This window comes from Pseudopipra pipra, chromosome 3 (assembly GCF_036250125.1).
Source record: "Pseudopipra pipra isolate bDixPip1 chromosome 3, bDixPip1.hap1, whole genome shotgun sequence".
In the NCBI taxonomy this organism is placed as follows: Eukaryota; Metazoa; Chordata; class Aves; order Passeriformes; family Pipridae; genus Pseudopipra; species Pseudopipra pipra.
The window spans coordinates 67815600-68061126 of NC_087551.1; the positions used below are offsets into that span (position 1 = coordinate 67815600).

Genomic DNA, 245527 nt, shown 5'->3' on the forward strand with positions numbered 1-245527 from the left:
AGGGCACTACTACATCTACATGCCTAGAGAACGAAAAAGGCAGTGTAAACACAGGCAAGGAAGTCAGCATTTAATGGAAAAACATTCTTCTCCTTTTGGTTGATTCTGGAGGCATGGAGAAACAGCACCCATGCCTAGAAATTGCTTCACTAAGCACTTCATGCAGGAGCTTTATGGTAATTGTGCGACTTGGTACTCAGATACGTTTCCAGGAGATCTTAAAATACAGTAAATACTGACAGATTGTGACAATCTTGCATTTTCTCTGTTTTGTGTCAGACATGATTCCCTGTGTTGTAAGATGGGTAAGCATTAATGACGATATTTCCTTCACAATTCAGTTTTGATGGGCTGTACATATTAAGGGAGGTTTAGGTGGGACATATGTTGCATATTTTTAAGGGACAGAGCAAGGTAGTACTGCCTAATTTCCATCACTTTACTTCATCAGGAAGTAAGAGTGAATTCATTACCATCTCTTCCATCTCCTATGCTGAAAAATGTATGTTTCAGACAACCTAAGGAGTTTGTATTCTATGTCCCTAATTTCCTAGAATTTCCTGACAGTGAAGCCTAAAGCAACTTGGATCATATTATGAGCATGTTTAAAGATAACCTATGGCCCTAAGTGCCTCCCAGTGGGGATTCTCTGAAGTAGGAAATTTTTTGGCCAAAAATGCAACAACTTAACATTGTTCAAGTCAAGTAGTGTGGGAAAATGAGGTCAAATAATAAATACTCAGTTATTGACATTTCTGTGATTTCTCTGTGTAAGCATTGGGTAGTGTAGTCTAGCTGATAATTAAAGTTTGTACATATTGTACAGCTTTCCAATATCAGTATGATTTTCTCTCAGATGAAGCTTGAATCAGAAGGCTAAAGGTCATGTCCACCTTACATTTGAACGTATCTATAAATGTTTGCCCTTGTACAGGTTACAAGCCTTGCAAAAGTGTGCTAGGTGGGGGATTTTTTTGTTTGTGTTTTTCTCTTCATTGACTACAACTCATATATTGCATAGAAAAGCTATCTAAATTAAATCTGACACCCAGTCTTACTTTAGTTTATTGCTACTATCTGATTCAAAGAATTTTCTAATCCAAGTGTTGCTTTAGTATCAGACTTTCATAATGAATATGCTAGAAATTTAAATTTTTGTGAACTCTTGGATGTGTATATGAAATACTTTGTACTTTGTACTCCTCATCAGCACCCTAGCTGATTTCTCTTGAACTCCTAAATAAAGTGACACTAAAAAGCAGAGCAGCAAAACCATGCTTGTTATCCTCAGCAGCAAGAGGTTTTATTTCTTGCATGTAATAATGCATAAAAGTCCTTATCAGGGAAAAAACCAGCAGTCAAGTGCCAACAGTCGAACCATAGGAAATAAAAGCCTCTTACATTATAAGCAGAGTGAATGGAAGAGAAAAAAAGACAAAAAATAAGACAGTGAAAAAATTCCACAAAGGAGAGAAGTCAAGGCAACAGGCACATCTGATATGATCAGCAGCAGTCATAGTACACTCATTATCTAACCAGGTATGTTTCACTGGAACCCCAAGCCATTAGATGAGCAAATATTTTGCCTTTAGAAAAAGTCTGAATGATCTGATAATGGGCACATGGCAGGATATAATTATTTCATGCTTTAATCCTGGCTTGTTTCACTGCATAGCTCAGGACGAATCACTTTTCACCCCTCAACATCTTCTAAGTGTGAATAATTATAGCTATCCTACTTCACAAAGGTGGTATTAGGAACAGTTTAATTGATGCCTGTGCAGTGCTTTAAGAAACTTGGGTGGGTAGATCAATGCTAAATTAGAGTAGACAATTATATTCAGCCTGAGGGAGAGAAATCAATATCCATATGGCAAGGCAGGAGGAATACTTTCACGAGCCTCTTTTAAATCTCCCTTACTCCACTCTCACATCTCTGTATTTTGCATACTTCCTTGGAATTAGTTCTGGACAGTGTTGGAAATGATGAGAGTGCAGTCAGAACCCATGAATCTATATCTGTGAGGAACAGCAGACAAAATGCTCTGTGTGAGACTGGAAGAGAAAGCAAACAGGAAAAGTTGTTACAGTTGAAGCTCTTCCATACTGTGCAAAGTATTTAGAGTTCTCAGCTTTTACAGAAATACCTGGATTTTTAATCAAGTTTTACATTTTAGAGGAATATTGTATTTCTAGAGGAAACATGAAAATGCTGGCACTTTGTTTTTCCATTTCATGGCATAATTTTTTCTTTTATTTCCTTTGGAACAATGACTGAAACTTTTACATAGTTACTCTCTCCATAAAATTATTTCTTAAATGAAGTGAAATATCACCTAACTAGGTCATTCACTGATTTTGTCTTAGGAGCTGAAAAAAAAGTCTCTAAAGATAATTTTTATGCCTAAATACATAATTTCGACTAATAAATATTTTCAAAATATTAGATTTACTCAAGCCAGTACTGAAAGAGAAAACACTGAAATATGGTTCTATAGATTTTTTTCTCATGTACAATATGGGGGAAAATACTTACAAAATTTATGGAAAAACACAGTTTTTACAAAAAGAAAATAGTACATATATATATATATATAATTAAATTTGTTGCACTCACAGGACTCAGAGCACAATTTTGCTGTGATCTCTGCAATACTCCAAAGGGTTTGGAGAGCTGTTTTTCTCTAGGAGATGAGGACTGTTCTGGTGAGGCAGTGAGAAACAGCAAGTGTAGTGATCCATAATAATGCAATTCCTTTGGGTAAAAGGCAGGAGTTGGCAGCTGAAATTATGTTAGGCTAGCTCTGAAGCTTGAGACCACCTTCATTTCTCAGATCCAGGGCCAGAATTAAACAGCAACTCAGATTTGGGCCTGGGTAGCACATCATATCAATACCAAGAAATGTATTCCTGGAGAATGCATATACCAAAGTGTACACGTGTGTTGCACTTCCTGTTCCTGGGAAACACTGAGGAGATTTGCAAGTGAAGACTGGATTATATTTGAACATGGGCCCTTTTTTTCTGATGTTTGTTGCTAATGAAATATGTTTTGCAAACTTGGTTCAAAAGTATATTGAATTTCCACAAAGTTAAAAGGGTTGAATCCTTTCATAAGAAAGTACTTCTACCTGAAATTTTTCTCTTTGCTGTTACTGATCATGCTGTTGCTGGTTCAGGGGACCTGCAATTAAAAGTTAAGTGGAAGTTTTTGTTTATTTTGCAATAGAATTCTTAAATATTTATGAAGTTAACTCGCCTTGAGGAAATATAGATGAATTAATAATTTATGTGGTTGTTTTGCAGAAAATTAAAGGTTGGGAACAAGTGTTTAAAAATTAAGTCATCTACAATCTAAGATAGCAGATGTTATTTTGTTAAATCTTGCAAACAACAAAGTACAATGAGGTATTATCTTCTCCTTGGTCTAACTGAAACCTTAATGATTCATTACAATTGAGCAGATTCTAAAGCCTGAGGCTAGCTAATGTCAGAATAATGAAGAGAAACTTCAATTATGTAGCCCAGCTTTTTTTTTTATTTGTTTTTTTTGTTTTATTTTGTTGCCTGCAGTGAGAAAGACTCTGTATGTCTGTATTGCATGGCGGTTAGTATGATACTACACTACCACAAAAGTCACTGCATACTTCATTACTAATCCTACAATAGAATCCCCTGCAATTGAAATGTGTGCACATCTACCTGTGTAAATAATAATAATAGTCATCATCATCATCACCATCGTTATAGTGAAATTTTAGACGGAAAAGAGATACTGCAATTGTATAGCTTAATATCTTCAAGATTCTTATTCCTTTTTTCCCAAATCGCTTCTTTTTTCTTCTTTCTTCTTTATAAATGACAGCTGTCTCTAACTCTCAGTTTATACATTATATTTAGTCAATTTCTGGTCAGCATAAGTCATACAGGTTCTATAATGGGTTTCCCTCTTGTCTTTGATAAGGTGCCTTGTCATTACAATTCCAAAATTCTGCTTCTCTATATTTAAATGCCATCCATGATGAAATCTACATTGAGAAGTTGTAAACAAATTGTCTTGCTGGTACTAAGGCCAGGTATGCAATCTTTTGGAGCCATATTTTTACAACAAAGTTATCTATTTAACTACCTCATCTATGTCCTAAACATGGTCCTATCATTAGTCCTTCTTCTGGTTCTGTTTCCAGTGCAAGGCTTCTACTAAAATCAATGCAAAACCCTCAAACCCTCCCTCCCCCCCAAAAAAAACAAACCCCCAAACCACAAACAAACAAACAACTCCCCCCCCAAAAAAAAAAAAACCAAACAAAAAACATCTATCAGAATTTGAACAAAGATCCATTCTATGAATACGAATTCTAAGAGGTCTGTATCTGCAGAAGTGTAAACCAAGATCTGAAGAAACCATACATTAATTTCCCTTCTCATTTTTTTTTCTCCTTTGAGTGTGACTTCAAATGCTTATATAAAACCTTGTCATTTTGGCAATGTAAAGACATAAGCATATCAGTCTCTAACCACAATTGCAAATATAGAAGAGATTTCTTTCCTCTTCAAAGATCTGTACAGCAGAGCAGATAAGAGAATTTTGTGCTTGGATTCCATCTAATAAGAACCCAAAGGATTTCGATGCTATTAAAAATGTAAGTTGAGACAACTTCAATTTAAATAGAAAGTATATGTAGGAAAAATATAGTCGTAAAGGGGTGCTCTTTCAAGATATCTGAAGATTTAGCAATGTGATTCCCGAGATGCAACTAAAGACAGAACAGCTAAAAATTTTTACATTGCCTGATAATATAATTCAGCTCAGCAATTTGGCATTTTTTGCTCAGGGGAAGCCAAGTATTGGCAATTCATCTACACTGATGCTAAATTATGGTTGGTATAGATATATAAGACTGTAATTGCACAGTAATAATAAATGAGAAACTTTCACAAAAACTACATACATAACAGTTCATAGACTCAGTCTGTTCCATTTTCTTTCTAAATGTACATTTTCAATCAGCATTGCAAAAATCATTCTCTTTTTTTCTTGTTTTTATTTTTCCTGTTTTAAGTAAGAGTTGCTGTTTATGAGATTGACTATTCCTAGTGATTTCAGAGGAAGTTAGGCTTGCCTAGGATGCATATCTTAATAAAATGGCAGCACTCTGAATATACTGGAGTACTTGAAAGAAGAATCACTTTTCTAAATATTGAATGTGAGGGAAATAATGAACAGTTTGATTTGATAGCATTAGAAGCTTGCATCTTTTGACTTTCTCTAGATGTACATTTCCATATATGTAATCTTTCCGGTTTTTAATGTTCTTTCTTCTGAGCAAATGAATCTCATATTCCCACTGCTACGGTTGTTTTCATCATTTGTCTTGTCAGTGCTAATCAACACAGTCAAAACATAAATCTAGTGCCACATTCTTAAGGGTCCATTACAATATGCCAACCATTTTGTTCTCCTTTTCCAGACACAAAATGTAACTTATGGATGTGATCAAGTTCTAAGAGTTTCCCACATGATACAGAACATTGCTGTGACAAGCAGCAGTACTGCAAAGACAAAATATTAGAAATGTTCAGATTTTAAAAGAGCTGGTTTGATTTGCTGTGTGATATGGTGGAAACCCAGAGTTATAGCACACAAAAGACATCGGGGGTCTGAAATTTGTTCTTCTTTGCTAGTGGTCGAGAGGCGAAAAGAAAAAAAACCTTTTGTTATCTGTCATGGAATAGAGGAGAATATTTAATATGCCTTAGAATATCTGGTAACTCAGTGGTTAGAGAGCATGCCTCACACCTTGAAGTTCAAGAGTCAGATATTTACTCAGTTATTTACTCAGAATAATCTTAAATTAAAATCTCTACCTTCCTCCGTCCTGATAAAATTTCTCTGAAGACTTTTAATGAAATATTTCAGTTGCAATGAAACATCATCTCATAACAAGGTAAAAATAAATTTGGACCAACATTGTTAACTGATATACTGTTAAGGACTATGAAACTTTATGTCATTGCACCTCTAAGACACAGTAGTTTTAAAAGTGTTCAAATGTCTTGAGCTCTGCTGACTTCAGTAAAACAAAACCCCTTATAATTCAACTGAAGTTCTGGCCCAAAGAGTCTAAGAAAACTGTCAAGCATTAAATGAAAATAACTTATAATTGTGTTTCTCAAATACCTCTTTTTATCTAGTAACAAAAAGTAAGATAGAGAAATATTTTGAGCAGCTGATAATGTATCTGACACTTCTTCCAATTTCCAAATGAACTGGAATTCACAAACATCTGGTTTGCATAATATCTACAAGCGTTGCAGATTAGATGCAAGCTATCACTTTCGACAGGACTAGCCAATCTGAAAGTGTGTTCTCCTTTACATTTTAGCAGTCATGTCTCATTACACAGCTAATGTTCTATTACTCTGTCTAATGTAACATGACATGACTGGTAAAATTCGAGGAAGCAGACAATTTTTCATATTAAAAACCCACACTTCGTCTCTCTGAACTGGTTGTCAATTCCATTTTGACTATACCACACTGTAATCTTGCCTAAATCACTTACAGGGGAGAGCTAGAGAACATAGCAGCTATCTTACCATGATAGGAATGAAAAGCCAAACTTGAACAGCTTGGCATGTCACTTTAAAAAAAAAATAAATCATGACATATGATGTTTGTTTCTTTGAATTTGCTTTGAAAGCCTGCTATGGTTGAATACAAGGCTTTTCTCTTCTGTTTATATATTCAACTACCCACATATATAAAATATAATTAGGTTGTACTTTTTTAATTAAGAAAAACATCACTTAGATAGAAATTAAGGAAAATATATTGCAAAGTTTGATTTTTTTTTGGAAACTGAGTACTTAGGATTGAAAGCAGATGGAAATATCTTAGATCAGCACATGCGTCATGTATATAGTCCTTAGAAAAATGCAACATCCATTAACTTTGGTGATCTGTTTCAGTAACGATTTTGGACCATGATGAACAAATACTGCTTTGCCACATCTCTCTGGAGTACAAGAAGGGCTGTGTCCTAACCTGAATGGCAGCTACACCATAATCCTCAGGTGGATAGATTTGATTCTACCTGTTGTCTTCATCAGGGCTAAGACTGAAATAAGCTGTTATTTCAGTTTTAAGATTTGGGACCAATATATAGACTGAAATCCATGGGGTATCCAGTTTCCTGCATTCCATGTGAGGTTGGCATCTAGAGAAAACAAAAAACTTTATGTTGGAACGTACTTAAGTTTGATATGAGAGAGGTTTTGAATGAGACCATGAGACATGTGATGATCTTTCTTTAAGGAACATGGAAAAATAACCAGATTCATGTAGAATGTTTCTAATGCCACCAATCATTATTTAACACTTCAGGACGATTTCACAATCTCAAAAGTAACCAGGTCTGACTAAGTCATTGACAATAATAGGAGGGGGAATACAAGACCAGGAATACAAATTAGGCTAGTAAGAAGAAGCAACGGCCTTACAAAAACGGGTTCTCCCAAGTTTATGGCAATCGTGTTTTGCTACATCTTAGGAATTCTAGTCCCTCTGGTCAGTGGCACCAGCATCTCTACTTTCACATTGCCGGAAACAAAAACTATTAATAATATCATTTAACCAAGCCCTATTATTTAAAAATAAAGAGGCCTCACTAAACAAGTTTCTGATCTGCTCTGATGTCAAGTGCTTCTTTCTTTCTCTACTTTTTCTATCAGTCAGACTGTCTTTGGAGACAAATTCCTTGTCTTGGCAGTAGCTGGGTTAGGTATTAATTTGACAGAGGTACTTTATATGATAGAACTCAATTGTGTTTTGGTGCGTCAAAGCTGCACAGTCATGAAGGACTGTAACAGCTGTTTCTTTTTCTACTGAGATTTCATAAAGCTTTTGAAAATTAGAAGAGGAAAAGTAACAAAAATAATTCTTTTTACTCAATTATTTTGGACATATATTTAGTATTTTTGATAGTCATAATAGTCTTTTCTTAGTTAAACTATAGAAAAACTACATACAGCATACATATACATGTACTAGGAAATAATTATTGATACTTTTTGTTAAAAGTTTGCTATAAAAATAAATTTTGGTGTGTGGACCTTTTGTAAAGAAAGGCTCTTATTCAGTTTACAAAGAGGAAATGTTCATGCTGTGATACTGAATATTCTAAATACATTGTATTGCAATAACCAGAAGATTACAAATTTTCCTTAACCATGAAGTTAAGTATGTCATGATTCAGCAAAATTATTACTTCTTTATATTTTATTGAGGTAACAAAAATAGTAAGGGATTTAATCTGCAGAATAAATCTCCTATATGTAAATTGGTGGTTTTTTTCAGTTGCAGCACCATGATGAAAGACTGACATTAAAGAACACTCCTATATTTTACCCCAGCATAAATAAAATAGATTTTATTGCAAATTTTTCCCTTATGGATACACACTTATGCTACATTCATACTTAAAAAATAAATAAAAAAAAATAAGGCAAAATGTGACAGAACTTAATTTTTCACAGTCATACTGCTAATGGAAAAAAAAGGAAAATAAAGAGAAAGAGCTATACATTAAATATATGCTGTGACATATAAGGTTTTTACATAACCACTAAGACATATATAAATTTTTTTGCATGTCTGAAAATTTTAGACTGGAACTCTTCAAAAACGTATTGGCAGTCCAGCTATTTTTTTTCTGACCATCCTAATTTTTATCTTTCTGAGCTTTCTCTAGATATTTTTTTATTCTTTAGATCTGCTTTTTTAAAAGTAAAATATCAAAATGAAATGTCTGTGTGGCAGAATCCAACACATAAAATATTTCAGGTTCTTTTTATTTCATTCTCATATCATCAATATGACATGGGTTCTCGTGGATAAAAAGCTGGGCATTGGCCAGCAGCGTGTTCTCACAGCTCAGAAGGCCAGCTGCATCCTGTGTTGCATCAACAAGCAACACAGCAGATCGAGAGAGGTGATTCTCCTTCTCTACTCTGCCTTCATGAGACCCCATCTGAAGTACTGCATCCAGCTCTGGAGTCCCCAGCACAAAAAGGACATGGGCCTGTTAGACCAGGTCCAGAGGAGGGCCACAAAGATGATTAGAGGGCTGGAGCACCTCTCCTATGATGACTGGGTTGCTCAGCCTAGAGAAAAAATGGTTATAGAGACATTTCACTGTGGCCTTCCAGTACCTTAAGACAGCTTATGAAAAGGAGGGAGATGGACATTTTACATGGTGACAGGACAAGGGGCAACGGTTTTAAACTGAAAGAGGGCAGGTTTAGACTAGGTGCTAGGAAAAAATTATTTCCTGCGAGGATAGTGAGGCACTGGAACATATTGCCCAGAGAAATTGTGGATGTCCTATACCTTGAAGTGTTCACTGCCAGGTTGGATGGGGCTTTGAGCAACCTTTTCTAGTGGAAAGTGTCCGATGATCTTTAATGTCCATTCCAACCCAAACCATTCTCTGATTCTATTATATGCACTCAGAATACAGTATTTACTGTCCAATGCACCTGTCTTGCAGAGCAGCCACTAAAACTATAGATAGGTCCATTCTTGAACAATGCGGCAGGATAGTCCACCCTAAATAGATGTAAAATCCAGTAATGGATACTATGTAAGCCATCATGTAGGCCATCATGCAAGCTATCATGGAAGTTCAACTGCTGGCACCAGGGTGCTGTCTTGGTGTTAAATTATGCTAAGACCATCCTGGTTCACCAGACTTTGAATATATATCCTTCTTTTGAAACAAGATGTGACAGATAAGCTAGTCTGTGAGCTTGTAAATCTGTGAGTACCAGTCCATCACTTCATAACTATAAAAACCCAGTCCAGCTTCCATATGGCAGATTCTTCCACATACTTGCTTGAAGTGCAGAGCTTCTCCCATGAAGCAGGGATGTCTCTTCATGGTCACTCCCCAGGGGTTAAGAGAAAGAGAGAGATCTGTCCACTGTGTCTTATGGTGAGTTATATCAATCTCTACTTAATAATTATTTCTTTTGCCAGCTTTGATACAATTGCTTTAATATAATTGTTTTGTTACAGTGCACTATATTAATTTGTTATATGATATTCTACTAGTAGATATTTTTAGTTTTTACACTGTGTAGTAAATAATTCTGATTAAGATCTTTCATCTGTTCACCTGTTTGTTAATTTGTCATAATAAATAATTCATTTATATAAATATATCTGTTTTGCCATCATTAAAACCTGTGGGACAAAGTGGTTTAATCATACCTCTATAATTCCTTTAAGTTCAAACCATTAACACAGTCCGAGGTTAAGACAGGATTCAGCCGCACCTAAATCCTTCCCTAAGAAGGAAGGGGTTTAGAAAGTTTAGAAAGCAAGAGAGTCCTTTCTGCACCTCCAGACTCACCAGAAAGGCTTTGCTTTTTAAAACTTTGTCTAAACCTTACACTCTCCTGTGACAAACAACTAATTCTTTACAAATTACCATAAGGTGACTTCACGCAAACAGAGGCAGTAAATATTATGTTGCTCTTAAAACAAAGTGTGTTTGATGAATAGCTTTCAGGTGTTTTTGCTTACCAGCATGATCTCATAGGGAGTTTTTAAAAAAAGGGGAAGGACATAAAAAATCATTTAGCTTAACTGCTACCCAAAGCAGAATTAGCTCCACCTAAAAAATTCCCAACAAATATTTCTCTACATAACTCACCAAATTTTCATTAAAAAGATTCCCTAATCTTCACAAGAAATCTGTGTCCACATGTAACCACCAGAACTACACTTTTCTCTAATAGGCTGTAAGCCTGACGAAGGGATAGTTCCTTGCAGTAGAGAAAAAGAAAAGGAAAACTGTCTTTTGTAAATGTGTGCTTGGGACAATGAAAAACAATAGCCCAAGTGCTATCTGCTGCGGATTTCATCAGGAGCAACAATGTTTTTTCTTCTGAAAGGCAGCTATTTACCATTCAGAGAGGGGGAATTTTTATATTCTGCATTCCCTCAAAATATTATCATTAAATTTGTCCATATTTTCAGTAGTCTTATTCTTTTCTATATCTCAGATTTACTAGTTCCTAGCTATACATACATATGTCTGTATATATGTGTCTATACATACATACACACACACACATTCCAATCCAACACGTATTTTAACTCTACGAAAGAACATACACTTGCTATCATGTCAGTGTGCCAGCTGAATTGGTATCCTTTTTTCTTTGTTGCCAGGACTATTACACTAAAATTGTATCCACTTCTGATCTCATATTATAAAGATTCTGGAATCTCTGACAACTCAAGGCATTATGATACACTCCTCTTACACTGTTAAAGCAGACGTAGAGAGCAGAGTTCTCTGTAGAGCATAAGTAAAGATTTATAGACATGTTGAAAGAACACTTTCCCTGCTGCCTTCTTAAAATAATTATGACTTTCCATGAACCTCTTTATAAATCAAGGGTAAAATGACAAAAGCATACGGAAGCAAGCCACAAAAATACCATTTACAATAAGCCCTAGTGGACTTATTTCAGCAGCATATCACACCTTTGGTGAAAACTGTATATAATTATTTCAAGAAGACATACATGCCGTAATATGAAAAATAAGTATTTATTGTGTCTGTCACTATGTTTCAAAAGCTTGCTTCCTGCCTTGATTACTGTATTACTATAATACTTTCATATCATGGCACTAAATATTAAAGGAATGAACAGATACTTTCATATGATGGTATTAAATATTACAGGAATGAACAGATACAAAGTGAGAGACATGAAAAGGGCACTATATGACACACAATAAACATTATAGATTAACCATTTTTAACAGTCAGGAAGAAATATTATTATTTAGAATAAAAGTAAGCACCCCTGAAATTTTTCAGAGAACATTGCAACTCAATTCAGGCTGCAAAAGAAAATTCTCTGACTTTGATCTAGCAGCAGCTATGTGGGCTTATTAATATGTGGGGTTAGGTAGCTGCTATGTATTCAAGGGTATCAGTGACTTTCCACAATGCCATTTCTGCCTAAGCCTAATATACCTCACTGTAGCAGTACACACCACTGAATATATTACACTTCATTCTTTGTGTTAATTATACAGGATAAAAACATTCAAAATTAGTTGTTAACTTGTCAAGACATGGTGGAGACAAAACCACCCTCCTCTTATATGCATTGTAAATGCAGAATTTCTCTCTCAGGTGCTCTCTGAGGGCCTCTCTCAGCTGAACAGTGCCTTGTTAGGCTGTAAAACCATCCTCACATCTGGCTGTTCAAGTGCTTCAGCTCACCCACTCAAGCTCCTCACCCTACTGGCAGGGTTTCCCCTCAGCCTCACAAGCACTGGACAACACACACAACCTTCTCATAACACCATGGATTACTCCATTCAATGAAGAGCATCCTACTCATGCGGTGTCATCAGCAATTCTTTTAAATGTGCAAACTTCATTCACAGTCATTCATACCTGACTATTTCCCTTGGCACTCACACCTTCCTGACTGTGTGGCTCCACATGGATAGGTGAGCTGGGTTACCCCATTCTCCTTGGGTTTCCAGCTCCCATTTTTCTGACCTTCAGACATTGGTTTGACCTCAAATGCTGTCTGTGGTTTCATGACATGAATCTGATCCCTGCTTTTTAAAGAGAGATTGCGAAAGCATTCAGATAGACTCGTGCTGTTACGTAGTAGTACATTCACTTAATATACTTAGATCCAGTGAAAATCATTAAATGTAGGCACTAAAAGATGATGTGGACACACAAAAGAAGTGAATAAGAACTAGTGATCTGAAGGATTGGTATTATTAAATTGCATTAAGCCAAAATATATCAATTTGTGTGATGACTTCAAATAAAATTATAGCATAAATCCAAAAGATTTATGAACTACAAAGGGTCAGCACTCAAAACAGGGTTCTTATAGCACACACACATGCCAAAGCACTTTATATATAAGTCCCTGAACAGTAAAATAGAAAAAGGTTATTTTCTGCAAAGAAAGTGAAATAAATGCTAGAAGAAAACAGGGGCTTTAGACCTATTAAGTTAGCCTATTTTTGTTAAGCCAAACCTTCCACTCTAATAAACTTCTGTGCCAGTGGATCTTGATGGATGGCAAAGCTTTCTAACAGCTTGATTCTTTGAGAAAATACAATTTTATTCTCTAAAATAAAACATTTCAGGTGTTTGTGTACTTGCAAGACAAGTTCTTTAAATTATGTGTAATTTTGTGCATTCAAGGAGTGAAAAAAAAATTTTTAAATGACACTTGGTTTGCAAGTGCTGTCATGTTAGCTTTGGTTTCGTTTAACCTAACTAGTTTATGAAGTAGTAGTGCCCTATAAACATTACAGTTATGAGATTTTTTTAATCTAAAAATGTCAAAGCAGAGCAAAGGATCATGATGGAAAAGAAGAATGCTTTCAGATACAAATCAGGCTGTTAGCAAGACCTGTGAACACATCTGTTTAGATTAAGGCAGCAATGAAAGTTGTGCTCTTATGTTTGTGATGTTCTCACTGCAATACAGCTACTTGTCCCCTTGCCAGGGAAGCAAAACATAAGAAATAGCTAAAAATAAGCTGAAAGAGTAAAAACTCCTGAATCTGGGACCAAAATTCTCCAGTAAAAGCAATAGATTAGTAATGCTCCATGCATCTTACCAAAATTTCTCATTACAAAAAAAATGGCCTAAGATGGTCTGTCTCTTCAGTGGCTCTTCAGTGGCTCTTCAGTGAGCTCACTAAACCACAAGTAGGTATGTTTCTGAAGTCTCAGTACCCTTTACAGATACCTCTGCTTAGGTAAAGAAGAAAACTAGCTAACCCACCAAGCAAACAATTATGCTTTCTTATTCTTTGACATATAAAGAAAAGCAAGCAAAAAAAAATTAAACATATGGAAATGCTATCATGCAAAAGTACACAAACTACAGATGAGCACATATAATTTATTTGTTGGGGGTTTTTTCAATACTGCATTTATTTTAAAGTTCATAGAGATTTAGTTTTGTTGCATTATGCATAGGAATTTGCGCTTCCTACTGGACGTAAACACAGTAAAAAATGTATCATGCTTAATGAAATCAAATAAGAAAATTCTATATTTAACAGTACTAACTATGCTTTACCTATTGAAATCTTCCCTATATTTTGACTCTATTAGTCTTGCTGATGAAAGATAGATATCAAATAAAGATATCAAATTTCTGTAACTACATAAAGCATGAAAAATATGAAGTTTTTACTATAATTTATCAACACAAAGGTGTTTGTAAAGGTTTTTTTACTGAAGGAACAGTGCTAATGACTACCACTTTTCTTTACAACAAGTGAGATGGTAAATTATGAAGTTTCATAGTGAGCTTCTAGATAAGGAATTGAAATAAACAAGGTTAAAATTATATCCATGTTATTTTCATCAAATTCAGTGAAGATTTGAATTGATATATTTTACTATGTGCTTATTAATATGTGTGAATGTTTTATCTGCATATTGAGAATGATGAACAGTCTATGTACATAATCAACAATAAACAGTCTATATACATAATTAACAAAGTATCATTATATACTATTATTTTGCAGAGACCACATTATTTTTAATATTAGATATGGATATTTCAGCATACCAATCTCTAATTTGTAATGACAGCAATAAATTCAATCCTACAGGATAGAAGAAAAGCTGAAGACAAAGACTTTATGTAACTTTTCCACATTTTAGAAGAAAAAATATTCTCTTATTCAATAAGTTCAAACACCACAGAGGCTTGCTTTTAAAGTGTAGGTCCTTTAACACTTTATTCAGTAATGCACATTACATTTTCTGTTGCCCTCCATATTACATTCTCAACATATGACGCATGTTTTTTGTGTAATTAAATGTGTTATTCTTGATTCTTATGCAGAAAATATTCACATTTTAATGGAAAGTGTTGTGTGGATGAAAAAAGAGACCTATTTTTCATCCTTCTTTATGCCAATTCACCATAATAAATTAACAGGGAAGAAATATTCTCCATATTTTCACTGTACATTCTACAGCTCTTCTCCTTCAGAATGTTAAGAGACCAATCTCTATATGGAAATAGTACAGCAGTACTTAAAAGCACTTTGCAATCTGGTGTCTGAATTACCTTCTTGTAAACTCTGTTTGGCATAGGATTAATATCTAATTTTGCTCTGACAAAAATAAGCAAAACTTATGCCTGCTAAAAGGCTTATTTAAACTAAATATGAGAACATTTGTTTCTCTGTGGGAAATATATATATAAAGCTACAAAAGAGAGCTTGGCCTGTGGGAAAAAAAACACTTCAAGATTTGGTAGTGCTGACAGTCCACACAGCTGTGTACAAAAGAAATTATACAAAGTATAATGTTTTAATAATTCATTTCAAACTCTATGCAATATATATTAACAGTCACAAAAGAAATACAGATATATGAATTACGTGGACACAACACACGATGAAAATGGGTAGGAATCAACATACACATTTTATTATATGAAAACATGTTCTGAGATTCATAATTAATGGGTAAAAAGATTTTATGGTAAAGAGTTCAAGAAGTGTTTGGACAATACTCTTGGGCACATGGTGTGATTCTTGGGGATGGCCCTGTGCACAGCCAGGAGTTGGACTAAATGATTCTTGTAGGTCCCTTCCAACTTAACATATTCTGTGATTCTGTGATTGTATAATCACTGCCTACCACAGTAATCCTGCTTACAGGACTTCAGAGAATATTTAGGATATTACTATATATTATAGATTAATTCTTGGACCTAATTCTCTTTTATTTTTTTATTACTATTATTTTATGTGTCACCATTGCTTTAGAGCTCTTCAAAACAAAAAAAAAGTCAATTGGTCTTTTTGTTAAATACCTGGGGAACTTAATTTCCCTGACTACTCTCTGTCTTTTATGATGCGAGACACGTTTTGTTTTGGTCACTTTTTCAGAAAGTGCCTTATTTATTACTATTAATTGATCTTTGCTGTGAGAGAATCACCCTGAGATTTTAGTGAAAGAACCTGGGTTCACCTAACTCCGAAAAGTTCAGCTCAAAAGGTAAGTTTCTGAGAAAGATACAATCATCCGCAGACAGAAAACTAGGAAGGATCACCTTGATTTCACAGAATCTCCATATACTATTTAATATTTACCTATTCCAGCATCAAAATAATGTTTTGTTTTGTCTGAATATTTAAGCAGCCACAAATAGGTTTGGTGGTTTATTGTTTGTTGTTTTTTATTTTTCAAACAGCTGAAAAACATTCTCATGGCAATAAAAACAATGTGACAACCATTTATTCTCTCCTGGAGAACTATTATGAGATTTTTTTCTTTGTCTATGTATTTCTTTGACAATGTAACTTTTTCCCCAGATAATGTAGTGGATTTTTCTATTAAGTCAATGGCTAGATATATTCGACATAGTAGCACTTGATATACTACTAATATATCATGAAAAAGGATTACAATTAATGCAGAAATTGTAAAATTGGCAAAGATGTGTTTATGGATAGAAGCACACAAATGTTTCAGGCAGTAGTATTAAGGTAGTTCCTAGTCAAGTTCCTCATAATATGATCTTGCAACTCATCTGGTTTATTGCTTTCAATCAGGCACAGGTTCAGATCCAAAACGATAAAGTTTGCTGATACTATGCATATGGAAGGTAGGAAAGAGGAGATAAGAAATTAATACCAAAAGATGTAGTTGAACAGAAATAGGAATAGATTGAAATACAAGGTCATGCACGTGGAGCTAATAATAAAAATTTGTCTGGTATGCTGGAGGCTTACTAGATGGAATTGTTTTGTAGAAATGGGACATGATAGTCAGTCTCTGAATGAAAGAATTAGCAGTATGATGCAGCATAAAAATCGCAAACAGACACTGAAAATGTATTGCAAAAGGTGAATCTGTCAGAGAAAGGCAAGCACTGGTATCATTGCACTAGGCCTTGCCCAAACCTCAGCTGCAGTACAGCGTTGAGATTTCTGGTCAGGAAAGGTAACCTTGAAAGAGAACAGGTAGAGAGAAGGTTATAGAAGAAAACAGAAGAAAAGGATCAATTTTAAGGATGTCCCTGAAACTGTTTTTCTGGTAGGAAAATATATTAAAAAATTAAGCAGAGAGGGTGGTGATTGAACTCCATAAATATGTCAGTAGATAAAGTAAGAACAGCTCATATCATAATACTGAAGCAGAGAACATTCTAGATGGACATAAACGTACTGAAGTGGAAATTAAAAAGGCTTCTAACCACTACACCAAGCAAATTTGACAGTGTTTTTCCAGTTATATTAAATAGGAAGGAAACTTTTTAAAGAGATCTTGGCTGATCTAATCTCACTATGAATGAGATTATTTGGCATATGCCTGAGCCAGGGTGGAAATGAGATACATGATGTGTCACTTTCATTCTCACCAGCAAGATTCCAGGGGCATCAGTGCTTCTAAGTAATTCTAGAATCACTTAATGATTCTGTAACACCTAAATGTATAGAGACTGAACCCATATATTTAGTAGCATATGCCTCTTAAGGAAAAATTGAACAAAAGAAAAGATCAGATTACCAAAAATGAACCTGAAAGATTAAAATTAATTTGTACACCAGCTTCTAAATATGGCATCTGGAAGCACTTTGTACACTTTATAGGATGTCACCTGCAATATAGGTGCCACTTATCTCTCTCTAGTTCTGCCAGCTGCATGTATCATGAAATGTAAATTTACTAAGCATTTGATTATGAGTGTTTGGATTTGTTAAAAAAAAAAATCTGTTAAATATGTAAGTAAATGTAAACAGTCACGCTCACTGGCAGCCCTTGAAATACATTATTCAACACATGCTTGTACATATTTACTGTTATTTTTCCAAAAACTTAGAGTCTGAGCTAAAGAAATTCAGCCTCTTCCATTGTCCAGAGCTGCTTGTGGATCAACAGTTCAAGGAGAAAAATAAATCAGCAAGGAAAGAGTGCCAAGATATGCATGATGAATTTTATGAATTCTGTAGAGAAGAGCAAAGGCCCCATCTCTGCAGCATCTCTCAAGTGTGAACAAGATCTGTGGATTCAAGTAGGCACCTGGCTCAGTCAAAGTTCAGAGTAGCAGTCTGCAGTGTAGCTTCAACAGAACTGGTAACTTAGAAAACCGCTGGTGGTTACAGACACAGTGAAAAAAATAGGGTTCTTAGCTTTATTCTTCACAAGCCTGACTTCAACTAACCTGGTTTTGGATTACAGATTAATCAGCTTCTTGTTTATCTTGGTCTAGCAAAACAATTCCTGGCTAAAACGATCTTAACCAACAAGATATCAATTCAGAGGAAATAGTCACTTGGTGATTTTTACAAAACCTCACACAAATAGAAGTCCCCCCCGTGGTTTTTAGAAAAGAAAAGGAGCCCCCATATTGTATGGCAATCAGTCCTTGTTAAGCTGAAGACATTTGGCTTACAGATTCCTTTGAAAATTAATATGAAAATAACAGTAACATTTTCTGTCCCCTTGAAATTCCCAGAAGAAAAAATTTAGCAAAAGAAGTTTATTGTTGTGAACAGTAAAGGAAGAAATGGTCATATTTCACTTTTTCTTCCATGCTAGTTCCAAATCAGAAAACAGGAAAGGTTATCCTGACATTGCTGTTGTTAGAAAATGTGGAGGGAGAAGCAAAGGCTTTCAGCCCCCACAATTCCAAGCAATTTCCCTCTCCTCCAGCTCTGCTTGGATCCTTTCTCCTCCTATAAGTGCAATATCTTAAATGCTCAAAGAAATGAGATAACAGCACCAAAAGTGAAGTGGGCTGTCAATTTCAAAGCTGGAAATTTTGCACGTGCTTCTCACTGTAGACAAACTATTCCAGTTTGGCTCAAAAATAAACGTTCAGCAAACTTTTAGGTAGCAGATTATTCTGGGATTTAGAGTTTCGCTGTGCTTGAAGAACTAACTCTCAGTTATGACCTAGTCTAAACCATGGGTGGGTTCCAGTGTAGCTTGCACATATATTGTCAAAATCTCTTTTGTTTCTGCAGGACCTCTGATCATCACCTCTGGAAACAAAGCAGGACGAGTTTTATAATGATGCTATCATCATTGTTCTTGCTGCCTTATTATTATTATTATTATTATTTTTAGAGCATATACAGTGAAAGAGGTTTCAGTATGCATTTCAATTAAGTTTCATTCTTAAACTATTGGAAAGGTGACTTGAAGAGCAGGATATTATCCCCTTGCATTGCTGGGAAATTCTACTAGTAAGCTAGAAAATCCACCAAAAGTTAACTGGTCACATACTTCCCACAAGTTACAAGTATTTTTGTTTTGGATGCCCTACTTAAAAACCTGGGTCTCATTTGTAGAAGTGCTCACCTCTTGGCTGAAGTGAGCACACAATAGCCCTTCAAAAAGTAAAATGTAAATTGCTAGATAATTTACATTTACACTAAGACATGGTGGATACTTGTGCTTTGATTGGTTATGTCTTAGTTCTCACCTCTGCAATGGGAATGATGGAAGCACTGTGAAAGTAAATTAATAATTATTTGCAAGGCATGCAGCTGCCATATTGACTGGTGTCAGAAAAAGGTCCTCTAAAAACTCAATTAATATTTTTTCTCAGTAGAGTTTGAATAAATTGGTAAAAAGTGTCTAATCTGGCCAAAGGTTAATGAAAATAAAACAAAACATTGTAAACCTGCTTAGTCATTAGCCAGGACTCATCTTCTGCAGTGATAATATCCTATGTTGATGGAAGAAAAAATAGTACATGGTTTTGTAATTTTAAAGTGTGTTATAATGTATATTCACAAATAGGGAAGAAGTTGAGTAGAGTTAGTAAAATCAACTGGAGTTCTAATGTTCCCTAATATATGACAGCAACACCTTAATGTAATAAGAATTAAAGGGCCCCCTTCTTCCCTTTCATTTTCCTTCTTCTTTCTTTTTCTTTTCCTTTTCATTTTCCATGTCTTTACTATTCTTCAAAGAATGAACACAAGTATTTCAAAAAGTGGCCTGAAACCACAAGATTCATCATTGAAATTGGAAGTTAGACCTGCAGTGTATGTTTCTGCCAGTAGAGCTACTGTGAGGTTTGACAATGGTAGCAGATGGTCACCCCTTGTATAGAGCAACACCACAGGAGAGTGAGGAGCACACTTTGACAACTGATATTTATTGATAACAGCGAAATGCTGAGGTTTGGGATAGTTGGCTCATTTCCAAGATCTGCCTGGCAGTATGCTCTAGTATTACAGATTTTTGTATTTCTTTTCTGACTTTTTTATTACAGACTTTCCTGCTTTTATATCTTGTTCCAGTTCTCTCGCTCTCTCCGCCACTTCTGGGACCTCATTCTCATCTTCACTGGCTTGTTTCCACCTGACTTTTCTCTTAGCCAGCTATAGTCTTCCGTATTTTGATTTCTTCTTTTTGCTTATCAGCATATCCAAAATGATAAACTTCTCACATAGTTTTCCCATCTGACTGCCACACAGAGAGATCCATTGTCCTGTCTGATGCTCCTTTTCTGCACCTAGCAGTTAGTCATCTGAATTCAATCTCTTCCTTACCAGTTCCTCTCAGGTCTCAGATCTTTCTTCTACACTCTTCACCACTGAAATCCCTCTCACTTCATCCTTGCCAGCTCCCCAGTCCCAAGAAATCCAGAGAAGACTTCTTGCATTCCAGCACTCAACTGAACTACTTCTCAGTGCACCTTTGGCTCTAAACAAAATGGAGAGCAGAGGAAAAACAGACCCTCTTGCTTAAGAGCAACAGCATTGGGAGAGACAAATCCAGGCCACTTCTGAATCTAACTGGATGGAGAGCAGCTAAACATATGCATTTAATTGCATAACTCTAACAAACTGCTATTTAGCATGTGTGAACTGAACTTCCAAATGCTCATGAACTGGAAAAATGTAAATGAATTTTCATGGCGATACCAAGTCATGCTTAACGTAACCAATACTTATCAACCTGCCAACTTATAAGTCTCTTCCTCATTACCCAAAGGTGCTAGAGTTCTTAAAAAAATAAACCTTACAAGGAATATATTAGGAAGAAATGAAACAAAATAATGTCCCTCAATCTCATTCTCAAGTATAGCAGAGCCTTTTAGGTTGGGTATGCTAAAGACATGCAGCCTGAGACAGCATACTGAATTTCATGTTGAATCACTGAAATTCAGCAAACTTATAAGTTAAAAGCAGGATAAGACAATGGCAGTGTCAGGAAGAAATGTGGAATAGGCAGTAAGATAGCTGAGTTATTCCTCAGATATGCAAACCTCACTTATTTTGTCAATACTTATCTTAATGAAAAACAAGAGTCAGTAGGCTTTGTTTGTTAGTTTGGAACTGAACAGAGTAGCAAAACCATCATAAAACTCTGAAAAAGATGACTAGTGTTGGTGCCCAATGACCAAATAACTCTGCATATATCCATTGATCTTCCATTAAAATTAATGTTATGTCTTTACATACAATCTTTTTTTTTCCTAAAGGGAATCATGCTTGGACATTTGAAGGCAGAACATGATTCTAAGCCTAGTACCTTTGAAATTTTTTTCCCCAAAATGAAAGTCTCTCTTTAACATGCTAGTCACACTCCCCTATGATTTTAAATAAGCTGCCTCTCAGCCTATTATTGTTTAGTATGTTTTCCCATATATTCAGAAAGAGTTGTAAAACTCTCGGGTGCTGAAGATAAGCCTGCAAAGCAGAGCTTCAACAAAACAAACAAGGAGATTTTATAAATTCTGAAATATATCAAGGTTAGCTTACCTTTGTTGCTTTGTATATCTAAGATTTGAATTGATTTTTCTAGTATGAAAACAATGGGGGGAAGGGACTTCTGATGTAATGCTTTGCAGAAACCAGAAAAGTCAATAATATGCAGACAGCTCAAACATATAGTATTTACTGAGTCAGTGAAGCATGTTTTTAGTGGGTTATGAAGGCAAGTTCCAATCTAACAGAACTGATAGAATTTCTTAACAGAATTGGTTAGATTTCTTAAAAATTATGTCTATTATTGTAATGCATGAGTATACATAATCCTGTAAGATCCTTAAACGCATCGACTTTTTACAAAGTTCTTGAAAAGCACAGGGGTTTTTTTCAAAAAATAAGTCAACATGACATAAGTTAATAAAAAGTTGGCAGATGAGACACTTTGCATGGAACAGAATGCAAGTTTGAAAAATTGGGATATAATTAGATAAAACATACATTTATGACAGACTAGATGTTTAACAAATAAAGGAACATTCTAATTTCCAGAATTATTAGTGAAACATGAATTTTACATTAAAAAATGCTACCATCTTGGTTCTGTACTGTTATATAATGAAGAGTAGTCATCCTATACCAATCGGTGGCATTTTGACTCTCTTGGAAAACCCTTTTGAGTGCCAAAAACTCGCTTGGTTTAAAGGTGTTACTGAGATTGGAAACCAATGTAGCCATATACCAAATATAATAAAGGCTGGCATTTCAATCTTGTAATTCTTCTTTGTTTCTTATTTCTCATCAAAGACTGTTTGTAATAAATGGTACATATTTCTTCAAGTTACAATACTGAAAATGAATACAATATAGTTGTTGGATAATTCCCTTTGTAGTAGAAAAAGATAAAAAGGAAACAAACAGAACTTCATTAAAGAACAGAGGCTCAACTTTGTATTTCCTTAAAATTATGGCTATCTAATATCTGTTACCTTTGTACCACATGGAAGTTGAGAATTTTGGATAGTCAGGAATTTTACAGTTTTGCATCAAATAATATCAATGTGATTATCCTACACAACATATGCAAAGATGGAACAATCTGTATAACACCTTATACCTCTCTCCTACTACAGTAGACAGCTCTTAAGGAAGGAGAAAATTCTTTGGATTTAGTGAAGAAAACAGAGAGAAAAAGCAACCAGCTGAAATATAACTGCTTTCAATATTTAACATATTATCTACCATAGCAATAAGCTTTTTAGAGCTATTAATAACTACTCTTGCTACAACAGGTGAAAATATATCCTAAATTTAACACTATACAGTGTAGATTTACATGTCTTTTCCATCCCTAATGTCTGCTCTTGAAGTTGGGCAGTCTCACACACAAAACGTTCTGCTAATGTAGCAGTCACTTCTTAATTTTATTACCGATCTTAGTGAAAATGGAATCAAGACTACATTTTCCCAGATTAAAACAATTAAATAGCCAATAAAGAGTCTTGGACCTTTCTCTCTTTGGGCTAGGACAGCACAATGCCAGCTGACCATGTCTGAGGAGTTGTCAGGGTGACAAAAAATACATTCCTAAAACCTTCCTCAAGAAGATGAGTCGAATGAACTTAGACCTTCTAGCATTTTTCAGTCTTATGTTTGTTGTTCTTGAAAGGACTTTCCCTAAACCACAGAGGATTTAGAAACAATGTGTGGAGGTCTTGAGAAGAGGTTGGCATTATCTTACCATCTAATTAACAGTAGTAATGAGCAGTAGGCTGTGTTTTACAGCACAGCCTGACCATAACAAAAGGAATGAAGGTCTTCTTTCCTGCTGCCTCCTCCACATGAGATGGCACTTGTTAACAGGCCCAGCTTCCCCTGTAACATACCAGCTTCCTGTATTCACTGTTGTCACCTGGATAGCCCTACTCCCCATCACCTTTCCCATTCCTTTTCTGCAGATCCTCATGGCATCAGTTATCCTTTTTTGCACATGCTATTTATCTTCCGCTTCCAGAGAGACAGCAGTGACAGATTCAACTTCTCTGAATGCAGACTTTACAAAACAAGTATTTTGGTAATTAGGGCCACAGCCTAACGTCCTACACCAAAAAAAAACCAAACCCAAACCAGAAAACATTGTACTTCCTTTTTTCCATGGATATATTTCTATTACCTAAGTTGTTCACGTAAAGAATGAGGTGCAAGGTATAACTTTCATATTCTTTCTGTATCAGTGATTCTATGACTATCAATGATTCTACGACTATCAGTGATTCTACAACTTCTCCAAGTGGTAACTTGGCAGGTGGTTGAGAGCTGTATTTTTAGCTTAGCTTCTTTTCTATTCTGAATTTTTAAATTACTTTGAAATATTGATATAATGGGTGTATATATATATACATATAATATGTACACATGCACAAACATTTATGTATGAATATATAACTTCAGACAGAATTTTTTTTATTAAAGGGCATACATGTGTATATACATCTATAACATATAGGGCTCTATATAAAAAAAGGGCTCTATATATCCTATTTTCATACTTTTATTTTGATTATGTTGAGTTTTGCTTGGTTTCTCTCTGTAAAAAGAACTGCAACTAAAACTGAGTGGTACACAGTCTAAATAGTATATAATTCATTTGTGAAGGTAAAATTATCCAAAATACTTGCTATAAGAATTTTTAATATGCTACTGTCCACCTTTTGACATATTATCTGGAGCAAAGCACAAGGTTTTTACCCGTAAAATGAACACAAAGTAGCTAAAAACTTACAGTATTTCTTCCTTATTTTTATTGTTGAAGATACCATATTTTTAATTGCAACATAGGATAGGGGAGTTTACTGTGAAAGAAAATGGCTTGTCTGTAAAATGTAAGAATTTAATCGTGTGCTATTGTTGCCTGCCAACAATGAGCTAAAAAGGTTAATGGATCATAGATCTGGCAAACAGCCACACTGTCCCCGATTAGATGTTTAACTGCGTAATCTGGGTTAAGGTTTGGTGCTATTTTTTTTAATCAGGGCATGAATTTTTGGTAAATAAAAGTTAGATTTTATCCAGACTTCTTTTTCCTTTTTTTTTTTTTCTTTTCCTCGCCGAAAACAGAACCACTAATCATTGATCTCGACTCGCACAGCGGGAGGAGCAAGAGAAAACAGGCGGCGGCCTCCCCTCTCCCTGGGCTGGGGCGCTGCCGCCGTTCGTGGCCGCCGGGCACTACCTGACATTCCTCCAGGAAGGCATGGGCGCCTGCTCCTTCCTCTGCCCGGGCTGCCAAACTCGAGGGCCCAAAACCCGAGAGGGGCACTCTCAGGGGTGCTCTACACACACCCCTTTCCCAAGGAAACTCGGCTTGCAACTCCGAAATCACCACCTGGAGCCACTTCTCCATCAAAGGAGTGGGTTGTGTGGGGTGTGAGCCGTTGGGGGGTTGGGTTTTGGGTGTTAGTTCTTTTTTAAAGAAAGAGAGGTTGAAAGAGCGAACTGCCGCCAGGAAGGGAAAGCACAGACAAAGTATATAGCTCCTCCTCTCCCATCTTACACGTTCCTTGGGCACACTGTCGGAGAAGCCAGGCAGCAGCGGCAGCGTTATAATGCAAATCACAAATCGAGCAACTTTCAATGCTGTTGTGGCTATTTTTTATCTTTCCCCAGGATGGGCTTTTTTGGTGTGTAAGTTGCTCTCACCTCCCCCCTCCCGCCCCGCTTTCCCTTTGACTCTTAAAATCATGCCCTCCCTCCCTTCTCCGCTTGCTTCCCCCACCTCTCCCAAAACACCCGGCAGTAATAATGCACCATCTTCGGTCCTCTCCAGCGGGTCACTTAGCTAGGGCAGGAGGTGAGCAGCCGAGCAGGGGGAACGGCGTTTGCAGGAGTGCGGTGCGGCCCCGCACCGCTGCCCGGCTCAGGCGGGCCCTCCCGGCTGCTGCCTCATTCCTCCGCCGTTGCTCCTGGGCCCTGCCGGCAGCTCTTGGGGACAGCCGGCGCCCCATCTCCGCCCCTCGCTTTTCCCCCTACAGCCGCGTCCCGGCGGCGGCAGCCTCCCAGCGCCGCCCGAGTGCCTGGAGGAGCCCGGCCGCTGCCCGCGGAGGAGGCAGCGCCGGCGGAGGGGCCTCGGCCGCAGGGCGAGCCGGCACCACCTGGCTGCGTTGCCCGCCTTAGCGGACTGGGAGAGAGGGAGAGAAGGAGGGGAAAAGGGAGGGAAGGAGGGAGGGAGGGAAAGAGGGAGGCTCCTCCATACGCGGGGAGAGGCTCCGGCTCCTCAGCTGGGCGCTACCGGCAGCGGCAGCTGCTGTCGTGCTGCACCGCGGGCGGTGACGGCTCCCGGCGCGGCGGGAGCGCGCCGCTGCCGCGGGACCTCAGCTCTGGGGCGCGGGGCTCAAACCTCGGCTGGAAAGTAGAGACAGAGTTTTGTGGTTTTTTTTTTTTTTTTTCCCTTTCCTTTCCTAGTGATTGGGCTTTTTTTAATTATCGTTATTTTTAATCCCTCCCCCCGCTCTCCCCCTTCCCCCGGCGGTGCGTGTGCCAGCGAGGAGGATGCGCGCCTCCCCCAGCCCGTTCCCCGGCAGCTCCCGCCACTGCGGCGGGGCGCTGGGGGCCGCGGGGCCGGGGGCGCGCCGGGCCGCACCTGGTCGCACCGCGATGCGCGGGCTGCGCTCCCTGATCTCCCGCGCCGCTCCCCGCCGCCCCTCGGTGCCCGAGTCTCCGCTCGCTGGTGTCCAGCGTCGCGCACACACGCACACGCCGTCACGCACGGAGACACTCACTCAGTGACTCTGCCGAGCTGCCCAGGCTGCCGAGCAGCACAGCGCAGCGCCGCGCAGCCCGCCTGGAGCCTCCTCCCTCCTTCCATCCCTCCCTCTCTCTCTACTCCTCCTCCTCTCTCGCTCCCGCCTGCCGCTCTGAAGGATGCCCGGTAAGTAGCGGCAAGGACCGGCACCTCTGCCGGTGCGTGATCTGAGGGGTTAGGGACTGCTTTATACTGCTGCCGCCCGCCGGGGGGGGCGCGGGGCGAGCGGAGGGGAGGTGACAGCGATTCGAGGCAGGAGGCGGCGTGGCTCGCCGGGTGCTCCTCAGAAGGACTTTTAGCTGCGCGGCCGGGGCTTGAATGTGGGCGCCGAGGGACGGGGTCTGTGCACCGCAGCGGGCACCGGCCGGGGCGGGGGCCCTTCCCCTGCGCTGCGGTTTGCTGCCTGCAGCACCGCGGTGAGTACGGGGCTCCGCGTCTCGACGGGGTCCCCCGGGGACGGGTAAGGTGCGGAGGGTGCCCTGCCGTGTCTGGGGCTCCCTCCTTGGCGGCTCCGCTCCGCGCCGTGCTAGGACCGGGGCACGGAGGGAACGGTGCCTCCGGTACGCCCCAGGGACTGTCCTCTGCTGCTCCCCACCTCGGTTTTGGTCACGTCCCTAGGGGCTGTCAGCGCGGTCCGGCGTTTCGGGAGGCGCGGTGTCACCGACTGGACAGAGAGGGAGCTCCGCCGGGCACCTCACCTGCGGAGAGGAGCACCCAGGTGCTGCGCGCCGGGGCGTGGGGAGGAGAGCGGAGCCCTGGCCGGTACGAGAGGGTGCCCGCGGCTCCCCTGCCCTCTCCTCGTCCTGGATGCTCCCTCCTCCTGCTCTGCAGTGGGCTCCGGTGGCAAAACGCTCGTCCCTTAGGGAAGCGTAATGTTTGCAAAATGTTTGCTGTCAATTAGCGGGTGGCTCTGCTCAGCTCGGGTTTGCGCACGGATAACTCCGCTCAGGCAGGAGCTCAGCTCCGGCTACCAAATGCCAGGGATATCGGGCAAGAGGCTTTTTGTTCTCCTAGATTGCCTGATGCGATTTGTGGGAAACACGCATAAAAGCTCACAGTTGATGGAGATTTTTAAGTGGACCTCGGTAAATCATTGAAATTTTTTTTTCTTACTTTTACTATCTGTACTTTGACAACGGTCTCAGTGTGTTTTGCATCCTGGGTATGATAACTGCCCCATTGAGATCAATGACAAAACTCACAATTAACTTCAGAGGAAAACGGTTGTAGTCAATACAGAATGAAAGGGAATGGGCAGAAGGCATAGGGATGGTGAAGTGAGAGAGATGTATAAAAGATCGTGGAGAGAGATGTATAGAAGAAACTTAATTTTTAAAGGCAGGGTTTTTAACTGAAGAGCTTTAGCAGCACTTTGCCAGAAATATCTTCTAGATTTTCATTGCCACTTTGCACTGGTAAAATACTGGAATGATTTCTTAATGTGTGTGATACCAAGATGGGCTGAAGCCCATTGCTTTAACCACAGACATTATAAAGTATTACTTAGTACCTTATGCTTTTCCAATGCTGTATATCTTTGTTCTCACTAAAAAGTTGAAAGCAGAAGGAGACCACTGAGACAATTAGATGGGCGACCATTGACTTCAGTGGCCTGTGATCAGGCCCAGAAAGGCTCAGTAGAGAAGTAACAAGAGAAATGTAGTACAGTTTGTAAGGAAAGGTGTTGTATAAGCATTTAACTCATGAACACCCTCCCTCTAGAGAGAAGAAAAATCTAAATGTACATTAATTTTTTATCCCATTTTAAGAACTCTTTCACAGCACAGATACAAATAAGAAAGAATGCTTCTGATTAATAATTAAAATGCCCATATTCATATGGACTACAAAGAAGATTTTGTGCAAAAAAGAAAAATCCATTAGCAAGTGGAAGTTCTAGTTCACAGAATGTCCTCTGTTCAGTGTAGTATTTAGATTGGGAGTAGTCAGATATATAATGAAGCACCAAATAAAAGTATTGATGTTCAAATGGCAAAAGCTAGTCTTATTTCGGTAACCTGACTAACCACTGTAAATTGCTTGGAATACCTTAAAAAAGAAAATGTGATTCTTAATTTTTTTCAAATCTAAGTGTTGAAAGAACCCCCAAAATGTTGAATGTGATAAAAAAACTTGTCAAGTATCCGAAATATGCTATATGAAGAATGTGATTATTACATTATAGGTGAGTTGGGGTGACATTGACTGGAACTCACCAAAGCTGTGCTACCATTCTCCTCCTCAGATGAACAGGAGAGAGAAAATGTATCAAAAAGCTCGTGGGTTGAGACAAGGACAGGGGGATTGCTCAGTGGTTATTTCACATGCAAAGCAGACTCAGCTTGGTAAAATTTGTTTAATTTATTACCAGAGTAGAATAACAAGAAATAAAAGATAAATCTTAAACAGCCACCTTTCCCCTACACACACCTGCTCAACCTCCCTCCACTCCCTTTCTTCCCAGGCTTAACTTCACACCCTAATTCTCTACCTCCTCTCCTCCATTGGAGTAGGGGAGATAGGGAATGAAGGTTGTGGTCAGTTAATCATATACTGTCTCTGGCACTCCTTCCTTCTCAGGAGTAGGACTCCTCACTCTCTTCCTCTGCTTCAGTGTGGTGTTCGTCCCATAGGAGATAGTCCTTCATGAACTTCTCCAGTGAGTCCTTCCCACGGCCTGCAGTTCTTCATGGGTTGCTTCAGTGTGGGTCCCATACGCAAGGTGCACTTCTTCAGGTACACACTGTTCCAGCGTGGGTCCCCCACAGTGGGATGCTACTCCTCCTCTCTCCACAGGGTCACAGGTCCTGCCAAGAGCTTGCTCCAGCATGGGCTTCCCATGGGGTCACAGCCTCCTTTGAGCATCTACCTGCTCTGGCATGGGGTCCTCCATGGACTACAGGTGGATCTGTGCTCCGTCATGGACCTCCACGGGCTGCAGGAGCACAGCTGCCTCACCATGGGCTGCAGGGCAATCTCTGCTCTGGCACCTGGAACACCTCCTCCCCCTCCTTCTTCACTGACCTTGGTGTCTGCAGAGCTATTGCTCTCACATATTCTCACTCTTCTCTCTGACTGCAGTTTCTATTGCTCAGGGTTTTTTTTTCCTCCCTTCTTAAATCTGTTATCCCAGAGGTGCTACCACCATTGTTGATAGTTTACCTGCCTTGGCCAGCCGCAGATCTTGGAGCCGGCTGGCATTGGCCCTGTTGGACACAGAGGAAGCTTCTGGCAGCTTCTCATAGACAGCACCCCTGTATCCCCTGCCACTACCAAAACCCAATACAAGAAGAAATATAACCTTTTTCAGTAATGGTCCAGTAATAATATTTCCCTTTTAAGTACAAGTTTGTGTTAATAGGCAAGGATAAAAAAAGTTTGAGGTGCTGCACCTCTTATTCAGCTTTATTAGTAGGTATCTGGTAGAATTCTCATTGAAGTGAACTGAATGTGTCACTAATACTTAACTGTGAACAGATTAAGATGTTCATGTTACAGTGGGGAAAAAACCCCTACAAAATGGACAAATGCTTCACTGATTATCTCTTCTCTCCTTGCACATACAAAGGCAAGACAAACATTTCATTCTTTAACTGTCATATTATAGGTTTCTTTCCAATTTTCCTATGAATTTAAATGTTTCTTTTATCATGTGCCTTATATGGAAGTGAAGGGTACATATTTTATGAGACATTGCATGGAGAAAAATTTTGTTCACTCTACTTTGTTGCTTCCTTTATTTTACACTCTATCTACTGTTTGCTAACACATTGTAATGCCACAACCTATTTTTGTTGATAATACTTCCATTTGAACTCAAATGTGAAAGATATGGTAATCATTTCCATATTAAGGGTTTTGAGCATTTTTTTTTTTTGGTGGGGGAGAGGGGAGTGATGGTTCTTTTTTTAGTGTCCAAAGCAGTGCTTAATGCTCTTTGTTTTCTTGGATGAAGAGAGTCGGTAGTTCTAAAATTGAGGATACATATTTGAATAAATCTTTGGGTTTGTCGGAGAGCCATTGTTTGAAATTCTTTGAAATTATTTTTTTTCATTTTGCTGTTTCAATACTTACTCTTCATCTGTGTATGTAGAGACTCAGATATGTTCTTGTGGACAGCATCTTCCAAATAGAAATTTAGAGGTTTAAGGCTTACCTGTAACTGAAGAGTATATAAGATTTAAGTATTTAAAGGTGGGTTGAATGAAGCCAGGTAGTGAAGTACTGGGAAATTCCAGGATGTGATTCTGAATAACCATTACTCACTTGTAGCATCTTTATAAACCTCATCCTGTTTTGAGGAATAAGTGCTGTTCATCTTTATTCAGATTATTATTTCGAGACTATTTTTGCTGTCCCTGGTCTGACTCTGAAACATGTTTATGCCCTTGTATTGCTATGGTTGTTAAGTGAATGATAGCCAGTATTTACAAGTCTCTTGGTATTTGAATCTAGGAAGCAATATTAGTTGGATTCTCAAAAGTCACCTGAATTTTGACATTACTACACTTTTAAAAACATTTTCAAAATAAATGTTATTGTTTTTTAGTCCTAGAACATATTCATCAGATAATTTATTTAAAACTATATTCTTCTATTCAACAATTTAAGAACAAAAGCCTCCACTGTCGCTCAAATCAATCAAAATATTGGGTTTAGGTTATACATTGTACATATGGAACATGGCATGTAAAGCAGATGGTATGTAAAATTATGCATAGCATGTCTGGAGAGCCATACAATATCTAAATACAGTGCAACAGAACAAGGAAAGAGTGTCACATGCAACTTAAAATATCAATCACTGGACTATGGCTAGTCTCAACTGTGCTTTGTTTTTGTGTGTGTATATGCGTCTGTGTGTGTGTGTGTTCAATTTTCTCTTACTGCAGTCAGGACATTTCCTTGATAATATGATCTTCCTTAGAAAAGCACGCAGACTGAAATGATATGCTACTAGCTAAATGAAATCAAGATGAATATACAAGAAAAACTAGTTTAGTTCAGATTGGGTTCAGAACACAAATGCACATAAATTAAACAAAAAGTAATGAGAATAGAACTTTCAATCTTTTAAGGAAAATATTTTAAGGGAAATGGCCAGACACCATTTATTACCAAGACTGGCTTTTTCTCTGTTATTTGTGCTCTTGGTTTGCCCAACCCAGCAATAGCACTTAACAGTACTTCTGTCCTGTTGCATAAATACTGTGTTAGCTCCACAATCTCTCTCTCTCTCTTAAGTATTACAAGTCTGTAAGCACAAAGTTTCTTCCTGAACAAACAAGCATTACTGTGCATTGTTAACACAATCAGACAAAATGGTAATTGCAGAAACATTCACATCAGCAAAACCCTTTAATAAATATTAGTCCTTAAGCATCTGTTGACCTCAAAGGGACCTAATCACATTTTGTTGAACAAAGATGCTTTCGTGATCAATGACCATGAAAAGTAATAATTTTCCCAAGTTTATTCAAGTGTTTAAATTCATGGTTATAAAATGTTTTCCGCATTAGACAACTTCAAATATAACTTCCAGGGGAAAAGATTTAAATATTTCTGCTTTTTTTTTTTTTAACGTTTTGTATACTTTAGAAGTACTGCAAGCTATTAACTGTTTTAAAAAGAGTTGCACAGCTGTGCTCTTTCATATTTCTAATCCAAAAGAACAAAGATAACATGTAAATGTTGAAGTGTATAGTGAAGGACTACTACAAAATGAACTTTATATATAATCCCAGGAACTAACACTGCACAAGGTAGACTTTAATAGCCAATTTTGTAAAATTCAGACATTTTTCAAGAAGTCAAACTGAAGGTATTCCCACATTTTTAAACTATTGCATATCCCCAAACATGTTTAAAGCTTTTTAAGGTACCTGAGTTGATACAGCATGTTTCACACTAATAAATAAAAAAATAAATAAATAGATAATTCTTGTAGTTTTTGCACACCAACGCTCACAGTCCTTATGGATTGTATTTTTTGCAGCAGTGTTGCTTAAAATACAGCTCTCTGTCTGGGGGATTAAAGTAACACATTTGTCCTAATACATTACAGAACAGTGTTTATCAATTCATTTGGTTTTGGACATTAAAGAAATTTTATCCATTTAAATCACTGTAGTACAATCTTGCATTATAATGGCTTGAACAATCTTGACTGCATACAGTTGCTGGAGTCTCCAAAGAACTGTCATAAGTAAAATTATTAGTCTGTATTATATCAAACACATATTCAGAGTCTATCAAGGGATGACAGGATTTTACATAACAGCACAAATTATTAAAAAAATCTGTGAATAAAAAAAAATTATTTGTAAAAGGACTTAATAAACCAATTTATAATACACATATATGCACCCTTTTTCTTTGGAATTACGCAAATTAAATATTAATATTCATGATTAATCCTATGTAGAATTAAGTGGAAAGTGAAACAACAAATAAGAGATTTGTCCTCTACAACAGGTACTTAAGCTTACTCAGCAGCATGTAAACTTTCTGCACTAGCTGATGGACTTTCAACCTACATCAAAACCTTCCTCTGCAACCTGACATTGCTGCTATGATGACAGCATTAGAAAACTGGCATCTCATGGGAGACAAGTCAGTTTACATCAGTGGAAATGGATTTACACTGCATCCTGAATTCTGTGCAGACAGGTTTGTTTCTATTTTTCCTCTTACTATTAAAGAAGGCATGACTTTTGCCAGGTATACAGGCACAGCTGAGTTTGGTAAAACCCAGAATAAACCTAGCAACAAAGTTGGAAATGGTAGAGATATATGAAAAATATGATGTGTTGTGTTGGTTTTTTTTCAAGGAGCAAAAAAATGCACTCTTATGAAAGATCCTTAAGACAAAAGCAAAATATAAAATAAGTGCAACTGAGGTTAAAAATAAAATTATGAAATTTGAGTTACCTAACATGTTCTGGCCACAGGAGAAGTAACTAAAGCTGACATACCGATGTAACAGGAGGCTCAAAAGAAGACTAAAGCCAGAAAATAACCATTTCCTCTGTTGGAAATCCAGATGGCCCTAACAGATTTTGTGTGCGTTTGTATACACATTTATCTGTGTGTATACATGTGCATACATATATATTTTTTCTTTTAATATCAAAAATCTGTGTAATGCTCTACTTTGTTACTGCCTGATTTCCTCATCCCAGCAGGGATTTGGTGGTTGTTCTTCCTGTATGACCATCAAGTTACAGAGGAAGATATGACAGCACAATAAATAGCTGAGAATGGTTAAACTGTTTCCTGAAGGTAAAACAGCAGGGTCTAATGGTTCTCCTGCAGAATGTTTTAAACCCAAGGTTATAAATAATAGCCAGTGCTGTCAAAGTTAAAAAAAAAAAAAAGTAGCCAAATCCTGAAAAGGAAGAAAACAAAATGAACCTGCATGTAAGTGTCTGAAGCCAGTGCTACATTATGTCCTGAAAAACATGAATCTGAAAGATACTTTGCCAGCTATGGGTAGTGTCATCTGCAATCACAGTTAAGATCTTGCTGTTAAGACTTGAAAAAGCAACTATAGTCTTACTTTGGAGAAACAGGAAAGATTATCAGTGAATGTAATGTGAAGCTTTTAGGGAAATGGAAAATGACAGTAGAGCAGTGGAGTATTTATTGGAGCATTTTTTAAATACATTAAATAGATATAGCATTTTTTCATAACAACTTTTGATGCTGAAAAGACAGCTGACTGGAGTGAGTGGAGCTAACTTTGGCATGATGTCAGAAGTAAGATTTGGGGGAAAATATGTTGGACAATTTGCTGTATGTCCTCACCTTTGTAAATGGCATATAAGTATAAATAATGTCAGAGGTGGCAGCAAATCCTTTCTCTTTATAATTTCACATTCCTGCCTCTTGTAAAAGGATTAATCTCAAATGTAAAGTAAACCAGATTTGCAGTGGGAAAAAAGTCTGTCAGTGGAGAATCTATCAGTATAGTCAAACAATATGTCTTTATTTGTCTTTTGGTGGAAAATTACATCCCCGAGTGGTGATGCAGAATCTGTATAAAATAATCTATTCTAATCTTTTTGGCAAATAATTCTGCAAAAGAAAATATGACTGATAAGCTTTTTACCAACCATAGAGTTTTCACTCAGAGGAAAAGAAGATTTGAGGAGAATTAGTGAAAAATTTGTCCTAGGATTAGAAGTTCTCAGTTTGCATATGAAAAAAACCTGGTTACAACCGACTGCTAGCTATTCTTTCAGTATACTGTATTCAATCATCTGACCTAAGAATGAAGTTCACTTCTTTCGGGTATAACCAAAAACATGGGCTTCAAAAAGCTGAACTGTGCAACTGCAGATAATGGAAACTCAGACCTTCATTCTGGTGTGCCTAAAAACATGTCATTTCAGTTCCTTCAGGACTGTTCCCTGGCTACTAGTGAGGTAGATCTAGGTAAATATAAATCAAACAACTCTTTCTTCCCTTATATATTGGACCTACAGTATTGTAACTGCCTTTGTGTCCCTCCTGGTGGCTAGCAAAGGGACTATTTATGGTGCAGATACCTCAGAGTTTTTGTATACCTCCACCTTACACAACTTAATAGCAAGAAACAACAAAGTATGAATTTCCTGGCAGAAGCTTTACTTATAAGAATTATCCTTGAACAGAAATTATTTTCTTTAACAAAAATGGATTGAAAAGGTTGATCTGGCATTCCGATTTGTCATTTTTCTTCTTCTCTAACAAAGCAAACTAGAAATTTTTTGTTTGTTTGTTTCAGAAACAAATAGCATATAAGTTTTTTACTGATGTGTGTATTTTATTTTTTTATGCTATTTTTTTGTTTTTGTGGAAGCAAGAAAGAATTTCCATGAGGAAAAGAGGAGAAATAAGAAAAGGTGATAAAAATAGTTTCAAATTTTCAAACCATTTTCTCTTTTACAAAAAGCAAATATACCTGATTAATGTCTCTTTATTATTCATCACCTTGAAAATATTCTGTATTAAATTAAAAAAAATCAATTTTTCTTAGGTCACTTCAGAATGGATCAAAACTTTTTACTCTAAAAATCTTTTCTTTGAAGATATTTCAGTCAGCTCTCAGGAAAAAACTTGTAGCTGGTTGAAATTTCTTTGAAATTCAGATTTTTCAGACATATAAGTTTATTGAAAACAGAGCTGTCCGTAGAAAAGACATATTTTCATATATTTTTGTGCACTGTGATCGTATATTAATTAAAAGATATATTTTCCATTTTTTCTTAATTTATAAGATGATTTTTTTGTAAAAATAAAAAATAAGAAATCGAAAGAAATCCCCAGAATATTGACGCAAGATTCTTGATTTATCCCAAATTAAAATTTTTTTCTTCCTAAAACTTTGAAGATTTTAAACTTCCTTTTGCAACTTCCAAAAAAGAATTTCAAAAGCTCCAGACGTTTTTCCCAATGGGGAGAATACTTCTTGACCCATTTCAGAGCAGACACAACATTGGGCAGATCATGGTTTTAGTCTAATGGATAAAGTGGAAGTATTGGAAGTATTCCAGGTGCTTTCTTCCAAAGGTACTTGCTTCATGGAAGGTTGATTATTTATTCCTAAATACATTGAGGAAGACATTAGGTGAGAAGAGAAAGAAAGAGGAAAGGAATTGTCTCTTTGCTATAGCAAAAGAAAGTAGTGACTGAGAAATCAGGTGTGTCTTTTTAACAACATTAAGAGGGAAATGCCTTCTGACTGAACAATGTATAGGCTCAGGAGGTAGAATTAAAATATAGGTAAAGACTTAGTGTGCAGCTCGAAAACAATCTAATTTTCTTAGTCCAGTTTTTCAGCACCTTAAGTTGAATGTGTGTTGTTTATATGACTTGACATGGATCAGTAAGTAGTGCTTATGGATGAGACAGCTTGCCTCTAGACTCGGCTGTGTGATCAGCACCAGTGCACTGGGTCAATATGTAAAGCACAGCATGGAGAAACAGTGTAAATCCCCAGCATGGTGGTAGACAGAAGGTGGCCACTCACGTCTGTTTATCCCCCAGGGACACAAGAGAACAGATTTGTCAGGGTTTGTCTCTTTTATTCCAGTAATAATGAGAGATTAATTGGGAATGTTGACTGCTGGGAGAGTATTTGGGAATGTTTGTTGGTTACATGTTTGAGAGTTTTTTTCTATTACAGCTGCATTTCTGCTCCTTGCCTATAATTTTCATAAGTAAATTGAACAATACAAGGCCTCCCTCTAGCCTGAAGGTCAGATAAGCGTGGCCACTTCCATATGGTTAAGTTCCCTTAGCCTCCCAAGCACAGGCTGCATCCAGTCTGTCCCTTGGGAGCAGTCCCCAGGCTGGGCTAGTGCCCTAGCTGTGCCAAGGAAACCCTTGGGAGACAGCTAGTCAAGTAGCCAAGATCATGAAAGTGTCAGAGACTGCCCTGAGATTTTATGCTTTAGAAAAAAAAATAGTTCCAGGGCATGAATCCATGCCCTACCACTAATTCATTTCCATAGATGTAGTCCTAGTACTATTTAGGTCAGTGTGGTTCCAAACACATAGACATTGTTTATTTACTTTTCTTGTTAGGAATGAACTTAACTCATTTAAGTGGTGCTACTACAGCCCAGCATGACATTTTTGCAAATAGTGAACAAGGGGCTTAATATTTGTTTGTAACAATCATTAACTGTGGTATATGCAATAATATTCTGAAAGCAGTGGAAGATTTGAATGTGGTAAAATGTTTCAGGAAATGGTGTTCTGCATTATTTATAGTTACATTTCTCATAATGCTGGGTTTCATTTTATACAGAAATTGCTGTTATAGGAAAGCTATTATCCATTTACAGTGCATTTGTTATCAGAAATTTATAAAGTATTGAAAAATCTGTTTTTTCAGAGGTACAAAAAAGTGAGGGTACAAGCACTTCTTTTCAAAGTGTAGTGGGTTGACCCGGGCCAGATACCAGGTACCCACTAAAGCTGCTCTCTTACTCTCCCTCTACAACTGGACAGAGGAGAGAGAAAAAAAAGCAGCTAAGAATTCATGAGTAGAGATAAGAGCTGGGAGAGGTCAGTTACTGATTACCTTCATGGGCAAAACAAGACTCAAAGTGGGGATAGTACTTACATTTATTATTAACAAGATGAGAGCCAAAGAGTGAGAAATAAAATAGTCTTAAAAAACACCTTTCCCCCACCCCTCCTTCCTTCCATGTTCTCCCTCCTCCCCCTCAGCGGTACAGGGAGACAGGGAATGGGGGTTATGGTCGGTTGTTGTTTCTGCCACTTCTCAGGGAGAGGAGTCCTTCCCCTGCTCCCATAGGGTTCCTCCCATGGGAGACAGTCCTTGATGGACCTCTCCAGTATGAGTCCGTCCCTTGGGCGGCAGTTCTTCACAAACAGCTGTCCCATGGGTCACTCCTCCATGGGGTGCAGTCCTTCATGAATGAGCTGTACTGACGTGGCTCTGCAAGTCCTAACCGGGAAAAACCTACTCCAGCATGGGCTTCCCTCTCCACAGGCCGCAGGTCTCTGGCAGGACCCTGCTCCATCTTGAGCCTCCCATGGGGTCACAGCTTCTTTCATTCATCCACCTGCTCCAGCATGGGCTCCTCCATGGGCTGCAGGTGGGTCTCTGCACCCCAATGGTCCTCCATGGGCTGCAGGGGCACAGCTGCTCCACCATGGTCTGCACCACGGGCTGCAGGGGCCTCAGCTCCAGTGCCTGGAGCACCTTCTCCTTCTGCACTGACCTTGGTGCCTAGGTTGTTATTCCCATGTTCTCGCTCCGCTCTTCCCTGGTTGGAATTTCTTCTGCGCAACAATCTTTTGTTCTTAAATATGTTGTCACAGAGGCGTTACTATCACTCTTGATTGGCTTGGCCTTGGCCAGCGGCAGGAAGTCCATCCTGGAGCCAGCTGGCATTGGCTCCCTGGGACAGGGGAAGCTTCTAGCAGCTTCTAACAGAAGCCACCCCTGTAGCTGCCCCAATACCAAAACCCAGCCCCAGAAACCCACTACATTACTAATTTTTGCCGAGAATGCAAATGAAGACAAAAATATTTATTTGCTAGAATATTGAGTATTCTGTGTGTTAGGAAAAAAAAAAGACAAAACTTTTAGAGTGTGGTCTCAGAAATCAAACTCCTTTCTGCTTTAAAATACAGACTTTTTAGCTAACTGAAAATTACGTTTACACAGGATAGTTGGATAGAGTTCTAATAAGTAATTGTATGATTGTGGACTAATTGCATAAGAAAAACAATATTTAATTTAGTTGTGGGGGGAAAAGACATTTAATTTACAGCGATTCTTATCTTAAGATATGAATTTTTTTATTTCTCGGTATTTAGCATCACTGCATCTTTTGCAACATCTACTCATCTTAGTATGATGTAGTTAGTAGAAAAGTCATCTTTTCTACTCTTTCTTCATCTTTTATTGGTGAGCTTTTTCAAGGTTTTATATTCTCACTGTTGCAGGATAGCACAATTTCAAAAATAGCGACTATTAATCTGGTTGTGGGTAAATTGAAATGTTGCCTAGAAGAGATTCTACGTCTCATCATAATCCTTCAATACCAGTTTTGTGGTTCATGGGTTGCATATGTAAATTGCAGTGCTCTTGGGGGAAAGATAACTATCAGAGAGCTAATAATTTCTCACCAATGGTAAAATAATTGCCTCCAAATGCTGTGACCCCAAGTGTGTGGTAAGACTGAATCTAAGGGGGAAAGTCATGAGGTGCCAGTGCCTTCTCTTAACATTGCTTTCAATTTGGGCTCCAGCAAGCTGCATTTATTTATTACTTTTGGAGGCTTCAAATTGGGAGAAATATCAAATCTAAATTTTTTAGCCATTTCTTTCTCTAAGTGATGCCTTTAGAATATCTCTCAAGGGAGTTTCAAGGAGTCTGATTTAACTATAGCATAAGCACATATATAATGAACTTGATGAACCCAACCTAAAAAAAAAAGGATCTGAATCTGATAAATTTGCAATAGTCAAATATCAGTTTTATTATTCAGTAGGAGCTATTTGGCTTGATCAACAAAGTGAAGATTTTTTTAGAAAATTGAAACTTAATGAAGCATACCAGGATTTTTAGCTTAGCTTTGGTTTGGAAGTTGAGGTGATATATGTCACTTACTTTGCTTTAGTGAAATCACTGAGTTCCCTAAAATTCTTCATGCTTGGAAAATTATGTCCAGCATGTAACTCCACAAATATATTTAGAAACAATAGGGTAGTAACAGATATTGAAAAATCCCTGGTAAAAATTTGAGAAACATACTGTATGATTATTCGTGATATATATCTGCATATTGATTTTTACTTTATTCTTAAATATATATTGTACAAACTCTTACCTAAATATAAATGCATTTTTTCAGTTGGTATAGCATGTAATGATTAAGGAGACCTGAGTGTGTTCTAAAAAGTTGAACTTATTTATCAGCGATACTTAAAAAGGAATAGTTAAGTAAGTAGATCTAAAGCTGGCCTGGAGCTTCTTTGGTGTGTGTCTGAAGCATGTCTGCTATCTACAACTGTAATTCATGATCTAAAGAGCATCCTGCTCCTTGTATCCTGCTGTAACGCCTCTAGTGCCTCTGCCTTTATCTTCAGTTTTGTCTGCAGGGATGGTAGCTCTCAGTTGGTGAATACGAGTCATGCAGTCCAGAAGACAACAAATTCATATCACACAGTAGCTAACGGATAGCGAACTAGTAGCCAGTCTCAAATCTGGCTCAGACAAAGAATGTGCCACAAGTCAGATTTCTTGAGGTGTCTTTCTTTTGAAGATGAGGCTTTTTCACCCAGCCTGTTTCTTCTTCACCCAGCTCCACAATTATGATCCAGCTCTGCAAATCACTTTGCAGGCTGCCTCAGTATCAAAACATCGTAATTTGTGGCAATAAATTGCCTACTAAATATTTCAGTCTATTTTATAAAGGTACTTTGAACAGATGTTAGGCTGAGACATTCAGGGAGAAAGATCATGACACATTTGGTGACAATGTGGTATTGGTGCCAATAGCTTCCTATAAACTGTGAAAAAACAGATGTTACTCTGGACAAATTTGTACCTTCCTCTTGACTATTTTCAGCAGGGGGCAGGCCTGACTCTGACCCCACTCCCCAGGCTAACCTTGAAGCTGCTCTTACTGTGATGGAGACCTCTCTATTAGCCTGGTCCTGCAACTGTTTGACACATGCTTCAAAATTGTCCTAGCCTGACTGTTTCAGCTGCCACCTCCAATGTGATACTGTCTGCTTAAAACTCAAAGTATAACTCTGTCATACATATATTTAGTGCAGTATGGTTCTTAAAAAGCATTTTAATCTGCTGGCATTTTAGTTTGTAGGCCTCTGGGGTCAGGTTGAAAAATTACACTAATGCTAAACTTACTCTGATATTCTGGGCAGCCCTCTGAATTTTAAATAACTATCCTCAGAAGGCTAGCCCTTTCAAAAATTATCTTAAAGACTGCATACAGAATATTAAGCTCAGTTCAGTTAACAGCACACTGATATGCAGGCTGAAATTTATAAAAATGAAGGGTAAGAATCTCTGAATTTATAGATACCAGCAGTTATTTTAGTTTTCATTATCTGAGTATCTGGTCCTACAGTGCTAACTCTATGAGTTCTGTGTTACTGTAATTGTTAATATTTGCATATGAATTAACTGTTCTGCATTGTTGGTTTTGTAGTTGACTGCCTATTCAAACATGTAGGATTATTTTGAAACCTATAAAGGAAATGATCCTTTTATAATCTGGAAGTAGGCAAGGTGAAAGACACAGGTCTGTTTTTCCAACCAATAACATTCCTTAATACATGCTCTTACATGCATATAAAGAAAAAATAAGATTATTGCCTCTTTGTCTTTAGAAAGATTTATGTAAGTATTTCTTATTTAGCTTATTACTCTTACTTCTCCCAATGATCGACTTGTATTGTTACTGATTCTCATCATGTAGTGATCTTCATGCCCCCCAGCCTGTGTTTCACAGCTTCTTCTTCTGCTGTGGCCTCTCCTACTGCAAAATTGAATCTGATGATACTTGCTTGTCCAGCTCAACTCATTGGGCTTCTCCTCTGGTCCTCTACCACCTACCTCCTCTGATCTGACCGTACCCTCAGACTCTTTCCAAACCGCAGATGCAGTGGGCATCCAGCCATGGAATGGGACCAGATTTTGGGCACAAAATAAACCCCACTGCTTCCAGGCAGAGACTGAAACCCGTTAGCCATCTGTTCTGACTGATCATTAGGGACAAAGGCTACCCAGAGGTAGTTTTTAACAAGGCCTCGAGCAAGTGTACCTTTCCGATTTATCTGAACCACCTCTTACTTTCACTTTTAGGGGCATGATAAGCATTCTATGTTCTCTGTATTGAAATCAGATTTGGAAAAGCTGAAAACAGTTCCTAATTCACAGCACATCTTACTCAGCTTGACTGGAGCTGTTCTCCTTTGGGAGGAGGTCTTTCTGAGCCAGAGGGAAAGGAAGTATGAGCTCAATATATTCCTTGTTCTACCAGCTGCCATCAAATATATTCATCTTCCCTTTGAGGAACTATGAGTCCAGATCCATTCAGACTGTGCACCCTGATGAGACAGAGTGTCATCTTCCATGATAGGTGATGAGGCTGTGGTTCCAATCTTTTTTTTTTTTTTTTGTCACATCTAATGAAGAATGCCAAAACAGATGTGTTTCACTATTGTACTTCCAGAAGCAGAATGAAGTAAAAAGCCTAGGATGGCAGCTACAGAGAAATCTTGCAGCATGCCCTGTATCTGGACTGTGAGAAAAAGAGATTCTTTGGCTACCTGGACAAGTCACAGTCTTTTCTGAATGTCGCAGCAGCCTCTAGGAAGAAGGTTTAGCAACTTCTCATCTACCCTGTGTTAGAAAAGGCTTATTAGCTCTGCCATGTGTCCAGTCCTTTGCTAGTTAGCAAAGAGTTTCTAGAATGCTTCTTTGGTGCCTTTTAAGATCGTGTATCTTATTTTTAGTTTAACAGCAAACTGCCTGAAAGTGATATCTGTAAGCTATTCTCTCTGGGGCTGAATGGCTGCTTTTGTGTTAGATATGTGATGCATAACACACCAGTTCTGCTCTTTGAGCAGAAGGAGGGCAGAGTTTGCTTCAGAGTGTTTATTTTATCCTTGCCCTAGTCTAAAAATCATTGCCTCCATATGAACTGGGTGATTTTCTGGTTGTTAGTTGAGGTAGACAATGGTTCTGATTCTCTGCAGAAGCCTTTTGGTACAAGTATGTTCCAAATAATACAAAGAAGAAAGTAATGATAATGCTTTATATTATTTACAAAACAAACCAGAAGGAAATAATCTACAAATAAACTATTATTTAGTAAATAAATTGTTAATGTCTATAAGCTTACAGTTGTATAGAAGATGTAAAGATATATCATGAAATCCCTATGTCTTTTGATGCTCAGATTCCTCTTTCAAAAGTTTTGGTTGGGGTCCTTATGAGGATAGTCCTGTTGTCAAATTATTCTGCTTGATTAGTAGCCCATTTCCTCATTTGGGGATATCTTTGCTGAAAAAGAAAAAAAAAAATCAAATTGTAATTTCATTGCCTTTTGCTTCCTCTTGGTAAATGCACATAGAGTTATTCCTCTTTTTGTGAACTGCAATTGTGATTGTTATCCAACAGATTCAGGTCTTGAGTAATAGAATACTGTATTACTTGCTTTCATAATGCTAGTGATCCATCTCAAGTTTTCATTTATATGAAGAATGACCTATGCTTTCTTATGCTTTCCTCTCTCCCAGAATTCAACTCCGAATTTCAATGTCAAAATATCTATGCAAAAATAATCTACTTGAGCATGTATCATTCTTAGCAGCATCACACTTTCACCTTTTCAAAATTAGATGACGAATTAATAAATTGGTGTTTGTTCCAATCATAGTGGAAAACTGTGGCTACTTAACAGCCTCATGCCCTCCCTGTAATTGAAATTTGCAAATATTAATGAGATTATACCACTGTTCTGTCAATAAATATTATCAACTGAGTTCATTTGTGTGGAGTTCTTGGGATTGCTGCAGAATGATTTTGTATTGTCACTCTAAAGATTTCATAATAAACCTAACAGATTATGACTACCTTTTTTAATTAACTCAAGTTCTCTCAAACTTTATATCATATGTCATGAGTTTAAAGCATGCAGCTCTCGCACATGCAAGCAGACAGGGAGAATGCACACTGATGCGACTGTTGCTTATGAAGAGTTACAACTATTTGGAGCCTTGCAGTTGCACCTCTAGCTGAATGAACTGAATGACAGATAATCTAGATCTATCCCAGGTGTAACTTGTTCCTGAATAAATATATATCTCTCCTGGACAGAAAACATCCAGCACTGTCTCTGTGAGACACTGACCAAAGTTCCTACCTCGTTCTTATGTGTCAGCTTTGCAATAAAAAGTGACCCTGTAATTAACAAACTCCTTAGTTGCTCATGCAAAGCTGCTGGAACAAGATAAATCCTTTTGCATAGGGCCTGGCATAGCCAAAGCAAAATGTTTGTATGTACACAGAGAACAGGAACAGTGTATGTGATAGCATCACTTGGTGACACCTGCCATACAAATATCATCATTGAGGCACTTCTAACTACCTTAGTTATGTTTAATAACTGTGAGGAGTCAACATGAGGTTTTGAAGGGTTTACAAATTTCTGAAAACGTCCCTGAACTGAAATTTCCATGATCAGCCTCTTGCTGTAGGTACCTGGAAAGTTCAAAGAAAATGGGCTTGCTTTTTAATTCTGAAGAAAAACTCCACAATCATGTTAATCATTAAAAAGCAATATATTTGAATATTTTTAATGCCTGTTAAAACTGAAACTTCCAGAGCTGAATAACTAAAAAAGTTAAATCCAAACCCATCACCCAAATATATTTTTCTTAAAATATATTTGGTCATGCCTGTGACATTTGACCAATCTCCAGCTTTTCAAAAAGTATACAGTGAAAAGATTGTTTTCTAAGTTTATAAATAAATGTAGCTCTCTCTATATTTTTGCAATTATTTGGAATATACTGAGCCTTCAAAGGAATGAAAGAGATCTCTTGTCCTCTGTATTTGGCATGAAGGGTGTCCTAATGCACATTTTCACCTTTTCATTGAAGAAGAATGTGTCCTGTGGATTACTTACAGAAAATGGAAGAGTCTATATCTGAGATAGGCAGTCAAATGACCTTGTGTAGGACACAGTCAGCATATTTGAAACTAAGAAATCCTTTTTTCTCTTACCTTCATGTTTTTCTTTAAAGCATCACTAGATAACCTTGGAAAAATCCTACTAAAAGTACAACTAGTGAAGAAAACTTAAGCTGGCATTGTGCAAAAAATATAAACTTAGTAAAAATAACTTATTGCAACTATTACCTCCAAATTTTCTGTGCTCTATGTTTTGAAAAAGGCCAGACTAAATTATCATATTTTTCCTCCTAACCTTAAAATCTGTGTCAGCACGTTTTACTTTTTATTGGAACCTGGCACTGGCATTTCTCTGGTAGTTTTCTGAAGGTTCTATCTTTTATTTTTAAATAAAAGTAGAGAATTGGGGTGGGGAGTTAGGATAGGGGAATATGCATGTGGTGGAGGGGATAAAGGTGGAAGGGGATAAAGGGGAGATGGAAGCATAAATCTCTAGCTGTGACCATGACAAACAAAACAAAGTTTAGATTTTGTCTTTTTTTTTTTTTTTTTTTTTTGAGAAAGTGATTGGCACTTGAATTTTACTACTTAACATAGTCTAATTTTAGGTGTGAATAGTAATATTGCAAACCTCTTTGTATCTATACTGAACCTGAATTCACCTTTATGATGTGCAAGGATTCTGGCTCCATTTCTTACTGCCTGAACCTTGTTACAAAACTAAGCCATCTTATTTATTTCCAGTCAATTGAGAAAAAAGTTTCTCTGCTATAAGAGACTTTCCGAAGAAATATGAACTGAAAATAATTTAAATAAGGAAAAATTCCAAAAATAATCAGTATCCCATCATTCAAATAATTTTCCTAGTGATAGAAATTCATAAAATTATGGCATGACTTGCGGTATCATCTCTGAATTTCTTTCATATCCAGGATATTTCTCTGGAATGCTCACTTAATTTTCCAAAACTAGATCTATGTTTAAAAAGTATATGACCTGAGAAATTATTATTTTTTTCAGAGAAATAAGTATGTTGTTAATAATAAAATATATAAAAAATATTGCAGAAGTTATTACAGTTGATTTCTCTGCCCTATTCCAGAACCTCTTTTTTTTTTATAAGCTTTATATTTTAGTTTAATTATTCCATTGATTATCAAATCCTTTTACAATGTTCACTCCGGTATATGAACAGCGGGAAGGAGGAAACTTTCTTAACTTATAAAAAATTTGCTCTTTTTTTTTTTAATTGATCATGTATTCAGAACATTATCACATCCATGATTTTCATAGGAACATGTCCATTGGCTCTGCCAGTGTGAACATCCTTAGATGAGATTAAATGCTTAGTCTCATATTTCAGTCTTTTCCTTCTTTTACACATATAAACCAATTTGTGTACAGACATGTACTATATTTCAACAGGCACAGAATTTTGGAACGATGTTGAATTATTTCTACTCCAATTTTTAATACTAATTTAAAAAATACAAGTATTTTTAAGTATTTTCAGTGTATAAATTGGAATAAAAATTTTTAGACTTTTCTATCATTAAAACTCACTCAGGACATTCACGTAGAAAGTACATTGGAGCAAATTAGGTTTTCATCTAGCTGAGTTATTGAATTTATTTTCTTTCCTTTTACATATCTGTGCATTTTTGTTTTTCAAAATGTGGTATTCACAACTACTTGTAAGGAGACATAGGATACCTAATTGGATGTAAAGTGTCCAAATACTCAGTAAAAAAGGACACTACTCCACTAGTAAGAGGGAGATTTCTGTACTAGAAATGGCCAACAGCTTCTGTCACTTTTTTAATATGATTGAAACCACAGGCTTCTCTCTGATAAGACAGACAGTATTTCATAAAACTCTTTCATCTATTAGCTTTCACACCTGCCAGTTGAACATGTGACCAGTAACTAGAACAAATTATTTTTACTGGAAATTATGTCCTAATTAAACCAAGTTATAATGATTTCTGAAATAAAGAACACAAGCTTTAAAACAGATTTTAAAGAAAAGCATGGGACACCCTCCCCCCACCCCCAAATTTGTCCACCCTAAGGATTCTTCAAGTATTTCCTGCATCTAAAATAAGAGAACTGTCTGTTTACCTTTTCTAACAAAGTTAGTCACTCACAGAATTGGCTTATTACAGTGCGGGTAAATAAGAGAATGCTGCAGGTCCCCTTCCCAGTGTGGTAAGAGGAGCATGGTCCCATCATCAGAACATTGCTCTCACTAAACATAAAACCTCTACCTTGCTTTTAGAAGACCTTGAAATCTAAAGATTTAGTCTATCATATGAACACTTAATCACGGCTTCTGCAGCATCAATGACAGTAACTCTATGTATAAGTAAAATCTAGGGCAAGATGTATAGGTTTCTTTATAAGGTTTTGGGATAATCTGATCCTGTATTAAGTTTTGAAGTCTGACTTCATTGAAAAGTGAAGTGTGTGGGGGGTGTATAACTACAATAATGTTTATATTCATAATTCAGAGGTGTGTCCTGAAGTACCTTCGTGCCTCTTGTCACACCTGTGAATGGTGTATGGAACAAAGCACGACTGAGCGGTAAACCATGTCTGTGCTCACTGTCCTTAAGGATTATAACAAAAAAAAGTGTCCATATGAAGACAGACGTTTTCCAACAACACACTGTATGAATAATTTCTTACTTGTTTCTTTCTTCTCAGACCTGCTAGTTCATATGTGCTTGCACAGCATCTAAACCCTCAGGTGCCCAAAGTGTGCTCCCATCCCCTCTGCCCAGCCTTGCAGAGCAGCAGGATGACTCCCACAGCTAGGGGAGGAGGATGTCCTTCATCTGCACAGAAACATTTGTGGTCATGTGGGGAAGACCTGGGGTGGACACCCTTCTCTGTGGCATAAACATGAACATGTGTAGTCAAGGAAAAGAGTTGAAAGGCTTTGAGGATGTCAGAAAAAGGGCAAGGTGTCATCTCAAAGGAAAAGGCGGTGATTCTCTTGGTTCAAAATAGCTTGTATGGCTAGGTGGACCTGTAGGTGCCAACTGACTAAGCATAATCTACCAAGCAGAGTTTGAGGCTGGATTGAAAGAGAGACAGAGGAAAAGAAATCAATCTACTAGTTATGGCTGCATTATATTTGCTACTTTCTCAAGAGAACTCGTGGCATAGGAGGGAGTTTTAATGTACAACCAGCCAGTAAACCTAGCTTGAGACTGTAATATCCCCAATACCAGTAACTAAACTGTGATGATGGACCTCTCTCTGACCATTGCACATGGTGTCTGTGATTTGAGATATGTTCCACCTCTGGTGAAAACATAGGAAGACAGCAGGCTCCCTGTGGTGGCGGCTCTCCTTTATGTGATCTGGTGTGTGATGTGAGCTGGGCTCCCAGCTTGACTGCAGTGTAGGCATCCCTTTGAGATTCTCAGGTAGGACAAATTTTCAACAGCTGCCTTAGTAGCTAATTAGCCCTATCCAGGCTTTGATATTTGGTTCAGTCACTACATGATGAAAAGTCTTATTTACATATTTTCCACCTGTTGCTTGTTTTTCTACCATCCTAGGATTTCTGAAAGTGTAATATAGTGCCAAGCTTTCCCAGAGTGATAATGTGTTTGAATCAGTACTATCTGAAGGACTCCAATTTTATACTATTAAGACTCAAACCAGATGACTCCTAATTTTTATTTTTTTAACAGTATTACATTTTCATCTTGCTTGTTCTTGAGTTTTCTTTACAGGGAGGAATTCAGAGAAGTCCAGTGCAATAGGAAAAGAAATAAAAGTACATTATCCTGATGGAGGTGACTTTTCTCTTTCTATTGACATTGAATACAAACATGAGATATTCCATATTTCTTTGTTCTTTGTTAAAAAAAGGGGGGGAATAAAAGGACTAGGAAACAATGTGTTTCTTATTCTTTTGATTTCATTTTTACTAAGTTATTAATCTGAGGTCTTAAACTCAGAGAAAGGTCATGATGGCCAATGATCCAGTTGTGTCCTTCCTTGATTTGCAGAACTTTGTACTTAAATTTCTTTTGCATATCTATAACTGTTCTGCATTTGTACACAAGTAACTAATTTTTATGCAAAATCTTGATAGAAGCAGGAAAAGAGAAAAAAATTGCTTTTGTGATGTGTTAAAGTACTCTAAAATAATCCAAAACCAAACCATCCCCACAATGAGGCATTTTCTTATAGTCAGCTACACAGTGTGTGACTCTCACGTGACAGTGGGCTATCACCACAGAAGCTTAACTCCCCATATAAATAAAAATGAATAAAATATGCTTTCTTTCCTTTTCTGGCTTTCTTCACCCACTGTAATAATTGCTGGACTATTTTGCTTCCTGTACTGACTGCAAACAGGGCTGATGATTATGTCACTGAGAAGGAATTAAATCCCCGCTTGTCCCTACAGATGAATGCTGGATCTTCAGCATTTTGCATGTTTCTGCACAGCACATGGTGTCATATGCCACTGCTCCTATGACTGACTGCAGCCTGCAAAGTGACTGTCAACATTTTGTTGTTGACATGCTCACTCTTTCTGGTATGGAAAGCTCCATTTAGCTCCACTTAAGCTAGGGGAGCTGATAATTTTTTGCAGCTCAGAAGCTAGTGATGAAAAATCTGCTCCTGGCAAATATTGAGGGCAGACCTAACTGCAGAGCAGCACATGTCAGATAGCCCTACACCATGGAATAACTTCTCTCTCCAACCAGGATAGGCACATTTTCACTAGACACCATAAAGTCATCTGCTCTGGGTCTGCAGCAGGCCAGAATAGCCTATTTTCATGAAGTTACTGGCATCTTCTTCTTTCTGGGTTGGAATGGCTGTGTTTGTTTGTCTGTCCTAGCAAATCCCAAATACATCTTTCTTCTTTAGCTGTGGAGTTGTTCTTACCTATAAGATGATGGTGTGATGGGATATGAATGGTTTTGCACCACAGCAGCCTGGAATCAGGTCTGTCCAGCACACATCCAGACACTCCTGCTTCTACTTCTGTCCAGACTGCAGTGTAGGTGCACCTGGGGGATGGGGGAGATTTCTGTCTCAGTGCCAGTGGATGTGCACTGGAAGGGAAAGACAAGGGAGCTAATTAGCTGGAGAATCCCCAGGATGTTCCAAGTTTATGTTTGAGTTTGTTAGCCATGAATGGTTAACTTCTTACTAACTTGTTTTTTAGTTTTATAATGTTCCTCAAGAAACCCATTAGTTGACCTTAAATGCCTAAATATATTTCTTAATAATTTAACTCATCTACACATCCTCTTAGAAATAGGTAGAAGGGATTTTTTAAACATTAAGTATTAATTTTGTAATTCATATATAACTTTCCATAATCATGTAAATGTAACTTCTAATTAACAGTGTAGAAATCAATTTATTCTGTTAATCCATGACATAAATTTGATATTTTAACCATAATGAACTATAATTAGATGAAATCTAATTAGATCAAAATACTGTCCTGAACATTTGGTATCAAAAGAAAAATATATGGCTGTGTACATATGCACCATTATGATAAATTTATTACGAAAGAACATGAGCTAGTTTATTCTAGGTTGGTTCAGTGGTATTGTTCAGAACATGGCAGAAGTAATTTAAAAGGAGTTTTCCATCATTTTTATCCACATTATACATAATGAAACTGTCAAATTGAGTCATTAGTATACTAATTTTTTCTCTCTTAATAATCCTTTTTGTATTGTGTAATCTTACACAATCTTACAATGATGGAGAATGTATGTAATTGTTGGTTGCACTAACAGCATGTCTATATAAAAGGAGACCAATTTTAATAATAACCACTGCTTTCAGTTGTGTAGTTCGAGAAACCTTTAATCATCCAAAACCAGAAGAAATGAAAATCAGGGATCATGATGTCAAACCAGTAACTTGCCTTTTAACCAAGCTGTATGCAAGTGAGCAGCCATATAACAAATGGCAAACACTTGAAAATAATATGAAGGTTTTGAAATCAATAGCTCAAATGTTAGGAAACATCACGACCAGGGCACTTCATTTTCAGCCTTCTTATAAGGATGCATTATGATTCATACTTCAGTATCATGAGTGTGCAGTACTTTTTTCTGAAGGAAACTTGACTCATTGAGTATGATGATTAGAATGGACTCTCTAACAAGCAGTGTTTCAAATTTTTTTTTCTTATTGTTTTTTACTGAGTGAACCCATGCCTCATTCCCTTCATGCTGTCAAGGCCTTATTTTGAAGATAGAAATCCTGCCTTTCTCACCGGCTTTTTCCAATGTGCATTGTTGTGATTTGCAAAAATCTATTGCAAAATTGTAATTACTAATTTTCATAAATCTTGATGAGGAAACGTGTTATTGTTAGTCCATTTTTACAGTTCAGAACTGAAGCTCAATTAAATATTGGGATGTGAACTTGATTTTGCTTTCAGCTTGAAATTCTACAATACAAGTATGAAGATCTCAAAGGGAAAAAGAAAGGAGGAGGTGGAGAAGATTACTGGTTTCTTTCATATTAAAAAAATTCTCCTGAACAAACATACTAGGTCTTCAAATGTTCATATCCAGAACATGACTCATTCAAGCAATTTTCTCACTTTTAAAACCAATACCATAGAACTAATTTTCTTTATAAAATACCCAACAAAACCAAAGAAACCAAAAAAAAAAAAAAAAGAAAGTGAGACCTCTACTTTGTGAAATATGGAATTCTGGTGTGTATGTGTGTGTTAATAAACTCAGAAAATATATGAGAGTAGATGGGACCATGGTTGGGCAATATGTTACACTGCTAAAGTGGGATCTGTTATAATTTCAAAATGCTTGGAATTTAAATGCCAGGCTTTTTTTTCCTCTATATTTGAGCAGTCTATTTTATCAATATACTGTATGAATATAATACATGTTTTCAATAATTATTTTTATTCTCTTGTTCCCACACATCTCAAATTAGAAACAGCTACTATATGGACCTTTTCTCCTGCCAGAAGTTCTTTGTTAGAAAGGAGTCTTTTGTTTTATTAATTACATTATCAAATTCCAATTATTACTCAATTAAGATGCAATTAAAGAATTAAGAAAAAATCCATTATCTTTGAAGCAATTATTTCTAATAGTACATCTATCTTGTTTGGTTTTGTTTGGTTTAGTTTGGTTTGGTTTGATTTGGTTTGGGTTTGGTTCCCACTCTGCCAAAGGAACAAATGAAAAAATGCCCTACTATGGCACTTTGTTTTGCATTCATATGGGTATTCTTCTTCAAGGTCCTCAGCCTCTAATGTCATAGGAAAAATATACTTTGCTACATTTTACAAGAGCAAGAATGCTAAACTCTGGTGTCTTAGTTATGTTCCAGGTTGATTAATTAGTATTCTGCATAGTTTCTCCAAAATTTCAAATTAAAAGACTTTTTTTTTTTTTTTTTTTTTTATTTATATTTGTAGCAAATAGAGAATCATATGTACATTGCCCTCTGGAAAAGACTGCATTTCTTATTGTAGTTGAATTTTATGTAGTTATGTATTTCTTATGTAGTTTAATTTTCTTCATCAGCTCTGAGGAAAAATAATTGTAGAAATGTTACTATGTTCCAAGAAACTAAGTTTGGCTATTCAGAACAGTGCTTACCTTTTTCAGGATATTGGATCTTTCACTGTAAATTCTAATTAATGAAAAAGACCAAGCTTTAAATGAGTGATAGGTAGTACATATGGCACAGTAACATGACAACGTTATGGCATAAAGATGGACCAAAATGGATTTGAAGATTCCTGTGACCTTACTGACCCTTCAGAGGACAGGAATAATCAGAGTCCTTGGCACAGATGTGCCCAAGGTTGTTAAGTGGTGCTCTCGACTTGGGGGGAAATGGGGTGATACACACACTTTCCTGTCTATTGAATGTCACAGCTGGCCTGTGAAGATCAGAGCATCTGGTGCTCCCTCTGAAACACTGCTGCTACAGTCTCCTTACCACAAGCTCTGTATTCTGCTTGATTCCCACACCTGCCACTTGGTTAATATAACAGAGAATGACCCCAGTGAAATACAGAAACTACATGATGCAATACATGACAGCAAATTTACAGTTTAAAAATCCATCCATATAATTATATGAATAGGGCTGGAACTAAAAATACATGATGCAGCTGTGTTTCATCTTGTGTTTTAGGAGACAACAAAGGATGAGTATGCCCTTAATGAACTGGTTCTCTCTCTCTCCCACTCTGTTTTATCTTGCAACTATAAATACTCAGTAATGCCACTCTAAGAGATGTTGAAGATCAATATCTATATTAAAATTGTTGAGTCTTTTCCAGTGGTATGAGTAGTGTAAAGGAGGAAGGACCCAAGGGTCTTTAGCCAAAGGAGTGATGGATTCACATGGATTTGGGTTTTGTGATGTGATTTTGAGAGAGAGTTCTTATATGTCTCAGAACTGTAAAATGCTAACCAGGCCACCCTGTGGACACACCATGTATTTCTGAATTACACAGTAATTCAAGATAACTAGGGTCAACTTGAAGACCGATGCTGAGGTGGTAGCTTCTTCTGAATTCTGAATGGGCTTTGGCTGGTAGTTTTCAGACAGTCTCTCTAGGAGATCCGGTTCCTCTACCTTGGTGTGTTGCTGTGCTTTAGACGGGGTTACTGTAGCCTTCCTTGTTATATTGGAGCCAGAAGGATAACTTACCCCTGAAAAACATAAAAAATGTTCCTGGCAACTTGGGCTGCTTTTGATACACTCATTTTATCAGAGTTGGTCTCCAAATGGCAAGGGCTAGTCTTACATCAGCATTGCATAATCCTGGGGAATCTCAGTGCCTTGTCTACTTTAGCACAACTACATGGCTTGGCCCTTTTCTGTCACCTCCACTTCAAAGAGCACTCTGAGGAGGCACTGATTTGAGGAGAGAATCTCACTGGGAGAGAGTTTGAAGACAGAGTCTTGTTGTAACAAAAAAGGTACATTAAGAAAGGCAGGAGGCCATTATATGTCAAGGCAGCACAGCTCACCACAAACTAATTGCTTCTCTCTTTGGAGAATGAAATCAAGCAGAAAATAAAACCACTCAGGTAAAATAGCACTTGTCTGGCCAAAAGCTAAGCAGGTGTAAAAACCTGGTGCTTGGAGGAAAAATAGAGGTCCTGATGCCACATCATACTGCAGCTGGCTCCAGTCCTAGCCTGCAGCAAGACAGGATTATCATGAGGATTAGTGAGGCAAGGAAAGACCACTGCTCCTACACATGATCTCCCCAAACTCTAATGACACTTGTCCAAAAGTTTTAATAGCATCATGATCCATGATGATACTGACTTTTTTAATACCAGGGCTTTGAGACACGCAGGTGCATTACAAGTAATCATTACCCATTGTTCATAACTGTTGATTGAAAGTCACCAAAGCAATGGTCAGACTCAGAAAAGCCAAAAAAAAAAAAAGTATTTATTACTGTTGTTCTTTGGAAGGGTCATTAAGTCAGTGCAAGTGTCACAAATCTATATCTTTCTCTACCCTCCCTCTGTCAGGATAGCAAGAGAGGGAGCGATATATTCTTCCAGTGTAGATATAAGTACCTTGTATCAAGTCCCCATACTGTTACTGAGTCTCTTGAAACTCTGACCTCTTGGCACGAGTTATTACTGCAAAGAGTCTGGTCTGGAAGAGTGACAGAGCCCTGCTGCAGAAGGTGGTGCACAGGGAAGCTCAGATACACAGCATTTTGGTGGCTGCACAGGGGCTTCTCTTTTGGGTTGCAGAGCCTGTGTTACTGACACCAGAAATAATCTACCAGAGCAGGACTTGGCCACTGGAATCTGACTCTGCTGGAGTCCCTGGTGGGTCTGAAGACAGCTGCACAATTTAAGGATGCCTGTCAAAAGGTATAAGGTTCAAAAGGATAGGTTCCAGTGCTCTGACACTCCTCACTTCTCTCCCTTCTGTTTGGAAGAGAGTATAATTATCTGGGTAATATGTTGCCATCCTGTATAAGAAATACATTGTCATGGTTAGATTTTTGGTGTTATATACCCAGTATCTGACCCTATTTAGGGTTTTGGGCATTTTTTTTCTTTCATTTTTAAATCTCCTCTCTTCCTATAGAGGTTATGGTAGGTGAATGGTAGTGCTACAGGTCAGGCTATCTTTTTCAGTCCAGAACAGGAAAGGACAGTTAGTAAATATTTTTATGTGGCATAACTATTAATTTAAAAAACTGTAACATGAATTTGTTTCAAATAGCCTTTTTAAAGTAACAGAAATGTTTTTAAATAAACACTGACATAGACTATCACTCTCTAAAACTTCTATGGGCTAACTTTGCTTCTGTGACATCCATTACCATTGCCCCAATTTCTAAAATCCACATAGGATGTTCATTAGGAAAAATCAGAGGTGTTCATTGACAGTAAGGGAAATGATCTTAAAGTGGAGAGACACGAGATTTTCATACCATAAATCCCTACATAAAACTACTTTGTTATCGTAGAGAAAGCACTACGGGTTAATGTCTTATAAAGATGTAGAAAAAAATTAATAAAATGTGTCTACAGTTTTGAAAATTTCATAAAGTAATTCACATTCTTTTTTATATGATGCTAACTCTGTAAGAATTTTTCAAGTTACTTTAATGATAACTGTGATCGTTGTATTACATTATGTATTCAGAAACAGTAGGAGAATTTTGTGTATTATTCTGAATAACTAAAAGCTGGAAGAGACATTTACGCAGTCCATAAATGCATTATGAAAGTACTTAATCTGAAGCAAACACAATTGTATAAGCTTTTATTATGTACTGTTTTAGATTTAGCTATGACAGAGTATCTTACAGAGCATTTTAACATGTTAGACAAATTGAATACATTGCCTTAGTTCATCCTAATTTTAAGTTTGGGGTTTTTTTTAAGGAAATGTATTGAATTCTTTTTAAGAAAACTTTTCCCAGTGAATGCAGGAACTGCCATGAGGCGATACATCAAGCTACAGCTTCTTTTAGCATATAGCTATTTTCTGAATGGCAATTTATTTTTTCCCTCTGAGTTTGCTTAATGATGTTATTCATAGAGTGATAATTTGTCACAGTGTGGGGCTGCCTTCTCCAGTGGAACTCAGCAGGGGCTGGGAGCTGCTGCCTCTCTCAGGTCACTTTGCTGTGAGGCAACAGCTTGTATGCCAGTAGGAACTCACTAACATCTACCCCCCTCCCCAAAGGAATATTACCCCTCAATTTCCTTTTTCTTTTTCTCCCCCCCCACCCCATACCAGGTAGCATCTTAAAAAAACTCAAAAGAAATAGGAAACAAACTTCTAAACATGGTTGTCTCCACTCAAATATGGATTTTTTGAGTAGAGAGAGTGCTTTCTGCTTTTTATAAATACATTAAGTAGTTTTTTGACACTTCAGTGTAAATCTATCAACAAATAACCAAAATACTAAGGACATTTTTGTGACCAAGGTGTGTAGAGGCCCAGAGGGGTGGGTTGTCACAAGGTGTCAGTCCAAAAGTCAAAAGTGATTATGTTCATTATTGAACTAAGGAAGTCTGAAGTTTGTCCACAAAATAAAACAAACAAATTTATTAATAAATGCAAAACTTTCAATATCTTTTGACGTGTCTCTTCAATTTCTGCCTCGTGTGCCTGGAGGCAATGACGACACATATGTGACTACTATTTAATGCTGACACAAATATTACTTGAAGTGCTATGTCCAAACATGTGTTCGCATCTGCATTTTCATGTAATTTCTCAGATTTCTCTGATCGTTAACCCTGGGAGCTTTATTTTTAGTGGCCATTATTAAAAAAAGATAGGAGCTATGTTTTCACTATGTTTTAGTAGTCATAGTTATCAGAAGATTATTAAAGGATTAGATAAATATTTTCCTCTGCCACTATAGAATAAATTGTATGTGGCTCAATGGTTCATTCTATAAAGTGGACATTGTAATATGATCATTGATTTTTTTCCTAACGACTTTGAAGAGCCCAGAAACAATACTTTATTAAGATGTCCTGATTTTGGCTGGGATAGTTAATTTTCTTCTTAGTAATTGGTATAGTGCTGTGTTTTGGATTCAGTATGAGAATAATGTTGATAACACACAGATGTTTTGGTTGTTGTTCGCTAGTGCTTATCCTAAGTCAAGGACTTTTCAGTTTCTCAAGCTCTATCAGCAAACAGGTACACAAGAAGCCCAGAGGAAGCATGGATGGGACAGGTGAGTTGAACTGGCCAAAGGGATGTTCCATACGATAGAATGTCATGCTCAGTGTATAAACTGGAGGAAGTTGGCCAGGAGCCGCTGATGACTGTTCAGGAATGGGCTGAGCATTAGTCAGTGAGTGGTGAGAAATTGCATTATGCATCCCTTCTTGTTCTTGAGGTTTTTTCCTCTCTCTGTCCGCTTTCCATTACTATTACTATTAATATTATTAATACATTTTAATTCATTTCAGTTATTAAACTGTTCTTACCTCAACACACAAGTTTTACCTTTTTTTTTTCTGATTCTCCTCCACATCTCACTTTTGGTGGGGGGGAAGTGAACAAGCGACTGTGTGGTACTTAGCTGACAGCTGGGGTTAAATCATGGAGGAGCTATAATAAGATGTGAAATGCAAAATTGAAGGGCCTAGTTGGGAGAAACAAAACTGTCTCTCAGAATTCTCTTCCGCCTTGCACAACCCTTTGTAGTTTAACATCTCTGTGTAATCCTCCTTCTTTTCTTTGTCTTCTTTAACTAGTACCACTGTTTATTTACTGAAGTCTTCAACTACAAAATATTGTACATAGAATTGCACAACTGTCTTAGCAATAGGTTATAACTTTTTTCTTGTTTAAATTACCCTTCAGCATCATTGTGGCTTTGGATTTCCTGAAGGCCAGAAACCTGCCAATTTTGTTGGAAATGACCTAGACATACATAGAGAGAGAGACAGGAGAACTCGGTTGTTGACAGTTTTTGAAAGCAAGGAATCAGGAGACATTCTGGAACTGTGGCTTTGCTTGCAGTAGTGTCACTCCATTAAGATGAATGGGAGATGTATAGATTCAGTGACTTTGCAAATGAGGTTATATAAACTCTGCAGGGATCCTTGCTTTTGTTCATGCTCTCATCCCCAGTACCAAAGAGAAGCCGTGTGTCAAAGAGATCGTAGTTTCCTATCTCCTAATGCTTTGTGTCTTCCATCCTTTCTTATCTTGAAATTTGGAGTTCACCCATTGTCTTGGGCTGGATTCTTCACACACTCCTCACAGTCCTGATTACACAGCACTGTGTAATCTGATTTAGACAGAAATTTATGCATCTTTCTGGGGAGAGGAAGAGTGACGTGAGAGTGAACTACAGCTTGTTCTGTTCAGCACTGAGTTTTCAATAGTTTTATCCCATGTAGTGCAATTTTTTTTGCAGAGTTCCAGGAAGCTGTGGTTTTTCCTTATGTTCCCATATGAAAAAGAAAGTGCCAAATTAACAAATTAACATTTTTTTCCTAACACTTACTTGTTGGGAAAGGCATTTTTTCTTTTCCTTTATTGGTTTATTTGAGGGCATTTCTGCAGGAATTATTAATTCAGGCTCATTTTAAGTTGGTGCTTAAAATTGATTGTTAATTTCCTATTATCACAATAATTACCCAAAAGAATGGAAATTTCACAATGAATCTTCAAGCTCATTATAGATCAAAGACAAATAGAAAAATGGCTGCATTTGTTACTTCTGGAAAATTAATTTTTTATAGAAATTATTTTAATGTGGTTGTATAAAATGAAATTCATCAGTGGTAATCCAATAAAAACCCCTTAATAATTAAAGAAAAAAAATTAAGAATTGAGATCTGGACTTCTCTTAATTCTGGTAGTACTGTAGACCAGTTTGGGTAATATGGAGTGAACTGCTCTCCCTTTTCTTCCCTAGCAGAATTATTTACTTAAGTTCCAGTCAATTACATCTATGTAATTTCATTGCTGGCTTAATCTAAAGACAGTGGGGTGGCCCAGTATTATCTTGGGGTTTAATTTTTCCTTTGGAATCTTTGTTACTGGTGATGATGTGTGAAAAGGAAAGAGCACAGCTTTGCTTTCAGAAGCCAGAGTGAGTATGTTTGGCTGATGCTTAGGAACAGTAGCATGAAAAGCCTTTGTAAACTGGTCACAGATGATATGCAAATTCCTAGAAAACAATAAAATAGAATTAATCCATTTTAGAATGTAAACTGAGTTTAACTTGTAGGTGTTGCAGAGTTTTCCTTGCAAAGTGATTCTAAAATATTTATTTGCATGCCTTAAGCTGAAAAAGTTTATGGTTACAAAGAGCTAGACCATATTAAATAAAGCAACAGGCTCCAAGTATTCTGTTGTCCCTGACTGAACTCAGTGGTAAAATCGTGTCTGAGATTTGGATCCACAGTGAATGATTTGGGACAGGCTTTTCTCTAACAAAAGATGAATTAATTGTCCTAAGAAAGTTAGCAATCCTTAAACTAAAGCTGAAGTTTTACTCTACTGACATTGGACTAGAGTATTTCTGTGCACTTAAATTCCTTAGCTACTGAGAGGACACTGCAGCTGATGGCAATGATAGGTGTGATATTATTAGACTCTCATCAATTCTCTTAAAAAAATACAAACAAAAAGTTGATCAACTGTCCTGAAAGCAAAATGCCTAACAGCTTGCTTTGTCAACAGTCTTGGAAGAAATATATTGTTTAACTGGACAGTGTCATTAAGATTCCTAAAGATAAATGTGCTAAACTTAAATTAACCTCTTGATATTCCTCTAAAGATTTAACAGTAGATGTGTCATATGGAAACTCTGAGCCAAGGCAGAAAAATATATGGCCTCCTCAAACTCTATTCGTTTGTAAAGCGCTTAGTCTATTGACTCCTTCATGTTTTGTCCATAACCAATGTAAGTCCTGTGTACTGACCAGAACTTCCTCTCTATTCCAGGGACTCTTGAAGTCCATTCATCACTTTTTGTTTGTTTTGTTTCCCTGTAGACATGTGTGCACTTTGCTTTTCATTGCTTCCCATCCCAGGTCTCCACTTTTCATCATTTGATGTGATTCCCTGTACATTCTGGCCCCCCTTTTCTTCCCAAACCTTCTTTCCCAAGGCTGATATTCCCCTTTCTTTTCTGTTATCCTCACATCAAGATTTGTCATATCTCTTCTCATGTACCTAGAGCTTTGGATCCCTCTGGCCAGCCATGCTGAGTCTACTGTTTTTCTCAGTTTCATGGAAGTTGCAATTTCTGACTGTGGTTAAAAGTTATCCTCTCCCCTATGGCTCTGTCAGCTTCTAGTCCGTCGTTCCTCTTTTTTTTTTTTTATTTTATTTTTACCTCTGAGAGATATATCATTTAGAATATCAGTCTACAAAAATCTACTGGGAAGATGGTTAGAGCCAAGGTGAGAGCAGTTTTGATGCAAGGTATTAATTTATGTTATCAGTTCTATTTTTTGTACTGCAGATAATTGGAAAGGTGCTTCTAGCTGCTTAGGTAAATAGATGGCAAATATTTAATGTGCGATTTTTTTTTTATGATTTCCATTTTTTTTCCTCTGAGAAATCAATACAATTCTGCCCATTGATTCTGGAATTTGGAAAATGGATCATGTTATATGCAAAAGTGTTATGTACAAAGAAATGTATCAAGCTCAACCAGAGGTCTTATAAATATGGTTGATCAGTAAGCAAAGGTAAATACTCCTGTTTGCCTTCCTGCATTCATAAGTAAGCGAGGCCTAGTTCTCACAGATGAATTTATGAAGCTTGCTCAGATTACCTTCTCACTTTCTATGAACAAGTCTCTCTTTCTGTTTATTGTTGTCTTTTGTCGTTTCATGGTTGTATATAGTAAGATTGAAGTTCATTTTACCTAACTCTCAACATCTACAGTATTTCAGTTAGGTGGTCTTTATAGCTGAAGAAAAGAAAGAGACACTTTTAGGGTGTGGATCATCTGACTACTTCCAGATATCTGCTTTAGAAGTGGATGAAACATGCCAAACAAGTACCTCCACTACAAAGAAAACCTAGAGGGACTAGAACAAATGTGAAACTCTAATTGTTATGCTTATATTTAGTCAGATGAGGAATTTCTGTTTAGTGATTAGAATTAATTGAGGAAATCCATTTCTGTATAGAGCTGATATACAAGTAATCTCTATTATCTAAACCTTAACTTGAGAATATATTTTTTTTTTCACTTTGCTTTGACTGGAAGGAACCTTCAAAAATACTTAATCCAACACCCCTGCCATGGGCAGGGATATCTTTCACTAGATTAGATTGCTCAAGTCCTCGTCCAGGCTGACCTTGAACACTTTCAGGGATGGGGCATCCACACTTTCTCTGAACAACCTGTTTCAGTGTCTCATCCCCCTCATTATAAAGAAATTTCTTCCTTACAACCCGTATAAATCTACACTCTTTCAATTTAAAATCATTGTGTCCTGTCAATATAGGCCTTGGTTAAAAATTTTTTCTCTTTCTTTCTTATAAGCCACGTTTAAATATTGAAAGGCCACAATAACATACCCCTGAAGCTTCTTCTATTCCAGGCTGAAGAACTTCAGCTCTCTCACCTTTATCTTGCTGGGAGAGGTGCCCCAGTCCTCTGATCATCTTTGTGGCCCTCCTCTGGACTTGCTCCAGCAGGTTCGCATCCTCCTATGTTGGGGCCTCCAGAACTGGATGCAGTACTCCAGGTGGGGTCTCAAGAGAGCAGATTAGAGGGGGAGAATCAGCTCCCTTGATCTACTGGTCATACTACTTCTTGTGTAGTCCAATAAGTAGTTGGCTTTCTTGTACAATGTTGAACTGTACATTACTCTGTGTCTTTTCCTACAAATGAACTCTGCTTTCAATGGTAGGACATTATTATCTAGGGAGTGGGAAAATGGTAGAAAAAGAATGACAGGATAAAGCAGAAGCACGGTAGTAGGAATCCTTAAAAATCCAAAGTATTGTTTATTCTGATATCTTGTAAATAAAATCTAATACAATGAATCCAAAATAATTTTCATTTTGTCCTACTAAAACGAGCAAAACTTCAAAAAAAAGGGTCTATGACAATTCTTTACTTAGACCATACTTGCCCTTAAAACAATTTGCTGACATAGCTGGGCTGGGGAGGAGTGAGATGTTTTCACCATATTGACTGACATAAGTATGATAGCAACTCCCTGCATGTAGAAATGCTTCTAAAACAGCAAAAAAAGGCCAGTTTGCAAGTACAGCTTATTCTGTGTCTGGAATTAAACTCCTTTGCTGTTACTCTGTCTCCATGGTCAGGATTTACCAATGTAAATGTAGTATAATGCTTTTTCAGCAAACCCTTGTAAACCCAGAGAATGCCTTCTGCCTTTCAGAAGAATCAACCCTTATATTCTCGCTTTTGATGACCTTATCATTCACCTCCAGTGAAAAACCTTTTTCTCAAGTGACCACACAAAAATATCCCTATGTCATATTTGGAACAAGTTCATTTGACCTTTTGTTGAGGACTTTTTCTGCTGTACAGCCAATTTATACTGGCCTCTTGAGTGGTCACTTATCAGATATGTGTATTCATTCCATAAGGATGTGCTGTCTAGCTGAATGTGTGCCAAAATGTTATGACTTCCCCTCTTCATTTCTGCCGAACAGTATGAAGCTACTTAATAATCCCTGGCATATTGTGTTTTGTCACTATGTATGACCTGAATGTATCCAGACATATGTTACACAGAGCCTTTATCTCTTCCTTTTCAGTGGGTGGGAGAAAGTCAATTACTTATCAAGGAACTGCTATGTTTAATTCTTGAGGGTATTTAGTTCCTGAATATAGTAGAATTTTCATATTCAAGACATTCTTTTTATGCTATCCATGCAATACCTAGTTCCGTAATCTTCTGTAAAGCTCACAGAAATTCTTCATAGCACTGAGAGAGGAAGGTGCATGCTGCTTTGTGCTCTGGAAAAGAGGTAGGTCAGCTTTCCTCACAGCAGCACATTTCTCACATCATTTTGAGTACATCACCTTTCACTGGAGTCAGAGCACAGTTTGGTTGTTGAACGTTATGAACTTGTCAACTTAGGGAAAGTAAACTAGTGTAAGCAAGGACAAGGTTTTAAATTGTCTAAGTCTACAGATCTAAATTCAATTTCTAAATTATCTCATTTTAATAACTTTAAATTGGGTTGAGTTTTTTGAGGGTTTTTGTTGTTGTTGTTCAATTTAAATAGTAAATATGAAACTACAAGGAAAAAAAACCAGAACTGTTCTTAATGAGAGTATTCATATGAGGAGTTATACCTATATTACTTGTATGTTGTAAGTAAAAACATCTGTATCTTGACAAGCACCTTCAGACAAGGAATATTTTATAGCTCCCCAAGCTGTCCTTGTTCTTCCGTGTATGTCAAAGCTCTGCTGCTCTGCTTGGGAGGGTCTGATTTGTACCCCATTTTAGCATAATGCCCAACTGGAGATGTTGTTATACCAGAGTTTCCTGTGCGTGAAGTTGTCTCCATGACTGCCTATTTATTCTGTCCCACAAATATCTCTGCCAGTAAAACAATTGCCGTGCTTCTAACTTATTTATTTGCTGCCTGTAAAGAACAGAAAGCCTGCTTCCAGCTGCTTGGACACTGTCTTCCACCAGATTACACTGTCTCCTCAATTACTTCAGCATGACCACTTTACTGTTCTCTACATCTATAAAAATGATGCAGGCTAAAGTCAAAGCAAGGGATGTAGTTTTGTGTGACAGAAACATAATGCTATTCCAGATGAACTGAGATTTCCCTAGGATTCATGGATTTTGGGTTGAAATTACCAAGCTTTTGATGGACCAGAGCACAGCGCAAACTCAGTGTGAGGAGAGTATAACCTAGTCAAAACCAAATAAGATCTCATTCAGTTGTGTCTAATAGATATTTTTATAAGATCTCATCTTCTACCAAGCCATTAATGGTGTTTACTCTTACTACTAAATATTGCAAAATTCCTTTTGGGGATGTCCAGTACATAATCAACATAACATCGCATATATTATCCTGGAGATTTCTCATAACTTGCCACTTCCGTTCTTTTACCTTATGTTATTTCAGAGTTAACTCTTTCAATAGGCAACAGCATATGAGAAGAAACAAATCTATTAGACTCTTATCATGTTAGGTTGCTGATACCTGTCAAGTGCTGTGTCATTTAGGTCAAACAGTGTAATCCATTCTATTACTGTTACAAACCATGGTCTAAAGAAAGAACAAGTTCCTGCACATATTGAAGGTTTCTTTAGGCAATGAAAGTGGCAGGAACTAGAAATATGCCTTGCCACTTATGCTAATTCAAATAGAAGGTTTAATTACCTCTAATTTTGTTATACTGTAGTACAGCAGTAGAAAGAAGTATCTGCTGCATTGCTGTTGGCTAGGAGAGTTGAGGAACTGACCAAAACAAGGTAACTTACTGTAAACAAGGTTCTATCTGGAACCTGGATTTATTTAATTAACCAGAGACCAAAATCTAATGAGAAAAATCACTAGAGGGGAGAGTTTTCTTATTTTTCTTGCTTCTTTCTGAGCAGGGATAGGATAAAAAATTAAATGAAGTAAAAGTTCAGATAGGAGCTTAGGACTTTTTTACATAATAATAGGAAGAATTTTTTGTCTCTCTTTCTTTTTCTGCTATCTCTGTGATGCTGGAACCTTGAGGCCGGAAGGAAAATGAGATTTTAGCTGGATTCTTCCTGGTGCGGGAGTGAACACTTCGCAGGGCTGACTGTTCCACACTTTGTCACTGCTTCGCTGAGTGGTGTGTGTGTGAGAAGTCCCTCACCAGTTTCCAGCACAGAGTGAATCAGGCTATTTAAACAGTTTAAACTGCTAGTGTGAACTAAGCTGATTTTATTGCCATTGAATTAGGAAGCAGTTGTATGAACTGTGCTGTTGGCTTTGCAGGAGGAGCAGACTTTTCAGTCTGAAAAATGAGCAAAAAGAAACAGGACCTTGGGGTGGCTCTACAGATCCCGTCAGGTATTTTTCCTCCAAGTATGCTTCAAGACTAAGTTATAGACTACTTCTGTATCCTTTGGCTAGAGCTTAGGAATAATGACAGATCCAAAATATATGTAAAAGAAGAGTCAGTACCACATGCAGCCAGTCAGTCACTTTGGGAGATATTAAACAAAGGCAAATTTAAGCCATGAGCAAGCTGATCCACAGACAGTGGAAGAAGGAGAGCAATCCTCCACAGCTTCTCTAAATTAGGTTTCTAATCTGAGTCACCAACAGAGGCAATCACTTTTCTAGGAATCCCAGTGAATGAGACACTCATTCATACTGCTCTTTTTTGAGGGAGAAGATAATTGAAGTAGTGGGGCTGAAATATCTTAGCAGCACAGATCACTGGTTAAACTGGATTTAGAACTATGTTGGTTCTGAGTTTTTTCTGTCTGCCATAATTGCTCTCTTTCTATTTGGTGGCAATCAAATGTTCCCAGTGACTTTAACATGCCCACTGTTAGATTACTTACAATTGACTCACTTCTTTACTGAAAAGATCCAGCTTTATCACTGAATGATTGTTCCTTGCAGCTATTGCACACACAGAAATAAAATAGTTGGTGAGACTGGTGGTTTTCTGTTCCACTCTTTCCACCCCTCTTCATAAAACAGTGAAGTTGTTGTAAGGAAGATGCACATTTGCTCCCTGTTCTGAATTCACTTCTCATCTGGACAGCAGTTCATGTTACTAAAAATAAGAGCAAAACAGCTCATAAAATACTGTAATGATATATTTTTCAGCCACTGTCTGAGTACAAATAATTGAATGAAATACAGAGTAGGGACATCAGTGTAAGCCCAAGAGTGAGTTGAAAAACCTACAAGTACTTTAGCTGTACATCCATTGTGTACATCCTAGCCATGTAAGTTAGGTAAAACAATGCTGTTTGGATAATGTTTTCTCCAGTATATACCTGCTACTCAACTCTACAAAAGACCTCCGTGCCTGAGGCAGCATGACTTCAAAATTCATCTTTGTATGGCTTTCATCTTTAAAATAGGATTTCATTGCCAATGTCCAAGAAGCTTCCCCCTTGGAGGATCAGAAACCATTCAGCTCTTCTGCAAGTTCAAGAACTTCAGACTTAGCTCAGTACTTTGGAGAGAAAAAAATGTTATCATTCCCTCAATGTGCTTTACCGAAAAATATATTCTCTGTGAAAAAAAGCTAAAAGAATTATATGGAGTTGTCCTTCTGGGATTGGTGTACTTGAGCAAGTTTTCTTCATGCCTTGAGAATGATTCGACCCAAAGTGATTAGATACAATCTGGCTTACTGTTCCATTTCAGAACTTCAGTCAGATGAGAAAAGTAGCCATACAATTAGTTAAGGACTAGACCGATTACACTGGTGAATTATCATTTAGATATTTACTGCAAGTAATACATCCATAATACGGTTGGTTTGATAGATAAAAATCACATAAAAGGCTATTTTTTTCCTTAAATATTTACTTTATAAATACATTAGTACCAGTGTTCAAATATGGAAGCTTGCTCCAGCTTTCTGTGCCTTAATTTTAGTTGCAAACAACATTTATTTATTCTAATATTTATCTAACATTTAATTAATTAAAGTTTAACATAAGGAACAAATACAAAAGTATCTGTGTGAAACAAGCCACTCTTCTTCACTTTCTATCAGGAATCATCAGACAACATTTTTTTGATTTTGGACTGCATATACTCTGCTAGTTATTCACTGCTTGTGATTTGCACTTTGTTTTGACTGAAACCATCAGTAAAATTAGCTTAATTGATTTTGATTGTAGTAAGTTTTTGTCTGTATGATAAGCCTATCAGACATCTTGGCATAACTTGCAACTTGTCCCAAGGTAACACTTGTAAAACAACAAAGGTGTTGATAGACCCATTTTATGCCTTTTGGCTGGCTTTTGTGAGGAAACTTGCCATGTTATGTCTACATTATATTATTCTCATATCCAGGTAATGCGTTTCCCACCACTGCAACAGGAGATCCAAGAACTCCTTAAAAATCTCCAAATACACTCACAAGTCCAACTTCGAACAGAATATTCAACTGCAAAGATGGAAGGTCAAGGAAATAAACTCCTTCCTTGTTTTGTCTTTTAAACAAACTGTAGAGAAAAAAATTTAAATAAACTAGAGTAGCTATTGCATAGACTGCAGTATTTTTCTCTTTTCTATGTTTGCTTTTTGAGTTGGTGGTTTTTTGGTTTTGTTTTTTGCGAGTTTTTTTGCTATTATTGTTGCTTCTTAGGTATTCTTTATTCTTATTGCCACTATTGACCACTGTATTTTAAAACTTCAGTGAAAAGTCCAGCAGAGCTGTTAAGAAATGAAGCCTTTTTTGGCAGACTCTCTAGTCTCAATTTTCTAATTTAAATTTGAGTCATAACAAAATTTTTAACAATTTCTCACATTAAAGGAATTCTGTAAACTTGAGAGCACACCAACATGAAAATAGTTCAGCTTGAAAAGGCTAGTTTGCCTTTTGGCAGCATGAGTCAGCACCACATGTATTGATTCCAAACAACACAGGCATTGGAGACATATGATGACCCAATTTTAAAATGCATATTGTTGATTAGAATAGTCATTTCATTTTGGTGGTAGAATGAACAATACTGGACCACGTCCAGCCTCTTAAAATATTTAATGGCTGCCCTTCTCCAACAGGTGGCCACTGTGTTTGTTTTATGGGATAGTTTGGGTCTATGCAGCTTACTACATCTTATTGCAACAGTTGTGCTGCAGTTGGAAGAGCCACTTTCACAAGCAGATGACATGATGGTGTAATTTATACAAATAATTATCAGCATGCAGCCAAACCACTGTAATGAAAGGATTAATTTCTAGTGACTTGAAGAAAGTGTTGGACTCAAAGAACGTAGGTTGCTCATTCACTGATGGACTAAATTTTTTGTATTATAATAAATTTGGTAATTGTTGATAGAGGAAGTCATACACACATACCTACTTCCATTTATCTTAATGCTACTGTAACATTAGATTGCAGCATGAATGAAAAGCTGATGTGTTTCAATGCCTTGGCAGCTTGCAGTGACCTTCAGGAGAAATGAATGCTCTATTGGCTAGGGAAACAATTGAGCTGAAACCAGTCAGGCGCAGTAAACTCAGAGATAGTCTTTCCAAATTAAAAGCTGTTAGTAGAAGCTCAAAACAAGGCAAAAAGAGAGAATATAACGTCTTGCTGCAAGGTGATTTTAGGCAGAGATTAAAACAGAAGAAGAAAAAAGGCAAAGTTCAGATCTAAAAGAATTGCCGTTAACTGGAAGAATTTAGAGATTAAAATAAACATTAACATCTCAAGGTAGCTGATGTATGAACACACTGTAGAAGCCATAATCTGCTGAAAATCACTGAGATAAATTTGGGCTACTGACCTTAGGTGCATTAGGGCATGAAATAAATCACTGGCTGCAAGTAGTAAATTTGCTACAATCAAAATGCTTTCCAAGTACTTCTAGCTGTAGAATTTTGCAGTCAAGAACACTAAGTATCTGGAATAACCTTTTAATATTTCAATTTTGCCTGAGTATTCTGGACTCAGTCCTGCATTGTTGCATACCCAAAATTTCTATTAACATCAGTAAGTATTTCAGAGGATAAGAAAGAAAAGTTCAGGCTTTAAATTAATCAGCAGTGTCCTCGTAAGTTAATGGTTATTTACAAACTGATAAAGAACTCAGACTAATCTCTAGTAAATTTCCAGAGATTTCAGCCACAGTGCTTATAAATGTATTATTTAGTGTTAAAACACACTTCACTGGAGCCCCTTTTTTTACTGGATATGTGTTGCTTCACAAGTAGGTACCCTGGAGAGGTGATCCCATAAGTGGGAACTAACTAGCTACAACTGAAAGTTTCAGTCCGTGCTTCAAACATGTTTCAGAAACATGTGTAGTCCTGCTTTTTGTGCCCCACTGACCCAGAAGAAGTTATATTTTTTGTCTGTTCTAGCAACACAGTTTTAAAGAAAAAGAGGATATCAATGACTTGTGTTTGTGGGAAATTATATCTTCTTCTACTCTTGTTCATTTTCCTGATTCTAATGCCACTTAAACATGTTTCTCTTTGCAGAAGAAATAATAATATAATATAATCCACACAGCAGACATTCATCTGAAAATGTCAAATTGCATTCCTCAAGGTGTCAAAAGCTTCACTCTTTCCCCTGATTATTGGGTTATGTAGAGCATTGACTGGACAAACATGGGCTTTTTACTGAGGACTTCAGGAACTACTGTTCCCTTGAAAGCTCAGAGATCTTATTTGGGTTCAGCATCTTTCATGATAAGACTTTGGAAGAGATAGGAACTAGTGCTGTCCTACTGCAGCATGAGATAATTTTGGGTTTATTTTGCTAGGCCTCATTACAGTCTCTTTGTGAGGGGAACTAGAAAACTGTATGGAAGGAAACATAAACTTGCTTTGTCAGCTGAAACTCAAAGCTTATTTGCTTCACCAGGTCAGCAGCAGTTCTTGACCACAGTAATGTTGCAGTAGCTCTTACCTTGGCTGGAGCAGTGCCTCTTCTCTTGCAACAGACTATTAAAGATTTTAAGGGGTGCATGATCAGCTTTTAATAAAATTAATTGATTTATGAGTTTTATTTGGGGCAGGGTCCTGTACGTTAAAGATCTCAACAAATAACAGCAATTAGATAATTATCAGATCATTTTTATAAGGTGGGTTTTTTCCCTTTAGTATCCAAGGGATTTAGCTAGTCATGGCTGACTTGCAATGTTATATGCTCAGTACATTTTCCCTTCCCCGAAATGACTATTCAAGGCATAAGCTTTTACACTGATCAGGGGAATACTTCTCCCCAAATAGTTCTCTTGTGAGATTTTCAGGGAATAGGACATAGGAAGTGATTTTCCACACAAATGTTTTAGCAAACACAGAGAGGTGAAAATCCTTCAATTTTGAGGTTGTACTAGTACCTAAATAGACAAAGAGGGGTCAGACACCATAGACTGGTTGCTCCTTAAAAATGCATATATACATAAAGCTCCCCAGTTTAACAACAAGGATAATATGAATAATCAGTCACATGTGCCCTGTGATCTGCCTTTAATTCCTGATAATCTCGCTTGAGGTTGAGATACCATCTTCTACTATGCCTGTTGCCATCCAGAGAGACCTCTTTAACTTTACGCTAAGATGCCATGCAATGAAAAGTTTTTTATTCCACGACATCAATTCAGAAAAAGAATTTACAAAATCTATTTGTTAAGCTCCTTTATCCGGCTTTTTCTTCAGTGTTTGATTTACAGTATGCCCACAGGAGGTTTGAATCCAAAATCGTAATGAACCTGCACTCTCATCATATTGCTGGAGTTTAGTGCTGTGTACAGCTCACTTGGCTCTCTGCATAATGCCCTGTTTGGCAAAGATATTCAGGTAGTATGTCCCACTTATACAGTTCTCAGAGTCTGGTGAAGTACAGAGTGGGAGGATTAGGTAGGATGTTATGATAACAGTTGACCTTGCATGCAGTCATCAAGGCTACAAATAAGTAATAAGAATTGTAAAGTACACACAAATGGAACACAAAAGAGGAGAGGGAAAGCTAAAATAGAAAGAGGCACTGAAAAAACAAAAGCTGAAGAATCATTCACATTTACTACAATCATCCAATATGTATATATTATTTATTTCAAGCTAATTTTTACAGGGATAAAGAAGAGTTTTTTCATCCTAGCCTCTAATTCTGTTACTGATTTTTTTTGTCTCCACTACTCCCCTTTTATTTTGCTTTTTCATTTTTAATCTTTCTACTCTTCAGCTTTTGGGGATATTTTTGAAACTCTGTATAACGTGATCCTTTCACATTTGTCTGTCCAACTTGGTACCTGTGCACTATCAAAACTTAATCAAGCTTTAAGATTACCAGGTATTGCTTTTAGGTGAGTATATCATTACAAGTAAAGCAAGGTGTTTACCCATGATTTTTCAGAAATATATGTATCCTTATCTGTCAATAAGTGAGAGAAACAAAAAAGTGATTGCCTGTTAGGGGAGCCACGTATTAGTTTTACTGGAGAAAATATTTATGCTTATAAGGTCATCATAAACGGTAGGCTTGGTAGTCAATATATTATTTATTATATAAGGAAACTACTACTAAGAGCTCAGGGTTTGCAATAGAAAAGTGAGGCACCACTCTCTGTATTGTTTAGTTTCTCTTAAGCAATTTAAAAACACAGAGTACAGACAATAAAAGCAGGCCACAAACTGTGACATAGGTAATACAAACCAAAAGTCCAGTAGATGTTCAAAAGAATATTTGTCCAAAAAAAAATGCGTCAAGCATCCGTAATTTTTTCTCACGTTGAAAATGTCAAAACTACTCACAGCAGCTGAAAAAACACCACCTGAATAATAACTGATTTCTTCTGTATGCCCAACTTGAATTATCCCTAAAATTCCAATTTTTGTGAAGTCCTAAACATACACCTTTTTGAATTGATTTCTTGATGTGTGCCAGTTTGGGTAAAGAAAAATTTAGGTGTATAAACTGCCAGGGTTTGAAAATCTTAATGTAGACATTTCTGCAATATTAAGTATGTTATGATCTTGAATAGTTTTATAAAGATCATCACTAGCATGAATACTGATGCTGCTTTTGTTCTTGCATATATACAGTAAGTAAATCATACTTATATACAGTATATACAGTACATACATATATACAGTAAGTAAATCATAAGAAGTGCATAGTCCATACTCCAAGGGGACACTGGATGCATACAGTATGCCTTTAAAATACTTGCTTTATTCATTTGTTTATTGATCCAAATGCCTTATTTTTATAATGGTGTTTATTAATTTAAAGTGCTTCCTTGCAAGTGTCCTTTTGGAATCACAGTAGAAGCTGCTGCATACTCCATTATTTAAACCTACTCTACTTTTTCTTTGGGTTCTCTGTTGTCTTCCATGAATTCATTCTCCATCTGTCATCTATTGCATTCTTTTTTTTTTTTTCTGGAGGAGAGTTATTCCTCTACTCTTACTGATCTGGAAATGAGGAATCAGTAGTGCAAATTCAAAAGGCTCTATTAGAATCAAGGCACTTCTCCTCCCTGTATTGACCGTACGTTGCTGTTTGCTTTTCAGTGTAAAGTATGGCTAAGCCCATTTAGCACTGAAAAGGGAAACATGAGATTTAAGTTTTAGCACAAGCCAAGGAATTGTGGTGAAAGAGTTGGAAGAAGTCAGTGTACAAAAACTGGAGAAACAAAAAACTTCACTTAGTCGTTTTGTCATTATTAAGTCAATAGTGTGATTCCAAGAAAAGAATAAGCACCTTCAACCAAGACCAATCCTTCACCTCAGTCAAAGAGAAGAGGAACGATATACTGTCTTTTTCTCTCCTGTCAGCCAGAACCTTTCCTGAAAGCTTCATGAGTCCTTCCTGGAGTCCCCTATACATACTGCTCACCTCAATGAACCCTTTTTCCATGCTGACATTCTTTCTAGTCTCTCTTTGCAGCTCAAGTGTGACTTTTGAAGCTCTAGCTTATGGCAGCGGACAGCTAATTTATTTATTTTTAATTTCCAGTTCTTTAAGCTCTGTCTCTGTTTTAGATGCAGTTGTTAAACCCCTACATTTTACAGAATCTAAAATGAGCAGTGGGCAACATCTGAAAGGGTTCTGAATATGAAAAAAAAATTTAACTCATCATTTAGCAGCACTAATTAAAATTTTTTATTTGTTCAAGTGCCCTCATTGTTTATTTTAATATTAATATTTTATTAGGCATTGAGAAAAGAAACTGCAGTTCTTGGTAAAATGCAAATTCACTTTTGTTGCTTTAAATAAAAATGCAAATTTCTTTTTCCCACTTATCGCTTGAAAAAGAGAACACAGCAATAAAAAAGAAAAAAATTATTTCTACCACCTGCATTTCCTTCTCTATCCTTGGCCATGCAGGACAATTATGTAGGTACAAACCAAAAAGATTAATTTAAATGACCTTGCTAAATAGGTGAAAATCTGTCTCTGGACACTGTTTTCATTTTATCTGTGTTTTATGGGTCAGCAGGGACCAGATTTATGAATGAAATTGCCCTTTCATTGATATCAAGCGATGGATATATGTACACAGACACAGAGGTCAAGACGTAAACCAAATCACTCCACTTTAACTTCATGAAAAAAAAATTCTCATGTTAACCCTCATTTAGGGCAGTGGGGGCACCTACTTCTTTAGGAAGCTGCTTCATAATTCTAAGAATTTGAAGCTCTTCAGGGTAAGGATGTCATCCTTTGTCAGAAATTAATGTATTCATATGCTTGAAGAGTAAAGGATAAGTCCACAGTGCAGCTACAGAGACAATTACACTGTAACATGTAGGCACAGATCTAGGATTAAACTTTATAGACTAGTACTAAATTGTAATGGTAATGTCAACATAAACCTTGGGACAGGGTAATTTACTCTACTTGTGAAGCATTTAGGCATACTCTGTTTTAATGTCGGTGCAGGTGTCTATCACAATATAACTATCAGCTCTGACATATTAGCAAGTGACTGGGTGACAATATGTTACCAGGCCTCAGTGACTCCATGATAACTGTGCATTGTGCATGCTCCATTTCCTCATGATAAATGGGAGGTGTTTGATACGGGTTACCCTTCTTAAGGAGAGTAAGCTTCTTGACTTGTACGAAGCACGCTGCAGAGTGAGATAATGTGTAAGAACATCAGAGCAGCTGATTCCCAGGACTACATTTGTGTGTTAAAGATTTATGCCAGATTGAAATCCAATATAAGTTAAATCAGTGCAATTCTGTCCTGCAGGTGGAACATCAGTATTAGGGCATTAGTACACACTAAAATCTATATTGGTACAATCCATGATTTCAACAGTCACCCAGTAGTAAGTGGTCACATATTAGTTCTATCCCACCTGGAAAGGGAAGAAGTCACACCTGTCTAAGGCTAAATTTACATTACAGATTTTACTGGCATAGCTATATTAGCCAAAAGCCTGACAGTGCACACTCTGGTAGACACAACTATAGGAGTGAAGATACCTAAAAGCATGTAAAGAAGCAGTTGAACTAAGAATTTTAAGATTTTGTCAGTAGTAGTCTATGTTCAAAGATCTTACATTTCTGGTCATTTTAGATATAACACCCTTAATCAAAACAGTAACAAAGGCAGAAGTGATAGTCAAAAAACCAGAAAAAAAAATTTGATAGTATATGTTATTCTACTCAAGGAGCTGGCTTAAGCTGCACCTCTAAAGAAAGCTACTTTATCAAAGTGAACTATTTCTGTACTACAAAGGAGTGACTGGTGTAATTCTATCAGTGTAGCTCTTATCATCAAACCTGTTAAGTGCAACCAGACTCTCAAGATAACTTATTTATCATAGGAAGAGGAAAGGTGTGCTGGAGGAAAGTATACTGGCTGAAATAGAGTTTTGCCGATTTAAGTTGCTTTCTCAAAAGAAGTATTATGCTTGTCTTATTCCAGCACAAAGAACTCTTGCATTGGCCCTGACCTAAGAAAACTTTTTACTGTGTAAGTGGTCTTATCAGGGTTTATAGCAATATATACCTTACCCTAAAAAAGTTAAAAATAATAACTGCAGTGGCTGTGTAAAATTGTATAAAAAAAAGTTCTGGGAAGACCAATATTTAGACTCCAAATATTTTTGCTTTGGAAGTTGTAGATGACTTTTTTTTTTTGTAAATTAGGATTTACTGTTCTGATCTGAGGGGAGGGGTTTTTTTTAGTTATGGGGGTTTTTGTTTTATTTATTTGTTTGTTTTTACTGGAATACATAAAGACCTTATTTTGATTACACTTCAGTTTCTGATCCCCTCTGCTATATCCTCCTTTGCCTGAGGTCATCCCCATGCTGTGTCCTGAGAACTCCAATTTTATACCCAGTTCTCTTCAAGACAAATTTTATATAGATATATTGACATATATAGGTATGACACAGAGAAAACTCTAGTATTAGTTGGTTTTTTGAGTTTGTTTTTTTTTTAATAGCATAATTTACGAGCTTAATGTAATTGCAATGATTGAAGAAAATGCTTAAAGCAAACCTGTTTCTTCAGACACGTTTATTTTGGGATTTTAGTAAGAACTTGCAATACTGTGTATTTCTTCCTAATTTCTATCCAGAATTTATCAGATATTGCTTTCATCAGCATGTCTTTCAGGAATCCTGTCCTTCGTTGGTTTTGCCTGCGCTGAAGTGTGTCAGACTAAGCTAACAATGTTATTAATCCAAGTAACTTTTACTCAGTTTTTCTGATCTCAGTTCTCACATTTATCAAGTTCAAAAGTAGGAGACATCCTCTGTCTTTATAATGGAACAAATACTCAGGACTCTGCAGTTATTCTACCGTGTTGAAAATCAACATCTGATATAATGGTTCCCTGATCTTGACATTGCTAATTCATATCTGAAATGTGTTTATAATCAACTGTGTAACATTGAAGAGCTACAGTATTTTCACTTAGGTCCTGTATCTCAGAAAACCTACACTCCAACAAAAGCATTGGCAATTTGATGCTTACCCTTGAATAACCTGTATAAAATTAGAGGTACAGCTGGGGTACTTTTCAGAAACGGGGAGGAATCAGTAGCAACCTTTTCCTACTTTCAGTTCAGATGGATGAAAATGCTGTATTGGCAGCCACATTTACTTGAATATTTGGTAATACAGATTAGCACCATTCACATAATGGTAACAGGATCACAATAAAAATAAATTTATTATTTTTTTTATAGATACCAGAACTATTTGTACTTTGATATTCTTAAGAACTGTTCATAGATAGTAAACATCTTTTACACAACTAGCTATTTGAGTTTTGTGTTGAGTTTTGTTTTTCTCCTGGAAGCAGCCATTCTCTATACTTTTAGAGAATGACTTTAAGTCTGTATTGCTAAAATAAAAAGGCAAATGCCCTCATATATTTGGAGTTAATTGTCATCTCTTCTTGAGGTTTTAGAGATAGGCTGCAACTGAAATAGCATGTTGGCTGTTACTGACTAGTAGTTAAGAAGAACCTAAAGAATACTTTTCTGTGGTCAGCCTTGTTCACATACCTGCTGCTACAGTCTTCATGAGACCACAAAGGAATATTTTCCCACCACAGGTCAGTAGGGACCATTAGAATTCTCTGCACTGTGTGGTATGAGTTTTGTAGTGAAATTAACTGAGCATGTTAATGGGCATTCCATCCTTGCTCAACTCTCCGTTATTGCTGTGGTTTCAAAGAACTGTGACAGCCTAGTCACAGTTGCCCACAACAGGTTAATCACCTGTAGATCAAAAAAAAAAAAATTTTCAGTCAAAATATTATGTTCTAAACTGGCCAAAGGATGACATTTAGTGAGGTGTGATATTGAGGAGGTCAGCCTCAACGATCGAATGTTCTCTCTGGCATTAAATTGCCTGAAATCAATGATACATGAGGAAGCAGTGATGGTAACGTGAGTTAAACATACTTTCCATAAGACATTGCAGAAGTCTTATACACTGTCCAGAATCCCTCAGTTCAAGGAGAGAAAATGCAGGCTACTTAAAACTTACATGAGAATTAAATGGTGTCATTTTCAATTCAAATTACATAGAATTAACTGCAGCATACTTTATGTGAGCACAGTTAAAGGTAAAGCATAACCCTTAATCTCCTAGGAATGTTTTCAACAGTCCAGAGAGCTTAACGGTATCAGTTTCCCTCAGCTATTTTGGCTCAACCAAATGCTTAACATGGTTTTGGCTGTACAAGTATATTTTATACTAATGGCAATGTGGAGACATAAATGCCCTTTAATTATAGGGCATTGTGGTATTAGTATGTAAAAAACCAAGATACCACTAATGGAAAGAATTCTGGCAGACTACATTAGCTGGGAAAAACCCTAATTTTATCTGAACATACTACCTATAAGACCAGCCTTTGGAGTCCTTTTAGATCAATGTCTCCCAGTTGAAACTGAAAACAAATGTGTGAAAATGTAGTAATAATACAACCTGTCCGAAACAAGGACAGCTTTTTGTAAATTACAAAATTGAAGATAGAGATCAGTTATCAGACAGCTAAATTTTTAGCAAAACCTGTATGCATATTACAGTCATTATTATGGTATGCTTAATTTAAAGGAAACTCTTTATAGAGATCTAATTATTTTGAGCTGCCAATTGTTTGAATAAATTACCCAATGTAAATTGTTTCCAATGCTGCAGGCAGTTTTTAATCCACCTCCCCATTCTACTCTAAAGTTCACATTGTTCAGTGAATTCAAGGAAAGCATTGGGAGGCAAACCAAATACATAAGAGACTAGAGAAGACAGTGTTTCTTCATGCGTACTACTACTCTGCTATATGAAGGAATTAACCTGTAGATGAGTTCAAGTATGTCCTCATACTTTGAATCCGAGTAAGCCTACCTTGTTCATTCCTACAACAAGAATCTGTCATGCTAGCAGTGCTACTGCTGCCATGCCATATGAGCTTGGCAGGGAAGCCTCAGCTGAACTGCTCAAAAGCCACACAATAGTCTCCCATCAATAAACTGCTTTGATTTGATGGCTACTCAATTTCTCGTGTATGCCAGTCAAAGATTCCTGTAGTTCTTCTACAGGAAGAGTCAATCTCTTAATTTTTAGTCAAGATTTTGATGGTACCACTTTGCATGGTGGCCATTGCACACAATACATCCCCATTCCTGTTATCATATCCTAAAATAACTTCAGTATTAAGGTCTAGGTTGCTAAGTGGCTTTTCTTTCTGATAGAAGATAATTGATTTTAGAGTAAAAATTATCAATAATGGAGTCCATGGGAACCACCAGATATTGGAAATGTGTTTTTTTGAATGGAGGAGATGAATTTAATCAGGAGCAGTTTAATAGAAGCAGTTTTTTTGAGATACCATTCTAACATGCGATTTGTCCTGTCATTAAATCTGAAGGAGAGAGTAGAAGCATATAAATCTCAGGTATTGCACTTACAGATAAATACCAACTCAGACATTTATATTAAGTTACATTGTACAGAAACATGGGCATAAAAATACACATACACAAAACAGCCGTACTCGAAGGAGTGGTATTCTAGGAAATGCCAGAACTTTGGTGTTTATGACATCTTCATTCAGTTCCCCAGGGAGTGTACCAGGACACAAGGATCACACAGTCACAGCCTGATTTCCATCCACTTTTCCAGGGCAGGGAAGAGTATCATATGAAGCTGCGTGGTGTAATTCTTTGTCCTCATGGTTCAGTATGGCTTTATCCTGAATTGTGTACTATCTATTTTTATTTTGAATATAATAGTGTGTTTTTCCCTATCCAGCTCATTAGCATTTTACCTGAGTCCCAAACATTATTATTTATTCTACACAACATCCTGCAAAATGTTAATTATTAGTTCCAATTTACAGATTGAAAATATAGGGAGATTAAAATTAAAATTTTCCACTGATTTAGGAATTCCTGTTTGAGATGTTGAAAAACTAGGTCTTTTGCAGCATTGTGAAGCAAATTAATCAAACTTCAACATTTTTTTCACTTACTGTCGTCAGAATGTCTGCAAATCTTATACCAGGATAATAAGGAACAAATGACCAGCCATTAGTCTGATTTAAACAATTCACAGAGATTCACATACAAGTTCTGTGACTTGATCATATCTCCAGAGTATCTTTACCATATTTTAATATGTTCTGTTCCAATTCTGGAATCATTTGCCTTATCACTAAATACCCTCCATCTTCCATAGGAGGTTAAACAAAAGCTCCTGCAGCTCTCAGTCTTCTCTGCATGTTCCAGAGTTTTTGTACAGCAGATCTGTCACCAAACCAGACAAGGCTCTCATTAAAATAGAAAAATGGAAATAAAATTTGAAGATAATATGTTACATCCTTCAAAAATTGATCTATATATACAGATAGAGAGACCTCTGTAGCATATAGAACTTACAGTGAAAGTGAGGTGCTATGATTAGCATAGATTAGCACCACAGGTGAAACAAGCAGAGATTGCCAGGTGATTTCACAGATCACCATGACAGCCATTTCAGGCTATTCTCTCATACTTCTGGATGTTATTCCCTAGACCATCTCCTAATGCAGCCTGTTAGTCTCTCCTATCTTGATTTATTCCCATCTTTTATTGTATTGTGAAATGTCTTTCTCAGATCCTCTCCAATAGTAGGTTTCCCTGACCACTTTTCTTTTAGTTACCTCTTCAACTTCCTAGTTTTTCATATCTCATTTTGCCCTTTGCCTCTTTTCCCTCAGCATCTTCAGCTTTAAGTCTGTCTTGGACACCCCATTCCAAATTTTTTTATCCTGTTCCATCTCTTAACTTCTTAGACTCCTGGCCCCACATCTGCTACATGGTTTTCCAGGTATTCTTGTTGAATATACCTCTGAGAACCTCTGATGCCCAGTAAATCCTAGTCATTTAATGGATCCATGTCTGAAACCCTCCTCACCCTGTCCCCATCTCTTACCCCTCTGGCTGAACTGTCCTGTTGACAGGCTTGTGTTTCATGCCCGCATCATTTGTGCAGGTTCCCTCCTCACCTCCAAACATTCAAACATTCTTCATGCTTCACAGCTGCTCCTCATCAGCACGTGCACAAGCATGCAGTGTACCTTCCTCTTGTCTGCTTGCCACCTGAGCTAGGTGGCTTTCTACAACCTAGCTGACTGGGATGCCAGCTCCCTGTGCTCACCATCAGTGCTTTGGATGAGCCACAAAACAGTCCAGAGCTGGTTCTGAGAACAAGATCATCAAGAAGAAAAAACAGCTACAAAAATCTAACCTACTAAATATATGAGTATTGATTATCTGGGGTTTTTTCCCCTGAAAACATATGTCTGTATGTGAGAAAAAGTAAAAAACATACCTTTGGCACAAAGATCTTATCTGTACAATATTTGGGGTTTTTCTCCCAAACCATTGGGGATGCTAAAATCTAAAAAATGAGTTGTCCCTGCAGGTCTTTTTTGGTGGTTTTTTTTCCTATTTGTTTGTTTAGAGGGATTTTTTTAGCATTGTATTTTCTCAAGTCTCTTTCTTTGAAAGGATTGGAATTTACCAAAATGAAGAAGTTTGAATCAGATGCTTAGGATAAACGCTTCAAGTTCATTATTCAAATTTGGGGAGGTTACAAACAACTCAAATTAAGATTTTTTTGATGGAAAGTATTAAACAACTTTACATTTTTTTATATTGAAGCAAAGTTCTGACTATGACCTAATTAATAGTTGTAGAGTTAATAAGTATGCAGAAGACATGAAAAGAATCAATCAGCTCTCTATGGAATCTTTTGAGTGGCTAGTAGCTTTGGCACAAATTTATAATATGCTGTTGCTTTTTAAAATGCTGTACAGAAAAGAAGACTGGGGAAATAAACCTGCCCCATTTACAGTACTGTTTATTTTCTTTCTCTCTTCACCTTCCTTCCTTCTTTCCTTCCTTCCATCCTCGCATCCTTCTTGTCTTCTTTTTTTTTCCCCCTTGGCATCTAATGTCTGAAGAGTAATACTCAGGCTTTTTGTCTTTATGAATCTGTTTCCTTTGGCTTTCATTCCTTCAGTCTCTAACTTAGTACAAATTGTTTCAGTAAAAATGAATATGATACTGCAAGTGAAAGTCTGTATTTTTAGATAAGATATAAGCAATATGAAAAACAGACCATGAGTAAGTTTACACAGTTCTAAAATCTGGAGAGTGTTTGTTTTTTCATGACCTAATTTACAAGTAATATTCAACTTATTTTTGTGTTGATGTCCTTAATATCAAAAAGGATATGAAATTACATCCATTATTTATGTGGAAGATGTCTAAACTTTCTAGTTGGGTGATTCGATATTCTTACATGACTGCTAAATATCTAGCACTCCTGAAACTGTGTCTTAAGTATTCAAAGCAGCCTGAAGTGACCAGACCTGTTTTACTTGCAAAATAATCATAGAATATTTCAAGTTGGAAGGGATCCTACAAGGATCATGGAGTACAACTCCCCACTCCTCACAGGACTACCTAAAATTAAACCATATGAGTAAGAGCATCATGCAGATGCTCCTTGAACTCTTGACATACTTGTGCCATGGCTTCCCTGGGGATCCTGTTCCAGCTCCAGGACACCTGAAAGGAACACCCAGTATCACCCAGTATCACATCTAACAATTGCAGTGCAGTCAGATCTGTAAAGCTGTCTTTTTGACAGCATATAGCAAATTGCCTGCCTAATTACAATGGGTTTCCACTATTTAGTACTACTGACATTTACATAAGTCAAGTTCACATAAATGTGGATATTCAAGTTCAAAATGTTTTAGATTCTTTTTCTTTAAGGTTCAGTATCTATTGCTTTATGGCTTTATTATCCCTTTGCTAAAAAGAATTTTCATGGAGATACAGGATCCACAAAAAGATGCAACATTCTGTCACATTTTTACTACTTCAAACAAAACTACATTAAAATATTATTTTCAATTTTGATGATATACTGGGAATACAGATGTAACCAATCATTGACAATATTTCAGAACAATCCACCAACTGGTAGAAAACAAAGCTATAGTACCGCACCTCCCAAGCTCAGATAAGCTGTGCACATCCTGGCAGGTTCTTGTCTAATTATTGTTAGAAAACTTCACCAAAGAAGACTTCACAACCTCCCTAAGCAGTCTAATCTGCTGTCTGTCTACACCATTCAGAAGTCTAAACTAATGCTTGAATTAAGCCTGTAGTTTCTTCTTGCTCCTATTCTGTCAGCAGCATATCATATTCATATGTAAGATGTCTCCCTCCCTCCCCACAAGTAGCCATGCATTCCTGCCTCCCTCTGAGCCCTGACATTTATTTATGCCAACTTGGCAGTTTTTTACCCTGACTATAAATCAGACTGGTGAAATGGAATGGTTTTACTTAAAGACTAGATTTTTTACCTTTTTTTTTTTTTTTTTTTTTTTTTGAGTGCTTCATTTTGCAAGTTCAGTTTAGAGGTCAGCCATATGAAGAGCTAAATCAGCATAACTGAGAGAAATCTCCAAGGGGAAACTAGCATGAATGGCTAAATGTAGAAAAGACGAATCATGTTTAGGCTGCTAAAAATGTCATGATTAATGTTAAACCACAGTCTGCAGGTCATAATCACAGGATCAGCCCCTTACTTGCTTCCCTGTTCGCAGTGGATTCCTGATCAGAAGTTGAATTTAAAACAGAGAAAGTAGTCAGAAGGTCATATTCTGATGGATGAAAGACAGCAGAAAAATGATGGAGCTGAACCACAATATCTATGTAACTGCACAGATATCATGAAAGGTGTGTTTCCCAAACTATCAGCATGCACTGCTTTTCCTCTCTTGTCCAGCTTCAGTTACTCTTTACCCCCTTTTCCACTTCTCTTGTTCCCTCCCTTGAATGACAGCTGGTCTTAAACTCCCTTATATTACAAGCAATATCAAGATGCTATTCATTCCTAACACTAAATAAAGCATGTGCCAGTGACGTTGTCTTATCTGTATGGCTTTTCACAAGCAAACCTCAAGATTAGGAAAGCTATGACTCCTGGGGTTGCAGTACAGTTCAGTCACACTTCATTCTCATTTGTGACTAGAACCATTGAATTGAAGCAAACTCAGCACAGTTAAGTACTCATACTGGAAAAAAGGACTTGATTATTTTAATCAATAGAATGAACTTCTTTTTCCTTAAATCTAGCAGAAACAAACTGATCGCAAAACAGACAAAACCAAAATGAAAACCAAAACCAAAATCAACCAACCAAACAAACAAAAAGCCAAGAAAAAAAAACCATAAGGAATGTACAACAGTGTTTGAAATGAAATATTGGGCAAACCTTGCCTTATTTATTTTCCTGAAGACAGAGAGAGATTTGAGTTTGAGTCCAAGTCTATCCCTGACATAAGGGTCATCATAACTGGACCCTCCACTTAGGGTTGTGGTAGGTGGGTGACCTCCCTCATCCTCTTAAAAATTCAGCTGTGAGAGAAATAACACAAGTCATCAGGAAAGGACGAGTACCAAGAAGAAAACCTCACTCAGGGTGTAAGTAGGGTATCCTATGGTAAGGGTAGACCTGGACTTTGATGCTGGAGCTTTTATGCAGTTTGTTGTACTAGAAATAAGAGTAATATTGAAGAACCCAACACCTGAAACCCTCCTTTCCTCCCAATTCTGTTTTTTAGTGTAAACATTGGCTTTCTTTTCTCCACTATTCATCTAAAGTTTTACTTCATATATTCTTAAACATCTGAAGCCATAACAACTGTCCAGGTGTTTAGACTATGTAATTTTAACCCAAACACAACAAACGCATATACCAGAGGGTACATGTAACTTCATATCGGACATAATCTTCCATGAATGATCAGTGAAGTGCTCTTTTCTTCTTACTATTTGGCTTTGTGTTGTTGGCAGTCTCAGCAGCGAAAGGTTATGATCATTATTTATGTGGCTGATATTTCACATTTGTTCTCAAGCTTGGGAAAAGTGGATTGTACATTTGAAAAGCAAGAGCTAGCTGTGGTCACTGATTTACTATTTCTCTCCCTTGAAGTTTTTGTTAAAATTAGATAGGTATTATGGTTTGCTTATTTTACAGCATTACTGCCTTCTTTAAGACTGATTATGCATACAATAAGATTAAAAAAATGTATAGCTTGTTAAAATATTAAGCTTGTAGACATTTTTGCTGAATTCACAAAAAGGAATCTGTACTTACATTGTATTTTTCTATGTCAATGTTGCATTGTGTAGTAAGAAAAGAAAATAATCAGTTTTGAATCCAGTTATATATTCTATAGTATTATTTCCAGTAGGATTTATACTGAAACTACTAAAAAAATTTCTTGTAGTGAAGAATTGTTCATTTAACATCCCCATATAAGCTTATAACTTTCAGAATCAAGGTCCACTTCTGCTTAGGATTGTCATATTTTTCTGATTAAATTCAAAGTTGGAATTTAACCCTTAAAGCAATAGATTGTTCCATTGACTTAATTACTTTTATGTGTCCTACAATATTAATCAGTGCAAGAACATTCTACTAAAAAAAGTTTTTATTTATAACAACTATCCATAAATGTTGAAGATTTGTCCTTCAGTACAAGTTTGCATCACCGTTGCTTCTTCAAACTACTCTTCATGGCACATTTGAAGAGAAATGTTACTTTCACTGTTGCAGAGTAGCATCAAGGATTCCTTCCTTCTAGTTGCTGCTATAGGGCTGTTGGAAAAAGTGCAGAAGTAAACTGTAGTAACTGTGACTGCTTGCTAATAAAAGTGGATTCATACTTAACCTGTGCAACCAAAGAATACTAATATATTGTCTCTAACATATGAATACTTATAATAGTTCATAATATGAAATAATCTGAACTTCCTTAAATATCGAACAGATATACAGTATATGTATTTTCTTAGTTAAGCAGTTTTCTGAAGTCTGACTGTGTATCAGTATATAAAAGACTGGCTAAATTTTTTTTTTTTTATTTTACTTTCTTACTTGATTGGATTCTTCTTAAGGCAGGACCAGCTTTATGCAAAGTTCAAGGTAAAATCTTTAGTTTGTAGAGGGAACTTAGAATTATACTTTATTCCATTAATAATTTTTTCATATCTGTATCTAGAAGAAATCTTTGAACCCTCCCTTCTGAGTCTAATCAACTGCTAATTACTCTGAGCCTACAAAAAGCACCAAAAAAACTGTTTGTCATTTTCAGGCACCAGCACAATATACAGCAGTTATTGTTTTTGGTACAGTGAACACTTTTAAAAGTTGATTCATGCAGTGTTTAGCATATCTTTTTAGACTGCTTTTTGAGTATCAATTAGATTGAATCAGAAAATGTGATAGCAATAGCTAACTACAAGAAAGGATTTATGTGTACGTATATATGTCTTATGTCAACATGTTGACATTAGGTATGTATGAAAGAGAGAAGAGAATGCAGGAGGCATGATTTGCAATTGCCTACTGGATTTTAGCAAGAAGTAAGACTAATCTGGAAAGCCGCACCACCACGGAAACTGACAAGAAGTTTGCTGCTTATAATTTTTAACAGAAGTTGATCCCTGCTACTTTAAACTGAAAGCCAAAATCAATTCTTAGTAGGAAAAAAAAAAAAAGAAACAAAGGACTAGGTAAATTTTGGACAGTGCAAAAGGATTGAAAACTGGAGAAAATACCTGTGGATTTCATGTGTATTCCATTTTAATTTAGTACTCCTATTAGAGTAGCACAGAGAAAAACTTAATGAGAATAGGTTCATAAGAGGATGATAATAGTTCAGTCTACTGAAAATCAAACATATATAAAAAATACTAATATAGATAATACAGGAATAAAGAAAAAGAGCTGGTCACATTACAAAATCTAAATATGATGTCATTTGTAGAAGAGACATAGCAATTAATTCAAATGACCTAAATATTACAGGAAAAGATTACAGTTTGTCCAAGGACAGGCAGTGGAATAAGGGAAATATTTTTTGTGTTATATCACATTTTGACTTCAGACTTAGATGACTAGAAGACTGTCATACAGACCAGATGGATAAAACCTTTTTGTGTTTTTTGAGTATGTGGCAGAATTACCCACTGACAATTGAGGATCTTGACTGTGGGTAGGGAGTACTGCAGGGATATGATGTCCAGCAGTTTCAAAGAATGTGAGAAGATTTCAGTACAAAACTTCATGAAAATGTTAGAGGGAGATATTTTTCTGAACTGATTCCAGCCAACAAAAAGATATTCACGGATACTATGAGGGCCGAAGGCAACATGAATGAGAATGACAGTGAATTGACAGAGGTCACAGCTTTTCAGAAAAGAGCTCAGAGAGCAGAATAACAAACCAAAAATAAGGAGGCAGCCAGCAAACACTGAGATTTAAGAAGTAAGCTGAAGTGGAAAGGAGTTAGGTAGAACAGGCAGAACAAGCAATTTTAAAAGTAGAGGTTCAAATTGTTCCATTCCTATGGAAATACAGAAAGGGACCAATATGGCTAAATCCAAGGATATTTATTGACTGTCAGACAAACAGAAAAAATAAGAAAAGGGAAAACCAGGTTGGATTACCATAAACAAAGAGTAGGAACAAAGCAAAAACCATAGAGATACTGTAAACATAGATGCCATTAAGGAGGACACAAAAGCCTCTCTCTCAAAAAAAAAAAAAAAGTTACTAAGTAAATTTGTAAAAAGATTAACAAGCAAAAACTGGAATTAAAAAAGAGAGAAAACTACTATTAGATTATTCTTGGAAGGCCAAAAAGTGTAATATTTTCACAAATATACTGACTAGATAACACCAGTGTGATAACAGAAAGATGAGTAGAAATCAGTAAAGTTTTCTGAAGACACTTTGTTTAGTTTTGTCCTTACAGAACAGTGAGGCCTATGAGCAAGGGATTCATATCGGATTTAAAAAAAATATTGCTAGATAAAATTAGTTTGATTATCATTTGCATAATTTTAGAGATTGTCCAATTTAAATAGAGGACATAGAATAAATGTTTGTTTGCTCTATCACACATACATGCATGTGTGTGAATACACAACTGAATTGTATTTCCCCAAAACATCTGAATTAGAATTTGAAACCTGTATCTTATTTGATCGAGTTGACCTCGTCAAACAAGCTAGACATACTTTGAATTGGATGAATTGGAATGGAATTTTGTCGTGCTTGTGTGTACTTACTAAGCAGTACTATATGGGACAGAGAAATCACAAACACTAAATTCTTTTTTCTTCAGAACAGCTGCAACATCACTTTTCTTGTCTAGTTTCAAAGATACCACTTGGGACTTGTCTAAAAGAATATAGTTCCAAACTCAGTGGCCTGTAATATGTTTCATAGGCAAATCACTCAATCTCTTTGTGAATCAGATTCACATCCCATTCTTGAGAAGTGAGATGCAAGTAATTGAAATCAAGGCTTTTCAGACTTTAGATCCATATTGGACCATGTAATTGACTTGTTGTTGATGCAGTCAAAGTCCAGCCACATCAAAATCTGACAAAGTTCACCCACTTCTTTTTTTCAGTCTGCTCTCTAAAGTCATTACTTTAATATCTTGGTATCTTTGATGACATAAAGTACAAGACAGAATAATAAGTTGAGACAAAGTATTGGTCACAGCAGAAAATTTTTTTCATCATCTCAAAGATAACTCTGGTTGGGATGATTCATTGCATTTTCTTTTTTTTCCCCCTTTAACTTTAGGAACATTGTTCCTAGGAAAAACAAGCAAGAAAACAAAAATGGAATACCTTTTTTTAATGTATTTATCATTGCTTATTGGCAATCTGTATTCTCCCTACCACTACTTGCTCATTAAACTCATAGCAAACATTAAAGTGAATCATGTTAAAGGAAACATTCACAGTGATATGTGAAAGATTGTTCTGTGTTGTGGTTATATCGGAAGGACTAACAGGGAAAAATGGGGCAGAAAAATCAGCTAAATCCCATGAGAAAATATCTGACTTTCCTGTTCATCCTGTTAGAATTTATTAAATTTGGTATATACAAATGAGATTTAAATGATATTATCTATAGTCTAAAGCAATAAGCATTTATTTTAGTTTGTAAAAGGGTAAACCATATTTTTCTGTCTCCTTAGTACTGTTTTATCTAATTTTTTGGCAAATATTGACTAAAGGAAGAATTCTGTCTACTTCCATTCTTCTACAACATTCTTCTCCTCTGACAAAAGTGCAGAAAAAAGAATATTAAACTTTTAATCTTTTCTTTAAAATCCAATGCATGGTCAAAATGCAGTCTAGGACTCAGAACATACATTTCAGTTTTTTAGCTGTATCTGGGAAATCACTCATTGATTTTTTTGGCAATCTAGTTTCTACAGGATAACTACAATTACAAAACAAATGTTCTTTTGCAACTGTCAGTATTCTGGATTTATAGTTTACTTACAGAAATGATTTGGGCATATTTTACTTCTATATTTAATACAAAGCAATAAAATAATTATGAAAAAAGAGTCACTAATTTTGAAGTGAATTTCACTTTTATTCCAGTAAAAGAGAGTAGAGCAAATGGTGCATTGCAGAGATTGTCATAAGTTCTTGATCACGTCTAAGATCATGAATAGCAGTTGGTGCTCTCTGTCAATAGTGATCTCTATTCAGAACACGGATATGATGGTTATCATAATATTTAAACTCCATTTTTGTGATAAGAAAACTACTGAAAAGTTCATTATGATCTTAACACACCAGGAGCCATAAAGTTGTGATACACTCAAATCATCCAGAAGGGAAATACAATATAGAAAATAAGAGGGTGAGCTTAACAAGCATTCTAAGAAAGGAGTAGAGCAGAAGCCTCGTGTTCTAAAGCAATTTAATGGGTAGCATAATTCTGGGAAATGTTTGATTCAGGCACTCAAACTTTAAATGAAAGTGTTTCTATGAATTTCATAGATGACTGGAAGTAGTCTTTTATTCAACAGTAGTGGAGAACAATACTCGGAACAGCCAGCACATGGATTAACCTCTAGAAGCAATTGAATGGTTCATGAAATTCCATGTGTTGTGAGATGTGTTGGATGTGTGAAAACCTCACAGCTTCAAACCAGAGAATGCTGGCTAAGGGGTCAGATATTACTGATGCTGGTCTAGGTGTCAGTATTTAACAGGAGAAAACAGTTCCTTATTTCATTTGAAATTACAGTAAGAGCAGCTTGGAAAATACTAAAAGGAGAAGTTTTGTATTTTAAACTGTTATTGGAGATAGATAGCCTATTATTAGAACATATGCTTACTACTAAAACATTTCAAACTATAAAATGGAATTAAACCAAATCAAACCAAATAAACAAAAAGCAAACAAGCAAACAACAGCAACAACAACAAAAAGAGGAAAAAAACCCCAACAAAATCCCGGACCTCGCACTAGAGAATCCTAATATCCACACATTTTAGTGAGGGATCAAAGATTCCCAGTATTATAAAGCCTAGAATACCACAGATAATGTGTTCAGTCTAGTATGCTTCTTGTCAACTTCTCTTTCCATAGCTTTCCCTTCTGCTGTTTTAGAGAACACCATGCATGTAGTGTTTATAAACAACAACACTAATTACTAATTTCAAGTTAAAGAACAGATCTCCACGGTATATTTAATCTTTGGCCAAAGCTTGGAACGTATCAAAAATGATCTTACAACCCATGCCCTACCCTAGAGATTATGTAATACACATCTGTGCAAACCTTTAACAAGGTTTCAGAGTCAGGAGACTATACAGACTGAATCAAATTTCTGTGTATTCTCCCTGGGGTCAGTGACAAATCAGCAACTGTTTGTTTCCATCGATATAGACCGTCTGCTGCTGATGCAAAGAAAAAAGACAAGTTTAAATTCTTGTGATTCAGCTCAGGCGAGACAGTGGGGTGGGTGGGTGACTGTGTTTACAGATTTTAGACCAGGTGTGGTGCTGTCAGATAAGCAGAATGGATAGTGCTGATGGTTAATTACTGTGTACTTGCATTTAGAGATGGATCACACAGTAAAATGAGGAACAAAAGATTTACAAGGTAAGTAATTCTTTTTTAAATTGTTATATAATACAGCAACATTGTCTTGAGAGAAGAAAGTTTTTAAAATAGGTTAGATTTGTGCTTTCTTATGAAAGCTATCTTTTAGCTACGGCAGCACCTAATTTTTATACGATTTTCTGCAATGTGGTTTTATTTCTCAAAATTATTGTCACCAGTCCAGGTAAAGACTAATGCAGTAAAAATTTCCACTGGTGATGATAATGACATTCATTGATATCTCCTGTTTCATCTTTGGGAAGTGAAACAGTGTGAGCTTTCAGAAATCAAGTTATACTCTTCCAGTTCTCAAGGGCCACCTCCAGTTTTAATAATTTATATCAAGAGTGGCCTGTTGGAGACAAAGTACTTTCCTTTCCATTCTCCCTGTCCTTTGAGCAGCTGCCTGCTGGGAGCTTCAGGAGGGGAGCTTGTTCCCTGAGACTTCTGTAGCAGTGACCTTTCTGAAACTAGTAATACCAAAATACTCCAGCAAAGGTAATAATACTATAGGTAGTCTTCTGCTGATGTTTATCATTGCTCAGATGGCTGGGACACATTGAAAAGATGATGCATACCATCCATTTCTTAAATATGCCATTTCATGTTACAGATATCTCAGTGCAAAGGTTTGGTTTTTTGTTATAAGGCCAATCTAAGGTCTCTCGAACTAGATGGCTTCAAAGATTTGAAATAAGAAACTCAATGAGCTTCAGATCAGGTTATGAATTTCACACTGCTGCTTTCCACTATCAGTTAACATTTGGTCTACCTGCCAGATCTGCACACCAGCCTTTTGTAAAGATTTGTGATACCATCAGAGGTATTTTTGACATGACTAGTTCACTTTCATTGTCATTTAGAATTTAATAATACTTAAAAGTTTATAAAGAAAGATCCCTTTTTAAGTAGTTAAGTATTTGAAAAATTTAGAAGGCAAGAGAGTAGGTCATCTGCACATCAAACAGATTGGCTTGTTAAAAAATTTTCTAGGTCTGCCATAAATTGTAGGTTTGATCATATTTCTGTGTTTTAAAAAATTACATAATTTCGTGGGGTAAAAAAACCCTAAATAGTTGAGTCCAAGACCTGAGCAGTTCTTAATACAAACCCTGCTGAGATATAACTCACTTTAAACTGACTGGAGCTTAAACTTCAGTCTCTGACACTTAAAAGATTGGACCTGGGTTATATCTGAGCATGGTCAGCAATGTGCTACTTGATGCAGTTGTGTGCTGTTGCAACGATGAAGTCTAGCTACAGACTAGACTGCATTGTCAAGTTATTTGCAGCCACTCAAGTAAAGTGACTGTGTCCCTAATGTTGGTGCTTGTGAGACTTCACCTGGAGAAGGGTGTCCAGTTTTGGTCCCCCAATACAGGAAAGATGTTGACATGGTAGAGGAATTCCAGAGGATGGACAACAAAATGACAAAGGGGATGGAGTACATGAGGTGTATGGAAAGGCTGATAGCAAGAAAGGTGGAGCCAGGCTCCTCTGAAAGGAGCAAATGAAAGGGTATGAATTGTAATGATTGATATCACAGTTAAATACTGGGAAAAAATTTATTTGATCCTTTCACAGTAAGGATGGTCAAGTACTGCACAGATTGCCCAGGGAAGCTGAGGGATAATTCTTCTTTGGTGATATTTAAAACTTGACACCATATTACCCTCAGTAACATGATCTAAATTCAGAGTAAGATCTTACTCTAAAGGTGGCCTTGCTTTGAGCAAGGAGTCAAACCAGGTGACCTTCATAGGTCTTTTTAAATCTGAGTTATTTTATGATTCTAGTATAAAACAGCATGCTTCCCAACTTTATAATAGTTCTCTACCATTACCCTCAAATCTTTCTTCTCTGTAGATTTACAAAAGAATATAATCTTTTTAGGAAACCTTTGTTTCCTACAACAGTAATTCAATATCAAAAGTTTTGAATTTTGTCTCACAAAAAGAAATCTCCAAATTACTTTCTTTGTAATTGAAGATTACAAAGAAATATTATTGGATTTACCTATAGATTTACTAAAATATATACAAATTTGAAATTCACAGTCGTCTTGTCAATGGAAATGTCTACAAGTTATATTTAATTTGTTTCCAGATAGTCTCTTTGATTCCAGACAAGTCAGCTATCTAGGCTGCCTTTTTGACCTAATTATATGCTCTAAAATCCAGAATGCATCTTTTTCTAAAGCACATTGGATGTGATACAGATTTATTATCCACTCCACATACAGAACAGCGCAAAATCAATGTGCACACAACTTATTCATCTTCTAAGAGCTGATAATAAAAAAAATAAAAGTCAAAGTACTGACCATACATTCATATTTACTCTCCAAAATGTGATATGTGCAGTGTGGAAGATAAATAGTAGGGGAATGAAAGTTGTTTGTGAATTTTTAAGGTAAATCATCTATTATAAATTATTTAAACATTCTCAAAGTCAATAAAGCTATGAAAATTTACAACAGCTAGAAACCTGTCTCTTACAAGTCCTAATTTTCCACATTTTAGTTGGATTTTGAAAAAAAGACTTTAATAATCTCCTTTAGATCTCAGCCAAAGCTCACCAAGGTCAATGAAAATGTTCCCAGCAAAGGCAATGGGCTTCTGATCACAACTATTATATTTAAGTTACTTGCATTACAATTTTTACCTCAGCTCTGTCAAAATGACTGTATTTATCTGGGGAAAAAAACTCAGGAACTCTGAGATATACAGAGAAATTTTTTTAATATATACTAACGCTAAGATTGCTTTAAATGCCTTTGCAAACTAGAGGATGAAATGTCATTAGTCAAGTTTGATGCTCTCTGATTGATAACTCATTTTCCACTTTTGGTTACATTATGCCAATCTCTCTTTTTCTATGCCCTCACCCCTGGTTTTAAGATTTACACGCACACACCTCCTTAAAGCTCAGTTTCTACAATGAAGTTCTAATGGACATATCAGAAAAGAAGTATGTTGGTAGTTGAAAGACAGTTCAAGCGTCTCACTGCAAACAGTGTCTCAACGAGGGAGAAAACACTCTGTTATATAAACCAGCATATTTTGTACACAGATAATGGAAGAAACACACCATGAAAAATCTGTATCTCCCTTGTCTTATTACAGTGGATAGATCTAAAAGCCTATCTTGTTCCTTCCTTTGTTGGATTAGAGTTAAGCTTGAACAGCTTCCCAGGTAGCCATAAGGGAAGGAAGAATTGGAGTAGAGAAGAGGGAGTGTTTTAGAATTTTGGTGTTTTTTTCAAGACCAATTACCCTTTTCATCATAATATCTTAAAATTTTAAGTAATAGAAGTGCCACATGAAATTTGGGTATGATGCCACATAGAAGCTGCTCGAGCAAATTCTTGTTTGTTACTATAATATGAACATTTGACGCTAATTTCACATTAAGTAGATGAGTCATGAAAGAATTGGAATTTGTGCTCAATTGGTGCTCTGCTGACGTGTAACTGTAAAGAGAATGATAGGCACATAAAACAGCATGAAGGGAAACCTGACACTTATTTTAAAAAATATTTTTGCTCTCCAGTTCTGTATCATTATTTATACTATTAGCAAATTTTACATAAATGGAGGCATTTCTTGAACTTCAGAAGACAGCTTTTGAATTCCCTTCTCTGTTAGAATGAATCTTACATGGAAGCAGTAGTAATGTCCTCTACAATGGCTTTAGATATTGGAATGATTTCAAAGTTCTTTTTTCTAAAAAGGCCTTTCTAGGCATAATGTATAAAAAGAATTTGAGGCTTTTTAATTTCAGTGGGACCACTCTCAAGGGCTAATGTTTGCAGCATTGGGTGGCAGTTTATTAGCCCCTGATGTAGGACTGTGAAAGAAATCTCATCTGCTACACTTCTTCCTTCTAGTAAAATTTTATAGCAGTAGATAATAGGTATCTTTTTTATTATTAGTAATATTTTTGGCTGTTTGTTTTGTCCATGTTTCTGTAGTATTGCATCACAGTCTTGAATAATGATACAGTTTGTAATGAACAGCTATTCTCATATATATTAATGGACTCTTTGCTCTAATGGACTCTTTGCTCTAACATTGATATGAATTTAAATTATCAAATTATTAAAATAACTAAATTAATGTTTTAAGTATTCATTCAGAATATCTGGGACAAAGAAGAAAGTAACAGCTTTTGCTTTTATTTGAAATTTTTCTTCGTTAAAATTTTTAAGGTAGCACACAATTTCATTGAATATGATTTTGTTTATGGAGAATCTTGTAGAGATTGCTAGTGGAAGAAGAGGTTTAGTTTCACTGACTTGATCTTTTTGTTGAGAGAGTTCAGATATTGTGAGTTGGTAAGGATTGAGCTATAGCTATAATGGTTTGGTTTTTTTCAGCAGATTAATACAGATTAAGATAGATTCCCTTTAAAGGGCTTTAAACTCAGTTTTCTCTGCTAGAAGGACAACAAAGATGGGAAGATGATGCTGAGTGACTGGTGTTTCAGTGGATAATATTCTAGGTCTAAAAATGAACAAATAAGATAAAACTCTGGTTTTCCAATTGTGACACAGTCTGCCTTTTGTGCAGGAGCACAGGAACAAAGTTACAGGTCTGATTTGTACACATTGATCCAGAGAAAGGTTTGAATCTGACTATTGAAACTAATGCCAGCTGTCTGCAGCACCCCCGGGACAAATATGCCAGATGGAGTTTGCCAGAACAGTATAACCATGTCCCTTCCCTGCCAATATGTTCCTTTACACCAGTGGGATTTGGGGAAAGCACTTGAACTAACTATGACACAGGGGAACTCCTTGGCTGGGCCTTTCCGCTTTCTTTGTCCAGAAGATGTAATGGAAAAACAAGAGGGGGAGAAAAAAAAAAGCCACTGACTACATCTCATCAGTTAATGTAGCTTTTCAGCATGTTTCCTCTATGTTGTTTGTTTTCTCCTTAAATAAGATTCCATTATGGGCTCCATGCCATACCCTGTGATTTGACTACTGTTTAAATCTTTTATGTGTGATTTTTCTCAGGACTCAGTTTTTTGAACTCCAAAATGTTTGCCCTTGGTTTGCACTTGATTTCCAATTCATCAGGCAGTGGATTGTATGAGTCCACTGCTAAATATGACCATTTTCACTTGCATGTACTTCACTCCTTCCCTTTTAAAGGTAGTGGAGGTCTTGTGCAGGCTGAAGATCTAGGGACATCCAGGTGTCTTTATCCTTAGCAGTGATGGGGTAGGACCGCACTGGTGGTCATTCCATCTGATTTAACAGGAGTCTGCTGTTAACAGAGCCAGGCCTAAATCAGTGGTTAAAAATGCTTCATACAAGTTCTTTTCTACTCTGCCCTTCTTGGACCTTGGCTTTCCACATTTCTAGAAGGATTTTTCTAAGTTTGCAGATATTTAGGAAGCACAGATGTTGTTTCTTCTCATCCCTGTCACAGGTACTTGCAAAGTGAAAATCTAACAGTGAGTTATTATGCCAAAAATTCTGCTGTCTGCATCTCAGGTGCACATCACAAAAAGACTAATTTTGTATGGATTTTCCGATTTGATATCAGAGGCAAAATAAGTGGTATTCAGGTATATAAGTGTTTTTTGTCTTCTTTTCTCTTCTTTCCTTCCTTATGTACATTGAGGAAGAAGAATAGCTGCAATTGTTTACAGCTATCAGAAAAGACATGTCACTCTGATTAATAATTTAAACTCAATAAATTTACTTCTGAATTGGAAAGTTATCTGGCTTGCAAGTTAGCTGTACAATGGATGATGTGATGCTCTGTATTGTAATGCTTCAAGAGCGAGTTGCCATTTTCACTTAGCATATCTGTGGTCCACAGTCAATACTATGCTTTTAAGTTTTCTTTAAGTTTACTGTGTGTTTTTCTCACTTACTTTTAATTATATACACTTACATATGTTGTGTGTTCTCCATGTTTTTTCCGTTTTCTGGAGCCCTCCATTATCCCAGAAGACCAAGAGCTGACTATAACAAATCTCTGCATCTGTACTGAAAGCTGTAATAGGCTTCTAACAGCTATGTTTTTGCAGGAGATTAGAACAGTAAACGGCAGTAAATTTTCAGTGAGTCTGTCCAACACAAAAACTATTGCCTGGTGAAGCTGCCTTCACCCCATGTTACTGTGAGAAGGGTTAGAAATCACAAAGAACAGAGGTCTCTACGAGGAGAACACATCATCATTGCTCCACTGATGGTGAAAACAAAGCCAGGAGCTACTGCTCAGAGCAGTACACTGGAAGAGCTTCAAAGCTTCCTTGGGATCCAGCTCAGTCACCAACTGACCTCCAAGTAGCAAGGAATGGCCATAGACAGCCAATATGTATGTTTACCTGTTCCTGTGCATTTTCATATTGGTATGAAAGGCTCTGCTGAAGTTCTACTGTCTCAAGATAAGCCCAGCTGTTGTTTCAAGGCAAGAGGCTGCATAGCACACTCATTCCCTGTTGCAGATTCCTTTTAGCAGATTAGTCAGTACTGTGAGCAGTATTCAGTTGCACAGCTAGTGTCTCTCACTCCATCACAATGAACTCTCCTTCCTTCTTGTAAAGAAAAATAAACAACCTCAGTGTCAAATACTACAGTCTATTTTTGGTGGCCAGATTTTGTTCACTGTTAGGTTTTGCCTTCCCTGCCCTCCTAGTTCCTGAATGGTAAGCTAGTTGTGAACAATCTGAACTGTCTAGCTCTCTGCAGGCTATTTCCTATTGCTTCACTTTTCATTTTGAAAAATATGCAAACTTCCATCTGTTTCTTGAATACAATCCTTCTGAGATCTATGTATGCATGAGCTTTTTTTGCTGAAGAGTCAGGTTTCTTAGGACTGTATCATTTTATGTGAATGCATCTTGTCATTAGTTTCTGCTTACACATACTCATCCTAGCTGAATATTGTGGTTTAGGTGCCACTAAGAATAATCACTAAACTTCTATAGTATTTGCAATGCAATTGGACACCAATGTTAAGTACGAGCAGTGGCAAAGCTGTTCAACAGTAAAATCTCAGGTTTCTGTTTTTAGCCAGGGTGTATGTGCTTGTGCTCTACAGCAGATGTTTCTGCCTTTGAGGCAATTTCAGTGCTGAGCTATTTTAAAGGCAGATTATTCTACATGAACAAGTAAATTCATAATTAATTCTGCTTTCAATTTTTGAAGACTATTTTTTTTGCCACTGAGAGAAAAAGTGTAACTGCCTAAAATGTAAGCTCTGAGAGTTTATATAATTCTTGCTCCGTCAGATGGTGTTTCAGTGACAAAGGATAATGCATTCTGACCAGAGATGACTTTGATTCATACCTAACACTGAGAGGTAGGATGTGAGTCAGATAACTACAGGCTGTCATTACATAACTGAAGAGATGCATGTCAACCAGACCCGATTAGAGCACATTGCCTAAAAATTTCCTCTCTCTCTGAGGCCGGGGATGTTAAAAACACTTTTTTCCCCCTGTCTGCCCATATAAACTGTATTTATTAATTAAACCTGGGGCAAGACTCACTAAGTTTGGAGACTCTGACTATACAACGTCTCCTCAGAACTGTCTGGTGACTTTGCTGCAGTTTCAGGGTACTTGCTTTAGAGTAGGAGAGGTCATTTTGCTGAGCAGAAATAAACAATGTTAGCAGCTCTCCTGCATGCTTGGTATGTTTTCTGGAGGAATATTTTTATGTCTTCTTGTGGTGAGGTAAATACACATTGCTGTGGTGACTCGTGATAGCACTTTCTTGTTCTGGCTTCCTGGAAGGAAGTTGGGGGAAACCAGATTTGCAAAAGTTGTTTTCAGTGGTGTGTCCTCACTGCAAAATGGGAGAGGTGTTGGTCCACATAAAGCTCTAGGTTTAAGGCAGTCCTATTTAGTCATCCAAATAGCAAAGACTTAAACACCAGCAGATTTGGATGAAATGTTCCAAATAGACAAAGACAGAAGGAAAATAGCACATGTCAAAGTGCAAACTGAGCTACTCTTCCCATAAAACCTACTGAGATTCATCAACCCCAGGAGAGCTGAGATATCTGTCTCTATAGCTCTCTGCAGGGTTGTATACCTGAAGTGGTACAGCTGCACCTGAATGGCACAGAAAGACACAGGGCTGGTTGCCCTCTGTATCCTGCCTTACCTACTCAACCACATCTCTCTTCCAGAGGCATAAATCTTTCTTAGTTAAAGTGTCTGAGTGGAGGAGCAGAACACTACAAAAATACACCTTTGATGAGAGACAATCTGTTCACATTCTTACAACTCTTGCCACTTTGTGTTTGCTTTTTTCTTTACCTCTTCAGTGGCTGAGGTTTTGTGAATGGTTTTTTGTGCAGTTTCAAAATGATGTGACTATATTTATTTTCCTTTCAAGGGTTGTTAGTGTCCAGACTAAAGTGTTTTGGAATAATTATTATATTGTAAAAGTTATCAGAAAACATTTAATTTGAAGAATGTGATCTTGTGGATACAAAGCATAGCTCTGAGTGGGGTGAAGTAAGTTTTGGGTCTTGGAATAGCTTCTTCTTTCATCACACTGATGGAAACCTCTAGTGCTGTATAGTGTTAGCAATCAGCCCTTAAGGAAGAAAGGAAAAATCACTAATGCTGACAGCAGGAGCAGTTGTTCTGTAAGGCCTTACAGAATTCAATTTCTTTTTCTCGCTCAAGTGTGTATTTATAATTTATATTCTTGAGAATTTGTGTTTTGGAGTTCATATACAGTTTCAGACAATAAAGCAACATTTTCTAATCATCTCTGTCTTGCTAAAAGCTTCTGTGGTTAATGTCATATTTTATTTTTTTGTAGTCTTCCAGAAGTTCTATATTCTATGAGGGAGGGGAAAGTGTGGGATTTTTAGACTTTTTGGTTCTAATCCTCTCTATGTAGGTCACATGTTCTTTTTTCAAATAAATATATCATCTTCCATAAATACTAGGGCAATGTTGGTCCTAATAGTCAAATAAAAATTGTAGCAACTAATTTAAGACCCAGCATTAGACTTTTGCTGATACTGTTTCCCTGTTGAGTGTACTTGTCCTTTAGAACAGAAATTAGCAATTGAGGGGAAGACGGGGGACAGTGGAATAAAGAAGCAGGAGTGGTTTTGGAAAAAAAACTATGTGTCACTTGGCTAAAACAGGAACTGGCAATCAACTATATTTTATTAAATGTACATGGAAGAGAATTAACTTGTAAATGCTGTGTTCACATAATCCCAAGTGAATTAATGGCTCAGTGTCAAAGACTTGGTTTTTCGTTTCAGAAACTGGTATTTCAGATGTAGACTAATTCCTGAAGGCACCCATTCATCCAAAGGAAACTTGTTGATCAAAATGAATGGGTTTTAGTCCTTAGCAGGAGAGAAAGACAAAAAGTCTGGAAATAGCAGGTTCCTTCTCTTTCCCTCCCCCCTTAAGGAAAAGCTTTTGCTTTCAATTGCCTTTATTAATTTTGTACTGAACTAAGTATACTGTCAAACTTCTTGTCCGGATTGCTCAAAACTGTGTTTGGCCAAGTTGACAGCAATTACAAAAGCCTTTACTTGAGCCCAAATCATCTTTTCATAGCTGCTCAAGAGTCTCAGAGAATATGAAACAAAACTGAATAGGTTGCATTTTATAACTATTAATAAGCCTTCTTTCTAGGTATATAAACTGTCAAAATGGTAAAACATTATAAAAAATCTCTTGCCTATTTAATATTTCTTAACCTTGCCAGATCTCATCAGTTTTTGACAATCATTTATGTTATGTCAGTTTTAATACTGTTGAACATGGCACAGATTTCCCTTGGCTTTAACCGACATTTACTATTTATGTGAAGTGAGTTCTCTTTAATATAAATGAAAACTACATTTTCCTTATGTACTTTGTAGCTTGTTTTTTATTTTTTCAGACACATGCTATATTGTAATATTGATTCATTTTATTTCTTGACTTATTCATTAATTACTTTTGAACAATTTGAACAAATTAATATGTTGTTGAGTTGTGTTTTAGATAAATAGAATCTAAATTAGCTTGCATAAAAGACAGACCAAGTTCCTAACTCCTGAAAATCCTTTGTTTTCAATTCTGAAGTCCTATTGCATCCTATTCACTCCAGTTCTCTTCCCTGCTTTACACCTGATTTCAGCTCAAGTTAACAAAACACATAAGCATGTTCTTAAGCTTTGCTGTTCAAAAATCACAATATAAAAATAAGTCAAAACAAAGCAACAACATTTGCATGTGTTTTTATTTGCCTTCTGGTTTTATATGTTCTGATCATATTTTCAAAATCTAGCACAACTATTGAGGCCAACAATATGCCTAACAATTATAACTTAACAATTAAGTAAAAATAACTCCTAGAAGCTAACTCCTAGAAGCTAGTTATTTAATAAAAGCACATCAAGAGACTCACAAAAAGTTATGAGTGCTCTAAGCATTGAGTTGTCTCGAACAAATTACTTAATGCTGAATTATGGATTACATCTAATAGCAAAATGAGTAAGCAAGTATTTTAACAGACTACTTCTGCCAGGCTAGCTTTTTTCCTAGGCTTCTCTTAGGCTGAATGTGAATCAGCTCTGCTCCAGAAACTACATAACTATGTCTGCGGGTTGCTAATTTGCTCTGCTATGTCTCACTTACTGTCTTCCTGGTTTGGGAGGCTGGTGGGTTAGGCCTCTCAAAAATGCTATAACTGCAGGCTTTTGTGTTTTGCATACTTAATCTGAAACTATTTGTATTTTACATTTCTTTCTTATTCTTTTGAAGGTGTTATGTTTTCCATTAAAATCTGCACTCCATGCTGAGGTTGGTATTTTTGCAGCAGTGACTGCTTTGAATTGGCTTCATTTTCGTTAGACAATGAGTAACAAGTCACTATTCCGAGGAGTCTCACTAACAGTTAATATTTTATAAATACATGGCCATTATGTATCACAGTATGCTACTTTAAAAACAGCTCTTTTCTTATAATTCTTATTGTACAAAATGGAGAATAAAAGGTAATTATGTGATGCTTCACAAATCTGTATTTAAAGGGATTAAAAATTGGGATGATGTTTCCCATTGTCAGTCTTCTTAGTGACGACAATCAATAATAAAAGTACACAAAGAAATGAAATTAAGTGTTCCACATTCTTTTGCATATCCTGTTTTTTCAATTGTCTAAGTAATAGCTTTGTTTTTCATTAATTTTTTTGCATTTATTTCTCTTTCGTGTTCCCGTTAATTACTTTTATAGTGATCAAAGCATCCTGTGAATCTTGATTTATAAGTGCTAAACTAGAGTTTACTTCTCACAGTTCCAATTTTTCTGTCATTATAGTCTATTATTGTTACCAAATACTTAAAAGTGCTTATGAAGCTGAGGCTTACTTTCAAACAGAATGGAAGCTGTGGGAAATATTGGAAAGGCTGAGCATAAACAATCAGGTTATTCTACCAGCATAAGCTGTAATCCTATTGTTAGTGTGTATTACTTCCAGTCTTCAGGACTCTGTACATAAGCTAAGTATTTAAAAGCCAGATGTTAGGAAAGGGCTTCTACCAACTCCCTCCATCTCAGCACTGCTTGAGGATGGGATTTGTTTGACCTAACTCTAGCTGTCAGAAAATTAGGTGTTTGAAAGATATCAGTCACCTGTTGTGGCACAAAGGAGACAGATTCACACGCACAGAGATTTATCAGTGGACTCCATAGCTGGTGGCATACACTGACAGTCAAGTAGCTTTTGGGGAAAGATAAAAACAGAAGAAGAGAGAGAGAAAAGGGAAAATGAAAAATCATCTCTGGTGGTCATCAGGGGAGAGAATTGACAAGGTCCACAGCTGAGCACCCTCAGGTCCTGCTCCCGTCAGCAGCAGGTGGTTTACCAGCACATGTGCACACAAACTTCAGTGTCTTCAAGACCTACTCAAACTGTCAGTTTTTTATGGGCATGATGCTGTTGGTGCTGGTGGAAGCACACTTTGGGAGCAGGTGCTGCAGCCAGTAAAGCTATCTGCATGCATGCTATTTGGTCTGCTGGGTAACCAAAGTGTAAGGAAAGGATGGAAGAAGGGTGACTCTCATGCTGGCGGTGGTAATTTCACACAAAAACAAACCATAACAACAACTTTCAGATGCAAGAATGTGAGAATAAAAATGGGAAAATACTTCATAAGGCTTTGAGAAAACATTTCTGTTGTGACTTCAGGGTGAGACTTGAGCTGTAAGTGAAAGACAGGCTGTAGAGCTAGAAGTAGAAAGCCTTTCGTGATAGAAAACACAAAGACACTGTGCACCACTACCTTGGGAACGGATGGACCACCCCAGGGTCCTGTCTCCACTGGCTGCAGAGGGATTCCCATTGAAGTTTGTTGTTTAACTTTTTGTTAATACAAGTTGAATCCTACTTCATATACACACATCTGACAGCATGATACTTTTAATGTGAAGTTATTTATCTGCCTTCAGGAATCCTCATAGACCGTGTTCTTGGTAATACTATATTTTCTTGGTTATACTTATATCTATCTTTAGCTTAGCAACTTTTAGTAGAATACTTTTATTTATGTCAAAATGACATATTCTGTAAGGAACTGACACTCTTCTAAAATGATCTGAGAAAATGGTCTTGTTCACACTCAGCAGTTGCTGCAGTTCAATTGTGCTAGGAAACCAAAAAAGGCCAGTATGTAATAACTGAAAATTATGCCTAAATATTTCAGCAGCTCATGTTGTTATGTCATCAGTTATATCTTGCTTATCCAGTCTTGTTCCCATAGGGTTTAATGAACTGCTTGGAGTGGTAGTACTTCAGACCCATTAGCAGCTGGAGATGTAAAAAAATTTCAGTAGAAGGAATCCCTTCCATCACAGAAATGGTTGCACAGGCCCAATATGTCATGTAGAGCAGGGCTAAGAAACCATTGTAGGATGATTTACTGACTACAGCACTGGTTTTTTATTCTCTTTTCTGCCTTCTACCACCTGCTGTATCCAGTTTTTAAGTTGGATTCTTCCTTTGACAGAGCATCATTCATGCATATCACTGTCCTGTTAAGGTTATTCTATTTCTTTTGTGTGACTCCCTCTCTGAAGATCGGGCCCTTCAGCCAAGTCTACAATGCTGAAGAACTGCCTGATGTTCTAGCTGTGATCTCTGGTTCAGGAGTGAAAGAACTAGCAGGAATAAAACTAGTCCCCAGATTCTTTAACATATAGTACCTCAAGTACAGTGAACTGGCTTACCTGATCCCAGCTCTTGTACTGCTCATCTCTGCTTCAGTCGAAGTGACTACTCCATCTTTTGATGGGTGAGTTAATCTGTAGTTTGTACCACTCATCACAAACCTAGAAACACACAAATGTCACCACACAGTTGCACCCAGGAATTAAGCTCTGACAGTCAGATTGACATAATCAGTAATCCAAATATCAGTCATGGAATTCAGTGGCAGCTTCTCTTCCCAAGGAGCGTAGATGCTATTTCCATCAACAGTGAGATGTGTTTGATGACCAGCAGTGAGCTTGGCTGGTTTACCTGGAATGTGTAAAGAGTACCTTCATTGGTCATGTAGTAGCGGTTTTTAAAACTTTTTTGTTAAATAGTTATCAGTTTTGCAGGTATAAGCATTTAACAGAATAATATTTTTTGACAGCTTAACTAAGTTAAGCACTGGTACTTAGATAATGACACTGGCAGGAATGCTTTTACTGCATTAGATGCCAATTAAATTACTGATTTCATAATTATAAATCAGCATGTTACAGTGGATAATTACTGTTGTCACACTCAAGCTGAAATACTGTATATAAGCATAAGCCTTTCCTCTGTTGATTTGCTTATTTGGGAACCAGAAAATATTGCATGTAATTTTTTTAATATTTGAACACATATCTTTTAGGGTTCCTGCTCCTGCCTGCAGCCATAGCAGCATGCTGTGCTATATAATGGCTCTATTTAATGAATGTGGACAGTGTTCAGAAGGGACATTATGATCTCCAGGAAGAGAATTGTTCACATAAAATTAAGATTAGTTTGGGGGGCAAAAGAAGAAAAACGAAGCACTTAAAAATAATTGCCATATATAGCATTTTACTAATAAGAAAACCTGTTAGAAGAAAAGTTGTTTGGAAACTCACAATAGCAAGGACTGATGCAGAAAGTTTGTTTGCTAGTGTGGAGTTCCTCTAAATTATAGAGATGGAGAGGTAGTCCTAGAATAAGGTCTTCAGTTCTATAATAACAAAATGTAATATTCCCTATCTTCTAGACTATTTGAACTTAGTTGTGGTCAAGCTGATTGATTTTTCATTGATAAGTCACATTAATAAATGTAGATAACCTGACTGTAAAACACAGGACTAATTATAGGTTAAACACTATTTTGCATCTTTGAGCAGAAAGTAGGGTCTGATAATTTTTTTCTCAAAAATAAAGAACCTAATGATAGTTGACCATGTATCAGCACAATAATTCTACTTGTAACCATAGATCCGTTATATTGATTTGGGCTGGGAGGTGGGAGGCCAAATCTCCAGGCCATTCCCATCTTCAGAAGTAAAAAATCACAGCTCCCTAGACCAGGAGAGCAGGTCAGACTCCTGGAGCATCTTCCAGCTCTCTCTTGTAATTGGGCCACACTGAAACCAGGAATACAGAAGTGATGGGGCTAGATGAAGTATAAATACAAAACAACCATTTCTGGCTTCAGAAGTGATGGGGCTAGATGAAGTATAAATACAAAACAACCATTTCTGGCTTAAAATTGGAAACACTTTCTGTTAAGCAGATATGGGATTTCAGCCTCTGCTCTCAGAACTCTTCGTGCTTCTGGTGTATTGAAAATAGACCACAGTTGCTTTCAGCATGGTAGTAAAAAAGGATGACCCTTCCATGGACCAACCCAAAGGTGCACATTCCAGTTTGTAAGGGGATCGTCCATGGGAGACAAATATAATCAAAAGTTGCTTTATGGTTGTTTTCACCATTCAGCTTCTAATGCCATCATGCTGCAGCACACCTATCAATGTTGCTTTACTTTCCAAGATCTTTGATTTCTTTAGTTTTCTTTCTTCACCAAATCACAAAATTCTGGCCGTAAAGCAGAACTGCTTTCCTGGCTGCTCTATAGGATCTTGTATTCTCCAAACATTGGTTTTGACTATGGAACCAAGAGATTTCCCAGTGTACATGGCAGTGGAGAGTGTCACCTGCTGGCCCAATCATTCATATTTACACTAAAGAAAATTGAAAAAAATAATTTATCATGTTATAGATCTAAAAAGATATTATTTTTTTTCATCTTATGACTTTCTGACAGAAGTATATGAATTTAAAGAAACAAAAATTGAAAAGGAATCTATTTTAATCTAATTTTTCAGGATTAGAGAAAATGTTATTGTTACAAAATCTCTGGGGTTTTTTTATCATATAGTAGAAAGATAATTGTGACTCTTTTATGAGAGTCATTATGCCATTAATACTTTTGTAGTCTGCAACTTCTAAAATTGAAAACTAAACCTATTTCTGATTATTGAGGCAAAAACAACACTCTCTTTATAAATATGTATATACACCCGAAGTTAATCAGTTCACTGTTCTGGAATTAGCTGACTTGTTTGCCTTGGTGTGTCTTCAATTAGCAGGAACCCAGGGATACTGTCAGTTGACAGCTGGAAAGAGATCCCAAGCTCTGCAGCATACGGTTTGCTGTGTTGTACAAAACCCTGAGCTCATGGTATTAATGCTTAAATATTACTTATTAGAATTTTCATCAGCAATCTGTCTGCTGCTTTCTAATGAGCAAAATATACTGCTTAGAACCCTGCAAAGAGCTGCTTTCCTCAACATCATATTTATTTTGCTGTTTGAAAAAACAGCTTTTTGGTTGGTATTCCTAAAAAGGGCTGGTGAAGAGAAAAACAAAACAAGAAAAATCACAACAAATAAACAAAATGGGGGAAGAAGACAGGAGAGTGAAGCCATTTTACTGTTCAGGGAGCTGCATAATTCAGAATGATTTTTTAAATAGAACATCTTTAGAAGATAATTAAAGAAGTTTGTTCATGGGATTGTAGCTTTAAAAGGAAAATACATAATCTAAGAACTAAATGTTTATTATTACTTAATGGGGTCCAACAGTTGATTCAAATATTTTTTTCAATAAATGATTGTGAATGGTTGACTTGTCTTCTAGCATAGAATATACATGCGCAGATACAGTCTACTGATGTAACAGGTACAATATAGAAACACGGTGTATTTCTTTTAAATTTCAGAATAAATTATCATTGTTTTCTGAGTCTGTTTATTCATGAAAGGCTAGATAAATAAAAAAGATCAACCGGTCGGATCAGAAAGTTAAGCCCCACAATAGTGAGCAACAGTTTAGTTTTTTATTACACATCTTTAATTTTTTCATCTACAGAAAAGAATATATTCTAGAGAATATATGCTATATATCCCTATATATATTTACAGAGAAATAATTCAATTCACATTATATTTTGCATATGATATGTAAGAGCAATGCTGACGCTGCATATTCCTGAGGTCCCTGCCACAACTGGGAAGAAGCAGCCAGTCAGAACCTATGGCACAGGATGTGGCTGGAGTCATAAGAGCTCTATGAGAATTACACAAAAACAGTTCAAGATTAGTATTGATCTATTTTTGCATTATTTACAGTTACCCTTGAGTCCATGTGCATGGTTTTGATGGAGCTTAGCTGCTTCATGATTCCAGCTAAATATCACATTAGAAGCCCCCCCAGGGAGAAAAGCTCTCAGTATAATATAATGGAAAATGCGTATCTGTGGAGTGCTAAAGATGACTATATAACCTCCTGTGTTGGCTGCTATAGAAATTAGTGCATGATTTTGCAAAGTAATAGATATTTGTTAATAAAGTATCAGTAATATATGTAGTAAAGGGACTAAAATGAAAATTGCCCCATTTTCTCCTTTGGAGAAGTTTCATCACTGAATGAAAACATTAGGAGAATGATAATAGAAATGAAGAAAACTCTTTTTCCCAAAGAAATTTGAAAACAAAAGTTTAATGGGAGTGAATGACCTTACATGTTTCACAGGTTTAAATAGGCTCTTGCTGGCAGCGTGCTGTTAAAGGACAGATAAAAATCCTGCTACTTATGTCAGGGATTACAATCAGTCTCAGAGCTTGTCCTATACTGTCTATGGGAGTAGCAGCAAAGTGCAGACTAGAAATCAGTGTTGTTTATCATGAAAGATAAACATTCCACAGTATGTTAGAGAATTTTGAAGTGTACGTATCCTTCATTTGAGTTTTGGTAATTTGAGCAGATCCACAAGTAGAACTGCTGAGTGAGTCTACACTATTCCTGATAAAGCTACACAAAGAGAGCTACTTAGTGTGAGGAAAAATGTATCTGTCCTGTGGCAGGAGGAAATGACCCTCTTCATGGGTACCAGCCAATGCTCCACAGAGAAAGTAGAGTTGTGTATGTAGCAGCACTTTAAGGTGTTAACATTGGTATCAGCCAGTCTTGGTGGGGCAGCTGGAGATGTGGCACGCTGACACTGCACTGTATCACTTTTCTCCAGGAATGGTCTGTTTTTCTGTACATGAGCTGAGAGGATAGCCACCAGCAGAACAGCCTGACTCTTTGCTATAGGATGTTCTCTCTTACCTGGGATAATTTTCTTTCTCAGTGTAACCAAAAGCAGCTCCAGTTTCCTGGAGATTCTGATACCTTGAGTTATAGATATAGGAAAATGACAAGTTCCTTACTGCATAAGAGCACAGGACTTGCTAGCATGGGATTCATTAATATTTTTTAACTCTTCATCAGGAATTATAGTGATAAGACAAGGAGTAATGGATTCAAACTGAAAGAGGGAAAATTTAAGTTAGGTATATGGAAGAAATTCTTTACTGCGAGGGTGGTGAGGCACTGGAACAGGTTGCTCAGAGAAGTTGTGGATGCTCCATTCCTGGTGGTGTTCAATACCAGGTTGGATGGGCCATTAAGCAACCTGGTCAAGTAGGATTTGTCCCTGCCCACGGCAGGGGGCTTGGAACGACATAATTTTAAAGGTCCCTTCCAACCCAAACCATTCTATGAGTCGATGACTTTTTAATAACAGATTGTTACTGAACAAATATTTATAGTATAAAAGAGTAAAATTGCTAGCTGTTGTGGTTTAGAAATGGTATTCTACAATTTACTGTTCCCACTAAAACCACACTGCTGCTTGTTCCCCCTTCCCCCTCCAGCTGGAGGCATAAAAGGCAGAGATTACAGGTTTAGATAAAAACAATTTTCTGGAAACAGTAATGAGAAAAAGAACAGCAACAATATTAATAACAAAAAGTGTAAGACAAAAGAATTATTTACATGGAAAAGCCCGTGACAATAAACAAATACCAGATGGCTTCCCCCAACCCCATTTTCTCCACCAGAAGAAACCCCTTTTCCTGGGAAGAGAAAATGAGTCCCTTTTCCCCCACCCCAGGCAATTACCTGAGGTTGTAAAGAATAACATCTGGGCCTTAACCATGCCCCTCCTGGGTACTGCAAAAAATTAACCCTGTCCTGGCCTAAACCAGGACACCCAGAAAGTGTACTTCTAGCCCTTCAGAGCTACCTTCTATACTGTATTTATTGTTTTCTAAATATGCAATAACACTTGCCAAGTATTGCATAACAAGGCATGAAGGATCTTAAAGATGTGTCAAAATCATCTTTCACTGAGATTTTTTTTTAATTAGTCTTTAGTGCTCTAAGCTTAAAGCTTGATAAGGCAGTTCAGTTCAGGGAGGTGCCTTGTTTAGGAAATTGGCTCCCTTGTTTTAGACGATTAACTCTCATTATAGATTTTGAGTTTATTACACATCATATTCCAAGATCCACGGAAATTCTTTGAAGAATTCATCTTAATATGTTTTCCGATTACATTGGAAACCTATAATGTTACCTTCTGTCTTTACAAGACATCACATTATGGATCCCTTTATATGATTTTTTGATAAAGTGGTCCAGAGCAGGGGAAAGAGCTAACTGCTAACTAATCTCATTAAGTCTGTATTTGCTGTTTAAATGCTTGCTTTGCAGAGCTAAATGAGATCATGCAAAAACTCCCAGCAGATCCATGAATAAGAAATACATTTTGTTTTATATAGCATTTACTTCTGCAAAACTTCTACACTTTTCATGAGAAAATAGATCCCAGTTTATTAGAAGAAGAAAAATTAATAACGGAAAAAATTTCATTGCTTAGTCCCTTATGCAAGTGTCATATTAGACAAACCAAACTTGCAAAGCTGAGTGTTTCTAGCATCTGGTCTTGGAACTGAGGTTTCCCTTGGGACAATGAGGAAGAAATCCTTTGGGTCCTGCATGCAATTATAGATGCACCTGCTGAATCAGTCGTGCTCCCCTGGTCCAACGACTGTATGTCCGTGCCACCATGCAGTTCTGTTTCATGCCACCCAGCCTCTTTGGAGCATCATCTCCTTTTTAAAATATGTATAAATCAGTTTTGTGTTTGGTGCAGCTTGAGTGCTGGAAAAGCAGAAGACTGCACACACAGCACACAATTTGTCTGATTTATCTATACAAGTTTCATTTCATGTCACCATGGTAAGGTTGATATGCATTATTTCTGGAGCCTACCTATTCCACACAAAAGTGTCCATTTTCATCCTGATGAGAAAAGTTGAAATAACTAGAACATTGTTTCCCTAGTATTTATCTGCCTTCTTGAGATATGAGAGGTAGATAAAACACAAATGATACTATGAAACTATCACAAAAAAAAAAAAAAGGAACAATTCAGTGGATGTTAATATTTCAATCAAATCAGTCCAGCAAGAGTATTGAAAGAAATGATGGGGCGGTTTTCGTCTTGGTATTTTCTGAAATATTCACTGGTGCCCTAAAGGAAAAGAGAACAATTATTGTTCCTTTGAAGACTTGTATAATAGGGCACAAAAATATAAAAATTAGTTTTCTGTGTTGTGTAAAATTATTCTGATAGGGGAAAAAAACAGTTAAGAAATTGAAATGATTTGGCGTTTAGTTGTTGGGGTTTTAAAATCTATGATTCACTAAAGAATGTCTTATAAAGTCTTGTATTACTTGTTACAGCAGATTTTTATGATGATTCATAGCTGTGACAATTCAGCCTATTGATATCAAAATCGCTTTGTGCAAATGCTTTGTGCTCCTTTGTTCCACTGACAATATGCAAAACCCTTCTTATATCACTTGAGATGTTCCACTATTTGAAATTTCTAACTTCAGTGAACTGTTTAATCAATACATTTTTTAAAACAACAATGCTTTAGGATTATTTTCTACTGTTCCACCTTAGGCACCACTAGCCTAAGGAATGACAGTGGTTTTGTGGGTTTAAAGTTTTTAACTTTATAACAGTGGTTTTAGTAGCTGTTGCAAAAAAACTGCTATTACATTTCTTTTGTGTTTACATTCTGGATATGTTACAAAATTACTATAATTATGTAGAATAGAAAGTTATGATTATATGGTTGGTTTTTTACATTTCAAAACTATAAAGATATTATAATAACATTACATGTTTGAGTTACTCTCATATAAAAGTGAAGGGCACAAGTTTCTTTCTGACCTTAAATCAGGCTGCTTGTGGTATATTTCTGGTCAACCTCTGTAGGTTGTAACCACTGCAGTAAGCTCTCCAGAATCTACATGATGAGCACAGTTAATGATTTAGGCATCTAAGAGAAATAAAAGAAAAATAGATTCAGAATATGTCATCATTGTATAAAAGGTATTCAATTTTAAAACAATTAGGATGTTTGAAACACTGACACGAGGCTGAATTTGTTTGTCTGGCCGGCAACCAACATCTCGTTCAAATCTCATGTCCAGCTAAATTCAAACAAGAATCTTTGTATTATTGATCAAGAAAGAAAAGCATGTGAGTAAAATGGGTATATGTTTTTAACTGTCGCCTGAACAGGCAAATTATTTTTCTTGCATAAATTACACTTATAGGTTACTTTCTTGGATAATAAGAGTTTTGTACCTGTGACACTGGTTAAGGAATTTTTTTAATGAAAGAAACAGAGATCTGACTGTGGTGTGAATTCCAGTTCTTTCAAGGTGCAAGAATAAAATAGTTTCTTTAAGTAGTCGTGGCTGTGATTCTCAGCTATGGTAGATTCCCAGCTTCTAAACCAAACAAAGTGAATACTTCTGACAAGTGGCAGGAAAGTACACCAGGTGCCTGGGGCTTTGCTCTCTTCAGTGGGGAGAATAAGTGTCCTACTTAAAATTGCTGCAACCTAAGGAGCCTCACTGTGCATAACTTTTGAGTTCTAGATGGGGACCAGTATCAAATAAGTCACCCAGAGTGCTTTTTTTCTTCGGAAGTTGAACCCAAAAGAAAATTTCAGAAATTTGTATCTTTATATAAGGGCTTGGTGGTTCTTTTTTAAATGGCAGTCTTGTTTGAAACCTTTTTTCTTCTCTCTTATCAGCTTAATGTTCCCTGTAAGCATAGAGTCCAAAATTTAACTGGGAAAATACAGAAAATCTTCTTTCCTAATGTCAAGATAATCTTTTAAACATAAATCCCAGAGGATAACAGTACGAATGCTAACTCTAAAACTGGGTCACTCGTCATTCTTCTTAAGAAAAGTTATACTTCCGTTCTTACAGTATATCAGGGAAAAAAAGTACTTTGATAGGACTAAAAAAGTACTGCTAAAACAGCAGGATATGTTTTAAATTATTTTTATTATTCCATTCTATCTTGTTTCTCTGAAATTTTCTTCTGGAAAATTTTTTGTGGGATAAGCCAAATAAACTCTTTTCTAATATTCTTTCTTCCTAAATGCTAATAAGTTTATTTCTATTTGGAGTTTCCCAATTACCACCATGGGTTTTCTAAGCAACAGAAAACTTTTCCAGAACACCTTCTTTGTTGCCCTTTCTTCATCTCTATGACAGTGATTATCTCAATCTATACTAAATTGAGACAAAATGGGAAATTTCTTATGCCCTCCTTGCACTTATAACCTGCTTGGCTCAGGGAGTAGATACTGAATTTACTTACATGCTAATTCAGCACTTCTGCTCCCCTAGAGAAAAACTAAATAAAGTTTGAAAGTGGGGGGAATAAAGCATTTCTTTGGTAAATGAATGCGGCATTTTTTTAGGTCAGACCCTCATTAGTGGAAATCAATATATCATCAGCGAACTCCATGGCAAATTACACCAGCTCAAAGTCTATATGCAGTGATGATATTTGCATTTGTTGACTCTTTGAACAAGAGCTGTAAAGCTTTCTTATAGAAAGACTTGTTGCACTGGGAGTTCTTAAGACTTTACTTTTGGAGTGTTTGGAATTTGCTAGTTTTCATATTTTTCATAGTGTTATAAGGTATCATATTTCTTGTTCTTCTGGGATTTCCTAAATACCAATGCTGAGCAGGAATCATTTTGAATGTAGTGTAAACTGCTGCATCTCTGTCCCTATTGCACATTTTTAAATCAATCTATTTCATCAGAAATATGTCTGTAGAAATTAAATGACCTCACCTGCTACACCTGGGTTCTTGAACCTGAAAGTTTGTCCATGCAAGTTTTCATTTGAGAGGTATAATTCATTTGCATAAACATATTTGCAAATAAGATTACTCTTCTACCTTTTAGCAAAGCTAGTTTGAAAAGTTTAAAAATTTGTTCTCCAAAAATACAGAATAAATTTCTCTTCTTTTTTTTTTTTTTTTTTTTTTTTTACTATGTCTAATTTTAAGCTTATCTGATGTCAAATCATTATTGCCCACAGGTGGGCAAACTGAGCTTCAGAAAAATGGGAGTGGAGGTTATATGCATGCTGTGATAGCAGTAAGCTCGAGGGCACAGCCTTCTATTCTGGAGAAATGAAGCTTAGGTCCTTTGAACCATCTGTCCTACAGGTCTTTAGAGAAGAGTATGAAAAAAAGGAGTAAGCATTTACTGAGCACAGATGTTCTTCAATATATTGATTTAAGAATGATTCTTTCTATATATTCTTGAAAGTAGTCTTTCTAAATGGAATAAACTTGGTAGATTAAACCTCTTTCTCAGACATGCCTCAGCCCTTCCCTGTACTGAAACCGTATCTGTTTAGGGCAGGGCATAGAGGCTATAGCTGAAAATATGTTGATGTGTCTAATTCAGCTCTGCCTGGTGCCTTTTTCATTGCCTTGGTCTTGACGCTTTAAGAAAACCAGAGGTAGAAGTGGAAGATTTATGAACATCAGTAGTGTTGCTTTAGCCTGAGTGTAAGGAAGCGTAAGAACCAGAGCTGACGTTAGCATTTTGGTAGACCCACACAACTATTTCCATTTTCTGGCATCCAACTGCCTCTGACATCCATTTCAATCTCTGCTGCTGCATGCAGAGAGAGCCTCAGGATCTGGAGAATGGTTACTTGGGTCACACACTGTGCCAGATCAACCCAATCTACCAGTAAACCATAACTGTAATGCCAAATTAATTTAAGGGGGAATTGTAAGACAAGAAGAGAGCTCCCTCTCCATAAACACCTGCTTTGAAAAGATGGTGTTTTTCTGACTAGTATTTTGTTTGTGTTTTTTCAGCATTGCCAGTGCTCTTGATTTTCTTGTAAACACAATTATATTTTGTGGGGGTTTTGTAAAGTCCAGAGACAAATGAGAATATAAGAGCACGCTAAAAAGCACGCTCTGATTGCATGGGAAATGCTTGGTCACCATAAAAGAAGAGAAAATAATGCCTCTTTATCAGAGGAGGGGGGAAATCCTCTTACTGTATTTTAATTCAAAAGAGGTTTTTCAGCTTCAGATGTTTTTTGTACTACAGCACTGTGAGAACTCCTAAGAAAATTTATATTCTGCATATCTTTAAAGCTCATGGATTGAGTAGTACACATCTGTAGATAAATAAATGTTGTTCAGGTTGAGATTGTTATATCAGGATGAGGGGCTAGCAAAGCCTCTGCTTAACTTTTTGTACCCCATTTGCAAGCTCTCTATGCATAGTACTCATATTAATATCAGTGGAAGTCTTTGATGAGAAAGACCTGGGAGGATTGCCTTTAAGGCTTCTTGGCTGCATCACGTAACTTGCAGTTTCATGGATTAATTAGGAGATATTATGGCTGCAAACTAGTGCTGAAAGAGCAGATTTATTGGCCAAGTTATGTTGCTAAACAAACTTTCTATGCATCCATAGAAACTGCCACTCTTCCACACAGCCTGCTGAAACATTATCACAAATGGCATTATTTCGATATGTTTAGAGTTTCTACTCATTTCAAGGTCTTGTGTTGTTCTTACCACTCATGCCTGAGCACCCTAAGGATGTACACTTGATTTCCAAACTAACATGCACAAGAAGTAATGTGGTTATTCACTAATGTTAATTGGTTTCTAAAAAGCCAATTAATTTTTCAGATAGTACAGATCTTGATATGTTAAACAGAAATAGAGAAGATATTCAATAAAGTGAAAAGAAAGTCTTTTAAAGCATTCATCTTCCTTTCTCAGTGAATCAGTTTCTGTCACTCAGTTGCCTATCCCTGACAATCTTCATCTATCACATGCTTCTTTTTCAGTTGTTTTCCCCAGTCTTCTTATCAGTTTCAGCTGATGAAACACCACACACCAAAGACAGCAATTCTTGGTGGTGTTTCTAGAGGATCTGCTGTTTTTTACCAAAGCTGGTGAACACATGTGGATGTTTACAACATGAAATAACATGAGAAGTGGGAACAGCTTAAACTGTTTTCATTTCAGTTGCCTTCTCAATTTTTAATGAAAGCTGACTCCCTATTTTTGAGGAAAGATTTGGTTTTTTTCAGAACTGTCTATGTCTGAAGCACTATTGAATAAGGAACATTGTGTATACATCAGAGATATTTAGCTGGATTGATACTGCTCTTGTTCTTCCTGGTAACCACAAAAAGCAGCAGTTCACCTTAGAACAGACTGCAATTATTTTTTCTTTTTTCTTTTTCTTTTTTCATGAGAAAGGATGGTATATTGAGCAATACTTTTTTTTTTTTGTAGTCCTAAGTAAAGTAAATATGACCACAGGGAGGAACTATCTTATCCCAATAGACATGATGCTGACCTCTTTTGTGCCAAAGTAAATCAAGAATAATTTTACCAATGTCAGTATAGCCACATCAGTAAAATTCTAGTGGGAATATGAAAGATGGCATGGTATCTCTGTAAAGAATAATGAATGATTGCAGTGGGAGCTGTTGTGCCTGTGTATCTCTGCAGGAAATCACTGGAACTTGGTATTTTAGATGGTTGAATAAAAGAAAGTTCTAGTTTTAATTAATCGGGGCTGAGTTAATTGATCTGACATGTGACAGGAGAACACTGTGAAACTTCAACCATGTCATCTGAGACTGGACTGAATATCTCTGCTTTGCAAAGGAAAAAGGTTTTTTCAAATCTGCAGTTAATACATGGTATTTGTTCTTAGACAACTGCAAAAGTGTAGGGAACAGAACAAAGGTCTCTATGTAACCTTTGTCGACCTCACCAAAGCTTTTGATACTGTGAGCAGAAAAGGTCTATGGCAGATTTTGGAACATTTAGGATGTCCCCCCAAGTTCCTTAAAATTATCATCTCACTCCATGAGGATCAGCATGGCCAAGTCAGATATGGCAACACACTTTCTGAGCCCTTTCTAATAACTAATGGTGTGCAACAAGGCTGCATTCTTGCACCAACCCTATTCACAGTCTTTTTCAGCATGATGCTCCAAAGGGCCACAGGGACCTCGAGGATCAGGATGGTATCTACATTTGATACTGTACTGACAGAAGCCTATTCAACCTAAGACGACTGAAGGCCCACACTAAGACCTTAAATCATCTTGTCCAGGAGCTGCTTTATGCTGATGACGCCGCCCTTGTTGCCCACACAGAAGCAGCTCTGCAGCGTTTAACATCCTGCTTTGCAGACGCTGCTGAGCTCTTTGGGCTGGAAGGCAGCTTAAAGAAAACAGAAGTTCTCTATCGGATGAAGTCTTCCATCATCCCCATATCACCATTGGCCAATCAGAGCTCAAATCAGTCCAGCAGTTTAATTACCTAGGTAGCCTCATCTCCTCAGATGGTAAGATTGACAGGGAGATAGACAACAGGTTAGCAAAGGCATATAGTGCTTTCAGAAAACTCCACAGGAGAGTGTGGCAAAATAAACACTTGAAGAAAAGTACAAAGATCAGTGTTTACAGAGCCATAGTGCTGTCTACTCTTTTATATGGATTCGAATCATGGGTCATCTACCGCCACCACCTGTGACTCCTCGAACGCTTCCATCAACGCTGTCTCCGCACAATCCTAAACATCCACTGGTCAGATTATGTGACCAATACATCTGTTCTAGAACAAGCAGCAGTCACAAGTATTGAGGCCATGTTGCTGAGAACACAGCTGTGTTGGGCAGGACATGTCTCAAGGATGAAGGACCACTGCCTCCCTAAGATCCTGCTCTATGATGAACTTGCAACTGGCTGCTGCATGAGAGGAGCCCCAAGGAGGAGATACAAGGACTCCCTGAAACAACATCTCAGCCTTGACCACATTGATCACCATAACTGGTCTACTCTGGCCTCCAGTCGGGAGGTCTGGAGACACACCATCTATAACGCTGCTGATGCTTTTGAGAACACATGCAGGATCACTCTTGAGGAGAAAAGACAACGCAGAAAGAATCGTATCTTGCAGAATATACCACCTAAGGAGTCTTTCTGCTGTGCCTTTTGCAACCAGTCACGTCTATCGCGTATTGGCCTTTTTAGCCATCAACCCGCTTGTAACAAATGTGGGTAGAGCCCTTCCCAAAACTTTGTTCGCAAAGCCTAGCCATGATGATGAGTTAATACGATAATTATTGGCAGCACTTGGACAGGGTGGGGACTGACATGAAAGGAAATTGGAAACAAAGATTGCTGCTCTGTCTCAAATGTGGCTGCAGAACAATTCTTTCTGTGTGGCTTTATGAAGGAAACCAAGAAACAGCAAGATAATTTTTTTAGCACAGGCAATTTTCTGTATTCTTCTTGGCTGACAGTGTCTTTGCTCAAAGTGCAGAACCAATTTCTGAAAAAGTGGCCATTTAGACTGTTTAAACAACTGGCTTGGTAGCAATAGGCTGTTTTTATAGCCTTTGCAGATAGATACACAATGCATCCATACCCACAGTGCTGCCTTATGCACCTGGCTGATGTCCCTCTCCATGCCTGTGGAAAACTCCTGCTTTCCCACCAGCTGCAGATGTTGTATGCAGCTGCTGCTGCAGCCAGGAGACAGAAGGGGTCTGAAGGCAAGGTACTGAGATCGAAGGATGCTGCCTTTGAGAGAGGGTGGTTGAATCAGATCTGAGGAGGTTCAGTGCAGAATTACATTTTTTTTACTGCCTGCCTGGAAACATCACAAAACCTTTTACATTGATAAAATGCAAAACTACTGAAAACACAGATGAAATAAATAAGCTGCCCAGGCAGAAAAATTAGAACTGGAAAATAATATTTCACCTAATTTGTATGCTCACCAGTTTAGGGAAAGAAGGTGATCAAGGAGACACATAAAACTGATATTGCAATTGGCCTGTACCTTGTTTCCAAATGAGAAAAGAACTTACTTACTGAGCAAAAGTACTGAAAAGATAAACCATCCTGATGTTTGCGTTCAGATTATATTTACTGCTCTCTACAGTCTACGCATCTTTGTAAGTCAACTCAGGTCTGTGAAGTTACATTTGTGTGGGACTGCATCTGGAAAGCTGACGGGGCTGAGACTCTTTAGGTCTTGTGCATACAATCTGGTTTGGGATTCAGAGAACTGCTGTGTAGATTTCACTCAGAAAGATAAGAAACTCTTTCCTCCAAGCAATACCTAGCATTTTGTGGGCACTAGGTCTACAAGCAGTGCTTATCTATCAGAGAAGCCATGACTTTTTCTCAGCAGAGTCGCCTGGGGGTAAGGGAACTCAGAGTGCCTCACATCCAAGCTCTTACTGGAAACAGGCCAGTCACACTGCAGGTAGCTCAACCTTGTCCTGTTGAGTTTTGATTACATCCAAGGATGGATACTCCACAACCTCTCCAGGAAATCTGGTCCAGCTGACCACCTTCACAGCAAATTCTTTTTATTTTTATTCTGCCATAATTTTCTGTGTTGCATATTGTGACCAATGCTTCTCACCGTCCCGCTGTGCACCTCTAAGGAGAGTCTGGTTTTATCTTCTCCACATCCTCCTCTTAGGTGACTGTAGACCACAGCAAGGTCTCTCATTAGCCTTCCTTTCTCAAGGCTGGCCAAGCCCAGTTCTCTCATCCTCTCCTTGTATCTCATATGCTGCAGTAATGGGTCTTCTGGTAGTTTTTCTTGCCTCTTTTTAAAAATCCAGATAACTGAAATATTTGGAAGCTGCAGTTAAGAGGGCAGGAGACAGGACCAAATATACAGTTACCCCCACACTGCCTAACACCAAAATAAAGAAGAGCTTGCCTGTGAACCGTGGCTCGTGGATTGGGAAAGACAAAATAGCTGTGACATGGAAGTGAAGAATCCCTTATGGTGGTTTTTCAGCTGTTCACTTACAGATTGTATCAGGTACTACATGATTAAATGTAATAAGTAGCCGTGAAGAGATAAAGCAGCTGGTATTATTATGTACTGAGATTTTGATGGGAAAAAATCCATAGCAGTTGTCATAATATACGCTGATTTTTTACTCTTCCTTTCTGTCCAAAAATAGTGTTGTGAACACATGTATTTAAATATATTTTAACATAAATAAATAAATTTTATATATATATATATTTATTTTTATATATATATATGAGAAATATCTTCTTAATAAATTTCTTCTTTTTAGATATAGGTACCTTAATGGCATTCGTGAAATCTTTGGACCAGGTTGTCAGTTTGTAATGTGCTGATGAACATATGTGAGTCCCACTGGCCCTCCTCGTCTTCTCGCTGTCACACAAAGCTGCCAAGGGTCACTATGCGTTACAGCCTTCCCTTCCCAGAGAGCATGGTGTATCCCCACTGCCAGGGCTGTGACATGAATGCTGTCATAACTCCATCCACTCCTTGTACACTTTTGCACTGTGTCTCATGTGCTAAAAGGCATCTCTCTGCACCGAGGCAGGGATGCTGGGCCACTGGCTGTTCCTCTCTCTGACTCATAGAAAACACATTTCCTGCTAAGAAAATTCACGTTGGCCTTGTGTCTTCAAAGGGGTCTCCCCCCAAGAGGAAGTTCATTATTTGTTTTCTACAAGAACTAGTGATTTCCTCATAAAGCTGACCCATTTCTGTAGATCATGCAACATGAGTTTCAGCTGCTGTAACTGGCTGTACAGTTGTGCTAATGTGCTGAATTTACATCAGTAAAGCAGCTATTATTTTCCCAGGTAGCAATTTGCACTGAATAGTTGTTACACAATTAGTACACAAGAACAGACGTAAAGTGTATATTGTATATACTTATATGGCGTATATAGGAAATATGGTGGATTAAAGGTATATATATACTCTTTTGTGGTACTTTGAACAGTACTCAGGTATAAATGATGTTTTATTTGTTGTACATACCCCTGTTGAAGGGTACTTTGAAAATACTTGTTCATGCTTATTTTATTCTTGCTTTTCTTATTAAATATTTATTGCAACAGAACCTTGTTATTTAAGACTACTGCCTCAAGAGATTTAGTGCACATTTCATACCTTTTTTAATGTAATTTTAGTTTGATCATTTTTTTGTTTTGTTATAAATTTCTCAGTGTAGACACACTGCACTGGGTTTACACCACAGTAAAAAATTAGCCTGTGGAATGCTGATCTCACTTTTTGCCTGGCAACTAAAGAGGAAAAAGAGAAGGTTTGTGCTTATTTTGAAATGTGGACACACTAGCACAGTGTGTTTACCAATCTCTATTACACCTTGATGCAAATAGTCTAAGCCACGTTTTATTACACTGAAATAGTTCAAAAGGAAAAATGTATCTTTTTTAAGATGCGAGTTGCTAGTATTCAGCTTTTGGTGGCAAATCATTGAACTGTTTGAAGTTCATTCTGTCCTGCAGCCAGAGTTAACTTGGAAATGAAAAGCTGATGATGAACATATGATATGTTCATGTGTTCATTATGACATGTTAAGGTTTCACATATCTCTCAAACATTTTGAATACCAGCTGAGTAGGTAATATGTGACATGTCAAAATTTGCAACAATGGAGGGTTGTTTCCCTGAGGGTAATTGCATTTTATATATATCTGGCAGGTGGAAGAAGCAATCCATAGAAATTCCTCCCAGATTTCATCAACAGTTTCTGGACTACGTGCAGTCAGCTCTGCAGGACTGTGCTGCAGGGCTTCCCGATGCTGCTACCCCAAGGCAATCTGTCAGAAAGATTTACCCCAGAGATACAAATACTAGAAGCTCTGGCATCTTAGAAGTTGGGGCAGTCTGATTGTCAAGTTTGGAGAGATGCCATAGGCTGAGAAATTTTAGGTTATTCTGAAAATTATTTTTATGGAGCAGAGAATTTGGATCAACCCATGAGCTAAAGATCATGGCATAATTTAGAAAGAGGGTAAACCTAATTCAAATCAAGAAATCTTGGGGCTGGCAGGGAAGCTGGCAGGGAAATGACATACTAGGGTGAGAGGGAGTTCAGAGAAATACCAGAAAGGTGAATGTGTACAGGATGGGCCAGGTATTTGCAGAGAGAAGCCAGGGGAAGCCTGGTAATGAAAATCTGTGTGAGTGAGACTTGTTTTACTTTTTTTTTCCTTTGTCCCCAGTCACATAATTGCTTTCTGTATCTCTTTTCTTGGCATTACAGCAAATTCATTATTTTTGTAGGGACCAATTCTAACTGTGACTTGAACCTTCCAGAGTAGCCTTGACACTTTGAGAGTTAATACCTTCTGTCTCATTCTGCAGAAGTGTTAAGTATGATTCAGCTGTCATGGTTTAATTGAACTCATTTTATTTTTCATTGAAAAGGACAAAGTGTGTGCACATGATCAGACTTTGTGTATTATTTGAGGAAGAGTAACTTTCATCTGTGAATAAAGAGTAGATCAATTCTTAAAATGTCCAAGTCTTCAGTTGTTTGCTATTTTCTGAGCTAAAAAAAGATAAATTAAGAATTAAAAAAAAAAAAAGAAGAAAATTTCTTTTTAAATTCTGCCTTTACAGGATGAGGACACTCTTGTCTTTTCACCTGTTTTTATAATATTTTTTTTCTTGAATCACACAAAAAACCCCACATTTAACAGATTCAGAGAAGGAAACCAGTAAACCAACTCAGGTTCATTATTTAAAAGAAACAAACATAACCATTAAGACTTACTTTTTGGTGTACTTTGACTTATGATTTTTAATTGTTCAAGTCCACAATACTGGACACTGGAGCAGCCAGATAGCTATGCAGTATTTAGTTGCCTTGCCCTTGGCAGGAGTGGGAACCAGCTCAAACCTTTATGAGTAGATGACTCGTCTTGAATATTTTCTAATGAGATACAACATCCTTTGCTTTGGAATTCTGTGAACTTTGAAATGCTTTCAAGTCATCAAGCATCTGAGTAAGGAGTTTGCTCTCTTAATGAAGAGTGACGATACAGCTACATCAATGAGTTATGCTTTTATTGTTTAATCCTCTCCTCCTGTCTCTTTACTAAGTGAACGGAAGAAAGGCAGGAGATCCCTCCTCATAAGGGCATGTGGGACTATATAAGGACCACAGCTGTCTGGGGTATGTTCAAACAACTGTATAGAGAAGAAGGTGTCAAGCCTGGCAAAGTTTAGTCTCTACTGCCTATGATGAGTAGGCAGGTCTGTGGGACCTATGGCCAGAGTGATACCTAGGACATGAGAGGAATGAACCAGATCATTTAAAAAGGGAACCTAGGAGCAAAGTGGCCTCAAGTTGCACCGGGGAGGTTTAGATTGAGTATCAGGAAACATTTCTTCACTGAAAAGGTGAAGAAAATATTAGAACCTTAACAATTCAACTATTATGTGATAACATGAGGCAAGTGGGAACACTGAGAAGACCAGGACCCAGGTAATTCATGGACTGAAACAGTAGCTAAGGCTTTACATGCAGGAACTGCTTAGATCCCTAAAAAATTTGTTTTTTCTCTATTATATCTCTCTAACTATGTCTAAGCCTATTTAGCTTATTAGAACAAAAGCATCTAGGAGGGGTTTTTTGTGCAAAAAGGGTTACACAACTTACTACTTAATAGTGTTAATGCTAATACTGGCACTCTTACACAAAAAGCAATCAGTCTGTTGAAAGGATTCCTATTTTAAGAAAGAAAAGTGGTCCTTTTGCCCTCTTGTGGGGCATAGAGAACTCTTTGGATCCTGGGCATGAAGTCTGAAAGGATACATTAGACAAAGACTCTAGTCTTAGTTAGAGTGGATAAATGCACATTAAAAATGGACAGTCATTAAACAAAAATCCCTAGTGTTCTCATTACCACAAATAGAAATAGTTAAATTAGAAATCACATAAGAAAAAAAATTATGTTACTCCATTTAATTTGATTTTTCACTTCATATGTATTCATTGAAACTGTTTACAATAAATAAATCGATTGCATTTATGATCATTATATATAATTATATGTATTGATATTAGCATATATTCCATGTTGAATGGCAGCTTTTATTGGTAGATCTGTCATTCCTGAAACTTATTGTTTATTATCAATATGAGACTTCATCAAATAACAGAAGAGAAATTCTATCTAAGTTTGAAAACAATCTATTCTTGGCAGAATATACGTGTCCATTTAACCTGAACAGAATCCATTTTATAAATAAGTCTACTTATTGTCAACACATTATTGACTAGTCTCCTCAAGCCTGATGGTAAACCAGTTCATTCTGCCAGAATGCCTATAAAATTATACGACTTTTAACAACATTATTCTTAGGGAGGTTGAGTACTGCCCTGGAAAATTTTAAGTTATTTAATTCATGTAATCCACCTGTTGGAAAGAGGGGAAATGTATATATGCAGCTTTTCTCCAAAAGTGTTTTCAAATCTCCCTTCTTTTCTCTAAAACCTCAAAGTTGGTGATCATGGCCATAGCAAAGCCCTTAGAATACATTTTATTTTCCTTGTGAACAACTTAGCTGAAAATCCTGTAACTCAGAGCAGAGCTTATTTGTGACACATCAAGAGTCCCTTGAGAGCTCTCTCTTAAGGGATTTATCACATTTGCTTCCCTCATAGTCTGTGTCACACATACAAGTGATAACAAACACTGTTTGGATCTAATGCTACAATCTATATCTCTAAGTATCACTGACATCAAAGGAATCAGACCCTTATGATTTTCAAAGTGCCATTCACATCTGATAGATGAGTTCATTGTCTTCTTCATGTGACTATTAATCTTCCTCCAGGGAGAGCTTGTAGGCTTACAGAGATGTTTTGTAGGGTTGGTTTATTTGTTTACTTTCTATAGCCAACCTATTAGTTCTCAAAGATACTGTTCATGATACTGGCATGATTTCTCAGAGCAGTAATTCCCGTGTTTTATTAGTTATTTCAGCTGAACATTTACTCTATGAAACTGAGCTATCAAAAGAGGGCTTTTGGGACACTATCAATTCGGTCTAATGTATGAGCTCGAATTATTGTATCATTATAATATGCTGCTTGGTGTCTTTTGCCATTGATTTGCCTATATTTTTTAAATTGCTCAATCAGAAACCATTTATCTGATAAATTATTAATGAATAAGTGTTTGTGATAGAAAAACACAATACACAGCATTTTAAATCATGTATCATACAGGCAACAGCAGACAGAAGTAAACTGCTGTTGAGCCAAGTAAGTGGTTTATGTAATGTAGAGGGAAATTATGTGGTGAAATAAACACTTCATTGCAAAGAAAGTGCTGTTTTCCTAGACTTTTACAAGATTCTTGTACATTTCTACGTTCCTTTATTGGTGCAAAATTTAATTTTCACATATGCAAAGGCAACTGCACTTTTTAGACTCCAGCCATAATCTAAGGTGCTCAAACTGCTCATTCTTTGTAATATTTTTGTAGAAACCTTTTGATTTAATTGTGGCTCTCTACTCAAAAGTATTTTTTGCCAGCTAAGAGAATAATTGTGGAGATAATGTCTTTTGGCAGGTCACATTGGCATTGATGATTTTGAGGGCTTATCTGTATTGCAAATTCCTTGATGCTTGATTTACTTTGAAAGAAAGTAGATATGTTCATACCTGAAGCTAGAAACCGTAGTATGGAATTTGCAATTAAATACCATATTCACGTTTGTATCTGTGTCCCATTTCTTCAATATGGAGGCATAGATAACTGGAAAAAAAAAACAAAAACAAAAACAAACAAAAAACAACAACAACAAAAAAACCCACAAAACCAAACAAAACAAACAAAACAAAAAACAAAACCCAAGCCAACCAAACAACAAAAAAACAGAAAAAAGAAAAAGCGAGATCAGTTAGACAATCTCACTAAATATTTTTAACATTTTCTCCAGATGGATCTGGCATTATTCTCAATATAAAACTAGTTTCTCCAGTGATTTACAAAATGGCTGTAAAATACATTTCTGTCCAGTATCAAGGTAAAATGTAGCAGAGTAGCAGTATCACGTGCAATATATTGCCTCTTACCAGTAAAGATCTAACATTCTTTTGTCTCTAACCCACTTAAAATAAGTGTATTTAGCAATTTTCTGTCATCAGGAATGGCTTTTGTCTGGGGCTTCGTATTGTGAAACGTTTGCTGTAATTTTCCTTTCTCTTCCCCTTCCTCCCTAACCTGCGCTCTAGATTCCAGGCTGCCAATGTTTACAAGATACTGAGACAGTACTTCGAAAAACATGAGCTGACAAGTACTACCTCTGGGCCCCTACTGAAAAAAAATTATTTTCATTCTTAAACAGGGAAATGGAGTGCTTGTTTTTTCAGTTGTTTAGTTTAGCTTGTTGGGTTCTTTTTAAAATACGTAGCAAGTGTCTTCTCTTTTTGTACAGGCTCAGCAAGTTGTACACCATTTCAGCAGAGATGCCTGATTTTTCCATCTGCATACCTGGACATGCTTTATTCCCTGACTGGTCTTTTCAGTAAACACTAAAGACTTCCTGAGACTGAACATCTGAACAGATGAGTTAAATTCTTCTGGAATGTTCTTCATCAAACGTAGATGTGCTGGACTTTCTGGACGTGCATAAGGACACAAAGGTTAGTGTCTTCCTTAAAAGCCTGAAGTTTCATTTAACCTTTAGCACTGCAGAATATGTTTCAATTTTTTGCTTAGATGGAGACACAAGTGAATAAAATGGTGAATTGACATTGCATATAGAGTTGAGATCATGCCCTCTGAATGACTCTCTGGCCAACAAGAGAAAGATCTACCCGTGTTCTGAGCTTGCTTACCATTAAACATTTTTGTGATAGTTCTTCTAAACTTGGATTTAGTGCATTTCAATCACTCTCACCTGGCTTACAACAGGTAAAAGTGGGACAAGAGTGTTCTGCTTACCTTTATTCACAAGATGGTTCTTGTTTGGGGATGACGGGGTAGGTATTTGCTCAGCTGTGTGTTTAGTTGTTCTAGATGGCATGTGGAGTTGAGGGGAATGGCAAAAACATACATAGCATGTAAGAAAAAAATTAATTTCTTCCTAATGGCAGCTATTCACTTTCTGGAAGCTGTGAGATTTTAATAAAATTCTTTTTCTATCTTTTGATCTCTCTTAAAATATTATATAATCTATAGATATTATTCTGACACTATTTTGCCACCTCAGGAAATCAACCTTGATCAGGATAATTCACTGACATAATTTTTCTATGGCATGATCAAAAATGTAGAAGAAATAATTCTGAAAACAGTACATGCTCAGAAAGGTGGTGGAATGTGTGTGGGCATATGTGCACATCAAGTCATGTCTCAGACACATAACTGACAAGGAAAGTAGCAAGATCATAAAGATACATCAGGATTTTCAGCACTAATCATAACATTATGAAAAAAATTATGTTTATAATGATGTGGATAATGCTATGAGAAGTAGAGAAAGTGAACAATCATGTAACCTTGATTTTATTCTATGATTGCCATCTGTTTTTCGTCTTTTCCAGGATATTCTTCAGGATTAATGCTCCATCTTGGTTTGGGGAAAGAGGGAGAAAAGTTCTTTTCAGTTTTACTCTGGCAAAGTTGTTTTAATTCATATGGCCATTTTTAAAAAATAATTAGTTTTACAAATACTACTTTTTCTTTTTAAACATCCCCACAACCTATTAAAATAATTTCAGGAAACTTATTGGCTAAAGTAAATGGAGCTCAAACTTGATGTAATTAGAACTACAGGAATTGAGTTCTGCTTTCTCATTTTTGTGGAAGGATTCTAGTGATATCATCTGAATAATAGCTTTCTAATCAATCTCCTTCTGTCTGCTACTCTAGCTAGTATTTATGTTTGCATTCTAAATGCCTAGTCCCTGCATAAAATAATTAGAAGACAAAAATATCATCCCTTATCAAAAGACATTGTTTCCCCATTGGCACCAAATGTCTAGTCCAGATAGGAGAAGAGGAGAAAAAAAAAATACAGTTTTGGTTTACCCCAGTTCTATTTAAGTTACTGAGAGTTTTTGTAATAGAGTTCAGTAGGAATATGAATATATAAATACAGACTTCATTCAAAAGTGGAAGCTTAGAGGAGTTGCAAGATTGTGTGGTTTTCTGTATGGAGGAGAGCTGTAAGTTCTGTGAGGTGCCCTCATGTGATGCCTAAATATTTTCCAAGAAAGTAAAATTGATATTGGGCATATGTTGTAGCTTTAATGTGTGGACTTTTTTATAATATTACCTCTTTTGATGCAGCCTAGGATGTGGTTGGCCTTCTGGACAGCAAGTGCACACTGTTGTCTCATCTCCAGCTTTTCATCCATAAGAACCCCCAAGTCTTTCTCCGCAGGGCTGCTCTCAGTGAGTTCATCTCCCAGTCTGTACTTATATCCGGGATTGCCCCGACCTAGACACAACTTAAACTTGGAAGTCCAAGTAGAACTTCATGAGGTTAAGGATCCTATATATCTTTCATTTTGCTTAAAGTATTGTTACTAAAGCGCACATTCATAAATACCAGTATAAAAATTTGGATGGAAAATTATGCAAAAAAAAAAATTTCTTTACTCTTCAGTTTTGTGGATTTTTTAGTTTGTGCTAAAAATGTTACAAGCTTTATTTATAGATTGGAGAAAAAAAATGTCTTTGACAGGTAATGGATATGTTCATTTAAACAGTGCAAATCAAAAAGAATAAGCTAAATTATCTGACTGGCTGCAAAACCAGTGGAGTTTCACCTGTCCAAATTTTCCATGATTAATTTTGTTTCTGGCTGACTTTTATCAAATGCATGCAGCGAGGTTTATCCACAAGGCCTGCAGAAGCTTAGGTAACAAAAGTAAGAAATTTCCCTGATATAAGGGAATAAATGATGGCTATACTGAATTGAGTACCTAGCTTATTAGATCAAAAGAAACATTGTGGATTTGATGAAGAAGAAAAAAATAATAATATGATGGCTTGTGAACTGGGAACATTTGGCATAACCTGAGATTTAAAACTGATCCTGCAGATTTTATGCTAAACGTATGGCATACAGACTACATCCTGGAGGGTATAACTTCCTGCAAGAGGTTGGGAGGAGAGTCCCCTAACATGGGAAAGACTGAATTCTGCTCTTCCATTTCCTAGGAGATTTACTTAATATGCAGAAAGAAAAATGTCTTCTGTCAAATATATTTTGTGAGGATGAAAAACAGAAGTGATCTGTCCACCATTTCAGAAGTAGGTCAGAGCTGTGAATCCTAATCTAAAGCAGCAAGACTGAAACTAAACATAAGGTCCCTTATGACCCAGAAATGTAGGTTGTGTTTAAGATACGTTCATACCCATGTCATCACCTTTGCCAGTCTTGTTGGTTCTCCTGAGAACCACCTTTCACACAAGAGTAACCACATCTTCCTCTCAACCAGTACTTCTTATCAGAAAACCTAGAGCTGCATACCTCTATCTATAGCAGCAAAACAAGGCTTAAGCATGAGTTTGATCCCTGTCTCCTGCTCATCCATCCCATCCATTCACATGTTCCCTAGCATGGTTTTGGCCCACAGTCCCATTCAATGCACAGTAGATTTCAGGGAGCAGCATGGGGAAGGGACAGTTTCCAGGAAGCCACTAAGAATACAGCCACCTTGTTTTGGGATGGAGACAGGGTTACCCACACTCTGGGCAAGAGAGTTAGTCCTGGTCTATTTAACTTAGAAACATTTCCACAGCCGAGTATTGCAAAGCTGAGGCTTCCACTGACTCTAGTTGTGGAGCACAGACATCCATGCAAGTTGTTTCAACATATTCTTTTGTTGTCAATCTTTTCACTGATCACTACTTAAAGGACAGAGAATTTGAGGAAGATAAGCTGAGACACCTCCTCTTCCATTTTGGACTCTTAGACAGGATGCAATGCAATGTATTTATAGTATTTATTGGGTTTACACAGTAAAACACAATTTATTTACAGTATTTATTTCTCTTACATGTTAGAACATACTATGATATCTAATCCTAATCTCCAGGCCTTTTTATTTCTTTTTTTTTTTGGTGTAATTTCTAGCTTTAATGAGATAAAGAATTTACATGAAAGAAATTATGTTTACCATGCTACTCTTGTGGCAAAAGTTTGTCTTCTTGCTAGTTCATAGTCTTTTGCTCATATTTGTGTAGTCATTTCTGGAAACTTCATGTAAGAGTTTACCTTACTAGTATGTTGAGCACCACATCTATGCTGATTCTGATGAAATATCTGTATTACAATTTTCTCCTGTACAAAATAAGAAACTTTTAAACATGGAATTTTTTTCAGCAATAAATTGATGAGAGAGATATGACAATAAGTTGTAACAATATAATAATTAAATAATTAAAAGTATAAACCCATGAATTCTAGGCATTTTGTCCCTTCTATGAAAAATATGAATACCAAAAAACTTTTACAAGAGGTACTAAGGATGTATGACTTTATCGATAATTTAATTCATGTAAGATTTAAAAAATATTTGATTTATGAAAATGTGAGCATTTTTACTCACTTGGAAAAAAAGGCACTTTAAACAGCAGGATGTAATTTCAGACTATTTGCAGTCAAGAGGCTTCTGCTGAGCAAAATACTCATTCAATTTAGAAATGCAGATTATAATAATTTTCCTATCTCACTCACAGCAGGACTCCTGCCATCGTTCTGCAAACCCACAGGTTGCAGTATTGAATGACTAGCTAACTTCAGTTTCAGGTAACACATGCTTTAAACATATTCTCATGAGCTCAACTTAGTTATAATGCAAAGCTCCTTAGTTTCACCAAGTGAAATGGGATACACTTAAATTGCCTCATCTAATATAATACTTCTTAATACATGCAAAGTGGTTTATGATGGCAAAGCTTGTAGAGCATGAAAATCAGCAGGGAAAGTAAGGTTTTCCGGCTAAAACTGTCAAAAAGAAGTCCTATTTTATATCATTTCTATTTAAAAAGGTTAAGAATGAGGAAGGAGAGACTGGAATAAGAAATAATCTGTCCAGAAAAATGTAAATTTAGGACGTTAGCCTTTTAATATATCAGCTCTACCAAACAAGAAAATTATCAAGTAAAGCTGTTCCTTCAGTAATATCTCCTGCACCATAAAATTAAATGTAAAATATACAGTGACCAAAACATATTACAGTAAGCAATGATAGTCTTTATTCTATCTGTTTTGTGCAGAGTTTTATATTGTGCACCATGTTTCCATTTGCTAGTATTAATAATCCAGTTTTGTGTGGCTGTATTAATTTGCCAGGACTTTTTAATTTCAGACAAGGTGGAGAACTTATTTATCTTTCTTCCTCCTTTAAATGCCAAGTGAATATATCACAATCTTGTATACCTTGCAAACACAAGACCTGGTTTCAATAGGACCCCAAAACAACTGGTAACATCATTTTTTTTTCCAATATCCTGCACCTGCAGTCTGACCATAGGGTTGTAAATCCTTTCCCTACATCCTTTTCCAATACTTCCAGAAAACTCTTCAGAGAGGTGCTAAGCTGCTACAGGCTTTGCAGATGACACCCAAGTGTATATCTCATTTTCCACAGATGTAACCAGAGCCATCACAAAGATGTTGCACTGCCTAGAGGAAAGTGGCTCCTGGAGAAGAGCATCTGGCTGCAATTGAATTTGGGTGAGATCCAGACAATATTGGTTGAAAGACAGAAATGATCCAAACAGCCAGTTGAGCAAGATTCCTAGGTGTATGCCTTAAGCATTGATTTGCAATGAGGCTGTTCATGTCCTTGGAAAAAGACAGGAATAAGCACGTCGCTCAGCTGTGGCCCCAGAGAATGAACCAAGAACTCTTTCCAGTCCAATTAAAAGCATCTGCAACACATTTTTTTTTTTCAGTCCTTGCTAGCTTTTCACCATGCATAGAAAATGAGGCAGAAAAACCAACAAAATCTAGAAAATTTTTACATGCCTCCAGGAAAAAGGCCTAGCCATAAAGATCTCTGCTTACTTTTTAAGGGATTGGTATAGCTCACTGTATCCAGGGCTGTTTCACCCTTCACAATAAGAGAACACTGTTCCTGCAGTGCAGCGTCTCTTAGGCTGTCTTAGGCATTAGGATGGAAAGCACTAATCTTGTTGTCAAAGGTACATCCTGTTTGAATTTCTTGATATCTGTGATTACTTTTTCATTTTCTAGAAATGGACAGATTCTACAAGAAACAATCTGAAACCTTCCAAGCAAAGAGGGTTCCTGAGAGAGGCATAATGCTTCTCTTCTGGTTAGGCAGTGAGTTTTAGGGTCTATACACACTGAAAAGGCCTTTCAATAAAGAATTTGACATCCTGAAGTTCTGTATGTCTGCTAAAATTAATATTTCTCCTCTTGGTGGGATAAAATTTAAAGACAAGTATCCCAATTTATCTCTAGGATATCATACTACCATCCTTCATCTGTGAAGTTTCAGCATACAACAGTTCCTATAGGAATAAATAACTGGTGAGTAGAGGTAAAAGCACATGTGAAAGCTGTAAGCAAATAATGTCCCATGAAAGCACACAGTTGGAGAAGCCACACACAATATTCTTGGGGAAGCTGGGAGTCCAATTTCAGGATGGAACAGGTCTTTGAGCCTGACGCCAAACACTGATGAAAAGTTACAAGCATCTTTATGGAGCAGAAATAACTGTAAAACTGTTGGTATTTACTGTCAAAATCTCAAATCTTTTCCCTGGTAGCATTATCTTTGCTTTACTCATTTTGTGATTTTTGTGGATGTAAGCCATCACCTGCAGCTTATTGCCCTGGATTTTCTGAGGTCAACACATGACCCAAGTAAATAAATAGTTCTCTTTTGTTTCCTCCAGATCACGTTAAGGAATAAACAAGAGCAAAATGACAATGCAGCTCTTCAGCTTTTTGTTTTTCTTCTGGTGATTGCATAGTTTTGATTTTTGGTAGATAACTTGTCAGAAATTCCTGTCTCAAAAGCAAGGATCTATTCATACAGTACTCAAGTCACCCTGTTTATTTTCCGTACACATTTTGGATATGTGAACTGGAGTGCTAATCTTAATTGGTTAATCTTTGGGCCTCATGAGGAAAATACATTCCTAGAATGTTTTCCTCCTGGTAAGTCCTTCCTTGCAGTCTCTTACTGGCTCAACAGCTGTGCTGTTTATCCCAACTTCATTCACTTTATGAAAACTCTTTAAAATGTTCTCCATTAAAGGCTGTGTAGAAAACTCAGTGCCTGGTTGTGAGGCACTTGTAGGAACATGTAGTTATTGGGAGGAATAAAATAAAAAATGCAAAACTACTATTTAATTGGTATATGTACAGCCATGCTGTACTTACTGCCATCATGAATAAAGGATTTGTTTTTCTAAATTGTGTGTATATTCCTAGAGGGGTATTTAAAATACAGAACTTGTTAGAGAAGGCCTGGAAACAATGCAGAATTTCTCCTGTTTCAGCGCTCGAATCATAAGGTATAATCATAAATCCTGGCTGCAGTCTGACCAGCTAAAAGGGCACAGGGGACTCCTCTAAAAATCTGGGAATTTCTTTTCCTTCACCATTTGTGTAACCCAGCTTCCCTGAGGAATGAACAGCCAACCAATCCACTTCAGGGTCTAGCGGTGTTGTCCTTCCCAAAAATGCCCTGTCACTTTGGGAAATACCAGCAGAGATGGGGAAGTGAACACCCCAAAACCCTTTCCTGATCAGCCTCTGCCTCCTGGAGCCTTTGCAAATCAGAAGCTGCAGAGTATTTTGCTCTCAAGGGGATGTAATGAGAGCTGACACGCTTTGATCTGCTAGGAGACTCACAGGAAATGCTGCCATAAAAATACCAGGTTCCTTGGGGAATTTATGCTTGTTGATTTGGTTGGTATTTTTTTCTTGGTTACTTGGAAGCTTAAATCCTCCTTCCTTCCCTAAAAGAGAATTACAAACCCAATTGCAAGTCGTGTATACTAAAGTTTGCTCTGTCCTTCCTCCTTGTTCTGATAGAGGGTGGCATTTTCCCTCCTTTATTAATATATTGGTATCTTAATGGAGATCAAGAAAGCTATTATCTTAGTGGGCTTGACAAAGTGATCCCTGCCTTAGCAGCTTTGCTTTCTTTTCCTTACCGTTTTTGATGTACTAACTTTACTATTTTGTAGCACAAATGCTATTCGCTGATTTTTTTCTCCTTGCAGATTAATGTGTGTCAACATGAGGTGACAATGGTATTTTCTTTCCACAATGCACTTTGTTTTACAGCTGTATGTATTTGTGTGATTCCATCACATGGTAATATATATATATTGCTATATATATAGCAATATGACTATCTGTTACAGCTTGTTTGAAAATGTCAGCTGCACCCTCATGCAGTCATAAAGCTTACCATAAACAAAGCTTGAATATTTGCTTTTTTAACATCTTGTGGATATAAGCATTCTAAAACTATGCAAATTCCTACAATGGGTAGAACTTTGTTATAATTTTGCTGCCCAATGTTGTGTAACACTAACTTATTCCTAATTTATGTCCTTAAGAACAAAAGTCAATGTCCTTATATATATTTCTGGATTATTGGCATGGTCCTAGAAGGATGTAAATAGCTGAAGTATAGTATAAGAAGAATCTGAATACAAAAACCTACCATTTGAGGATTCACAACCATCTTAACTTGCAAGAAAGTTTGTCACTTCGAATCCTGTGATCACACAACCCAGAAGCATTGCTGTATTAGCTATGCTGTGTATTCAGCTAACTCTCATTCTGCTGGCAGTTCAGATCTCACAAGACAGGTACCTCCAAAAACTTGTGTTCTGCATTGATTGGACACTGAAAATTTCTCAGTAATCTTGAGATTCTCACCTGAGAACATGAGCAAGATTTTCCTGGTTTGAGTACTTAGGCTTTAATTGGGAAAAAAAGGGAATAGAAACTGAATTCTAAAATTTACATCTCATTTTGAGAGGTAACTGACACCAAGTCTGCTTTCCAACAGCAAACCAGCAGAGACTGTGAAGCCATAGGATAATATATAGAAAGTGTACTCACTAAAATACTTGAGTTTTCAATTACTTCTGCTCATGCATTTGTATTCTTGTGTTATCATGGATAGAAATGATGTTCAATGGTAAATGGAAGAAAATAATGGAAAACAAATGTATCAACTTATACTTACTGTTCCATATCACAGATGCTTCTTTAATATTTCAGATCCCTGGGCAGCTTAAATATGTGGATGTTTAGAAAAAAAAGCCTTTCTACTTTTGTCCTGTTTTGCAAAATTCAAAATATCACATGAATATCACCCCATTTGTGACTCAGATTAAATGGTTTGGTACTTTTCAGTTTCATATTCTAAAAATGGCATGGATCTGAAGTTTATTTTCTTCATATCTTCTCTTTAAAAAATCCCCAAACAACTGGAAGGATTGCCCCATCTAAGTAGCTATTCCTTTCATCAAATACATCAGAGTTTTTAAGTCGTTTTCAGAAGTTATTATAGCTTCATCCAATCCTCTTATTCTCAGTAACTCTTGGAACCTGGCAGCTCAGTCAGGTGTGAAAAATAATCTAATTTTTATAAGCACTCTGTTAGGTTTTCAATAAATAAATGTTATGAATTTTTCTTTTTTCAATATTCATTCCAAGATAGTTGCACTACCTACAAACGACAGTGAACTAACACAGAAGACTGTAGCATTTCTGTAGTTACAGAAACTGTGCTGGAGACTTGGAGACATGCATTTGGATTCTTTGTCCCCGTTTCCTTTATTTAGAATATGACTATATCTCAAAGATAAACTAAAAATAAGATAAGGAAACATTTTCCTTTATTTTTTTCCCCTCACAAATTGCGTGGATCTCACAGGCCCAAACTTGAATTGTACAATCTGTTCCTTGGCCTCATTGGAGGGACTGAGAAGTTTTCCTGCCTAGAATCATAAGCATGTAGCAGAACTCTCTAAATTGAGAACTTGCTCATTTTAAGCTGATTCTGTAATAAGAAGCCCAGATCTGAATCACATTCTGGAAGTGTTTATCTCTTGGCACTTCTTATAGGGAGACTTTAGGGTGACTTCAGCTCCCAGCTTAGTCACTTAACTGAGAAAGTCGTCGTGATGGAGGGTGAATCCAGACCCTGATGTTGCCACAATCCTACTCCAGATTCCGCATGAAATCTGACTGTAGCCGAAGCTGATGGGAGTTGTGTAATTGACCCCAAGCAAATAGAAGCTCTCCTCAGACCTTGATTCAAAACTTGCCAGAATGTTTAACCTTGGAAAATAAGGACATATGGAAATATTGACACAGCCTTGAAAGCTGTAACTCAAATGTGTCTGTAGTAAAATGTATCAAGATTGTAGCTTTGACACAGGAATGGGATGATGCATAGCTTGATGAATACAAGAGGTCTTTTCCTTTGAAACTCCAGACAGCAGTGTTCACTCTCAGCAAAGCTTAACAATATATAAATAGCTCTTTGTCACTGTCATGAATGCTTGTTTACAAATCCCTCAATCCCACTGAGTGCAAATAAAAATTGACAGGTAACATTATAATTGAAGATGCATGCATATATACTGCAGTGGTTTTTATTTCTGCAATGTTGTGCTGGGCTGTGCCAAGCACACTGAAGAAATGGGACCATTGCAATCATTTTAACAAGTTATTTGGCTGCATGCATGATGTGATCTACTTCTGTGTCTCGTGAATGCATTCAGCTTTACTTGTTAACCAGCAGAACATTATTTATTAATGAGTTCTTCATGCTTTATTAAGCCTAATGTCAAAACACCTCTGTGGGACTCTAGGCATGTTCTCTCTTTGTGTTAAAGCCTTCTAAAGAAAATGAAAAATTATGCGCCAAAGCTGCAGATAAAACCCAGTAGATATCAGTTCAATTACTCTTGATCCTGGCAGATGATGTTTCTGAATATTTGTGAAAGCACAGCATTTGATTGTGTGCTGGCTTAAATTAAAGCATTCTGCAATCTCAGATGTATGTAATTAGGGTGCCTTAGAAACCTAACAAGGCTACTGTGGTCTCCAAAGCTGAGTGGAGCACTCAGATGGCAAAAACTGACAAGTTCACTGTAGAAGTATTGCTTTTTTCTATGGACTGATGCTCCATATTAGAGGGAAAGGCTACTTCATGAGGACCTTAAAATGATGTAAAGTAGTAACAGGGTGAATTATCTGTGTGATTTTCTGTTGTTTGAGATGACTGTTGTAGCTCAGGAAAATAATACTGCAGTTCAACAAACTTTTCAGCCTTGATCTAACAGAACATCTTGTTTTCTAGCACTGGTATGAGATTGAAATCCAGCAGTTCTGCCTGTAAGAACATCCTACGAATGTACTTCATGATTTTTCTATATACATTGGTATTTAACATCAATTAAGCAATACCAGCTTTTAGATCATAGAAACATAGACAGAATGGAATAAACTTGTGATTTTACATAGTTGAAAAAAATAGTAATTCCAAGAAAGTCAGCATTTTCATCACTTTTTACATGAAAGAGATGTAGATTCTTCAGATGTAGCTCCTAGATTGGTCTTATCTTATATTTGAAAAGGAACCACTTAATCATGGGGTTTTTTAAAAGATTTTGGTAAGCAGACCTAACAATGGCCAGTCAGAATCACTAGAGTTATCAAAATAAGCAGAAATCATATTAAAAACCTTAATCTATAAGAACTTAATAAAATTACGGGTCAGTTCCTTTTATGAAACCACAAAAGAAGATACTTAATATCTGAAGTGACAGGCACAATGTTTAGCTGTTGAAATATAAAGTTCTGCACAGTAGAGATGTCATTTTGTACTGAAGACAGAGGTTCATTATAGGTTTTAGTGGAGATCAAAAATAAGGTGTAGAGACTTACTTTTGCTTTCAACTCACCCTAGCCTATGTTTATGCATCAGATAAACAAAGTAGCAAAATGTGACCAAAGACACAGGCCAAAAACACTGGCTTACTTTCCAGACACAGGCCAAAAACACTGGCTCACTTTCCAACTCTGGCAGCAGAAATCTATGGAGAAAAATTCCTGGAGGCAGTTGCAGATAGATGATTTGGACCCTGCATAATCACTACTTCTTTATTTCCTATTTTCTATTTGTAATTACTACCAGTTATGAATATTTAATGTAAGCTTGTTTTGCACTTTTCCTTTTTCTTTCATCTTGCTACTTTCATCATCTTTCACAACATCTGAGAGATCAATGTAAGGCAATGGGATGGTTGGGGAATGTACCATATCATTACCGTATCACAGCAAACATAAATAATTGGGAGGACAGATCCTCAGCTGGTGCCTGAGAACAGAGCTGACCTGATTTCAGTAGAAGCTGTCCAGTTACAGGCTGTCTCATGCAGAGACCTCCTGGCACAGAGATTTCGGTAACATAAACTGAAGAGTGCCAGATCTCCCTGTTGAAGTGCTTTATACCATCTTCTGCCAAGTAGACACTGGAGCCTGGTTTGCCTCTTTCCAAGTGGAATCATCAGAGAAAGGGTCCTGCCTGTCTGGTGCATGTTTTTTGTCTGGCACTATATGTAAAGCTGTAAAATAAGACAGGGATAGTAGAGGAAGGCTCTGCTCTTTTTCCATTGCTTATGTTTTGTGATAAATAATTGATCTTGCTACAGATGTTAGCCTGTAAATCCCAATGGGAAGGAAGCACCCCTGCTAGCCCAGAAAAAATCTGAAATGACACAGAGGTAGGATCAAAATTTAAGTCACATCCTTTCCATTGGTGCTTCCTATTGTTTAGCTTGGTTAACTGCAGAGGGTTTCTCTCACAGGGTGTAGGAATTTTTTCCCCATGTTGTTCAGCTACCACAGTTATTACAGATTTTCCTCCTCCCAGCCTTTGTTATGCATTCCCTATGTTACATGCACCACACAGCGTGTAGATGACAGAGGGTTATAAAATGTGGCATTACAGGGCTGTACCCAGCTCTAGGTCTGGCTCAAGAATCCTTGGACTGTACAAAGGCCAAAGAAAACAGGTAACTTGGCTTCTTCAGAAGTGTAAAGCATTGCAGGCTGGTCACCAATCCTGTGGCAGTCAGGCATGTTGCAGGTATTGTTTAAATGGGTACTATTGTTAGTTATACAGTGCTGTTTGTGTATGCTCAGAGTAGAAAGTAGAACTAGATGTCACACTGAATCCTTTAGGTATTTTTTTCTTTTAGTCTAAAAAAGATGTCAGTAAAATTTCATTTGTTTCAGAACCAGCTAAACATAATTTGCCACTGAGACTTAACTAGAGTCCAGAAACTCAGCAGCAACTCATTTTAGACCAAAGGGAAACTGTTGAGAGCTTGTCAGGTCCCTTAAGAGTACAAGGGAGGCAAGCAAGTCTGCCTTGTACAGCTTTCCCAAGAGGACATAATTAAAAATCACCCTGTTCAGGAACTACTTTATATGCTTTTGTTTTTAATAAAGCCCTTTGAGACCAGCAGTGGTATAATATTCATACTGCTTTTTGTCTGTGTATGGTCTTTATGCTGCTCACTGACAGTCTGCCACACTTTCTTCTCAATTGTTTGCTGTCTAATGAGCAAACTTGTGATTAAATGGAAGGTTGCTTGCTTCTTTACATGGATTCAGTACAAGCCCAGCATGGAGAAATGCAGTTTCATATTTCCAAAAATGAAATTTTAGGTGATTACTATGATTTTTGTGGTATGCACATTCCTGTGAACACAGCATTTTTTCAAAATGCAAATTGTCTGTTTATGACTTACACTGGTTCTGATTGTAACCTTCACCACTCACTGAGCACAGCAGAGCCATGGCCAGCTTCACCGGCTTCACCCATAAGCTGATTTTGGTACACACTCTCACTGATCTTTACACCTGGCACATTTTCACATCTTCCTTTGCTGTGCGTGTGGGAGAGCTCACGGGGAATGATGACGCATGTTTCCACCTCAGTGTTGTTCAGAGGAACCTGCTATGGGTAGAATTATCAGATGAGACAGGGCTCTGGTGAAATTTGGATTCAGCCCACCCCTGTGAACTTGTGAAGCTAAGGACAAAAAAATCCTCACATATGCAGTAAGAAGGGAGAAACTGCCCAATCATGTAAAGTTAATGCTTTAATGATTGGATTTTTGTTCTGCTTTGCTTATGTTTGGGGGAAAAGCATATGTGGAAAGCTCTTCTCAGTCCTCAATTACTGCTGCTCCAGGCTATATAGGCTGTTGTAGCAGTTCTGATAAACCCACAGAAGATAATCCCTTTTCTGTCGATGGCACATTTGCCGGTATTTCTGCAGCAGTTCAGTAATGTCTTTATTGTGTAATACTGTATTTTAATAGTCAATTAAAATTCCCATTGAGTTGAAAAAATAGACTTGGGAACTTCTGAAGACCATTTGGCTAAAAGTACACATGAGACTGTGCTGATAATCAGTGCCACAACACTATTCAAACTTACTCAAAAGCCTCACCTTATCATAATAAGAAAAGTGGTGAGGCAAGAGAAAACATATGTACCTTCCTTTATAAAGGAGTCTGTTGTTGAATTGAGTCTCATTGCTCTGTCATGACATTGTCCCTTCTCTTTTTCCTCCAGCACCACCACCATGTCTCTTCCACCTTTTGTTCATTTTCCCAACTCCATTCTGTGTTGTCTCTCTCTCTTTTTCTTTTTCTGTGTTGTTGTTGTTTTCCTCTTTTCTCGTGTTATCTACTAATAACAAATAGTGCAGTGCCTTTATGTTGAGAATGGGAATGTGATGACTAGTCCAGTAGTCAGATTACAGGGGCTTCACAGACACTTTTTGTGAATTCTTTTTTTTGTTTATGCCTTTCATAACAAATTTGTTTACGCCTTTTGTAACAAATTTGTTTACAGCCAGCAGGTTAAAATGAATGAAGGTAACAGAGAATACATAAAATAAACTCTGTATGAATAAGTACACTACTAACAGGGAACAGGGCTTGTGAACACAAGTCATTCCCACTCCTCCATTGCTCACTTCTGCCATTGCCGCAATGTTATCTTCAGTCCCATGATACTTGGTGGGTTTCTTAACACCTCAGCTGCTGGAATCACCTACTGCATGAAGACCTGTGCTTCCATTCAGTATTTGTCAGTTCTCTCAGTTCATTAGAGGATCTTTTGTTTCCAGACATCATCAGTAGATATTCTTTTGGCACTTTTAAGATGGCTTATATAGTGTAGTTCACCACCATGTAGATCCCCCATGTTGTGGGATTGTGTTCATAATATTTAAAAATTCTTGCAATTTCTCCACAGAGGAAGCATATTGCAGCTTCCACAGTCAGACACTGCAAGCAAAGCAAATGACAAAACTTAGGAAAAGCCATAAATAGGAAGCTCACAAGTCAAGACACAAACAAATCTCCTGTTTGAGAGAAGAATAATTTTAGCCTTTTGGAAAGACAAAGATGGAATGAACTGCAAACAACATTTCATTCTTCCTCGTTCTGTTGCCTCTGGTCTTTTGGTTCTCCAGGGTAGTGTGCAAATAAAAGTGAATTGGTACTTTAAATGTACTTCTGTGGCTCTACAGATGTGTTATTAATGTGGATTTTTCAAGACACAAAAGGACTGTGATTAAATTATATGAAAAAATACAATGGGCATCTGCTTGCAGGGCATTCCTCCTGTTGTTTACTGCCAGTTGTGAGGAATCATGGTGAATGTTGGGGGAGTACACAAACAAGTTTTTGCAGGGAGTAAAATCTGGGTCATGATGGGCTGGGGAGAGTGAAAGGGGTAGATTTTAAAACTTGCAAAAGCAGTAAAGCCCATGAGAATTGTTGCAGAATGAGGCAAGGGCTTGTTGGAGGCAGGTGTAGAGGACAGTAGCAGAAGGACAACCAGCAAGAAATAAACCTGGCATTTTTTAGTTCAGCATTTTTTTGTAGTTGATTCATTCATTCCGCTTTCTGAAGCGTTTACTTCTTCCCTATGGGACCTTCATGAAGTAGTACACGTCTGGTTTCAATTACGTGTGTAGAGCAAGGAGAAAAGACTAATGCCATGTGGGGAACTAGTCCTTCTCTGCAGTGGCCCGGAGATGATGTTTTGTGCTCCAGTGCACCTCTTGGCACTCCCACGCAGAAGGAAGAATGCACTCCTCTTACCTACAAGCCCAAGTTTTCTGCCATGAAAAGCAAGTGTGGATGGAGAAATGACAGGATTTTGTCCTGAAATGTAGCCAGTATAAGCACCCAGAGACTAGGGTAGCCTAACACAGCATTAATTTACTTCTCTTGTTTGTGTGTATTGTAACACAGTATTTAGTTCAAGATTACACGCTGTTTTTTCCAGATCTCTGTCTGCTTCGTCTAGTGTACAGGAGGGACTGTGCACCGAGGACAAACCAGCAACACAGAGAAAAAAATCTGCTAATCTCTGTAGGATGCCTGTCTCATATGTGGTAAAAATGAAAGTCATATGACAGTAAGGCAGAAAAATGCAGAAATAAAAAGTAAAGCACCTGAGTCTTCAAGAGTGGGCATAGCAATTTTAGCAGTTACTACCCACCAGCTGTTCATTACTATTCTTTAGCTGGAGTTTTCTGCCTTCACAACTAAGTTGCATTCACTGCTGACAGTTTAAAACTGGCTTTGTTCTGAAGCCAACTCAAACTCTTGATGAGGGCATTAAAACAGTGTAGCTGTGGATGTTGTAACAGCAGGGGAGGGCAGTTCCTGAAATTGCTTTATCTCTATCCCAAAGAAGACATACCTAGAGAGAAAACTCTGTGTTTCTCCTGGACTCTGCCACAGACTTCCAGGTGATGATGGGCAGGTGACTAAAATTTTTTCACAGTTGTCCTCTAACTGCATTTTACTCCCAATTCATTCCATTTGGCTAAGCAAAAGGAAATACTTGGGGCCTATTGACAGAAACAGTGAGCAACTCTCCACCGTAGCTTAAGATCCTGGGTAGCTTCCTCTGAGGATGCCAGTAGAAAAGGGGCAGATTGTAGGCTCCTCAGACTGACTTTTCAGGCTAGTTGTTACATTCAACAATTCATCTTGAACACCTGTAGTTCAGTTCCCTGTCCTGTGGGGGGACACTAGCAATAATCTCACCTCGCATGGGTCTTGCTAAGATATGTATTTTGGGTTTTGAAAAGAACTTCATAGCAGAAAGTCTTCATTTAAGGAAGTTGTCATTCCTATTAGAGGTAGAAAGTGAAATTCAGCCCATCTGTTGTGTACCGCTGTCCGATTTCAGCTTTTTCTCTCACACTTGTAAAATTCTTGAATGTGACAAAAAATATGACAATTTTTTTTTAAGTTGCTCTTCAGAGCATGTGGCAAATGATGCTTGGATATCCTTTTCACGCTTTCAATGTGTGAGTGAAAGGATGTATGAAAAGACTTGTCTTCCTTTTCTTTCCTTTTCTTTTTTCTTCATTCGAGCATAGAGTGCTTCCTTTCCAATACTGGCAAACGCCTTTCTGTGTGCCCTGCTTTCCATACTGGATGTTATTGTTATTACTGGATGTTAGTGTTATTCTGTCAACTCAAAGTAGTGTTGATCAGGAAACTGATATGGTTACTAGCAAGCTGTATCTAATGTGTTGGTTTCAGTCCACAAGACAAGTTTTCTTGATACTAGTTAAGCTGATAACGTAGTAAAGTGCATGGTTGATTTATTTTCTGGAAATTTGCCTTAAGTTATCATTATATGTAAGAATTGTTTACATTCCTATGATCTGATCATCATAGAGTGAACCAAGCAAGACCCATCAGTTCAGTTGTCTTCTTGGGTGCAGCTTAATAGTGACACTGCATTTGTGATGAAGAAACAGCAGCTTGAAATATCCCCTACTGATACTGCAAGAAGAAAGCTGGAAAATTTCCAAAACTCTCTCATTTTAAAAACATTGCTGAATTTCTTTGTGAATATATGAATATACATATCTTGCTTATTTGAGCAATGAATTTTTTTTTTTCTCACTTGACTGTACTTTCTTCTTGTAGTACATACCGGTTTAGAAAGAGATTAAAGCTTACCTCATGTATCAAAGATGGTGAGAGATGGGAATTTTAGTGTTATGTATATTAAAATTAGGAATTTATATTTTTTTATCTATATTCCATTTTGCAAATAAGGGGAAAGTTGGAGAAAAGCATACACTCTATATTAAATATGACTGAATTGTCACTGGAATGGAATTGTTCCAGTATTGAAGGATACTGATCAGAAATATATCAGGGTACTGATTAGAAAACAGAGTAACAAGTTGGTAAAATCAAAAGGCCTGATTTCTACAAAAATTGCAACCCCTCTTGTTTGAATAGAAACAGAAAAATAAATTAGGAAACATAGTTTTGTATGAGGTCACTTGTGGAGCAATGTCTATACACTTTTTTTGGTTAATGTGACATTCTGTATTTTTTCTTCTGATAGTGGTGGGCAAGCCACAGAGATATCTCAAGCTTTGGGAAGGAAATGTCAGCCTCTCAGATTCTGCTGCCACCTTCCAGCAAGCAGCTGAGGAGGCAGGCACCCCCCTGAGCAGGGTCTGACCTACATTTACCCCTGGCAGTGACATCTTTTCAGCCTTTGTCATTGCTCAGAAATTACAATCAAAACCAAAATTACAGAAGGACTTAAAAAGAAAAGCCTGAAGGTAATGAAAGATTCCTCATATAGATGGATGGAAGGAGGAATGGAGGGATGGATGGATGAATGGAGAAACGCTTCCTCTTCTCCCTCCACTGCTGATCTGTCAGTCAGACAAAGGAAATTAGAAAGTGAAAGTTATGGCCCACGTGGAACCAAGAGAAGTAGTACATTAGAAATGTCCCCAGATTGCAAACCCAGGTGAACTGGATGCAAATCTAACAACGTTATTGCTCAGCGAGGAGGATTTCCTGGGGATAAAAGGCAATAAGCACAGAAATATCTTTGGGCAAGTGTTAGTCTCTAGTGTGACCTGAGCAAACTCAATTTCATTGTGAGCCATGTTAACAAGGAGCTGAGCCTATAAGCCTTATAACAATAACAAAAAAAGCAATTTATGCAAAATGGGGGCAATCCTCATCTCATAGTATCTAGAGAATATGCAGTTTTATAGGTGATTAATTGAAAAAAAAAGTACAAAGGAAAAAAGGGTTTGCATAAGTTATTTAAAAGCTTTTTAGTGTGCTGCTACTGAGGAAATATTAAGAAAAATAGAAAGGGTATGGCACTTGAGGAAAAGGCAAGGCATTGTGGGAATATAGTATGAAATAAAGCAGGATTCATTTATGTAATTATTACAGAGACACTGTAGTCATACAGTAGTTAAAAATTATGCCATAATTCCCCAAAATAAACTTGTCTTCATGAAGTCAAGTCTTTATCTTTTCTACTTGGTGTTTTTATTGAAACAGAATAAATCTACACATACGAAGAAATTAATAACTATTTCTAAAACACTGTAACACTGTTCCGGGTTTGTTTTGCCTTGTTTTTTTGTCTTTTTTTTTCTTCATAAGATCTTCAAAAGTATTTAATCTAGGCATTGCAAGCATAACCACTCTGAGCAGAATTGCATACTGTTACCTTTATGTATGTTAATCAGAAAGTTGAAAGACAAATAGGTTTACACTTTCAAAAGCAGTCAGTAATTCACACTGAGTGGTCCATTTGATATGCATAGAAAAAAACCACAAAATATTAAATTAGTGTTTAATATCAGGTTGCTTTAAGTGTGTAAACTTAGCTACCTGACATCATTTATCAAATTTGGTATATTAAGTTGTAAATTCTTACATTTGTTTTTAAAGTAATAAACAGTCACATTTGCTGTTACTATACAAAATATTAATTATGGTAAAGACTTTCAAAAGAAATAAAAGCATAATGGACACCCTGGGTTAAATCAGCCTTGTTATGAAAGTTAGAAACAATAAAGGACTTTAAATTATTTTCAGAAAGTAGACATGGGGACTTCCACATCAACCTTTTTTTTCAAAAAGGATGTTCACACCTGTGTTGCCATTTCTGAGGTGCTGAAAGTCTTTCAGCACTTGTTGTTTATTTCAGTTTTTAAAGTTCTTTATCCATTTTTTATGTTTCTGCAGAGGCATCAAAGGATTTTGGCCTTAGAAAATTTAAATATTTTTCTTTAATCAAGAGGAACCACCAAACCCTACTGTTATTTTTCTGTAGCTGTGATTCAGTCAGCAGACTGTTTGAAGCACTAAAATTAGAAAAGTTAACATCTCGGTCTGAAATAAAGCACCACCTTTCAAAGTTATTTGTAAGTTGGTACACACTGGTTATTGGGATCTCATTAACCCTAAATCATTTCCTTAGTTTTGTTTTCTCAGTTCCAGGGTCATGGAAGTACCTGTCCATCATATGACCCAAATCCCTAATCCAGGGCTGGGGCTGGGATTTTGTACCTATCCCCATGTGCTTGGTGTTTTCTTCTGTTTTGCTCAAGCAACTCACCCCCAGGCACAAAACTCATGTCTCCATTTCATTACACATTAAATCACACATGGTATTTCTGGCTGTGTTATGGGCCCAGCACTGAATTTCCTAACCAAAGCAAGTTCTTGCCCATGGCAGTGCTGCTACAGTTGGGGAGACCTCAAGGCACCAAACTCAACTAGTAAAGCAAGAACTTAAACTTCTCTTAGAAGAATTTGCAGCCTAACTCACTCAGAATCTGAAGCCTCAAGGTACTGAAGCTCCTGCTTTTGCAAACCCCACGTACACCTAGAATATTTCCAAGTGGATGGTTATACCCTCCTTTGGATTACTTTTGGGATACCAGGAAGGCATTAACTGGCATATTTGGAGCAAGGGCACAACGTACCAGAGAGCCAGCAGAAGCACTGGCTTCAGCATGGAGACACACTGGTCAGCACAGAGATGACCAAGCAACACATCCTTCTAACAGAAGAGGTTCCCGTCACCTAAAAGCCATACAGATACTTGAAAATGTTGTGGTGTGTGGTATGAAAGGGAGAGGAAAAGGGTGTGCAAAAGGCCTGAAGGTATCGAGGTAAAAGTCTGCAGCCCTCAACTCCCTACTGGCATATCGAAGCAACTTTAGCCCCTGTAGAAATAGTGACTAGAGGATTATCTGCTGTATTTCAGCACTGAGAAAATAACCACCATATTTTAACTAATCCCTCAGATTTATGTCTGATTAGCAAGACATCATTGATGGTATGATTAAATACTTTCAGAATATATATGCAATCAACTTTTCACTCAAATTTTATAGTTTGCAGAGAAAGTGGTAATTGGATAATGTTAGGAATGTTTCTTCAAAACATTGCTGTCATGAATTAAATAGTAGCTGCTTTTTAAAAGCCTGCTCCTGGTTTAAAGGCTTTTTTTTTAGTCTAAAATATTTATTTCAGACTTCAGTTTTAGAATAAGAGCAAATTATTTCTGCAGCTAAGTAGTTTATAGTTTCCTTTAATTTATTCCATCTCTGTCATTATATTGTCCTTGAAACTATTTTCTGTCACTGTCAAACACGATAGCCTCAGGACAGAAATGAAAGTGAGATAATATATCTCTATGAGCTGTTCTGGTGAAATGTTTTTAAAAGTTTTCAAATGTAGACATTTGGATTTAAGTAGAAGATGAAAGAACAATGGAACTAGAAGATTAAAGGAACAAAAGCAATTATTTTAAATGTTATCATTTTAACATTCCAATTTTAATCCTTGAACACTGTTATAATTGCACCAAATGATTTATATAAGTAACAGAAAAATTATGTTACTTCTCCTATTCCTTTGTGAAGAATAATGTCTTCTCTCTCAGTCTCTTTTCTCATAATTATGATTCCCAAAAATGTGTTACTGTGACATTTTTCTAAATATGATCTTAATAAGAGGATTAACTTTAATGTTCTATAAGATTATTAAACCAATTCTTAAAAAACTACTATATATTTGTTTTTAGAAACCAATGTAAGTTCAATGTGTGCTAGTTTTCCACTTTGGAGATAACCTCAGTAAAACAAGAAAATCCAAAAAATAAGACTTTCATTGTTGCAATAGTGTGGAAGGAAGAGTGAGGGGCAGAGATTAGAAGATTTATTCTTTCACCATTTTTCTTCAGTGCATGTTACAGAATTTATCAATTGTTATTTCTCATATGCTAGCATTTTAAGAGATTATTTTTTGAATAATGTTTTTACTCTGCTTAACCACTATTACATTTCCTAAACTGGAATGCTTGTCATTTAAGCTTTGAATTTCCATAGACTGACATCTTAGAGGTAGAGTGACTGGTTGGCTCAGGGGAGCCATGTCTTATGTTTCAAGAAACATGGCTCAGATGTCTTTGCATTGCTATGAGTGTTGCAATGCTTTCTTTACATAGAATTACCCTTGCATGTTTGTTTGCCTTTTTATTTTATCCTTACTTTGAACTAGCTACTTCATCAAGCCCTTGCAAAAAAGCCAATAAGTGTATTTCCTCCTTCAAAGAGTTCACAAAACAGACACCAAGGGCTGGTTCAGTGAAGAGTCAGTGAGGATGTGGAGAGGTTTTACTGCTTTGACTCACTTCAAGTTGTTGGTTGAACTAAGGCCTGTCTGCATCCCTGTTATTTTGATACCATTTCTGATAAAGCAGAAATTAATGTGTGGTAAATTGTTTATATAAGATTGGCACCTTTGCGTAGGAGCTGAGAGCACGAGCCCTCTTCTCCGTCCCTGGGACACAGCAGTCGGCTTGTGCAACCAGGACAGGAGACCCCATTTATTTTGTTGATCTTATCATGATACATTTTCTTCATCCAAAAGAAACTTTGCTATGCAGTGCTTCTCTTATGTTGACACTTCAGCCATTTAACAATTTCCCTAGCAGTGATTGCTATCACTATGGAACGAGAGCATCAAGTGGGTTTCAATCTTTTCCTGAAGAACGGTGGTTAGGGAAGGTGAAACAGCAGCAAGCACTTCATCTCCTACAGGACACACAAGGAGGGATATTACATAAGCATGTGTGCATACTTTTGTGTATGCTCATCCCTTTAAATACAAGGAAATTCCAGTACTGCTGAAAATCTTTCAGTCATTGCTGATTTACTTACACAAACGCATGGACGCACAAACATCCACATCTATCTTTATATAAATAAATGCATTTCCATATTCATTTATAGACATACATTTTTTAATATATTCAAAAAAAAAAGTTTTTTTAATTGCAAGTGCATACATTTAAAGTTGTAAATAACTGCCATAGTATAAAGTGATTGAAAAGACCTAAAATGTAGCCTTGAAAGAAACTACCGTCTTCAAATGCAGTTCTAAATTATGTTAACATTCCTTTTTCAACATTTTTTACTGTCACAAGATTTTATAAATCATAGAATGGTTTGGGTAGGAAGAGACCTTAAATATTATCTAGTTCCAGCCACCCCACCATGAGCAGGGACACTGGCATGAATCATACACATTCTATATACCAAAGCCCCACACGGAGGGATGTATGTGTACGACACCGAATCACATGGAAATAAAATATTTTTCATAAAGGAATATGTAAATGCTCACTAGTACTTCTCAAACACTTTTCCCAGCTACACAAGAAATAGTTATACCAGCATCGTTAAAAAACATGTTTTAAAGAGAAAGGAATTCAGGCAAAGAAATCTTTTTGGAAGTGTTTAGTAAATGTGGATAGCTCGGTAGCTGGGCATCCCACTGGGGAGATGTTGCCTTTTAGGGATAGGGATTGTGAGCGGTGACTGTGATTGACCTCAGCAGATACTGGAAGTGCTTTGTGTCGCTGGGAGGAACACGGGAGGGGTGCCACGAAACAGGAATGTGCTTGTAAGAGGTTTAGAAAGTGCCAGCAGATGGCATGCACGAGTCCACACCAGTGGGGTTTTCATGGCGGGGGGAGCAGAGTTTTGAACAACAAAACTTTCTTGAGTACCCCAAATGACTTACTGTGTACAGCTTCTGAACATTACTCTAAAAAAATCAAGATTTCTGACGATGTTATTCTAGGTAAGGAAAAAGCAGAAGAACCCCAAAGTAAAGAATATATTTAGGAAAGTATTTGTCTGAGTCATTAAAAAAGTGTATCCTTGCAATAGTGAGAAAGCTCAGTTCCTATTACAGATACAGATTAAAGATTCTATTTGTATGCACTTCTTGATCTGCACACTTGTCTTTGTTGCAGTTTTATGAAAACACATTAAAAACATCAACATTGCAAAAAAAAGATGTGAAAGCAACTTGTCTTCTGAAAAATGTTTGTTTCATTGATATTTGAGTTTTCACAGAAGAAGTAATAGAAACTGCGTCTCTGATCACTGGAAAATGGGTTCTTGTCAAAGGCACTAACTATCCTAATAGTGTGATTCGATGTCTCTCTGCCAGACCAAGCTAGAGAAACAGGATAATTATATGAGTAATAACAACTCCCCTTATCTAATATGAACAGTTGCTTCTGTTAACTTCATTTCAATGTGCTGAAGAAGAAACAGAGAATTAAAATTTATGCTGAGTTTTTTGGGTCATTTAATCCAAGGGAGGTTGTTTCTCTGTTGGCTTTTGGTGAATTGTTTTGATTGTTTGTTTGTTTGTTTTAATTTCACACATTTCAAAGTGTGCCGGCCAGCCCAGGTGCAGGTGATGATGTCAGAGCCAGGAGCTCCTGCTGCCCAGGGCATGCAGTCTCATCGGGCACTCTTTGCTTCCCTTCAAGAGTCTCTGCTGGCCCTGCGAAATTTCTGCTCTGCCTGACTTCTTGTGTCACTACCATTACCATGACCTTAGGATTGTGGCATTTGAGAACTACTTTTTTCAGATAACCTCAGCAGAAAATTCTGCATTTCTGTCTTTTATTTTCCCATAAGTAGATTTCCTAAGTGTAGAAATTACTAGTAAATCAGTCCAGATGTCCTCATGATATTTGTAAAGATAGTCAACTAATGGCCAAAAATTCCTGATCCGAAGCTTAGTAACATCAGTGAAAGTTGTTCTAGAGAAAACTCTGAACACCATATGAGGCAGCCAGAATAATCATCTTCTAAATGACCAAACCTGTGAAACTATATGGATATTCAGGTCACAAAAGTGGAATAGGTGTAATGATACTAAGAATTAGCGAACTTTTGATATTAAAATGTCTAGCTGTTTCAGTATCACTACAGTTGTTTCCGAAGCATCTCACAGAATCACTGAAATAACAATGACTTCTGTAGAAGACAAAAAATAAATGTAGTTTTGCTAGAGTAGAGTGTTGCAACCCACTCCAGAAAGGGGGGAATAATCCCGGTTCTTATTAATAAATCTGTTGGGGTGGATTAGACTGAAACAACATTGAATAATCAGTGTTTGTAAACATATATATGTGGAGTTTATTTTGGAAAAACTTTTTTTCAAAAGGTAAACTGGTATGTTGCCATTTTGAGTGTTATCATTCTATAGCAATAAAACAACATTAGAGCATATCAATATGACACTATTAAAGCATAGCAATATAGCTCTATTATTAAAGCGTAGCAATATTAGGACATCTATAGCAATATCATCTCTAGCAAGATAGTAATCATTACAGCATAAAGATAACACTTAAGGAAATGCATAAGGGAGAGAAAGGGAAAGAAAGGATAAAGGTGAAAAGATATATATAGTCACTGCCCACGGTTTCATCCAGTGATGAAACTTGGTAGTTGTATCTTCCATGTTTGTTAATTGAAGTGGTCGTCTTGATCCGTTGGGGCTGGGGGAAGCCCCCTACAAAACTCAAAGAATTTATGAGTTATTATACACTTCTAGCTCAGGTGGGAACTCTTTGTACCTCTCCGGGGCGGGGATTTTTACAATGGATAGTGTCATGCCATGAGCCTCTGACATCTCCGAAGACAGCTGCAGCTGCCGATTGTATCAGCATCAATGGTGGTCCATCACGGTCCAGCATTTGAGATGCATAGCCCAGGCTAGGTGTGCAGAGTCCATGTAAAGGGAGAACATTGGCATGATAAAAGGGATTTTACCGCCTTGCAGGAGTTGCCTCTTCTTAGTCTCTTCCCTTCCTCAGGCAGGCACCTGCACCCAGGATAGCTGAACAATGGCACCCACTTATCTGATCTTTTAGCAGTATTCGGGGATGGGGTTGGGCTTTGCTGGGTGAGCAGCTACTTCTTTTCGGTTTGCCCAAGTCTTTTGGTGATCTCAGAATCTGTAAATCATTAACTGCTTCAGTCTCTGACATAGGGGGAACTGGAGAAAATCCAGCTAAGAATGATTAATCAAAATTCATTGTATATTGAACAACCTAATTGCAGTGATTATGGTTTTTGTCATTGTGGAGTTGATGAATATTTTCTGAAGCAAATGGAAATTTCCATCCTACAGTCATTGTAGTTTTCTAATATTGCTGTATGTTAGTATCTTAGAGCACTGTGATAGTATCAAATATAAACAGATTATTGTAGACAATCGCCAGCCAAAAACAACAAAGAGGCCAGATTATATCTAGGCCTTTTGATGATCAAAGCTTTAATATGCTTTATATTCTGTTTCATAAATTATGAATGTGAAATCATTGTGGCAATAACATCAAGGCTTACATATTTTTGTAGTAATTATTTCAAAATTAAATATAAGTAAACATATTTAAAATGAATGTATTTATTAAATACAAAGCCCAACAAGCCAAACACAAAGAAATAGTAGGAGGAGATTTATCATCTGTAGGTCAGTTGTATCCTATTTGTAATGATTTCTTTTCTGCACTAAAGAGAAAACCTAAAACAATTTCATAAAAGTGTCATCTAGTAAAAGATAACCCTTTCTTTGGAATTATTTCTAATTTGTTGCAGATCTTCAGAAGGAAATATGCCAGCACCAGGATTTATTTTTCCCTTTTTGTTTCACACATGTTGATTTACGTATTTTGTTGGTCTTGTTGAAATAGCATACCATCTTCTGTGAACTGAAGAGATTTTATTAGCAGCAATGATACCAACAGTTTAAATTGGAATACATAAAATTCCTTATTATTTCACATCATTGCAAAATAGGCATCCTTGTCTCTATAAATAAGTAAAAAAATCTAAGTTTGAATACTCATTTTATTATCTGTACCTGGATTTTTAATGAAAAGTAAGAAAATAAAGATCAATTTTTCATGCCCTGCCACAGAAATTCAGTCAAAGGTTCAATAACGTTAATCATTGTTTCCACAATAATGAGGAATTAATACTTAAATCTTCTACATTTGATACACTTTATATTCAGCAATGTCATTTAAATGTTAAAACTGCAAGAATTATGGGACCTCTCAAGCTAATACTGATCTAACACCTTCAGCTCAATGACAATGTCAATTACTTTGTCTTTTTATATATATATATAATATGGGAAGTACTCATGCTGTTAGAAACAGGACAAGACAGGAAGGCTCTCCTTCTGAAATTGAAAAAAAATTCATTTACTCATTTCTTTTCATTGTTACCAATTCAGATATTGACTCAAAACATTTATAGGCTTTCCTTACAGAAAATTATGAAATGGCCTAGGTGTGTAAACTTTAGACTATTTAAGAAAATTGATTCAAGTATTATTTAAAAATCCATTATAACTTTTTTTCTATATCAGTGGTTGAAACTACTATTCCCTTCCCAGTTGATTTTCTTTTTGGATACTATAACTCACCTATCACCGACCAGTGCAATGTCTGTATTGTTCCATTCAAATTCAGCACCTGAAAATACTTATGCTTGTTATTCCTTCTCTCAATTCTTGCAGAGAAATAAAAGAAACCCAGGATTCCTTTTATTGCTTGCACTGTATAATTTTATCTCTTCATTAAATATGTGCTTGCTATTTTATGTCAGGCCTTTGCTAAACAAAATTACCTCCAGGGGTAGATCACATACCAGTTTATCACAGGAAGGTTGTAGGGAATAATAGTCAGGCAGTGGTCAAATAAACTCCCACAGAGCACTTCAGCTACTTATATCTAAAGCTACACTACATAGACTTTTCACAAAACGTGGGTCAATGCAGCATATGGAAAAGATGTAGCAAGTGTCTGCCAGAGCATCCCACTACTGCATTGGAGGCACTTGTCTCCCACTTTCTCAGTTTGTTTCTAAATGTTCCACAATGCTGGTCAGGTACCTTCTACTGCTCAGATAGTGCCCAGCCTCTCATGGGTATTGCTAGAAACAGGTCTGTGGCAGACTAACTACGAAAACCAGAGTTAAAAATTCCAGATATTCATTATAACAGAGCAAAATTGTGTTGATTGACCCCAAACTGTTTCCTCAGGGCCAGGGAAACTGAACATTTTCTTGTGAACACTCTGAGACTGGTGTCTAAAACAAGTCCTCTGGGCTGCAGCCATTTTAAATCGATTATACATTTATTAAAAAAAAAACCCTTGTAATATTAATGTCAGGCCTCAACCAAAGAACAGTTCAACAGAAATTTCTTCCTCAAACCCAAATTGAATCTCAATCCTTCTCAACAAAAATCAGAACAGAAACAAAAATGTTGTCTAGCTGGGATGTAGCAGATTTTTCCAGTATGAGAGTCAGAAGAGTTTTCCGTTGTGGAAGGGGTTGATGCTGCGAGGATATGCCCTCCATAGCTCTGTGATGCTCTGGCAGATCTGTGGGGATTTCTCATGATGGTCCACAGAGCACCCAAACTACTGGTCCCTGTGGCCCTTTAGATCAATTTTTGACCTCTTGTGCTGAGTTACTGTGTGCCCTGGGAGTGAGTCCAGAGCTGATGTGTCTGCACTTTGTCTGAAACCTTTTCCTTCAGGCCTGTTGTTTAGCACCTTCTGGTTTAAAATGTTGTATTTTTCAACGAGAACCGCTGAAGGACAACACCCAGCCTGCCTTCCCATCTTGGAAAATGATGATTTAAATGAGACCACATATCACAGTCTCTGAGATACCTATGAACTTTTAAAGATACTATGCACAGATGTGTAGGCCCTTCTTGAGGTAAAGGGCTATGCTGTCTCTTCCACTTCATATGTGGGAATTTGAGCATGCTGGATCTGTCTGATAGCAGGGATGAAAAAAGGTGGCTGGTCTCTGCTGCCTGTTCAGTGGCAATATGGGGGATATACGGAACTGGCTTCATATTTCTGCTGTCACTGGCTTTCTTTCACACAGATGTGCATATTTCTTTTAAAATCCCACAGCTGTTGGCTCCCTGTGATCTGTTACCTTCTGTTTCATCAGTTCAAAGAAGAACCATTCTAATCAAAATGGAAATGCTAAGGCATTGAGAAATGTCACAAAGAGAAGACCTTTCTCTACAGTACTCTTCCTAAAATTTGTTCCAAAAACATATCATGGCAACAAGAACAGAAGATGCCTCATACAATACTGCTAAGCAGAACATAAATGTGATGACTCCTTTAAAGGGACAACTTATCTACTTAAATGCTGAAGTCCTTAAAATCTCAGATAATCTCAGATACTGCTGCAAGTATCCAGCTCTGTGTATTCCTACTAAGACCCACAGCAATACCTTCTACTGCCACTTGGCAGTCATCCAGACAAATTGTCTCTCCCCTTCCCTTCTATCTCCCTGTATGGATTAGAAGAAAACAAGCATTACTATAGCTGGTCATTGCTTCCAGTCTTCTGATGACCTTTTAGTTCCTTTAAAAGATAGCTGCTACATATATTCCAATATCATTGGTATGAGTATTTGAGATTGATAATTATGTCTTCCTACTGGAAAAAAAAAATCACAGATAAATATCTTAAAAGCTTAATGAATTTTATATGTTGCATACAGCATTACAAAAAGATTTCCTGGGAGATTCCCCTGTGGAAAAAAAATTATATTGAGTGATGTGATACAACAGTAAACATTAGTGGAGAAACTTAAAGAGTTGTTTTACAAGAGATGAGGAGTTGAGTCTTCATTGAGGACTGTGACCTACAGAGGAATCCTACCTATATTGAATAGTGTCCTTGTTACCATGAAGAAAACAATGTCATTGTAATCACTGTAGGTGGAGGAATGCCTTACTTACTTGGTCATAAAGTTTTCCCCAGCTGATGACTCGACTTGTAGGTTTACTGATGATCAGGACAGACCTAGCCTGATATCAGGGACTGGAGTACAATTAACAAATTATTTGATCCTGTCATCCATTGGTATGTTGGGTACACACCCATGCAGCAAGGATCAAGTTTCTTTAATTGAGGAAAAATTTAATGGATTTGTTGTCTTTCTATTTTGCTACAGAAGTAATTCTTTCATAGCAGATATTTCACCAATATTCATTTATTTGCTCATTTAAGTGTAAATAGGAGGAACTATTGCCCTGTAGTTCATAGTGGAAAGTGCCTCCTGAAAGCAATGTCTCAGGTAGTCTGTAGTAACTACTCTGTGCACCAAAGATTCAGCAGCAAAGTCATAATTTGCCTTAAAAATTGCTGTAAGAGGGTTTCACTCTTCTCCGAACCCAGATCCTAGAGAATAACTGTGGTAATCCAATACAACCCAAAGGGGTTTGTTCATCTGTAATATAAAACCGAAAGAAACTAATGCCACTTTTTGTTACATAGAAGTGCAGGCTTGACAAGGTGACCAAGCCAGGGGATGCTGTGGTCAACAAAGGAAACTTACATACTCATTTTGATTTTTGTTTTCATGCAGACCAAGCCAAAATAGAGAAGGAAAGGATGGAAACAATGTTATAAACTTCTAGTGATCATGGTACAATATCTTTCACCTGTAAAATTAAGTCATATACATATGTTTTTTTCTTAAAAATAACTCAGATCCCATTACTGTGGCAAAGAAAGTATTTTTCTTGGCAGACCAGCAATCATAATTTTTGGTAGCACACATAAGTTAGTATATCTTCAGTTAAAAAATGGTTTAGTGCTTTTATATTCTCATTTGACACACAGAGAATGTCTACTTCTAAATTATTTCATAGAGTAGAAGGTTGTAGCATACTGTCATCTCTGTTAGAGAAAACTTGTGCCCACTATTGGTAACTCCCACAAAATTTCTTGTTTGTCTTTGACAATCTTGTATTCCTACTTGCCCAAAACTATTCTTGGTGACTTTGTTGATCCCACCACAAGTATTTTCCTTCCTGATTAACTTCAAAGGCTTCTCAGTGTCTCTTTCCTCAGTTTTTCAAGACTTGATGTCTCTGAGAAGCAGTAATATGTAAATGACCTACTCCCTTTCATGCACTAAGTGTCTATACTTAAATGAATTCATGTGTAATTGCTACCTCCTAATTTTTATCACAGCATGTACATTTGTTTGACTTCTTCTCCAGAGGGTGGTACATGGATTAGCAACATGTTACAAAGTTCTCCAGTCACTTCACTACAAGTTGCTCACTTACTTGAAAATGTTTTTTGGGCTGAATCTACCTTAAATAATAACATAAGTCACTATATTATCTATTGCCAAGTATTAAATGTAATTATCAATCAAAAATATCTTGTATTTTTTTTATCTGCTGGGTCTCTCAGTTGCCTTATCCAAGTACCAAAAACTGGGCAGCAGTTAATTATGGGCCAAATTTTGTAGGTTATACTTTACTGTAAGCTTCTGTATCATGCAGAGATGAAGTTAAAATCTGTCTAGTAGACATAACAGCGGGACTGCCTTAGTTCTGTATTCTCTGCTTCATTATTCTGTAAGACCATCTGTAAATAAACTTACCTAATGCTTTTTAAGTTACAGAATTTTTTAGCTGAGTGGGTAATACATGAAGGATTTAAAGCGCAGCAAGTGCAACTACCAAGTCTGTGACAGTGTCTTCTATAATACATTATCTAGAAAACTGCCCTAATCTTTGAAATATATGTGTCCTTTTATTGTGTTCGTTTGCTTACTATGTCTTAGTGGAAGTAGAACGCATAAATCCATATTTGACATTAGCTGTTTAATAAATTTATGACCTAGACACACTCAGAAATTGATTTATAATCCTGTGGTGGTTTTTATCCTATTTTCCTTAAGTGAAGCCTCATACATGGGTAACCAGGGTATCTCACTTCAGCTGCTTCATAAGAAGTGTGGGTGAGTCTCTTGAAGAATAACGCTTAGTGCAGTGTTGCTAACCAGATGTGTATCATGCATGCCATTTCCCATGGAAGGATGTGGCTGCTCAAAGCTTAATACAGTTCATCTCCTTTTGCTGTAAACTGTTCCTGTTAGCATTATATCAGTTCTGAAAAATCTTGCCTAGCCAGTGACTCCTTTCATTGCTTTTATTTACAAAATTCTGTCCAATCCTCATTTGAATTTCTCATATCCTACCAAACACCTTGTGTGCTCCTTGCCACAGACCGACACTTCTTTCAGGTCTCTTTTTACCTATGGATGTTACAGTGTTCCAGGATGAGATTTTTGTTAGTTCTTGTGTTAAACTATGCTGAGAATTTACTGCTTCATTGATAGTCTCTTCTTTACATATATCTTATGTGTGAGCTTGCTAATTCATGGATATCAGCAAAACGTACATCAACCTTGCAGGGGGTTTTAGGTTCCCCACAATGTTGTGTTGCCCTGTATCATTCTTGTCATGCTATTAAGTATACTGACTTTCTTTTATGCCTGAAAGCAGGTGTATTCCTTTTAGCTGTATCAGCTGGTTTTAAAAAAATCTTACCTTGTCAAAAAACCTCCTCTGTTTCTTAACCAGCAATGCCAACTATGCCAGAGATTGTTTGCATGAGCCTTTTAAAGGTAAAAGCTCTGGCAAGACAGATGTACCAAACCTATTTAAATAGCTCCTGCATCTTTACAGTATTACAAGTTGTATATATTTCCCTGCATCTGAGACTATCATTTTTCTTCCCATTTTTAGTGATACTTTTGGAGAAGGAAGAGCCTTCAAAATGTCCATAATATTTAGACTTCTTCCTTTAGTCAGAGTAATGAGTGCTGTAAGAGCTGAAATCTAGCAAAAGTGGTCCTTTTTATCAGTGGTACAATTTCATCTCTCCTACACATCACATTTTTTTCTTTCTGGCATTTTCTCTGTCTTAATCTACCATTGTCTTCTATCAGGAATTCCATTGTTTTTCAGTGGTATATATTAAGTACTGCAGAAAGAAAAATAGATATTTATTACATTATATTACGACTTCATCCCCTTTCACTAGCAGGGAATGTCATTTTCATAACATTTCAACACTTTCAACCTACAAGTATGCTAAGTGTATTTTGCTTGGGAAGTTTCTTATATATTTATTTATTTTATAGATGAAAAAAAAGAGGAGAGAAGGAAATGCTGCTTCATACAATATGGCCTGTGAAGCTGAACTGTTGTCATAGCTGGTATCTCATTTTAACTTTGCAGGTCTTGATGAAAAAGGATCTAAGTTCAGGCAGTGATTGAGCGTATGCTCCAGTGACTGCCAGATTGATGCTTCTGTCATACAAGAATGTGACAATAGTTGCTATGGGTTTCCTGATTCAGTTAATTAGATTTTTCCCTGTATAATTAGCACATCTTTAGGCTGAACTTCAAACTATGTCACCAATTTATTTCAAAAATTAGAGAAAGCGTTGGAGAGGATTTTATTCCTCTCATTTCTTGTAAATGTCTGTGCTAAGACCCACTAGGAATATCACAGAGCAAAATTGTTGAGGTCAGTATGTGATGTGGAAACGGGCTGTTTGACCTAGTTTTGGCGGTGGCTCAAACATCTGAGCTCACTGAAGAGCGGCTGTGAGGAAAATCTCTCTTTGTTTCATTTCTCAGGATTGAGGTGAAGCTAGTGGGAAAGAGTGGGGTAGCTTTGCAATTACATGAAACAGCTATTCAGTTCTAGAGGTCATAGCAAACACAAAAGTATTATCATAGCACAAGAAGAACTGGCTCACTATACAGGGAGGGAAGGAGGAAAGCAGCATGCAGAGTAAAGAAAGGTACATACACAGTATGAAGCTTTGTCAGTCATTTTATTCATAAGGGTAACCACAGGAGTTCAAAAGCCTTTGCTTTGTTCAGTAAAGTTTCAATCCTTTCATGGGCTCTTGCAAAAACTATTGTAAAACTATCTAGAGTTTAATTTAAAGAAGCCGTGTTTTCATACTACACAATAAGAAAGTTATGACAGGGATGGTGTTGAGGATATTTGGCTGAGGTGGGGTAGTTAAGCTGGAGTTCTCTATAAATCCTCAAAACTTTATTTTTATTTATTTTTAATATAAGATCTGTTGCTGTTTTTTTTATAAACCCTACTGACTAAACTTTTATTAATCCAGAACTAGGACTTCACAGCAGAAACATTGGAACTAACAATGCTTGTGTAAACACAGATGGCTTTGAGAAAAAAATGCCCAGAAATTTTGTGAAAGGCAAAAAGTAAAAGAAGTTGATAGACTTAGGATGTCTTACTTTTCTTTAGGAAGTTGTTTTGCATGTGTGCCTTGAAAAATACTGATATATTCAATTCTAATGCTATTAATTTAGTTTCGTTGCACATACTGCTCTGTAATAAGTGGTAACTTGTGTTAGTCCTTATTTCTGCGAACTACAACTCCCAATTATGTTCTTCAGCTATTTAGTTCCCAATAATATCTTCAAAGTTTGATAATAATTTATATTGTCAGTCTATTAAGTCAATTTTATAGAATCCAACATAACCAGTCCCTGCATACATGAAGCCTGAATACCACCTTGGGTGTCTGCGAAGGCCATTTGATACCTGCCTTCTTTTGTGGTTGACCTTGAAGTTTGGTAATTTATGGCAAACAGCATCCAGGAAGACCCATTTGCAAGATTCACTGTCACTTAGTGCTAAACGATCGCTCCTGACTCTGAAGACAATCTGAGTCCCTGACAGGGCAATCCCATAAAAAATATTGCTTGGCCACCCAGGTGTCTTTTCCAATTATCTGGAGTAGAAATTAATACTTTTAAAAGCTGCTAGTTTTTGAAAGGTTATTACAATTTATTCCAGTAGTTTCTTTTACACATTATGATGAATTGGTTTATTACACAGTTATTTTCCATGTCAGCTTTTTAGAAGATTGAATCATAATGTTGAAACATTAGAGTGAATGGCAAACATATTATTTTACAGCTGAGTAATATATTCCCTCTAAAAAATTGTGCTCTGTTTTTAATAACAGGTAATTTTATGATTATACTGGTTAATGCTGTTGCCCCACACTATTTATTTCTATGTAGTAAGGACTGGAGGACTTTCTTTTAAGATGCCAGTGATAGCTTGGATGGAACACAAAATATATGAAGGTACAATAATCCAGATTGTGAGCTGTGCTTAGAAGCATAGGAATTCATGACTTCTCAGTATCAGTTTAATATATGGAGCAGCTCCAATGAGAATAAATGGTTAGACTCACTTTAGTGGGATTCTAAATTTAGAAACAAAGTTTTTTAATGTCATGTTTTCTTCTTTGATATTTTTTCTTTCTGTGATAATCTCTGGGTGCTATTTTTGTTCCCCAAATCCTCTCCAACAGATATATAAAAGGACTGTAATTAGCATTTTAATGGGAATGGTTGAATCTCGCTGTTTCCCTACAGCGAGCATATTCCTAGTTATGTAGAGCTCAGCAATACTCAAAGACATAAGAAATTCAATGTTTCATTTTCTTTTTTTTTTTTTTTTTTTGTTTTGGAAGCTGAGAGAGAGGGAGACAGGGTTGGGGGAGGAGAAAAAACAGCTAAAACTCCCATCCTTTTTGACACTGTATCTGCATGTAGAAGAGTTTCTTTTTCCAGCATGAATTACAAATTTTTTGGCTCTCTATCATCAGTTCTGCAGGTGGCTGAATACTTTGAACTCCCATTGACTTCTTTCATAGCACAATAAAGTTTCCATCCTGAGGTGCACAGCAATGCCCCATGTATTTTTTAATTGGAACAATTATCTCAGAATGGTTTAGTACAAAGTACTATTTCAAAAAGACAATTTCCTGTAGGTAAATGGTGTCAATTTCAAAAGTAGTAGGTTACTGCTAATGAGTGTCTGACAGTATTTTTCAAGCAGGTGCATGTACAGATAAAGATTTGGAACTCAGCCCAAATGTTTAGAGAGTAAGGCACCTACAGCTCAAATAGTCAGATAATGGCATCAAAAATAATCTTCCCTCAAACCCAGAACTTCTTCCCCTTCACCGTCAGAAACTCTTTTTCTTCCGGCTGTGTGAAGGGCAACCTACTGTTCCTCACAGATATTGCACATTTTCATCCTACATTTTGTTAGGCTGATTTGCATGGCAGTGTGGAGGGTACAGCCTTTTCGAGTTTGTCTTCTGTGTGACGTGGAGAAATAATTTAAGTCTATAATATGTAATGTTTGGATTCCTGCTTCATGCCTTAGCCACAGGTCCTATATAAGCAATAGTGCACAAAAGGCAGTGCTGTGTTATGGATAAGAAATAGGTTATATTGCAGGAGAACAAGGCATGTTCCTCTTGTAGCTGGCACAGGCTGGGCACTGTGTGTGAAAACGTGGAGTTAATCTGCCTCTGGGCCCCATAAGGAGGTGTGTGACCCAGCCTTATCTGGACCCCTCTGCAGAACCCTAGAGTGTGCCACCCTCTTCACCCTCCACAAGATTCAGATATGGCCTTTGTGAATATTCTCATGAGGATGCTGAACAGCATCACAATGTTCCTAGTTTTATCAGACCACAAATCAGTAAATCTGTGGCTATGCTGACTAATCTGTTCATTCTTAAAAGTAAATGCTTCCGGCTTCCTTTAGTATATTCCTTAGAAATGTTGGTGGACAAGTTAGGAAAGATGTTTTCCCTAATCCTATAAATATTTTCCCCACAGGTCATATACCTGAAATTCAAATCCATGGAGGAGCGATTTCCAGATATTTCTGGCTAAAACACTGCAACTATAAATAACAACATATACATAGCAGTCTTTTGTTTTTCTGAATAACAAGATTTATTTCCCCTCAAGATAAATATTGACCTTGGCTTTAAATTGGTCAGAATTAATCTTTCTGGTCAATAAATCTTTATATTCCCTTCCACAGAGATCAATAGGTGTTTGATATATCAGACTGTTGAATGAAATTAATAAATTTAGTTCTGCATGAAGATTTTCATAAATGGTGAACAGTCTGAATTTAGGAGGCTTCCAAAAGGCTCCCAACATACTGTATGGACTATTTCAGTTCAATGTTAAGAAAGTGCTGAACTGTGCATTAAATAAATTACTGTATTGCTCAGAGAGTTACAGTAAGGTCTATTAAGTACTTATTTAAAGACTTGGCAACAGTGAACAACAATAAATAATTCAAGTAGCACCTCTAATCTTGTTTTCTTTCTCCTTAATTGGTTTTACAGCATTGTTTTGACATTTACCCTTGAATTAAAAAAAAATACTCACAAAGAAGAAAATGCATGCTGTGCACTAATCCAGCTGCCAATTGAGTACTTACATATTGATGCATCAGAAAAGCAGAGGAGCTCCACTCTGTCTTCAGAGCTGGCAAAGCCCATTATTGGTGTGAAGTAGTATGGGTTTCTGGGCTTGCAGAAAAACTGAGTTAAAGAACTGTTTGTTTGTACAGATGTACATGTATAAACACAAAGTTATTTAAAAAATATAGAGATATTGCATCATGGTCTCAATGAGACTTCAGAGAAAATGCATAAGAAATACTATGTGATCTATCACCCAGCGAGGCATCTAGATGCCAAAAATTTGCCAAGATTGACTGATGGATCCAAGAAAGCTCAACATCTGTAAAACTCAAGAAGTAAAGGACACCTAAAATTTTTGCTGTTCACATTTCCCTGGCCTGTTGGAATCTGGAATGATTCTAGCATTCAGGTTTTGAATTCAAAAGGACCGTGTCAGACCATATTTGAACTCAGCTTTTAGAACTGGAGTAATTGTTGTTGGTTTTGGTTTTAATTGTGTTTACAGATCATAAGACATTGTTTGATTTCTACAGTAGTTTTTCAGATTTTTATGTCTAAAATATTTTGTGTTGACTGGCCATTTTATTCAATATTATTTAGTTTGTAGACAGAATTTCTTTTTTTTTCTGAAGAGAAGTAGGAATAGGGAAATAAAAGCTAGATGTTTTCCTTTTCTTGTTTTAATTTTGCTATATAATTTTCTTTGAGAATATACAAGGTATAAGTTTGCATGTGTGGGTGCAAGTAAATAAAAACATACATAGAGATATGAGAAACAAGATTATACTGTCCTGTTTTGAACAATGTATGACTATATTCAAAGCATACATTTAGTGAACCTCAAATTGGTAAAAATATGGCACATACTGCTTTTAGATGTCATATTAACACCTCTTGAAACTTCAGATGGAAGTATTAACACTTTTGTCATGTACATATCACCTCCATGCATATTCATATTGAGACTTCTATGCATAGTAAATAATTTTTCTCTGTAACAGACACAGTATGGTTTTGCATGTGCATCTACTGTTTAAAAAATTACATTTTCCATCACATCCTTCTCTTTCTTTACTTCTAAAAAATAAAAGATCTTTTTGAAAACATCTTTCTCACTTTGTACTAAATACAAAAGTTAAAAACGAAGAAACTATTAATCAATGTAAAATCAATGTAAAATATATTTTTATTACCCAGAGAAAGGTGGAAATATTCTTCTCACTTACTTATAAGTTCTTATCCTTCCAGCCTTCCTTTAACAGGATGTAATTAAAAAACAAACAAACAAACAAAAAAACCCCTGCTTCCTTTGTACCTAGGACATCAAGGTGTTCCCAGTGTGCAGAAACCCTGATATACTTCTCTAGAGAGATATTCTACTGAGTGGTGGAAGACTGCAGTAAAGTTAATAAAATTCCCTCTGACAGTAATGAATTTCCTCTCTTCATTATGGTGTTTGGTTGAGGTGATACATATTAACACCTTCCCAGTAAGTCCAGACAGTAGTGGTAAAACCAATCTACTACTCTTATTTCCCATTCAACTTCCTGCATTTCTCTATAATAAACATCCTTGTGAAGCTTAATATTAATTCATTCACCTATATTAGTTATATTTAATATTCAATTCACAAATGAAACATGAAACAAATCTAATTAGTTCCATCTTTGTTTCGAGCCAGGTTAATAACAATTCGCTATTAGGATAAAGTAGTTTTTATATACCACAGTTAGCCATTCACAATCAAGGACTGCATTGCTAGCTCTGCTGATAGCCTGTCAACTTGACTGGGTTTCATCACTTCAGTCCCCTTACTCCATTCCACCATCAAGAAACATTTAACATTAAGTCCTTAGAGCTTGTTGTGAGCTCAGGAACAAAACCCCTTTGCATTATTAATATTTGTGTTGTAATAGTGTAATGGTCACCCCACAGGACTCGCCTCTCTTGACACTGGCTGAAGAAGAACTAGGAGTCAAACTTGAATTAGTCAGTTACCCATTAAAATCTTCTCTCTACAGATAAAGGCAACCTTCCACAAGTGGCAGATAACAACCTATCTGAAAATGATGCAACAAGGCTGAGATGAAGTGCCTTTGGAACATACCTATTACTCCCCATTGAGAGGGACCTTAGAGCTTGCTTATGCTTGAAACCTAGGGAAATAATCAAATATCTAAATATATATGTCTGTAATACATTTTGAGGTGCCCCAGTGTATTGCAGCTCTAGATGTTAGCATCATGCATGTATCTTGAATTACCATAGAGCACTTCCATTGGTATTAAATGCCTATGCTAGGTACCTGAATTACTCTTCACGTTTTTAGGGCATGGCAGTGGAAGGAATTCTGCTTTCTCCCTGCATAGCATACAGTGAGTCTCACACACAAGAGCAATGTTGGAGTGCTTGGATGAGAGATGTCTTGAGAACATGCTTGCACATGAAAAGAACATGCAAAGCAGCATTTCCTTGAAATTAAAAATATTCTTCCTTCAAATAATAAATATTTTTTCAGATAATTGTATATTTATCTACCCTAATAGCTCACTGGTATTTAGCTTGCCTTAGGTAATAAACTTAGTCATGGTAGTAGGACTGAAGCAATTGCTCTGTGATTTACACTCTAAAATTAATTATTCTGGTCTGGTTTTATCTTCTTTCTTTTTTAAGAACATGTTCTTTCCACAAATACATGACTTGTTTTCTAAAAGAGTTCTTCTTTCTCCAAAAGTAAAGAAAATCAAATAATATTGATCTAATTGTGCACTAACTAATGAGTGTCTCATGACAGCAAATAATTTGGGAAAAGGCAGTGACACGTTTTTAGTTTGACCATATCTATTATCATCTTAATTTCATAAAACTATAGACTGAATTGACCATGAATTTTACAAGCTCAGATGAACAGTCATACAACCAGATAAGCTACCACTCGAGAGAGCAAAAGGAGTCAGCTGACCAGTCACTTAAATTCAAGAATACATCAATCATAAACTTACAGATATTGCATACAGTTTTAAAATAAGTCCCTACAGTGGTTTCACTTTACAGCTACATTCCAAGCGCTCTGTGGTTTGAGCAACTGTTGTTTCCTTTGAATTTACATTTATCAATCTAACAAGTTTAGCTTTCACATCCTTTGCAAAACATCCTACTGGAAGGCTCGTTCTCTCAGATGGCCTAATTCAGTTCCCGTTAAAATCAGTGAAATTAGCCTGCTGGATTAAGTGAAAGCTGAGTTATATGTTACACACAGAACAGCTGTGCAGGATCAGCTCAAAAGTGCATTTACTCCAGTACCCCCATTTCTGGCAAGTATAAATAAAGTGTGCTTATGGAAGAAGTCATAGAAACAGGGCAAATACAGAATGATACTTTAACTTGTACCCTTGCTACTCCGAGCAATTTGCATTTCAGAGACTTTGTGAGCTGTATGTTGTAATCACTTCACTGTATTTAATAGCTTTTGATGGATTTTTCATTGAAAGTCTTCAGTCTGCCTTTGAATCCACTTATACTTTTGACATTTGCAAAGAGTTCCACATCTGAATTATGCCTTGTTTGAAAAAGTACTTCCTTTTGTTTATTTTAAACCTCCTAATGATAATCTCATTTGGTTCTTCCTAGTTCTTACATCCTGAAAAATAAAGGATAATCAGTCTCTTTTTCAGTATCTTCCAGTTTGTAATTTTATAGACTTAAATCATATTTTCCTTCTACAGATTTTTTTTTTTAACCTTAAGAGTTCCAGTTTATGTAATTACCTTTTACAGGAAGGTCATTGCCTAGCTTTACAATTCTTTTTGGAAGAACTTGTAATTCTACTTGGTCCCATTTGAAGTGACATGACCAGAACTATTTGCAGAATTCAAGATGTAGACACACCAGGAACACATAGAGCGACACGATGTTTCCTCTCTTATTATCCCTTTCTTTTCTACCATTTCTTTGTTATTTCAATGGCCCTGAGCACTAAGATGACTGATATTTGGCACACAGCTATTTGCATCCATTTCTTGTTATGAGCAAGAGCTGATTTTCATGACTGTTCTTTAGTGCACATGTATACTTAGAATTGTTTCCACCAACATAGATTAATTTGCCGTTTTCAACATTAAATTTTGTCTGCCATCTCATTTTTCCTGTCATTTGGTGACATGAAATTCTTAGAATCATAGAATGATTTGGGTTGGAAGGGACCTTAAAGGTCATCAAGTTCCAAACCTTCTGCCATGGACAGGGACACCTTCCACTAGACCAGCTTGCTCAAAAATTCTTTCTGTAACTCTCCTTAATCAGGGGTTTTTTTGGACTAACATGAAATTTTTGTGATAGCAACTGTTTCACTCTTCAACCTCACAATTCAAGTCAGTTTTGTCTATGTGTAATAATAGATCACAATAGAGACTCTTTAGAGAGATTAATTATTTATTAAGCCTACGCATTAGAAAGAACCAGAATTTTGATGTAGTCATTGAACTGCAGTTTTATAGAGTTCTAGCTTCCCACCTGTCTGTAATAGGTCTCTGTCTGAGTCCCAGCTCCTCAAAGTCTCCTTTCTCTGATACATCCTCACCTGATCCCTCACTCCAGGTAGGTGACTTCCTTCATATTATTAGTTTGGGACTAAACCAGTATTTGCTTCTTTCAGTGGTGGTTGCGAGTATTTGGGGTGACGCCCTCCAGTCTCTCCAAACACCCTTACACCAATCCTTCCAAGTGGCTACAGTCCCACTCTCCAGTGAAGATGGACTCTGTTCTCCGCACTGACCATAAAGATTTTAATATATCTGAGAGCCCTTTGCTGCGTTTCTGTGTCCCAGTATGAACTCTGGAGCTGAATCTTGAATCTCTTAAGTTGAGTAGTTGGGGAATAAGTAGTCAGCAAACTCAGTTCTGGGGCTTTCCAAAATATTTAAAGCTTTGGATAAAGATTTAGGTGTGAATCAAGGCATTTAAATAGAAAAAGATATACGACAAGGAGCAGCAAAAGAGTTAGTATACCATATACATTACTTGGTGAAAAGGCACAGATATATTAGGTGCATCCCTGCAGGGATCTGTGACAATAAAACCTTTGAAGTTACAATGCTATCTAACATGCTTTAATCAAAAACTATGTGGACCTTTTGGATGCTCTCTTCTGTCACTGCTGTGATTAACATCATCTGTTCTTTCTGGCAAGCAAATAAATAGATAACTAAAACATGGTCAGATGCTCTTGCCTGAAATGTGACAAATATGCCTTGCCAGCAGATGAGAAACAACTCTTTCCCAGAGATGGACCAAAGTCAAAAACTTGTGAAGCATTTTTCAGTTTATATATGCATGTAAAATTTGGGAGTGGTACATTTCTTCAGTAAAAAAACCATCATGCATGTGAGTGTGTCTCTTGAGCAAGAACTGATAACAAACACACTAAGCTATATGAATTACTTGTTGAGATGAATGAAAGTATCTACTTTTTTACCCCTTCTTTTCTGAAGAAAAGGTGATTTACTTAAATATGCTGTATTTCTCTGGCAGTCTCTTATGCCTTCCTCTTAATTTTTGAAACATTTAACCAAACTTGACAGAAAGTAGAAGACTCATTTCCAGCTACAAAGAGAAAATTATTTGGGTATATAGAATGCACCTTGTAAGTGCAAGCAGCAGCAGCTGTAAAAAAATGAAAAGAAAATATTTCAAAACAGTAAAACTATAATTGACCCTACATTTAGGAACAGCCTTTATTAAAGTCTTCCACATATTTTATTCCTATTAGAAATACTGAATTGCTGTCAACTGAATGCTGTGTTTTCTGGAAGATTGCAACATATTTTGAATTTGCTTTCATGTAAAGTATGAAACGCAACCAACACACATCAGAGGAAAGAGCTGTCATTTTCTTGATAGTATGTAGCATGATATATATGAGTTTGTGTTTAAAAAATAACAGTCTTTCAAGAGGCTTTCATACTTAAAAATGTGTACATTATAATATCCCCCCAAAGAATATTTGTTGTTCAGATGTTGGTTGTCATTTCAGGAAGAGAGGTCACCATTCTCATGATCCATTTTGTGATCCATAAGCTAGATCTCAGACATCAACTTTCCATGGAAGAAAAGTTACCTAAAGATTGTAGGTTATCTAACACTTCTTGCAGGCAATGAATTATATAGACTTCTGATTCAATCTACCTTGGCAATTTCTATCACCCTGTGTTTCTTCTAATCTCTTCAGTGTAGTGTCGTATCAACAGAAATCCTGAAAGTGTTGTCAAGAAAAGCAAATTCATAATTTTAGGATTGTTGGGGTTTGGAAGCTGTTAATTCACTTGTCTACCATTGGTTTCTGTGTTGCCATAGTTATTATATTATTATATATTTTTATATATATATATATATTTATATATATATATATATATATATATTATATATATTATATTATTATATATTATCTCCTTGCATTGGCTAGCCAAATGGCCAATCCCCTCTTTGGCCCAGCAGCCCTTATAAGCTGCAGGAAATTTGAATAAAGGCTCTTCTTCGCTGCTGGATTCCCTGCATGCTGCGTGGTCTCTGTCTCCTGGCTTAGGTACCTCCGCCGCCTGTCCCTGCCACGAGGGACAGGCGGCAGGGGGGTGACTCCAGCCCTGAAAGCCTTCGCAGAGCGGCTGGCAGGGACCCCCAGAAACCCCTCGAACTGTGACATAGGATGATTGGCTAACAGAAACAATGAAAGGTGAAGGAAGGTTCTTATGATAGATGGGTAGGTGTGCTCCCCACAACAATAGAGCACATTAACAATAATTACTTAATTACTCTGCTTTCACAGGTGTTTTTACAGGTGTTTTCACTGTCATTCTTATAGAAAGCTTTTCCTTGAAAGTAAATATTTGGATTATTTTCTTTCTTAGAAACACTACATTGAGTGAAATTATTTTGCTCAGTGCCATGAGGCATTACAAAAAGGAGTTTGCTTCATTCTAAAAGAAAGGATTTTTGTGCTAAGGGATGGAGTCAGAATCACAGAATATTCTGAGTTGGAAAGGACCCACAGGGAATCATTGAGTTTAAGGTACTGGCCCATATGGGGATCAAATCCACGACCTTGGTGTTATTAGCGTCATGCACAAGTCATGCAAATACTCCGTTGTAAATAAAATACAATAAACAAGGGGAATTCCCTCTGTTAAAAGGGAAGGGACTGAGCTTTCTCTACCCATATAAGTACAAACACCTCTTAATTTGTAGAACACACATAAAATATAGTCATAAGTGGAGAGCGGGAAAGGAGATTTTAAGAGAAATATTAATCTAAAAAACTGCTATTGACAGTTGGCAAAATAAAATTGTGGAGTAAAATTTCATAAGAGGTTTCAGATGAAAACTTTGAGCTTAATATTTGCGACAATGGCAAATAGTTAAAAAATTAACGTAAGCTTTTTCAGTCAGGAAAAAAGATTTCTCTTCAAGAATTTTTGAACATAATTTTTCAGTCTTCCATGTGATTGTTACCAATTTTTCGAACCTTGTAGATGGTTTGCATACTGGAGCAGTCCCCAAGATGTCTGTAGCCATGCTGACACCAAACGAATAGTTTGCACACTTATAATGATTTTTAATTTCAAAAAGAAGGTGAGCATTCCCACTTCAACAGACTTGATAAATTGAATAGATTGAGAACAGAGACATGTTTTACTAGCAAAAGAAACAATGTTTTAATCCTCTCAAATGTAATCAGGAAGAGGTGATGATGAGACAACGTTCCCTTATTGCCTACCTCTCTGTGTCTGCAAGTCACCTTGCATGAGTTTGATAAAAGACTGCATGAAATAACTCCTAGACATATACGGCACTCTGAAAATGACAACATGATTTGTTTTCATTTTATGAGCATTCTAGCACACAATTCAGATCCTATGCTCTGCATCTCTATATAGTTATTTCTTTCATATTTGCTTTCCTGTTGGCTTCTGTGCTTCTGCCCCTTTCTTTGCATCATAGCTTCCCCATGCTTTTTCCAATTTCATTCTGCTGTGAGGCTCAATCAGTACTGGTCCTTTTCTTGTTTTCTTAAACAGTTGAATTATTTTGACTATGAAATTTCCATGCCCAAAAATGAGACCGAGAGACACCACAATGCAAATCTCAAGCCTGCTTATTCAAAAATCCAGGAAAGTTTGAAGCCACAAAAAGCATGTCATGCTGTTGAGAATTATCAGGAAATTTTTACTAATGTCAGCAATTTCTACCTCACCTTCAGTCCTTCCTTTCTAGTTGAGCAGGGTATGATCCCAAAGAGGCGAGAAATGCGAAGGGTCCTGTTCAGGTGGTAAAATTATGCATCTGTTGGACAAAAGACCCAATAACAACCCATTCATTTTATTGCCTGAAATATGCCAGGATTTCACTCAAAATCATCTCAGGCTTGTGATGCTGAATTATTTTTATTCATAGTGAGTTCAAAGGGAGCTAATGACTCTCAGCCCCTTCCACAAGTGAGCATTAACAAATAAGCTGGCCAGGCAGAGATAGGAGTGAAGGGAGAAATCCCTACAGGCAAGGGATCCAACTCCCTGGAGATAAAATGTTTGTTTCAGGGTTGGCACCATGGAAAACAGCTGTCTGGGAAAGCTGAAAACTCCTTTGTAAGCACAACATTTGGCAACAGGCCAGGTGTGGTACTTTAGGCAGCTTTACCCTCGCCAGCATTTGCCCCAGCTGCCGAGGGCTGCCTTCAGGTCTCTGGATCCTGATGCACACTCTTCCAGTTCCCATGCCCCAAAACCGAAGAAAGGACAAAACCAATTGAGCCTCTTATCCCCAACACCTTCTCAGGCCACTTACTATGAAATCCCACATCAGCAGGTTGGAGAAGAGATGTGCTTGTCAAGAATAGACCAGGTCCCTTACCTGAAGGTGGGCAGGGTGTTTCCTCAGAAGGCATCTCTGGTCTATGCTAGAGCACTGCAACTTCTTCCCGTTCTGCAGCACACAGGATAGCCACCTGCAACAGACTGCCTGGGTGGCACCTGGGATGACTGTGATGCTCTGGGGGGTTGTGTGCCATGGGACAGGACAGAGACACCAGGCTTCACTCTCAGGTGTTGAGTGAGAGCAGGTGTGCCATTTAGCATGTGCACATGAGAAGGCCTTAGATAGCACATGCTCTCTCTGCAATATAATTCACTGGGTTAATTTCTCTGATTAATTCAGACTCTTTTTTTTCTTATATCTATCGGAAAACATAAGGTATTTTTTATTCTGGCAAACACCATCTCACTTACTTTTGGTGAAGGAAAAAAAAAAAACAAACCAAAATTAAAGAAATAATTTAGATTTACTGAAATTTTGAAAAATATTTAGTAGCTGAAATCCCCAAATAGTCTGTCTTATCACTCTGCTGTAAAAGGCAATTTGAAACTGAAAGTTTCATACATTATTTAATGCCTTGTAGATTTGTTATTTCCTGAAGGCCATTCTAATTTCATGAAGCTGTTCTCTGTGCTAGAATTTTCTCAGCAAAGTTGTCTTGGAAATTTGGGTTAAAAATAACAAATATATCATGGAAATAGTAAAAATGTCACAAATTGGTAGAGGAAATTCAGAGAATTCTTGAATGTTAAAAGCAATGTGGAGGACTGGTGCAGTAAAGCAGAGACAGATTTTAATTTCCAGAGACCTCAAAAGTGGTTTTCACTGGTTTGGGTTACTGGTACTATTCTTACAGGAGTGCCCTGTCAATCAAGTGTTATTTTTTAAATCTTCCATAGGTAGACCAGTAAAATGGTCCTATAAATCTCCACACAACACCTTTCTTCAAGAAATCTAATAAGACATATCACAGTTACATTCCAGATTTCCATGAATGCAGTTGCTTTTCCCTTAACAAAACATCTTGGACCCCCTAGAAGAATGCAGTGGAGGTGGAGGAGGTTCCCCTTCGTCTTGCAGCACCAGAGCACTCTGTGGGAGGACCCTCACACTTCACTGTTGCACTGAATATTGCAGGCAGTCCCCAACCATGATGAATGGCACATTGCATGAAACAATACAGATAACCACAGCTACGGGTTGCTCTGTCCGGTGTTTTTTCTTGGTTAAGATTCTGGTCTGGTACACAGGGAATTTTTTTCATGAAGAGTCTCATGCTAGAGTCTTTATAGGAGCTAGGCTTGCTTTGTATGAAAGAAAAGAATATTATCCTCTCTTTATAGGCAGGGGATTATATACCCCAAGTAACAATAATGGAATTAGCAGAGCCAGGAAAGGAAGCTAGAAATCATGCTTCCTACTGTACTTTGACCTTAAGGTTAAACAAATTCTAAAAATTAAAAAAAAACCAAACCACACAAAAACTTTACCTTGATGCAAGACAATTAAAGGCAATACCCCTCAGGTTACTGCTGGCTACAAGTGTCAACCTCATGGAAAACCAGAGGTGTAGTCAGTGCTGCTACGATCCCCTCTGACATCAGAAAAGTTCAGCCAGTCAAGGACTCCCTGCAGACATGGGGAGTAGTCAATGATGCAAAGAGGAGCTTCCCAGCACAAGTTCCTGCAGCTGCTCACTATGCCAGTGTGCTTCCTTCCCTCAAAGGCTTTCTTTCTGGTCTATATATAGAAGAAATGCAGATGTCTGTTGTGAGGGGGTGGAAGGCAATGTGGAATATCTGCTTTCCAAAGCTATAGAAGTTAAGGCAACTGCATAATGCTCTTGACTCATCCTGTACTTGGCACCGAATCAGTCTCTTAGAGCGAAGGAGGGATTGCATGCAGCAAGGTCATACACAGCTAGTGACAATCAGCCTTACAGGACTAAGAAGCAAGACTAGCTTATTTTAGTCACTTTAGTAAAATCATTATAGAAAATGGTTAGCCAGAACTAAAGGGACTCTAAGCACTGTTCCCTAATCAAATTGATGTCATGCAACAGGAAGAGATTATAAACCGGGATGTATCTCTCTATATTGTGCCTGAATCATGCTCCCTCTGACATGACTTGCTTGAATGAAACAAACATTGCTGCCCTGTGAATGCCATCCAGAACTTCACCAGACAGATCCATTCTGATGGTGATGCCAGACTGCATCAGCTGCTTGTGTGTTAATGTAGGAGAGAAAGGGATCTCTCACCATTTGTTCCCAGCATGCTACCTTCAGTCTTGCCTTGGTGAGGGCATTATAGTATGGATGGGAGAATCCTTATGTTTTTCATCAATAATTCCTTCCAACCCTGCTATGGAAATGGACATTAGTTAGGCTAGGGACAGATAGGCGCAGTCCACTCTCTCTGTGAACTGAATGGAAAGCAAGTACACAAGTTTTGTTTACACATATCACTTTCTGTAAACAAGTTGTTGATTTTCATAATTTATAGCTCTTAGAATTTTTCTGCCTTTGGGACTGGGTTTCCTTTTTACTGAAAACTGGTCTCCCTCTTTAGCTGTTACTGGGGGGTTATAACATTGCCTTTCAAGAAAGAAAGATTATACATTTTTTTTCCTTTTACTCTGCTATCCATACCTGAACATTTGTTTGTCTTGAAACCATGCATCAGAATACTTTTTTAAAAAGAGCTACCACTATTGAGAAATTTCATATATTAACCCCTAAGCTGACATAGTGGCACACAACAGACTCCCATATGTCCATTCAGCTTGGTTGTATGCAAAGCAACTTGAGTTTCACATAATGTTTCACAGCCTAGAGGGAGAATCAGACCTTCGATGTTATGCTTAGAGTTTGCTGGAAATTTTTCAACTGAAAAGATTTTCTGTAAAAACAGGAGCATTATTGATGAAAATGTGATTATAAACTCTATTATGAATTGCCTCTTGATTTGATTGTTTATTTGGTTTTGTTGGTATCTGTCCAGCTGGCTAGAGGAAAATAAGTATCTTCCAGATTTTCTTTTTTTTTTTTTTGTTAGTCTTCTGGTGAAAAATATTGAAGAGAAAAATGACAAACAACGCAAAAAAAAAAAAGCAATATTTTTCAAAATACTGTTTGTTTAGAAAAAATGCCCATTTCTCATTCTGTGAAATTTTAACAGCTCCAATTCTTATGCATAAATGAAAGGAAGAGAAGAATTGTTCCACTAACTTGTCCTCTTAAGCACAAAAGCTTGCCTATATGTATTTCCTGCCCATGACTCCTAGCTATTTTTCATTGTATTTTTCCCATTTACATCCTTTCTGCATCCCCTCCATAGCCCCATACCACTTGCAGAACACTTGCAGGTGCTGTTTTGCACTGAGATTCCCTGGGCTGCTTCTACACCGGGGTGACTGTTTAATGCAGCGTGCTGGCAGGGCTCCACATGGAGCAATCGCCAAGACTTCTCCTCTCTCCCCCTTAGTATATGAATGAGTGCAGAATAAACTCAGCAAAAATTTGCATTCAGGCTTTCGTGGACTGAACATGGAGTTTTGATGGACTGACCAAACCTATCAGAAGTTTTCACTTTTCTTTCAGTCCTGGGGAGAAAGGTTGTCATGTCTTCAGTGTGTATATGAAAAGAGCTGCATACAGTTAATGAAAGTCATAGGAGCAGCTCAACTTTGCTGTTAGGTTCGGAACACGAAAGATCATATATCACTGTAACCTACCTAACCTTCCCTGTACTAAATGACAAACTGCTGCAAATAGCCTTTGGGTCAAGTCTCGCATTCACTAAAATACTTGTCCTTCAGCTGAGGACTCTGTTGAACTCATATATCATTCAGCATCTTAAATCACACAGACTTGCATAAATGCTAAATACTAATTAAGACTGAAAAAATTACTGAAAGATAAAGTCCATGAAATGGGTCAAATCAAGGCTTAATTACATTTAGAATTTATCTTTTTGGATGACCTTAGGAAGATAGAAGACTGCAATTTTCTATGCGTTTATTAGGTTGCTACTGTATTTCATCCTGCAACTCATTTCTCTCTCAGAAGCCATTCAGACTACAGCTCATCCAGAAAAGGATTTGCAGTTGGACACTTCAAGAAGCAGGATGTGGCAACATTGCTGAGCTCACAGGGGCTTGGCTGATGCTAAGAATGTTTAAAATTGTCCTTATATAGGACATGTCTGTTGATTAACAGATCCTAAGAAGCAGTTTTTAAAAGGTTTTATTTCAAAGGTTTTATTTCATGTACAGGGCATCATTTGCTGTGAAAATGTTGTTATTTGAAACATTTCAAGGACTTATCTAAAAATGCATTTTGGAATCAAGTAGAAACTATAGATGTTGCCTTGTACAGCCACACAATGAAGTTAGTAATCATTACTTAAGCACTTCTAAAGCTAAATGATTTCTGAGCAGTGTTTCTGCCCGGAGGAACAAGCACACTAAGAGAAGACAGCTAAATAGTCAGCAGACACTGAAAAAAGGGAAGACGACAGACAATTTATATATCAAATCAGTCAATTCCTTGCAAGGAGCATGGCAGCAGTGTTGGGGTTTTTTATGTGGCAGAAGGCAGGAAAGTAGCAGATATGCTCAGGGAGGTCAGGCAGTGAATATAGAGCTTTTAGGTGATGGAGAAGCTGACAAACTGGCTGCTTTGATGTGGATTGAATTGCAACGGGGTTTTTCTGAACTGAGTAACACAACTTTGTGTAGGGCACATGATATAAATAATGAAAAAGAGAAGGAGATGTCGTACTGAGTCATATGTTTGGAGATAAGATACGAGTTGCTGGCAGGGAGATGCAGAACCTATTCTGAGCACAGCTGCAGAGGAGAGGACTCAGGAGAGGTGACAAGGGAGGGGAGAAGGAGATATGATGCAGGAGGTCAAGAGGAGTCACATACACATGACAAGCACTTTTCTTCTGCATTTCAAAATGTGATGTTAGCACAGTGGCCATATTTGATAAGAACACTATAAACAAGTTTGTTCCAGCCTTCTCTCCATTCCTAGAAATCAAACACAAAGGGTGGCACAGCACTACCTCAATTTACAGTCTGCCATTTTCCCTTTTGCATCTGGGCTGCTGCTAGTGTGTCATTATTGCTGGCTTCCAAGTCTCATTCAACAGCTCCTGATGCAGAGGTGTGATTCCCTCCATCAGGTGAGCTGTGGTCTGTGCTGTGGTGTCTGCAGTTCCGGGTTAGTCCTTAGAAAACTGGGTGGTGGAATTTAGAGAAGGTCCAAAGCTGCTTTGAATTACACCCCAGCTGTGACTAATGTAGGAACGTAGTGTGAACTGAGCTTCTATAAAAGCTACATGACAAGGTTGTGAAAGGCAAGGAAAAAAAAAGTCCAGCATATTTGTTTAAAAAGTCACAATATATCTCAGCTTTTTAAATGACATTTAAAAGGAATTCACACAAAATTGTGATTCTTAGGTATTTTATATGTCTTCTGATTAGTCTTTGTTGAAATTATCTGTACTGCAGAATAATTATCTATACACAATTCCCTACATTAGCATTATAACCTAATCACATCTATATAGTTTTTTGTATGACTTTTTTAATTGGTTCTGTAATAGCCTCAGTGTAAAAAACAGGAACCTGAAGTGATTAGTCATTAATTATTTTCGCTGTCCCTGACTCAAAAGAAAAGAGATGACCTAATCAAATCCATACCACTACACAGTCTTTTCCAGAAGTAGGAGAAGTATCAGAACACGCTTTTAGGGGGCAGAAAATCACTTCAGTTCTTTCCCCAAATGACTGCACAAAGTTCGATGTGGAGCTCCAACAATATCTTCCTAGCAACCACTGTGGGTTTATTTATATCAAAGAGAGAATTGTTGTAATTGTGTGTAAATCAAAGCCTAATTTAACAAAAAGGAGAAACATATTCCTTTTATGTCCAGCATTATCTTACTGAAAGAAATTTTTTCATTAGATTAATAAATATTAAAAGATAAAATACAATTCTAAACAAACAATACAAATGAGAGTAACATATGTAGAATTAATAATATGCAGTTAATTATCCTGGCTTACATACTGGAATGAGATAAACTCTCACTTCTTACAAAACTTAAAAGTGAAAGAGCTAGACAGCTAGTTCTGCACCTTGACCCAGGAAAAAGGAGTAAGGTACATTGTTCCGTATTCTTAATTTAATACACAATTTTGTACATATATATAATATGTAGTTATATGCAATACACAAAAAGGTATGAGTATACTATACACCCTTATGACAATATTTCATCTTATATATGACTTATGTAGACTGTGACAATATTGTTTTATATTAAGCATCATTTAAAGGCATATGTGAACACTATTAGAGGTTAATATTATTAAAGATATAGGTATCAGTATTTAATTTACTAGTGCCTATGTAGCCAATGCACTCAGTATAACACATCTTTTCATGTTAATCATTGTACATAGCTAGAAAAAGCCCCTAACTTGAATAGTTTGAATGTAATTAGATGAAATAGAGAAAGGAAATATTTTAAGATATGGTGCTGGGGCACAGATATACTTAATCACTTCTCCATCAGTAAACAGACATTAAGCAAAGGGGAAACTAGACTTGGATGTCCTGAGTCCTAATGAAGTATCTTAAATTCAATGACCATCCTTCTCTGCTAATGTACATCCTATTGTGTTATTCCCCTTTTTATCTTATTTTATACGGCTCTGTGCTTTTTTTTTTCAGCCAGAATATAAAATAGTCAAAGATAATACTGGTGCCAGAGGATAGAACTTGCATTAACAAGCTAATGATGTCAGGTGCTGTTACCAATTTATTTATTTTAAATTTATTTTAAATTTAACTATGGATCTGTCAACAGAGAACTGAAAGAGAACTTATACTTCCCTCAGTCATCCTCAAAAGATTAAGCAACTAAGCCAGTGGCATCAAGCTGACTGATGCTGCCCAAAGTGCTGTTGCTTAGCATTGTCATGATGCCAGTGCTTTGCAGGTTTGTCTTTGGTGGGGTGCCTTCCAATGGACTGCTCTATCTCGCCTGTCCTGTGGTCTCTCAGATGTGCACTGGAGACATACCCTTGGGCACCAGGACCAAGGAAGAGGTTTTAAAGCCTTCTCTTATGCCCTCAAAAGCACCACCACAAGCCTTTCACAGTCCTACCCTGCTCAGTAGCTTTTACTTGGACTCAGCATGGTCAGCCAGAATACCTAGTCAGGCCACAAAAATCATGACATTGCTTAAAAATATTGAAAAAAATTGGCTTTCTATCAGCTTTGAGCTTACCTTTTGGGCAACACATCAATAATGTTTGCAAGCGATTTTCCACAGCCATTAAAGCTGGTTAATTGGCTGCTGACATAGAGTGGGGTTTTTTTCCATTCTGTTTCTCCTCTTTATACTCATGGATCTAGGAAATGAGGTTTTGTAAAAAAATTTAATCACTGAATATTATCAAATGCACCATAAAAAGATGAAGGTGAGATAGAGAAGAAAAATTAGCTCTTGCTGAAAGAAACAGAAATTTTATGCTTGTAAGGGCAACAGGTGTGATTCAAATGAAGCTATACCTTGTAGAATATTTTTTCTGCTAAATTTTTGAGAAAAAGACCTTATTTCTTTAGCTGTATTTTATCCAAACAATCTGTTCTATCCAAATGGTCACAATTCTATCAGATTAGGAAAAGGTTTCCTTGCTCTGTTATTAAAATACTTTTTTTCTCCCTTGTCTCCACATCTTTTGTCATTTCAGCTAGTGATATTTGACATTTTTGAAGGTAGAGCCTACAACATATAAATTTTTTACTGTGATTTAGATGTTCAATTAGTGTAAGCACATGTTGTGTCAGAAAGTACAGGGGAAAATAGTTACGGGGAGGGAGGCAGAAGATAAAAGGTGAGCAGTAAGTATGAACCTGAAGACTGATAGTAGAAAACAAATACCTGTCTTGTCATTGTGTTAGCAGAAGCTAATTCTGCAACGTTATTTTCTAGTAAGATATATATATTATTGAAGATGTAGCATTTTAAATTACATGAGAGATTAAGAAGAAAGTAGCACATATTGAAGTCACTTAAAACTAAATTTAGGAATATTTTCTTGTGTTTCTAAGTACTTCTATCTGCTAAAAAATATTATTATATATCCTCATTCAATGATATTTTTGTAACAGATCTTGACATGAAATAGGAATGATGTGTCTCCAGAATTCAATAGAAGCAAATATAATTTTTTAAGCAAATATTTTTAAAATATATACAGATCTTTCTTCATATATGTTTGTGTATATATGTACATATATGAAGTCCATTGTGACCTCCCTACTTTTCACAGAGGAAAATCTGAGAATCTGATACATCACAAATCCTAATCTCACCCTCCCACCACACACTAATTTATCAAAATATCTTTCCTAGAAAACAGCTGTCTTCTGAAAATTCAAAGCTGTGGGCTAAATTCTGCACTTGCTGATGTGAGCGTGCCTGTTCCAGCTGCCTTTAAGGTGGGCTGCAAGGCAATGACAGCCTGGGACTCACTGAGATCCTAGCAATAGAGGGATGGAGGATCATTTGCTCTCACTGAGAGCGACAGTACCTTAAAGAAAGAAGGACGGTAGAAACTGGATACCTAATTTCTTTAGAGCAAATTTCCAAATTCTGGCACCAGTTGCAATTTCAGGGGCTTAGGGGAAAACAGAAGTTGCAGGCACTATTGTGTAAAAATAGCGTAGTAAGTCTGTTTGGAGGAGTTGTTTTTCTTGTCACAGGCAAAAGAAAGGCACCCTTGTGCACCAAGGAAAAAGCAAAGTAGGAAACTACAGAGGACACGGGTGCTGCTGGTAGAGCTTCTTCTGTTGCCTCCCGTACACACGCTCTGCTCTTGGCAAAGGTTCTCGAGAGAAATAGGAATTCCTGCTGTGACAGTGCTGGCAGCACCCTTCTATATATATCTGATAGTTTGGTAACTTCAGGATAATGAGATCGGGTTGCGAGGTTTACTGTCGATATTTCTGATATTCTGATGTTCTGCCTCATTTCTATCATTCTACAGACAAGGACCGTATCATGTTAGGACAACAGAAAATGACCTTAAGTTTTGCCAGTTAGATCGGACATTAGGGAAATTCCTTCATGTAGAGGGTTGTCAAGCATTGGAACAGGCTGCCCAGAGAACTAGCTGAGTCACCATCCCCAGAGGTATCTAAAAGATGTGTAGACATGACTCTTAGAGACATGGTTTAGTGGTGGACTTGACAGTGCTGGGTTAACACTGGGACTCCATGATTTTAAGTCTTTTCCAACCTAAATGATTCTATACCTCTATGATTCTGTGATTCTATATTTTCTACAAGTCTACATTCACAGAACCCTGTAAATAGCTAATCACAATATTGATGACAAAAAAAAAAATCTTTGCCTGGAATGGGCAGTGGCTGCATGAACAGTAACAATTGCAGATACAACAGTAGTTTTATAAGAACTAGGGTATACCAGATAAAACAGCTGTTTTACATGCACCTTACTTTTAAAAATATCCATGTCTGGATTGAGACTGTGGCAAGAAATTGATAACAACAGGTAATTGTCTGCATCTTCCTCAGGAACACCTGGGCAAATTTCCTGTTAAGAGCTTTTCAAAAGCAGACTGGACACTTCACCAAAAAGTGCATGGGAGAAACACAAGCTAACACATCACTTCAATCTTTCCTTCCTAGAGTATGACTCAATAACTCAACCAAAATTATCCTTCACTTTCACAAATTTATTTCTTATAGAAATATATTTGATGATCCTCAACAAGTTTGTTCCTACACCTGCTAAAGACAGGAGAAATTATATTTTGTGGAGCAGTAATACTGCAAAATCATAGCCTTGTTTTTTCAAAGGATCTGGTTTATGTATATTTATGCTTAGATGATGAATATAAATACCTGGTGCCCCTACACCAAGTAACCATCTGCGTAAAAGTTACTGTCAGGCAACACAACATGAGTCTTTCACTAAATCAATGTCAAAAAGTGATGAGTGTTGTAGTAACAGGTAATCATTGTATAACTTCTTCAGGCGAGAAATGAGTGGAGTTGTGGATGAAAAGCCCATTTCTTTTTCTTCCTCCCACTTGTCCCAGTCCCTAGATAATCTGATCTCAGTAAAGGTCCAAGATGTTTAGCTCACTGGGAGTTCTTTAGCAAAATATGATTGTGGGAATGTTTATCTCCAATATATTAGCTTTCCTATTTCAGTACACTGTCTTTCCTTCTCCCAGGACCTGCACACCCCCAGCATTCCCTCACTAAGAGTAGCTTTTTTGGGAAGAGAAAAGCAATCTTCTGGATGGGACAAACAGATTTGGTGCATCCCAACCTTGCAAGGAAGCCTTTCAAGGCATGAAGCCAGAGGTATCCTGAGAGCAGGCAGCACCAGCAGGAACACCAGGCTGTATGGAGCAGAACAGTCTCAGGATCAGAAATACAGAGGGCTGCACCCGCACCAGTAAGACAGTAAAGCAGAGGCTAAAACACTATCCTGGGATTGTTCACTAATAGATAGCATGCTCCCTGATGTGCACTTTGCTTCATGCCACCTAGAATTTCCTAACCCAATGTTCCAGTACTATTCAGGAGGCTGTAAGCAAAACAGTTGTGATCACTCTGATTTAAAGAGTATTTAGCCTTCTGGGTGCAAAATGTTTTAAGGCCAGAGAGCAGGCTACAGAGCAGGCTATGGACTGCTTAATTTACCAATCCAAATGTAGTGAGGGATACCACAATAGCAATGACACCTCATGGCTTTAACATCTTAGGACTTAACATGTGCATTCTGCTTTGTAGTGTTATCATATGGTGAAATATCAGCCTTTAACATGAAGAAATTGTGCATCCAGTGACATGTGCGCATGCAGTGACATGTGTCCTGTGTCACTGCTATGGATATACAGGGAGAAATGCTTATGTAATGGCAAGTATGTGTACCTTTTAGTAGAAAATCCATCTCTCTTAAATTGTATCTCCAGAGGGCTATTTAAAATATTTTTTAGCGGCATAAAGATGCAATGTTGTGCTCAGTAATTCTTAGTACTCTTTGTGGCAAGAAAATTGTTCTCCTAATCTCTTATACCTGAGAAGCATAAAAGAAATAAAGCTATTGTTATTAGTTCCTGGACTCTGAAGAAATGCCATTGCAATTCTGTCACTACTCTACAGAGACCTGTTCATCAACATCAGACTTTTAATTGTTCCAAACTCATATAGACTTCAGGTAATTGTGTGTCTTTTAAAAACTATCTTTCTGCATAAAAGCATGTTAAAATTACCCCAATATGTTCCCCTTATAGATATTTCCATTGCTGGGTAAATATGCTGGGACGTTTGTTATCCTTATTTTGCTTCGTACATTTTACTTGATAACAAAGGACATAGATATCACAGCAGACATAGGATATGCAACATTCATTTGTGCCTTTGCATCTGGTTACCTATTTATGTCCTTACCTGTAACACTCATGTAGACCTGCTTACCATCATGCATCTGTGCCAGGATTTTAAATATAAATAGGCAGCTGCTTGCTTGGCTTTTCAAAGGCAAATCTCTCCTATCTGCCTTTTTCCATGCACAAGGCTGCAATATCTCACTGGAGGGCCAGCTGCTCACAAGTGGAAGAGGAGGGAAATACCAGGAGCGCACACCTGTGGGCAGCAAGGGTCAGCACTATTTCTCCTGCTCCAGGGCGCTCTGTGCAAAGCAGAGATTGTTGGTACCTGAGGCTGACCCTGACGTGCAGGGCCACAAAACAGGGAAGTAGCACAGTGCTGTGAAAGGGTGCTGTGCCAGCCTGGCTTCAGAGGAACAAGTGGCAGACATCAGTGATGAGAACCAGACACCCAGGCCAACAAAACTCAAATGTCCAATGTTGCTTAAACCTTAAAGTGCCCATGGCTTCACACAAAGTGCTCCTGTTTCTAACACCAATATAATGTACTGTAGTCAACTGCAAAAAATTGAAAGATGAGATTTGTTTAATGATTGTAAAGAAAGGAAAAGAGGACGTTCCCCAAATACTTTTCTTCTAGTTGTATCTTGCTTGCCCTATGGTCTCAGGATAGGAGTTGTTGCAATTCTGAACTTCAGACAAAGCCAAAACAGAGAATGAGTCATGAGCAGGATTTTGTCCTGGGTTCTCTGATGTTCCCACTGAGGCCAGAATTGCTCAGCACTGTAGGGCTTTCATTTCAATCCACATTCACATTTGTACTGGAATTAGGCTGGTTGAGGTGGGGGATGTTTTTTCAGTTGCATTTCACCATTAATGAATACAGAACCCAATCTGATTAATAACTAGTGCGTTGCAAGCCCAAAACAACTCAGGAATAAATGATTAGTGAATGGATCTTGCTGCCAAAGAAATGATTGAGGACATGAACTGAATAAGATTAAATTTGACATTAGAATTTTAAACCCTGTAAGCAGAAAAGTACCATATCCTGAGCACAACCCAATCATTGATTGAGAGGGTTAGGGACTAACTTCCTCATTAAGCAGGTTCTTCTACAAATGTACACTTTGGTTATATTTCACTATGCTGTTTCTTACTCATTTTGTTCCATTCATTTTCAGGGACAAGGAGAAGTAGGGAGAAGGAAAGTGCCAGCAGACTTTGGAATCCAGAGGAAATAGTCCTGATCCTGCATGCCTGGAGGCAGCAGAGTTAGCACAGTGTCAGGCAGACCCTATGATGGGGCAGTGGCATCAGGGAGCAGGAGGTACCAGAGGCAGGTTTTATTGGATAGTTTGGACACTGCTTGGGGTGGTGGCAGCTGCTTGTGCTGAACTTTCCAACCTGCACAGCCCTACCCTGACTGCAGAAAGAGAACCATCACCTAGGCAAGATGTGAGTTTGGCTTAGTCTGGTAATATCCCTGTTCCTAATGGCAATTTCTGGGATTTTTAACAATGTAATGAATTTTGGTAATCTTAATTCACGTGTACCTGCACAGATTTGTTGCTTAACAATTATTAAACTTTTGTGCATATAAACAGGTGTAAAGAAAAATACTCAAAAAATCAATTGATGTAAAATTTTTTGTGCCACATCAGCCTGTAATCCCTCATTTCAGAAAATGTGATGTGAAAGTACCAGACAATCTATAGTAGAGTATCGTATTGGAAATCAGCCTAAGTATGGTCATTTGAGAGTATTGGGCCAAAATACATTGTGCCAAATATTTTACACCAATTAGCAGCTCATTCAAAGAGTTGTGCCATGCACAGAAATCATCTGCCTCCGTGAATGATCATAAGGCGTTAAAAAAATATAATACTTGAATCCTGGAAGTAAAGGCTGGAATCACATCCCCAAAAGAGAATTTTCTTTTGCAGATTGCATGCCAAGCTTTTTCTGAGTTATTATCACAGATGGTGAAAAATTCCCATGGCCCTATCCTCATGTTCTTTTTCATTCCAAATGGAGTCCTTTGTGAAATACCAGCATGACTGCATATGTTTGAACTCTGACTGTCCACTTAAACGTATGCTGCACTTCAGTGGTGTGGTCTCTGGGAGACAGTGTTAGGCTCTGTTACAGGAGGTTTAGAACAATCTATTTTCACCCCAAGGCCACTGAAATCCTGCCTAGTATTATCTCTGCTAGACTGTACCGCTAAACTAGAACAGTCAGAGCTGAAACACAGTCTGTCATGCTGTGCTTAATCCAATAGAGCTGCAAGCTTTAAAAAGGCAATTCTAGTCTCTCTCTATCTTCTACACCCAGCTCCATGTATCCATCACTTCCCTCAGCTCTCCCCAGTGATCTTTCAGCTCTTGAGTTAGTGGGATTTTCTCACAGATCCAGTAGAAACAATGGCTGGCTCTCTGATCTCTTGGTCGTTGGTCTGATGGATGAACTCAGACAAGATGCTTCAACCCTCTTTCCATCCCATCTGTGCCTCTATACAATGGGGAAATTATAGTGGTAAGGTCCTCTATCATGGCGAAAGATCTTCAGTGTTAGTGTATTCCTCAGTAATTAGAATGAGCCTGTTTAATTGACAGAAAAGCCAAATTTAAAATTACTCTGGTGATCTTTCATCTTAGACCTCAGAATTTCTTATGTTTGTATCAACTATCAACAGCTATATAGTATCCATTTGTTACTTGGTGTAATAGGTATTCAGAACGAATTTTGAAAGTATATAGTATCAGAGACCTATAAAAGAAATCACAGGAGCTTCAGTTGTTCTTCCAGTGGGTGCTAAATTTTATATCTGCTACAGATTTGGGGAAGAAAATACTGATCAAATTTTGCAGCTAAATAGCAGATGAATTTTAGAAGGGATGTAGGGGGAGCTGGTCAGCCTGATTGCAACCTTTCTGGTGTGTGCACTTTTTGTCATCTGATAGGAACAGAATAGACTTCCCAGCAGTCCTGCCCTTATCCCTCACCCTCCTGCTGTTCCATAGAGCTGACCGCTATGTCTGTGCACTGCCTACGTTTGTAACCCCTGGCTTACAGGGATAATTTACCTCAATTCCAACTGGTGGAGCAGTACAGAACAGCTGGAGCCTGCTCATAGACTTGGCATTTAATGGGCTTTTTGGTGAGTAGTGGTACAAGCTTTATGTATCTGGTACTGGTTCGCTGTATTGAAATGGATCCATTTCATAAGAAATATGATTTTATGCTTCTTAATTAAACAATTAATTTAGTTTTGCCTGTTATTTTGCAAATGTCAGGAGATAAAGTTGTGAACAAGTGGATGCTGTATTTACATCAGGAACTGGGGACTAAAAATGGTGTAAAACTGTTAGTATTCAGAGTTGATTTCTAGATTAATGTTTGGATGCATTTGAATTGAGAGTTAATTTTACTTTTTCCTTCACTGATTTGATAAAACCTGGTTTGAATACCCTGTAACAGAATAAGAATACAGACTTTAAAGAAAGTCTTGACTGTCTGTGAGTGTCCTTGAAAGTCCTTCTTTATTCTGATTATGATTCTTTTCCATTAGGAAATACATGTTGTCCTGTAACTCTAAGCTAATAAGAGACAAATGTCAAGAAAACTTGGATGTTTAAATCAAAATTGATTTGCATGGTCTAAGATTGACAGCTGTTTCATACAGCTGTGAGTCATTCTATGGAAATCTATCTAAAGTAAAATATTCTCAGTGTGTTTCATCCAAATGAGACTAAATTTATCCACTGAAAGCAGAGTCTTGAATAAACCTTGGTTCATTCACAGAGAAGAAACCAATGCTTTTGCTTAATAAAGTGATAGCAAACCTGTTTAGTATGAGCATGTCATCTTTTACTATACATTATATTAATATTAAATGTGTCTATGTATATAGAAAATTAGAGACTTCATCCCAAAGAGCCCAGAGAAGTGGAGACAACATTGTCCTGGGTGTTGCATCAGTTCCGCACTACTGAGGAATCCATTTTATCTAGGGAGAATCCCCATGAAAGCAGTAAGGGCAGTCAACGAGCTGCTTTATACAAGTGGGAAGACTCTGCTCATGCGTGTCTAAAATGTGCCATAGAAAAGACATGATTGCCCATTTTATGGCATGTTGAACTTCACACGGAGTCTGCTTCTAGAAAAGAACATTTCTAAGGTATTGCATGCAATAAATGAATCCTCTAGGCTCTTGTTTTCAATATTGCATGCATGTCTTTAGTGTGAAAACTTCTGTGGAGGCTTCATGAGCTAAAAATTCTCTGAGGTGGTGTGCTGAGACTCTAGGAAACAAAGCTCATAATGCTGTACCTCTGAGTATCTTGACTCCCACTCTTCTATATTCAAAAATAAATGTATGATGAAGATGTGGTTTTAAAAGGCCCACTGTATGCCAGTGTCTATTAAAATAGCATTAATCATACCTTAGGTAAATTGGTATTTGTTAAGAATATGGGCAGTATTATTAGCATGACATATGCCTGGCATTTGAGTAGCAGTCATCAGTATATCTTAAGACAGAAGATCCCTACTTCATGGATCAGTTATCTGATGAAATATGTAGAGAGTTAAATTGAAACTAAATAGTTGCTGAATCTAGTGCAATTTGGAGAAACTACCTGGTCCCTACACTTGCCACATAAACCTGAGATTGAAGGAAAAGCTGCAGTTAACTGAGGAGGCTGAGCAAAAGGCTGCGTGGATGCCTTCATCATGCAAATAAAAACATGCAACAGCAGCGCACCCGCAGTGTGATAAGGTGCCTGATGTGTGTGTGTGTCAGCAGCTCCATAAGCTGTGTTCTGTGTGTTTTGAAACTACATCTTTCTTTCTCCTATTGACTTCTTGCCCTCTGGTAACATTGAGTTGGCTGCTTGAGACGCTTTCACTAAGTACAAAGTCAATTGACTGTAAGTGGTGATGAAGAAAACATTGTGTGATTAATATTACAGTTCAAGCTCTTCTGATCAGTCACAGAAAGAGCAGTCAAACAAACTCAACTTCATTTCGAAGAATCACACACTGTTAGTGGTGGAGAGTCTGCCTGGAGCCCAAAGGGAAAAAACAAGCCACTTGAGGCAAATGTCTCTTCTTTTACATAGAACAAACTAGTTGAGCAGTGTTAAAAGCTGCCTATTGATTTGTGCCCAGACTGAAAGCCATGCAGTGATGTAAATGAAAATGTGTCAAGAGTCAATATTGACTTTTTCTTTTTCTTCTTCTCTTTTTTTTTAAAGCAAGGCCACCCCACTTGGGAAATGCTGTTAGCTATACCTCTAGGCTTGTCAGTGAGTGAAGTAAGACCCTTTTCCACAAGACTATATATGTCCAGACATCAAATTTACTTCTTTTACTGGGGTAATATGGACAGCATGCTGAGAGCAGCTATTGACAAAATTTGTTTTTTTGAGAAAATTGTTAGGTGTAGAAAAAGAAATGATAGAGAAGAAATCAAATGTTAGAGAAGATAAATTTGCTGGGCTGAGCTTGCAGTCTAATAGTTGCAGAGTAGACCAAAACCTTTCTCAAAAAAATCTTTGCTTGCAATAGATTTGTGTAGCAATATAAATTATACTCAACGAGAGCCAAGGACAAAGAAAGGGCAGAAAGGGCATCCTGTTGTCCCTAGAGAGGTGTGCACTCAGTTGAAGTAGACCTGGCAAGAATTTCCCTTTAGAAAGATGAAGTTTTCAGGTAGAAGACCTACAAAAGCCTCACTTTTGAGTGAAGGCTAGCAGAAGAGAAATGAGTGAGCCCTGAAGAGTAATCCAAATATACTATTTGTTGAGTTTGCACCATTCTTATCTGGGACACACAAGGCAGTTTAGGAAAATACAGCTAGCATTTGCCTATATTTTCTCCCCTGAAGAATCAGATGCAAACTGCAATAACCATTGTGTTTAAAATCAGTGTTATAGCTTTTTCTATTAGATTGCAAACTGCAGCTAGGCCCTTTTAACTAAAATTTCTACCTTGCTAACTCTTAACAAGTAATATTCTTCCAGGTCTCTGACAAAAATTCCTTCTCTGTAACCAAGATAAGTTTTTCTCAATCTGTGCCACCAAATCTGGCAACTAGTTGCTTACACCTCACTTAGAGGTGACAACAGGATGTGGCAGACAGCCCATTGCAGCTCTGATCTTCTAAGAATGAACAGCGATCCACAAGGGAGGGTTGTATTTTGTGTGGAAGCAGGCTGTGATAGATGGGGGGTTTTAACTTTATTGGTACTTTTAAAGGCTTCGGGCACTCCCACAGCTCCTAGCTTTGCTTCCTGGGCAGAAGAAACATTGCTCCATCTATGGTATTGGCTTCCTTCTCTCCATTCATCCATCTCTACTGGCCTCTTTCCATGAAAAAAAAAAAAAAAAATTCTCCTGTATCTAAATCTAGTCACAAAAAATCCTTACCTCAACTGTAGTCTTACTGAGGTGACAAAAGAACTATTTCAAACTGAAAATAAATAAATGGAGAAATTAAATTGTAACCTGTAGAGGGAACCAAACCAAGCACCTCAGCAGCAAAATGGCAGTTCCAGCTACTGGCAGAAAAAAGTACCCCAAACTAGCAAAATGCTTGGCACATCAAAAGTGCAACTCCAAACATATTAAGTGTGTGGAAGTACTCCGATCAATTTCATGTTGATGAGATTCAGCTGATTAAAATGAAAGTTCATTTTTAATACTCCAGCAAATTGAATTTGGCCTTCTATTAGAGGCTGCAACTGAGTTATAAATGGATGCCTGCTTATTTGGGCTGATGAACTGAAAGTTATTCAGTGAGAGATGTACACATGGTTGGCTCCCATTTTATTTTTGATCATGTCAGACAGGCTTTTGATCCTTTATTTTCTTTTTCCTTCTTTTTTTTTTTAACGTTTTGTTGCCAAACAGGATGAGAACCATAATGTAGTAACTTTTTTTGATTTTTTGAAGAAGCATGAGTGTAGTAACATCTTCTGTATAAACTAGATGCAATTTGTCACAAATCTGGAAAATAAGGCAATACTGAGTTGTTCATGCATTCTGCCTGGTTCGTCAGGCAGCTTGCTTTCAATTTTGTGTTATGACCATTCAGATTTATTATTGTTAAAATTCAGGCAGAGGGAGACAGGTGAAGATATAAAACTATTCCACTGATATGTTCTGTACATAACGTGCAGAGATATTCACTCAGTGGAATTCTACAGCAAAAGAAACTAACAAGAAATATGAAAGGCAAAACACTTATGAAATGGATACATTTTATAAATCTGTTCTAAAAATGTATGAATGGGAATGATCTGACATTAATTACTTGCCAGACATTTTAGTTGTCTCACAATAATGTTCTCTGTTATTTTGTTACCACCAAAATTTTCAGTGCTGTCTCACACTTCTCTATTCTGGACACAACAATTAAATATCAGTGACTTTAGCCAACTTTGGAAACACCTATTTCTTCTGTAGATCTTAAGAATTACACAGGAGAAGAGCTGTAAATTAGACCCACTTAGATGCTTAGGCACGTAAAACACAGGTACTGATATGCAGAGGATTTAACTAGCATGTCCTGGACTTCTAATTCCCTGGTGTGGTGCTCCACCTTGGAACTATGCAGGAAGCCATGAGAACTAGCCAGGAATGAAATGAATGGGAAAGAGGCATCTGCCTCTGGCCAGACAAACATCTCCTTTCTCTTGATAATCTTGACTGCAAACTCTACCCTACAGCTTGATGTCAAGCCTTCTTTGTGTATTTCATGAATCAGACACAATGGTGTTTCACACTTTTCCTTGATATTTCTTTCATTCATTCATTCACACAGTGTGATTAATTATTTGTTCTGGAGCAATGACTAGAATCTCGATAACCTAGCTGAATGACCTAGCTGTTGGCAATAATTAACCATAGCCTTACACATGTTCTGAAGGTACCTCTGTAAAATGGCATGGCTAGAAAAATCGATGGGGAGTTGCCTTGTTTGAGAATTCAGCTTTAAGGACTAGGGATCTTTGGTTTGTGCTAGGACTCTTACCTAAGGTGCCAACACTTTTCTTTAAGCCTGCCCAAAGAAAAACACTGTCCCAGTTCTAGCATCTCCTTCAACCCATGGGAAAAGAATCCAGTCTAACACCAGTACAGCATAAAAGCAACACAGTTGTACCTGAGTCCTGAGCTTTCTGAACACTGTTTGACTTTTTGGGGTATTCATTGAGGCAGTGACCTGACCAGATAATGACTTGACACACATTCAGTAGCAGAAGCTGCCCCAATGCAGACACAAGCTGCAGCAAACAAGATCTCTTTTCCTTGTAGTCTTCCTGCTTCACCTATCCAGCCACCTGGAAGGTGAGGGTTCACATGCTTCACCAGACAGGGCAGAGGGAAGGACTCGGAGCAGTCATGGGTTTAAATAGCAAGTAATCTTTGAAGCAAAGAGCAGAAAATATGTCACTTTCCCTTATGAGTACCCTAATGGCTACCCTATGGTCATGCTCTGTCCTGCTCTCTGGCTCAAAAAATTCTTAATCATTTAATGTAAAACCAAAGATATTGCTTAGGAGCAGCTCAGAGTGCTCTGTCCATCTCTCTGTCTCTGGGTATCCACATATGCATGTGCATACAAAAAGACACCAGCACATAGATGAAGAGGTTGCAATTCTCTTGGGAGGGGATATATGTGAGTTTGAATCCTCTTAGGCTGGAGGGTAAGGGAAGATTAATTTTGTTTTGTTCACAGTCTTATTCTAGAAGAGGATTTTAATGGGGGTCTTGAAGGAGGGTTAGAAGAGTGACCTTGGGAATGCTGTATGCCTGGTAGTATTTTGTTGAATGCTAAATTGTTGAAGGGAATAAAGAATGCTAAGTAGAGGAAAAGAGGCAAATCAATTTATCTCAAAACTGTATTAGTTAAATTAATCATTTAAATGATCCAATCTATGTGCTTTATAAGATGGACACTTTTATGTGTAAGTCACTTGTCTTTTTTACAGATTAAATGCTTTGAAGTCATCATAATGGTATGTCCCATTTCTCAGAACAGGACACAGGGGGTAGACATGATAATAGCTTATCTGTTTTTATTTTTAAATGAATCTGTTTGAAATATCTCCAATATGCAAAAGAAAGGAAATGATAATATGGATGAAACAGTAGTTGTCCAAGAGCTCCACTTTCTCTGAGAAATCTCTATGACAAACCATATAAACAAATCTCTTGTTTAATGTTTTCTTTGCTTGTTCAGGTGTTACATTCAGGAGTGAATTCAAGGCATAAAAGAAGAGGCTGTGCATGAGTTTCAGAAAATAACATGTGTGACACATTTTAGAGAAAAGAGAAACAGGAAAAGAAAACATTATTCATTTTCCTCTCCTCTAACCCAACTCTTTAACCTTCTTTTAAAACTTTCAAGCACATGCTTCTGTCCTCTTGAATTCAAAAAAAACTACTTAATCTCTCACACGTGGAAGAGGGAAAAGTTTGAGTCCCATTGCTTTGGTGGTGTGACAGAGTGAGGAGAGGGAAAGCAAAGTTTTGTGTTTTGTTTAGAAGAAAAAGAGACAGATAGAGGGAAGGAAATATTGTGTGAATAGGAATAAAGCATTCAAAAGCCTTTCAGAAATTCAGCTCTCCTCCCTTTACCTACCCCATGAAATTATTCCAGCTTTGATCCCATCTCTCTCTCTCTCTCTCTCTCTCTCTCTCTCTCTCTTTCTCCTGCTTTTTTCAGTGACACAGAATATGTGACCCTGAAAGGTATCAATTCCCATTTCCTTTCCTGCTTAACTCAGATCAGGAGAGGGAACTGTTTGAAAAGCAATGGTTATGAAATGGATTTTTAATGTAAGCTCAGTAGTTTTTGTGAAAAGAATTTAACCTGTCTGATTACTTAAAAACAAGAGCAAATAAATGTAGGCTGGGAACAAGTTAAAATGTGATTTCTAATTTATTGTAGTGCTTAGGAGCATATTTTAACTCAATTTGCCATGCTCTCCATGATTACTCTAGACATGTCAATGAGAAAAACTCTTCACAGTGGAACATCTGGATCCTTGCCCTTAAATAAAACAGTATTGTTTATGCCTTCTAATCAAGGATATTGTTTACAGGGCAGATAACTGTTAAGTCTTCTTTCCATTATTGACTACATGATTTAATTCCTTTTGCAACTGCATTTAGATGTGCTAAAACCTCTCTTGACTGTTTATCATCTTCTCAGTACCTTGTTACAGTATGTGAATGCAGCATAGTTTTAGCAAAAGAGCTGAGTATGGAGCAAAGTCCAAGCTACTGGTCATCTATCCCAAATAGCTGTAGTAGTCTTTTTATTGTTTGTTTTGAGCTCTGTAACGGAGCACGTAAACACATTCAGGGAATATTGTATGGTTGGATAGGAGTATAAAGACTTCATCAGCCTAATGGAACAATTAACTCAACCATTCTACTGCTCTTGATCTGCAGAATTTGGCTTTAAGATTAGAGTGATAAGGTGAAGATTAACACCCCTGAGTCAGTGGGGCTGATGAGACATGATTTATTAATCCTCAAAGAAAACCTTAATTGGACACTGGAGCACTTTTTTCTTCATTGTTAAACACTGCCAATTCCCCAGATAGTTAGGGTAGATGGTGAGTATGATAGAGACTTATCGTAATTAGGTGCACCAAAACTAAGGTAATGATTTTTTCACCTGGGATCACCATGTGTTATTTTCTCCAAATAAGTCAATGCTGATATTTGTGAAGACCTGAAAAACATCCCCTACAAATGGTCATTGACTACCCAAGCATAACTTATAGAAGGAAGCTGGAGAACAGGATTCATAAGAATCCTTTGATTTAGAGGAACTGTCTTAAATCCCGGCCTTCAGAGCTCAGAGAATTTACTGTGCAAGCAGGTTAATGAGAAGGCTGATTTATCCTTATTTTTTTACCTACCATTACTCATTCTTTCATCATGTTCTTTCCATTAAGGGGCACTGATTTATAGGAAGAAGCACTCCTCTAAGGAGTTTGGTAGGTTTTGAAACCAAATCTGTGAAATACTTTTTTTTTCAAAGAAATGTCTTTTTGCTGCCAGTATAATAAATAGGTTCATTATAATGCAGCATGCTGCTAAAATGGGAGAAAAGTCCATAGGCATACAATTCTAGCTACTGTACCTCAGGCTCAAGAGATGGAGCTGTGTGACTTGAGGATTCATTAAGTCGCTCAGTGTAGTGCGAGCCTGATGAAATAAGTTAGCATTCTCATTAGGGGGTTGGAGCAATCATTTGGAAAAAGCCTCCTTTGCTACATTTGTTTACTGTGTCACAAGAAGCATGTCCTCAGTCAACTGGGATAATCATTGTCAACGTTTTACATAGTTACAAAGAAAACTAATAAGCCAGATTGTCAAATTATGTCAATCATGTCTAAACATCAACAAACAAATTGCTGCATGCAAATGGGAAATTTGTAAAAAAGCCTAGATATTCAGTTCAGTGTGAACAGTGCACATTGCGAGGTCATGGTTTAAGGCTAATATATGGGGGATATGGCTTTCCACCATGTGGCTCTGAAACAAAATTTCTGTCTCTATTAAATTGTTTGGTGAGACTTTTGGCATTTAGGGCACTGACCGTGGAGATACTTGTATCGTTAAGCTTTGCATCCTGCTTTTCCTACCCTGACATTGTGCTCACCAGATTATCATACTGGTATTTTAGTTGTCTTCTTGTTGCCTCCACTGAAATCTTCGTATTTTATTGCACCTTCACACCAAGACTGACTTCCCAAGGCTCTAGCCAAAGTAGTGATGAGAGACAAGAAGTGGTGTCAGAATTTTTTCTGCTAATGAAAAAGGAAAATTATATGTATTCCTGCCCAGCTCCGTTGGGGTTTGGCGTCAACTTTTAGCCCAGTGATCGTGATGCAAGCTTTCTGAGTGACAAGTACTTTTGGCACTTGTCATCTTTGCACTAGACACCACTCTAGGGGGGAAAAGGGGTCTGTTTGTGGTTGGTAGTTGCTGAGTGCTTCTGTGATTTCACCCCTGCCCGGAGTTATACATAAGGGACAAAAGAATGAAGAGTTTAAAAAAATGCTATAAAGCTTTCAGAATGCTTAAATAGACTGAAGTGAAGATTGCACATGAAAGTAAAATGAAAAGTAAGATGTTAACCTGTGGAAAGAGCAAAAGACCTATTAAATTAATCAATAGGTCTTTTACAGTGGCAAATATAATTTAGTTAAAGAAAACATAGAGAGTGCAAGAAGAATATAATGAGTTTTCCACCTCTCCTAAAAGCAAGAATTGAGGAGTTATTGACTGATAGGTATGTTCTTCAGAGAGGAAAATTGCATTCTGGAGGGTGGGTCTTGGAGCTGCACTGAAGTTACAGACCTGTGTGCACCATGGTGTCTCTTGGGAGCATGGCCTTCAACTCACAGCAGAGAGATGTCACCTGATTAGGAATGCTGGAACATAACACGTCAAAGCCAGTTTCTGTCCTTCCTTATATTGGAAGAAAATAGCAAGAAAGAGATAGATAGTAATTCCTTAGCAACTTACTGTGTTTTGGGAATATGGAGAAATAATGATAGAAAAAATAATGTATATTGTGGACAAGGACATCTGTTTGGGGTCCCAGGTAGAAAAGACCTCTCTGTTATTGTACATACCGGTGTAAGACACTCTTTCCCTCAGGTAAGTCCCAAAGAGTTTGATATTTTTTGTGCCTGAGACATAAATTTGATTGTTCAGTCTCAATGACATGTAGATTTGGGGGTTTATTATTAAGAGTATAACGTGTCTTTATCCAAAATATTTGTATTCTGATAGTGAACCCCATCATTTTTATGGTTATTCCATATTAACGAATGATTGGTTTAATATTGACCTGTTTTTCCAAAGGCTCACTCAGCAACAGATTTACCTGTATCAGTGTTGCATTTGTCATATTGTATTGACTTCCCCTGATCCAAAATTATTATTATTTGGGATGCCTTCATTCATCCTTCATAATATGGAGTGCTTGGTCTATATTGTATTCTTTCCTTACTAACCTCTTCTTGAAATACAGTCATGAGCTACCTAGAGCTCAGGAGTTTGGAGACTTAGACTTTTGCAATAGCTGTTCCCTGTAGCATTAAAGATTTAACTGCAATATTATTAGTTATACTATTGTAACTTCTCAAGAGTTTGTGTCGCGGTCTGAATCAAGGTGCAACATAGAATGCAACTTTCTAATTATGAATGTTCTTAGCCAATTGTAGGTACCTGCTATTCAACAATTCCCTGAAAGCTGGGCAAGAGGAAAGCCAGAAGCCCTAATTAAACTATGAGTGTAACACACAGAAGGGGTGAGGGTGAACAAATTTTATTGTATCATGCTGCACTTGACTGGAGTGCTGATGTTATTAAAATTTCACCAGCCATCTCAGCTCTTTAGCACCCATATATGTTATGCTGGAGTCTGATTCTCAGAAAGGGGAAACCAGGGAAAACTTAATCTGCAATTCTGAAGAAAGACAATGATATTTTGTTTTCTCAATGTGAAGCAGCTTTTGCTGAGCGGGAGTTTAGGAGGCCCATGGGGTCTGTACATGCTAGCAGGCACAGAGGTTCATTTTAACTTCATCTGGCCTTTTGGGAGATAGTAAGCACATAGAGCATCTTTCTTTCCACATAGCTTCGTAATAAACATCCAGAGGAACATGAGCTTGCAAATATCACTGTAAAATTTTAATTTAAATGGATCTTCCTTTAAAAAAATCGATGCCATTAAAAAAAAAAAAAGAAAAAAAACAAACCAAGCCAAACCAAAAAAACCACACACACACACAAAAAAAAAAATGAAAAAAACAAACAAACAAAAAACCACACAAAACAACAACAACAAAAAACCAAAACAAAATAAAAAGCAAGCAAACAAACAAAAAAGCAAAAACAAAGACAAAAACACAGTTCTGTTTCAATCTCGGTCTCCCTAAAAAGACAAGCACCAGTAAGATGTTGGATCTTGTGAAAAAACACACACAACCTGACTGATTGATTTTAAAATGCAATCAATTAAAAATCACATTTGACATTTTTTGATTGGAACTTAGTTTGATCTGGAATGGGTCTGTGCCCTTGCCTACTATTAAGTAGCAATAATAATAAGATTGTTCTTGTATAGGAATTTGAAACCGATCTGCCTTCCTATAAGCAGATAGTTGGTGCAGCTCAAAGCACTCTGAGTCACAGCAGATATCTTAGCTCCATTAGTTCTGTTACCTGGAAAGGGAAGGCTTTGGTAGAAGAAAATGAACAAAGGAAGAACAAAGGAAGAAGTTGTCAGTGGAATGAGTTTCTTTTCAAAGTTGCACCCTGAGAGACAGCTACAAGCAGGAGGGACTGCAGCATTCTCACAGCATTGCAACCATCAAGGCTTGGATGCTGAGGCACTGCTGGAAACGTGTAGGAATGCAGCAAGAGAGCGGCTAGAGCCTGCTCTAGAATTCCAGGTATAAAGCTGGTATCAAACATCTGATCCATATTTCTGTCTAAAGCATTAAGCCAGACCTTCCTTGGCCAAAAGCAAACTCAATTGCATTATCTTCTGTTTGTTCAAGGGATAAGCCTGGCAGCTGTTCTTGTTGTGTAACATTTATATCTTTACAGAGGCTGCAATAACAGATATAGTGTTTATATCTTTACAGAGGCTCCATGTGCCAGGGCTGGCTCCTTCAGTGACCTCAGAAGGAGCAGGATACTCAACCCTGTGCAGAGCACTCTCTCACTGACAGGATAAAATTGAGTGGATGGCTTAATTTTCCTTTGTTTTACCTTTATGCTGCAAACTAAAAACTAGTCATTTTTCAGTATTTCATTAATGTTCAGCTGACAGACTTAATTTGAAAGCAAGTATTTGTTATTTTCATAGATGGAAAGAAACTGTTAGAAGTCCTAGAGATAAAAGAGATTTTTTTCCCCTTTTTTTTTTTACCTGGTGCATCAAAGGGTACAAACACATTCATAGTTCTACGTCTGGTTTCTCCAACATATCCTGATAGAGCTGTGAGGATTTAGGACAAGGAGTGTGAATGTACATGGAGTATTGGTTTCTTTTTAGTCAGCCCTGTTCTTCACACAACAGTGTGAATAAAGCCTGAAGCTGGGCATTGTGTAAACTGATGTGGAATGGCACCTTTTGGGGTAAGCTAGGCAGAATGATGCTTAGTGCCAGTTTTAAGTAATACTAGCCTAAGGATCCCTGCATAGATCCACAACCCATATATATAAATAGCACAGGGAGCCCCTAGGAATCTCAAGGTGGGCAGGTGCAGGGAAATTCTCCCTCACTGGGTCTTACTAGACTGGACTTGGCAGCAGAGGAACCAGCTATATAGTTTGTCCCTGGTGGCCTGGGAGTGTGGGCAGATTGGGCAGGAGCCTGACACCTCCATTGGATGGGATTCCTACCAACACACATCTGGGGAGAATCAGAGATTAGTGGGGAGCAATCACCCCACAGCAAAGAGTCAATAGGACACCTGTACTTGCCTAAACATTTTGCTCCTGGTGTTACAGCAAGACCATGGGACTGGTTCCTCTGATATGTGGTAGTTTGATAAACCTGCTATTGCTGATAATATTTTGGCAGATTTTTTGAAGGTAGATTTAGCTGGTGGGGACACTGAACTAACATCTTTCAGAGCCAAAAAAAAAAGTATTCCCACCAGGGGGAAAGATAGAAGCATGCATTACAATGGAAAACAAGGTTCTCTGCATATATTAAACTTCAGCTCCGTGGTACATTTTTTACCTAATATATACATGTATCTTATAAAACAGAATTTAGTGACTTATTTACCTCACCTAATACAACATTAAGTCATGTCTACAACTGCAGTCTGTTAGGCAATTATTAAATAGACAACATTAGGACCATTAACTTGGAGGTAAGAGGTGCTCTATCTCATACAACACTCTCCTGAAGTCTCATTCTGTTGATCACAACAACATGGACACTCACATCACACCTACTTGGACTCTTAGTTGTGATCAGTCCCATACTAAATACATTAAATTTAATCAAACACAGAAAAGTGCCTGCCATTCTCAAGAATTGTTTGTCTGAGTGGCTCTCAGCACAGGGGAAGGAGTGTGGCACTGCCATCCATCCTCCATCCTGCCTGGGACCTCAGGTGGGAGGGAATGTGTCACTGCTCTGAAGCACAGGCAGCTCCATCACAGTCTTTCACAGCCAGCTGTTCAGTATGGTTACCAACTCACAGACGTGGATTATTAAGCAGATATCACCAGGTCTTCTTTGCACAAAGCGAACCACAGCTGGACAGAAATGACCACAAGCCCACTCCCACTAGAATATCTTCTTCCTCCTTTTTTGCAAGAGTGCTTCAGTCAAGGAACCTGTGGAAGGGGCAGGAGAGGGATGCGCTGCATTGGTGCTTTTCAGCAGAGGGGAAATTATTTTGGACCAGTATAACTGAGTCTGCTCTTGTACCAAACAGTGAGGATAAAGTTTTCCACCAGGCTAAACTATGATCTGGCTCCAGTTCTTTAGCACATTCTTAGAAGTGTAAAGCTGCCTGTATATATTGTGAAATGGAAACCTTCCTGGTAGCCTGCTACTTGGTAATTGCATCAGCAGTGCAGGGTGAGAGATGGCAGGAAGAGATGTAAGCATAGTATGGAAATAAAGCAGGAGGAAGTCAATCATAACAAACATTTGCTTAAGAATATATTGTACATTTGGGTGTGGAAAAAGACTAGTTTCTCTCTTACACGCTGTAAGGCGAAGTAATTGAGGTGTTCCATTCAGATGCTATTACAACTGGGAAGGTATGAGATGGCCTCAAAAATTAACTAGCTGGAGACAGACTTAAAGTATATTAAAAAAAAGTCCTTCTCTGAACTTAGCATAGCACATAATTCACTAAGCTCTGATGGCGAATTTATGATGTGGAAAAATTTATTTCCTATCTCTTCTTCACACTTAAAGAGAAAGAGAGTGAGAGAGAGAAAAAGAAATATAGAAATATTTCTTACATTAACTTTTTTTACATCTTCTGGTGAAATGGAAGAATGAAAACAGTAATTAGAGTTCAAGGTCAAAATGAAATTCTGTCCACACCTTGGTCCTTCCTACATCATTTTACGAAACAAGAGAGCTGAATAGAGGAAGAATTAACTGTTTTCTTTTAAGTTTAGTAATTGCAAATGCAAAATGAATATCATTGTGTAGATATGGTGCCAGAGGACAAAACGAGCTAACAAAATAATGATAGTCCTGATAAATAATGTATGCATCATATCAAAAGCTGAATGAGATAAAGACATAGAGAAATTTGAAAATTTGAAAATTGCTCAAAGCCCTTCCTCCAGTGGCTCTCAAGAGTATAAGCACAGAGCACTAACAAACTCTGTGACTCTATAATTCATAAACTTTCCCTCATTTTTTGATTTTCAGTGCTTACAGTTTATAGTTAACAAAGGAACAGAGTGGAAAAATCCTGGTGAGAGTTGAAAGGAGAACATAAACCAGCTGATTCCTCCACTTAATCTATTCATAAAGGGCATCTGTTATCCCAAACTGCACATATATGTGCCATTAAACTTCATATATTGAAAACAGAAAAAAACCCCTTCTACTCACAACGTATTTTTATGACAGCTATTACAATGTGAGATTATAACACAACAAAAACCATTTTTGGGTAATTTGTATTAAAATTATTCTGTTGTGGCTCTTGGTTAATGTTCAGACTGGATTTGTTAGAGATTCATTCAATGGTAGCAGAGCAAAGTCAAAGCAAACCAGTGGATGCTATCTGAAGGCAGTGGGATATTTCTAGATCCATTGCATAGCAAGAAATCTCCCTCTCTCACAGACACATTTGAAAGATGTTACTAAATTAAAGAAATCTAAAAATCACATTCAGATAAGATTTGCCTTGAAATGATTTTGATGGTCGCAGCCGTGTGAGGTCATATTCTGAAGACACATGGTGGGCAAGAGGGTTATTTTCAACTCTGCATGTCAGCATTTTGTTACATATTTTCTGGCACAGTACAATTCAGTTACACAACCAAGATTTTTTTTTTTCTCTAAAATGTCTTTGGATTTTCATTTTTTTGTCTAGAAACAGGGGACAGTGTCCTGTGTCTTCCTGAGGGAAACCCTCTGTCTCCTACTTTGTGTACACAAGCAGAGCCCAGCACACTTCTCAGCTACATGCAAAGTTTCAAGCTGCTGAAAGGCTGAGGTAGCCCCCCAGCCTCTGCTGGCCTATGTCAGAGCAAGCAGCATCTGGCTCGAGCAATCACAGCAGGAGCCGGTGGAGCACCAGAGCAAGAATTTCCACACAGTTTCCCACCACCATCAAAGATGTAAAGAACCACACAGTACTCTCAGGGTACCTTTGCGAATCTGTTGCCCTGGGTGGGTAAATGAGAAAGGAGGTCACTATTGTCAGCAAGCTACAGAAGTGACTATGGGTCAGCTGCCCTCTCGTGATCCCCTGTGATCGTGCACAGGCCGTCATGAGGCTGACAAAAGGGTTCCATTTTCCCAGTTCCTCCCTGACTGTCCTGTCTGCCTCTGAGAGCCTGTTGAGTGTTATTTGAATATTGCTTACTTCATTAATTTCCTCCTACCATCAATTGATGAATAAATTATTCATAAGTAAATTTATAAATAATTCTACCAGTTCTATTGATGATTGAATAATATTGACCAAATAAATTATTCACTCTTCTTTTCCCCCACCATATGACAAATAAATTATTTGTGAGTATTCTTTTTTTCATTATTAGATCAACTCTTGCACCCGTTGAGACATTCGTAAGATGTCACTCACTCTGATAACTACACAATTTCTAAGCAGGACCCTTTAGGACCCATTTTTTCATAGACAAACAGAACTAGTTTAACTTTATTGTATACTTATATGACAGTTCCTTTAGAACACAAGGAAGTGTTTTTCTAGGTTTCACAGCCAATTAAACAAAATGCCAAGATATTCTGGGGTTAATTCTCTCCCAACCAATATATTTTGAAAAGAGCAGCTTATTTTATGGTTTTCTATATTTGTACTAAATAGTCAGGGTTGAAGCTGATCCAGCTCATGATCCCAAAAGGTATTAGGATGTAGGTGCTGTAAATGAGCATCAGGAGCAAAGCCAAACCAGACAGATACCTTAACTAATGGCCAATGCAAACATGAACTGCATAGGCCACGGGTTATTTCAAGTTCTTGGATCAATTACACGAGTTTTACATCTAGTTAGATCCATGGCTTCTCTCTCTTCTCTCACTGATTCACCCCTAACTATGTAGCAAACACGTGACAGCCTCTTCTAGTGGCAGCATTTCTAGCGTATCTTACCATGCAGGCAAAATATGTCTACATCCAAAAATATGAATAGTCCATGTGGTGACTGTCATTACAATGGGTCAGGAAAAAAAAAAAAAAGTTAATTAAAAAAATACATCTCTAGGAAAGTGATACTAAGTCACAAGCACCCACAGAGAAAGGATTAGATCCTCTCTATTCCATAGAGCCCAAGTTAGATTAAGTCCACCAAGCCAATCAAGTTGCAACAGCATGAAATCAGTATAAGGACCATGAATAGTACACTGCAAAGCATTATCTAAGAAGTTGCTCAGAAAGACACAGAGAGAGAAGACATCTCGTCCCAGAGGAGAAGCCTTTCTGTAATTTTTCAGGTGTGACTGCCAGTGAGAATCAGAAGCACGCACCTCTCTACTGGCATTGTTCTTGTCTCAGAGACCCATCAGTAAAGCACATGCAAAGATGTTTCAGTCAACTTTTTATGTTGTTTTTTTTTTCTTTTAAATTAAAAACCATGAAGCAGGCATATATGCCAGGCTGGGTACATGTATGGGAGTGAACACAGACCCAAGACAGCAGTTACTTCTACAGCTCAGGCTTCCCAATGAGAGGAAGATGAATGGGTTATGCCAGGGCAGCAGAGCTGTTTAGTGTTCAGAGAGCTCATTTATGGGGAACTCTCCAGCACCAGACAGCTCTGTAACACTGGGCTGCTGCAGACATGAACTGTCTCTCCTTGCTTCCCCTTTCTTTTCCACCCAAATGGGGGCAGTGAGCTGTCACTCAGGTCAATACAGCAGTGTAATATTGGCGCTTAAAACACAAACACAGCAGAAAATCCCAGCTCTTTCATTTCCAGAGAAATGTGTTAATAGGTCTGCTTTTTTCACAGAGGCATTGTAACAAGTTCTTCTTTAAGTTGTCATTAATGTTTTCACTTAGATTTCCACATTAAAACAAGTAGCACTTCTTAGGGAAGTGTTGTGGTCAGGATTTACAAAGAAAGCACTGAGACTTTGCATTCTGAAAAATAGCTAAGTGGTCTTTGGGGTCTAGGTTTTAAACTCCATGTCTCCCTGTTCTCCTAGCAGAAACACCATGGAATATCCAGACACAGAAATATACAGATAAATATGACAGATACAATGGAAAAGCAATAAAAGTGTGCCTAGTCAGATTTGGTGTAGTCAGAGAGATGGATTGGAAGAATGCTGTTTGCAGTGCTGTTCAGAATGAATGTCAATGAAGCATAGTTATATAGGTCAAGAACAAAGACCACTGCAGTGGTTGGGATAAAGTGGTGAAGGGGACACATGGGAAAATTTTAGACTTATATAGGTACGTAACAGACTGAATCTTTGGGACATTTATGCATAAAGAAGTTATGAAATTTAACCTGCATATGAAGTTATGGAGAGTAGTCTGAGCTGATTATGTTTCAGATTAAGGGTGTGAGGAAAAGACAGAATGCTACAGATCGAGAACAAATGTAGATGTTCTGCATTAGACAGTATGATGTCTGTTCATCAGCAGTGGGGTAGTCCAGAATATGAGTTTGGATAAGAGAAAAGAGACGAGCAAGTGTAGTATATAAAGATATGTAGGTTGGCAAGAGAGAATTGTTTACTCCACAGAACAGGGGAAGCTGAGGCTGCTTGAGAAGTGTGTCACAGAGGTTGAAGGAGAACAAGACTGCAAGAAAACATCCTCATATTTAGTTATCTTGCCATATTTTGCAATATCATCTCACTGCACCTCGTCATTTGCATCAATAGTAGCAGAGAGGACTTTTATCACTGCTGCTCTACTGCAGTTGAGCAACTAGAACAAGACACAGCTGTGCAGGTGGTAGGTGATGCTACAGTATGCATAGCATGGGGTTGACAGCAGTCTGGCTAGGCCAAAGTATCTGGTCTGGGAGGCAATGATTAAGATTACGCTGCAAAAAATGTCCAGATTCAGTCAAATTATTTTTTTTTATAACATGTTCATATATGCACAGAGGGATGGGGAGGGTGTTATCTCATACATTGGTATTTTTTCTCACTGGGGAGTCAAAACCATGAGCAAAAATATATTCAGATAGTTTTTATTGTAAATGCAGTGTACCAGCAAAATATATTTGCAGCTCTTTAAAGTTTTTGCTTTTAGTTTCCCCATTAATGTTTTTGGCTCCTAGTAATGTTTTGCATTTAGGTCAGTTTTGCTGCTTTTCTAAAGAGAAGTCACAGAAAACAGAGCTACAAGGAGCTGCAGAAAGCCATCTAAATTTTGCCTGATAGCTAAGATAAATTTAACTTAAATTGTTTGCCAGTTTTCATTAATTAAGGAACCTTCAAACAGCCTTTCATATGTCTTATTTCAGGTAAGGTATGATATAGTTTGGGAAGTGGTAACTTTTTCCAAGAAAAAAAAAGGAGTAATAATCTGTGGACATGATTCTAAGTAATGGAAAGAACATTTCAAAAATACTAGTATGTAAAAAAAAGTAAATTTATTTTACACAGAATCATATTAAGCAATACCTCTCTGCCTTCCTATCCTGCTCAGTGAAGTGAAACTGTTCATGACAAAAATTGGACTCTAAATGAAGGACAAAAGAAAAAAGCTCTGGATATTTACCTGCTTACCTTTCCCTCAGAGGACTCATAATCTTCTTGTTTAAGTCTTTCCCAGAGCTGAAAACCAAGCTACTTATTTCTAATGTGACAGGGCTATTGGCCTCCCTTTAAGATTTCTCTTTTGACTTTTGCAATCATTGCTCCCCTTTCTTCCATTTCCTTGCATTTTGTTCCTCAACTTCCTTTTTCCTTTATCATTGCTGTTTTTGGTTGCAGTTGTAGTGCCAGCTTGAGGAAAAGAGACTGATGTTGTCTTTTGAGGACTGTGAAATTAGTATCTATTATAATCTCTCTACAGTCAGAATTGGATTTCCACAGGTATCATCAGCTCCACCATTCCTGAGAAATATAGCAGACAAGGAAAGTGATCATAGTGATCGTTTCAGAAGAAAAGTTTGGAAGTAGCTGGGGAAATACCATTAATCCACAGAAAAGGGCCAATCCGATCAGATTAATCTCATGTTCTATGAAGAGCAGTGCAGGGTAATAAACTCAGGATGCTGGCAAGGAGACAGGCATCTGTATTTTGGACTAATGAAGTCCTATTAAGATCTATGTGCTTGGAAATGTTCCTGGAGCACTGTAGCTACGCATGGATCATGGCAACCTAGTCATCATTCAGCAGAACACGACTGCCTGCCTTGCCAGCTCAGATGCAATAAGGCAGTTTTCCTAAGCAGATGTGTGTGAGACCTCAAGGGCATCAAAACGCCTGAGATTCCTAACTACCCTGACAATCTGGCAGCAGATCTGTTTGGCACAGGGCACCACAAAGTCAATAGCAAGCTTTTGAGTTGTTTCTCTCTTCCCAACACCATATTGCTCAATGTCTTTCAGTAAGATGCAAAAAAAAATGAAGGGGTCAGGCTGAAAACAGAATGTGATGAAGAGCTCGTTATGGCCTTATCTACTGTTGTCACTTGACACAGCAGCTTCCTAGAGATAGTACAACTGTGGATAGATTGAGTCTTGACTGTATCTGAAGATAAATGTCTTGCGGGCAGTGTACTAAATAAATAGTCATTACCGCTCTCTATAGGCTCGAGAGAACTCAGATATCTGGCTAAGTGGGGGATTATGAGTCACAAATGCTCTTTCAACACTGATATTGTGCTAACTTCTGAGAAATTAACGTGTATTTTCTTATCTAGTATCCACATACAGATGCTCACTTTGTGGATGGTTGCCCAGAGAGAGACCTTTCAGCCTTTCTGGAGATAGGGTTTTACCACTTATTTACACAAAAAACTGGCTTCAAGGACTGCTTAAAGGCAGTCCAAAATCTCAAAACTCTACAATAGCGGACAAAAAAAGGTGGTTTTAAGTTATTGGCACAGCTGTGGCATAAGATTATAGGAAATCTTTATGTTGGAGTTTATCTGCATTATTTATTGTTTTCCATCAACTTTGCTGACATTTTCTTCTCCATCGTTCCAGTCAATATGAGTCATGAGAAGAAAAGGACATGCCTAGCACACAGGGACACTTCCATGAATCTGTGAACTTGTTCCATGTTATGAACATATTTCCTTCTTTTCTTCCTTTACAACGTGAATTGATCGAGTGCATTAATCTTATTTCATCCCATCTCAGTTTTATGCTACAGAGAAAAAAATTGAAAAATGAGAAGAATTAAGAATTCTCATAAGAATTAAATGAACTATTAAGGAAAATCTTAAAAAAAAAAACAAATTCCATGTATGCAGAGTCAGCACTTTACCATTCCCTAAAAAATATGGTATTGTCAAAGCTTTCAGTTCTTATTATCCATTTAATTTTACTGTGTCAGAAAAAGGAAGAATTTTTTCTGTTGTTAGACTATTCAATGCTATTAGAAATGAAAAATCCTATCTCTAATGAAAAATCATGTTCTGCTTTATCATGATTATTGTAGTTCTTTAATACAGTTCACAGGCTGCACTAGTACTGTTGCTATTAACCAAGCCATCAAAGCAAAGGCTACTGGGGGAAAAGTATGTCAGCATTGTAGCTTTTCCTTGCCACTCTAGCCCAGACCTTCATCAGTGGTGAGACAGAACAAAGGAAAAGGGGATGACCTGCAGGACGAGCTGGAGCAGTAGGATGACTGGCTATTCCAGGCAAGCCATGAGAAAGATCGTGAACTGATGAGAACGCACACAGTTTGAGGGATAAATTCCCTCCTTTCCCAAACATCATGTGATTTCCTATCCCAGAAAAAATCTAAGTGTTTGATTTGTATGAATTTTAGTCACAGTGACAAATGCAAGAAGCTGTAGTTAACATTCAAGGAACATAATGCAAACATGCCAAGTGATAGGTTCCCTGACTTTTTTTCTGTCACTGTGTTTAAATCCCACATAAACTCAAAGATCTTTCTGCAGAGTACGAAGACAAATATTTGTTGGTCAACAGATGACCCCTGCTGGTGTGCAAAATAAAAAAAGATAAAAGCATGCCAAACAATAAATTTTACTAATAAAAAATGCCCTCTTATTTATTAGTTTTCCAGACTTCTTTGTGCATATTTGCCTGTGGTTTGTACTTAATTTTGATTAATCACATCACTCAGGACTCTATTTCTTCAGCCTGTTTGCCAAACTATTGTATGTTGCCTTTCTTATACTTCTCTCCATAATCAACCACATGCTATTTATTTATCCATAGCATCTTCTCAGTTGTGCTCCACATGTCCAAAAATGTCCCTCTGATCATTTTCAAACAAGTTCCTGGTAATCATCTTGTTTCACTGTCTTTTTTTTTTTGGAATAACTGATTACAGCAGCAGCTTCTACTTTCTGTGCTTCTGCACAACTTGTAGTGTTATCAAATTCAGATTTTTATCAGTAATACCATTGTTACTAAAATACGTTTCTTTATTGAACTTTACCATGTCAATCTAACAATTCAGATCAGATGTACATCTGAAATCACAAAGCACATTACATTTCGTTAATCTGCATGATGTTGCACACACTGTCTTTTCTACAAATTATGAATTCCACGTTATGAGTTCTTTGTGTTGTTCTGTGTGCATTGCGACTTTCTTAGATAGCCAGGAATGGACTTTCTCGTATACATATTTAAATAGATTGTTCAAGACAAATATTTCCGAAGTAAGCCCACTGGAGCTGTGCAACAGTGTGCTGTCATCTCTTTTGGTGGGAGGTTCCACATTCTGCTATTGGGAAAGTTTTGCTGGGGCTTTTCCAACACTCCTCCTACTGGTCAGCAGCTTTTGTGCCACTTCAGCTGTAGTACCTAAAAGAGAGCAAAATTGTTTTAAAAACACCCTTATTTGCCTCAAATAACTGCTAAAATCTTGTCATTTTGGATTACATTTTATCTTACCTTCTGGCTTCTTAAGTTAAAAGTACGTGTTCCTTATAGAAAACTTTGTGCAGCTTATAATATATCCCAGAATTTTAATTTCTTCCTTTTAATTTCTTCTTTCCATTTCATTTAAGTGTTACCATGTCAGTCTGCAGCAACATATTTGCCCCAGGGACCTTCACCTCAAACACATTCTGGTTGTATTAACTCCATGTCTTAAATAGAAATGTTTCCTTGGTCCTCTCCTCTGGCACGCAGAGCTATCTCAGTACATCCATTGTAAGATGTAGTCTTTTTCAAAGTTGAGATATTATTTCTCTACATTTTTTTTCATGAAAATATCTAGCATCTGGGGAAAGCTTTATCAAGACCACTCCTCTGGAATAAAGCCCCCTCTGTGGACTTTAAATTAGATGCTAAAAGTGATAACAAAAAGGAAACAAACAGATAAATAATGTCATATTTACATTTCTAGCATGTGCTTAATACTTGTCATACTTTGGAAAAATTTTCTGTACTCAGGTACATGCAAACATACAGCAACTGGAACTGGTTTGGGTTTGGGCTTTCTTTGTTTGCTTGGTTGACTTGCTTTGCATTTGTTCTGCAAGATTTTTTCACATTGATTCTTATTTCAAACATTATTATTGAAGTCATGAGACCTTGTGGAATCTATTCCAGGAAACAGTTTGTCATTAATTTGATTTCATTCTGACCTGATGACCTCCACTGCCTTAGTGAGGCCTGCAAGTAAGACTTAATTGGGAAATCCAAGAGCCTGGATAAGGGAGAACACATGGAAAGCACTTTAGTTTCATGTATAGAGGCCTGCATATGTAAATGTTTTCTGAGAGATGAAGTTCAGAACAAATTGTAACACTGAAGTGAAACTTTCATCTAGAGAGGCCAGCATGGAAAGATTTAAAACTGGGAACCTATGAAAATGTATCATCATCATCATCATGTCCTTCTCTTTCATCTTTTTTAATTAAATAATTAAAAGTATAATTAGCAATAGCATATTGACATAGAGATAGAGGATCTGTGCATTTTTCTTAATAGTTAAGCTTTAGGTGTGTGTTTTCTACCTTGCTCAATGTACAGAATTCCTCATTCATGTATCATTTTTATGAAGAAAAATTATTTTACAAAAAGCCAAAAGTTTATCATGTAGTTAAAACATTAGAAAGGAATTATTTCACACTGAATCCCACTGATACTACAGGTTTTCTCTGTGACCTTGAGCTAATCACCTAATCTCTCTGTACCTCTGTTCCTCATTTATTTTTTAAAGGATGATAATACTTCTTCTGCGTCTGTATTTACATTGCAAACTCCTTTTACTCTGTGCTTTATATTACTCTTGTTGCAATAAAGATCTTATCTAAGAACTCTTATCGTAGAGTTGCTTTTTTCTATGTAAAAAGCAATAAATTCTGTATGATAAATTATCCTGTATGATAGGTTACCCTGAGCTGTGACCTGGCTGTATAAGGAGTTACTATTATTATCGCACCAGAAGTTTTTTAGTGAAAGTCGACTTAGAGCTTCAGTGTTTCATGGCTATTTTGTCAAGAGATGGTGGGTTGGTCTTAGAAAGGCTTTCTCTATAGCAGTTTAATATATGTGCCTGAAAATGCCTATTCTACCACCTTTGAAGAAAACCAGTATGGGAGTGACCTGCATCTGCACCTTTAAACTCAGCCAGCACTAAGGAAGGCTGCATAAATGCTGTCTCTTGCGAATGGTCTCCAGCTTGTAGTATCTCCCAGACTGTATCCTGGTTTCCTGTGAGAGCTTTCTGGGCCAAAAATTTAACAGCATGGGCAAGACAAAGAAACATTTGCAGGCTCTGTTTAACAGTGGCCAGTCAAACCTTGAAGTCTTGCTAACCATTCTGATTCTTTATCTAGTTATATGCTTATAATAATCTATCCCAGTTTTGCTTTATGTAAATCCTAAAGCTGGAAAAAAAGGAACTTTGCTGTAACAAAACATAAGGAACTTGACACCAAAAATTGTTCAAAATAAGTCCAGCCAAAATTCAGGAAAAAAGTTTCTGTTCAAACTGCTCCATAATACAGTAAGCATTCCCTGATGGATCAGTAGTTCAGGTGATTACTGTTCATGTTTATGATATTTATATCAAAAGGATCAATTTGGTAATTAAAGCATTCATTTGGTAGGTAGATAATATGGCTTTACATATCCTGAGCCAGTGAAAGGATCTGAAAGGATCTGTGAAGAACCATGTCATCTTTGGCTGTGTTCTGAAAGGGGAAGCTGATCTTTCTCCTTAGTTCCTGTAAGTATGTATTAGGCATCCAGCTCTGAGTCTCCCAAACACATCTGCAGTCCTGAACAAAAACTTCATGTCTGAGGAAGAGTCAGTATAAAGACAAACGGTTTTACTCAGCACTTCTTTCTACCTTACCTAGGGATCTCCTGGTTAAATTTGATTGTTCTTGGCACAGCGTCAATATTTTTACTTCTGCCTGCCTCATGTCTAAAGTATTTGAAGCAATGCTCATTTATGGGCTTTAGACAGTCTCTGGAGCACATCAGAAAAAGAAATTTAAGTATATGCTTTGGTGTTACCAAAAACTGGGGATATAGGCATGGTTGTTTCAAGGATGCCAGTTTGCATCCCATCAGGTCTTGAGATCACAGCAAAAGCTGGTGTCAGGATGAGGAGCTTAAGAAAGCTGTGTAAGCAGCGTAAGCTGATGCTCACCATAGATACAGCTAATAGGATAACATGATGTCAAAAAATCATTACTTTACCCACCCCAGCTACATGATTCTCAGGTTTGTTATCCTGGACTTGCTGGCATGGATCAGGATATCCTGGAATTTTAGATTTCTCTGCAGCATACACTCTAATAGTCATAGAGACACATTAAACATGCCCACATATACTGTGTACACAGTTACACCTGCAAGCCTAACTCCTGGTTACTTCTGCCTTACTTGAAATCAGAGCATTCAAATCTCTGTTGAAATCTAGCTTGGGTTGATTCTGAAAGGTTTAAAATCTAAACATATTTACCGAACAAGAGATTCTATTACAATATGAGCTTCTGTAGAAGCCAAACCACACAGTGTGACTATCAGACAGCCTTAGTAACAGTGGGTGTAACTGAATTGTCACTTCCAGAATTATCACCCTATCCCAGACACATTGCCATGTGGGACAGAAAAACAGTAACAAATGAAAGAAGTTTAACAACTTCTGCAGTTTTGAAAAGATTTTGCAAGTGTGGCTTCATCAGCTGCAACACCTGATTAAACACTACCCTACATATTGCTTTCTGATAAGTGTGTTCTTGTCTCTGCAGACTGAAGAAGTCCTGAAGATTGATGGAGGGCCATGCTATTCAAACAGCAGGTGTTGCTGAGGCAGAAGCTCTTTGTGCTAGGCAGCCTTGCTATTGGAAGTCTCCTATATCTAGTTGCCAGAGTTGGGAGTTTGGATAGGTAAGTCATTAAGTAGCTGCTCTCTTATTTAGAATGGGTTAAGATTGTCTAAGTTTTTGCTTCAAGGGTCTGATTTCTTTTATTCTTTGTTTCTCTTTTGTTTTTCGGGATTTTTTTATGTTCCTCATGTATAGGAAGACTGTCTATTTTAGTAGTGATTTTCATTATTTGTTCCTACTTTTTGGAAGAGAGAGTAGGAAAATAGTCACAAATCATCCCTGACAAAGTATTTCTGTCTGTCCATTTGTATTCTAAGCACACTGACACTTGTTTTCAGAGAAGAAATAAGCCAGCATCCAGTAAAAATGTCATTACAGTAGCTCATTTTTTTCTGTGTGCATCTGTGTGTTGACCTCTAGTTTCAGCAAAACAGTTATGATGTATTTATATATCTCCCTTTCTAAATTTGTGAGCAAGCAATTAATGTGCTGCAGTGGTAGTTAAAATTAAGTATGAGCCTGCAGAGCAGCTTGTCAAGTTTTGAATACTATTTCACTTGAAAGATTGCTTAAGGGTTTGAGAATTTTAACTATGTTAATTAGCTGGTATTTTCTGTAGCTGAATGTGCTAAATAAGTGGGGTTTCTCTGCAAATGATTTCCTAGAGAGTAGCAGAAATTACAGCAGAGAAAATCAAAGAGTATTTGGCACTTCTGACCAGGCTGAGTTTTGACTGGTTATTAACAGTACAACACTAGTGCTACCTGCACTGACACTGCTGTTTCTGTCACCTCCAAAATGGCCTGGGATTGCTCTGGTAGGCATTACACAAAGGCACAAAAGATGTGAAAAAAAAAAAAAAAAAAAAAGCTGTTTCAAAAGAATGAATGAAACACAAGGCTGCAAGATTTCCAGAAGCTGGTAGACGCTTTGCAAGTGCTAATGCTATATTAGTGTCCTTCTTTTCAAAGACAGAATAATGATAGTTGAGTTCAAAATAGTGACACAATGTTGTGTGAATATACAGTGCATGAAAAGTTAGTTGAAAACGTAGCTACTGTGTCCATTGCTAGGTTATGTTGGGCTCCATCTGAGGTCACTGGGTGCTTTCTTCAATTGCTTAAATCCACTCCAGAAGAAGGAGACCATGTACTCAGCTAGAACCAACTGCACTGCAAATTACACTCCAGAAATTATATCTTCTTTCCCCTGATGGCCAAAACATCTCTGATACTTCAGAGGTAGAAACTTCACTGAGACTAATGTGATTCTGTAAACGGACACAGAAATCCTTACTGGTCCCTGCAAATGTATATTTTATGACAAAAGGCATGAAATCTAATTAACCTTCTGCTATTATCTGTGCTTGCACATCTATAGAATTTACTGATGGCTATAAAATTATCTCGCCACAGTATTTGACTTGCTGACCTTCTGTGGCAGTGCATTCTGCCGGTTTCATATATAATGTTGCCAATGGCAGCAAAATTCAGTTTCATTCTCTTACATTACCCAGTGTGAAGAACACCACATTGCTAAAAAGCAGTCCTGTGTATGGACTTGTTATGAAATAGAGAGAGAGAAAGTACTGGAAAGGACGAGACACAGATGAATTATCCAGAAATGTTCTTCTGCCTCATCACTGTTGAATCTGTCAGTAAAAGGATGCTGAGTGGCTTCAATAGACTTTGGAATAACTAATTGTTCAGGAGGAAATCCAGATTCATTTATGCTTAATTTATGCTGATCTAATTTGAACAAGAGAGCTGGGGATGGCTCATTTTTAATAGCCTCAGATTAGGCTCTTCAATGGTAGTGTCTTGAGTTTTCTTAGGCCCAAAGGGAAATTACTACTAGCTTATCTGATTCATTGAATCATAAAGTCTAATAAGCTGAGCACTTCCCTCCAGAGAAGGTATCCGTAAGTCAACTCCTGAGTGCGTGGAGATGTTTCACATGTTAAAGCCCAAATAGATTCCGTGCCTGGCAATTATGAGAATAACTGGATCAGTCTTTGAGTTATCTGTCTCCCTCATTGACAGTACCTGGAGCATCCAGATCTGATCTCAAACTGCTCCTGCTGGAACTAGGCTTATAATCTTTTGCCGCTGTGACATCTCCACTGGAAGAAAATTAGCAAGTATTCCGGGTCAGGAGAGACAGCTCATTAAGATTTCCCAGACTTATTTTAGCTGGTTTGAGTTTTTTCAGAAATACAGTTCCCTGAGATGAATTGTTCTGTGGTGGGTTTTCTCAAGAAGAATGTTTGTGGAGTTTTACTGTAGCAGCTTGATAAATTGTCTGTTTTGGGAGAGCAACTCAGTGATATAATAAATGTCATGTACTCTTTCTTAGCAAAGGACTGTTATTTAATGGAAAAATTACTCAGAATTAAGAATATTAGCATGTTGCAATATAACAGTAAATAGTGATGGGATTCAACTATCAAGATCTGCATTATACCACCACTGCCACGATCTTTTAAAAGTTATTTTTTTATTGTTTAGAGAGAAGAGGAGAAGGAGGAAAGAGTAAAAAAACCTGAAATGTAAAGTGTTGAGGAAGGACTTTTAACAACATCCAATCTTTTCCCTTAGGCTAGAGGATATCTTGAGTATTTATTTACTTTTAAAGGAAACCACCCTGTTTGACAAGCTGTTGTGTTACACTGAAGGCAGTGCTAGCTGTATTTTTGAGCAAGAGATAAAATTAGTGTAGATGGGTCTGGAACTGCTGTTGTGGAATCCTCTTTGCTTGAAAACAAATAACAAATACACAGAAGGAGAGGGAAAAGAAGAACAGAGATAGCAATTGCAGCTTCTGTTTCTTATGCTCTTAACTGCCGCCTGCTGATGCAGAAATATTCTCACCAGCTACACCACAATCTGATGAAATTGTACCATTGTTAAGTCAAAATATTTCTTCCTTTTTTTTTCATATGGGCAGTTTGCATCAGCATTTCAATGATTCAGTCTTTGCCACCAAGTCGGGCTTATTCAGTAGATCACAGAGAGCAAAGGGAAAGAAGAAACTAGAAACTTGAAAAAAGAAATAACAGGAACTCACTTGTCATCACACTTTCTGACTAGTTTGCAGGACTTAGCTAGAGCTCATGTAAACCCAGCAATGTCATCTGGGTTGTTTTTTCAGCTCTGTCCAGACAGGTTATATCTCTTGGCGTCTGGATCATCAGAGAAACAGCTAGCAGGTCAGCCAGGGAGATCAAACTTACTTTGTCCCAACCATCCATTGTCCTAGCATCAGTGTCAAATTAGAAACCCCAACAAGCAGTGATGGATGGAAAAGCCATAAAGAAATAAATAATTATGTCCTGAAAGCAGGGTTTGAATAATATATAGAAAATGAGTGAGGGACCACATGCTGAGAAACCAGAATAAATACTGAATACCTAAACAGCTATTAATGAGCATTGCCCATCTGGTGTACTGGCTAAGGCAGGGGTCCTGTGAAAAATAATAGCATGCACCCGTGTAATTTAAGAACTGTATCATAATATATATGCACAGCAAGCTCACACGAAAATTGCCTAGGCAACCTTTGTTCATACATATCCTTAATTTTGGAGAGCATGGCTCCACAAAATTAGTAATAATATTTTTCTATGTGACCTATGTGACATACCAATTTAATCTTCAATGAAACAGTGGCCTGTATGATGTCCAAAGCACTGATTTGAGAGTGAAGGTGAGGGTTTATTCAAGGTTCTGTAGTAGCAAAATTTTAGTATTTTTCTTATTGAATCATTTCTTGGATTTAGTGGCATACAAGAAGGAAGCATTACAGAAGTGGAAAAGAGGGAAAATAGGTGAATATAAAAGAATAGCACAGAAATACAGGTGCAAAAGAAGAAAGAATAAGGCACAAAATAAGGTTCAGCAGAAGGATACATAAGTGAGGATAAGAAAATCACTGAGGTAATAATGCAATAAATGCATTTTTAACAACTTTTCTTGCCATTCTTTTTATGCCTTGTTAATTATGTTTGATTCAGAACCTAGGACTTTCTGGTTCTAATTGGCAGGGAAAACACTGGGCATATTCTAAAAAGAAAGAGAAACACTGAAAAGTGATGCCTAGAAAGCATCACTTTTGCTCATCTTCACTAAAAAGGCCAGCTCTGGATCAACACAATGGAGAGCACAGGAAAGAATTCAGGCTAGAATAGGAAAAGTGTGGGAAAGAGATGAATTAAATGATTTAGATTTTCAGATCAAAATTACTAAATATAATTCATCTTAGAATACTTTAAAAAATGCCAAATCAATCAGAAAATAATGAAGAATGTGGGAAGTTAGACAACATTCAAGAAGACCCAAGAACAGTAATCATAGTGCCAACGCTGGCAGAGAGCAGAAGGGTGGAGTTAGGAGTTACCCAGCTAAATCAGAGCACAATACTGGATTAAATAATAAAAAAAAATGCAAACCATTTAATCACTGACAGAGTAAAATAAAAGTTGAAAGATGGGCATATCACATTACATTGGAAAAAGTTTCCAAGAGCATGATTACCTTATACAGAAAACTTACCTTAAGAGATATCCTCTTTTTACAAATACCTATTGTTTCACTTGCAGACTGCAGCCCCTCTGCCCCATCGATGGTCGTTTTGGACCCCGCGGCCAGGACGAAATCCCACTGCGAGCTCTGCAGTTCAAGCGAGGTCTGCTCCATGAATTTCGAAAGGGCAATGCCACTAAGGAACAAATACGACTGCACAATCTGGTTCAGCAGCTTCCTAAGGCCATTATCATTGGGGTGCGGAAAGGAGGCACCCGAGCACTACTGGAGATGCTGAACCTTCACCCTTCAGTGGTCAAAGCTTCTCAAGAGATTCACTTCTTTGACAATGATGAAAACTATGCCAAGGGAATTGAGTGGTACCGAAAAAAAATGCCTTTTTCTTACCCTCATCAAATAACAATTGAGAAAAGCCCCGCATATTTTATCACTGAGGAAGTACCTGAAAGGATTTACAAAATGAACTCATCTATCAAATTATTGATCATTGTCAGGGAACCTACCACAAGAGCAATTTCTGATTACACTCAGGTGCTGGAAGGCAAGGAAAGAAAGAACAAAACTTACTACAAATTTGAGAAGCTGGCTATTGATCCTAATACCTGTGAAGTGAACACTAAGTATAAGGCAGTGAGAACCAGCATCTACACAAAACATCTGGAGAGGTGGTTAAAATACTTCCCAATTGAGCAGTTTCATATCGTGGATGGAGACCGGCTCATCACAGAACCACTGCCAGAACTCCAGCTGGTTGAGAAGTTCCTAAATCTTCCTCCAAGGATAAGTCAGTACAATTTATACTTCAATGCCACCAGAGGGTTTTACTGCTTGCGATTTAACATTGTCTTTAACAAGTGCCTGGCGGGTAGCAAGGGACGCATCCATCCAGAGGTGGACACCTCTGTCATTACCAAATTGCGCAAGTTCTTTCATCCTTTTAATCAAAAATTTTACCAGATCACTGGGAGGACATTTAACTGGCCCTAAACTAAACTTCATACAACACTTTCTGTTGCACCTGAGACATGCAATAGATGTCTCTGATAAAATATGCACTTTTCATAGACATGGCTAGCAAAGTAACTTTTTTTCATGCATATGTGTACATAATGCAGTGTGTGACCAAATATACAGTGGGATCGATTTTTTTCTACAGAATAGAAACTAACATAAATTTACTGTCAATATAGTTGCATCTTTTACGATATAATAATAAAGGAAAAGGAGGTATTTAGGGAAACAAAGTCAGACACTGTTAAAAGGGTCAGTGTTCCTCTCACTTAGTGAAGTGTTTATGTGACATACCTATTGATCCAAGCAAAACATTAGTTTATGCCGTTAAAATTCTTGTCAAAAGTCTGTAAAGCTGTGAGTAAGCATAATCTTGAGACTATATTTGGTATGTGTATTGCTAAAGGAATGCTGACCCTTTAAACACAGTGCTGAATTTTTACAATGAGAGTGAATAGTACTATTTTCTTATTATTTTAAATTAATATCTTATCTCATACAAACCATTGTTTTAGGGTTCCTGTGGTGAGTTTGCACTATTGTTTTATTGTATGGACCATCATGTCACTTGTAGCATGTCAATCATGTGTCAAAAAAAGTTCAAATGATTTTTTTCTCTATACTTGTGTGTCGGCAAAGCTAAATGTTGTGTACATAGTGTACAATGTTTGTAAATACTGGTTTCACACTAAGTAATTCTATTTTGTAAACTGAATATGGCTATTTAATTTATTGTGAAAATTAAATTTATTGTGGTATTTAAAGATGGAATGGATTAAAATTACCTCTATGTGCAAGAGCTTTTCTTGTTTACTTGATGTACATCAGTGTGATCCCTTAGATCATATTTATGTGTGTGAGAGAGTTACACATGTAAACTTGGTTTCTAGACATTTGAGAATACTGATACATGTGGTGAAGCAGAGTTTATTAAAAAACTCATCAATCTAGGAATCTGGTGTAATGCAAACCTCAAAGAACATTATTGCTGTTGTACTGCAGCACTTTGCTAAAATTAATTCAGTTGCAGTAGCCCACGAGGTTAAAAAATGACAGTAAAAGCCTGCTGTAACCAGGGGTATCAAAAAAGCAAAGCCCTCATTAAAACCAAAATAACAGACAGATAAAATTAGAAACAGGGTTATAGAGATTTCATCACAAAGAGAGGGTGATGCTTCAGAAGTCAAAGAAAACTTTGGTTGTGATACCTTTGCTTTCATCTGTTTATGCATGCACCTGCTCCAGAAAACACCTACAGTATTCTTAGTACTGGTATAAACATATAGCACATATTTCCATTCAATAAGTGACAAGAAATTAGTTCAGGAAATAAGTATTTTCATGCTTTATGCATTGTATGGCTCTTAAAGATTCATAAGCAAAAGAATAAAAGTAAATGAAATAATCTTTTAAAATAAGAAAGAAAGAGAGAAGAAAGGGAGAAAGGAAGGAAGAAAGGAAGGAAGGAAGGAAGGAAGAAATAAAGAAAGAAAAAGAAAGAAAGGAAAGAAGAAAGGAAGGTGGGAAGGAAGAAAGGAAGGAAGGAAGGAAGGGAGAAAGAAAGGAAGAAAAAAGAAAGGAAGAAAGAAAAAAAAGAAAGAAAAAGAAAGGAAGGAAGAAACAAAGAAAGAAACAAAGAAAGAAACAAAGAAAGAAACAAAGAAAGAAGGAAAAAAAGAAAGAAGGACCAAACCAAAAACACCATCAAAATCGCAACCACTTTAAAACCACCATCTAAAGACTGATAGGAACACAGATTTTGGAAGGTATCTAGAACATCTGAATATTCTGAGCTACTGTAGCAGTGGCTGGGAGTTGAGATTATAATAAGATCAAGTGTTCCCTGTGGGCTGTTTATTTTGTTCAGTGATCTGGAAGCATCGGTTTTTCTAAATAAGTGGTTTTTAAAACTCTTGTGAGAGATTGCTGCTTGTCTTGCTGTATCTTTAATCATATGTGCTAGCACTGTGAGCACTGTGCCCTTTCTTCGTGCTTCTTTGGAGCCCTGCCAACACAACACGGCAGAGCATATGTGGAATTTTCAGCAGTATCTACTGTTTTTCTATATGAAGTATGAGAGCCATTTATCTTGCCCACTTCCAGACAAAAAGACTGAGATATTTAACTTGCCTAATAGTGTTCAACAGGGAGATTTTATCCAATTTAACTTTTTCATGGTCATCAGGTGGGTAGACAGATTCCAGATGCTTTGGGTGATACTTACTGACTTCATACAGTTGTGGCTACAAACTGTCTGAAGGCTGAAATGTATGTTCAATGAAAGGGACAAATTAGGTCAGAGTTACCTGCAAGCACGAAATTGGTGCATTGAAATTAATGCATTTGAAATTAATATCTCTCTGCACTGATCAGAAGAATCACAGAGACTGTGATATAACAGGCACGACTACGCACATTCCTGTTAAAGTCAGCTGGCTTAACTCCAGCTTATCATTTGCAATTTTGGAGAGACATGGATAAATTTAGGTTATATCTTAGATAAATCTGCTTCAAAAATGCACAGAGGAATAGTAAGGAATAGCAGGGGAGGAAAGAGGGTTCAGAGGCATTGCAATGTTTTAAGAAGAGTAAAAGAGCAGGAGAATGATTCACTTTCACTGAGCCTTCAGTGCAACATCCTCAACTCTATTTGACATAACCCAGTGAAGAGAAAATTTCAAAACTGGTTCGTAACACATAGATACAACACACCACCCAAAATATACTCCTAGGTTAATGGGGATTTTGCTGCAGTATTCATAACCAGTTTGGGAAGTTCTGACCTTATAGTATTTACCTCTTCAGGAGCAATTTGTGAATAATTCATTTCAGCTTCATTGCTTTGCCTGAGTGAATCATTTATATTCAAATTGATCATGAGTGTTCAGACTGGGAAGAGGATTCTTAGCTTGAGTTTATGATTGCAGGGTGATGCACAGCTATATGAAGTTGCAGCTGTTAACTTATGGCATTCAAGTTCTCGGAAGACATTGCGTCTAATATTTTCTGTTCTCTAAAATTACAGGCTCACTGCTCTGATAAATGTTTGGATTAAAACTGCTAATATTTCTGTGCATTTTTATCAGATTTTCCCAGCTGCTATTTGAACTACATAGAGCAACAATTTCCAGTATAAAGGATTATTGAAGATGGATTTTAAATTGTATTTTCAGAAATCAGTATATAGGTAAATAAAGGACTGTCATTTGGAGATCAGCAATTCATTTACCTTTAACCCACTATATTGCATTTTCTTCAGAAAAGTAAAATAAGCATAATGAAAATGCATTTACCCTACTTTAATGGGTTCTTTTTATTTTTGCCAAGATGTCTAAGAATACAAGAGATACATAATTTTTAGCACCATATTTTATTATAGTAGTCCCAGATTTTTAAGAGGCAATGGCCACAAACTGAAAGCACAGGAACACCATCTGAACACCAGGAAACATTTTTTTACTGTGAGGGTGACTAAGCACTGGCATGAGCTGCCCAGAGATGTTGCAGATTTTCCATCACTGGAGATATTCAAAACCACATTATTCTGGGCTCTGAGTGTCCCTGCTGGAGCAGGGGGGTTAAACCTCCCTTCCAACCTCAACTATTCTGTGATGCTGTGAAGATCTCTCTCTATCCTTAAGTTCTTATTAGGTAGTGTCCATCAGTTTGGTGTTACACAGACCACAGTGAAAGTCCAAGCCCAGTGTCACAAGCCAGTCCTGTCACTGTTCAAACCCAAGCAGTGGAAGCACTACAGTGCACATATTTACTCCCCGAACAACTGATCTGACTCATGTTGGCAGCCTGTGCAACTTACTGGAACCCTCTAATTGGAGAAGATGAGGAAGTAACTTAGAGAAACCTTTCTTTTTCCCATCCTGGATGACCTCAGCAGAGTGGCACATGATATAATAATACAAGGTCCATAGCAGGTAAAGTTCCAGTAAAAAGAATTTAGTGAAGCTCTTTTCAACAAGCTCACAGCGAGCAATATTTCTTGCATGGCATTCTCTACAGCAAGACTTAAATTCATAATCTTGGGCAATAAAGTCATTAAAATTTGTTTCATAGATGCTTATTTTTTAAATTCTTTCCATATTCAAATTATCAGCTACTTATATTGAGCACATTCCTTAGGAATATATATAGAGCTGCTGAGTGAATGCAAAAGATTTGTATCTGAATGTACATGGTAAAGATTTAATTTATATTGCTTCTCCTTTTTGATTTGAGTTATATGTAAGACCAAAGTGGAGACCTGTCCCATTAAAAGGGGTAAAAAAAGAAGAATTTTCTGCCCAACCTATATTATTGTATTTTTTGTCTATCAGTGTCCACCCCCCAGAGGTGATCAAAGCCTTTTAATGTCCAAAACAATCTGTTAGCATCTCATTAAGAGCAGACTCTTCACTTAAGAGATTCACTGAGATGGACAGGACATTTGATACCTTTTATATAGGGACTGCACTTAATAGCGATAGGGAAACCCCTCAGCAAGTTTCTCTTAGGAGTTATTTTGCTGTCAATGAAACTATCAGCACCTAAAAATGGACTCACTCTAATAGTTCATGAAGTAACACATTTAACACAAATTTGTGACAATTTATAGGATTCATTGTGGAATAGGGTCTAACTGCAAAAGTTATACATAAACTGTGTAGTAACAATAATAAAGCAAGACCTAAACACACACTCTAAAGCAAAACACTAAGAACACTATGAAGAAACATAAGCAAAAAACTTTAAAGTGTAAAAATGTACTAAAAATGCTATGAAGCAAAAGAAAGCTCTAGTTATTTAGAAACAAGTAATTAGCATGCATAAGATACATCTCACCTTCCAGGTGTCCCCAGAAGTGGAAGGAGACAAGGTAACTCATCAGTTACCTCCGCAGAGTCAATGGAATTTCTCCCCCACTTTTGCTTAAGGTCCAATCTTTTTTATACTTTTTGTCTTAGGAAGTTTGAGTGGCTATAGTCAATAAACTAATTTTGTGGTGATAGACAGATGACATGGGCCCAAAGGTCATTTTCCTGTGTTCCTGTTTGCAAAAATAGGCCGTATTATCTCCATATCACTCATTTCTTCATTTAATCCTCTTATCAGTTTCTGGGAATGTCTCCCCAGGTACTGGGCTCTTCCAGAAAACCATCAGGAGTTTTTTTCTCTTTTTGTGTAGCCTTTCTATCACCTTACAAGACCATAATTTGAAGAAAACAGAAGCAAAAGTTTGATCAACCCACAAACACATGACAGTAAAGTTTTAGAGAAAATTTCCCTGTCCTCAATACAGGCTCCTTGATATTAATGGGTCTTGTTGAAATCATTTATTAGCAGGCTAGATCTATTTTATTCCCAACAATCAAATGTTAGCAACAGTGAGGGAATAAAACTCCAATAAAATACCTGGGAGATGGTTTGTGTGAAGCTTTCAAATGAATTTTCATAACAGATGAGAGTTTACTACTTAGATGCTCATGTGCCTGCCTAAGATGCTAAGCTCAGAAATTTCATGAGTTTGAGGCTTTTCTGAATTCCACAATTTTTTTCCAGCCATTTTCAGTTTGATGGAATAAACTTATAGCTAAACTGGGGTACCTAAATCCCATGCTGAAGTCATTGCATCCAGTTATTTTGCAGACATGATTTCACACATGTAACTGGTTTATCACCCATGTAGTAGGGTTGAGTGCTCTAACAAAAGGTGTTTGCTTGCAGTTTAACTGATATATCTCATTGACATATTAGCAGTACTGGAGACTGCTCCAGCAACAACATATCACTGAAATGAATTATCTGTTTCCTCGGAGAAGGCCAAAATCAGAGACAACACTGGAAGGGATTTTTAATATCCACTTGAAAATGTTCAAGATCCAGCTTCTCCTAAAGCAGCTAATGCTGGAGCAAGGATCATCCAGAAGCATCATTTGTTAATAACTCCTACAAATCACTTCTGCTAGTTTTGGTACAGTGATTGAGAAGCCTGCAAAGACCAGGAAGTTCGCAAATGACCCTTCTTCATGAAGAAGAGGTCAGGAACTGAATGTTATAGGGAGTCCTACCTCTGCTTTCATTTAAAATGGGATAAAATGCAATTTCTTTCCTGTGTAAAAATAACTTTAGAAACCAGGTTTGTAGAAAGTGTCTACAATCCCATGGCAGTTTAAGTCAACCCAGCTCATGCCCGCCAAGGTCCCAGTCTCCCTCCTCACACAATGTGCTGTTTCCCTTGCCTTTGCTCTCATGCTTACCTGCTCCTTCCTCATAGAGCTGCTTCAGTTCACTAGCTAGACAGAAGATTAACCTGTTTAAAAAGATAAGTAATGTCACTAAAACTGTACTGGATCTGAGCAAAGGTCTTTCCAAACCAGGATCCGTCACTAGAAGTGGCCAATAACTAATGCTTCAGGCAGGACATAAAGACAAAGAAAGCATGAAGACAATTCCAGGCTCCAATGTTTTGCAATCATTGGATGTCTCCAGTGGGAGCGGATAGTCTTCAGATGCAACAGCATTGAGTGCCTTCCTCTTCTGTGTACTTAGCCAGAAACCCCTTTAACCCACTGAAAATGTGTTCCCAAGATGTGCTCTAAGCCCCCTTATGTCACCAGTTAGCAAGAATACATGTATAAAATTAATCAGAGAAATTAGCACCTTTAAAATATGATTAATTAATATAATTGTAATATAATGAAATATAATTGAATATAATGGTAATAGAAGTTTTATCTTCCTTCCTAACTCATTTTGAAAATGCTATGAATTGTTTTTTTTATTTTCTTAAAAAAAACACTTGCCACACTTCTTAAGACTTATTGAAGATCCTTAAGCAGACTTGGTTCTCAGATTTGTAAGACTGCAGAAATAGAATAAATAATGGTAAATTTTACTTTTGAAAGAAAGAGCTTGTTTGCAGAGAAAAAGACTTCAGGTAAATGCTTTAAAGAGATTTTAGTGGTAATCTCACACATTTTTTGTTATCGTACCCATCAACTCCAAGGACAGTGACTGGCTGCTTGGCTATACTGCTGTTAATCTTCTACTTTAGTGTCACCGTTTAGAGTCTGTCATGTAAGATTTACTTCACAGACAAGAAAAAAATATTTTAAAACTTAATAATGTAGATCTAGCGAGACTCAGATTGCATTATAAAGACCTAATTTTGTTACTGAAGGGTCATGCATGTTACTGAAATAGCGATGTGCCCAGGCTAACCATCATCACTACCTATACATTGAGTTTTCCTTTGTTTATGAGTCTTTTTGAAGAAATACTTTACATGTGATGTTCTATAGCATTCTTCTACCAGCTAATCAGCTCTGGCTAATCTGTTCTTTAAAGCCTGATTTACCTTCTGACAACTCTGAGACAGACATAATAAACCATCTTCAGAACTATCAGCTACTCCTAACTGCATTTGCATTTATAGAGAAAGGATTTTCAGTTCTTTCTGCAATAGTGCACTGATGAAAGAGTCAAGCCCTTAGAGAACATCCATGTGTTATCAATCTGGATACCAGCCTTTTTCCCAGGGCTTGAGTTGACAAGTGCAAGGAAAGCACAGAAAAGACTAGAATGCCATCGTCCATCTGCTGCACCGTGCTTAGCATATGGTAAATAAGATTACCTGCTGTTCTGAGATCCCTATTAAAACTGGCAGCAGCATGACTTTAGGAGCTGATGGTGACCAAACTACTGGACTCTTTTTAGCTTATGACTAGCTTACTTTCAGTTCACCTTTGACTCCATTCAACTTCTTATCAAAGTTCTCTCTCATGATGCGCAGTGATCCAAAACTCTCCCTGAAATCCATGTCTTGTGAGACAGAAAAAGAAACATCAGCAGAATTGTCACTGTGACCACAGAGGAAGGTTGTGGTACAAGGAATTTAATTCTGCTGATGTCCTTATGATTTCTAGATGATTCCCTCTAACAACTTTTAAAATAATATCCACTCAGCAGCAGTGGTCACTCCTTTACAAGGTTAGTGCTTCTGTGAAAATGTCCTGATTATTGATGAGGATATGAAGCATCTATATTTTGAACAAATTGAAGTCCTTTAATGCAGTATAGATACTGTACACATAATAGACAGCAAATCATAGGATATGACAAGGAAACAATTCTACTTCAAGCCATCTAATGTTATGCCTCAGGCTGATTAAATAAACAAAAAGAAACATGACAGAATCATGCACATCTTACTTAATTGCAAACAACTGTTTTGTAATGTATGAGGCCTTTGCCATCCAATTCCTTGGTTGATTTTCTACTGATGAAAGACTTTCCACTTCACTGAACTGTGAAGGCATTGCTTCTATTCCAAACCCGTGGAGATAGAAGAATTAATTTACAATTCCCTACTACATGAAAAAAGTGATACGCATTTCATAAGAGGTGGGACTAGTAGCGGCACCATTACTAACTTCATCTTCAAGAAATTGCTCCAGTTGTTTCAAGCTCCTCAGTGTAGCTCCACCGGTAATAACAGCTTTATAGGAACTGAAAAAAACCTTTTTACTTTGGATGGCTGTGGTGCATCACGATGCCTTGCAAAGAAGCAGCCCAGACCTATAAGGCTGATGAAGTGAAAGCATCATTTGTGTGAAAAAAAGAAAAATTCCATATTTGGTATGCATTGAAACGGCCAGTCTGCATCAAGGAGATAAAGGAAATAATAATATCTTTTTTCTTTCTTTTTTTTTAAGTGAATGGTAAGGCCAGTCTTCTAAGAGGTAGCCACAGGTAATTATCATTGCCATCAGTAGTAATTAGCAATGCATATCCTATACTATGGGCGGTTACACCTTCAGGTTCATTTAAATCAATTTGCTCTGAGGTGCCCTGAGGATTAACTGGAGGAGAAACTTGCACTCAGTGCTGATTAGGTAAAAAGTCTGACTATGTTTCCGTCATGGACCCTAAAATTGCCACCTTCATGCATGTGGTCTGCCTTGGTACAGTAATCTGCCATGCTATCCACTGATAACAATAGGGGAGCAAGCACAGATAGTTATACAAATTCATTTATATTCAAGATCCAGCAAAATTTCCGTTGCAAAGCCACATGGGCTTTATTTTAAAATGTTGTAAATTGAAGATTGGAGATGAGTGTTTCATAGCTTTCATGTTCACTTCCACTTTCAACACTTAGATATTAAAAGAAATCGAGAATATAGCCATGCAGACATCTTGTCAAGTCTTGGAGCTACCTAAACAATTCAGATTTCTATTTTCAATTGATTTTAATGGATTAGAGTAATAATTGCACAAAATGCTAAGTTACTTGATAAATAAAAGTAGTGGCAAAGCATTTTTATGTTGCATAAAAGAGTAAAAATAATCACAGGAGTAGGTTAAAATTGTAGGTACATGCTCTTCCTGGTTGTTCCAAAGTGTAAGCCTACAAGACTCTACATGACAGCTTTCTTGTTCAATCTCAAAAATGTACTGAGTTACATCTAAAGGTTGTTACTGCTTGCACCATGATTAGGATATTCTTTGAATATATGAGACAAGCATTCAAATTCCCCCAAGCTAAGGAAACTCTAGAATGTAAGGTAGGCATTTTGGGGGTCAAACGCAAAACAGAACTGTTGGCAAAATAAGGTTGTGTGCTAGGACTCTTTGCTAGGCTTGCTCAGCACCAGCTGATCTTGTACAGCCTCCTCAGGAAGCCTAATGGATGGATGCCACAAAGTCTTGGCTATACTGGTATGTCTGGCGTGGACTGTATTGGTTACTGAATCCTTAGAAGACACTTACTCATGGTAAAGGTAACCTAGCAGCTACTCCTGGTTTACAAATTCTATGAGGTGGTTTCAAAGTTTAGACATTGCAAAAATGATCCCCAGTTACCCCAAATGTCTTGGAGTAACACCTTGAACTTCAAAATCTCATGTGTGAAACGAAGCTCTAGGTCTACAAGTTAGCAGCCAGCTTAAAACTACCTAAGTTTATGAACACCATGGCAGCCTGCACAATGAAACCAACACTGTTTCCAGCTGAGAGATGAGATCAGGTACTGTGCAGTATTTCATCTCTGAATAGTGAATTACAAGGCTGACATTTTAGGTGTTCACATGGTATAGGAAAACCTAAGCACTCTGATTGTTTGGTCAAATGGTTCAGTGCTGGAGTTGCTCTATTAGCCACCAAGCAATCTTCAAACCTATTAATGCATTACAAAAAAAGTGTTACAGTTTGTTTGAGTAACACTGGTGATCTCATTTAATTTCCTTTTTGTTACTTTATTAGTTAAAAGTCAAAAGATCTGATGACCTTTGAACTTATACAGCTCCGTGTGTAATCAAGCTTGAAGGTGTAGTAGCACTTTGTATTCAAGTAATTCCAGATTTTCTGGTGCAGCTTTTTGGAAGTGTATTCTGAGAACATAGAAGGAGATAATTTTCTCACACATAAATGAAAGTCAAACCCAGGACAGAATGAGAGCTCACAGAAATTAAATACCTCTGCCTTTAATTTAATAAGAGACACTCTCTGCCACATGTATAGCAAAATAAATGAGAAGTGCAACTCTGTTAAAGCAAAATTTGTGATCCTGTAGAGACCAGAGGAAACTTTAAGGTGTTGAAAAGAGGGGAGCATGACAGTGGCTGAAGCCATTGTTCAAAGTAATATATCCTCAAAGGCAGGCCAGGTCTGTGTAGTAAATATGCTTTGTCTATATCGGTTTGAGTCCTAGTATATCCAGTCAGTGTATCCCAGCAAATTTTCTGCTTGCACCCAGATTGGGAAAACTACTTTGGTGTTAAACTGCCATGCCCTGAGTATTGCCAGGCAACCAACAGAAACCTCTGTGGGCAATCGACATAGTACCCATGGGAACACATGTGTAGCCATTCTCTCCTACTCCTCTGCCTAATCTATCCCATCACCTTCTGTTACGACCCGCCCCAGGAAAAGGGGAGAGGGGGGTAACTCAGGTTCCATCAAAAATTCCTTTGGGGTGGATTACAGCGAAATGACACTGTAGGTGTCGTGAATCAGTAGGTAAGTTACATTTTTGGGTGCTGTAACCTTTCTAGGGAGGAGAAAAATGCATAGGGAAGAGAAAGACCGGGTGAGAGTAAGGGAGAGCAAGAAAAAGAAAGAAGATGAGATAATCACCGCCCACTGGATCCAGCGATGTCTTGATCCGCAGGTGGTGGGGGGAGAAGGAAAAGCAAAAACCCCGCCAAACCCCCAAAGTCACCAGTCAAAATTCATATACTTAACACCTCCCCCAGGGCAGGGAGCCGTCCCCATAGGTTGGCGTCCTCCTTTTTTTGGTGCGGAGTCCACGAGGAGGGCGTGGCAAACTCAGCTCTTCCCGCCTTTTCGGGTCTTGACATCTTCTGCACTGAAGGAGGGGGGGGATGGGCCCAGTTGCCCACCAGAAAGTCAAAAGCCTGTAGAAGTCTCCCAGAATGCATAAATCATTAACCATTTCAGTCTCTGACACCTTCCCACTCTGAGTTCTGCATCATTAGGCTCCCCATGATCTCTATCAAAAGAAAACACAAATCCAGAATAATGACTAATCAAATCTCCGCCATGGGGGTGGTTGTAGATGGTGCTGACTCGTGCCAAATAGTTGAAAGCAGGGAAGCTCCCAAGCCGAGAAGCAGTCTCAGTGCAGCTTCCCAGGTTGGTTTACCCTCTCCAGCTGGAAGAGGGGTTTGGTATTGCTGCAGGAACCAAAATCAGCAGTGGTAGGAGAGCAAGGGCAAAGCAGGTTTGTTTGCTGATGCACCATGGCCCATTGCTCTGTAGAGAGGTTTGCTTCCTGGGGAGGCTGGCCTCCTCTTCTTCTTCGGGATGTAAAGCAGGTCTCTCCCTTGCTACATATACTTTCTGTATATGTACATGCAAAGCAAGCCTTACTCTAAGTCTTTCACATGCACCTGCTCTTTTGGTCTCCAGAGCCCATCTCCATCATATCTGAGCTCTCTTTACCTGGGAGATAGACAGCTGGCATGGGTCTTCACTGTCTCTTCCTAAGGCTGTTTAAAAAATCTCCTGCTTTGGTAACAATCTGTTTGTTCACATATATTTTTGTGGATTTGCATTAGGGAAGGGACTCAGTGACTTTTGGGTGCTGGGCTTGTCTTTTTGTAAAGCAGTAGGTACTTAATTGCTCTGACTTCTCACATGAGAGAAATATTGCACTTTTCCTGGATTTCTTGCTTGACAACTTACCAGATTTCCCTGGGGGCAGAAAAGGCAGCTCTATATGTCAAGCCAAAGGTACTATGAGCATGATCAACAAAGTTTCTTACCCTCCTAATCAAAATATAGGAGAAATTAACCACTTTAAAAGGAGCTCATTCCAGTTGTCAGCTCAGTGTTTCAAATGAAGAGAGGTGTCCGCACACATTCTGAGCTTCTCTAAAACAGGCATCACTGAGCTGTGACTCCTGACATGTATGGATTTTACTCAGGTACAGTTCACACACGCCTTTCATGTAAGGATTTTGTTATATCTCCAAGACAGTGAACTTGTCAGGCTGCAGGAGGCAAAGGGGAATCTGCAAAACTTGTGGATGAGAAATTTTATGCATGGAGCTAACCAACTTGAACTGTTCAAATGAATCATTGCTATAATCTCGTAGTTTGCGTCTTGGAAGGATAAACAGCTTCTCTATCACAGAATAAAAAGTCATGTAAAAAAAAAAAACTGAAGAAAAAAGGAGTAGAAAAAAGGTACTAGTTTCTTTGAAAGGAAAGAATATATAGAAGCAAGCACAGACGTAATTTGACAAGAAATAGCAGTAAAATTCTGTGGCTGTAAGTATGAAAAAGATATATTTAATATAGAAAACAAGAATAAAATAAATCAGTTGCCATATGTGAGGGCACAATATATAAGCTAGAAATAAGCAAAACTAATGTCAGACAAAGTATTTAAGAGGAATCAAAAAGGCTTTTTACAGGTATATGGGAGAAAGAAAACGATAGAGAAATGTCAAATGTCAAATAAACCAGGACATACATTCCCTGATTAATGGAAAAATATCAAAGATTGATTTGAAAAATAAATATAACACAAAAATAAGAAGTAAAATAAACTGAAGATGCATATTGTATGTTGCCTTTTGTGTTTTATTGTATGTTGCCTTTTGTGTATGCTTTTTCTCCAGGTGACCGTTGCTCTGTAGATTATGCACCCCTACATAATCCCAAGTGCCTGTGCATGTTTGTGCTCTCTAAAGAGACTGGCTGAATGCTGCACCCTTGTGTTTGTGTGAATGAGGGTAGAAGCCCACCAGCACAATTATTCTGCTTTCCCAGTTAGGAACACAGAAGACTATCAAAGTCTTATCCCTTCTTATTGCAAATAAGAATAACTTCCCTGAAATGGACCTGTTCAGTTTAATACTAGATTTTTTTTTCCGATTTCCCTCTATAAGACAAAATTTTAAAGGATCCACTTGCTCATCTGAATTCTTCAGTTCAGATGTGAGAGCTAGGCTTCCTACCTGGCTCCCAGCAACTTCTGAACAATCCTACCCTCAGCCTACTTCCAACAGAGAGACAAAAGAAAGCATCTGGATGCTTAGGTTCGAATTTTGTCAGCTTTTGGAATCTGGCATCTTGGTCTCCACCTGCAGCCCTCACCGTCAGGGTTTCATAGAAAATGTAATTGTGGCAGAGCTGAACGCAGGTCTCTCTGGAACAGCCCCTGCCTCTTGCTTCTCTGCTTTGAAAGTGCCTGCTAAACTGGGTTCATAATTAGGTCACTTTAGGCTGTTACAAAGGCGGGTAGTCCTAATTCTGAAGAACTAATGCAGCTTTAATTCTAACAATAACAAGAAAAACAACAGTAGTGATAATAATGAGAATATAAGAGCTCAATTATCCAACAGAGCTGGTGGAGAAGTAGAGGTGTCAGTTTTCTATTCAAAGGCCGGACTTATAATTAAAATGACATTCTATATATATATTATGAGTAGTACTGCAGGTCATAATTTTGTCCAAGGCTATTTCTGCTGTAAAGCTCATCAAATTGAACATAATTTCCATGATGCATCTTTTAAATGTGATATCTTAAATACACTATTATTTAACAATTAATTACATTTTTAAACACAGAAATTTCAATGGCTCAAAGATATTTAATATTTTACTAGCATTGATGAGCATAAAATTCTTTCCCCAGCCAATTCCAGATAATACAAAAGTTGGTGAGAAAATAAATAATCAGAAAGTCAGCTACTGCTACCCAATGATTGTATTTTATTGTCATTTTGACCAAAAATGCATCACTGGTTTATTGAACTTGACACAAAAAGAAGATCAAGATCAGTTTCTATGCAGAATTGCTCCATCAGTGTCAAGACCATTTACATTATGTCCACTTTAGTATCACCAACCCTCCTTCAAACTTTGTTATCTGATAATGTGCCAGTACCTTCTGTGCCATCTGCAGGATGAGTTGTCAGGATGCAGGGTAGTTTTTATAGCTGTCTGGGGATTACAATATTTCTGTTCTTTTGCAAATGTCTTCAGCACATGATCTATCTCCATTATGCACAGCAGTTGTGCTGACAAGGGTAGGATTTCCAAACATCTGGTGACTCCACTGGCTTAGGTACAACAGCTTCACTTGAGATGCTGAATATCTGGAAACCCCAAACCAGTGGCCCAGATCCTTAAATCATTTCCGAGTCAACGTTGTTTGTACTGGGTTGAAATTTCTAGGGGAAAAAAAAGCACACATGGTCCAGGAGAGCAATTTCATTTAGTTCATGAAGAAGCCTCAGAACTTATTCCACAGAGTACAAGAAAGTGGTTTGTTTGACAACCGTCTTGACTGAAAGCTGCTGTGAATAGCACCAAATAGCCAGGAGCAGCATGAATTTTTCTACAGTTACAGTAAGTGCTGGAAAAAGCAGGACAAGAGGAGAGTGACTGATCTACTCTTCATATCCCTTTCAAGTCCTTTACTTTTCAGCTGATTCATGTGACAGGGTCTCCTATTTGTAGACAATAAGACTTTAGAACCCAAACATTTCATTACAGTAATCTGAGTCAGGAATAAGGGCATATGCTGTCACAGCCAAGGTTTCTAAAGGTAACAGTAGTTACCAACTGGTGAAAATTTTAGTAGAAGTTTTTTAAAAAAGATCATTGAATCAATGTTCAACAGAGACCCTGGAAGACTGAAAATGGACCAGTTTAATGTCATAATCAAGACAAAATCCTATGAATCTTACAGAGATTATAGAACAGTTAGTCTAACTTCTTTTTTAGTTAAGCTTTAAGTACCAGGTTTTAGAAATCGGACAGGAACATTTTAAAAAAGAGAAAATATTTTGATTTAAGGGTAGTAGCCTTCCTGAAAGAAGCATAATTATGTCTCACTTAGAAAGGTAATAAGGCAGTTGACTTCCATTAATCTTCAGTATATCAAAAGGGTACAGATAGCATAATTAAAACTTCAGTGACTGCATAACAAAGTTTTGTGGTTCTTGTAAAGGGTTACGAGCTGTGAGGAAAATGGAAGAAATTTTTCTAGTATTAATGCAGTATAAGCTTTTGACAACAATGATATGTCTATGAATATCCATACTAGTTTGCCCATTTAAAGTCAGAAAACAAACTGTTCCACTAGACTGATATAAGTGCCTGTTTATAAACTTCAAAGTAAAATATGGGAAGACTATTTTTACAAGTGGTATCACCACTTTAAAGAATATATTTTACAACTCAGAGAAAACATCAACAAAAATCTCAAAACAAGCAGCAAGTCAGCAGCTGAAGAAGCAGCTGAAAAGCAAATGTTTATGAAAGTACACACAAATACAGATTTATGTTTCTAACCTTAGGCATTCTAGTGAGAAATTATTGACTTCTAAAAAACATATATGATCAGAAAAAAGGAAAGGCTCGTCTTACTATTAAAGCTCTGCCTGAAAACTCAAGCACTATGGGTTGAATTTCTGGCTCTGCTTCAGTCTCCCTGTATAACCTTTGGCAGGTCACTTATGTCTCAGTTTCTTCACAACAAAGTGGGAATCATGTTTCTGTGCTGTGTGGAGGTTATACCAGGCAAATTCATTAACATCTGAGCCTGGTAATACACAGAAATAAGGAGCAAATAAATTAGACATATATCAGAGAAGTTGATGGCTACAAAAGTCTGTGTTACTGTGAAACAAAAACAATTCATAAATATGTTGGGTTTGGTTTGGTTTTTTTCCTTGACATTTGGAGTTGCTGGACTTTTACCAAACTACAAAACATCTTCCAGCTTCAGTAGCTGAGCTGCAGCCTGATAAGGTAGCAGATGCCACATGAGAGAAGGCACCTGTTCTGCACCCTTGCTGCATTAGCTAATTATGTAAAAAACAACTTAGATGTGCAATCCCTGAAAGTCAAACCATTGCCTCAATCAAAATCTTGAGCTACTCATAGAGGCAGTGAGAGTGTACTGAATGAATTTACAGTGAAGTATAACTCCTCACTTAAATTTGTCTGCGTGTGTGTGTGTCTGAGTGCATCCCTTTCTGTGTGAATCTATAGATACATAGATACAAGTTCTTTTTCTCAAGAGGCTGGTTGATACAGCAGTAACAGAAAGCTCAAGTTTGTGTAAATGAATTGGAGACAGCTGGTGAAATATTATAAACTGAAAGTTCATAAGGTCAAATAGACCTTATGGTTGAAATGACAAAATGTCACATTAGTTCAGAAAGTGTCACCACGGAAAAAAATACACAGAAATATTTCTGATACTTTGGAAAAGCGAAATAGGAAAGAGATAATGATCTGTCACTGATATCTCCTGCTTTCTGTTCTTACAAGTTCCAAAATACAATTGGCTCTAGTCAATAACATTGATTTTGCTAATGGGTGCAACTGATTGGAACAGCTCATACCTCAGAATGGAGATGATAACACTTTTATATTTTAGCTAAGGATTTACACTCCTGCTAACTTTGTAATAATCTCAACCTTTCTTCTCTACAGCTTATTTTACCAATGTCAGCTTTTCAGTCACTTGTCTATGAAAAACATCTGGCTTTCCCAAGGCAGGGTGCCATAAACTACACAACTGACATGATCCCCTCTGCAGGAGGTTCTACTTTAAAAATTTAGAAATGTATTCTTGTGTAGCATGGGACCCTTGTATAACAAGGAATGAATGATGCTCCTCGTGCGATGGTGTGGACAAAGAGAATTTATTCAAACTCGCGCGCTCTTTTATCCTTACATATCATGTGACTTTCTTAACCAACCAGTTTACTAACTCTGGGGCATGCTCCTTGGGCTCTGTACCTGGGCACATCCTCTGTGCCACCTTTGACCCGCCCCTACATTCTTGTATTCTCAGTGACGGGGATCAGTCCATTAGAAGAATCAGATTTGAAGGGTATTGGGGTCAAGACAGACTCCATTGGTGCTATGGGATCTCCTTCCCTGCACATGGAAATTACACATTTCCATGTGTAATTGCAAATGCAATAGAGTTTATTTCTCTATTAACTCTACCTCCACATCAGTAGTTAGGGACAGTAAAGAATATGAAGTTTTCATATTTGCAACTAAGAACCTGAACATTCTTTGGATACCAAAGACATTATGGCTTCTCCCAAGATAAGATGGTTTCACAGAATCACAGACTATGCTGAGTTGTAAGGGACTCACAAGGATCAAGTCCACCTCCTGGCCCTGCACAGGACCATCCCCAAAGGTCATACCATGTGCCTTCTTGAACTCTGTCAGGCTTGGTGCTGTGACTACTTCCCTGGGGATCCTGTTCCAGCGCCCAAACACCTTCTGGGTGAAAAACCTTTTTCTAGTATCCAACCCAAACCTCTCCCAGACACAGCTTCAGGACACTCCTTTGGGTCCTGTCGCTGGTCACCACAAAGAAGAGATCAGTGCCCGCCCCTCTCCTTCGCCTCACAAGGAAGTTGTAGACTGCAATGAAGTTATTGTGTCATTTAAAGCAGATAATTTGAACAAAAGCAGTGACCAAGGTGAGATATAGATAGATATAGATAAATATAGATATAGATAACAAACAAAAACCCAACAAACCATGAATTAAGGAAATTTGGAGAACAGAATATGATTATTAGCAAAATAACATACAGAATGCTAAGTGTTTCTCTGATACAACAGTAACATATCACCGGTTGCAGCTGTGGAATTTATCCTTACATTTTCTTTCTTATTGAAAGGAAGGAAGAAAAATTTCTGGAAAATATTCTGTGGACCAAACATAGCTCTGCAGAGATAAGGAACAATTCATCTGTGTGCTGCCTTTTGTTTCTGTTTGATTTATGTTTGTTTGCAAATGATGCTAGATTCCCAATTTCTAGGTTTACTGTTTATCGATTTTTACTATTATTGGGTTATACATAAATACAGAAATTCATGGTCTAGAGATTTTTACTAACTGTGAAGTGTGAACTGTACACAGGGATCTTTTTCATCAGTCAGTGAACCAGCAAGGAAGCAGGGCCAGATCCTAGGTACAGCTTGCAACTGGGACTGAAGGTGCTCAAAGATCTCACAGGTAAGGCTATAAAGGTGCAATTTATACAGAACCAAGGAAATGAAGCCAAAGTCTAGACCATGCTACATATATACTGTAGGACAAAAACTCACAGATTTCTGAATGCTGTAGCCAGCTCTACTTGTTGGAACAGCTAGTCACCATTAACATATTATTCTATCCTCCAGTCTTCACTGCAGACAGCCAGGACCAAACTGGATCTGGCTTTGTGTTGCAAGAACTGTAATGGTGTAATCACAGAATCATTTCATGTTTTCACTCACAGAGAGTTGTCAGGAAACTTTTCCATTCTGTTTCCGTTGTTGAAAGAAATGTCCTAGGCAGGCCCAGTATAACTGCTCTCAAGGGCATGGTTGTGAAGATATTTCATTAAAACTGGATACTTCCAGTGGAGTTCATGTTGCTTTTCCAATAACCTGCACAAAATACATTCGGGATTTTGAGGCTGGAGAAGAGTAACCTGCCATTTTTTACAGCCTAGTAGTTAAATGAAAAGTCTCATTGGTCCATGGGTAAGGAACACAAAATGGTTTAGGTTACTGATAATGAAGTCTTCAAGAAGTGGATCATGCAGCTACTCCAGATGTCAGTTATAGAGCAAGCTAGACAATCAATTCATAACTTCAGAGTTTTTTGTCAAGAAAATAACTGATGCCAGGGAATACTGACAAATGTGGAAGAGCAGCAGGTTCAGCAAGATACATTCTTTACAAGCAAAATCCTATTCTTGTAGGACATAAAGGGCAGAAAACAGAAAAAGTCATATCAGAAAAAGTGAAAAACAACCAATACAGACTAAGTAGCATTTAAATACAGTTTAAGGAAATAATAAACATTATTTACATATTTAAAATTACATATTTATACTGAATTTTATTTAGATTCTATAAGTCTGAAGAACAAATCTGGGGATCTGGGGAAGTAGAATGCCAGCATGAGTTTAGGATGAGCAGGTCCTGTCTGACCAACCTGATCTCCTTTTATGATCAGATGACCCATCTGGTGGATGAGGGGAAGGCTGTGGATATGTCTGCCTGGATGTGTCTACCTTCAGTAAAGCCTTTGACACCATCTCCCATAGCATACTCCTGAAAAAGCTGTCAGCCCACAGCTTGGACAGGGGCACTCTCTGCTGGGTTAAGAAATGGCTGGAGGGTCGGGCCCAGAGAGTGGTGGTGAACGGTGGTGAACGGCATCCAGTTGGCAGCCAGTCACTAGTGGTGTCCCCCAGGGATCAGTGTTTGGCCCAGTTCTGTTTAATATCTTTATTGATGGTCTGGATGAGGGGATTGAGTCCACCATTAGCAAATTTGCAGATGACACCAAGTTGGGGAGGAGTGTTGATCTGCTGGAAGGCAGGAGGGCTCTGCAGAGGGAGCCGGACAAGCTGGAGAGATGGTCTGATTCCAACAGGTTGAGGTTCAACAAGGCCAAGCTTCATGAATCTGGTAGGAGCTGGAAAGTACCACGCCAGGTATATGTGATGGGTAACTTTTGATTTGTGAATAGGCAAATGTGCGTTTTCCTTTTCTTTTGCTCCTTGTTTTGGGTACAGTTGCCTAAGAGGCAAGATTCACGATGCTAAGCAGTCCTGTAACCCTGCCCTGTTTCAGCCCTACGACCCCTCTGTCCACTGAGAGAAAACTTTCCTCATCACTGTGAAGAGTGACTATGTTGTCTATGTGCTCCACAATGGAGGAATGGTGGCAAAGTTTGTCTTTAGACTGCCTTATAGTGATAAGGCACTGCACAACTACCTTATGTCTGCATATGGAAAGCAAGTGAAAATGGATAAAATACAGTATATTTAGACTGCATAAGGTAAGTTAATCTTGTTGCTTTTATTCATGTAAAAATAGTTATATCTCACAGAGATAAACATTCTTTTCTTTCCAGCTGCACTGAGGCTCATTGATGCCTAAAGCCTGCCTAAAACAGTATTACAGAAACCATGTCACTAACAAAGGCTATAAAACTATTTAAATTTGCTAGTTTTGTTGTATTGCAGAGGATGTAGATGCAAGTGATTGGTATGACGGTTCATGGCTTTTGTATCCAAATACTAGGAGTTTTTTGTATTTTGAAATACAGGACAACAAGGGTGGGAATCCTTGAGGTCTCAATATTTGGCAAATTAGCCTGTTCCTAAGCATAATAGGCAAAATTGATGCCCAGGCACACTTGTGAGGGCTAATCTACCTGAGTTTCAAATGCAGTAAGGTTTTAATCTTGTAGCAGATCACTTACATAGTGCAATTATAATTCCATGTTAAAACTAAAGTAGAAAAAATCAACCAAAGAAACAAAAAAAACAAAGGAAAAAAACAAAGCAGAGTAAAAACAAAGGAAAAAAAAATAAGGTGGGGGGTAGGGGGGAATCTACTGTTTCAATAAAAGAGAAATAAGTTCCAGGAAGAAAAATTACAGCTGAAAGATTCTACCTTACTATGAGAACTTCTGAACCTGTAATTTAAAATGCAGTTCATTCTACATTCAAAAAGACCGAGGTTAGCACTCCATACAGAATTTGTAGTGCTTTTGCACCTTTTTTTCTCCAAGGTTGAGACAAACAGCATCTTAAAATATATTTTACTGATTTCTCTTTGTCTGTCATAAAATATTTTTTTTTAAATTTACCTTAATGGAAATTTTTATTCCCCAGAGAATAGCTTGGAATTCCCTTAAAAGTAATACATTCACTCTGAACTGGGAGAGACTGAGAAATTCTGTGCATGTGAGGAGCATGAGCTATGAGCACAGGAGAATGTTGTGCTTCCCTGAAGATGGCACAGAAATCCTGATTACAACACTTTATTGTATACTAATTGAAGGGAGACAGTTGAAAAAGCAGTGTATCAGCTAGAAAAGTAAACCTGTTACATATGAGTGAGAGACTCATTCCATCAACTGGCTTATTAGTGTCTCTAGAAAACATTTCTTTACTTTGTAGGGTGGGTTTTTTTCAGTGGATTTCACCTTGAGTCGTTTTCATTAACTGGAGCTCCCCCTCAAGGAATACAATGAGAAACTAGTTTTGTAATATAAGACAGATTTCTCATTTTGACAATAAGAATACCTATAACCCAACCAACAAAATTTTAGAGATTTTCTTCAACGCATTCCCTCGTTTACTTCTGATATATAGTTTGCAAAGCAATTTCGTGTAGAAGTGAGGCTGTTCTTAAATAAAGAAACATAGGCCAGAAAAGATTAGAACATTGATCTGAGTGACTTTGGGGATTTAAATATGATTTTACTCAAGTACAATTCTTGTACCATAAAATGTCTGATACCCACAGTCTGCTGTAGTAGAAAAAGCGTATGTTTGTGCTCAGCCCTGTCCCTCACACTTCAGCAAAACTTAAATAGACCCGCCAGTTGGGTCGCTGTATGGAACTCCTAGCAGAGCACCTCTCCAGCAGCCCACTGCTCCCTTTTGGCCAACACAGTACACTCAAAAGATACGATGGGCTGGAAAATATCCAGTGTCAAAGAGGGAGGACACAGAAGGACAAGATGCCCACACTCTGTCATGGAGGTCCAGGCCATGGTGTCCAGAAGTATTCTCTAGGTTTGGTCAAAATTGTGGAAGGAACCCTTCCAAGACATGAAGACTTTTAAGTTTTAAGTTTAATGCTTTAAGTTTTGCATTTCTTCAATATTAGTTCTCTGATACGGACATTTTTCAGTGTAAAGAAACCCAAATCCTATCAAAACAACAGTATATATCAAACAAAACACAGTACATCATTATTTTTGGGTGGAGGAGAGGAACAAGTCACATATGACAAATGTTAGTCACCTGGCTGTATTTGTGCTGCAGCATCATTGATAGTGTGATGATACCCAAACAGGGAGGGCTGAGTGAAAGGAGTGAATAAGTACCCAGTGCCAAACAGCTATCACTAAGCATGTGAGCATTAATGAGACCATCGTCATCAGGAATGGGACTTTACTTTGTTCTCTTCTCAGTGCCTCTAGTACCCACGGTGTCCCTTCACCTTGACCTGTCATAGGACAACTTACACAACTATAAAATTATCTTACATAGGAAAAGATGTCCATGACTCTTAGGATTTGACTGAGGCATTCTCTACAATAATTCCTGTGGCATTAGAGCTTTCTCTGCCTGACCACATTCAGTCATACCAGGGTGGTAAAATTACTATTATATAAAATTTTGAAAAATCTGGCTAAAAAAACATTCCTGTTGAGTAAATGTTAGCAGTCTGTGACTATTTCCACCTCCTCACATCAAGTCAAGAGAATACTGGCTGTGCCACTCTGGCTGTAGGATCCTATAGCTGTTTCTCCATATTCTCATGTTGTTTATTCTTTGATTTCTACTTCGAATTGTGGCAGTTAGCAAGATAAGGAGTCCAGCCCTCCTGGGGATGGGTACCCGGTTTTGTCAGCATTAAAATTATTGGTTTTCCTTGCCTCTTTCTTTTTTTTTTTTTTTTTTTCTTAGCACATAGGCTGGGTCTCTGCAATCACTTGGCAGAGAACTGGGGAGCAGAGGAGGAGATGCTGACTGGATGTTTGCTCACTATCATCTTAGTTAAAGCTTATGTTTGACCAATGCATTATTATGCACTTAAGTCCCTAGATCTATGACAACCACTTCAGAATATTATTTTTAATGTTCTCCAGGGACCTAGTCCCACCTCTAGCACTCCGTGGAACAGCTCAGCATGGTACGATTAGCTGCTAGAATTTGGTTTTAATTTCACTTCTTCCAGAAAGTGAATGAACTCCTCAAAAAGCTTAATCTGACACAGCATCTGTCACTTTTTTTTTTTTTTTAATGTTGTACAGTAGATAGAGAGCAAAATGACACAAACTATTGGCCCCAGTAATGTCAGTCCAGCAAACCCCGTAAAAGGTACAGTTTCCTGCTATTTTTGTTGCATAGTATTGAAGTTTTGTATTTTGCAGACCCCCATAGTTTTGCAGTAGGCTCTACACATACAGTCTTTCTGTGAGAGAGGTAATCATCTTCTCTGCACTGGTTGCTCAATCCTGGAACTTTGCAATAGGATACTGCCTCTTATTCCTCCTAAGCAGCTGCAGTAAATTCTCAGTCATTCAGGAGCCAGGTTGACAGAGATCGAATAGCTAATCTTTGTACAATATGCTTATTTATCCAACAGAAATTGCAGGGCAGACAAAGCCAGTGAAACTGGAAGGTTTCCTGGAACCTGCTGTACCTACCTACCTGTAAGTATGGTACAACTGTAGAATCTGCTGAGACAGAAGAATTGCTTGCACTCAATTTAAAAGAAAAAATACAAGAGTAACAACTCTTTGAAAGTGAAATAAGCTACAGTTAAATGAACAGAAGGGATTTAATTGACTTAATTGTATCAAATTTAGTTAATTATTGTTCAGCTGGTGCAAACAAAGCTACTGTTCTATGCTATACAACGCACTCTGTAGAACTTAAATACTTATGATCAGCTACTCTCCCAAGAATTACCTTAATGTTAATATGACTCTTTATCAAAGTCAAGCCTGAGTTTACTTTTCAGCTGTAATGGTACCCCTCTTCTAGAGTCACCTAGAACAAAAAGCTCTTCCCAGCAGCTCTTTTTTCCTGTAGCAGTATGGACCTTCAGGTTCTTGGCTAAATTTCAAGTTGCAGATATATGACGTTGAGGGGAATGCCGAAGTTATACCTCTCCACAGCTGATAGACCTTCCCTGCCCATCCACATTTACTGAGAAAAAAAAAAAAGATCAGTGTTGCCTGTGTTTTCTCTATGCTATGGCCTCTGGGATATGATCTGAGAAGTCCAAATGTCAATCTACCTGTGGAGAGCTGGAGGGAAATGGTAAGCAGCTGAGCATGTCTCTACTCACAGCCACAGTTTATACTGTGGAAGCCATAGTTTATACTTCGAAAGCAGTGCAATTGCAGTAGGATTTTTTATTTTTAAATGCAAATTGAATCCCTCAAGTAAAGGGATACATGTCTGATCTTCAAACTGTCTGACCTTAAAACTGTCTGACCTTAAAATTGTAGAAATACCTTGTACCCAACAACACTATATATACCTTCTTTTTTCTTAGAGAACATTTGTTTTGATTCTTCTTACTGTCTACCTGTTAACTAACTAAACCCTTTCCTTCCTCACCTACAGCTTTATTTCCATGGACATGCAACATATAGATGTTGCAAACAGTTAATTTACTCTTTCATTACATTTATACAGCATCTTCTCATTACTGCTGGCCTCTCATTCATCACAAACAATGTGCAACTAAGCAAATGCAAGCTTGTAACGTTCAGGCTGCATCACAAATTTCTATTCATGCAAGAAGAAATAATTCTGTGCCCTGCATCAGCTGCCTTTGTGGTTTGCAAAGGCTGTAGTATCACAGGGTGATTAGAGACAGAAGGAAGAATGCAGCAAACGCAGTTTGTTTTGCTACTGCTACCCCCACCAGAGCAAGCAGTTTTCATTTGTCTCTGTAAGAGGGAGCCTTCCCAGTCCCAGGTACATTAAGAAAGAATGTGTGCATGGGGGAGTCCCCACTGTGCAGTTACCCTAATGTTTTCAGGACTTTTCATAAAGCTTCTGCTGAATCAGGTGCATAAGGGGAGAACTAATCCTGCTGAATCAGGAAATGAGACGATAGGGATATTTTGTATGATTTCCAGTAACATTATATTACAGCCTGCAAAGGCTACAGCTCTACATATATGTTACTTGTCTACTTTCCACTGAAATCAGTGGGAATTCAGTCTACAAGTTCAAATAAACTGCACTGGGAATGTGGAGGACCCTGGTGACCAGAAAAAGAACATTTTCTGTGCTATTCAGGTATTTAGAGTCTGCATCTCAGTGCTTTGAGTCTCATCTATAAAATAGGATTATTGAGGCTTCAGAATAAGACTGTGAAGCAATTTACAATCTTGTTCTCTAATATGCCTTAAGCTTCTGGTGGTGTGCCATTAAAATTTAGAATTACAAAGAAAAAGTTCTATTATAGAGCAAAAAAGTTCATTTTAACTGCAGACCATATGCTCAAATATCACCTATCTTTCCATACTGTTAACCAAACTACTAGCATCAGCTTGATCTGTTGAATAAATAGATTAATTAATCTAAGAGAGGCGTGGTATGCATCTCCATTATCTTCCATTCCCTGCACAAAAATGGAGCAATCATGATGTGCACTTATATTAAATTTTGTCAGTAAAATATGCTTGCTTGATACCGTAGGCATTTGCATTTTACATACTTCAGTTACCATCTGCTAATGGTAATTTAATCATTCAATAAATAACACTAAAGAGAGCAACATTAATGAAGATTGGAGAATTTTTTAATATAATGAATAATTTTTGGTTTATTTCTTCAAACTGCAACTGCAGCCAGCAATAAAGAGGATCATCCATTTAAACTAGAGCACAATAATGAAAGCTGTTGTTATGGTTCTGGCATAGTGGATGACCAAAGGGGATTGTAAATTCCCAGAGTGATGACTTTCTCTACCCTTTATGAATTATTATGCTATAGATAGATGGGACTACTCCAGCAAGGCTAAGATTGCATGCTAGCTAGAAGAACTTTCAGGAGGCATTCATAGCTTGGCTAATCACAATGTCTCCTGCAGGGCAGGAAGAATCGGGGTATGACCAGACTGTTACAGAGTGAAAGCTTTAGATCCCAGCTCTAGAAAGAATGCCTTTTAGAGAGGGCACTTCAGGCCTGCTGAATAGTTAAGTCAGCTTACTACCACACAAGTTTAAATATAAGCACTTGATTACAGGTTTTTCTTAGCAAATGTATGCTGAAAAATGCTTATGGGTATTTATTTGCCATCTAAGATTTTCATTTGATTTTTTGCTCAACCCATCAAAGTATGAAAAATCTTTTTTAAAGTTTTAAACATACACTGACTTTGATTCTATTTTCTGAGGTATAGCCCAGATTTTTTTTGTAAGTAAGGCTGAAAACTATTGTCTTAGTAAGATAAAAACTGACAATTCAAAATAAAAAGCTCGGTTTTCCCACAGTAAATTCCAGTCCGCCAGAGCTCACATCTCCTGCACTGAACATTATCTGTAATTCAAATCCTGGATCCAGGAAATGTAAGAGACACAACAGCATTAGTGATGCGTCCAAGCAAAGAGTTAAATAAGAAGAATTAATGATAAAAAGATATGTCCCGTGGATCAGAACAACTATACATTTCCCAAGTATTTTCCTCTTGGTTAAGTCAAGAGGAGCTGCTACTTAGAGTGACTTTGAGGGAGCATAGTGCTACCAAGTACTCTTTTAGTTCATCCTCAGCATTCACAATCAGCAGGGATGTCAGAGGGTACATCTGTGCCTGATTCTTTCCTATCTGTTTGTGGAATATTGTCAATGGATTTGTCTAATCCCTGAATGAATTTCCTGGTATGGTCTATATCCCTCCATCACCCTCAGGAAAAAAATCCAGTAGTATGCAGGATCATAGATTATTGCAGGTTAGTCAAATCTCTAGAAACTACCTAGTACAACATCCTGTGCATTTTAGGATTAACTTCAATGTTAGATCAGTTTGCTTAGGCCCTTGCCCACCGGAGCTTTGGAAATCTCTAAGGATGGAGATTCTGCAGCCTCTCTGGGCAAAATGTTCCTGTATTTAACCATGCTTCTTGTGAAAAACATTTTCCTAATTGGAATTTCTCTTGCTTCCCTTTCCTCAGTCCAGTTTGTCAACCTTTCTCTTACATTTTTTATCCACTGTGTAAAAACAACTTCTTTTAGTTGTTTTAAAACAATCATCTCCTAATTTCAGAGATTGCTCCCTATAGTATTGTCATGTGGTGAGAACTGTCATGAGTTTTTTTTACACTAAGAGTGAAATTTCCACAAAATTAAGAGGATTTTGATATGAATGTATGAATATTGAATGCAGTGAAGTGGTCTTTGCTTCTGTTGAGGTGGAAATTTTGACTGCATCTCAGCCTTTGGATTATCTATAATCAAAGATGAACTATGACAGTAAAATTAAATATGTAACCAGTGGTTTATTCTTGGTTGAATGTGACTGATTACTGCAAAATAATTTATTCAAAATCAAGTTTGCACATTGAGCAGTGAGTGCAGGCATGGGAATATGTAACATTAGCAAACACTTTATATGAATGTCCTTCTTTTGTACAAATCCTGAACAACCTGTGGTTGTAGCAACTACAGAATACTTAAAAGTGACTTTGGGTCTGGTCAGTATGGGGTACGGTACTTGCTGGTCAACTGTCTCAGAAAAGGGTAGCTATGCCCATGACAGCTGAGTCTAGATCAGCATCCTACCTATGCTAATCACATCTGCTTTATTTTGCTTGAAGTGCTTACACATAAATAAGCTTCCTCCTGGGAATAAATTTCCTATTATTTTTTCTCACTCACCCTGTAACTTTTTGTCTTTTAGTCAAAGATCTCACAAGTATTTGCTCATCAATGAAGTGATTTTTTTCCACTGATGCCATCCTGGTATAAACCCATAAAACAATCCCTCACCCATTCTGGAATCTTCAGAGGTAAATAACTTACCACGTCAACTACTGTGCTAAATAATCCTTTGTTTATGAGCTTCCAGCCCCTGTGGACCGAGGCACCATTTCGTCATTATAATTCTAAAATAAAACACAATAAAATATTTTATCATTGTCTTGAGTAAATGATGACCTCTCTGACATGGAGAGGTTTCTAGGACACAGCAGGGGAAAGATTAAAAACAAACAATAAATACAGACAATTGTAAGTAGAGTGCAACAATACTGTAAAATTCTATTGAAGAGAAACTTGTCATTCTTTCCAGTGGCAAAAGGCAAAGGACAAATTAAAAAAGTAAATATATATATATGGAATGATGTGCCGTAGGAAGTGTGCCTAGATTTTGGCTAACATGTCAGATCAGAAGTGGACAAAGATGGAAAGAGAGTAATGGCAGTAATGGCCAAGAAATTCTGTCTGGGTGCATGTAGCATGAGCAGGTGCTGAATACCAGGGGCTACTCAGTATTACTGTGTCTGTGGTGGGTGAAATGGGGGAGTTGAGGGAGGAGCAGCTGCAGCAATTGCAGGTCTCCAGGGGCCATTGGTCAGCTCCCCACTGCAGCCTGTGTAGTGTCCAAGTCCATTATGGATGGGGCTGGGCAGATGTGTGATGGCTGTGGTACTGACTTCTCAAGGTTCTTTGCTGTGGTGTTCCTGCTCCTGCCCCCACAGCCCTGCTGTAGCTGCAGCACCTGGCTTTTCTTTGGCTTCAGGTGATGCTCAGTACATGACACCTAAGGCCTCCTGCTTGAGTGTTTGGCCAGTTCAGAGGGTGTTGCCAGTGTTGTGGACCTCCAGCCTAGTGTTGCTGTCCCATCCTTTTGCACGTCTTAGCTCACAGTCTAGCTGTTGTGAATGTGGATTGGTCGCACTAATGTACATGGGGTGAATACAGGCATCTGCTTCTAGTGTATTTTGTCTCCTGTGCTAACATCTGGGTGAACCTAGAGGGCTGCCTTAAGGATATCCTGCATTTTTTTCTTCTGAATTGAGGCCAGAGACATTTTGGGGACAAAAAGATCTCCACTGGACACTGCCTCCCTCTAATTATTTCTTAACCTATATCCCAGTCCTTTAGCCCCCCACAGAACTGTTTTGGCAGTGAATGGCCTCTGCAATTTTCACTAACTAAAGGATTTAAACTTTTGCCAGTAGTCTGAAGGGAAGGTGGCTGTTGCCCTCAATGAACTAATTAGCCTGAACCCAGCTTAAGGATGAAGCCAGCTATTCAGGCAGCGGTGAAAAGGAACAGAGCCGCCCCCGCTATTTTTCATAGTTCGTTTTAGTGAATTTAGTTCCCATTGGAGACATGAAAGCAGATGACAGCAGCTATAGCCTGCTTTGTTCTGATTATTTCTGGCTTGCTCTAAAAGTAATTTACTATAGGATAACCTGTGTTAGAAGCTTTAGCTCTGCAATCTTACACAAAGCAAGTATAGCATGAGCATCCT

The 245527-nt window shown here is 37.4% G+C and overlaps 1 protein-coding gene and 1 long non-coding RNA gene across 7 annotated transcripts; one reads left to right on the plus strand and one right to left on the minus strand.

The window, feature by feature from the left end:
• Nucleotides 1-20193: 20193 nt before the first annotated feature.
• On the minus strand, nt 20194-26500 carry LOC135411734 (uncharacterized). Its single transcript, XR_010429270.1, has 2 exons — nt 26412-26500; nt 20194-26173 (listed from the first exon to the last, which is right to left on the minus strand). It is a non-coding gene; the product is annotated as an uncharacterized LOC135411734 (long non-coding RNA).
• Nucleotides 25372-216791, plus strand: HS3ST5 (heparan sulfate-glucosamine 3-sulfotransferase 5). 6 transcript variants are annotated; one of them, XM_064649724.1, is made up of 5 exons: nt 26849-26989; nt 33048-33242; nt 124465-124672; nt 210363-210501; nt 215038-216791. In XM_064649724.1, exons 4-5 carry the CDS (start codon nt 210395-210397, stop codon nt 215966-215968), a joined length of 1038 nt encoding a protein of 345 aa, XP_064505794.1. In that variant the 5' UTR covers nt 26849-26989; nt 33048-33242; nt 124465-124672; nt 210363-210394; the 3' UTR covers nt 215969-216791. The 6 variants fall into 6 exon arrangements, with proteins under 6 accessions (XP_064505795.1, XP_064505792.1, XP_064505794.1 ...); XM_064649725.1 differs by lacking the exons at nt 26849-26989; nt 33048-33242 and adding an exon at nt 25372-25452; XM_064649722.1 differs by lacking the exons at nt 26849-26989; nt 33048-33242 and adding an exon at nt 26611-26699.
• The last annotated feature ends 28736 nt before the right edge of the window (nt 216792-245527 follow it).

Coding starts and splice junctions, on each gene's coding strand:
- HS3ST5 (XM_064649725.1), top strand. CDS start 210,395: ATGCTATTCAAACAGCAGGTGTTGCTGAGGCAGAAGCTCTTTGTGCTA. Junction 210,502..215,037: donor AGAGTTGGGAGTTTGGATAG/GTAAGTCATTAA, acceptor TTTCACTTGCAG/ACTGCAGCCCCTCTGCCCCA.